This window comes from Leopardus geoffroyi, chromosome A3 (genome assembly GCF_018350155.1).
Source record: "Leopardus geoffroyi isolate Oge1 chromosome A3, O.geoffroyi_Oge1_pat1.0, whole genome shotgun sequence".
Taxonomy (NCBI): Eukaryota; Metazoa; Chordata; class Mammalia; order Carnivora; family Felidae; genus Leopardus; species Leopardus geoffroyi.
Window position 1 is genome coordinate 111,848,478 of NC_059336.1, and position 288,358 is coordinate 112,136,835.

The window sequence follows — 288,358 nt, forward strand, 5'->3', positions numbered from 1 at the left end:
CTGGAGATAGGAGCTTTGGAAATAACATAAGAAAAACACATTAGATTTAAAATAATTAGGGGCGCCTGGGTGGCGCAGTCGGTTAAGCGTCCGACTTCAGCCAGGTCACGATCTCGCGGTCCGTGAGTTCGAGCCCCGCGTCGGGCTCTGGGCTGATGGCTCAGAGCCTGGGGCCTGTTTCCGATTCTGTGTCTCCCTCTCTCTCTGCCCCTCCCCCGTTCATGCTCTGTCTCCCTCTGTCCCAAAAATAAACGTTGAAAAAAAAATAAAATAATTAGAAGCAACATGACAAAGTGTCTATAAAATTTGCATAATCTGAAGATAAACTATCAGAAAGTTTAGCAAATTCAAAAAAGTAAAAGTAGTTTACAGAATTCAAAGACATTCCTATACAGTAGTATATATAATTAGTTAATATAATAGCTAAAATGTTCAGTTTGGGATTGTAGCAAGTATTATAAAATATTCATTGTATGAAGAAATACATAAAACTAATAGGTACACTAAAACAAAACCTACATAAATATGACAATATAATATTTTCTTTGATAAAGAGGCTTACTATGACAAATTTCTCTCAATCTGTAAATTGAATTGTAACATAAAATCTGCAGATTTTCTTCCTTCCTTCTTTCCTTCCTTCCTTCCTTCCTTCCTTCCTTCCTTCCTTCCTTCCTTCCTTCCTTTCTTTCTTTTTTTTCTTCTTTCTTTTGTTCTTTCTTTCTGTCTTTCTTTTTACATAATTGAACAAAGCAAACTTAGAATGAAATAGAAGAATAGATGAGTAAAGAGACATAAGACAATTTTGAAAGAACAAAGAACTTGATATTTATTATTTATTGTTATTATTTACTATGTTGTTAGCTGAAGTAAAAACTAATACAGTCAAGTAGAGATTTAAAATATACCCTGTTGCATACAAATTTTAAGATGGTTTGTTCTAGCTCTGTGAAGAATGCTGGTGCTATTTTGATAAGGATTGCATCGAACACGTGGATTGCTTTGGGTAGTATCGACATTTTAACAATGTTTGTTCTTCCAATCCAGGAGCAGGCAATATTTTTCCATTTTTTGTGTGTGGCTTCTTCTGTTTCTTTCATAAGCTTGCTATAGTTTTCAGTGTATAGATTTTTCACCTTTTTGGTTAGGTTTATTCCTAGATATTTTATGTTTTTTGGTGCAATTGTAAATGGGATCGATTCCTTGATTTCTCTTTCTCTTTCTCTTTTGTGCTGTGGTGTTATCATTTTCATTGGCTTCCATGTATTTTTTAGGCATTGTATAGAAATGCAACTGATTTCTGTGCATTGATTTTATATCCTGTGACTTTGCTGAGTTCAAAGATCAATTCTAGAAGTTTTTTGGTGGAATCTTTTGGGTTTTCCATATAGAGCATCATGTCATCTGCAAAGAGTGAAAGTTTGGCTTCCTCCTTGCCAATTTGGATGCATTTTATTCCTTTGTGCTGTCAGATTGCTGAGGCCAGGACTTGCAATACTATGTCAAATAGTAGTGGTGAAAGTGGACATCCCTGTCGTCTTCCTGACCTTAGGGGGAAAGCTCTCAGTTTTTCCCCATTTAGGATGATATTAGCGGTGGGTTTCCCATATACGGCTTTTATGATCTTGAGGTATAATCCTTCTACCCCTACTTTTTAAAGAGTTTTATCTAGGAAGAATGCTGCATCAAATGCTTTCTCTGCATCTATTGAGAGGATCATGTGGTTGTTGTCCTTTATTTTATTGATGTGATATATCATATTGATTGTTTTGCAGATATTGAATCAGCCCTGAATCCCAGGTATAAATCCCACTTGGTTGTGGTGAATAATCCTTTTAATATATTGCTGGATCCAGTTGGATAATATCTTTTGAGGATTTTTACATCCATGTTCATTAGGAAAATTGGTCTATAGTGCTCCTTTTTAGTGGAGTCTTTGCCCAGTTTTGGAATCAAGGTAATTCTGGCTTCACAGAATGAGTTTGGAAGTTTTCCTTCCATTTTTATTTTTTGGAACAGCTTCAAAACAGGTGTTAACTCTTCTTTAAATGTTTTGTAGAATTCCCCTGTAGAGCCATCCAGCCCTGCACTCCTGTGTTTTGGGAGATTTTTGATTATTAATTCAATTTCTTTACTGGTTATGGGTTTGTTCAAATTTTCTATTTTTTCTTATTTCAGTTTTGGTAGTTTATATGTTTCTAGGAGTTTGTCCATTTCTTACAGATTGCTCAATTTATTGGCATGTAATTGCTCATAATATTCTCTTATGGTTGTTTGTATATCTGCAGTGTTTGTTGTGATGTCTCCTCTTTTATTCCTGATTTTATTTATTTTCATCCTTTCCTTTTTCTTTCTAATCAAACTGGCTAGGGGGTTATCAATTTTTTAATTCTTTCAAAGAACCACTCCTGGTTACATTGATCTTTTCTACTTTTTTTTTCTTGATAGCATTGATTTCTGCTCTAATTTTTATTATTTCTCATCTTCTGCTGGTTTGTGTTTATGTTCTGTTCTTTCTCCAGCTCTCTAAGGTGTAGGGTTAGATTTCGTATCTAAGAACTTTTTTCCTTCTTTAGGAAGGCCTAGATTGCTATATTCTTCCTTTTATGACTGCCTGTGCTGTGTCCCAGAGGTTTTGGGCTGTGGTGTTATCATTTTCATTGGCTTCCATGTACTTTTTAATTTCCTCTTTAAACTTCTTGCTTAGTCCATTCATTTTTTTCTTATAAATATTTTATTTTATTTTATTTATTTTTTTACATATAATTTATTGTCAAATTGGTTTCCATACAACACCCAGTGCTCATCCCAACAAGTGCCCTCAGCCCATTCATTCCTTTATAGGATGTTCTTTAGTCTTCAAGTATTTGTTTTCTTTCCAATTTTTTTCTTGTAGTTGATTTCGAGTTTCATGGCATTGTGGTCTGAAAATATGCATGGAGTGATCTAGATATTTTTGTACTTGTTGAGAGCTGATTTGTGTCCCAGTATGTGATCTATCTCATGTGCAAGAAAAGACCCTGAATAGCCAAAACAATCCTGAAAAAGAAAACCAAAGCTGGAGGCATCATAAGCCCGAACTTCAAGATGTATTACAAAGCTATAATCATCAAGACAGTATGATACCTGCACAAAGCCAGACACTTAGATCAATGGAACAGAATAGAGAACCCAGAAACGGACCCACAAACATATGGCCAACTAATCTTTGACAAAATGGGAAAGACTGGACTGCTGTTGGGAAAACTGAACTGGACAGTGGCATGCAGAAGAATGAACCTGGACCACTTTCTTACACCATACACAAAAATAAATACAAAATGGATGAAAGACCTAAATGTAAGACAAGAAGCCATCAAAATCCTGGAGGAGAAAGCAGTCAAACACCTCTTTGACCTTGGCCAAAGCAACCTCTCACTCAACACATCGCTGGAGGAAAGGGAAACAAAAGCAAAAATGAACTATTGGGACCTTCTTAAGATAAAGGGCTTCTGCACAGTGAAGGAAACAATCAACAAAACTAAAAGCCAACCAATGGAATGAGAGAAGATATTTGTAAATGATGTATCAGATAAAGGGTTAGAATCCAAAATCCATAAAGAACATCAAAATCAGCACCCAAAAATCAAACAATCCAGTGAAGAAATGGGCAAAAGACAGCAATAGACACTTTTCCAAAGAAGACATCCAGATGGTTAACAGACACATGAAAAAATGCTCAACATCACTTATCATCATGGAAATACAAATCAAAACCACAATGAGATACCACCTCATACCAGTCAGAATGGCTAAAATTAACAGCTCAGGCAACCAGATGTTGGCAAGGATGCAGAGAAAGAGGATCTCCTTTGCACTGTTGGTGGGAACACAAATGGGTGAAGACACTCTGGAATACAGTATGGAGGTTCCTCAAAAGGTTAAAAATAGGACTACCCTATGACCCAGCAATTGTACTACTAGGTATTTATCCAAGGGATACAGATGTGCTGTTTCGAAGGGGCACATGCACCCCAATGTTTATAGAAGTGCTATCGACAATAGCCAAAATATGGAAAGAGCCCAGAGGTCCACTGATGGATGAATGTATAAAGAATATGTGTGTATATATATATACACACATACATACACACACAATGGACTATTACTCAGCAATCAAAAAGAATGGAATCTTGCCATTTGCAACAATATGGATGGAACTAGAGGGTATTGTGCTAAGCGAAATTAGTCAAGAAAGACAAATATCATATGACCACTCATATGAGGAATTTAAGATAAACAACAGATGAACATAAGGGAAAGGAGTCAAAAATAATATAAAAGCAGGGAGGGTACAAAACATAAGAGACTCTTAAATATAGAAAACAAACAGGGTTGCTGAATGGGTTGTGTGTGGGGGGTGGGCTAATAGATAAGGTGTGTTGAGGAAGACACTTGGGATAAGCACTGAGTGTTACACATAGGGGATGAATCACTGGAATCTACTCTCTAAATCATTATTGCACTATAGGCTAACTAACCTGGATGTAAATTTAAAAAAAGATGGAAATAAAAAGATTCCTACATTCTAGATTTAAAAAAAAAAGAATAGCATTTTTTGATGAAGTTCAACATATCAATTGTTTGTTTTATAACTTATGCTTTCTAGGACATATTTAATAAATTTTACCTACTCTAAGATGGTGAAGATTTTTAATATGATTTCTTCTTAAATTTTATAGTTTTAGCTTTTATATTTTAATCTGTAATATATTTAATATTATTTTGCAATAAAATAAAATAAAATAAAATAAAATAAAATAAAATAAAATAAAATATACCCTGTCATTTCTTGTATTGTTGATTTTAGCCATTCTGACAGGTGTGAGGTGATATTTCATTGTAGTTTTGATTTGCATTTCCCTGATGATCAGTGAGCATCTTTAATCTGTCTGTTGGCCATCTGTTTGTCTGCTTTGGAAAAATGTCTACTCATGTCTTTTGCACATATTTAATTCAACTACTCATTTTTGGGGTGTTGAGTTTTTATAAGCTCTTTACTTATTTTAGTACTAACCCTTTATCAGATATGTTATTTACAAATATTTTCTCACATTCCATAGGTTGCCTCTTAGTTTTATTGTGTTGGTGAGGGTGTGGAGAAAGGTAAAAACTTTTGTACTATTGGTGGGAATGCAAATGGGTACAACCACCGCAGAAAACAGTATTGAGGTGCCTCAAAAAGTTAAAAATACAAATACCCTACAATCCAGCAATTCCACTACAGGTCTTTACCCAAAGAATACAAAACTACTAATTCAAAGGGATACATGTACCCCATTGTTGATAGTAGCAATATATACAAGAGCCAAATTATGTAAACAGCCCAAGTGTTCATTGACTCATGAATGGATAAAGAAGAGGTGGTTTGTGTGTGTATGTATACACACACACACACACACACACACACACACACACACAATGGGATATTACTATGCCATAAAATGAATGTAATCTTGCCATTTTCAATGTCATGGACAAGCTAGAGAGTATTATGCTAAGTGAAATAAGTCAGTCAGAGAAAAACAAATAATATATGATTTTCTTTGTATGTGTAATTTAAGAAACAAAACAAATGAGCGAAGGGAAAGAAAAAGAGAGAGAAAGAAAAACCAAGTAACAGACTTAACTATAGAGAACAAACTGATGATTGCCAGAAGGGAGATGGGTGGGGGGAATGGATGAAATAGGTGATGGGGATTAAGGAGTATACTTGTGATGAGCACCAGGTGTATGAAAGTGTTGAATTACTATATTGTACAATGGAATCTAATTTTACACTGTATGTTAACTAACTGGATTTGAAATAAAAACAAAAAATAAACCCATAACAATATGAAAACTTGCTATCTGAGAGAGGTAACAATACATATCACTAGTGAATAAATTTTTTCAATAAAAGTTTCCAGAAGAATTGATTATTCATGTATGTAATTTCAGACTCCTGGATAACAGCACATGTAAAACGAAAATTCAGATAAATTACCTCATTGTAAAACTGAAAACATTGAATGTTTCAATAAAATATAGCAAAATATCTTCATGATATTTGAGTAACAAATAGTTTTTTAACACAATGCCAATGCACTATTAGGCAATGCATTGACATATCTGATACATTAAAATTTAATTTATGCAATGAGACAGGTTTGGAAAAAATGTTCTCAATGTGCATATTTAAGCTGAATGTAGTATCTACTATAGATAAATAACTTTAGATATCAATATTAAAAGGACAAACAATCCAGTAAGAAAAAGTCCCAGAATACGAACATGTAGGGAAACCAGAAAAATGAATAAAAGACCCTCAAGAGCACTAGTAATTTTTGAAATGCAAATTAAAAAAGCAAGATCCTACTTCACACCAAGCAGACTGCCAAAGTTTTAAAAGTAAAGTAAGTTTAGAAGTATCTGCCTAGACTAACTGTAGACAAACATGTGGATAAGGAAAAATGCCATTTAAGGGAGCATATATAATCACAGTAGAGTTCAATTTGGTACTATAAATAAAATTTAAATATGTGTATTGACCATGACTGATTTGTTTCCCTACTAGTTAAATGCACTAGATGAGCTCTTCTAAAGCATTGTTGTATAAAAGAATGACCTGAAGATCATTTTAAAACAAAACTCCAGGATTCCATTTATGTAGATTCTGATTTAGGAAATTTGAGTTTAATCCGATATTCACTACTAAGGGGCTTTCAGATGAAGCTAACAGTGCAGGTACAAGTCCAGAGTAGAGCCCAGTAGTTTATATTTAAGAAACTTTGCAGATAGATTGTCCATGTGCAGGATGAAGTTTGAGAAACACAGTTCTAGAGAGAGCTTTGCACGGTCATACAGAGATAGGTTCAAGGATGTTCTTTGCAGCACTAAGTTTATTTGAAATAAGAGCCCATCAGTTAACATATGGATGAAATAAACTGTATCACAATAAAAAAACAAAATACTATAAGGCAGTTGAAATGAATGAAATAGGATCACATGTAAAAGAACAAATAAATGCATCTCAAAAACTTAATATAGGATTAAATAAAAAGGATTGATATAATTTTTCATTCATTTGTGTTATTTTTGTTTAAAAACCCACATATAAAACTCCCCTTTTTTATGGCAAACGTATAAATAAAAATATATCTATAGAAACTGTATACTCTTTTTTTTTAAATATGAAATTTATTGTCAAATTGGTTTCCATACAACACCCAGTGCTCATCCGAAAAGGTGCCCTCCTCAATACCCATCACCCACCCTCCCCTCCCTCCCACCCCCTATCAACCCTCAGTTTGTTCTCAGTTTTTAAGAGTCTCTTATGCTTTGGCTCTCTTCCACTCTAACCTCTTTTTTTTTTTTCCTTCCCCTCCTCCATAGGTTTCTGTTAAGTTTCTCAGGATCCACATAAAAGTGAAACCATATGGTATCTGTCTTTCTCTGTATGGCTTATTTCACTTAGCATAACACCCCAGTTCCATCCACGTTGCTACAAAGGGCCATATTTCATTTTTTCTCATTGCCACGTAGTACTCCATTGTGTATATAAACCACAATTTCTTTATCCATTCGTCAGTTGATGGACATTTAGGCTCTTTCCATAATTTGGCTATTGTTGAGAGTGCTGCTATAAACATTGGGGTACAAGTGCCCCTGTGCATCAGCACTCCTGTATCCCTTGGGTAAATTCCTAGCAGTGCTATTGCTGGGTCATAGGGTAGGTCTGTTTTTAATTTTTTGAGGAACCTCCACACTGTTTTCCAGAGCGGCTGCACCAATTTGCATTTCCACCAACAGTGCAAGAGGGTTCCCGTTTCTCCACATCCTCTCCAGCATCTATAGTCTCCTGATTTGTTCATTTTAGCCACTCTAACTGGTGTGAGGTGACATCTGAGTGTGGTTTTGATTTGTATTTCCCTGATGAGGAGCAACGTTGAGCATCTTCTCATGTGTCTGTTGGCCATGTGGATGTCTTCTTTAGAGAAGTGTCTATTCATGTTTTCTGCCCATTTCTTCACTGGATTATTTTTTTTTGGGGGGGGGGTGGAGTTTGGTGAGCTCTTTATAGATTTTGGATACTAGCCCTTTGTCTGATAGGTCATTTGCAAATATCTTTTCCCATTCCGTTGGTTGCCTTTTAATTTTGTTGATTGAAACTTTATACTCTTAACCAAGGATAATGGCTACTTTTGTTAAAGAATTAAGGAAAGCTACTTTTAGGGATTTTGGACTTTGTCTGTAATGTTATATTTCTTTTAAGAGCAAACAAGCCAAAATATGCGATATTATAATGCCAAAATATTCAGGTTTGTAAAAGGAAATATTGAGGTTTGTGAGTGTAAATTACATTGTTTTTTTATATGTGAATGTTTAAATTATTTCAAAATAAAAGAAATAAGAGACATAAAAAGTCCATTCCTAAAAAAAAAGAATAAAAAGGAAAACAATTTAAGGATCAGATAAAATTTTACAGAGTCATGGATAGAGAATTCATGGTCTATAACTCTGAAGCTTCACCTAGACTCATGCTTTCTTCTGGGCATTCCTTATTTATTTTGATGATAGAACAGATTACCTCAAGTTACAGACCTCCCCCTCCCAATGCACGGGTTCCATGAAATACTCACATGCACTTTGTGTCTCCTTATACCAAAGGCTTTTAAAAGAATTGTTTCCTGATTGTACCCCTTGACAGTGAAGGTGGCGATTAACAAAATATGGAAAACCAAACCAGAAACTCAAAGAGGAAAATAAGCGATGGCAGCCTTTATAAGAAACACATTTCTGGTCCTCATAGTGAATAATACAGCTTTTCAAATGGTTAAAAAAAAGGGGGGGCATGTTAGACAAGACACATCAACAGAGCTTAGCTATTATAAATAGACCTCTTGCTAAATTTATTTTCCATTGAATTGTATCAAGATCAATGAAAATAATCTAGAATCATAGCTGATGGAGTGTAGTAATATGCAAAGCAAATAAATTTTTAGAGTCTTGATATTTGGTTTGAAACTCTGCCATGTATTATATGGACAATATGTATATATCCGAACCTTAAATTCTTTATCTTTACAAGGAAAATAAAAGTTACTCTTAAGTATAGCAGTGATAATTAGGGCTCTTACATGCAGCACATTTTGTATATGATAAAATCAAGTACTGAAATTGTGGAGTAAAAATTTGAAATTTCATGGAAACAAAATATGCACTTCAGAGAGAAAACTTGATTAATATCTCAACTAATTCTATTGTGTTTTTATCATTTTGTATTTTCATAAGTATTCACCAATAAATGAATTATAAGACTACCTAAATCCTATCCCATGTTAGTCGAGTCTAGATCCATAAATAGTATACTTATCCTCTAAGTGGCAAATGATTATTTAAAATTTAAAGGAAATTTTTTCAAGGATCCAGTAATTTCAGGGATTGCTATAGCTCACGTATTGTTTATGGGGTCAAACCAAAGAGATTATTTTGCATAGATGTTATTAACACACTAAGGGAAAAATTTTATCTCTGCATATGAGCAGATAATTATTAAACATATAATTAACACTAATGATACTTTACAGCAGAAAAAAAGGGAAATAAAATCATCATTCAGGGAACTATTTTCATTATAATGAAATTCGGGTCCAAATGATTATTCCACATACATTCGAATCATAGCCTTTCCATATACATTACCCATGGTAATTTATAACTTTATTCCTTCAAACAAACTCATTTATCTTTTCTGTTCACATTATCTTATCATGTTCAACTTAATTATTGGAAACATTCCTAGTCAGTTTACCCAACTACCCAAATCTTTCTCTTGTGTAATTTTCAAACGTTCATCTTCCTGCTCTCCTCTCCCAATTGAACACTTCTTTATTTTTCAAGGTCCTTTCCAGACGTTAGTCACAGTCTTTTCCAAGTCTTTTATACAGAGTTACCTGTTTTATGTTTTTGTGTTCATAGACACTTTCACTATAGCTGTAGTCATGTTTCAACATTTGCAACAGATTGCATTTTTCTTCTCCTCTGGCTTTTTCACTTGGTGTTTGACTGAAGGTCAGAGACTCACGGATGGTCTATTATTCAAGTCTCCCAGACATCCAAGTCTAACAAAATACCAGGGATACTATAGTTACTCCAAACTGAATGTTGGATAGATCCCAGTATTTCCTTAAGAGAATTGAGGCTCTGTTGTGGGACTTCGAGAAACTTTTCTCTACAGCCAGCATCTGGAGCTCAGAGAAACAGTATCTGCCCCTGTCTCCAAAGGCAGCCATGTTGACCACCATTTAAGCCCTGTCTCTGATCTGATTTCTGGCCTTCCCAGTCTAAATCTTAGGCACACTCCTTGAATTGGCAGACTTCTAGGAATGTTTTCCCATAAAAAACTGCCATCTCTTACTGATCCTGTCTCAGCAAAATCTGACTTAACTAGTCATTAGGCTGGAATAGATTCACTTAGGGATGTGTTTACCATTGGCACTAGTTTAAAAAGAGTTGTTTTAATAGCATGGGCTTTATCGCATGTACTATTTTATTTGCATCTTACTTTTATTGATTCATTTTTTTTTTTAATGACTCTAGGGGGTCTTGGGTGGCTCAGTCAGTTAAGCATCTGACTTCAGCTCGGGTCATGATCTCACAGCTCGTGGGTTCGAGCCTCGCGTTGGGCTCTGTGCTGACAGCTCAGAGTCTGGAGTCTCTTTCAGATTCTGTGTCTCCCTCTCTCTGTCCATCCCCTGCTTGCTCTCTCTCTCAAAAATACATAAACATTATTTTTTTAATGACCCTAGTTCACTTGTTATCTTTACCACTGACATTGTGACAGTTACCTTGCTTGGAGAAAAAATTGTAAGAATAATATCTTCCTTATTAATAGCTACCATGGTGAGGCTCAGTAAAGTATCATCAGGATCTTAGTGGTATTTTGATAGTCCCTCTTATCAAAGACAGAGAAAAACTAAATCATAGAAGGGAATATGAAAGAAATAACCTTTTATTTCACTGCTTTCATTCCCAGCCATCTTGGTTGTGGGTCTTCAGGCTGTTTATCTTTCTAGACTGAAGAAGCTGGATGTACATTTTGCTATTTTTTTTCCTTAAGCTAATAAAATCCATTATCTACTAGAATTATATGGAGAAATACATTTACATTTCCTGCCTTGAATATAAATTACAGAGAAGATGTTTATTTGATATAATTATTGTGAGTTTTAGTGCTTCTGGCATTTCCTTTATTTTCTAAATGAAAATATTTTCTCTCACAATAAAAACACATGCCATTTTGAAATATTTTTGGAAAAGTTGTAGGACACATGTTGAACATGACTTTGTAATATCTATAACTTATTTCATAAAATTCGGAATCAATGGATAATAAAATACTTGTATTTAAATGATGGCCTTATAGGAAACAAATTAGGAGAAGTCAATTTTTAGGCTCAGTCATTAAGTAGGAATTTTTCATTTTTTTTCTTCTCTCTTCCTTTTTTTAAATTTTTTTTCTGTAGAAATTTGTGAAAAAGAATATGAAGCTCTGTCAAATGTTTTGTGTTGTTTTCTTTTTTCCAACTGCCCCTTATTCTTAATCCCTTTCTCATCTTTTTTAATCATTCTCTATTTACTTTCTTCCTTATTCTCTTGCACTTCATCTGACTATTTTTCCTCTTTTGTACTACAGAGTCTGAACCACTAGTCAGACTCTTTGAAGACTAGATTCTTCCAGTGGTTTTTCTCTGATCTTCCCCCCATTATCCAAAGTCAAGGGTCATTAACACCTTATTTTTCTTTCTCAAATATGAAAATATCTTTGCATGTAACTAAATAATAGAGTTTTTCATGAAATCAACTTAAAAATTATGTTCATGTGCTATACATATTCATATACATAAATGTTATAGTTCTAAGAGATGTGTGCTATAAGCAATCTAATTAAACAAGGGCACCTGGGTAGCTCAGTCGTTGAAGTGTCCAACTCTTGATTTCGTCTTAGGTCACAACCTCCGGGTTCGTGAGATCCAGCCCCACTTCAGGCTCCATGCTGAGAGTGCGGTGCCTGCTTGGGATTCTCTCTCTCCTCTCTTCCCCTCTCCTGCTCATGCTTTCTCTCTCTCTCAAAATAAATGAATATAACTTAAAAAATAATTAAAATATATCCATATTCCTTGAGGAATATATTCATTACTTTTTAAGTGGAAAATATGAAGAAATTAAAATACCCATAACTATTTTTACGACCTAGGGTATATCCATCTATATCTATCCATCTATATATTTCTAATATGCCCCTATCTGTATCTATATATAATTTTTATCTATTCATAGAGAAAATGAGGTATTGTGTGTATTTATACATATAAATATTATGTTTAGGTGTTTTTGTCTACATTGTTAAGGTACAATAATTGATACATTTCTTTTTTTTCCATAAAAGAGAATTTAAGCATCTCTATGCCTCCACCTACTCAGCTAGCCAGAAAGAAAATCTAAATTATTTTGCATGCTCTCTTTCTTCACAGTGGGATCATATTAAAATATCAGCATTACAGGAAAACATAAGACAAAATGAAATAAGCAAACCATGCTGGAAGAGCTAGACCTTAGTCCATGGAAGTTTCCATTATTGTTATAATTTCTTCTGCTATATGTATTTGTCAAGAGATATTCAATGTTTCTCTCAAGTCACTCCTTTCCCATGATTGCACATTCAGTCTAGAAGCATCCTTTCCATTCATTCATGCACTTTTGCCTCCATAATATAGCAATGAATAAGGCAGTAAAAATATTGTCTTTATAGAAACTTATATTCTATTGGGAAAGTTGGGGAGAAGGACAAGTAAATATGAGAAATAAGACTTATATCACTACAAGTACTGAAAAACAGGCAACGGGGTAGAAGGTTAAGAATAACCACTTAGCTATAGTGGTCAGAGGAAAAGCTTTGAGAAAACGTCATATCGAGATAAGATTTGGGTGATGAGAAAGGAAACTTAAACGTGTTTGTGACCCTGATATGAACTTGCCATGATGAAAGAGGTAGCAGGACTCATTGGATACATACAACATGCAATTTAATTTTTGCCTTTTTTCCATTTTGTATGTTTATTCTGTTGTGTTAGGTCTCATTTTGCCACTGAGTGAAAACGCAGATGGGCCCATGACTTTCCTGTCCCTTTTAGGAAATTCTACCATTCTTCTAATTCACCAGTCAGTAATTATCAGTGTCTTGTCCAAAATATGCGTCTCTATTCACAGATAACACTTAGGGTTGCTAGGGGTAGTTACAGCTACCCAGGTGTTCCTGTAATTTCTTCTTGGATAAGGATGTAGGTTCTTCTAATCTCCTTCTTGCTCTTTTTATTTCTTCTCTTCCTTCACATTGCTAACCAAAGTGTGATCCCACCACTATCTTCAGTGGGAGGAAAGAAAAAGGGTAAATGGGATATGAGGTTCACCCTGCCTGGGAATTTCTGTAGATGGATTTGTCCTTTCTGGGGCAGACAGGTATTTAAAGTGGAGCCTTTCTCTTGAGGGTGGTTTCCATGAGTGCTTCATAAAACTTGCCCCATAGCATCTGTGTTTTCTGTGATGCTGAGTATTTTATTTATAACTCTCTCTGTTACTCAATTCCTTGCACTTGCTTGGTTTTATTTTTCCATTTTCTCAGATTTTCTGGTGGACCACAAATACCCTTAGAGTTGGTCTTTTGGATCAGGATAGTAAATGATTTCTGGTGGTCTCTTTTTCTGGCGTGTGCTGCTTCTGTTCTGTGGAACACACACGTCTCCTGCCACCAGAAATGTAACTATCTCCTAATACAACAGAATTTCTCTCTCTCCTTCTCCTCTGCCAGCTCAGATTCATTGCCATGCGTTTAAATATTCACACGTTTAGATTCCTCAGGTCCATGCCAAACGCTAGTCCACTGTCCTCATATATCTCTAGGGGATATATGTCAAGTTCATCGAAGGGCTTCCACAAGGCTATTCTCATATGCTTGAGGTTAGCACAAGACAACCCATCCTTCTCTTTTAGAAAAGAAAAAACATGTAGGATAACACATTGACTACAGACATTATTGGTCTGAAGTTTTTCATGATAAAAGAGATTCCTTTTTAAGTACCTACTTCGATTAAAGAAAATGTAGAGAAATGGGTTATTAGGCATGAGATAATTGTCAGGAGCACATTTCAGTCTTTCCCACTCCTCCCCATTCCTCCTTCTTCAAGGTACCCCTTAAATAAAGAGCCACCTTGAGAAAGACAAATTGAAAGGGCAGGACATCGTTTATCAGGAGAGAGCATTTCTGCCTAATGGCCCCTTGAGTAAAGTGTTTCTTTAAGACATCACAGCTTGTGTGAAGGCAGATTTAAAGGCCAGGGCATCAATTAGAAATCCAGTCTTGCTGCCTAATCGCTGTTTGTACAGCTTCTTTTAGCAAGATAAAAATACCATCAAAATGGAAAATGAGACTTGCCAAACAATTTCAGCACTTCCCTTAGGCCACAAATGTTCAGGACTGTCAGACACAGCATTTCTGAGGTCTTGGTAAAGTTGGGAAAGATTTCATGATATTTTATGTAGTTTGTCGCTATCTACAATGCTGTTTTAAAGAAACAGACATTTACGATGAGCAGTTCAGGACTGCAACACTGACAAGTTTCAAAATCAAAGTGACAAACTTGAAACCTGTGAAGATTTCTATGTTTAGACAGCATGGACACTAAGAATAAAAGGAAAGTCAAAATATGGACTTAATACAAATTAAAATGTACTTCTTCCGAAAATGTGCCATTAAAGATTATAAAAATAAGCCACAGGCTGAGAGAAAATATTTGCACTGCATGTATCTGTTAAAGGACCTGTCTCCTACTTTGTTAAAATTTTACCTCAAATAAAATAAAATTGACTTAATACATACACACACAGAGAGAGAGAGAGAGAGAGAGAGAGAGAGAGAGAGATGCCTTAGTTGAATGTATGAAGTACTCTTTGTGCAAACTCAGACATGAGTACCTTCAGCTCCTGCCATCGTCCTAATGCCATCTAATTAATAGCTATGATAAAGGTGGCTTACCTCCAAAATGAAAGAACAGAACCTCAATAACCTATGACATAGGGTCAAGGAAGCTAACAAAAATGTAATTGGAATCTCACAAAGAGAGAGTAAGAGAATGGCATAAGAAATGCAATCAAATAAATATTGACTGAAAATTTTGTAAATGTAATAAAAACCAACAGACACAAGAAGTTCAGTAAACTCCAAACCATATAGATGTAAGGAAGGCCATACAGAGGTACATTGTTCATTAAAATCTTACCTCTTGATAAATGTTATATTTGCCTTCTTACCTGTATACCTGTACACCCCTCTCCCTAGGGGAGAAAGATTAGATGGGGAGAAATCTGAAACTTTCTCTTTTTAACTTAGAGAAGAGTATATAATACAGAATTATAAAACAAACCTTAAAGTTGAATGTTTAATAATTGAAAAAATGTGTGTTTCATAATTTTTAATTCTCCATGTATCATGAAAGTACTGATATATTCAAAACTGTAATCTAGAGTTGGATTTCTCTAGAAATATAATGATAAATTTGGGCTTAGGTAAAGTAGGAAAATATGGCATATATAACTTTCATTTTTAACATGTTGTCTTTAAGCATAATTTTGCTAGCGATTTCTCTGCATGATTTAATTTTCAATGTAACATAGTCACTGTAATTTTAGTGCTTTAAAAACAATACAATAATCTTGTTTTATAGCTCGTTCAAAAAAATAAATAAGAGTATTTACTAGTATAATGATAAAAACACAAATATCATTTTGAGGTCTAAGTTGAAATGTAAAATGAGATGCTCAATTTAACCAAAATAATTCACCTAGAAGGCACAGCATCAAAGTTGTGATTAGATCTGATAAGCAAATATAATATGTATCTCCAAACAGCCAAAAGCAATAACATTCAAGAGCATTTAATGTACCAATACTAATTTTGCTTCTCAGAGTAGTATTATAAATTACCTTCAGGATAACTTACAATACTAAGCACAACATAAATAAAATATATGTTGTGTCCAAAATGAAAATCCAATGGGATCTCAGAAACCATTCAAAATTATCTCATCAAGAAGAATTTTAAAGCTAACAGGACAAAAACTCAAGGGGTCAGTAATTGGGTAGGGAAAAAAAAAATGAAGATATAAAGGTGAATAGAAATTAAATACCTTAAAGATTGTTGAGAGTCAATATAACAAACTAAACCCATAGCTATTGAATGGGGACAATTGTGAGAAACGTGTGTTATCTGAAAACAAGTGGAAATAAAAGAAAGTAGATGAGAAGCAAACACTTTTGTTACCGCATAGCATGAAGGGAATCACAAGAGCGTGTCCTTTTCACTTGAATCACCAATACTTGCCAGATAAGTAACAAAATCAGAGATTTAAAAAAAGATCGTAGGGTTGAGGTTACAAAGAAATCTAAATTGACTAAATTATAGAAAATAATAATAATCCTAGCCTGGAGAAAAAAAGAACCATGATTTCTTCCATCTTTGTTAGTGCTGTTAAGAAAAATCTTCTCAGGGGCGCCTGGGTGGCGCAGTCGGTTAAGCGTCCGACTTCAGCCAGGTCACGATCTCGCGGTCCGGGAGTTCGAGCCCCGCGTCGGGCTCTGGGCTGATGGCTCAGAACCTGGAGCCTGTTTCCGATTCTGTGTCTCCCTCTCTCTCTGCCCCTCCCCCGTTCATGCTCTGTCTCTCTCTGTCCCAAAAATAAATAAACGTTGAAAAAAAAAATTAAAAAAAAAAAAAAAAGAAAAATCTTCTCAAAATAGAAATCATGACAAACATCTAATGACTTTGTAGAGTTCTGTGTGGGTTAGCATGATGGATTAGTATTCTGAACACCACCAGAGAAAGAAGCAGTTTTTATCTTCTTGCCAAATTTTTCTTATAGACCTTCTCAACATGCATAACATAGTATGATGGAGACTAGATACATAGTAAAAGTGAGAGTTTGCTGTCAGGCAAAATGGACTTTCCCCAGTGAGAATGAAAAGACTTCTTAAGATGGAATTCAGGGCAGAAGAGCTCAGAGATATATTTCTGAGACCCTCCAGGCCTACTCAATGAACTGCAACAACCCTTGAAGCTAAGGGAAGGCAAAAAGGCAGAAAGTCATTTCTTTAGGTACAGGAAGTCATGACTGGGATGAGAAAGTAGAAAGAAATTAGCAGAAATTCAGAAAACTGGCAGAAAAGTAGAAAAAAATGGGGAGAAATCCCCCACAGTTTGGAACATTAAGGGCTAATTAAAAAAAAAAGTCTCCAGAATGTTGGTCATGATTATATCTCAAGATCTACTAAAAGAAATGTCACAATTCTGCCTTCAGAATATTTGAACTTAAGAGTGAAATGAATCCCAACTAAATATACCACAAAATCAAGACTCATCTCAGGTGCAGACTAGATTGATAGCACTCTACACGTGTAACCTTACAGAGAAGATGCTTAGAATGGGTAAATATTATTTACTCCAGTCTCTATACTTTTTTTTTTACAATATCTAGCTATGATAAAAAATTTACAAGATATTTAATGGAGCATGAAAATATGCCCCATGGTCAAGAAAGAGGAGAATTAATGGAGACAGATGCAGAATTGGCACAAATTGTAATTATCAGACAGGGGCTTTAAAGTAATTCTGGTAACTGTATTATAATAGTGCCAAGACCGCCAGTGGGTGCCTGAAATATGGTTAGTGCCAAACCCTATACATACTGTTTTGCCTATATATACATACCTATGATAAAGTTTAATTTGTAAATTAGGCACAGTAAGAGATTAACAATAACTAATGATAAAATAGGACAATTACAACAAGGTATTATCCTAATGGCTGTGTGAATGTGGTCTCTCTCAAAATACATTATTATACTGTATCCACCCTTCTTGTAACGATGTGAGCTGAACCCTCCTTGTAATGATGTGAGATGAAAATATGCCTATTTAATGAGATGAAGTGAGGTGAGGTGAATGATGGAAGCATCGCTGACTAGCATTTGGCTACTAGTGACGTATTGTCAGGAGGATCATCTGCTTCTGGAGAGGGAGGACCCCTGTGAAGGATCTATTATAAAAGGGGAAGATATTAATGAACTTACAAAAATCAGTAGAGATACAGAAGTTTTAAAAAACATTGAACAAAATTGAAATGCTAGAAAAAATTATGATATAAAAATAAAGCTCTCACTTGAGGGACTCGGTAAAAGAGTACATCCTACATGAAAAGAAAATGAGTAAGCCTGAAGGAAAACTGACACAGGAAGAGAAGAAAAGAGTGAAAAATGAACAGAACCTTCAAGGTTTACGAGATAATATCAAACACCCTAATATATGCACAGTTGAAAGTTTAAAAAAAGAAGAGAAGAATAATGGGACAGAAGAAATATTTGAAGAGATTCAGGCTAGGGGGTAGGTGGATCAGTAAACCTTGGCAGAGCACTTCTCAAAAACAATGAGGGTGGGGGGAATACATCATATACAACATAAGGTAAGAAGTATGGCTGATTTCTTATGTGAAACAATGGAGGCAAAAGATTATGGAATGATAGATTTACAGTGCTGAAAGAAAAAGTAAACTGGCAACCTAGATTTCTGGATACAGAAAAATTATCCTTCAAAAGAGAAAGCAAAGTAAAAGCATTTTCAGCCAGCCAATTGTTTAGAGAATTTATGTGCACCAGACTTCACTACAGGAAATTCCAAAAGAAATTCTTCAAGCTAAAGGTAGGTATGATGAAACCCATAACTGCAGAGATGAATGAAGAACAACAGAAAGTAGAACTATATGTTTAGATATATAAGATATATCATTGTTCCTAGCAGTGTAGTAGTATTTTAAATGTAGACAAATGGATAAATGTTGCTGGAGCAATGAAACATCCATATAAGAAAAAAATAAACAAAACTTCCCTCATCTTTCACTTTATATACCAAAGGGTTGGACCATAGACCTGGATATAGTAGAAATATACAAATTAGAAAATAAGGAAAATATCTTAGTGACTTTGGAATAAAGAAAGATTTATTGGAACTAGTAACTCTACGGTGCTTGGTGGCTCAGTCACTTAAGTGTCCAACTTGGTTTCAGCTCAGATCATGATCGCATGGTTCATGGCATGGAATCCCGCTTCGGGCCCTGTGCTGTAAGCACAGAGCCTGCTTGGGATTCTCTCTCTCTAGCTCTCTGCTTCTCTCCCACTTGCATGCACGAGCTCTCTCTCAAAATAAACATTAGCAGCACTATCAATGATAGCCAAAGTATGGGAAGAGGCCAAATGTCCATTGATGGATGGATGAGTAAAGATGTGGTGTGTGTATACACACACACACACACACACACACACACACACACACACAGTGGAGTATTACTTGGCAATCAAAAAGAATGAAATCTTGCCATTTGCAACTATGCAGATGGAACTAGAGGGTATTGTGCTAAGCGAAATTAGTCTGTAGAGAAAGAAAAATATCATATGACTACACTCATATGAGGACCTTAAGATACAAAACAGATGAACATAAGGGAAGGGAAGCAAAAATAATATAAAAACAGGGAAGGGGACAAAACATAAGAGACTCTTAAATATGGAGAACAAACAGAGGGTTAATGGATGGGTTGTGGGGTAAATGGGTAAGGGGAATTAAGGAATCTATTCTTGAAATCATTGTTGCACTATATGCTAACTAACTTGGATGTAAATTAAAAAAAAATTAGTTAAATAAAAAATAAATAAATAAACATAAAAAAATAGTAACTTTAAATATAGAAATAAATAAATTTTAACTTCAAAAAAAGCACAAATAAAATAAGTAGAAATGTTATACAATGGAAAACAATTCACAGCACACGAATACACAGTTCAATTCAGGATACAAATGATTTGTATCCAAAGTATGTAAAGGACATCCACTAATCTATGGTAAAAAGCCAAAAAGTACTATAAACATGGGCAAAAGATATGCTTAATTTGTTTGTCATTGAGGAAATGCATTTTAAAACCACAATGTGGGGGCGCCTGGGTGGCGCAGTCGGTTAAGCGTCTGACTTCAGCCAGGTCACGATCTCGCGGTCCGTGAGTTCGAGCCCCGCGTCAGGCTCTGGGCTGATGGCTCAGAGCCTGGAGCCTGTTTCCCATTCTGTGTCTCCCTCTCTCTCTGCCCCTCCCCTGTTCATGCTCTGTCTCTCTCTGTCCCAAAAATAAATAAACGTTGAAAAAAAAAATTAAAAAAAAATAAAAAATAAATAAATAAAACCACAATGTGTTACCGACTTGCATACAATAGAATGGTTAAAATCAAAGAGACCGACCACACCACACCCTGGTGAAATGTGAAGCCACCAAGTCACTCACACACTGCCAGGGGGAGCGTGAGATGATATGAACACTTTTAACAATTATTTGTCAGTTTCCTTTAATTTTAAGTAAATACTGACTTACAATATGGACTTCCTACTCCTACCTGTCTATGCTAGTTATGTCTGTAATAAAACCCTCGTATCGACACATTCAAAGCAAATATACTCATAAACTAAACCTAGAATCTTAGCCATGAATACTACTACGGCAATAAAAATTTCACAAAAAGAATGAATACATGCAGTGATCTGTATTAATGACTCACAAAAAAAAAGATCACATTGCCTAATGAAGCCAAACACAAATGAGTACACAGCATAGGTGTTTGTTTGTTTGTTTGTTTGTTTTCTACCACCTATATGTAATGGGGAATCTAGTAGGTGGGGACGAAGGGGAACACTCTGAAATGAGGGAATAATCAGTCTTGAACAGGGTGATGGGTATCTGTATATAACCATTTATCAAAACTCATTGAATTTTACAATTTAAACTATGGACATTTTGGTAGCTGAGAAAAAATATGGGGGTATTTTGAATAATTATAATAATAATAATGCTAAAGGGATTTTAAGGGCTGTTTTGGAAAAGTCAGCTCTAGGCATACTGGCCTAGACACATCTTGATTTCTAGATTTCACTGTAGACACCAAATTTATAATGCATACCAGTGTGTGCATTTGTAGAAGATCATAGACAGGAGGTTTCTCAAGCTATCATTTAGAAGATAAAAGAAATAAGTGATGATGCTGAATATGGAAAATAGACTATACCTTGGTGAGGGCTTGGTAAGTGTTTTCAAACAATGGAAGAATAGTCACCAGAAAGAAGAACTTGGTTAGTTATGTAGGAGCCTAAGAGATACAAGGATAAGTTGATGGAGCATAAATGATGACAGGTTTCTATTTTTATCCATGCAAACATGAAAGCAATTTGATATTTTATAGTAGGATGAAGGCAATGTCTCTTTGTTATTTCTGGCTATATTCAAAGGCAGGGAAAGAATCGGAATTTTTTGTTTTGTTTTGTTTTGCTTTTTTTGTTTTTCTTATGCCAGAGGCACATCCTAGGTTTGTTAAAGGGTTCAGCCACAGAGTCAGTACAAGAATGCAAAAAGTTCTATCAGGTTAATAACAATTAACAACAACAACAACAACAACAACAAAAGATGGAAAACTGATGGGGCAGAGAAGAGCTCCTGGGTTAGGGGCATGGGGAGCGCCACTCATGGTGCCAGGCCTGGCAGCAGGGACACTCATTATGGTTGTAGATATGAGGTGGGCTCGGGGACAGGCGGTGATTGTCCTGTAGGAGCCACCGTTCACCAGGGTTAAGGACCTTGACTTCTTCTGGGCCAGGGTGTGCTCAGCTTCTGCATGCTGTGGGTCTTGTTCAACAGGCCAGAAGTGAAGGCCTCGGTGGGTTTGTAAGTCAACCAGCAGCTGCTTGACCCTGGCCATCCAGGAACCATCCCTCCTCATGTCCAGGAGCTCATCCATGTCAGTCTCCAGTGCCATGATCTCCTCTTGCTGGCAGTCGTAAAGATGAGTGAGATGCTCCAGGATCCACTCCTTCAGGTTCCATAACTCATTGTGCTGGTACTTGACCGGGACCTTCTCTTGTCACCTCAGTGGGCCCTCATCATCCAAACCACCTGAACCCTCACCTGCAGCCCCAGAGGGGGCTCTGAAACAGACAAGGTTCCCAGACCCCCTGCTGCTGGTCCCAGGAGTCCAAGCCACCAAGACCACACCCCCAAGGAGTCACTGTCCATCGCTGTGGCCACCAGGGCCACAGGTGCATTTTAGGCCCCTCCATATGCTGCCACCACTATCCACCTGCATGCTGGGATGCTGAAGCTAGGTTTAAACATTGTTGGTTGGTATGTTAGTAGACTTTGATTCCTTTAAATATTGATGATTTCATTGTTGTTTTGGATTTACATGCCACCATTCTGTTTAGTAACAATTTTAGTTTCCCTCTGAGACCTGGAACATGTACAGTTAGTGACATAGGAAAAACAATTTGTTATACATGCACATGAAGTAAAGTTTCATTCTCTAAGGCATTCAAATTATTTTTTTTAAAGAACATTAAATGACGACGTTTTGTTTCCAGTAGGTTTGTGCATGGATTTCCAATATTAAAGACTATCAATGCTGTTAGGATTTCTATAGTAAGGCTAATTAGAAACTTATTACTGTCAGGGACTGGGGAAAGGCTACTGGGCTACAGACCAAATTTTATTTAAAACCATGGTGTAATTATCATATCATATTTTCAGTATTGTCTTTTGTAACCCCTAAATTAATAGACTACTATTTTACTAGAAACATATTATGTGTATATATATAATATATGTATATATATGTATACATACAAAATATATATATACATATATAATATATATGTATACATACAAAATATATATATATATGTATACATATATATGTATACATACAATATATACATATATTGTATGTATACATACAAAAAAAAATATATATATATATATATATTTTTTATTTATGGACAATTTTGTCCTTACCAGTGGTTTGACTGGGTTTATCTGAGGGCTGGGGATAGCCAGCAGGAAAGAGAATGAGAATTAACTACTGATATTGACTCAAAGGGACACTTTATGCCATTCTGTATCAAATCCAGGATTCATCTAACCCAGCTGGAAGCATATTGAAAGGCTAAGTGTTGCAACTTTGTAATAAACCAAATGAGTGAAGGAAATGTTCACATGTATGAAATCAAAGTGGATGAAGCAGGATGAAATATACAATTCTGAGCAGCAGTCTCGTGTCAGGTAAATGCAGAGGTCAGAACTGGATTATAGGGTGGTGCTCAACATGTTGCCATGGATATCATCTTACTAAAAAGTGTTTCAGCCTAAGATGGCTTTCTGTGAATAATAACTAAGAATTTTATTTTCTAAAATGTTGTCAGTTTAGAAGACTTCTTGAAGTCATTCTGGGTTATTAGCTGATATGGATTATATTATTTGTCCACAATTCTTCTTGTTCTCCCTTTCTTAACCATAGCCTGCCTGTGGGTGGAGTTTACTTTCCTGGTAAGTAATTTGGGTTTTGTTCATATGAGTTGCTTTACACAATGGAATGTTCACTTATCTGTACACAAATTTATCTTATGTATTTGTAGCCATATGCACATTAATACAGGTTTTATATTTTATCTATTGAAATTGGATGTATTCAGTGTATATATTTTATATATTTATATCCATCTATTTTCATATTATTTTCCATTTATACCTATATAGAATATCTATTTTTATGTATTTCTCAGTCAAAACATTGAATATCAAAACATTAATTGACACTACGCTACCAATTTCAACCCATAAACATCCATTTCATTCCCCTTTCATATTACTAACTTATTTCTCAATACTGAGAAATTGGCTCTCAATATTCTAAATATATGTATTTGCCTCCCATCCAAGTACTAACCAGGCCCAACCATATAGAAACCAATTTGACAATAAACTTCATATATTGAAAATAAATAAATAAATAAATAAATAAATAAATAAATAAATGTATTTGCTTTAGTCCTGGAATGTACAGAATATTTTCACAATTATTAACTTGTTCTTCTGCAAAAGAAAGCTTACTGACTCAAGTTTAATATTTGTATAGTGTTTTTCCCCCTTTATTCTGAGAGCATAGAATCTAAATTCTGTGTTTAGAATTTACTTGGTCTGGTTCTATATACCCCCCTCAAGTCTCTGTCAATTTTGCAAATCTGTGTTAGAGACTTGTCTCCTTACCCTCTAAGACAGTTGCTTTCTGGTGGCACCATTCACCCACAGAATTTTCAAATATCTTCCGCAAAAAGTCAATGTGAATGAGGAGGTCACTTTTTGCAATTACTTGTTTTCACCATAGTCCCTCAAGCCCTGATGGTGTTGGTTGCTCTCCGGGGCCTTTCTCTCGTGGCCAGAAGTAGAAGTCAATTACAGTCATTTTAACGTCTTAGATTTCTGGTCAGCCAACTCTAGCATGTGCTTTATTTGTGGGCCGGTTTCTACTGCTTTTGTTTTCTCTTAGATTTCAGTCATATGTTTAGTCTTATAGCTTGTGAAATAATACAAAAGTTTGGATAGTCAAATCAGGCTTAACACAAATTATAGATTTTAGCCAGTACCACGTTTTCTAATGACTCAAAAGATACTGACAGGGGCGCCTGGGTGGCGCAGTCGGTTAAGCGTCCGACTTCAGCCAGGTCACGATCTCGCGGTCCGTGAGTTCGAGCCCCGCGTCGGGCTCTGGGCTGATGGCTCAGAGCCTGGAGCCTGTTTCCGATTCTGTGTCTCCCTCTCTCTCTGCCCCTCCCCCGTTCATGCTCTGTCTTTCTCTGTCCCAAAAATAAAAATAAACGTTGAAAAAAAAATTAAAAAAAAAAAAAAAGATACTGACAAAGCACAACACAAACCACATATTCTTTTCTTGGATAAGTCTGAAACAATCAGGTACAACCCATCATAAACTATTCTTCTTTTCCCATTAAGAGTTTCATTCCATTCTAGATTTAACCAGAAAGCTAAAGACAGCTGTGAGCAATACATAGGACACATCACTTTAAAAGTGTAAGCCACTTATTTCATAAAGTATGGTCTTTATATCCTTTTAATTGTGTTTCATAGCTTACCTGACATTTTCAAAGGAGCCTAGTCATGCATTCACAAATTCCAAATTGTTTGCAATAAAGAACCTGCACAGATCAAGAACTTTCTGTTAGTAGTGTTCCATATACAAGAATTCTCTTGCTAGTCAATAGCCAGGAAGTTTGTTGTTACCATGTTTGCATCCCTTCTTTTCTACCCAAGATGTCCCCAGTAAAGGTAAAGTGTAGATCTCAGGGTGCTGAAAAAAATCATCTTCATTTCTTATTTATTAACTTCTTGTATGGGCTCAAGATGATGTTATATTTTGGAGAATGTGTTTGTTACTCTCTCCACTCTTACGCCAATATGGTGGTGGCTGACCGCCTTAATCCAGAGATGTGAGTGCTGAAGTTGGGTTTCATCTCTGGTGAGGCTCAGTTTACCACTAGGGTACCAGTTGCCTTCTAGGGTCTTCAGCCAAAATCTTGATACACACTTTGTGGTTTCTTCCTCTGGCAGGCCTGTGTTTCTTTTCTTTATGCCCCATGCTTCTGAAAGCTCCACTCTTGTTTTCCAAGATAGTGTGTTTATGTTTTCACTCTTACCCCCAAGCAATTCAAAATAGGGTAAATGTCTTGGATGGCAAAGTGGTCATATACTTGAAGCACCTAGTCTCCAGCAAAAGCTCTACTGAACATTTTGCCCCCGATAAAATGTATACAGACACTGAATTCTCAGGCTCCCTTGTATCGTCAGCACTAGCAAATAACTACACCTTTGAATGTTTACCTGTCTTCATTCTTGACTGTTCTAGTACCGCTTGCCTCGGTGACTCTCTATGACTTTCCTACGACTGATCGGACTTTCTTACAACTTCACTTACTGTTCTTGTCTTGTTCCAGTCTTCTGCTTGCTACCTCATCCTCCCCCGAAGTACATGTCCTAATTCGTTCAATTATTAAATGAGACAACATTCCCCCAAATTTTAAAGTTTGAAAGAATTCGAAAAATGATATCTCTAAAGAATCTAGTTTTTAAATAAAGTACACATTCCAAAACTTTATAAGAAATCACAGTGTCTAATTTTGTAAACACTAACAGCAAGCCACAACTCTATAGAAATTAATTTTCCGTAGAAAACTTTATGTTGATGTGGCACTCCAGTGTGTTAATAATATATCAATAATCATTTAAATAGGTGAAGTATTTAACTTTTAAATATTATTCTTTAAGTAATAAAGAATAATAATTTATTATTATGAGTATAATAATATAAAATCATAAAAATACAAAATAAAATAAAATAAAATATAAAAAATATAAAATATAAAATAATAAAAATTAAATATTATTCTTTTTTTTTTTTAATTTTTTTTTTCCAACGTTTATTTATTTTTGGGACAGAGAGAGACAGAGCATGAACGGGGCAGGGGCAGAGAGAGAGGGAGACACAGAATGGGAAACAGGCTCCAGGCTCTGAGCCATCAGCCCAGAGCCCGACGTGGGGCTCGAACTCACGGACCGCGAGATCGTGACCTGGCTGAAGTCGGACGCTTAACCGACTGCGCCACCCAGGCGCCCCTTAAATATTATTCTTTAAATAAAGAAGACTGCACCATCATCACTGGGACTATGACCCTTTGTATTTTCACACTGGCTTGGGGAAGAATATATAATTTGCCTTTCTTTAAATTTACATTGAAATATTTTATTTAGATGACTTCCATGAAGAATACATAAATGAACAAATCTTTCAGAGAAAGTAGAATTGTGTACCATTAGCACCTGAATAGGAAAAGGCAGCTAGTATCCATGGCTACAGTGTCATCACTGAAAGGCCCCTCCTTCCTCATAGCAGAATGAACTGCTTGTCTTTTTATTACTCAAGCACTGGAGGTGTGAGAGGACAGAATAACATAAAAAGGGGGGAAGTTTTCGTACTTCATCTTGCACCATTGGATCGGTGTTTACTGGTCATCTGAGATTTCTCCATTGTGTTAAATACACTAGAGAAGACAGGGAACAGACAGGTATCTGAACTCCAGTAATGGGTCCATGATTGGAAGAAGTGGATAAAACCCTAAGCATATCTTGGAACATGCTATCTTTTTGCTTAGTCCGGATATTTGGAAATATGTATCTGATTGTTGGGGAGAGAAAAGAATACAAAGATAGATTTGGTGTCCTTATGCATTCAGGTGATACATGAAATTATGAATACTAAAGAGATCACCCAAAAGGAAATGTATCTTATAAAGAGAAAAATCTGAAGGCATCTTTTATCCTAAAAGGTGTAATGGCACTATTTGTTAAATACTTCACTTCTCCAAATTATTAGGGAAGATCTGTTTTAGCGAAAATTAAAATCATATGCTATATTATTAAAAGCACTAAATCTAAGGTCTTTTAATTGACACTCTACTTAATCTGTATGTTGCCAAGTGTTATATCATTTTATTTATTATGGCTCTGAATATTTTGAAACTTAGGACACAGTAGGAAGAATTAGCATATAACATTAAAATATACCATCAGAATATGTTGTATTCTCATTTAATCACGCATACACACACACACACACACACACACACACACACACACAAATGCCTTGCATGTTTTGTTAGAATGGTTTTACAATTAAGATTTTGTGCCTCTGTGAATTACCTCTATTTCCATTTGTGTTGGTGACTTCTTATTACAGGGATATATGCTACTAATTATTTTTGCCTTGACTTTTAGTTGATTCATTATTACCAATTTATTTTTGTTTGACTTTCTTAAGTTTTCAAAATATATGGTTACATTATCTACAGGTGGTCAAACTTTTGTCTCTGTCCCATTCATCATTAGAACTCTTTTGTTTTCAAGTCATACTGGGTTCATAAAAAACTTAAAATTATATAATCATACAAGACAGACATTTTTTTATCATTCATTATTCCTTTTTTTTTTTTTGATCTTCAGTAATTGACTCAAGGTCACACTTCAAAGAATTTTATTTACTTAATTTTTTTGATACACCTTTAAAAAGAATGTGAAAATAGTGTGTATGTATGAATGTATGTATGTATTTATTTATTTAACAAAGGTGTAAATCATGCTACAGATTGTTGGGGAATCTGGGATGGTAGTCACCTGTGGAGTGTGGCCTTTTTTTAAAAATATTATTATTTTCTTTTTATCATGATAAGTGTACTGTTTAATTCCCATCGTGTATTTCATGCATCCTCCACCCACCTCCCCTCCAGTAACTACCAGTTGTTCTCCACAGTAAAGGGTCTGTTTATTAGTTTGTCTCTCTTTTTTTCTTTTCTTGTTTTAATTTTAAATTCTACATATGAGTGAGATCATATGGCATTTGTCTTTCTCTGACAGACCTATTTTGCTTAGCATTGTATTCTCTAGCTCTATCCATGTTATTGAAAATGGCAAGATTTCATTCCTTTTTATGGCTGAATAATATTCCACTATATCTATCTATCATCTATCTATCTATCTATTTCTTCTTTATTCATTCATCTATTGATGGACATTTGGGCTACTTCCACAGTTTGACTATTGTAAATAAGGCTGTAATAAATATAAAGGTGCATGTCTCCCTCTGAATTAGTGAATTAGAAAGAGACTTTTTTATTTTTTACTTTAGTAGGATGAATTTTATTATTTTGCTATTAAATGTATCTGCTTCATTACTTCAATCCGATATTTTTCTAATGTTCAACAAGTAAACTGTGCCTTAAGTTTTCCATGTGTATGTGTGTTTCAGTTACAAGTGAGCATAAAATTTGATTTTTTGAATGTTTTTCGTTTGAAGTTATGATAATTACATGTTTTTCTTCTCCATTGACACACTAATGTACTTTATATCAATTGACATATTGATGTACATTATTGTATTAATATATTAATATGACTCATTACTTTAAGACCAATATAATTCGTCTTCTTATAATTTGTTCAGACTCTGTTGACATTGAATTTGCCTTGGTATCCAAACATTATGGATATTAAACTTATGGATATTAAAGTCATAGTAGATTACATGGATTTTAAATGAAAATCACAGCTACAAATATGAAAAGCGCTATAACAGAAAAATGGTTCTATGTTAATCAATAGAGAGTGGGCCAAGTTTCAGCTGTAAGTGTAACCAGGACAGTGCCTCTCAAGAGGTAACATGTAATCTGAGACCTGAAGATTTTAGCGAGTTGAAATTGGGCAAAAGAATTCCAGATTACCGAAACCACGTATGCGCGTGTGAGCGTGTCTGTGTGTGTTGATGTGTGTACATTCTGCTCCAAAAGTAAAAGACTGTTATTGTGGCTCCATTGTTGTGAAACAAGACGATTGCTCTGGTTAGACCTGGCAGAGGTAGTTAGGAGCAAAATCATCATCGTTTTACTAGATGAAGCAAGATTTATATGTGGTAAATCATTTAAGTGAAATATAGGGAAATTTGAGTCACTGTTATCTATTTAAAATTTTCCCATCTTTATTATTGCATTAGTGTGGTCTATAGGCAAATGCTTCAATCTCTTTTGGAGATCAAAGATGCAGTTCAAACCCTAATAAGATCTACAATCTCTCTCTACTCCATTTTGTTCAGATATGACTGCCCTTTTCCTAACATAATGGATTTATTGACTGTTATATTCATCATCTTTTTTTATGTTTATTGAATTTGGTTTATCCTTCATGTTGTACTTCAATTTAATATGTTTATAATTTCAATAGTATATGATACATGATCTTGTTTAAATAACATTTAAATAGTACATACTAAATAGTAATATTTAATGTAAAAATGTTTTCATAGAAGCATTTTATAAAGCACAGATAGCAAAGACTAAGAAATGAAAAATTACCCAACACCCTCAAGTAAGGGCAATTTATACTCTGTGCTTAGAATCCCATGTTAACCTATGCATATAAATGCATTTCAATAGAAATAGGTATCACTAATACTGTTCCATTTTCCATTGAAATACAACCTACATATTTTTCCATTTAAGTATTATTTTAAAGCTAACTTAAAAATATTAGAGTATCATTTATAGATGTTTAACAGAATAAGATTTTCAGATATTAAGCAGAGTTGTTCAATATTCATAGTTCTTCAATTACTTGATCCCAATATCCTTTATCAAATATTAAGGCAGCAATGATAGCTCTGAGTATATATTCACTCAGGGAGAGAGCTAATATGACTGAAAGATAGATGTAAATCCCTTTCTTTGATTCTAGGGATAGCTTCTTGAGACTCACTACAGAATTAAATCAGAGTTTCCTTACTATATATATATATATATATATATAATCACATATTATAGTTATAATATATAATTATAATAATATAGCATAATTTATAATTATATGATTTGTAGTTTTAATATAGAGTTACATATTGTATAATATATTAATATTACATGTTATTATCACATATTACATGTTCCAGATAAATAAGTATATTGAAATTTCAGAAAAAAAATTCATTCCGTAGAATGGAAAAGTGTGAAAATGGGAAGCTAATTTTGCCTCACACAAAGATAATATTTTGATTATGTGATAAAAGAGAGATTCAAGTGAAATATAAAGGTTAACGTCTCTAGGAAAGGACCTAAGTCTCATCCCCTGGACTATGCCTAAGGACTGTCATTAGGAATCAGAGTTGTGTGGGATCTGAGAGAAAAGAGGAATTATTTCTTGAGAGAAAACCATGAAGCCAGCAAGTCTCATAGAAAAGTCTTCTTGTCCCATGTGGTACAGCAGAAGCAATACATTCATGCTGACAAGCCCTAAGCAGGCAAACTTAGTGTGTCTTGACCACGTGATCTTCTATGAGAGAAAGTTCAACTGTTCATTGTACCACCAAGAACTGAAAAGTGTGGTTATGGGAGGAGGAGGAAGTGACCAACATATATTTGACACCTGGAAAGGTCTTTAACTTGAAGAACAGATATGTCAGCTGCAGATGCACCTGGGTGAAGGAAAAATAACCAAAAGCCACTGGAGGCTGTCCATTTAAATAAAACTCAGAATTCTCATATAGTACTGGTCAGAGAAGAATCCTTTGTGCTTAGGATGCGTAAGCCTCTTTGAACTCGCAATATCTTGGGGCACCGGGATGGTTCAGTAGGTGGAGCATGGGACGCTTGATTTTGAGGTTGTAAGTTCGAGCCCCATGTTAGGTGTAGAGATTACTTAAAAATAAAAAGTATATTTAAAAGGCCCCTCACAACATCTTAAGGAGAAGTGAAGAAAAACAAAGAAGAGAAAATTCTATTGATTTGGTACTTAATCAGAGAAAACAATATGCATTTGAAATATAATCCAGTTATTGATTTAAGAATGTAATTTAATTGTTCACTATTGAAAAAAGTAGAGCTTGAAAACTATAGATATAGATTAATGAAGACATGAGATTGTGATTCTAAAACTCACAGCAGCACAGATGTGGCAGAATAGTTCATGAAAATTCATAAAATGACAGGGGCACCTGGGTGGCTTAGTAGGTTGAACATCTGACTCTTGATTTTGGCGCAGGTCATGATTCCAGAGTCATGAGATCAAGCCCTGCATCAGACTCCGCACTGAGTGTGGATCCTGCTTAATAATCTCCCTCTCTCTCTCTCTCTTCCTCTGCCTCTCTCCCCAATTTGTCCTCTCTCCCTCTCTCTTTCTAAAATAAAAAAAAAAATTAAAGTAAAAAAAAAATAAAATGACAAATTATTCACTGAGAAGTGATTCAGCAAAATGGTCCAATAAGAGATGAAATAAATATTACTGGACTCAGATAGTTGTCAAATATCCTGAATTATATTTACAGACTGCATGGACTTGCATCTTTTTATTTATTGCAGATAAACCATTCTATTTTAATTTTGCTGTTGATCAATGTAAAGAATAAAATAATGGATTATTCAATGAAACATATATTTTATGATTATCAAAGTCAAACATATTACCTTAGTTTCTTTATTCTAAATCCTACCTAAAAATCAGTAACAAAAGTATAACAGGAAAATCTCTAAATGCTTAGAAATTAAACTACACTGAAGGGTAAACAACAACATTTTAATTGTCCCCATGTTTGTTATCTTTGACTTTCTATTAAAATAGTAACTTTGGTTTGGAGAGAATAATGTTCTTTTCCTTTTCCTTTATGTAAATTAATTTGTATGAATTTGGTATCAGTCAGGTTAACACTGTCTCAATGGGTTAGAGGTATCTCCTTCTATACTATTTTTAGGAAGAGTTTGTACAGGTTTAGTTTTATTTCTTCCTTAAAGTGTTTGGTGCAATTCATCATTAAATCATCTGAACCTTGATTATTTTTTTGGAAAGGTATTTAACAACGTGTTTAATTTATTAACAGTCATAAGACTATTAAGGTCATTTATTCCATTCTGGGCGAGTTTTGCTACTTTGTAGTTTTGCAGAAATGATCTATTTCGTCTGAGTGGACAAATTTATATTCACAGAGTTGTTTTTAGTGTTTCTTTGGTTTCCTATTAATATTTTCAGAGCATACAATTGTATCTCCTCTTTCGATCATGATATTGGTAAACTGTGTTTTTATATTTTCTGTTATTCTTTCTAGAGATTTATTAGTTTTATTAACTTTTTGATCAATAAAAATTTTTATTGGCAACCTTTGGTTTGATTGTATTTTTCTCTATTTGTTTTCTATTTTCAATTTTATTTCCATTAGCTATCATTTCTTTTTTTTATTTTTTTCTTCTTGATTTGCCTCTGTTTTATTTTAAACAATTGCTTAAGATGAAAGCTTAGATTCATGATTTGAAAAGTATTTTGTATTCTAATATGTATTTGATGCTATAAATTTCTATATAAGCCCTGCTTCAGCTTAATTCTACAGATTTTGATGAACATTAGGCGCCCCCTTATCCATGGTTTTTCTTTCTGTTTCAGTTACCCACAGTCAACTGTAGTCTGGAAGCAGATGGTCCTCTTTCTGAAATATCATCAGGTCAGTAATAGCCTGATGCTATGTCTCTGTGCCTACATCATTCATTTCACTTCATCTCATCATGTAGGTATTATATCATCTCACATCATCATCATCATCATAAGGGTGAGTACAGTATTCTAAGATGTTTTGAGAGAGAGAGACTGTATTCATATAACTTTTATTACAGCCTATTTTTATAATTATTCTATTTTATGACTACTTATTGTTGATAATCTCTTACTGTGCCTAATTTAGAAGTTAAACTTTATCATAGGTATGTATGTATGGGAAAAAACATAGTATATATAGGGTTTGGTACTATTTACAGTTTCAATCATCCCCTGGGAATCTGCAATCATTTTCCCTGTGGATAAAGGGAGGAATATTGTATTGTTTTCTTTTTTGTATAGCTGAAAATATTTCCTAATTTTCTTTAGGTTATCTTCTTCACCCATGAGTTACTTAGCATGTTGTTTGGTTTCCAAGTATTTAGACATTTTCCTGCTATCCTTCAGTTAGTGATTTCTAGTTTAATCCTATTACAGTCTAATAACCTACTCTGTAATTTCAAGTATCTTACATATGATTTGATTTGTTATATGACCCATATATGATCTACTCGATAGCCTGACTCGTTCCTTATGTATAATTTGCATATTGTTTTGGTCCAGATTAGAAAACCAATAATGTATGCTTCTAGAGTACAGTCTGACAAGCTCCATGATGGAATTAATCCATAATGACTAGTTTCAGAAGATTTCAGAAAGAAGGAATCTAGCTCCTTGCATGGTGGGGAACAGATATATTCTCTTTAAATTTAAAGGTATTAGTTACGGGGTGCCTGGGTGGCTCAGTTGGTTAGGCAACCGACTTTGGCTCAGGTCATGATCTCGCAGTTTGTGAGTTTGAGCCCCGTGTCGGGCTCTGTGCTGACAGCTCAGAGCCTGGAGCCTACTTCAGATTCTGTGTCTCCCCCTCTCTCTACCCCTCCCCTGCTCACGCTCTGTGTCTCTCTGTCTCTCAGTAATAAATAAACGTTAAACATTTTTTACAAAATAAAGGTACTAGTTAGGATTCAGTTAAAAACTGCTTCCACTCTAGGTTTTCCAGACAAGACATTGGCACAAGACATTGGCTACATGGGTGGGACAGGTAAAGAGAAGCCAAGTTAAGGGTAATGAGAAGACAAAAAGGTAAGAAAAGACAGGTCTCCATTTGTAGTGCTAGAGGGACAAAGAAGAAATTATGTAACTAGGTACCCAGCCTAGTGTCAACTGGTGGAACCTGAAAATGCATTAAACTTTCCTCATTGGAGCCAAGATCACAGAGCGTAAAGCTGTCTGGTGGAAGATAAGGAAGGCGGAGATCCAACTTCTCTCAGAGAAAGAAAGGGAGAGAAATGTGCTGTCTTTCCTCATCTTCCAACTTTATCTTCTGCTAGAGGTTCGCATTGGCTGAAACTTCCTCAAAGCCAGAAGGCAAGGGATTATGGGAAATTCAGCTTTCTGCAATGTAGAGTAGGCAGGTAAGGGCTGCATAAGGACCTGAGATGGAATAGGAAAAATTTCGTGTTTTGTTTGATGAGACAGCTACTGAAGAATAAATGTGTTCACATCAAAAGGGTGTGTGAATTTATCTGGAAGTATATAGTTCTAACTCTTGCTTCAGATTATTACCTTGAGATTCCAGAGAACTGTATCATGCCCCTAATTATAGGAGTTGATGATGCTACACCACTAATTGTACATTCATTTTATTGACTGTAATAATAGAACTATTTAACATACTTTTATTTTTTTTAATTTTTTAATGTTTACTTATTTTTGAGAGAGAGAGAGAGAGAGAGAGAGCATGAGTGGAGAAGGGGCAGAGAGAGAGGGAGACACAGAATCCAAAGCAGGCTCCAGGCTCTGAGTTGTTGGCACAGAGCCCGATGGGGAGCTCGAACTCACAAACTGTGAGATCATGACCGGAGCTGAAGTTGGACACTTAACCGACTGAGCCACCCAGGCGCCCCCTTAACATACTTTTATAACTTGTTTTTCTTCTCTCAAAAGTGAGAAATGCCAAACAATATAAATTTGAAATCAGACACTCGAAATTATGTGATAAATTAATTGGAATTATAGATTCGATTTCATGTCTAAAATGAACATATAATTTGAGCAAATCAAACCTCAACTGAAATTACTTTGAGAAGCCAAGCTTGCAATATGTTGTAATCTTCCAGAAGCCTTGCTTGAAGTTTAAGTGATGCCCCAGGGATAACTGAAAAAGATGAGTTTGTTCTTCTCAGCTAATGTCAGCATCATGGAGCCACCCCATGCTTGTCGCAAAGAGGCCATGACTCCTATAATGGGTAACTGATACACTGGGTGACATTGTGCCTGTTCAAGTTTTAAACCAGCTCGAATACAGCTTTTATTCCTTTAATTAATAAGTTGGTATGTGCAATTAAAATATTCCTTTGACCGTATATACAGAAAGAGAAAAATAGTTCCACTTAAGACAAACCTGTTTTATTAAAGCTTAGCTTCTTTTTTTTAATTTTTTTTTAACATTCATTTATTTTTGAGAGAAAGAAAGAGATAGAGCACGAGTGGGGGAGGGGCACAGCAAGAGAAGGACAGAGTATCTGAAGCAGGCTCCAGGCTCTGAGCTGTCAGAGCCTGATACGTGGCTCAAACTCATGAGCCAGTCATGGCCTGAGCCAAAGTCAGATGCTTAACCTATTGAGCCAGCCAGGCATCCCAGCTTAAAGCTTACTTTCTAACACCAGTAGTAGAAAACCAGCTCTGCAACATCTGAAATTCCTCATTAACACCAAGAAAAGGAGGACAAAAAGAAAGTTAAAAAAAAAAACCCAAAAAACTCTCCTTTCATTTGTCAGCAATGTGTGTGTAATGACTAGAAAAAATGAAAAGTGACTATTGGTAATCACTTTAGGATTTCATTCAGCAGAAATGATGCCCATAGTTGTAGAAAGTATCTTTTCATAGAAAAAGGGCACAATACAGAAAGAAAATCCATTTTCATAAGCATATTGTCTAGAGTTTCTCACCAGGGATGTCGTCACATAACAAACAAAATTGTCAACTGTCTCTAGCCCTAATTTGAGGGGTCTCCTAGGAATGTCTTGACCATTGGGGAATCTTATTTTGCCAATCTAGATTTAAGAATCCCTAAAACATATGCCTTTTTTTTTAAGTGGAAAGAGAAAGGAAGAAAATCAATTATTTCCAGCTGAGTTTTCTCTACTTAACTTACAATAGATAATGTTTATTGAACATGCATCTTTCTGAGACCATTTTCTAAAGTCTTTCAGTTGTTATTTTATTTAGTCATCAAAGAAAACCTTATGAAATAATGAAGTAGATATGTTTACCGTCCCAATTTATAGCAGGGGGAAATGATGCTTAGAGAGTTCAATTAACTTACCTGTTGCCATACCACCAAGAAATGGTAGAGTCTGTGTTCGAACCCAAATCTGTCTGAATCCAGGGCCTGGTGATCAAAACACTTAAAAATAGCTCTTGAAAGGCTACTGTCTGTGTTTGTAAGAAAGGAGGGTTTAACAAGATTCAATCACTCATAGCAGAAAACACAGTTATTGATCGTGAGCTGGAATTAAAACCTAGATTATTTTCTCCATACTATGCCATTCCACTCTTGGGAATTGTAACAGACAAAATACTCAACATCTCAATGTATAAGAAACAGAAAGCTTCAATGGAGAAGCCTCTGAAAGGAGTGGAACTCTTACAGGCTAAAAGGATCCAGAAAGACACATTCTGGGTCTTCAAAGATAGCTCCCACTGACCTCACAGATTTGTGAGGGATTAATTCTACTAAAGAGAGCTTATCTTCCTCAAAGCTCTGAAAATCAAACCTCAGTTTCTCAATGTGCTTCGATAAGTACATTAGATCTCAATGTACTTAATTTATAGATTCCTTAACCATGACGTCGAAATACCAAAGGGTAACCATTCTACATACAGCATCATCATCACCACGGCCCACCATCAGCAGAAGCAGCAGCAGCAGCAGAGTCACATGTTGAATAGTTCCTAGGGGACAGACATAGTACTTACTGCTAACAAACGTGGTTTAATCCTCACAGCAATGTAAGAATTATTTCCATGTTGTAGGTGAGGAAACAAGCTTAAACTTATCAATACCATACCACTAGGGAGCGTTGAGCTACAACATTCACCTCTTAACAGTTAAGGAATACCTCTGCTTATATATTTATCAAAAGCTCATTATATGACTACATATGATTAATTTGTTAAATATCATAGGATATATGTAATTAAACACTGGGAATATTATATATCTAAAGAGAGAGAGAGAGAGAGTAACCCAAATGTTTAAATAGACTGTGGACGCTAAAATCTTACGATGATGGGAACTATTTCTCCACTACTCAGTGACTAATACTCATTAATTGTAAAAAGGTGCAAAACCTACGTGAATATTTCTATAAATACCATGATCATTTTCCAAAAGTTTCACTACTGTGTCCGCTTCAAGAGTATTTCTCTCCATGAAGTAAAAGGCTCTTCTTATTTATTGTGTAATTGTCACTTGAAAATGTCTTTTCTCTTCTTTCTGAGGCCTCTGCTATGCATATGTTAGCCCCTTGTAAAAGAAAATAATAAATATGAAAGAGTCATCCTCTAGTCACTGAGGGATTTTGGACAAGTATTTCTATAATATTTAAAGACAGCAAAATGACTATAAAAGCCAACAAAATTTATATCTAACCCATCACCAGTGAAACCAGGAGTAGACTATATTGCTGTACACGGAAACTCATTTTTTTGATCCAATTATCTGAATTTCCTATGACCATTATACCTGTCAACCGTGTTCAGACAAAATTGCCGAAGGTCAATGCCTCTAATATTAAGTTCTGTCACACAGAGCCTGAGTTAAGTGACTTCAGAAGAAGCTGACAGAACGTGAGTAAGGATAGCTTGCTCCTCTGCCCATAGGAGTTGGTATTGATGACTAAAGTAATGTCACTAGTCACTACTGAGTTAAGGTGTTCTAATGACACTCCCTATGACAATCAAAAAGGTCTTCTGGTACAAGATAAAACACATATTAATCTAACTCCAGGGAATTGAAAACAATGGATGTCTTTCCAGTGCAGATCAACCCTCAAGTAATGATGCAAATATTGCAGGCTGAAAGTGTCACATTCAACAGGAAGATAATAATTCTAAACAGGCTTCTCTTTTTCTTGATCATAGAAGCTATTGTTACATTGTATCTAGTGTGGGTTTCTACCATAATTATTACCATTAGTCTTTGAAATGGCATTTGCGCAAAGCAGCTTTCCTTGAACTATTTTGACATTTTGAAGGCTCCTGATCATTTTTGCTCATCTAATTAAACCTATGGTCCACATAGTAAGTTGTTTTTTGCCCTGACCGGGCATACAATATAGTCATTTGTTTCTAATAGGGTTTAAACATCCTAGGTAGTGTTTATGTTAAAACACATAAAATGTGGTTTACAGCTTAACCTTTTCTATGTTCTGTTTGAAAAGAGGGGCCCGGAAGAGGAAGTTCAGATTGGGCTAAGTGCTGAGTTATCTCATGGTGAATGTCACAGTAGGAAAAAACAGTCTTCCTTCTTTGGTGATAAGAGTAATCGAATCAGGGAAAGCAGGTTCACCCTCAAAAGGATCATCTCCAAGATATTTTGTTTTAGGTAATGTTTGTTTCTATGTATAAAACCACCGAGGAATATGATTTCTGTCTTGGATCCTGGCCAAGGCAATAGGATAAGATGGGAGGAAGTAAAAAGGAAAAAAAGTGGGTATCCTTGTGGCGCCCTTTTTTTTGATGGGCACTCCTTGCTAAGAGATTTGTAGACAAGAAACATTGAAATCTACCTCTTTCCTTTTTCCAATTTTTGCTATACTGCTGCATTGATGACATGAAAAATCTACCTGACAAACACATCACAGTTCCCTATATATGAATTAGAAACTATATGTTCTTATATAAAGGCGTATGGTGAATTTATCCTTAACTTCTACAGTTTATATATCCAAATGCTTTTGTTCTAAGTAAAATTCAGTATGGTGGATGTCATGAAGATTTATATGTATGCCACAGCCACCAATGGTTCCTCTGAAATAGGCACATTCTATCACTTAAGACCTTGGCCACATGATATATTTTGTGATATTTTCTAAGTTAAATATTTGGGACAATCTAAGTCCTTCACACTTTCACAATGCATGTTATCATTTCTTTTGTTCTTTGCTGTTGTTGTTGTTACTGTTGAAGACATGTCTGTTTGTTAAATAATATAGCATGGATTTATAATTCGTTCTACGTAGTGTCTCGTTTCTGCCTAAATAGTCTACAGACAGTCAATAAAGGCAGTCTTGAAAATTTATTTATAAGTTGATTGTCTGGAAGTTAGAGTGTATTTTCCATATAATCAATGTAGTAAATTGTGGTTCTCTGGTCAGATTGTTACTAATGTAAGTTCTAGATCCTGGGATCAGTGAGATTAAAATGTACAAGAGAATGAAAAAGGAGAAAGATCAACTTTGCCTAGGATAAATGTAAATAGAATTTTCAAAAGAGAGAACTGTGATTTTCATCCTTTATCCCATTCCTTTAAGGACTTCACCTTCACCTCTTCAACCCATTTTCCCAGAACCCCTTCCTCCTATGCTGCCTGGCCCTGCCCTCTCTCAGCCCCATTCTGTGGCACCGTGCTTCCCACTCCAATCTGAAATTTCTGTTCTCCTCAGTTATATCGTCTTGTCTTTCTAAGAATAGTTCTGCAAAGCGATGAAAGAGGTCAAATTCACTTCAGTTAAGCTGTGAAGGACAATTAGATATAAGCTACTTTAAAGGTGACGCTAAACTATCTCATTCTTTTATTGTCTTCTCCTTTTTCACACAGTACTTAGATAGTACTTAGCATACACCCATTAATATTTTTAATAGATAATGATAGCATCTAGTAATTCTATATCTAATAACATGCATTATTCTCAAATAATGCCTATTATCTAATATTCCCCATTATCTAATAACAACGATGTTTTTATAGATTGTTGCCTTAAACTGCAGTTCTACAGTTTTGTAAGGAGTTGACTTATTCAAAATTCAAATTAATTAAGAAATGGCATGTTCTACTGTGTCCTAGGTATTTCAGATGTTTTATATAAACATTTTAGAATTAACATAAAATCCATGGAGTAAATATCCTTCTTTTTATTTTTATTTTATATATTTTTATTCTTATTTCTTCTTCTTCTTCTTCTTCTTCTTCTTCTTATTATTATTATTATGTGCAAAAAGGTCTTTTTATAAAGTACGGGGACAGAATATCCTACTTCTTAGATCAGGAAACTAAGGCCTCAAGAAACTAGCTCAAAATGGTCACTATCAATTAGCATTCAAACCTAGTTCTGTCTGACTTCAAATTCTATACCCTTTCTGTTAAAATACTCTAAAAGGGGACATTTTTTAATAGCTATAGTTATGGTAAACATAGCACAAAGAACATGAAGATTTCAGGAAATGTGGGAGAAGAATGTTGTTGATGGTTTTTGTTGATCTGTGGTGGAACCACTCGGGTCTTAAAACTGACTCTGCCCGTAGGCTTGTGGAGCGTTTACTTTCTTCCTTTTTATCTGAAGCTTTCTATTTTCCAAACGACCTATGTGCTCTGAAGCCAAGTCCCAGTGCCATGCATTTCTCTACCTCCCTATGAAGTTCTGCAGGAATCTCTCACTACTATATCACTACTTTTTTTTTTAATGAATCAATAAGTATTTTTAAAGTACTGTCGAAAGAGATTTTCATATTTTAACTCAGAAAAAATAAAATGTTCATTGATATAATTTCTCTCTTAACACTTACATTAGCTTACATTTTTACATCTTTCCATGCCATAAAATATTTCCTTCCTTTTATTTAGAGACTTACAAACGCTAGCTAACACTTTACATATATGACAAAGCTATGGCTTTTGATAATAAGAGAAACCACCAACCTAATTTACTAAGTGCCATGAATAAAAAGTGCAAATGGCTCACAGGTGGTTTCTTTGTAGAGGAGGAATAGTAGAAATTTAAGCAATTTTCTGGTGATTTGCATCAAGCCAGGCAGCTAATCTGAATAGTTCATACACTTTTGTATTAACAGAAAAGAAAGATGGGCTTTTGCCAGAAATAATCCTGAGAGTTGACTCTGAAAACACAGGTTGGGATTTGGCTTCATGATTCTGAATCGTATGCAGGAATTAAACACTTCATTTAGCCTCTTCCCAGGAGAGCACCTAAATGGAATAAGTCTGCATCACCCTCTGGTATGGCTTTTCAGAGGAATTGAGAATGATACCAATACCATTTGATTCTTTTCTTTTTTTTTTTTTTTAATTTTTTTTTCAACGTTTATTTATTTTGGGGACAGAGAGAGACAGAGCATGAACGGGGGAGGGGCAGAGAGAGAGGGAGACACAGAATCGGAAACAGGCTCCAGGCTCTGAGCCATCAGCCCATAGCCTGACGCGGGGCTCGAACTCACAGACCGCGAGATCGTGACCTGGCTGAAGTCGGACGCTTAACCGACTGCGCCACCCAGGCGCCCCACCATTTGATTCTTTTCTGATCTGGCTCTCACGTATTCAAGGTCTCTCTCCTGAAAGAATGAATTGAAACATGAGTTTAACCATACAGAGTTTTAACCCTCAAGCCAGTCTCTCTCTATGACATTTTGAATCTGGGAGACTAATTTATTACCTCCTAGCATTTTAGGTGGATCAAATTCTTCTACTGGATTAACTTTGGTCTGTGTGACAAAGTGTGGCATTAAGAGAAATACATAAATCTCATGTTTTAAACAAAGTTAAAAAACATAGAATCATATGTCTCTCAATCCTACCTTCCATTCCTTCCTCCCATCCCCACAATTATTTTTTTTTTTGTCAGTTTGGGCTGGATTATGCTGCTGAATATCAGTGGATTCACTTAACAGAATTGTATTTTTTTGCCCAAATTATGTGAACAACACGGTTTAGCAAATATACTCAGAGACCCAATCATCATCACAACAGTGGGAAAGAAATGCAGCAAATCGAAATCATGCACTGAATCTTAGCCCTCTGTGTGTGGAAGTGAGATACCTGATTCAATGTCCCATTTTGCTATCTGAAGCAATTCTCATTGCCATGCCTAACTTGAAAATCAATTGAGAAGTGCAGCCTATGGTGTGCACTGGAAGGCAAAGCACCAGAGGTGATCAGGACCAAGAACTATTACACGTTTCTTCTATACTCCCTCTTTTCTCACAGGACCATAGAGATCCAGATCTCACATCCTCACATCAGAAAATCTGGGGCCAAAGTGGCCTGAGCCACTTGCTTACTACAGAATCTTGTGCAAGTTTCTAAACCTCCCTATGCCTATTTGTTTTATATGTAAGTCATAATAAGCATTGTCTCCTCCATCATGCAAATTTCCAGTTTTTACAATGGACTGTCTTTGAGCATTTTTCTTCCTATTCTATTTATCAACAGTTTACCTACAATGGATGTTGGAGGACAAGTAACCTTTACAATATCTTCAAAATTGCATTGACATTTGTGGTCTTTTATTTTCTATATGAATTTTGTAAACTATTTGTAAAGTTTTAGGAAAAGGTGCTTAACATTTACGTTGAAGTTAGATATTAATTAGGGAACAAATGACCATATGGACTCTTCCTATCTCTAGCCCTAATCTATTCTGCACATCCTTCAGTTCTCAATATTTTCTAATTAGCATAAGATTATTTAGTAGCATTTCCTTTAAATTTCCAAAATCACGTTTTATAATTTGTTTTATATCTATTTCTAATTCTTTTGACTTGTAGTTAAAGAAAATTATGTTATTAATTCTTTGGTATTTATTACTTTCTTTGTGGTCCAATATACAGTTGTTTTTTCAAATAGATAACTAGGAAAATGTTATTGGTTGAAGGGTTCTATGTATGTATGTATGTTCAAAAGAAAGCATTATTTCAATTTCTTATATTATTGTTTTAATCGTTCATCATTTTTTTCTTATTTCTTTTTTTCTTTCATTGTTTGGTTTGTTTCTTTTTTTTTTCTTTTGCTTAATGGTTTAATTACTGAGATAGATGTCTTCAAACTCTTCTGATATGCTATGATTATCTTAATTTCTCTTTATAATTTCATTTTTATTTTATATTGTAGTCCTTTTGTAATGTGTTACCCATTTATTCAGATATTACATTTTTTTGGTAGATTTCTTCTCATCAATATGTGGTGGTTCTTTTTGTCCTTATTGTTTTTAATTTTCAGTATATTTTTTCTGATATTGTTAAAACAAGCACTCTACTTTTTTGTTTCATGATTTATTAGTGTTTTCCTCCCATCTGCATTTAAACTCTGCAATGTAATATTTTATTTATTTATTTAAATATTTATTAATTTTTGAGAGAGAGAAAGACAGAGTGCGAGTTGGGGAGGGGCAGAGAGAGAGGGAGACACAGAATCTGAAGCAGGTTCCAGGCTATGATCTGTCAGCACAGAGCCTGGTGAGAGACTGCAACCCACGGACTGCAAGATCATGACCTGAGCCAAACTCAGATGCTTAACTGATTGAATCACCCAGGCGCCCCTGCAGTGTAATATTTTAGGTATGCCCCTTTTAAATTACATTTAGGTGTTTTTACTGTTGTGGTTTTGCAGTCTGAGAGATGCAAATGAGTTAATACCCTTTGTACTTCTTCTGGTTATGGATATATTTGGAAATAAATAGAAATCTACCTGTTTTGGTTAACATTTTTCCACATTTACAAGGTAGATATATAAAGATCCGGTGTAGTAATTTTAACTCCAACTAATAATCTGTTGTTTATTCCCCATCTGAGAAAGAGATTATTTAAATTTTTTTATGTTTTGTTTTGTTGTTTAGTGTTTTGGTCATTTTTGTTTGTTTGTTTGTTTTTGTTTTGCCATTCTAGTGTGGTCTTAAACAAGCTTGAATACACCTCCTTGTTTCTATGTTTGAGAAAAATCTTGAGTGCACACTGAGAGCTGCCGGGTTTGAATCTGTGCATCTTCAACTTTAATACCAATCACTAAAGTGCTGCCCAAAATGGTTGTGATAATGAAAACTTCACCATCAGTTATTACATTACTACATTAATGTATCCCAAGTTCTCTTTATTAATAAAATGGACCCAAGTAAGGTAATAAAATTCCCACTACAAATTTAAGGTTGAAACACTAATTATTAATACTGGGCTTTGACAATTACTCCAAGAATGCTCCTTTTCCCAGAAGTCTTAAAAGTATTCTGATTCTTCCGTGCATGAAGATTTCTTAATTCCTCATTGTTAACCAAAATGTTGGCTTTCCAATAGGCCTAGCCTTCTTCAATGTGTGTATTTTTTATTACTATCTTTGGTCTAGCTTCTGCCAATGACAATTTTCTCTGCTCCTATGATTTTTGTGATAGGCCATTTAGTCCAATTTACACACTCATACTCGCCTAATCTGTAACACCTTGTCCAACACTATTAATGTGTGGCAGTCGTTGCTTTACCAATCTTTGAAACACAACCTTAAAATAAATCAAAAGTATAACCTAGTATTAAGATAACTTGTATGAGCTCAAGCTATGTTAATTGAAGTACAGAGAACAGAACACAGAACTATTATCTTTGTGTTCCACACCGGTCAAACTCTGTAAACTAGTATTGTGTTAAATTCTGAGTGTCACATTTTAAAGGAGGAATTGACACACAAGAGCACAGTGAAGACAGCCAGAATGGTGAGCTGATGGAAATGTTGTAAGAGGCACAGTGGGGAAAAAAAAAAAAAAAAAAAAAAAAAGGAGAGAGAGAGAGACAACGAAAACCTGAGAGAATTTCTCCCCAGAGAAAAATGGTCTTAGTGGAGATTTGACGGCTGCCTTCAAATATTTGAAGCACCATCAAGGGACAGAGAGAGAGTATAGAATGATTTGTTGTCACTGTTGAGGGCAAAATCAGGTTTGACGTGTGACTTAGGAAGACATGGCTCTTGGCTGGTTATATAGAAGATAGTGGTCAAAGCCACATTTATCCAATGAAGGAGCCATCTGCCTCGAGACATAGCAAAGCTCTCAAGAGTTGCATCTGAAATAATATATGATAAATGACCAGAGGGAGTAGGATCTTTCACTGTCTTTAAAATATTTACGATCTAAATACCCTGCAAATGGAACAGATATTTTAACATGTACATTTATATAAAAATAGATCCTTCCCTAACGTGTTAAAACCCCTACTGTAACATTGCAATTTAAAATATTTTGTATATGTAATATCTTCTCAAGTGCTTTAATAGTCATTTATTATAAATAACATTTAAAATTGCTCCCTGAATTCAATGCTTTATATATTAATTAATTGTAATTTTAAGTAACAATATGCTTCATTCAGAAACATAATTAACCACATTCTAAGGCTAGAATACAGCAATGACATTCAATAAAATTCAAAGTAAAATGTAGAATTCACAACTTTTTACCACCTAATATTGATTATTACAATAGTAAGGTCTATAAAACTTCATGAATTAAAATGTCTTGAAAATTTCTATGGTGCAGCTGATGAGGCCATAGTGAGTGAATCTTCAGATACCATGCCAATCATTTGAACGTTGTTTCATTATCCACTAAATGTGATTTGATTCGATTTCAAATATATATGTTCATAATAGGTAAAAGATTAAGGTCTTCTGCACAATTCCAAAATTCTGGCCAGCTGTGGAAGTTTGGGAAATTATACATTATCATAACTATAATTATAATATTATTATTATAATAAAATATCAATTATGATTAGAATTAACCAGTGGCATATCCATTTCCTTGGTATTTGTAAACTGCTAAAACATGTTCTCTTCCCTTCAACCGCTGTGGTTTCTTTTATGCATAACCTCACATTTATTTACATTTGTCTTTTTATCGTGAGCATTTCCCCCACCTCAATCAAATTTATAGCCTGTGTGGGTTTTGGGGTATTTTTATAGTTAGAGCATAGTGGGAAACATGCATGGAAAAATAATCACTCATCTTAATAAAAGTATTTCAGTAACAAGTTGTGAAACGTATCTTATCAACTTTGTTAAAATAATCACAACACACCTCTCTAGGCTACCACGTTTTGCAGACATTTTCATCAGGCTTTTCCACGCCTGGGAAAAATTTAATGAAGGTTCTATTTTGGGGACATAAAATGGGTGATAATGATATATGAAAATATATCATATATATATATTTGATATATATATCATTATATATATATTACATATATATATAATGATAATGATATATAAAAATAACAGTTCTTAGGAAAAAGTAATAAGAGATTTATCTCAATTTTAATGGAATGAACACATAACCACTGTTATTTTACTAATTCATCAGCACTAGTTACTTGGCATCTACTCTGATAGGAAAGAGATTAATTGGTTTTTAAATTGCTGATCTAGTCTCTTGCTATGCAAAACTACACGTTAGTTGCTATGAAAGTAAAGAAATTATTGGAGTTAAAAGGCCATATTGAATCATCAAAATACTTACACAGTTGATTTTACCTTATAAAAAAAGTAAAATTATGTAATATCTGGAAATCTATTTAAGAAAGTAGATCTATGCATTAGTTTATATATGAATTTAATTCTCTTACTTCAAAATTTCTTGGAAATTATATATGTAAAATATTATATTACATGTACTGTATTCTATATTATTAAATTATATATTATATTGTTATTATAAAATTTTATACAATATAATATTGTACAATTGGAAATAAATAAGATGATTTCCTTGGATTAGAAATTGTTAATACCTTTATATAACTCAGAAAGCACAAAAGATGCTGACTGGATAATAAGTGGGAAGAATCATAATGAAAAACCCACGTGTAGGAGTGCCTGGCTGGCTCAGTCTGTAGAGCATGTGACTCTTGATCTCAGGGTTAGGAGTTCAAGCCCCACATTGGTCATGGAGTCTGCTTGAAAAGAAAAGAAAAGAAAAGAAAAGAAAAGAAAAGAAACATACTTTTTAAAAAGGCATATTAAATATAAGCTTTATTTCTTTTGTTTTCATTGCATACCATTTTTTTCATCCTTTTAATATTAACATATCTATGCCTGTTTATTTAAATTTTTTTTCAACGTTTATTTATTTTTGGGACAGAGAGAGACAGAGCATGAACGGGGGAGGGGCAGAGAGAGAGGGAGACACAGAATCGGAAACAGGCTCCAGGCTCCGAGCCATAAGCCCAGAGCCTGACGCGGGGCTCGAACTCCCGGACCGCGAGATCGTGACCTGGCTGAAGTCGGACGCCCAACCGACTGCGCCACCCAGGCGCCCCTATGCCTGTTTATTTAAAGTGCATTTGTGGTAGACAGTATAAAGTTGGTCTCTTTTTTTTATCCTTGGTCTCATTTTTTAATCCAATCTGTAATCTCTGTCTTTTATTTAAAAAAAAAAAAAAAGTTTGTTTATTTATTATTTTAGAGAGAGGGGGAGAGAGCACAAGCAGGGAGGGGCAGAAAGGGAGAGGGAGACACAGAATCCGAAGCAGGCTCCAGGCTCTGAGCTGTCAGCACAGAGCTGGACATGGGGCTGGAATTTACAAGATGTGAGACCATGACCTGAGCCCAGGTCTGAGGCTTAACCGACTGAGCCACCCAGGAGCCCCTTAATTGCTTTTTCAAGGTGATTTACTATAATGTAATTATACTCATGGTGGATTTAAATCTACAGTTTTGCAAGACTTTTTTTCCTATTTGTTCATCTACCATGTGTATTTTTTCTCTTCCCTCTATTTCTACCTAACTTTGGATAAATTGTACATTACTTAGTATTCCATTTCATTTCCACTATTAATTTATTAATATACCTCTTTTTCTATCTTGCTAGTGGCTTCCTTAGAATGTGCAATATCATTTATCAGTCTATCTTCGGATAATACTATGCCACTTAATCATTAGTATAATAACTTACAATATATCCAAATTCTTCCCTCCCCTCCTTCATGCTATTATTGTTATATAACTCATCTTCATACTTATAGAAAATCTTACAACCTATTGCTATTATTTCTGGTGTTGATGATTATCATTTAGACTAATAAGTATAATGAAAAATATATTTATGTCTACATTAATTTTTACCATTTCTGGATTTCATCCTATCTGTATGGAGATTCAAGGTTTGATCTGGTATCATTTTCTATTATTTATTTGTTTATTTATTTATTTATTTATTTATTTATTTATTAACTTTCTTTAACAATTATTGCATCATGGGTCTCCTGGCCATGAATTCTTTGTATCTTGTGTTTTCTAAAAAAAGTGTTGATTTTACCTTCATTTTAAAGAACAGTTTTACTGGCTGTACGATGTGGTTAAAAGGTGTTTTGTTTTTTTCCCCCCAGATTTTAAAGGCATCACATATATTCTTATATTTTGCATATTTTCTGACAAGATATTTGCTGTAATTCTTAGCTTAATTATTCTCTTTGTAGTATGTTTTTCCCCCTCTATCATGCTTTCTTTCCTTTATCTTTGGTTTGTAGTAATTTAAATATGATATATCTAGATGCATTTTATTTTGTATTTTTCCTGGTAGGTATTCTTGGAGCTTCTTGGTCCTGTGGTCTGATAGCATTCATTATTTTAGAAAATTCCGACCCATTATGCTATATCTCTTATTCTGTCTCTTTTCTTCCTCTGGTACTCCAATTAATCTTATATTTGGCCATTTGATATTGTCCCACAATCCATAGTTCTTAGATCCTCCGTTCTGCGATTTTTGTTATTGTTTCCTTTAGATTCAATTTTGTTGTTTTCTTTTGACTTATTTTTTTGTTTTACTTGTTTTTAAGTTCACTGGTTTCTTCTGAAATTTAGTCTGTTGATGAGCCCATCAAAAAATACTTCATCTCTAATAGCATGTCTTTATATTTCTAGTATTTCTGTTTGACTCCTTATTATATTTTTCATCTCCTTGCTGAAAGTCTCTATCTGCTCGTTGAAACCATCATCTCCCTTTTTCACTATAAGCTTTAACAACATAACATAGTTTCAAAGTCCTTGGGTTCTATTTACAATATCCTGGTCATCTATAAGTACGGTCCTACTGACTTTTTTTTTTTTTTTTTTTGTCTCTTGACAATGAATTATTTTCACTTTTCTTGTGCGTCTTTCATTTTTTATTGAATTTTGGACACCATATGTAAGAGAGCATAGACAGATGTTACATAGAATTTATGTTTGAAAATTAAAATATCTCTTCCTCAGGTCATTAGTTGATGTCTAATTAGGAGTTAAGCTAGATTTGAGTTTTGTTGTTTCTGTTGTTATTGTTAGGACATGTCTAACATTTTAAATCCATATTTTTAAAATAAATCTACTCACTTCAGTTTATTTTTGTTAAATATTCAAGAAACTAAGGACCAGTCATTGAAATTAGATTTGAAAGATTTCTCCTTAAAAGATAAATGTTTCTGGGGCACTTGGGTGGCTCAGTTGGTTAAGCATCAGACTCTTGATTTTATCTCTGATCATGCTCGCAGTTCCTGAGATGGAGCCCTGTGCCGGGCTCTGAGCTGACAGGGTGGAGCCTGCTTGGAATTCTCTCTCTCTCTCTCTCTCTCTCTCTCTCTCTCTCCTATCTGTCTCTCTCTGTCCATGTCCTCTCTCACTCTCTCTCAATAAATAAATAAATAAATAAACATTCTTTTTTTTTTTTCCTACTGTGTTTTCTTATTTCCATAAAACTTAAGTTTTATGGCTCGAGCTCTAGCAATCATCTTAATGTTGAGGATCAAAACAACACTTAGTGTTGAACTGGAGGAAGCCTGGAAAAAGACAGCATGTATGTGTGCATTTTCATTCATTACATTTGGCAATCCGGTACAGTCTTCATACATCTAACATTGGAAGAATTCATTAAAGGACTGCATTGTTTTCTTTTTTTTATTTTTTATTTTTTAAGTGTTTATTTATTTATTTTTGAGAGAGAGGCAGAGCAGGAGCAGGGGAGGGTCAGAGAAAGAGGGAAACACAGAATCCGAAGCAGGCTCCAGGCTTTGAACTGTCAACACAGAGCCCAATGTGGGGCTCGAACTCACGAGCCGTGAGATCATAACCTGAGCCAATGTCAGAGGCTTAACTGACTGAACCATTCAGCGCCACCCCCCCTTTTTTTTGCCTTGAGGAGAGGTTATTATTGACTCCCCCTTTTATTTCTGTTATTATAATGTGTCATATTAGACAAATATTATATTGATTAATCTTATCTTAACACTTTTTATCATCTTGAATTTTTGCTCAATTCTGGAAAATTTTCTTACCTTTTTCTTTGACATGCTTACTTTGAACTTAGCTGTGTCTGTTTTTTTTTCATTCTGTATATTAGTAGAATTGTTTTGTTTTTAGACAACCATATTTTTAATTTCTGTGAATTCTTTCTAACTGTGCACTTTTAGAGCAGTTTTAATTTTCTAATTTAATGAGAAAAATATCTTCTGAAATAATAAATGCTGTTTCCTTTGTGACCACAAATATCTGTTGGCTCTGGGAAGAGTTGTTTATTTTCAGTTTGTTAAGTTTTTGTTTATATCATGATAGGAATTATAACCTCTAAGCTTTTTATATATTGGAGCAGAAATTGTAAGTCCAAATTTATATAGGTAGATATAATGGGATATATATATATATATTTTTTTTTTAACCTAAAGCATAATGATTCAGCATGGTTGAAAATAATGGCATAGCAAAATATATACCAGAAAATGCACAATAACCAGAAGAGAGTTATTATAGCCATGCTATTATCAGATAACGGGCACTAACATCAGACTTAAAACATATAAAGCAAAAAATGTCATTATTATAAGTAGAGTTTTAATAAATACATTATCATTTATAAAGACTTTTAATATGCCTACCTGAAGTTGATAGGCAAAAGTTAGTAAAGAAATAAAAAATTAAAACAGTAAAAGAATCCAAGTTGATCTAATGAGTCCTAAACCCAACAATTCTTGAAGAAACTATACCTTAAGCACTGTACTTTAACTGTACTAAAGCATATGAGATATTTTTTTTTGAAGTTTATTTATTTTGAGAGAGACAGAGACAGTGTGAGTAGAGAGGGACAGAGAGAGATGGGGAGAGAGAATCCCAAGCAGGCTCTGCACTGTCAGTGCAGAGCCCAATGAGGGCCTCAAGCCCATGAAACTGTGAGATCATGACCTGAGCCGAAACCAAGAGTCGCGTGCTTAACCAACTGAGCCACCCAGGCACCCTGCATGTTTGCAAAAATTGACCTAATACTTTCCAAAGAAAAGCCTCAAAAAATAAAAGATCACAGTTTTCCTTCAGGCCATGCAGACATGAATAATGAAAAAGATTGCGTATGCTCAAATGGAAACCACTCCACTGTGCAGAATTCTATAACTCTCTCCCTAGTTTATGTTCCTCGTCACCTTTTAACACTCTGAGAAGTTTGATGGGTAAAGAGGGGGAAGGAATGAAATGAGTTGTGAGGGTAGCATTATCAAAAGAGACGTTGATTGTGAGTATTGACACAGTTAGCAGATACGATTCTTAGAGGTCTTACCTCATTATGCGCGTTCCAATAGGAAGTGTTATTGAATACTTTGTGTTAACCACTGAATAATTATTCTTTTCTTTACTATAAATATAAACACCGTGAGCTTGAGTCCTCCCAAATATTTAGGATGATTAGATTAAAAGTAGCAAAATTTTATAAATCCTATATAATAATTAAGAGAAAGATAAAAAAAAATCCGAAAAATAATGGAATAAATTATTCCATTGGATCCATTATATCACAGGATTGTCCATTTTAATAGATAATAGTGACAGAGGCCTAACATTACCTAACCAAGAAAAAGGGAACTGAAATATTACTAATCCTGAAAAACAGAAAGATAGACATTTTAAAGAGCAAATTTGGCACGAAGCGAAGAGGTCATTATAATTCTGTGATTCATTATTATTATTATTCTTTAAGAATTCCCCAGCACACCTGTGTGCTGACTGGTACCAAAGAATAGATATACTCTCCCCCATAGACTTAACATCTTATCAATGCAGTCTATAATTGTATATTAATCTCTCAGACAACCACATCGCAATGATGGCTTAATGAGAAATCACAGTCAAATAAACCACTAGATTTTGTATAAACTGTTGCTAATTAAAGTCTCTTCCATTAGATATATTTTCAGTTATTTTATTTAATTTATCAATAATGGATTTTAATTTATCTTTATCAAATTTTATTTTGTTAGCTGCAATGCAAACCTCAAATCTATAAGCAGTTCCATGGAATATCTACCATATCCACTCGCTTAATAGCTGACCAAATTGTGGGGGCTAAAGAGGAAGGCACAGGGAAGGAGAGAGGGGTGGGAGTGGGAATGTTCATATATATGCTACTTTGACACGTGTGTACTACTTTCATGGAAGAGCATAGGAACTGTTTTTTGTTGTTGTTGTTGTTGTTGTTGTTTTTCTCAAACAGCTTTTCCCAAAAGTGGCAGTGTGAGTTGTGTGGCAATGAAATTTGCCAAAGCAATGCCTGACCAGGTGACTATTAAAACTTGTTTATGTGACAATTGAAAAAAAAAAAAAAAGGAAAAGAAAAAGAAAGGAATTTGGATCGCACCCAGGAACCTTTCAGAGCTAATATGTCTCAATTACTTCAAATGAAGAAGGCATTGCTACTCCCTTTGCCCTCTTAAATTTACGAATAGCCAATCAAAGCAAGGCACATGCTGATATAATAATATTGTTTGGAGGGTGAGAGATAGTGCTATTATGGGCTTACATAACAAGAAAGGAAACAGTCAATAGCCCAGTGGCGCCTGGTGGCTAAGTAGGTTGAGCATCTGACTTCAGGTCATGTTCTCATGGTTCCTGAGTTTGAACCCCAAGTTGGGCTCTGTGCTCACAGCTCAAAACCTGGAGACTGTTTTGGATTCTGTGTCTCCCTCTCTCTCTCTGCCCCTCGCCTGCTCTCACTCTGTCTCCTGACTTCAGGTCATGTTCTCATGGTTCCTGAGTTTGAACCCCAAGTCGGGCTCTGTACTCACAGCTCAAAACCTGGAGACTGCTTTGGATTCTGTGTCTCCCTCTCTCTCTCTCTGCCCCTCCCCTGCTCTCACTCTGTCTCTCTCTTCTTCTCAAAAAATAAACACTTTAAAAATTTTTTTAAAAAATGAAGAAAATAGACTAAAATCTTCAACGTACATTGACAGTGATATAGTTGCCATACTGGTAACTTGACCTTAAACTCCGCAGTACTTTGACATTTATCAAGAATGTCCCAAATTCCTTTATGAGGGACACCTATTAGTCATTTTGGATTGATCTATATCAATGGTTGTTAAGCACACATTTGGTAATGTCTGCAGACATGTTTGGTTGTCACACTGAAATTGAGAGTGTTGAGTGGTACCAGTATCTTATACATAGAATACCCCAGGGAGGCTGCTAAATATGCTACCATGTATAATTGACCCCCCCACAACAAAAATATCTGGCCCCAAATAGTGGCAATAGCACCATGGCCTAAGTAGAAATTCTTTCCTTTTTTCTCCCCTCTTCTACAAATGTTACTGCCTCCAGAAATCAAATGATAAGACGGCAAACCATTTTTTTGGAGAAAGATTATTAAGAATTATGTCCACATTTATGAAGTATCACTGTTCTAGTCAAAGTCATTTAGTGTATTACTTCATCACATAAAGGGCATTACCACAATTAGATTTTCAATATTTTGAGAACAAAGATGATGGAATATATCGGCAAATTGAACTCAACTGAGAATTTCTTAATTATTTCAGTAATTCACTGAATCATTTTGAATCACTTTGTGGAAAATAGTATATACCTAGGTGTATATTTTATATACTCCATTTCAATTTGCATATATTGTGATCTTTTCATAGACTAGGCAATGTGTTGTCTGCTTTTTATTGTACTATCCCCATTAATTTTCAAAATAGCTCTATAGGGTAGAATTATTTCTGAATATGTTTTATAATAATAAAACTGAAGGTATAGAGGCTAGATGACTTGTGCAACTCTATGGTTGATAAATGGCAAAGCCATGATTCAAATTCTGGTCTTCTGAATCCAAGATAATTATCCCCTCCCTTTTAGAGACCATGATGGAAACACACGAGACCCAAAATGTTGAAGATGGGAAATGAGGATTCCCAAGATGTCCAGACATGTTCTGTTGGAAGTGGGTTTACTACTTCAGTATGGTTTAGAGGAGAAGGGGGGCGGAAGCCAGGAGGGAAGAATGGAGAATAAAAGGAAGGGTCTTGGTAGGTATGTTAGGCTACATGAGCTGACTTTGCCAGTCACAAGGTAGAGAAAGTACAAAAGAAGAAAATACCAAAGTGAGTGAGTGTATGTACACGTGAGATGGGGGCATGGGAGTAGTTCCTGAACATTACCTCTAAACATACTTCAAAGTCAATAGCAACCTAATCCATTGCCAAATGGGGCCCACTAACCGGGTCATCTGAAAATAAGATAAATCATATCTCATTGGTTAGAGGGGAAGGAAGATAGAATAACCACAGAGAATTTCAAGAATCCCCTATATTATCCAGGTAAAGAAGTCATGTAAGGATTTTCAAAGTAGAGACAATAGCACGAACAAGAACATAGAAGTAATATATAACATGGTGCCATGGTGAAAGTGAACTGTGAGATAGTAAAAATATTTGAATAGTAAAGAAGGTAAGAGGGATAGATGGTTTGAGTAAGATCACAAAGTATTTTGGGCCAAAGAGTGTCTTGATGTTATTTTAAAGGCAACAGGGAGCCCCTTAAAAACTTTATTCAAGAAAGTGATTATCAGTTTTTATGATTCAGTTACTCTTTTTTTTTTAATTTTTTTTTCAACATTTATTTATTTTTGGGACAGAGAGAGACAGAGCATGAACGGGGGAGGGGCAGAGAGAGAGGGAGACACAGAATCGGAAACAGGCTCCAGGCTCTGAGCCATCAGCCCAGAGCCTGACGCCGGGCTCGAACTCACGGACCGCGAGATCGTGACCTGGCTGAAGTCGGACGCTTAACCGACTGCGCCACCCAGGCGCCCCCAGTTACTCTTTTTAAATCAGGTAGCATAGCATAACGGTTAAGTGCTGATTACCTAGAGTCAAATTTCTGTTACTGGTACTTAGTCTGATTTGGGGCAAATGACAACTTTTTCTCCTTTAAGACAGTAATAACACTGTTATGTAAATCACTGTGTGTGTGTGTTTGTGTGTATATGATCAATAATAAAACCTGTATTAGATTGCGCCTGACACATAGTAAGTACAGAGTAAATGAAAATTATCATTATCAATACCACCATTAGACTAATTATTACATTTATATTTTTGTTTTGCTGATATCACTTTGAGTATGTTTCAGGGAAAACTTTGTAGAATAGCTAGAGATAGAAACCATTTTTAGATGTCCTTGAGGTATACAGATAAGAAATTAAGACAATTTGAAGTAAGTCAATGATAGAAGGCGTTGAAGAAATGTGTTCAGATCAAGTGATGGTAAGTAGACCTGATATGTTGTACTGACCAGGCAGATACAGGAAATGAAAGAAAGAACTACTATTTTCCGTATTCGGAAAACTGATTGGATAATATGTTATTCATTGTGATGAAGACACAAGAAGAACAACAGGTTGATGGCAAAATATGGCAAGTTCAATTCTGAACATGTTGAATTTGAAGGTTCTGTTAGAAATTTGGATAAAAATATCCTTCAGTTTATAGAATACATGAGACTACATATCAAAATGGAGAATGAGTGGCACCTGGGTGGCTTAGTCAGTTAAGTGTCTGACTTCAGCTCATGTATTGATCTCATGGTTTGTGAGTTTAAGCCCCACATTGGGCTCTGTGCTGTCAGTGCAGAGCCCATTTCGGATGCTCTGTCCCCCTCTCTCCCTGCTCCTCCCCTGCTCATGCTTTCACTCTCTCTCTCTCTCTCTCTCTCTCAGGGATAATAAACATAAAAACCTTAAAAAAAACAAAATGGAGAATGAAACTCTACACATAGATTTAAGAGTTATCATTAAATTTAACAGAGGAAAGTTTTTCTCTCCATGTGTGTTGACAGACAGATGTTTGCACATTTTCATGTTCTTTTTTATCTTAAATTTTTTGAAACAAATAAAAATCTCTTTTAAAATTATCGTGAGCCAGAATTTTTTTTAATTAATGTAGTAAACAGTGATACCAAACATATAAGTCTCTCTTTATTTTTTATATCACTGATATTCACAACCTTAACCATAATACTAACTCAGGAGCAAACTTCTTGTCAGACATAGAACCACAAAAAAATACACTGCCTAGGACAATCCTATGAGTGAGACATGAAAATTACAAAACATACTCTGCCATATTTTATATTTGTTCAGGGATTTTCTTTCCATAGGAGGGATAATTTTTGGCCAAAATATTTATGTAGTTTACTCAGAGTATACAAAACTTCAGCCAACCCATGTAAAGGACCATAGACAGATCAAACTCCTACTCGCATATTTTGAATACTCCATGTGTATCCTGAGTTATGTTAGGCTCTGTTAATATTTAAAGCACCAACTTCAAAAGTAATAGGTCAAGCAGTGTCCTAGTATTACCTGTGTAACTTACAGCATGTTACGGTGAACTGAATATTTAGTCAGCATCAAAACTTAAAAAAAGATTGATAGATCCAATAGGCTATTCTTCTAAAGAGTGTTGTTTCTGGAACACTGAGCTCATGCTTTTTCAAGGAGCACAGGGATAAAATTGTACATGATTGGGCTATAGTCTAATTTATGGGTGAGTCTAAAACAATTTTAGGAACTTAACACTGCAATAGCCCTTTGGGGTATTAACTCTGTCAGCTGGCTTGCAAATCAGAAAATTGATAGCTCTATTATGAAGGCATGTGAAATCTCAAATACATGGACTGGATGTAATGCTTAACTGCTTTATGAGGTGACCAAAAACTGCTGACTGATTTGTTGGCTTAAATCCTGCTGAATGGATCCCTTTAATTGCCTAAAGAATATTCTGCTAAATAATTCAAAAGAACTGGCCTAAAAGGGAAGAAATATATACATTCAAAGGGATTATATTTAAATTAGACAGTGTTTTTAAGGCAATGTTTGATATAAAAATGGTTGGTATTTCAACCATGCTTAAAAACTAAAACCTGAAAACTGAGTAGAATAGAAGAAAGAAACATAGATTTATTTTTTACTCACATATTCCTTATTTCTTTTTCAATCATTACCACCACACTGAGAGAATTATATTTATGGCATTTTTTAATTAAAACAAAATATTCTTAGCATAGTATATTGTACCTAGTGGCAAGTCAATAACCAGGCTGAGCAAAAAGAATATATTAATTGAACATGTACTATGTACCCAGCATTTCATTAACTATTCAGTATATTATGGTGGAGAAAACACAATCCCTGCCTTAAATCATCTTAAATATCTCATATGTAATGCAGGCCCCTTTAAGTAAATTTTATTGTGAGGATTTTTAAACACATTATGTCATATTATGACTTTAAATAACTTTTTCAAAAGGGCCTTAAGGCATTTTATATAAATACAAATTGCATATTAATGTATAGTAATTGAATAGAGGTAACAATACATAATAGATATGGGTATGAGTTTAAAGCACCAAATGTATATTGTTAATTCCTATAAATTCACCAGAGGTGGGAGATCATTCTCAGCTTTCTGGCAGCAAATTTAATATTACTTCGGGACTGGTTAAGATATTTTGCTCTGAAATTGGTAGGTAAAATTGATAGCTCTGGAAGTGTGTAGACATTTTTTCTAATCACTTTTAAAAATTATCTTTAAAACTGTTTCATAAAAATTCTCAGATTCACCTTCTTGTGACTCTATCTGTGCACACTCATACAAAATTGACCAGGTGGGAACTATTCCCTGATTTCATCCATGATATCAACGCCCATCTCATATAACCAAAATTGGACTCACTGGAGCCTTGTCCTACCTTAGAGCAGCCTCCAGCTTCCAACATTTTAACGTATGCCTCCAAATTTACTTATACAACATGTGAGTGAGAAACTGGGAAAAATAACAGAATGTTTCTTGGGATAGCCCTATCTGGTATTACAAATATTTCTCCTCTCAGCTATGGTAAGTTCATCACATGAGCACACAGAATTTTCCACCAAAGGAGAAGTATCCTTTCTAATATGCTGGCTAATTATACCCACTCCATATACTATATACTTTCATAATGAAAACAAAACAATGATAGAAAGAAAATTGTTTCAGAAGTTCCCAAGAAAATGTATCCCCAGATCATGTCATTATTTACTCCCCCCATACTTTCCTGTACTCAGGAATTCTTTGGGTCATCAATGACAACATTGTGTCGAAATTTATTTCTAAGATAAAAAAGGAAATGTGAGTATCCCCTTTTGCACACATTCATTACTGGCTCATAATGAATTCAATGCCCACTGAAATGTATTGTTACAAGTGGATTCAGTGTAAAAAAGGTAAGAGCTTTTCCAAAGTAAAGTGTGTTAGGCCCCAGTCACATCTATCATGCACAGTCCTGCCTTCCTTGACCTTGGCCACAGAAGATACTTGATTCTGAAGGCACACAGACTGGACATTAACGTATAGTCATAATGCAACCTGTAGACTGTGAAGTCTAGAATCGATGTAACACTATAGGAATACTTAATAAGCACCTTCCCCTCCAAAATTCCATTTTTGGTATATTATTCTTGTCTTCATTTTAATTGAAAATCTCTAGTATCCAAATATAAAACCAGCCAAAAAATTAAATAATTTCTCAACACATTAAAACCTCTGAATAACTCTAAAGATTAATTAAAACCCTAAAGAACCCCTAAAGAAAACTGAGTTTGTTATGGTAAGCCTTATGCTTAAACCCAGTGGAAGTCTTGATATGATTACTTTTCTGCTTATTAAAATACTTGATTTAAAAGGCAGAAATCTTGGGGTGCCTGGGTGACTCGGTTGAGTTTCTGACTCTTGATTTTGGCTTAGGTCATGATCCCTGGGTCATGGGATTGAGCCCCACATTGGGCTCCGTGCTGAGCATGGAGCCTGCTTGAGATTCTCTCTCTCTCCCTCTGCCCCTCTCCAATGCCCCATGCTCTCTCTTTCTCAAAAAAAAAAAAAAAAAAAAAAAAAAAGACAAAAAACAAAAGGCAGAAATCTCACATCCCAAGAGAATAGTGATGAAGCAATAATAGAGTCTTTCTTCTCTTAACTTTTGTCCAGGAATCTTTAATTACTACCACCCATGGAAGAGACTTTCTGACTTAAAAGAAAAGGAAAGTCACCTATCTTCTCACTGTTAATTGAATGATGAAAACATAAGGACAACTTTGTTCAAAAAGATCAAGACTAAGATGCAGAAATCATTGGGGAGAACAGATTGGTATCAGATTCCCTTAGATATTTTGATAGCCTATCTATGATGAGATGTTGGACACCAGGAATGGGGTAGCCTATTATGTTCATTCACAGAGGACTTCTGTAGAGGCACCTGGATGGCTCGGTCAGAGGAGCATGTGACTCTTGATCTTGGGGTTGAGTTTGAGCCCCACGTTGGGTGTAGATATTACTTAAAAATTAAAAAAAAAAAAGAGGACTTTTATAAGATCTCTTATGAGGGAAAGAATCTTAATTCTTGCCTTAATAATAATAATAATAATAATAATAATAGAAAGTGACTATTTCAAGTATATAAAGTCATTTTTGGGGGTGACTGGGTGGCTCAGTTGGTTAAACATCAGGTCATGATCTCATGGTCCATGAGTTCCAGCCCCATGTCGGGCTCAGTGTTGACAGCTCAGAGCCTGAAGCTTGCTTCAGATTCTGTTTCCCTCTCTTTGTGCACCCCCCCTCTACCCCCCCCACTCAAAAATAAAGATAAAAATATTCAAGTATATAAAGTCATTTTTGATATTAAGATATAAAGATAAAGGTGCCAATATGGCACTTATCTATTTGGAATTGATCTTATTATGTGGAGCTCCAAATCTCTTTCACATTTAGTCCCACATATTTAACAGCTACACATTGTTCTAGTCTCTGGTCTTCTCTGACTCCCAGACTACAGTAGGTTTCCCAGTCTTATGTATTAATAGCAATTCAATTTTTCTGTTCATAGTATTTAGCATAATTATTCTTTTCTACTCAGTGATAAGAGCATTTGTTTACTGTCTGTCAAACTAAACTCTCAGAATTGGTGATCATCAAATACTGATGTCCAAGAACATTCAGTTCCAGGGCATATTCTAGTCCCCTTACCTGTGACAACCATATCAAAACCTTTTAACTCTCAATGCCTACTCAGATTTGTAATACAGATCCAAATGAATTCCACAGAGGAGACTAGGCAAATTGTCCTGCTGTTGAGACATTGCTCAGATTATTTCAAAACCAAATCTGATATTGTTTGGTTCATTATTTTTTTAAAAAATATATATTTCAGCAATTCGAAGGCATTTTCCCATTTTCTGTAACATGTATTATTGCTGATGAAAATTTTAATTTCTGTTATTACTTTCTAAATGCTCTCTCTCTCTCTCTCTTTTTATGCAGTCTGGATATTCTTGATCCACAGTTCAGTTGTGAATTTTTTTTTTTTCTGATCTTTGGGATTGAGTGTGATTTTTTAAATTAGAAAAATACTTTTCTTTATAAATTTGCTTCATTTTTTTGTCTCTGTTCTATATTTACATTAGGAATATCCTGGCATTTCTGAAATTAATCCAGGATATCTTAAACCTTCTTTTATGTTTTCCAATTCTAAACCAATTTGTTTAAATTCCCTGAAATTTACTCAGCTTATATACAAAGATATTATATTGGCCTTCAACCTTTTGTTCCCTGGTCTTCAACTTTTCTATTAAAATGTTTTAATATAGACAAGAACTTTTTTTTAATTGCTATTTTTGAGCCTCTTCATATTTAATCAATGAGCCATCATTTCTAATAGTAATAAGTGATTATATGTAATGAGTCATTATGTTGTAACAGGCACTATTCTAAGTGCTTCAATTATTACATCCCACACCAACTCCGTGAGTTTTCCTTTTTCTCAGATTGAGAAATGAAAGCGGAGAGGGTTAAGCAAAATGTCTAAGGTCACATAGCAAATAATCTTAGGATTTGTTTTCTACTTTATTCCCAAAATTGTCTAATCTTGCTTCATAATCTTCCCCTTTTTATTTTAAGAATGTTACTAATCCCATTATTTCCTCACACATGCTAAATATGTATTTTAAAGTCCCTCTCAGGTTACTCTAATTCCCAGTCATAACTCCTCCTAGTTATTCAATTTATAGTTGTCTTCTTTAGCATTGAACTTTCTCATATGTCCATTGGTTACACATATTTGTGGTCAGAGTTCAAATTCCATGGACTTACATCTCAGGAGTCTTATGTGGATGGTACATGTAGGTGCCTTCCAGAGCACAGTTTCCTGGTTACCTCTGACTCTTTTCTACTTGGTTCACTAATTCTGAAGTAGATTGTATGTGAAACTTTCAGACTTAGGGTTTCTGTACCATATCGTTTGCACAAAGTTGATCCTCCAGACTATATTTTATGTTCAGAGTTTCAATTATCCATGACTCAATTTCTCCTCATTTCCAGAACAAAACTCTAGACCAGCATTTAAATATGAGGTTATAATTTCCTGAAAGCCAGCGTCAGACTGGAATCCTTATTCTTCTTGCTTAGTGTACTTAGTCCCTTACTCTCTCTTTGTAGCTGATTCACCTCTAACTTATAAGTTATGTATCTGGTTATTGTGTCTTATAGGTTGCTCAGCTCTAATTCCTGGTTAGCAAAAAAGGTTATGAGGTGATTTCTGTTGTTGTTTTGTTTTAGGGCACTTAGGCATTTCCCATTTCTGTGGGTTCAGAAATACATTTTTAACATTTTAAGCATACATCATCCAGCATTTTTTTCTGATTTGAGCCAGGATAGCATTTTCCGTTCTGTTCAGTCCAACATGTTGGTCAGAAACCCATCCTTTTAAATTTAAATCTATTGCACAGTAAATCTTCTCTAGGAACAGATTGCCAGAACTCTCCTGAGTGAATGGCTATGGCTTTGAGCCTTCATCATTTGTGTCATTACTCTTGATACTGAGAATAAAGATATATTTGTTCTTAGTATAGGAATTTAATGTTTTTTTTTCTTTGTCATTTCACTTCTAAGGAGGCAATTACATCTCATCATGAACAATGTGAAAACACAATGCAATTGTTCATAATTTTATTGTATTATAAAGATATGAATATATTCTTCAAAACTTATTTTATTCCCCATTGACTTGAACAGTATGGATTCAGACAGGATGTATTCACAGAAAGGTATACACTTAATGAGTGGCTTTTAGTAAAATGTGAGAAGAGAATACTTATCTATTAGAAATTCTATGTGTGTGTCTATTGAGTAAGAGAACTTTCGATATGCCAGTGTAAGTCTGAGCCTTGGACATCTGAAAATATTTCTAGAAGTCACATAATGGCAAAGAAAAGAGAAAATTCAGCCAAGTTGTTGTCTTTAATGAAGTTTCCCTTTATTCCCATCAGCAATCTGCCAAACATGTTACATGTCAAATTAAATAGAATAAAAGATATTCTCAGTTGATCTCTTTGATTAAGAGCCCTATTAGTAGAACAGGAAGAAATAGCAGGGCAATGTATCATCTTTTAAATCCTCTGAATATTTAGCTGCTTCTTCAGTGGCCAAAGCCTGGCGATATTTTAATGTTGAAAACTTCCAAGTCTCAAACTAAACTGTTAAATTATTGTGTGCCAATTAGATATAAGATTCATTTCATTGTTAAGACTCTTAATTTAGAAAAATAACACAAAAGGAGCAATTTTAAAAACATTCCTCAACTAAGTGTTGTACTTCGAGAGGTCCTTGAATGAAAACTAAAAGAACTTCTCCACTGGATTTATTTGCATGTTCAATGTTATGACAGGTGTAGAGAAAATTTGGAACTGGCAAATCATCAATTTAATTTGACAAACACTTATTTAATGGGAACTACGTGCCAGGCATCCTGATAAAATCTCGAATAAGATGGATTCTGTGCTCTGGAAGGGCTCCCACACTTATGGATGAGAAATATGTATAAGCAATTAACTTTAAAACAATGTGCTAGGTGTTATAATAGCATATTATAAAAAAATTCTCTTGGAACGGAACTGAAGAATTAATCAGGCTTGTTTTAGCAAGATTAGGGTCTAATCAGTAAAGTATATTTGGATCACTTGAGAAGGGAAGGGTTAAATTTTAGCTAGGGCTCCAAATATTCTGGTACTTCTCTTGTGAGGTGGGGGAGGAGATTCTGTACTTCTACCTGGTGGAAAAAACTACCCATGGTCACAATGATTTGCTGTAACTTAGGGGAGTAACTAAAATCACTCAAGTATATTGAAGATCCATCTCCAAGTAATTAACTATGACTCGTTTATCGTCCTCATATGGGAGAAGCAGAAACCCAGGGCAGGGGCAGGTGGAAGAGTCAAATGGATGCAGAATACCATGAGACACTTAAATGTACCTGTCCTTGTATATAACTCATTTATTCAACACTTATTGTAATGGTATTGAATTAATTTCCTGCTTCATTCAAGTATGCTCACATGTCAGCTCATACATGACAACGTTCTTGACCTGATACAAAACAGCATTCTTCTTCACTCTTTATTACCTTATTCTGCATTAGTTTTAGCACTACCTGACATACCCTGTATTTATTTCCTTGCTTATTACTTGTTTCCCTCCTACTAGAATATAAGCTCCCTGAGACCAGAAGTTTTATTTGTTTTATCCACTGCTTTATTTCCAAGCCTCAAACAATGCCTGTACACAGCAGGAACTCATTGTACATATACAGAACGACTGATTGACTTAGAAGTTAATTATGTTATGAAGTACCTGTTACGTGCCAGATATTATCCTATTTTTGTGAAATCTAAGATGATGATTTCCTCATTTGTGAAAGAGCTAATTTAGATGGGGACTTTAAATCCAAATAAATAAGTGAAATATAGGATGAAAACTGATAGGAGGTATACACACAGTGCCTTGAGTATTCAGCGGAGGAAATGACCACTAAGCCAAAGAAAGTTGGGAAGATCTCCCCAAACAATTTATTGTGACACTTGGTCAACGAGTAAGACCAATATGTAAAAAAGCATAAAGTCCTGACAACAGAGGGAGAAGCGTACGAAAGCTCTTTACAAAGACTGAACATCTAGGGGCACTTGGGTGGCTCAGTCGATTAAGCGTCTGACTTTTCATCTTGGCTCAGATCATGATGTCACAGTTCCTGGGATGAAGTCCCACATCAGGCTCTGCATTGACAGCGTGGAACCTACTTGGGATTCTCTCTCTCCCTCTCTCTCTCTCTGCCCCTCCCTCATGCTCTGTCTCTCTCTCTCCCTCTCTTTCTAAATAAAGAAATAAACTTAAAAAAAAAAGACTGAACATCTATATTTGGGCAATAATTAGAAATAAATAAAGAGTACCTGAAACATAGTTTACCTAAGTAGAAGTATTAGGAGATAAAAGAGGAAATATGTGTTAGGAAGAAAAACTTCAAAGGCCTGTACAGGGCAATACTCACCAACGTTGAGGTTGTTCTAAACCATGAAATATGATCTATTTGCTAGGTTTATTTTTTTTCTAAGAAGAGACATAACTGAATATAAGCTATCAGTCATCAAACTATGACTTCCTGGCTACTTCCTGTTTTTGTAAATAAAGTTTTATTTGGAACACTGCCACGCCTTTTGATTTATATATCTACTGTACTTTCATGCTACTATAGCAGATTTGAGTAACTGTGATAGAAAACAGATGGCCTGCAAAACTGAAACTATTTGACCCTTTATAGAAAAAGTTTGCTGACTTAAGAGAAGAAAAAATAGAAGCAGACGGACCATTGAAGAGAGTATTGCAGTGCAAGCAAGGATGATACAGTATTTGAGAAAGACTTGACAAGATTTGTTGAATAAGCATTTGGGGCGGTATGAAGAAAAGAAAACTAGTCAGTGGTAACTCCTACTGGCTGAGAATTTTAGATGATATATGGTCTAAATCCCTAGAGGAAACAGATTTCCTGGTAAATTCTATGATCACTTATGCATGCTCTGCATTTGGTACAGAATCAATAAATATTCGTGCTTAGTAAATAGAAGTATTTTTTCCTCCCGTGGAACAATTCCAATCCTCAAACGTGTTCTAGAGCCATGAATTTCATCCATAGTCTTTTATGACAAAACTCTATGTCTTATTTACAGAGAATATTAAATTAGAGATACTGGTGGCATGTGATTTTTGAGCTGCTTAGAAGGCATATGCAGATTTAACAGAGTAAGAGAAATTCATTAAATGTCTGGACACTAAATGAAGACAGACTGCAAACGAGTCCTGAGAAAACTGGAGACAACCTCAAAGAGTTTGCACTGAGACTTGAAGACCATTGAGAGTGGCCAAGGAATCAATGACCATGAAAAGATTTACATTTATTCTGCATATTGAACAGTGTTAATTGCAGACATAACTGTTAAAGTTCTTTAAAGTAATATTTAGAAGGAAATATAGGGGCCCCTGGGTGGCTCAGTCAGTTAAGTGTCCAACTCTTAGTTTCTGATCAGGTCATGATCTCACAGTTTCATGAGACTCAGCCCCACATTGGGCTCTGTGCTGACAGTGCAGGACCTGCTTGGGGTTCTCTTTCTCCCTCTCTCTCTGCCCCGCCCCCACTCACTTTGTCTCTGTCTCTCAAGAGTAAATAAATAAACTTCAAAAAAATTGTTGAAGGAAATCTAAAGCTTACAAGTAAATAGAATTTCCCCAGTAGAAACTTGGTGGATAAATGTTGACAAGGACTCCATGCTATATGTAAATTTGAGCATAATTCTGAATATTTATTTTTAAATCTTTATTTCTTTTATACTTTATTGCTGAGCTATCACTAGGTAGGAGTATTATGACTACATTAAAATTGCTTGTATTTGGTACTAGCCGAATCCCACGAAGGGCTTTGGAAAATTATTTACCTGCCATTTCTCAGTTTTTTTCCTCTGCCTTCTCACAAAATCCTGCGAGACTTTGCTAGACTTCATGCATCACAAAGTACAAGGACTTAGAATCAGAAGTCATCAATAACAGAGCCTAAGGAAAGGTCATAATATGTCACATTTAAAGTACAGGGTTTAGAAAGCTACATGAATCCAGTTTCATAAACTGATCCCACCATTCAACTCATTCAGCAATTATTTAAACTCTCTTGAATCCATTTTTACCTATAAAACATAGACAGAAATACCTATTTCCTAGGTTGATATGGGGATATAGTACATTTTTGTGCATAAAGCATTGAGCCCAGGTTTTGGCACATAATAGTTTTGCAATAAAGAATAGCTTATAGAATTATTGTTCCCAAGTTTGGCTGACTTTCCATTTTTGAACTCTGTTAGCCCTTCTCGACCATGATACTTTTTTATGCTTTCCCAATTTATGATCTCTCCTTTCTGTTTTCTTTCTGGATATATTGTTTGTTCTTCTACCAGGTCATCCACTTTCCTTGACCCATCGTTCCCTTACCTGAACCTGTGTTATACATACTCCATCTCTCTTGTTTTGCCACGTCTAGAAGGCTATAAATATTTGCATCTAATTCCCCATAGGCTGCTAGAATCTATCCACTTATGAAACCCCAAAGAAGGTGTTACATGTAAGTGTGACCATATAATTTATAATTTACGATTTATAATTTACAGGGATAATTTGGGAAGCCAAAATTAATGCTATTAATAATCACAACAAGGCCTCTGGTGTAATCCAGGACCCTTTAGGGAAAACAGGTACGTATGTCCTCGTTTTTATAAGCAGGGTTACTATTGAAATTGTACTTCAAAAGCACAGTACGATGCGTTTCCTTATTGGCATCTATCATTCAGGACCTTGCAAATTGTTTCATTTTCTAAAAAGTGCTGATTGGTATGGTTTCTACATGCTCAGGACAGCTTTATGTAGTGAAGTGGGAACTGGCTCCATGCCCCAAATATTTGCAATCAAAAGATGCAGGTGATAGTCTCAACAGCAGAAAACCCAAAGGAACTATAAGGGCAGGTAATCACTAACTCTGTGTGGTATCAAATCACATCGACCATTTTGACAGTGGGGTTTTACAGTGATTCATTTAGTTGTCCAAATAAAGATTGATGCAGATGGCCAAAAATAAATTCCCCTAGTTTTGCTTACCAAAATACAAACAGTGCCAAAACTCATGAATGACCGCGGCAGCAATTAATCTGAGTCACATACCAGATAGCTACGGTCAGGGTGGTGTCTCTCTGAATGCACCGGGTTTAATTTAAAATGGCAACGTAAGGGCAAGTAAATCAATAGGTCGTTCTCCTAGATTTCTGTTGTGTGTGTGGCGTGGAGTGCTGCAGTTGGCAGAAGTCCCCATTAAGTCAGGGAACATTCCTCGAGCAGATGCTATGTGTCAGGCACTGTGCTAGACATGAAGGGCGCTGCCCTTGGTTTGTGCGGGGGAGGAAAGAAGCAAGTATTTGTGATGCCTGTCAGTACACATCACTCAGGTTGCTGGAAAATGCTTATCAACTCGTTTTTCCACATATGACAGATATATAGGGTAAGGGGGTTATAGCCTTCCCCCCTTTGAAAAGAGAAATGAATCGTTTATGCCACTCAGGAAAACATGCGACAGTTGCTTGTCACCTGAATACTGAAAAGCAGCTTGCCTGCTTGGATCTCTTCTACCAGTTTATTCCCTTTGCTCTTGTTTTTACTTGGAGATGAAGTGATTGAAGGAGGGGCTTGGGGATGTTGATAAGGGGTGAACTGTGAAGGTTTTTGTTAGATATTAACTCAGGCTGGCTGGACTAAATTCCCCAGGATGACATTGCTCTGTATGATTTTGGTTAGGATGGACGATGAGAGACAGTTGGTGAGTAGAAGAGAGGGAGCGGCCATTTTTCAAGCTTCTACACATGGTCACTTATCAGCTTACTTTGACACGAGGCAGCCGCTGGCCTGGAAGCCTTCCACCTTCCCAGTATCACCTTTCAGTTTCTCCAGCTCTATGCACTAGATTCTGGGTGCCTGCCTCCATAAATAAGGGTGCCAAATCCTATGAGACACCCACGCTATCAAGGTCAGGGGAGATGGGAAGTGAGATCCAACACATGCTTGTGGGTCGTGGCTCATGTTCTCTCCTGCTCCACATAAATTTTTCCTTCCTTATTGCCTTTTTAAGGGACTTCAAGCTCCAACATCAGACACAAGAATAACAGCCTTATAGATACTACATAAACATTCTCATAATTATGAAAACACAAATCCCTACATGGCCGCCTGGGTTCAGTCAGAAGATAGAAACCACACAAAAGGTTAAACAGGAGAAGTTTCATATAAAAAATGGTTAATATGACAAGAGAATTAACTTTATGGACACTGTGTGGTATCTTAGGGCTAAGGAAAGAATCCTCAAGGAAGGCCAAACTTGGAAGGCATTTGGATTTTGCTGGAGAAAGTGTGGTTCCCTTTACTAGGTAATGAAATGTTTGCTGGTTTGACCAGGATTGGAATTGGTCTCCAGTTGCTGGATGGGGAGTGGGGTCTAGGGAGCAGGTGGGGAACAGATGGTTGGCAGATTGTGGGGACAAGATTGTAAGGACAGATTCTGGGGATAAGAGACCTTCAGAAAGCACAGGCCATCTGCAGGCTTGCAGAAGCAGCAGCACAGCTCTCTATGTGGCCCTCCAGGCCCCACCAGTTGCTTGTAGCCCACATGGGGGACTCTGGGGACCAGAGCAGGCAGGAAACCCTCAGAGCAAAAAAAAAATTAGGAAGAGATTTCGTTCTGGTTTGCATGTCTAGAGGGCTGAGAAAAGGTTATTGCAAGGCTGGTGCCGCAAGGTCGCAGAATGTCCAAGGTCTGGGCTGATGGCTGGGGCTCACTCCTGAGGATGTCTTCCTACCCCTCCCACCCCCACACCCCTGACCCCCTCCCCACTTATGGCCACAGGGCCTGGAAATGGCCCAAAGCCCCTACTTCCTGCAATGTCCCTCCAGCTCCCTCTGCCGAAAGAGCTTAACATTGAGCTCACTTTAAAGGAGAAACGCTTAAAAGAAGGCTGTTTATCACAGAACAAATGCTGAAGGAGCATTTGGAGCTATTAGGCAATATTTGATGACTGACACATCCTATAACAGATCCTTTAAGATATCCCTTAGTGTGTCTGCTTCTCTAATTGAGCTCTGAACTGATACACTCTTTCATTGAGGTACGGTAAATACCCCGTGAGATAAAATATGAAGATCATGGCATATTCTTAGCTCCCATTAGACATTAGATACTGGTATTCATAAAAATAAACATAAGCTAAATATTTATTAAAAAATAAGTTTTATTTATGGGAAACGAAATTATATGTGAGGTACACAGATAACACAGAATAAATGAGCCTGGAGAGTTGATGTCTGATCTGGCTTTAGGAAGATAAAAAGAAATTCAAATGAGCATAGATCTGGAGAGGGACACCTTCTCTGAAGACAAAATGAATTCAGCAACATGACATGACTGGAGCGATATATGGGACTGCCCTATAAAATAGTGCTTTCTGAAACGTGATCATAAAAACCACCTGTGGGTTTCAAAACCAAAGATTCTAGAGCCCGCCCCCCTCCTCCAGCCCCACCCCTTCACTGATCCAGAATTACAGGGGGAAGAGCCAGAGGATCTCTTTATTAAGCCCTTTAGATCTCAAGGTCAGTCAGTTTGGGAACTTGCTACATGAGAAAAAAAAAATGTAGTGTATTGAAATTGTATCTTTCCAATTAATATGGAAACATTTTTTTTTTTTTAATGAGAAAACCTGGGTAAATTTTTTCCTCAGCTTTTAAGAGAGAGATTCTTTTACAATACCACCTCCCCCATTAACTAACGTTCTCTAAAATAGATGAATTACTTTTTTTTTTTTTTTTTTGTCTATGGTCATTCAGGGATTTCTTGAGATTCTTCAGTGTTAGTCTCATAAAATATTAGATCATGATGAGTTGAGGAAATTAAAACCACATGAAAAAAAACCTCCTCTTTGGAAATATGTATTTCCAACTTTACCACTTTATATTATTTTCATAAATAAAAGCTTAGGGGCACATAGAAGGCTCAGTTGGTTAAGTGTCAGACTTCTGCTCAGGTCATGATCTCACAGTTTGTGAGTTCGAGCCCCGGGGTGGGCTCTGTGATGACAGCTCAGAGCCTGGAGCCTGCTTCGGATTCTGTCTCTCTCTCTCTCTCTCTCTGCCCCCCCCCTGCTCTCTCTCTCAAAAAAAAATACATAAATATTAATTTTTTTAATAAATAAAACTTTAAAATATTTTTTTGTTTGTTTCTAACTCTGTCTTTCACCCCACTGCTACAAAACTCTCATGCTATGACCTTCCTCCTCTTCTTGGAAAACTTCCCTGGCTTATTCCAAGAACTGTTTGAGCCCTTTGAAAAGTATTTTAAATTGTCATGAAGAAAGTATCATTATTTCTCTATACTTAACCCTCAGAGAAAAAAAAATTTAAGGTAAAATTATGAATGCCTTACCCTCCATTAAAACAAAGAAACTAAAAATAAGCAAGTAATGGTTTACATTCACTTGGATATAAATAGCGTAATTTATTGATTATTTTGTGCAAAACTTAATATGCTACCTAGATATAACCATGCTAATAAATTTTAAATTGCTTACTTAGGGACCAGGTCTAGCAACCAAAACTTTGTTCTCATTGATTGATTTTCTTTGCTTGAATTTATTGGCTTTTTTTTTTTTTTTTTCAAAATCTGTTGTCTTGTTAAATTATAATTTTGTCTTTTCTTCAAATCCTTAAATTTTTGAGTTTGAGTTCTTTAGTTTACATAGTTAGCTCTTTTTTTTAAATTTTTTTTTAACATTTATTTATTTTTGAGACAGAGAGAGACAGAGCATGAACGGGGGAGGGTCAGAGAAAGAGAGGGAGACACAGAATCTGAAACAGGCTCCAGGCTCCAAGCTGTCAGCACAGAGCCCAACACGGGGCTTGAACTCATGAACCGCGAGATCATGACCTGAGCCAAAGTCGGAGGCTTAACCAACTGAGCCACCCAGGCACCCCCATAGTTAGCTTTTTAAGTTACATACCTAGCACTTCCCATTCTTTCTTTAACTCTCTAAAACTGATTTTATTTTAACACCATTCTTTTTTTCAACCAGAGAAGTTAAATGTCAAATATGGGCCCAGTACGTTTTACAAAACTGAACAGTAGAGTTCTTTCAAATCCAAACTCATTTTTTACTTTAAAATATGCTCATTCTTCTCCATTATATATTCTATAAATTGGTTTTAATCAGTTTGCTTGTTCTCTTTGGATAGTCTCTAAAAGATATTTTGTTGAGCTCCAATTCCTTTTTAGAATTGCTTTTTGATGAGATCCTTACATGTGTAATGTCATCACATTACTTTGAATCACCTTTACATTTGGGAAAATTTTTATTATATGTTATCCTTCAAAGGTGAAAACTTTGTTAACTAATATGGACAAAATAAACCTTAAAATTAAAATAAAAAGGTATCAAGGTAGGAAACTATAAACCAGAGCACATGTGAAAAAATATTTAAACACATGCTAATATACTGCAATATAATGGTAGAGATGGCAATCAATGTTTTTAGTTATGGTAAATTGTTCATCATAAGATAATTTATAAATACCTTACTTTTTATTTAGAATGCAATTTTTTTTAAGTTTATTTATTTTGAGAGAAAGAGAAAGAGCATGATCAGGGGTGGGGCAGAGAGAGAGAGGGAGAAAGAATCCCAAGCAGGTTTCCCAGGGTTAGCATAGAGCTCAACGTGAGACTCAGTCCCATGAACTGTGAGATCATGGCCTGAGCCAAAATCAAGAGTCAGATGCTCAACTGACTAGCCACCTAGACACCCCAAAAATGCCATTCTTATTTGATCTAACAGCACAGTTTATAAAATTAGTGATAACAATGTATTGGATGTTTATAGTTTATGGACAAGTGAAATATATGACATCAATATTAATGGATGGGAAGAAATTGGGAATAACCTATTATAAAATACCTACACTACTTATGAAGTAATATAGTGTTATATTTGAAAGCGACCAATTATTAGTTGTATACTCTATGGTAAGCACTAAAAACATTTTCAAAAGTATAATTCATATGCTAAGAGAAGAAAGAAAATAAATAACATAAAATGTTTGATTAAAAGTAGAGAAATCAGAACAAGAGTGGAAGATAAAAAGTAAGCAAAAATAAGGGAATAAATAGAAACTGTTACTGATATGATATTAACAATCCTACTATATCAATGGTCACTTTACAATTGAATGCTCTTGGTACATGAATTCAAAGAAACTGACAGAGTAGATTATAAAAATGAAACTAAACAATTCTATGCTATCTATAAGAAAACTGCTTTAACTGTAAAAATAGATCAAAAGTAAAGGGACGAAGTCCCATATGTTTATTTTTGCTTTTGTCTCTTGTGCTTTTGGTGTCAAAGCCAAAAAATCATTTCCAAGACCATGACCAAGGAGATTTCCCTCTATGGTTTCTCCAGCAGATTTAGTTTCAGGTCCTACATTTAAATTACATTGACTCTGTAGATTTCTCTGAGTAGCATGAACACTTTAATGATATTTATTCTTCTCATCCATGAACATGGAATATCTTACCTCTTACTTTTGTCTTTTTAAATTTATTTCATCATATTTTAGACTTTTTCATGTACATGTCTTTTACTTCCTTAAACTTATTCCTGAGTATTTTATTCCTTCTGATGCTATTGTCAATTGAATGGTTTTCTTAATTTCTTTTTCTGATAATTCCTTGTTAGTGTATAGAAATGCAACCAATTTTTCTATTCTGGTTATGTATTTTGCAGCTTTACTGAATTCATTTATCTGTTCTAAGAGGTTTTTGTTTTGGTGGAGACTTTAAGGTTTTCTATGTATAAGATCACGTTCTCTACAAACAGAGACAATTCTACTTCTTCCTTTCTGATTTGGGTGACCTTTATTTTTTTCTTGACTAATTGCTTTGGCTATGACTCCCAGTGCTATGTTGAAAGAAGTAGTGAAACTGGACACTCTTGTCTTATTCCTGATCTTAGAGGAAAGGCTTATAATTTTTACTGTTGAGTATAATGTTAGCTATGAGCTTGTTATTATATCTGATCCTTATTCTATTGAGGTATGTTCCCTCTATACCCAATTTTTGAGAGTTTTTATATGAACAGATGTTGAATTTTGTTAAAATTTTCCATCTATTGAGATCTTACGGGTTATATGATTTTTATTCTTCATTCTGATAATATGGTGTGTAACATTAATTGATTTATGTATTTTGAAACATTCTTATAGCCCAGGGAAAATTCCCACTTAAACACGATATATTATCCTTTTAAAATGCCAGTGAATTTGGTTTGTTAATATTTTGTTGAGGATTTTTGCATCTCTGTTCATCAGGGACATTGGTCTGTGATTTTATTTTCTTGTAGTATCCTTAGCTTGCTTTGGTATCAGGTCAATGCTGGCCTCCTAAAATTAATTTGTAAGTATGCCTTCCTGCCTCTTTAAAAGTGTCTGCACAACAAAAAATATAATCAACAAAATTAAAGGCAACTTATGGAATGGGAGAAAATAAATAACCATATATCCAATGAGGAGTTAATATTCAAAATGTATAAGGAGCTCATACAACTCAGTGGCAAAAAATAATAATAATAATAACCCAATTGAAAAATAGGCAAAGGACCTGAATTAACATTTTCCAAAGAAGATATACAAATGGCCAATAGGTATATTAAAAGATGCTCACAATTACTAATCATCATGGAAATGCAAATAAAAACCACAAAGTCATATCACTTCATACAAGAATCTTTATTATGAAAAACAAGAGATAACAAATGTTGGCAAGGATGTGGAGAAAAGGAAACCCTTTCCTCTATTGGTGAGAATGTAAATTAGTGCAGCCATTACAGAAACAGTAGGGAGATTTCTCAAAAGTTAGGAAGAGAATTACCATATGATCCAGCAATCCCACCTCTGGGTATCCAAGGGAAACAAAATAATTATCTTCAAGAGTTATCTGTACTCCCATGTTCCTTTTAACAGGGACTATTATTCACAGTAAGCGAGATATGGAAACAACCCAAGTATCTATCTACAGATGCAAGGATCAAAATACGTGGTCAATATATACGATGGAATATTATTCATCCATAAAAAAGAAGGAAAGTATGCCATTTGGAACATTGAATCTAATGTTGGATCATTGTGCTAATTGAAATAAACCAGAAAAAGACAAATACTGTATTCTTTCACTTATATGTGGAGAGTTGAAAAAAAAAAACGTTTAAATAGTTGGACCACAGAAAGGGTAGAATGGTGATTGCCAGAGGCTGGGGGTGGAAGGGGTGGGAGCTATGGGAAGAGGTTGGTCAACTTTCAGTCATAAGATGAATAAGTTCTGAGGATCTAACATACAGCATGGTGACTGTAGTCAATAATACTGTTTTGTATACTCAGAATTTGTTGAAAGAGTAGATCTTAAGAGGGCTAACCCTTCCCCCCTCCCAAAAAGTAATTATGTGAGGTGATGGATGTGTTCACTTGATTGTGGGAATCATTTCATTTCCCAATGTATATGGAAGCTGAGAGGTTTTAGAGCAGTGAAACCATTCTGTGTGATACTATAATGGTTGATTCATAACATGTATTTGACAAAATCTATAGAACTATGTAACAGGAAAAGTAATGTAAACAATGGAATTTGGTTAATGATAATTTATTAATGTTGAATCATTGTAACAAACTCATGACACTAATGCAAAATTTTAATGATAGGAGAAACTGTGCAGACAAGGAGAATAAGAGGATATAGGAGCTCTGTACTTACTACAAACTTTTCCTGTAAATCTAAAATTGCTCTAAAAACTGAAATCTATTGGGGTGCCTGGGTGGCTCCGCCGTTTAAGCATCTGACTTCAGCTCAGGTCAGGATCTTGTGGTTCACGAGTTCAAGCCCTGCTTCAGGCTCTATGCTGACAACTCAGATCCTGGAATGTTCTTCGGATTCTGTGCCTCCCTCTCTCTCGGCCCCTCCCCTGCTCTTATTTTGTCTCTCTCTTTCTCTTAAAAATAAATAAAACATGGGGTGCCTGGGTGGCTCAGTCGGTTAAGCATCTGACTTCAGCTCAGGTCATGATCTTGTGGTTTGTGAGTTCCAGCCCACATCAGGCTCTGAGCCCAAAGCCTGCTTGAGAATCTGTGACTCCCTCTCTCTCTGCCCCTATCCCACTCACGCTCTGTCTCTCTCTCTCAAGAAATAAATAAGTATTTTTAAAAATGTTTAAAAATAAATAAATAAAATATTAAAAGCAATGAAAACAATGAAATAAAAAAACAGGAAACAAGAACTTTTATATTTCTACAAATCAGAAATGATCAGTATAGACATCAGTATATTTTATTCCAGTATTTCCCCATATTTTATAAACATAAGATTACACTCTAATATGATTGTATATTACATTTTAATTCACATTATAGCATAATATTCCTTGTAATATTACAAATTCTCATGATTTTGTGGTTTTTCAAGAGAGTAAAATTCCATCACTATTTACACTTTGAAGTATAAGGTCATTATGGAGACCAACACAAATGTAGAGATAATTGATCAAAAAATATATATATGTATATATCTATTTTATGTATAAAATTACATAATACATGTAGAAATGCTGTGACTGATTGCCTACCATATCACCAATAAAAAAGATGGGGAAATGATGCCACTAATTTGTGGAAAAATTTAAGAAAGAAGTAGCTAATTGTACTTTGAATTTGATAATAACATTAAGTAACGCTATTCAACCTTTATTCTGTATCAGTCATTGGTGAAAGTCCTTTCAGGCATTATCTGATTAAATCACAATAATAGTTTTATAGAAAAAAGCACTCGTGCTATCTTTACTTGCAGATGAGGAAAGTGAGTCTCAGAGAGCCTCAGTAACTTGTGCACTTATCCAAATAATAAATGTGAAGTCCAACATTCAAACTCAGGCAATCTAGCTCAAGATCTCATGGTTATCCCCCAGAGTTTCAAACCACTGATTTATCATCAGTTCTGGCCGTGGGAGAACCATATTATTGTTTCTATCATGTACATAACCCTGCAGCAAGCATTTTATGTAGCAAATAAATTAATGAGTTTGAAAGTTAGTAAAATGTCTGTATGTTATGCCAACTATTCATTGTAATGCATCTGTCACTTTTACTTTTTAACTAAATGATCTGAGAAATAATTATAAGGTTAATTTTGTCCAAACTAATTATTGAAATGAAGAATCAAGGAGATAAAAGAGGGAAAAAAAGAGTCAAAAGGAAGAAAAGGGAATAAAAAAGTTGATATTTCAATTCTCAAGGCTCAATGTGTATTTGAAAACTTAACCTATGGCTCATACTTAAAGGATCCAGGAAGAATTCCATTAAAAAAGACAGAAGGAAATGACCAAAAGGAATTGAGAGAGAGAAAGAGAGAGAGAAATCAAGCAAACTTCCAGCAAAGCAAATAGAATGAAGAAAAAAAAGAAAACAGTTTCTAGGCTCAGTTTCATATCAAACTGAAGAGAAATCTCTTTCCTGCCTTCCCTTGTATAAAGTTTACTAGGCTTTTAAAACTGTTTTCTATTGTGTGATTTTAGGATAATTTTATAAGTCTGGTGTTTAGCAACACTAAAGAAGAAAAGCAAATTGCAATAAATTCTGAAGCAACGTGCTATAGCATATCCCAAGAATAAGTAAAATATAAAAACCCCGAAGACATTTGAGTTGCGATTTACAATTTTTATGTGTAAGATTTCCTTGTGAGATTCTCTTTTCAAGAAACTTTTTATGTTTCTTAACGGTTCCCATCTGCTACAGAACTTTCAAGTTGCTATAATACAGTTGTACAGAGATGCCCAGGACCTTTTAATATGGGACTTACACACGGGTAGGAAATGAGCCTGTTGCCACAGTTCACTTGATAGCACCCGGTGGGCCAGCAGGTCATGGCTTAAGGACTTACATCTTAGTGGTAATTCATAATCAGTCCTCATTGAACTCCAGCATGGTTCTGGTCAAAAGTACCATTGTCCTTCACTTCAAGTTCCTTCGTGCTCCGACCCATTGTTTTTACTTTGATAAATCTTCTCTTGAGAATAGAAAGAGCTGTTTATCCTGTTTATCCAATATGTGTAAGGTTAGAGACAGTAAATAAGAAGTCATTTATCAAAACAAAGCTACATTCTTCTACATTTATCTCATTTAGTCTACACACACACACACACACACACACACACACACATCCTCAAACACCCCCCACCCCCCCCCCACACACACAGGAAAGCTTAAAATATGGGCGGTTATGAATGTGGGTAAGGACAATAATTCACATTCCCATTTCCTAAAATACCTATACATCTTTTCTCCATTGAGATCTTGCTCTTATGAACCCATCTCCACTAATGACACTGCTTCATACTTTGTTAAGAAAATCGAAGTACTCAGAGTTCTCTTTGCACTATGCCCATGAATCTATTGTCCTTAATCACTCTCCTACAAGGCAAGAAAACACTCTGCTCCTGTCAATAGAAAATCCCCATACTTAAGTAATAGGTCCCAACTAATTCCTCACATTCCCAAGGCCTTCAACCTTACATGTTTTGTTTCTGCCTATATCATTCATTTCTCCCTTCCTCTTGGATCTTTTCTATAAGCTGACAACAAGCTTTGATGTCTGGAATATCAATCAATCAATCAACCAATCAATCAATCAAATCAACCAAATCAGTAAGCAAATATAAACCCTTTACATACTCTAATTCTTCTGTTACTTTCTCATTTCTCTGCTACCTTTTTCAGAAAGGAAAAAGAAAATTAACAGAGTGGTTTATATTCTCTGACTGCAATCCATACTCACATTTGTATTTTAAGCTGGTTATGAAAGGTAACATAATAAAATTTCTAGAATTTCTTAGAATATATATGTCTTAGGTGAATATATCTTCGTGGCCTTGTGGTATGTGAAGATTTCTTAAGCAGAACACAAATAGAATTAACTGTGAGGGAAATATTGATAAATATTCATCCAGGAGTTCAGAAACTGCAACCCTACCGAAGCTTTAACTTATTTTAGTCTCCAAAGACTCACAAATATAAATAGATTTTACCCAGCTTGCTGAGAATGATGTAGTCAAGTTCGATATTCTCCAGTACATATTAAGCGGTACAGCTGATATTCCTGGGCTATGCCTTATTTGAATTCTATTTAATGAGGAAACTTTCTTTTTCTTTTTTCTTCATTTATTTCCCAGGTCAAATTATGGCACACAAAATGATGAGAAGCCCAAGATTACTTTTTGAGGAATTAATGAAGGGGAAAAATCATAAATGTATTTTTAAAGTTAATGATAAGAAAGAAATACTAAGAATGAAAGAAAACAGTTGAAGCACGTTGTGCTATGACTAACCGTAGTATGGCCTTGGGCTTTTTTTTATTTTATTGCTTTCCAAATTGAGTTAAAATGCTCTCAATCATAAATTTCCCCCTTTGTAAGTATACACTATTTGTTAAACAACTGAATGATATTATTTTACATATTATTTTAGCTGCATTCTACAAAAGCTCCATCAACACAACCATGTGTAACAAGCAGGCTGGAGCCTGAAGTTGGATTTTTCAGTCTCCTGCATTGCTGTATTTCTAATTTTATTTCTGAAAAATATATATACACATATATACACATAATTCATTACACTGGTATTCCCATTTTTTCCATATCAATTGAAAATAGACTATTTTAGAAAATTTTAGGTTCATCTCTTTTTTTTTTTTTTTGAGTTGAATCCTCAGCAGCTTTTTTTTTTTTTTTAAGTTTATTTATTTTTGAGACAGAGAGAGACAGAGCATGAACGGGGGAGGGGCAGAGAGAGAGGGAGACACAGAATCGGAAGCAGGCTTCAGGCTCCGAGCCATCAGCCCAGAGCCCGACGCAGGGCTCGAACACGGACCTCGAGATTGTGACCTGAACTGAAATCGGACGCTTAACCAACTGAGCCACCCAGGCGCCCCTCATCTCTTTTTTTAAATGACAACCAAGTGGACATGCCTGCGTGCTTTAAAGAATACACTATTTTAACTACCATAACATTTGTTAGTTATTATCAACATTTGCGTTATGTGTATTATTTGTTAGTAAAACCTATTTTAAAATCACCAAAAGCCATTCCAAATATTCCTGACAAATGGGATAACTCTATCCTTACTAGAAACCTTTAAAGTAAAGTTTCAGATCTATTGAAAGTGAAATTCTTCAAACTACTTCTCTATTCACATATACTCTTGAAGATAATATCTGGAATTGATATTCAATAATGCATACCTTGAAATTCATCACAGCCTCAATAGTTTTACAAGCAAGAAAGAAAAATAGGTTTCATATAATTCATAAGAAAAAATGCACAGTCAGCTTAGAGAATATAAAATGCAAAGCATGAAAAGAAACAAGTGCTTCCATTTATAAAAATAGTAGCTATCAATCTGATTGGTATCAGTTTATCACTACTCAAATGCAAAAAAAAAAAAAAAAGATGCTGATATAAACTATAAAGATTTAAATCCAGAATGGTAAGAATGAAGACATTGCACAGACCATCTCAAATAGGAGCAATTTCTATTGTTTTATTATTTGGAGTGTTCATTTTTACTCTAGTTATTTGTATGGTAAAAAAAATAACTATGGCATGTATTCATGCCCATTTCAAAGGGATGCCACTTGGTCTACCATCATTATTTAACAGAAATTTGTTCCAGTTATTTTGAATGGAAAAAAGTATCCATATTACTGAAAAAAAAATTTCTGGATATTTAGGTCTCCATTTTGCATATTCTAAGTATAATATGTTTTCTTTGTCAACTTTTCTCTGTTTCATGCTTAGTTACATATTTTTGAACTGCAAGTCATATGGAAGGTTATTAAGGGAAGTGCATGAAAATATGATGAGTTCAGGACAGTTCTAGTTTTGTTTCATTATAAGCTAGGGCAGCACTGTGATAACTGATTTGCAAAATAGGATAAATACCTGACAAAGAATTAGGTAAAGGTTTGACATACCATCCCATTGTAACACTTGCTATAGAAAACAAAAAAAAACAAAAAACAAAAAACAAAGAAACGTGTTTACATTCTAGGCATATTTACCCTGAGGGTTCGCAACTTAAAACAGATGAAGTAAAGGGGAAAAGAAACATTTATCTATCACTAATGGCTGTTTTCATTTTGAACTGAAAGGACATGTCTGTACTTTTCAGTAATAACAGAATCTATCTCCAACTGTCAGTCTCAGGGAAAAAAAAATGTTGTTCATATAAAATTCATAGAACTAAAGGAGTTCCTGTCATAATGCTTTCGAGAGAGTGCTGTCAAATCTCTCTGGGCCTTTAGTTTAAATGTCATTTCTAGTCAACTGCAGGGATTTTTAAAGTGTTTCAGCATCAGCTTTTTCCTACGGGTATATTGGATCTTTCAGAGAATTTATGTTTCTTAATAAAAAACAATCTACTGCCAATCCTTGTAAAATACTCTCCCAGATAGTGTCATTTGTAAATGACTTGCAGGAGAAAATATGCAACAATCTTTAATTGGTTTTCAAGTGGTAAAAAATGGACAAAGATTGTCGGGATAAGAGCTTCATGAAGAAGAAGGTTAAACCCACAGGGAAATGATTATGGGATGCTCCTTCAATCCTACTCACTATAGGGGAGGGTTAATTATGACTCAAAACTCTTCTGGATTCCTCCAAAGGGATCCTAACATTGGAGGATTAAATAATTCCATACTACACTACATCCACACAAAAGACCATCAAGTTATGGTAAGTGTGGAAATGACCTTAGAGGGACATTTGAATATCTTCTCTTTTAGTAACTCTTCTTAACACAGATACCCATGTACATGATCACTTTTATAAGATGCATGCCATAGAAGGGATCTTCTCTTTCTTCCCAAAATACTTTGGAATGGTGTCTGGAGTCATTAATGAAGCTATTTTTTTTTCTTCACCCGTGAACCCCCAGGCAAGGTTACCCTCTATTATCACAATTATTACAAAAACTATCTACAGTGGTAAGTCTTTTCATATATTTGTTATTGTTTGCATTTGGAAATTAATACTGCTTATTTGAAGTCTTCTCTCTATTGTATGAACAGATTTTCTAGATGTTGATTCATATATTAGTCCCTTACAGATACTTAATTCTGTCTTTATTAAAACTTTCTGTTGTGCCAGAGTGTTCTATTTATTAATTTTTATTATTATCCTTTCAAACATCTCCTTCCTCCCCTCTTTAGATTTATTCTGTTTTTAGTTTTCTAAGTTACACAGTTGGAAGTATACTTTATTATTATCATCCTATATATTATTTAAGTATATAAGACTATACACATTTACCAAAATATTACATTGTGTTCCACAGTTTTGATCTGTGGCATTTTTATTATTCTTTTGTCAGATTGTAATTTTTACCATGGTTTAGTCTTCTACTAATGTCTACCACAGGTCTTCACCTGGATTCTTCTTACCCAAACTGCTGTTTGGACACTTTTAGGTTTTTTGCTTGTGAAATTGTAGGGCTCATCTGTTTCCTGTCTCTAAGATTATTGTCTTCCATTGCCATGTGTCAAAACTATTGTTTGAGATAAGGAGGTAAACCTTATGCCTTTTACTCTGTCTTTGAGAAACACAAATCACATCATAACTCAAGAAAAAAAAAAGTGGCACCTGCGTGCTCAGACGGTTAAGCAACTGACTTGATCTTGGCTCAGGTCGTGATCTCATGGTTTGTGATTTTGAGCCCCATGTTCGGCTCTGCACTGGCTGCATGGAGCCTGCTTAGGGATCTTTCTCTCCCTTTCTCTGCCCCTCTCCTGCTCTCTCATTCTCTGTATCTCTCTCAAAATAGGTAAAAAAAGAAAAAAAGTAAAAATTAATAAATAAAAATATTGAAAGAATTAAAAAAAATTAAACCCATCTGAAATCCAAGAATGCATAGAAAACTAAAGAAATCCAAATAAGAAAGCATCAGCCTCTCCTATTGGAGAAGAGACCCACCTTGGCTTTTTTCCTTAGATGAGCAGTGAGTGAAAATAGGAACTGCTATTGACGAGGATTAAAAAAAAACAAACAAACAACAACAACAAAAAAAACAACTGGATTTTTAACAAAGGTTTAAGGGCCAAGTGCACTTAGCAACTTTTCTATAAGAAACCTGTCTTGTGAGATTAGATACAATCCACCTATATACTCTCTACATAAGACACATTTTACATACAAGGCACAGTGATGCTAAAAGTGAATGGACGGAAGAAAGAGGCTATGCAAACAGGAAAAATAAGAGATAAAAAGGCAAGAAGGGATATTTGCCACACAAAATACATTACAAGACAAAAGGTATTACTAGAGACAAAGCCAGCATTTCTCATGGATAAAAGTGTTCATTCTTTTTTTTTTTTTTTTTAACGTTTATTTATTTTTGAGACAGAGAAAGACAGAGCATGAACAGGGGAGGGGCAGAGAGAGAGGGAGACACAGAATCTGAAACAGGCTCCAGGCTCTGAGCTGTCAGCACAGAGCCCGACGCGGGGCTCGAACTCACGGACCGTGAGATCATCGCCTGAGCCGAAGTCAGACGCTTAACTGACTGAGCCACCGAGGCGCCCCTAAAAGTGTTTATTCTTAAGGAGGAAATAAATGTGTGCGGTCTAATAAATATGGTTGAAGATACATGGAGCAAAAATGTCAGAATTAAGGGAAGAAATAGCAAAACCTACATAATGAGTCAAGATGTTAACAACAATGATAGAATTCTAGAAATCCCCAAGATTATCGTCCCCTGGTTAACCAAACACTAATCTAGGTGCTGCTATGAAGAAACTTTGCAAATCTAATGAAGGTTACTAATCAGCTAACTTTAAAATAGGGAGCTAGCTTAGTTTATCCAGGTGAGCCCACTGCAATCACATGAGACCTCAGAAGCACAAGAGGAAGGCAGAAAAGTCAGAGACCTATGTCAGAAAAAGAAGACAGAGTAGAAATGAAGCAGAAAGAGAGGTTAAAGAGATCTGAAGTGTGAGATGAGCTCTAAATGTCATTGCTGGCTTTCAACATGGAGGAAGAGACAGATGAATCAAGGAATGACTGAAAACAGCCTCTGAATGACAGCCAGCAAGGAAATGGGGGATCTCTGTCCTACAACTGCATAAAAATGAATTTTTCCAACAACCTAAATGAGCTTGGTAGTGGATTCATCCCCAGAGCATCCAGAAAGAAGCAGAACCCTGGGACACTTTGGCCTTGTGAAACCCATCACAGAAACATAGCAGAGCTGTGCTGTGCCTGGATTTATGACCTACAGGACTGTGAGATAATAAACGGATGTTGTTTTAAGCCACTAAATTTGTGATAATTTTTACAGCAGCAATAGAAAATGAATTCAACATCCTTTCTAAGCAAATGATAGGGCAACTAGAGAAAAGAATCAGCAAAAGCATAAAAGGCATAAAAGGTCTGAAAGATACAAACCACCACCTTGACCTAACTGATATTTATCAATAGTATATCAAAAAACCTACACCATACACATTATTTTTGGATATACAAGGGATGTTTACCAGCATAGATCGTATATGGCCTATAAAAAATAATAAACTTGAAAGATAAAATCATATACAGTGTGCTCTCTGAACATAATAGAATTAAATTAGAAGTCACTAGCAATAAGATAATTAGAAAACCTAATTACCTGAAAATTAAATACAGACCTCTACATAGTCCATGGGTCAAAGAGGAAATTACAAGAACATTAGAAATATTTTTATAATAACAAAAATACAAAATAATCTATGCATAAAGGGAAACTTATAGTGCTAAATGTGTATACTAGAAAAGAAGAAAGATCTAAAAATCAATGACCTTATGATACAAGTTCATGCCTCAAGAAACAAGAGAAAAAGTGAACACACAGTAACTAGAAGAAAGGAAATAGTGAGGAACAGTAATAAAACTTAGAAAATAGAGGAAATCAGAAGATTCTTTTAAAGGTCAATAAAGTTAATTAGCATCTAACTGGTTTAATATAAAAATAATACCTAAGAAAAAAGTTACCAATATCTGCAATGGGAGAATATAATAACAGATCCTATACGTTAGATCTTGAATTACAGTATCATGACAAATACTAGAGACTAATATGGGAATATTATGCATAATTTGCACACAAATTTAATGGTTTAGACAAAAAATAAAAATTATTGAAAGACACACATTACCAAAACTGATCCAAGAAGAGATTTAAAATAGAAATCCAAATAAGTCTATACCAATTAAATAAATTGAAAATATAATTAAAAGCCTTCTGTTAAAACAAAGTGAAAAAACAAAACTCAAGACACAAAATAATTTCACTGGTGAATTTTATCAAACTTTTAAAGTTTAAATAATACCAATCTCAAAAACTCTTCAGAGAATAGACTGGAAGGGAACATTTTTCATCTCGTTAGCCTACCATTATAGTGATGCCAAAACCAGACAATGACATTGGAAGAAAAGAAAAATAAAGACCTGAGAAATAGGTTTTAAAATAATACATGTTAACAAATCAATTTCTATAATTAGAAAATAAAAATGATGCACCATGATCAAGTGTGGTTCATCTCAAACATTCAAAAACAGTCTATTAACATTAGGAAGTTAATCACTGTATTTCAGCCATATTAACAAAGTGATCATCTGAATAGATGCCAAAAAAAAAAAAAAAAACATTTGACTGAATTCAAAGTCCGTTCATGAAAAAAAATCTCTCAGCAAACTAGGAATTAAAGAGAACTTACCCAACAGATACCTATAGTCTACAAAAATAAAATAACAAAGTATATAATCATTCTTGATGTATAAAATCTGCACACCAAAAGTCAGGGGAAAACAAAATATGGATATTTTCTCTCTCTACTTTTATTCACCATTTAACTATAGTTCTAGGTCAAGGCAGTAAGATAAGGTAAAAAAAGGAAAGTCATACAATTGAAACAAAAGTAAAACTTTTATTTGCTAATGACACAACTGTTTATGTAGAAAACACTACAGAATCTACCAAAAAAGCTACCAAATCAAATGTATGAATGCAGGAAGGTTTCAGAATACAAGATAAGCATTCAAAACACAATTTTAAAATTATATCTCATGATGGATCACCTGGGTGGCTCAGTTGGTTGACCATCCAACTTGGGCTCAGATCATGATCTCATGGTTCCTGAGTTGGAGCCCTGAATCAGGCTCTGGGATGACAGCTTGGAGCCTGGAGCCTGCTTTGATTCTGTGTCTCCTTCTCTCTCTGCCCCTCCCCAGCTTGAGCTCTGTCTCTCTCTTAAAAATAAATAAACATTGGGCGCCTGGGTGGCGCAGTCGGTTAAGCGTCCGACTTCAGCCAGGTCACGATCTCGTGGTCCATGAGTTCGAGCCCCGCGTCGGGCTCTGGGCTGATGGCTCAGAGCCTGGAGCCTGTTTCCGATTCTGTGTCTCCCTCTCTCTCTGCCCCTCCCCCGTTCATGCTCTGTCTCTCTCTGTCCCAAAAATAAATAAACGTTGAAAAAATAAATAAATAAATAAATAAACATTAAAAAAATTTTAATTAAAAATAAAATAAATATCTCATGATAAAAAAATAGAAAATAAATTAAAGCTTAATTACTACTAGCACCAAAATAACATATTTAGAAATAAATTAAACTAAAAGTGTATAAGATTAATTCAGAGAATACTACAAAACATTGTAAAAACATTGTAAAAGAAATTTACAGGGACAAAAGTAAATGGAGGGATATGTTATATTGGGGAACTGAAAGATTCAATATTGTTAAAAATGGACAATTTTTCCACATTTATCTGTAGATTAAATTCAATCCAATTCAAAATTCTAGAAGGCTTTTTGGAAGAAATTAGCAAGTGATTTTAAAATGTTTATGTAGGCAAATGATCTAGAAAAGTCAAAACAATTTTCTAAAAGCAGAACAATTTAGAAGACATTTCAAAGTGCAGTAATCAAGACAATGTAATCAAGATGAAGCATTGGTGCCATAGGGCAATAGAAGAAAATAGAGCCCGGAAATAGACCTTTACTTACATGGTCAATTGAGTTTTCACAAAATTGCCAACATAATTCAATAGAGGAAAGAAATCTTGTGAACAAATGATAGTAGGACAACTGAATATCCTATGGGGGGTGAGGGAAGGGATGAGCCTCAACTTTTACCTCAAACCATCCATAAGAAAAAACTCAAAGCATAGATCTACCCATAATTAAAACTATTATATTTTTTAGTTTTATTTCCAGTGTAATTAACATACATTGTTATATGTTACTTTCAGGTGTACAATATACTGATTCAACATTTCTATGTTACTCAGTGCTCATCAACATAAATGTACTCTTAATCCCCTTCATCTATTTCACCCATCCCCCAACCCACCTCCTCCCTGGTAACCATGCATTTGTTCTCTAGTTCTCTATAGTTAAGAGTCTGTGTGTGGTTTGTCTCTTTTTGTTGTTGTTTGTTTATTTTGTTTCCTAAGTTCCGCATATGAGTGAAATATGGTATTTTTCTTCCTCTGACTGACTTGTTTTGCTTAGCATTATACACTCTAGATCCATCTGTGTTGTCGCACATGGGGGGATTTCATTCTTTTTTATGGCTAAATAATACATACTCCATTCTTTCTCTATACATCACCTCTTTTATCCATTCATCTATCGATGGACATGGGCTGCTTCCATAATTTGTCAATTGTAAATAATGTTGTAGTAAACATAAGGGTGCATGTATGCTTCTGAATTAGTGTTTTTGCATTCTTTGCGTGAATACCCAGTAGTGTAATTACTGGATAATGGAGTAGTTTTATTTTTAACTTTTTTGAGAAACCTCTATTTTGAGAAACCTCTTTTGCACAGTGACTGCACCAGTTTGCATTCACACCAAGAGTAAACCAGTGTTCCTTTTTCTCCACATTCTTGTCAACACTTATTTCTTGTGTTTTTGATTTTGACCATTCTGACAGGTATGAGGTGATATCTCATTATGGTTTTGATTTGCATTTCCCGGATGAAGAGTGATGCTGAGTGTCTTCTCATGAGTCTGTTGGCCATCTGAACGTCTTCTTTGGAGAAATGTCTGTTCATGTCTTCTGCCCAGTTTTTAATTGGATTCTTTGTTTTTCTGGTGTTGAGTTGTATAAGTTCTTTATATATTTTGGATACTAACCCTTTATCAGATAGGACTTTTGCAAGTATCTTCTCCTATTCAGTAGATTGCCTTTTAGTTTTGTTGATTATTTCCTTCACTGGGGAGAAGCTTTCTGTTTTGATATTGTCCCAAGAGTTTATTTTTGCTTTTGTTTCTCTTGCCCAGGGGGCCTATCTAGAAAAAAAGTTCCTATGGCTGATGCCTGTGCTTTCTTCCAGGATTTTGATAATTTCCTATCTCATATGTAGGTCTTTTGAACTTATTTTTGTGTATGGTGTAAGAAAGTGATCCCCTCTATTCTTTTGCATGTAGCTATCCAGTTTTCCCAACACCATTTGTTAGAGGGATTGTCTTTTCCCCATTGGATATTTTTGCCTCCTTTACTGAAGATTAATTGACCATATAATCATGGGCTTATTTCTGGGCTCTCTATTCCCTATTCTGTTCCATTGAACTATGTGTCTTTTTATTTTGGGGGGGTAATACCATCCTGTTTTGATTTCTAAAGCTATTACATTTTATGTGAAAATACAAGAGAAATATTGCTGTAATTGGGATAAACAGAGGTTTCTTAAAGAGGGCACAAAAAGGGGCACCTGGGTGGATCAGTCGGTTGGGTGTCTAACTATGGCTCAGGTCATGATCCCATCATTTGTGAGTTGAAGCCCCACATCAGGCTCCGGGCTGTGGAGCCTGCTTCGGATTCTGTGTCTCCCTGTCTCTCTCTGCCCCTCCCCTGCTCTCTCTCTCTCTCTGTCTCTCTCTCTCTCAGAAAATGAATAAAACATTAATTTTTTTTTAAAAAAAGAGGGCACAAAAAGCACCAACTATAAAAACATAAGTAGGGGCGCCTGGATGGCTCAATCAGTTAAGCGCCCAACTCTTGATTTCCGCTCAGGTCGTGATATCACAGTTTGTGAGATTGAGCCCCGCTTTGGGCTGTGTGCTGACATCATGGATCCCACTTGGGATTCTCTCTTTCCCTCCCTTTCTGCCCCTCCCTCCCTTTCTTTCTCTTTCAAAATAAATAAATAGACTTAAAAAATAAAAACGTAACTAAATTTCACCAAAATTAAAAACACATTCTTTTCAAAGCATACAATTAATAAAATGAAAAGCCACATTGGGAGAAACTATTTTAAAAAATACCTCTTGCAAAAGGCTCAAATCTAGAACATATAAAAAATATTTACAATAATATAACTAAACAACTCCAAAAAAAAGCAGGCAAACAACTTGAATAGGCATTTCAAAAAGAAGTTATACAAATAACCAATAAGCACATGAAAAATTACTCAACATCATTATTCATCACGGAAATGAAAATTATGACCATATCTCTATGTCAAAAAATGCAAAACAGCCATTCAGTAAATTTCAACCACCATTAATGATAACATTTCTTAGCAACCTAGAGTAAAAGAAAACCTACTCACCTTCATAAGGGGAATTTGTTAGTATCTACAGCTCACATGCTACTCAACGGTGAGATAGTGAAGGCTTTGTTCATAAAGTTTTGAAAAAAAGCAACAGCATTTACTCATATCACTTCAATACTTGTGGTTCTATCAGTGCAATAGGCAAGAAAAGAAAATAAAATGCATACACATTGAAAGGAATACAACTGTTTTACTTGGAACATGCTTGTATATGTAGGAAGTTCTAAGAAGTGGTTTTAACTCATTAAAATAAGTGAATTTAACAATTTTGCAGGATCCAAAGTCAATACAAAAAAAAAAATAATTGCATTTCTTTGTGATAGCAATGAAAATTTTTGGAAAATGAAATTAAACATATATATCATTTACTATATTAACTAAAGTAATAAAATATAAGCTTCATGTTTACCCAAACTGAATAATGTGCTATTACTTCAAATTCTGTTTAACACTTGGGTTTTCTATTTCCAATAAAATGTGCTTTAGGCTTCATGAGAGCTAGTGTCTTCAAAGTACATTAAACTCCATGAGGGTTATAGGTCTACAGTGGGACAATATTTCTTTATTTCTACCTCAGAATGTACTTATTTTTTATAGGGTTTTCTAGATTATTCCCCATATACTCGCCCCGACATTCAACTCCTTGGTTTGGCATTTTTGGAAATTCCTCAGCCCATCATAAGGTATCACCAGCATGACCCTGTTTTTATTCCTCAATGAAGGCAGAAATTATAGTATCGCAACAAAGTACACAGAAAATTGAAATTTCAACTCCTGACCAATAAGCATTATGAAATGCACTTAACAAAACAGATTAACCAAGCAAAATCACAGTCAAGACTAAACATAAAGAAAGTCCTGCCAATTCTTAAAGTGTATCACTCACTACATGAAAATAGAGATCTGGAGATTTTAACTGCCATAAAGTTATGATTGGTACATATTTCGAATAAAAAGATATTTCATATGCATGATTTGTTTTAACAAGATGCTTAATAGGATTTAGATTTGTCTGTGAAGCCCAGTATATCTTAGTTGGCTTTATTTTATTTGCCTTCTATTAGTATTTAAAATCTTTTTCTTATGTTGATTTTTCTCCCAAAATCAGTTATAAGTTTCTCAAGTGTAATGGATAAGTCTACTTTTGCCTTCATATTTCCTCTAGCAGTAGGTGTTCAGTAAATGTTGACAATGAGTTATTATAAAAGAAAATTGATCAGAGATTAGCTGCCAGACTACCTTTTTAAACAGCCTTTTCCAATTTGTTTTGAAAAATGAAGGAATTCACCAACTAAGATGGCGTAATGAATTATACTCTTAAAAACTTCTTATAAATACATCTCAAATTCTAGTCATATCATACTCCAGAATATCTGAAAATATTGTCTAATAATGCTCCTATTCATACCCGGCAATCTAAGTCTTTGTTAACTTTCGTTTCAGATTCAACAAACATTACAATCTACCTCGTTTAAGCCAGATGCTTTTTAGATGATATTTTGTTTAATCCCATCACAACTGTGTGAAGTAAGTGATGAAAACATCACCCATTTTAAAGATGAAGAATTTGAAACCCAGTGAGGTTAACTAATTCACTCAATTTATTACAACTGGCACAGAAAAGACCTTCAAACTTAGGCTCTCTGACTTGCTACTCAATAACATTCTGTGGTCAGATGGGCTGAACTGATTGAAAGGCAAGAAGATCAAAGCAGAAAATAATTTGTAGGCATTCACTCTTTCTCTCTCTATGTACATATAGTATATGCATATACTAAATATATATATACACAACTATATAAATATTAAATATATTCTCTCTCTACACACACACACATTATATGTATAGTATATACACTATATACTATATATATTCTATAAGTAGTGTATATATATATAGAATATATATATATATATACACATATGTATATATACTATATGTATATATTCAGGTTAAGTAAAGGGAAAAAATTACTTAAGGTTTTTCTGGGAAATTTTATCCTAGGAAATAAATAAATATGTCTGGTATTAAATTTACTTAAAATCCTAAGAAGATAATGGAAATTTTTCTCTAGAAACAAACCATTTAACAGTTAAGCTATTGTGAGGATTAATTGATTAGATTACATAAACCATATTTATAGGGTCTCCTAAATAGTTTAATCCTTAGCCACTTTATTTAATTTTTTTAATAAATTTTATCTTAGAGAGAGAGAGAGAGAGAGCACATGCAGAGGAGAGGGGTAGAAGGAGAATCACAAGCAGGCTCCATACTCACATGGACCTGACAGAGGACTTGATCTCACCACCCTGGGATCATGACCCCAGTTGCTCAACCAACTGAGCCACCCAGGCGCCCCTTTAGCCACCTCATTAAAAAATGATACAACCTCTTTTAAGCTACTTATGTCTTCTTCTTGTTTTATTTTAATTTCTTGTTTCATTGATCTTTTATTATTTCTATCTTATACAAACAATAACTTATTTATCTTGCTTATTCATTAGATAAGCTCCATGATGGCAAGTGCTTTTGTGTATTGTTTTTATTCTATATAACAAGAATCTACAATAGTACAAGACATATTTTATGTTCACTCTTTCTATAGATATAGATGCAGATACAGATATAGATGATATAGATCTCTGTGTGTGTGTGTATATATATATGTGTATATGTGTGTGTGTATATATATATATATATATATATATATATATATATATATATATGTAATTCTCAAACTGTCTCTCTCTGTCTCCATCTCTATCTTTCTCTGTATTTGTGTATATCACTAAGTGGGTAAACAGATGAATGTGGGATTACATTCCTTTTGGGAAGGAAGTCTAATTGCACGAAACTTTAAGGGATATTTTTCTCTCAAGCATGGAACTAAGAAGAAGGATGGACCTATTCTTCAGCCTTGCTGGCTGATGCAGATGCAGCAAGAGAGATTTAATTTCTGGAAGCTAACAGCATCCAAGAGTATTCTGAGTCACAGTGATTCTTACTGTCTAGTGACCTTAGTGTTAAAGGGAGGTCATTTATCCTCTCTCAACGTTTCACTCTTTGAGTTAACCAGCAGCCACTGAAGAGTGGCTGCACAGCAAAACACTCAAGTGTACTCACTCCAGAATTGTTGACTTTTTCTACCTACATAAATAAAGTTTCTGATAACCAAATACAGTGAGAGGAGAGAAAGAATAGCTTATACCTAAAGAGTTGTTTTACACACTTTCCTTGAGAGTGAATGAATGGAGCCAGATAAGCAAAGAGGTCTGGAAATCTCTGAGAGAGGCATCCTTGGGATACTTTAAATTCACGTAGATTCAGAGATGGTAAATGATTACAGAGTCAAAAGCAAACATGACAAATTGAATATTCATCTTAATTGTACTCCAGTTTTTCTATGTTTGGTAAATACTTATAATTTGACTATATAAATATGTGATATAAAATAATATTTATAATGCTGGCATTTTTATAAATGAAATGCACAATGTGGTCTCATCATAAAATCATCTTATCTATTTTTTCTTGATTTCTCTTTGCTTTAGGATATCTTAAATGATGTTCACCGAATGGTTACAATGGATGTTTCTTCATTATGGTTACAGTAATGATTTTTAATTGTGTTATTTATATTTTTTATTTGTTAAATGTTTTACAATGGTCAAGTACATTATTCCAGTATACATAATGCTGTTATTCTTAAAAGCAACCATATAGAATTAAAGCGAGTAAGTTTAGAACCAATCATATTTTCTGATTTTAAAACAAAGCAGCACCAATAATAACAGTAACCAGCAATGACAGTAATATTGCATGGGAGTGAAATTTTAAGCAGTGTTTCCTCTGAGAACACTTGTACAATAGCAAACTGGAGTACTACCATGAAGAATGAATGGGTGCAGAGTGACAGAGTGTCTAATTTATTGATTAATTTAGTAGTTTAATAAATAGACTCTATAGATTATAGAGAAGCTAATATATATTTCTGCCAAATATTTATCGAGTGAACAATAAAGTACCAGAAGCTAAAGGAAATACAAAAATGAATAAATCTCACCTCTGCCATTAATGAATGCAAAATTCAATGGGAAAATTAAGGCCTGTTCAAAATTTATTATAAATAAAGTAGATGTAGTACAGGGAAGGGTAAAATCATATGTTGCCGAAGGAGTTGGGAAAAATAGGATGAAGTTATACTGGGGTGAGTCAGGAAATGTCAATAACTAAAAAAATAATTTTAAGTGGAAAATCTCTGCATATATTATACATGTAACCTCTATAACTAGTTCATAGTATTATTTGTCATAGTTTTCAACTAGCGCTGTAATAAATAACCACAAATTTGGTGGCTTAAAACAGCTATAATATAGCCACTGAAAGTTCAGTAGGTTAGAAATCCAACAGGGTCTCATTGAGTTACAACCAAGGTGTCAGCAGGACAGGATCTCGGGGAGAATCCATTTCACTGTCTTTTCCAGCTTCTAGAGACCTTCCACTTTCCTTGGCTCATGGCCTTCTCCTTCCATATTCACCAGCCAAGAAAAGGTTTGTTTTTTGTTTTTTGTTTTTTTTTTTTTTTTTTTTTTTTATTTAAGAACGCCTTGAGCCCACCCAGATAATCCAGGAAAATCTTCCCAACTCAAAGTCCTTCATTTAATTGCCTCTGCAAAGTCTCTTTTGCCAAGTAAGCAACATATTTTTAAGATCTGAGAATCGGGTCATGGACATTATTTGGAGCCGTTAACCTGCTTACCACAATCTGTCCCTGGATCCCAAAGATTTGTGTCCATCCAACATGGAAAATACATTCATCTTATTCCAAGGTCTCCAAAGACTTAATCCATTACAGCATCTAAGTCCACACGTTCATCTAAATTTCACCAGCACTGCGTTTTATCGTCACAATCATCTATATTATGTTAGGTATGAGTGAAACTTTGGGTCTGATCCATCCTGGAGGACAGTTTGTGAACCTGTGAAGCTCAGGAAACAAGTTATATGTTCATAAAGTACCACAGTGGGACACGCATAGGATAACAATGATAGATTTTTCCGAGTCAGAGAAATTAGTCCTTTCTTAAAAAATTTCCCTCAACCTTTTTCCACATTTTAAGTTTAATATTGATATGCACCCGCTCCTCTGATAATGGGACAGAGAAAAAAAAAAAAAAAAACCCTCAAATGTCACCCTTGCAGCTGAAAAGTAAGGATAACTGGATGTATCAGGAACCTTTCTGGTGATTTTGTGTATGGAGTCTGCCACAAGCCAATGAAAACAATCAATTGCTACGTGAGGCCTTAACCAAGAAAATAGTTTTCCAGTTTTAGCGTTAAGAAAAGATGGCAAGTGTGGCTCCTTTTATTTATTTATTTATCTTACATAGAAATAGCTCCATTAGTTCCTGATTGGGTAGCGAGAGGCAAGGTGAAGCTGGAAAAAAAGCTTCTGTGTTGCAACAGAATGTGGAGATTTTGACTTACATAAATCTTGGTCATATTTAATCCTTTTGGAACGAGGATTGAGAAATTGCTGCCTCTGCTCCCATAATAGTTGTAGCAATAAAATATCAATACAACTTTCTAAGATGCAGTGGGCCAGAGCAGGCTTTTTCTTCTTTGTTACCACAGAATGCTGAAGTCCTGCAAGAGTACTTCACATACTAATAAATCATATATTAGAGAATAATATTGTATTTTATGCATTTATATATGATATAATAATAGTGTAGGGAACATTCTAATTTCTTCCATATATCTACTGCATTACAGAGTATGCAACTATATTTATACAGAATTAGTTTATAACTAAAATAAATCCTGCCTCTATAAAATGTAATAAATAAAAAGAACATAGTTTGGCTTCTTCCTCTAATTCTTTTTTTTTTTTTTTTGTAAGTTTATTCATTTATTTTTGAGAGAGCAAGAGAGGGCGAGAGAGAGTGCAGGGGAGGGGCAAAGAGAGAAAGGGAGAGACAGAGAGAGAGAGATTGAGAATCCTAAGCAGGCTCCACGCTGTCAACACAGAGCCCAATGCAGGGCTCGAACTCACAAACCATGAGATCATGACCTGAGCTGAAATCCAGAGTTGGGCACTAAACTGACTGAGGCACCCAGGTGCCCCTTCCTCTAATTCTGAACTTCCTTATTTCACAAAAATGCCTGTCCCTATTAGAGTTACTCCTGCACAGGGAGTCTAGTTCACCTTTTGGTTTGAGAGGGGTTCGAAGTGCTCCCTCTAGGGACTTGCAGAATCCGAGGTTTTTCTTCTAATGTTAAGAGGTCTCTGCCTTTATTCTCAGACTCCATTAACCGACCTCTACAGAGCAGCTGAGAAAATTCCTTTTTCTGCAACGGGAGGCCTAGAAATCGCTGTAACTATTTGCCACAGGTTTCTACTACTTTCAAGGCTGGGCTGAGCTACTCTGAGAAATACCAAAAGGCAATGCGTGCATGTGTCTGGCAGAAATATGACTGACTCTTAATCCTGATATCTTCCTACAGCTTTAAGAAGCCGTGTGCTGTTGAGTCCTCTCCTGCCTCCTTTCAAATTAGGCTCCTCTCCCTGTTGAGTTTTATCGCCTCATTAGTTACAAATGAAAACTCAATTTTTTAGGTTTCAAATATGACATTTTAACATGGGAGAGCAATATGAATAAATAAAAATTAAATTATTTTGATACTCGGCATAAAAAATTCTGTCTAAGCTATTTGCCCACTAATGGGCAGGAAGAGAGTGTTCTTACATTTTTAGGACATTATGTAAAATTCTCATAAAGGTAATAAAAGTAGTCGCTTCCACACATCTTAGTAAAATGGAGCTGTACCGCAGCAAATTCGCTCTTGTTTGCTGAAAACTGCCAAAAAGAACTTGAGTTCAGTTCAGGTTACATGCTGAAATCTTCCTCCTATGGATCAAAAGTTTCAACCTGAGTTCCAAGCATTCTCCTGGCTGTATTACTTTTCCTTCAGACTCATCTATAATGTTGACTTTTAAAATGTAGACTCAAGTTGTGCTAAAGACAGATGCTTGCTTTTAGTAAGTAGTAGCAGGCAATTACTTAGTGGATTGTTTTTAAGTTTATCAGATTGTCGGTTGTCTTCTGACTACAACTGGATCAGCTTTCATTCTAGTTTCAGTAGGCATGTACTGGGGTTACCATATCCTTATTGGTGTTTCTCTTCTAGTTGATGCATATTCTGTCTCTCAGCCGCTGAGTCTTCATAATATGGTGTACTACCCTAGGATGACTTCATAACAGATCTCTTCATTCTGCCCTGTATGGTTTACGGGGGAACAGTTTATTATTTTTTAATTTTTAAAATTGATTCATTTGTTTCGAAAGAGAGAGAGTGTGGGTGCACAAGTGGAGAAGGAGCAGAGAGAGAGGGAAAGAGAGAATTCCAAGCAAGTTCCACACTGTCAGCACAGAGCCCAATGCAGGTCTTGAACTCAGGAACCATGAGATCATGACCTGAGCCGAAATGAACAGTCAGTCGCTTAACCAACGGAGCCACCTAGGTGCCCCTGTGGAACAGCTTATTTAAGATAATAATAATAATTCAAACATTAAAGATTAGTGGAGAAGGTAATCTATATGCTCAAAATAATACATATTTATATGTATATGTATTTCAGAGAGCGAAGAAGCAAACAAAAAATCAGAGAAGCAACTATAGCCAGTGTTTTTGCCCATACATACTACTGCTAGAGAAGATTGCCCTCTGCTGTTAAACATTTGTGACTTTCTAGTAGAGATGATTGAATTCTAGTAGCGTTCTTGAAAATTTAGTATTCAGAGATTCTCCCAATAAATAGTGTTCTTCACAAAAGGCACATGTTATTAACACCTGTAAAAATCCTAGATAATGAGTTAAGTCCTTTCTTTAACTTTATAGATAACATGGTCTATGTCCTCTTTTTAGCACCAGCTTTCACTGTGCTCCAAATAATGTAAAGTTCTAATGACATTGGTAAATATCACTAATGGTTAATATTATTTCAAAACCCAATTAATATATTGAACGAAGCTCAAATATATTTCAAGGAAATTTTACTTTTGGCCTTTGTTAGAAGAATCCTCCCATGCTACCAGTCAAGAGGGTAAAAGACCCCAGAATGAATTTGGATAACATCCAAGTTGCTGAGTTTTTTCTCTGATTTTATTGCTGTAAGAATTATGTAATTTCTTGACTTTTGAGAGATGACATGGCCAAAAATTTATAGGTGAAGATATTAATTTCTCACTGGGAAGTCAGGAAATGATAGTTGAACACGTGGAAACAAATCTTTATGCTGCCATGCTGTGATGAATTGGAGATTGATAAAGTTTACTTGGTAATGTGGCAGTAGGGGAATGAAAAACGAGATGTCGGTTCCAATAACAGTTAACTGGAATGATTACAAACGTCTATAATGTCACATTAAAGTTGACACGGTTTTTACTACAACTTGGGATAGAGTCACAGAGTTTGTCCTGTGTTGATTTCAAACTTGAATAGAAGCTTCCAGATCTGATTATTTTGCAATCTTCAGACTCCATGTAAATTTACTGGTCATACCACATGTGTCACGCATCAAATGTGGAAACATCCATAATTATGTCATTTTGTACCACATAGACTGGAATCTCCAATGCACCCATTTCTTCAAAGTTAGAAGAAATGGACAAAATTCTTCTCTCAACTATGTATCTTATAGATGCATTTTGAACCCATTTATTTCCCATTTGTTCCTACCTAAAAAAAGGATATTTCAAAATATGCCTTTTTTTCCCAAAATATTGATTTTCCTTCCTTCAGTAAGGTTCTGTGTAGTGTACTTCACTACATTAAGAAATCTTATCAGGATACTTCTCATTTGCATTTTAACCAAAGATATACCTGATTAATTACATGTAATGATTCCTTTATTTGGGTTCAGGGAACAGAAGAATAACAGTGAATGTTTTATGGTCATATCAAATAAGTGTTAGAGCAAGGACTTAAACTCATGGTTCCTATGTTATGGTGTTCTAGATTCTGAAAGTCTCTCTATAGTTTTAAATGTAAATTTTCTAGAAAAAATAAATATTTGCGTGACTGGAACTTTATTTCAAATTTAATTTTCAATGGAATGAAAGTTTGCCTTTTCTCTGAGTGCTATTTATTTTTTTCAGTTTGTGTATATTTTCAGTATTTTGTATTTTCTGTGAAGATAAAGATGAGTTGTTATATTTGCTCTTTGAATTAAGTTCAAAATTTGTTATGATTTAACAATAATTTGTTAAATACACATTTTTCAATATCAGAGGAAAAAACTAAAATATGAAAGAAAATCTGTGCCCAGCAATAGCTTACAATTCACTGTGGCAATAGGATAGAATAGAAAAAACAAATATGACTATTAAAATAATAGAGATATGTATATGATTAATTATTAAAAGAAAAATTTAAAGAGGCAGGTTTCAAGGTTTTGTTTCATATTCCAAAAAAAGACTTGATAATGATGCTTTTCCTCCACATTTTTTTAAACACTTAAATTGTTTTATAAGTTTAAGTGGTTTGAACTTTTATATTCATGTATATATAAATAAAATTTAACTTTTTATTTGCTATTAATTCTAAATTTAAAAAAATTAAATTTATTAATTCTAAATTAAATAAAAAAAATTAAATTTATTAATTCTAAATTAAAAAAAACTTTTATATTCATGTATATATAAATAAAATTTAACTTTTTATTTGCTATTAAGTTCTAAATTAAAAAAAATATTTGGGGTTATGTTATTGTTGCGATTGCTTTTAAAGTAGAACTGATGAGGGGTGCCTGGGTGGCTCAGTCAGTTAAGCATCCAATATTGGCTCAGGTCTTGATCTCACAGTTCATGAGTTTGAGCCTCAGGTCAGACTGTGTGCTGACACTCAGAGCCTAGAGCCTGCTTCAGATTCTGTGTCTCCCTCTCTCTCTGCCCCTCCTTACTCATGCTCTGTCACTGTCTCTCTCTCTCTCTCTCTCTCTCTCTCTCAAAAAAAATTTTTTTAATTAAAAAAATAGAACTGATGGAAAACAAAACTCTATTAGAAAATTTGTTAATTATTAAACATAAAAAATAAAACATTGAAAATGCTTCTCTTTGAGATTAAAAATGTTTTATAGTATTTTATATCAATATAGGAGTATGATTTCCTGCTAGGAGAACAGTTCAGCATCAATGTATATTTCTTTTCTTTTCTTTTTTTTTTTTTTTGTCATTTACATTTGAAGTGCTTGAAATCCTCTGTATATAAACAAGTAGATAAAAGTGGCAAGCTATTTGATATTGACAATGTTGTTCAAGTATTTGAACTATTTCTAAATTATATACCAAAAATCATGTACCATTTTTTGATCAACAACTATCTAAATGGTAGTTTATCTGAAAATTTGAATTTTCCTTAAATCAATGAATATGATTAAAGTTAAAGACACTAAAGTTAATTGTTTTATTTATTTCTGTAGATGTATATATTATATATATACATCTTTATTTCTGCAGATGTATATATATAGATAGATGTATATATATATATATATATACACATGCATATGTATGTGTGTGTATATATATATACACACATACATGTATATATATACACATACTTGTATATATATACACATACATATATATATATATACACACATACACGTGTGTGTGTGTGTGTGTGTGTGTGTATGTATATATACATATATATATATATATATATATATATATATATATATATATGGGCTTTACTGAAACTAAATATCCGAGAATAATATCCACTACTTTTTTTAAGGGGTACCTTGTCTATCGAGTTAAAAAGAGGTGAAATAGGCATTTGAAACAACCTCATAAAATTGGAAGTATTTTAGGAGTTTTCCTATTTTCTTTCTTTAATGCTTGTTTATTTTTTTGAGACAGAGAGAGAGAGAGCGAGCAAGCGAGCATGAGCGGGGGAGGGGCTGAGAGAGAGGGAGTCACAGAGTTCAAAGCAGGCTCCAGGCTCTGAGCGGTCAACACAGAGCCCAACGCGGGGCTCGAACCCACGGACCAGGAGATCATGACCTGAGCCAAAGTCAGATGCCCAACCGACTGAGCCACCCAGGTGCCCCATGTGAGGAGTTTTTCAAAGTGACTTGGTCATATATGTTGCCTTCAGGAATAAAATTTAATTTATTTAGTAGATGTTAACAACAGCAACAAAAAAGAAGGAAAGCCTTTAATAAAATATTTCCATATATAAAAAAGAAAAGAAGGGATTTGCTTATAGGAACTTTGAGGATCTCTCTCATAGATGAGCCTTTCTTCTACAGTTGCTGGGAGATGTAATAGGTAATGTCTTGGAAATAGAATTGTCAGTGCCCCCACTATCCCACACTATAGTACTGTATACTTGAATTTGATTTTAAACATTCTAATTGCTTTTTATATTTCCCACTTCATTTACCATGCTTCAACTTGGGCCAGGGAGAATCATGAAACCTTCCAAGAGGGATGATACCCTCATTAAAGGAGGCTTTTCAGACAACAAGACTTAATCTTGTTTGTTTGTTTGTTTGTTTGTTTGTTTTTGACTCTCAATGCACTATAGGAGGATTCTTGATGAGTCTCTTCCTAAAGTCTCTTCCAAAGTAAGAGAAGGCAATTATGAAAAAGATATGTGAATGGACCCACTATAAATCTTACAAGAAAATTCTCATAAGATCAATTTCCATGAAAATTCAAGTACATTATGGATCCAAGCAATGAATCCATAAAATCCTTCCTGCTTCATACACCACCGACCACTACTGATGTAAAACACGCAAATACATATAAAATAAAACCTGATATTAATAATTAAACAATTAATAATCAAATAATATACTAACATAAAATACATAAAAGGAGTGAATCTGAATAGGGTCCGATGTCAATAAAGGCCCCTATAGGGGATATAGGTACTGGATTCTATCTGTAAAGGTGAGTAGGCATTTGGCAGACAAAGAGTTGAGGACAGGGACCTCCAAACTTAGCTAAACACAGCAAAGATTTTTAGAATCAAAACATGTGGCATTTGGTGAGGGGGAGAATGAAGAGAATAATTTAGCTAATGTAAAGAACTTTCTTAGATTAGGCAGGGGTGCCTGGGTGGCTCGGTTGCTTAAATGTCAGACTCTTGATTTTCACTCAGGTCATGATGTCAGGGTTCATGAGATCAAGACCAGCATCCCGCTCTACACTGACACTGCAGAGCCTGCTTGGGATTCCTCTCTCTCCCTCTCTCTGCCCTCCCCCACTCTCTCTCAAAATAAATAAATAAATGTTAAAAAAATAACGTATGCTTAGAGAGGTCCTTTCTACCTTGAGTTTGAGAAGGCAGTGCTTAAATTTTATCATGTAGAAAAATACCTTTCTCAGTATAAACTTTGGCCCACCTGCTTTAGAATCACTGGGAGTACCACTTAAAACTCAACCTTGACCCTGATATCAATCCTACTCAAAAAGATATCTACAGTGTCTTACATATGCATTTAAGTCAAGTACTAGGGACACCTGGGTGGCTCAGTCATTCAAGCGTCCTGCTTCTGCTTAGGTCATGCTCTCCTGGTTCCTGAGTTCCAGCCCCATATCAGGCTCTGCTCTAACAGCACAAAGCCCACTTTGGATCCTCTGTCTTCCTCTCTCTTTTTGCTTCCCCTCCTCACAAATGAATAAACATTAAATTAAGTACTGAGGGGATATTTATGTAGCCTAAAAATAGGGCACCTCTGCTGTATATGTTTAAGAATACTGAGTGAAATGGAGCATGAACAAACATTTATGACACAGAAGTTTTGGAGCTGCATTAACTGAACTAGTAGACTACAGAGAAGTTAGGTCAATCCAAGGAGGTTTATAGTCTGAGACACTATAAAACAATAGTGTCCCTGGTGGAGGGAGGCCATGCTTAGGAAGTAATGAGGTTCCTTGTTTATATGGTCACCAGTTTTATCATAATCTAACTTTATTTCTATTTGAACTTAATCTTGTGGTAAGTTAATCATTCAATTACTCATACATGGGTCTTTTAGATTCCCTGTCATGTTTCTCAAAACAGAAAAAAACAAAACCATCCAATTTCAGTCTAAATACATAGGTGATCTAAAACAAGGCAGAGTATCAGATTAAAGATTATCTTACAGCCTATTATATGTAAGCACTCTACCTTTCTAATAATCTGTAAAAGTAAAATACTTCAGAAAGTATAATGCAACTTGCTTCCCCTGGTATAGTTGAGAAATAAACTATTCATCCTTTCTTCTAAATATGCTACCATGATTTGGCCTTTCACTGACCTTAATTTCTCTCGGAACAGGTTCTTGTGGAAATGCTTCATGTCAGGTTTGCTCAAGGAAGGAGACAAGGAAGAAAAAAAAATTGTAATAAAGGTTTGGTAAGGAACTGACATTAAAATTACCTGTTTCTTCAAAATCTTGATTATTGGCTAGGAAATGAAGAAAAATATTAGAAAAGAATATAAAAGCTGATAGAGAATAAAGAAAGAAAAAAGGATGAAGACTAATTTTCATTCTTCTGATTCCTTATTTTTAACTCAAGGAAAAAAGTAAATTTTCTGTAAAGAAATATGTATTGTATATAAGAATTCATTTCCTCAAAACCCAAGAGCAAATGTGTGCAGATCCTGGAGCACCTGGGTGGCTCAGTTGGTTAAACATCTGCCCTTGGCTCAGGTCATGATCTTGCCATCTGCAAGTTCGAGCCTCACATCTGGCTCTGTACTGACAGCATGGAGCTTGGAGGCTGCTTCCAATTGTGCATCTGCCTCTCTGTCCCTCCCCTGTTCATGCTCTTTCTCTCTCAAAAGTAAATAAACATTAAAAAAAATTTTTTTTTCAACGTTTATTTATTTTTGGGACAGAGAGAGACAAAGCATGAACGGGGGAGGGGCAGAGAGAGAGGGAGACACAGAATTGGAAACAGGCTCCAGGCTCTGAGCCATCAGCCCATAGCCTGACGCGGGGCTGGAACTCACAGACCGCGAGATCGTGACCTGGCTGAAGTCGGACGCTTAACCGACTGCGCCACCCAGGCGCCCCAAAAAAATTTTTAATGTGTACAAATCCTGCCTTATAAATAGCTCAAATATTATCCTTCTTACCAACTTTAAGATTTTTAATTTGATGTATGAACACTGTTGTTATTAGTGGTAGTGGTGGTGAGTTTTTGTTGTTGTTGGTGGTGGTGGTGGTGGTGTTTTATGAGAGTCCCTTTCAATATGCTGCATAAGCACCAAATTCAGCCTGTCACAGTCCTTACAAAGTGCTTCTATTTTACCTGGTAACACTTGACCAAAGGTGTTAAAATGCAACCAGGCATAAAATAATATCCATGTAACTTTTACATAATATAAAACGTTAAGTGACCATGAGAGAGAAAATGGCGCCCCCACGTAAAAGTATTCAAGGAGCACAAGTGGGAAGAGTTTCACCAAATTAGGATCAAAGATTTTTCAGTCCCTTCCCCCATTCTCTTCTTGTTACATGCAGATTTTGTAACCTACATAGAATCATTACTATTAGCATACTGTGGCTAATTACAGGATTCTAAATACAGTGGAGGAAGTAGGCTTTTCTTATTTATCTGGAAAGATAAAAAAGGAAGGAAAAAAAAAACTGTTACACTTCCTATGTAGTACAATGACAGAGCATCCAGAGATAGAAGAACATCAAAAAGGGTCAGTTTTTACTCCCACTTTGTCTTTTTGTATTATATGGCTTAGTTGTGATAAAGAGTTAGGAATAGTCAGGCCATGCCTAATGGGACTCTGAGGCTTACACCTGAGGAGGGTGCCACTGACTCAAAATAGTGATTCCAAACACATGTGATATTAAAATGTGTATCAGATTGGGGTGAGGGTTTCTGTCTCCAAAGATTCTACCAGGGGATAGCACATGGCAACAGAAGTCTCTATTATGTGGTGAAAATACTCATAGTAAGAGTTTTAATGTTCAAGATCCATAGTAGATGGAATGCAATCCCAGGATGTTGAAATACAAGAAACTGGTGGCTGGGGAAAGGGACTGGTGTGGCCAACGCAAAGTTACCATCCCCCAGGCAGGAGGCTAGCAGAACTCACTTGTACCTGGGAACCAGGCTGGGAGATGTCAGGGGATAAATATTATGTCTTACTCTGCTTTAGATCCCCAGTACCTGCAACACAGTAGTCCCTGTCAAATATTTGAAAGAATAGGTGATAAAATAAATAAAGACAGACATAGTCCAGTTCACATACGAGTGGTTTACAACAAAAGCTGAAGACTACTGTGTATGTTCATGGTCCGGTCTTATCCAGGCACAGTGTGGGAATTAGACCCAGTGACTGAAGGCAAAAAAGATAAATTTCAGAATCCACTGATTTGTTAGACTGAGCTTCCATGAGTATCTCCTACTTCAGCCAGTATCCAGAGCTAAAGTCCTCGTCTGCAACAGATGTACTAATTGGAGAATCGTGAACTTATATAGATATACCAAATTCTGGGTCCTTCATGAATTTACTCTAATATATACTCAAGTATCTGGACTTTCTAGATCCATGTAGCTGTCAATCAATGTGCATCCATTGGTCCTGCTAGAAATAAATATATTTGTGCAAATAATTAAGAAAGGATTTCCTTCAGAAAAAAAGGAAATCGCCTTATACTTAAGTCTTTGTAAAATCTCTCATAGGATAGAGAGCTTTCTGAATTGGCTTATTTCAAACAACACACTACTGTTGGAGGAAGACCCTGCAGGCCCCTTTCCACACAAAGTGTGGTCCTCAGAGCCCAGTATCAGCATCAGCTGGGAAATGCAGAGTATTAGGCCTTCTCCATCCTTACAGAATGAGAATTTGCATTTTAATGAGATCCTTAGGAAATTTGCATGCACATTAAACTTTGAGAAGGAAAGGCAATATTAAGCTTAGATGTTTATAGTAGTATTCTGTCTAAATCAAGTAGGAGGCAAAGAAATGAAAATGGAGATGAAGTTTATTTCATTTTCCTTAGGGTTATGACTACACAATTGAAAACCTTGGCGTGTGTATGTGTGTGTGTGTGTAGACATGTGTGTATTTTGTTCTCTTAAGAGTCATGTGTGGATAAAATAAATAAGAGTGAAACCTGATGAGTAAAGAAATGACACCTCTTCAGTGTAGTGAAAATAAGGAGAGTAGAAGGGCTACAATTTATTAGACATTCAGCAGATGCGACCTCTATCTCAAGCAGGCCACTGGTACAGCCCATTGAAACTGGAGTCATCTAAGGATGTAGTCCCAGATTTTTCAAGATATGGAAATAAATTTGTGCAAAGTTACCCAGTTGTAAGCATTAAAATCTAATTAGATTTTATTTAAAAGAAAGGGAAAAACAAAACAAAAACAAAAAAACAAAAACAATGCTGTCTGAGCCAATACTTTGTGCAACAATAATCATAGATCTAGTGTGTAGATTGCCATTCATGACCTGTTTCCATATCACTGAGACAAGACCAAATATAAATGCATACTCATTTGAATATCCAGGCAATGTAATGGTTTGGTAACGATTTGCCTAGATTAATTTAAGCCTGATCTTAATTAAAATAGTATCCCTGCCTAGTCCTGAGGAGCCCAAATCTGAAGGGTTTGGTGTCTATAAGCATCACATTGACATCTGCAAGCCCTATTTCACAAATGTTTGATGTATACTTAAAACATGCATTGCCATTCATATTTCTGTGAAACTAAGTGTTTGGACAAAAGAATTTAAGAACTCCTAAATGCCATTTATTGAGAGCTTCTTATATGTTCATCACTCTTTTACTACTTTATACACCCATTTAGTACAGAACAATCCTAAGTAGTAGTGTTTTCTCTATATCACATTTAATGGAATCAAGAAAAAAGCACTGGAAAAAAAGACTTCCTTTCCATGACTCCCAGTAAGGTAATTGTCTCCAGACTGTATAGGTGGTTTCTAATTCCCAGAGGCCACCTCCCAAGCTGGCCAGCCCCAGCTTAAGCTCTAGAGCCAGGCAAATCTCTTCTGCAGCAATATCACTGGCTTTCAGATTTTTTCCTTACCTCTTGTCCTGCAGTCAATACATCTGTTGTTTCTTTCCATTTTACTTTGTATGGTCATCCTGTCTGCTAACCTACATTAATGACAACCATAAGCTTTCTTCTACTTCCAAGTGTAATATGAAAATGTAACATGAAAATGGTTGTATTTCAAAAATGAATACATGGAATAAATGAATGATGAATGGCAAGATAGATAGATAAATAGATATTAAAGACCTATGACAGAAGTGTGGAGAAAGTATTGGCTTTTTTTTTGACAGTGGGGACATTTTGTATACCCCCTCATTATACCCACTCATTACGTCTCATTGTGTTTTACATATAGGACTAGCTGTTACCATAGATGTCCTTGCTTTTAGAAAGGAGCATTCTATACAGATTGTTTCCTTTGAATATTCATCAAATAAAGCAAAGAATTGGGTATTTTTATCCCATTCAGTCTTTAATGGATGATAAGAATCAAAGCAACTCATCTAATTGCAATTTACCTACTATGAGATGATTGTCAAAACGGTTATTACAAAGCAAAATGAACCAATTTAGTGAACAATAACAGCATCCAATACTGTTGAGAATGCGGAGTAACAGGGACTGTCTTCTTTGCTGGTAGGAATTAAATTGGGTAGATCAACCATGAAAGACAGATTGGTGGTTTCTTGCAAAACTAAACATGCTCTTACCACACAATCCAGCAATGGTGTTCCTGAGTATTTACCCAAAGGAGCTGATAACTTATGTCTGCACAAAAACCTGCACATGGATGTTTAGAGCAAATGTATCCATAATTACCAAACCTTAGAAGGAACCAAGATGTCTCTCAGTAAGTGAATGGGTAAGCTGTGGTACATTCAGACAATGGACCATTATTCAGAGTTTAAAAGAAACGAGACACCAAGCCATGAAAAGACATGGAAGAAACTTAAAGGCATATTATTTATTGAAAGAAGCCAATCTGAAAAAGCCAAGTACACAATGATTTCTATTATCTGACCTTCTAAAAAAAAAGGCAAAACTTTGGAGACAGTGAACAGGTCAGTGGTTGCCAGGTGGACACAGGGGAAAATGAATAGGTGGAATATACAACACTTTTAGGGCAATGAAAATGCTACATCTGATGGAGTCAGGCCATTATACATTTGTCCAGACCCAGGGAATAATCAACATGAAGAGTGAATTCTAATTAAACTATGGTCATTGGGTGATCATGATGTACCAGTCCAGGTTCATCAGTGTAACAGATATACCACTGTTGCATGGGGGATGTTGATACTGGGGAAGGCTAGGGATGTGTGTGGGGCAGGGGAGATATGGGAAATCCCTGTATCTTCCCCTCAATTTTGCTGTGAACATAAAACTGCTCTACAAAACATAAGATCTTTAAGTTAGTTGTCATGTGAAGAATCAGGACAGTGTGAGAAGAGAGAAATGGAAAACAACCATTTTTCCAAAGAAAAGCAATTATTAGGTGCCAACCCTGAGAGGACTCAGATGTTTGAACAAAGATTGTTCACAATTGTAACTATGCTCCATAAGCTAATAGTATGCTCTTGAAATTGATGACGGAATAGACATTATCAGGGAGAAACAGAAACTATGAAAGGAACCCAATGTTAGTTTTGGTATGAAAAATAAAATACCTCAAATAACAAAAATTCATTGGATGGCTCCAATAGCACAATAGAAAAGACAGGACAAAGAGTGATTTGAGGACAGAGAAGCAGAAATTATCCCATCTGAAGCACAGAGAAAATAAAATTCAAAAAACAAAAGAACAAAGAAGTCAAGAGTCTTGAATCTGGTGGGACAACATAGAGAGATCTAACATTCATTCATGTCAATGGAGTCTCAGAAGGAAAGGAGATGAAGAATGCTTCGAATAATGTATTTGAAAAAACAATAGCCCTAAATACCAAAATTTGCTGAAAGGCATATTTGTAGTTTGAAGAAGCTCAACCAACTCCACAAAGAAAAACTCAAGATGATCATGATCAGACAATATTACCAAAGCACTGAAAACCAAAATGAAGAAAAGCCAGAGAAAAACATTACACATAACATAGAAAGAAACAAAAAAGTTAAATAACTGGATTTCTTACCAGTAACTGTTATTGGAAGAGGTCATCAAGAGGACATGACCGCTAGTTGACCCTTGAGCTACAAGGGGCAATTCATTGAAGACCCCTCACCCCTCACCTCTCCTTGGAATATGGATTTGGTCCACCATTCCCACACCTGGAGCTATTTTAAAGGTCGAAGCCTTGAGAGAGCCATGTGGTATTGAGATCAGATGAACCTTGTTAAGACCTCTATATAAACGTAAAGGGTGTGACGAGGCACAGAGATTTACTTGTCCTGAGGGTGCCTGAGGCGAGTGTTGTTTGTGTAAGTTTCTTTGCACAGGTAGGCCAGCCACCTACCTATCTGGAACCCTTTGCCTCCTCCTTCAGTCTCTCTGCCTTCCAGGCACAGGGGCCAGTCTGCAAACCAGCAACCATGGAGGTGAGAAGAGTGGAACATCTAAAAAGTGCTGAAGGAAGAGAACTGTCGGTCTGGAATTCTATAGCTGACAAAAATGTTCTTTCCAAAGGAGACCAAATGAAGTCTTTCTAAGTGAAGGAAAACTATGATAGTTTTCCAATAGCAAGCATGCGCTCAAAGAAATGCTAAAGCAAGTTTTTCAGGTTGGAAAGAAATAATAGCAGAAGGAAACTTGGAACGTCAGGAATAAAGGAGAAACAAGAAAAGTGGTAAATATCTGGGTAAGTTTAGTGTTTTCTTCATTTTGAGAAAACATCTATGCCTGTTGAAAACATGACATATAACACTTCTAGTGGAACTATCATGATTACAGATCCAATACAGGTGAAGTTATAACCTAATTGAGGGCAAACTCGCTACATCGTTCTAAGGCTTCTTTACTTGGTATGGGATAAAATTAACTTCAAGTAGCCTGAAAAGTTACGTATATATTTTGTAATCCCTAAAACCACTAAAAGCAATACAAAGAAATATGGCCCAAAGCCAAGAAATGAGTTAAAATAAAATACTGTATGAATTGTTGATATAATCTAAAAGAAAATAAGATCCTTTAATTCATATATTTGCAGATACATTAATAGATATATTTGAACAGAGACTTTCTAAGAGGAGTGTGTGTTATGCAACATTTCCAAAATTGATCGTGTTAAGTAAAAGTTTAGAGGATTCTATACTTAAGTATTATTACTTGTTCAGGAGCAAAATGGGTTACATGAAATACTTGGTTCTATGGAAAGGACAAGAGCTGAGTTTTCAGTTTTTTTGTTTTGGGGGGGTTGTTTTGTTTTTGGCTTTACATGTTCTCAAATGGGGGTAGGATGAAATGATTACAAAGAGTTGGCACAGAATTTACTTCGTTGGTATTGATACATAGATATGTGGCTTTTGTGTTCCAGAAGTTTTTCTCTGTGAGTACAAATGATAAAGCTCTAAGACATTAAATTGTAGAAACAGGAGATGATGAATATACCTATACACAGGTTTAAAATCAAATAGGTAGCTGATAACTTATGTGAAGAAAATAAAATTGGAAAGTGATATTGGATGGGTAACCCGTGATATTAGAAATAAATAAGGAAAAAAGTAGCCATGTAAAAAACTAAGGGAAACTACAAAAAGACACTAAAGAAACTACAAAAATTAGTGTGATAGAGCAGTAAAAGGAAAAGATAGGGAAAAATGGCCACCGAGGTAGGAAAATTTATTACCAAAACCACCAAAATTATTTCAAGAATGGAGTGGTTACACATCTCAAATGCTGCTGGTAGAATCCCTAAGAAGATACCAGGGGATTTTTTTTTTTCATTGGCTTCAGTACAGGATAATCATTGGTAACCTTGAAAAGAGCTCTCCTTAAAATTTCAGGTACGAAAGCTTGGTTAAAGTTGGCTGAGGAGCACCTAGGAGATGAATGAATGAATAAGCCGAGAATATTTCTCGAAGCACTTTATTATGAGGGTAAACTGAACTAGAAAATTAGCCAGATAGCGATATGTTGGCATAATATATATTTATATTTTTAATGCAAACCTGTTATTAATCTGATGGGACACATCTCGCGGTAGTGAGAGATGGAATTGAGGATCACAGCCAAGAGGATATTGGCAAGAACAAAGTCATAAGTGGTATGGGTTCAGAAAAGTAGGAGGGTCAGAGGGAGAAGAGTAAAACCAGGGTGCGGATATGGCTCTAGGTACAGGTAGTTTGAAGTGTCTGCATGTGCTAAGTTCTATCAGTCAAGGTGCTCGGTTGCAAATCAGAAACCAACTCTGACTTAAGGAACTAAAAAAAAAAAATAATAATAAAATTGTATCTGGATCAAGTAGCTCAAGATAATGAGTCATGGTGAACTGAGTCTACAGCTATGCAGGCAAGTAGAATACCTGGAAAAAAAATAGCAGAATTGACCCAGGGAGAATGTTGCTATTTGCAAATGATACCAAATATATTCAACAGAGATAAAATTAAATATTACAGGCTTCCATAGCACTTCTGAAACTTTGGCATGAATTTCCCTATTGGCACCAGTCACTCTTTACCTAACTTTTACCTACCACTGAGAGTTCTCAGTTAGACCCTTAATCTGAAATGGGGACATTTGACGAATCAAAAAACACATGCTAAGCATAGAGGGTGTGATGTGGATGTGTTTGTTTCAAAATTGGACTGTAGAGTTTAACCGAACTAAAAAATGTGTACTCCTGAGAACTTGATTATTACTACATTAAGAAGACCACTCTCCAGAACTAGCCACCAAAAATACTTAAAAATGTCTTTACCAAATAACATACTACACAATGTTGAACTTTTGAAATTTTGAATGTGGCAAACTTAGTATTCTACCTCTTCAGTACTACACCTGGAGAACTAGCCAATGAAATGAGTAAGTAAAAAGGAATAAAATACTCAAAGATTCAAAATGTGGAAAAAAAAGACCTCACTTGCAGATAAGATTGCAATGCCTAGAAAAGACTAAAAATGAACTGATAAATTTGACAATTCTGATGATTTATTCAATTAAAATAAGTACATAGAAATCATTGATTCCTGAATATTAACCAAAAAAAAATCTGTATAATCATGAAAATAATATGGTACCAAGAAATAAACCTAAGAAAATGTGCATAGAAGTTTTCAATAAGTGTTAAAAAAAAATGGACAGATGGATTGTTTTTATGGATTGGAGGCATTAGTGCTATAAATACCAATTGTATCCAAACTAACTTTTGGATTCAGTAAAACCTCAATCAAAATTCCCACAAGATATAAAACTATTCTGAAGAGAGTGTATACATTTTTGATGATCAAGAATGCTCAAAGTAATCTTTAAGGGGAAGAACCCAGCTAAAATATTCATACATTCAGTTCTTAATATCTATATACTGTGGTGAAAACAGTTCAGTATTGTTAAAAATGATCCATTTGCCTATCAGTGTGCAAAATAAACCAGAAAACAATTTACACATATATGGACATCCTGTATACAAGCTAGAGTTTTATATAACCTATCATCCACTAACTCTACCAGTTACAACCTTAAAATTGTACCTAGTAAGAAGATACATGGATGATGATACCAGGTTTATTCATAAGAGTCCCCTGGGGCGCCTGGGTGGCGCAGTCGGTTAAGCGTCCGACTTCAGCCAGGTCACGATCTCGCGGTCCGTGAGTTCGAGCCCCGCGTCAGGCTCTGGGCTGATGGCTCAGAGCCTGGAGCCTGTTTCCGATTCTGTGTCTCCCTCTCTCTGTGCCCCTCCCCCATTCATGCTCTGTCTCTCTCTGTCCCAAAAATAAATAAACGTTGACAAAAAAAAAAATTTAAAAAAAAAAAAAAAGAGTCCCAACCTGAACATTTTTGAACTGGGTATCAATGGCAGCATTCTTAGTAAAAGGTGGTGTATGAGAATACTATACACCAATAAAAATACTTTACAACAATGAACATGGACTACAGTTTCAAGAACCCATACATATAAAACCTACTAATATTGGAAAATGTAATCTTCAAGAATACATTTAGTAAAGCTAGGTAACAGGTACAATTATGTTTTACAAATCTGATCTTTCAGGGTTAGGTAGAGAAATAACATGAAGGAATGCACTAGAAGATTTTGTTTGTGTGAGTATATTGGTTAATTTTATGTGCCAGCTTGCAAGGGCCATGGAGTGCCCAGATATCCAGTTAAACATCATTCTGGGTGTATCTGTGAAGGTGTTTCTGGATGAGATTGACACTTGAATTTGTAGACTGAATAGAGTAGATTGCTCTCCCTAATGTGGGTTGATCCCATCTGTTAAAGGCTTGAATAGAAAAAAAAAATGCCATCTTCAGTGAGTGAGATGAAAACTCTCCTGCCTGAATTCTTTTGATCTGGAATATGTTTTTGTTTTGTTTTTCCCCCTGTCTTCAGTCTAAAGTTGAAACATTATCTCTTTCTAGATTTCACGCCTGCTCCTCTAAAGACCAGAACCCCTCCATTAGCTCTCCTAGATACCCAGCCTGTCCACTGCAGATCTTGGAACTCATCAGTGTCCATAATGTTGTAAGTAAAGTAACTTTATTTTTTATATAAATAATCTCTCTTCATATATATAAACACATACACACACAGTTTGGTTTCTCTGGAGATTTTAACTTAGGGGTACTTATAATGATTTTTACTTCATGATCATTCTTCAAAATCTACGTGCTTTACCCTTGGTTCTGTATTATGCATTCCTCAAAAAAAACTAAAATACATAAGCAAAGTGAGCAGTTGCCAATCTCTCTCCAGAAGTCTACTTAGGGAATTTTTATCCCCTTTTTCTTGGTGTCTCCTGTGTAATCCACCTTTGAATTTTGGTACAAAAATGGCTATCCCTTAAATAAAACATTCCCTAGAAAGGAAGCTTTAAGTTCTCACCAAATAGTTTAATGAAGTTCTCCATTTTTTACTTCCATTTTTAACTTCCATTTTTATCTCCACTAATTTAGGTAGTGAGTTTTAATTCTGGCAAAAGATTGGCATGTGAATTTTGGCTTTGGGGGTAGGTTTCCCTTAGGTTTCAAATGTGGGTGGGAGAAGGGTAGAAAGCCATCAAAAGAGTTTAACATTGGCGTAAGGTAAGATCAAAATTCCGGAGAGGAACACATTTCTCAGGCATTAGTTGGCTCGATAAATACAGTTCAGCTGGTAAATCCACCATCTGTCTTGAAAGCTCAGTGGGCATAAAGATGTTCCAATTATTACAGGGACCTCAGGGCATCGCTAAGTTCCTGTAGCTATGCAACTTTGTGTTTGTGATAGACTTCTGAAGAGAAGATAAATAACTACCATCATATTCTCCAGGCACCTCAGAACCATCATTATGGGTTGCTAGTCCCATATTTCCATAATGTTGTGGGTATTAGTTAATTCTTAGTATTCTTAAATACTGTATTAGAATTAACAATAGAATGTTGGCTTAGGACTGATAATAGTGAAAGATTACAGTGCCAATTATAGGGACTTGACAAATCCTGTTAGAATTTATATGCCTCAGAAGTGATGATAGTGGAGTTGCTGTACTCCTGTGAGGTGTGTTTATAAGCAATCAGGATCATCATATGTTTGACGTGTATGTGGAATTTAGTAAAGAGTATAAAAAAACAGCTAATTTGGTTTCTATTACATTATTTCTTGGTTCATAGGATAAATGATGACAGAGAGTGAAAAACAAATGCTTCAAATTACTAAATGATCTCTTTGTTACCTGACATATGTCATGTGGCTTCCCAGAGTGCCACTTTGTTTCTAAAAGAATCCTAAAGCACAGAAATAACTGCCTCAGTAATTGGAAATGCATATTATATCTACTATGTTCTATGAAATAACAAGATGTAGTTGAATGATAAAAAATACGTAGAAAGGTTCTATAAGGTATACAATTCTATAAAAACCAAGGTAGTCTAGCTCATTCTTCTGGTTTATTAAATATTTCCTCCCAGTAAATTGCACTTTTATATAATATAAAAACTATAATGAAATGCATGTTTTACTAAAATACACCTGATTCTAAAGGAATACTGAAATTTTCATGTCCTATGTAGCATCATTGTGTGTGTGTGTGTGTGTGTATTGTATGTACCCACAAGCACATGTACATACATACACATAGGAAGATAAAGGTATTTAAGCTAAAAAGAACAAAAATATGTTCACACATATGTATATGTATGTGTATGTATAATCACTATTATCCATATAGAAGTGGATAAACTCTAAATTTCAAATAGAGTATTGGAAATTATGGAATACTCCCTTGTAAGCATTAATAACGTTAGTGACTTAATGTCCAGTTATGTGGGAGGTAATCAAATGTTTTCAAAGAATTAATATTAAAGAAAATGAGCTTTATTTTAAAAATACACAACAATCATTTTGGGATAACTTTGTGAAAATTACAGTATCAATATTTCGGATGAACTGTATTTGCATATAGAAGTTTCTCCTGTCTTAAATGGAGAGATAATAGGTGATTCTTCCACACTCCAGAATGCTCAAGGAAACTGTATATAGTGTGTGTCAGACCTCAGGTGTGTATATAGGGATTTAAAAACATGTAAATTTAAGACTTCTAGTGTACTAAAGCTTACTGTTGGACTTTCTTTGTTTTGCCTTGAAATGTTCTTTATTAGACATCTAAATGCTCAAAGAAGGAAAACCTGTACACCTCAATTTGATAGCATTTTTTCATTTTGAATGAACCTGAAAATAGTGAAAAACTGCCTTTTAATGTTAACAAATTGTTCATATTTTATTTAAATGAAAATAATTAAAATGAGTTAAATGGGCTTTTCCTGACTGTGTCAGGCACCATGATATTCATTTCATTTTTATATAAATAAATCATTAAAGACTGAATCCTGTATAAAATCTAAAATGGTAGTAAAATAAAACTGAGATAGTAGTAAACTAATCAGTAAAGGTTCTGGACAGAATGTTTTAATTTTGTAATTAGGCAATTTTTGTTAGCAAGGAATGATTTCAAAGAACTATTACACGTCTGTAGAGTTGAGCATAACCATAACCATACTGGTACCAACATTCTTCAGGCCAATAAAATGGAACTAGAAAGGAGGACACAATCCAAAGAAAAGCTGTATTTACAAGTTTGTTAACATTCAAACCTTTAACAAAAAGAACACTTAAATTTCTTTGAAGTGGAATAAGATTTTTCTTAAAAACAATCAAAATAGGTTCTACACCTACAAAGCAGATTATCAGTCTTGGCTATCCATTGTCCTGTGATAACAACAATTGTTACATAAACTTTTTCCAGGTAATGGATTGCTCATAGCGAAGGTGAGTTTGATATCATCCATCTTCAAGTATGGATAGACCTGGCAGTGGCATTGAAGTATTTTATTCTTGCGATTCTAAGTACGCAGGAGATAATTCCTCTGTATAGGAGACCTAGATGGCAGAAATGGAATGGGATGGGGGATATCTTTATTTTCATCTAAGATAGAAACTTACGACATAGAATGTCACAAATCATAATTAGAAACCTAGATGATTAACAGTGTTGCAGTAAATTAAATGTTCCTAAATATATCAGGCCTGTAACTTTTAAAACCTCTTCATTGTGAAAGTTAATATTCAATAGCTCTGTATTTTAAGTAATTTTTTTTATTTTTGCAAGGAAAAGTTTAAGCAAAATGTAAAAAAAAAAAAATACTTAATAGGGTAAATGAGGAATAAACTGAGTAAATTTAGACAAAGAAATAAAATGTGTACTCCAGACAGTCATCTTGAATGGGAGAATTTGCGGGTCATGATCTCATGGCCCTGAGATTGGGCCCCACATAGGGCCCTGTGCTGTGTGTGGAGCCTGCTTAAGATTCTCTCTCTTCTGTTGGCTTTGCCCACCCTCCCCCCCAACCCCGCTTCCCTCCCCAGGCTTACACTCTGGCACATGTACTCTCTCAAAAAAAAAAATTGTTGAACTTGCTCTAATATTGATCATATTTCAACATCCTTAGTAAATATTTTAAAAATTAGTTATGTATGCCATGTAAAGTTGGAAAGAATTTTGAAGCCAATTTGTTGCCGAAGTCCACAATGTCGTATAACCCTTTTCTCCCTTAGATGGTGTGAAATTGTTTATCAGTTCTGCCTCCTCAGATTCTCATTTTAATTTGTTCTCCATCTCCATCTATGTTCTTCCACCAAAAGCACTTTTCAGATGCTTGATTGACATGACTTGTTTAGATGCTTGTAATGTGGGTGTTAAGTGCTTGTAGTGTGGGTGTAGGAATGTGCATTCTAATAGATGAAAGTAGCATGTCCCATCCCCAGAGATGCAGCATTTCTTAAACAGGTCAAACATCTTAAGGACTGAAGCCATGGAATGTTAATGATTGCTTCATAATACTCTACAACGTGGGAAAGCAAGTCGGATGAAATGGTGGCATCAGGGGCCTCTTGGTCCCTGAAATTGAACCACTTAGTAAATAACATCTGAGTGCAGCTAAGAGATTTAACTACTACCATTTCAGATCCAATATTGATACTACCTAGCAAAAAATCACTTCTTAAATAGAGCTACTCTGAGTCAACTTTACTCATAATAACCATTCTAAACAATACACTGACACTTAGGATTACATGGAAAAACCAAGAATGGTCCTAGTAGCCATATACAGTAAACCCTTGGATTGCGAGTAACTTGTTCTGCTGGTGTTCTGCAAGATGAGCAAACATGTCTAATAAATTTTAACTTGATAAGTGATGTCTTGCAATACGAGTAGTCCATGACACAATGTCACGTGACCACAACTGGGCCAATAGTTCTTGAAATAACGCTTGAATATACAAGTGCTTTGGATTACAAGTATGTTTCTGGGATGAATTATGCTTGCAAACCAAGGTTTTTAAAATGCTACTCGCCTAATTCTGAACTGCAGCCAGAATTGAGATCTGTTAGTGTTCAGCCTATTTTGAGCTTGTAGTCTGGTCTAGTTTGGGGTCTAATTGACTGGCATTTTTACCATCAAACTGCTTTGGTTCATGGTGTGCTATCTTTAAAACTCTTCCTTTAAACAATACTGCAAATTGGCTTTGCTTGATCACAATTCTCATTGAGCATAATTAGCTCTAAATGACTTTTGATGATTTCCAAAATTTAAATTCATCCTTCAGTGGTAAAGACTTGATATTCTAGACCTAAAAAGGAAGGAGCAATCTCCAAAAGCACTTCTGAACCTTGTGTTCCAAGGTAGCTGTATGAAATGGACCAGTATTTGGGGAAATGCTCAAGTTCTAATATATTCTTACAATGCTTTCCTTGGGGGCACCTGGAGCATGCTTCAGGATCTGTGTCTCTCTTTCTGCGCCTCCCCCACTCATGCTCTCTGTCTCTCAAAAATAAACAATAAAAATAAAAAAAATGTTCTCCTTATTTTATAGTGATGACTAATAGGAAGGGAAGTATGAATTTAATTGCTCACACACATTTCTAGTAATAGTGGAAATATTTTGTATATTAAAAGTGAGCAGTTCAATTCTCCTAAATGAGAATTGCTAAAATTTCATCTAGATGGAGTATATATTTACTGTTTGTGTGCATGTTGGTTTTTAAATAAAAGCCTTAAAATGGACTGGAGCATAGGAGATTTTAAGGGACATGTTTAGCATACATAAAAAAAAAAAAAGATTTAAGAACTTTAACATCTTTAAGCTTAATTGAAAACACTTTTTATCTTGGGTTGAAAATGATCTTTGAGTTTCCCTATTTCACAATTGGAGATTTTTAAAGAAATACAAGATTTTTTTTAATATATGGAACTATTGCAATTGTAATATCTTGACAGGAAGAGACCATAAGCAACTAGCTATGTAAAATGAACCAAATTGACCTCTCCTATAAGACGAAACATGTACACTTCTGCAAGGGAAATAGACAAACTCCCATCAGAAACAGAGGCAGTACCTCTCAGTGGCACATCTGTCCATAGAGCTGCTAGGAAGGGGTGACAGCTGCCTATGAGAGCATCAACACAAGATCTGTCCTAGCTATGTCATTGTCCTTTGAAACCTGTAACTAAATAACTTCTGTTGATGAACAACTCTGACCAACAACCTATGCATCCTTACCCTTGATAGGAAATGCTTAGGGCCTTCCAAGCCAAACTTGGCATCAGGAAAACCATATCCTCTAGAGCAAAAAGAGTAGTTGGTGCTCTTGAACAAGACCACTGCCTTCAGTTTTGTAGAATTACAGGAAGTCCATTTTATCATAATATATAATTGTAACTGAATGCTGATTCCGTGTATGGTCCAATGATCTTAATCCACTTGTCCACATAGATCTTTTCTACATAGACCTGGACATTTTTAATCCTACTTGAAACTTCATCTGCAACTTGAATATTAATACTTCTTGATAACTGTTTAGGTCTCAAAACATCCTATCAGGCAACTTAAGTGCTATTTGTGCTATTTTAAAAGTGATTGTACAGATGTGAATAATGGATGACAGTAAAATAGAACAATATCTCAAGTTGGTGATCTATACCAAATCAGGTTTAGTAGTCAGTTTTTTTTCTTTCTTTGAAAAATATATCTTGTAATATCGTAAAATAAAGAGTTTTACCACTAGAAAATTAAGGTAATGTTGGAGGTATAACAGGCATTAGTTTTTAATAGGGAATATTAGGGTAGTGATTATAGAACCTCATGTTCCTTTTACTCATCTTGTTATCCATACATATTTCAGACTTTCAAAATGATTGAAGAAAATCGATGACCTATTTTTACTGGTAATTCTTCATGGAAAAAAAAAAAACTCAATCCAAAGTATAAGTTGTACAGAATGGAAGTCCAATATTCTTAGACCTAATTTAGCAGTCTTGTTAACAAATGAAGAGATAAGATTGTTAAATCTGAATTACTTTGTTTAAATCAGGGATTCATAATCTGTGAGGAATAGTGAAAGAACTTGAGTCCTAGAAAAACAAATTTTGTGAATGCCTGTTTTAAATGCACATGTCTGCATTTACGGGTGTTCACTTTCTGGTAAGGGACTTTGTTAAACTTCTAGGTGTAGATTTGACCCAGGAAGGACTAAGAAATACTGACCTTCTCTCATGCTTGGCTCTACAATATGGGGCCTTCCTACAAGAGCTATAATGGAAGAGAAAATGTCTTCTTCATACTTGGTCTACTGGTCTTAGTTAGGATGACCATATATTCTAGTTTATCCAAACTGTCCCAGTTGAAACTGCAATGCCTTCCTAACTATTGGGTGGAGGATTTCTTTGTTCTTCAAAGTGTCCCAGTTTGGAAAATAATTTATGCCGTCATTCCCCTAAACACAGTCTGAAACTAATTGTCTGCAATCTAATTTCAGCTCTACCGCTGGCTAATTTTGTGACCTGGCACAGCTTAAATACTCCATTTCTTCTGCTGTAAAACAAAGTTATTATATTCACTACTATCTGCTTTCTAGGGCTGCAGTAGTGGTACGTGGGTTAAGGTTGTTGAAATTTCGAGAACAGGAATTATACACATATGTAAAGGAACAGTTTTTTTTAATTGAATTATATTTTAAATTTATATTGAATCCTAGTTGGCACACAGGTTCTGTTAGTTTCAGGTGTACAACATAGTGATTTGAGAACTCTGTATCTTACGCTGTGCTCACCATGAGTGTAGTTACCATCTCTCACCATACACTATTACAGTATCATTTACTACGTTCCGTGTGTTGTACCCTTATTCCCATGACTTACTCATTCCATAACTGGAAGCTTGTATTTCCCACTCCCCTTGAATGAAAGAGATGCTCTTTAAAGCCTGACTCCTCCTCAGGAATGTTTGAATTTCATCAGTGATGGAAAAAAATCCTTAATATACTATAGAGAAATGTGCTCAGAAGAAATTTGGAAATACCCAGAGAATTCTAACCACTACAATAAGCCAGCCACAGTGGGAATCAACCTTAATTGAGATATCACTGACATGTAACATTGTATATGTTTAAGGTATACAATATACTTGGATATAAATCAAAGGTGGTAAAATGTTTACCACAAAATGTTAACATTTTATCACCTCATATAATTAGGAATTATGTCAATTACATCTCAACAAAACTGGAAAAAATTAGCTGACACATAGTGGACCCCTAATAAATGTATGTTGGGGAAAGTAGGGGAGGGTAGGTTTTGAGGCTGACTACTCAGAGTAGGAAGCAATCCTACTTCGAGTATAAGCAGACAGGAAGTTCTTGGGAAGACAAAAATATGCCCCCTACCCCAAACTCTTTCATTTGACTATGGAATTGCATTTTTTGATCTCCTTTAAGGAGCTATAGTGAATGCCTCCTAATTTAGCAATAACCTCAGCAAAGCAAAACAAAACTGAAGCTAGGACTGGTTTTGTGACCCGAAGTCCATAAAACTGTTGGCAGCTTCTTCTATCTTCTTAATTAATTCGGCTTTTTTAAGTTACCATTGAACCTTGTGAAAATAGCATTCATAAGAACATTTTAAACTTATGTAGTCTTTTATTAGAATACTCCTAGCCATTTTAGATGTAAGGCAGATTAAGTATCTTTCCCTCCATTTAAATGGAACTAGCCTCTCCAAAGTAATTCATCAGAAGTCTGCAAAATTTTGATCACCTGTTTAAGAAAACATTTTAAAAAGTTATAAACTATAAATGTTTATTACTTAGAAACTGCATGTTCTATCAGTAACAATATTGAATGTTAAAACTAAATGTTCTTATTGATAAATATTCATAGAAAATTTATTTTCTCGATTTTTTTACCCATCATGTTTCAATTTCCTCATCTGGAATGAGGCATCTGTACTGTAGGATTCTTAGAAGAATTACTTAAATGTATATCGAGTGCCCAAGATCATAATACAAGTGCCAGCTACTGTTTCCAGTACATCCCCAGTGGAATGTATTTTCCACCCTCCATGGCTCACATACGTCACTTTGGAGATCAGTCTCTTAAACTGTTATTTTCTATAATTGTTTTCTAGTTTTAAAGACACCACTCGGTGTCTTAATTTTATATGTTGCTTAATATTTCAGTCTTTACTTGGAATTGAGAAAATAGAATGCATTAAGTTGAATTGCTGTATGTTTAAAATTTCACTCCTCAGTCATTTGATATTGGCCAGAATGTTTCTCTATGTGTAGATGTTTTATCATCTGTCAATTATATAAATCTTCTTTTTCCCTACACCAAAAGATTATCGTAAGAAATGGTCTAGTGTGTGAATATTACTTTAAATCTAAGAGTGGCAAGGAGGCTAAAATACATTATTAGATTGGAGGCACTATGCTTGGTGCTTTTAATTAAACTCCTAAGTAAATGTTATTAAAATGATTCCTAATTGTTGAGGAAGTATAACTAGAAGTATGCTGTAAATGATGATGAAATATTTGTCTTAATTGTTTGAGGGTAAAGTCCTAAGTGAAATATCACATGCTGGTAAGAATATTAGGGGTATGTGCAAGTTATCCAAATTAAAATGAACTTCCCTATAATTGTACTTCAAAAGAAGCTTTGTGGTACTCAAAACACATTTTGCTAAAAATTTTCATTCTTGGCTAAGGAGAAAAACTGTTAAGTCTCTTTATCTTTTATTTTTGCACATTCTCTGAGGGCACTGCCCCCCCCCCCCCCCACCAATTTACGAGTATACAAGGACTTTGTTGTGCTACTTAAATCTAGTTTTCCATTAACAGCTGCATTGACTTTTTTTTCTTTCCAAAGAAAAATCAGAGAAAGTATTAGTGTAGTAGCAAGAAGCTATGAAATCTATCTAGACATAAGTAATCTCTAACTGCTTTCTAAATCAAAGGAGTTGTGTACATTAAGCATTTTTGAAGTAATACATGGATTTACAATGAAAACTTCCCCTTTGACTTTCTTTTTAATTTCCAGTTTTATCGATGTGTAATTGACAAATAAAAATTTTATGTATTTAAGGTGTACAACCTAGTGTTTTTGTTTTGTTTTTTGTTTTTTGCTTTTTTTTTTAATGCTTATTTTAGAAAGAGTGCTCAAATGAGGGAGGGACAGAAAAAAGGGAGACAGAGTATCTGATGCAGGCTCTGCACTGAGAGCTCAGAGCCCAATGCAGGGCAGGGATTCATGCCATGAACCCAAGTCAGATGCTCGACTGACTGAGCCACCCAGGCGCCCCAACTGAGTGTTTTAATATATGCATACATTGTGAAGTAAATCCCACAATCAATATAATTAATATATCTCTCATGGGGGTGGAGAGGGAAATGGGAAGATGTTAGTCAAGGGGTACTAAGTATGTGTTGTAGAAGATAATTAAATTCTAGAAAAATAATGTACTACAATGTGACTATAGTTAAAATACTCTGCTGTATAATGAAACTTGGAATGACGGTAGATCTTACAGGTTTTCACCACTTTGATTTTCTAGTAAATACTAGCTTCCATAACTCAATAGACTTGTATCAGAACAACAATAAAAAAAAGTTACAAACTTCCAGTAAATGGAAGTGAAGCACACTTTATAACTTCTGTTATAAGGCTTGTATTACCTCAGAACCAAACAATGATATCACATGAGATGCAAACCACAGACTAATGTGTTCATAAATAGGAGCTGGAAAAGGATAGACACACAAATCAATGGAGCAGAATGAAAAGCCCAAAAATAGAACCATATATGGAGTTAATAAAAGCAACACAGTGGAGAGAGCATAGTATTTTCAATGATTTGTGCTGGAAAATTTGAACATTAACAGTAAATACATCCCGGGGTGCCTGGGTGGCTCAGTGGTTTAAGTGGCCGACTTTGGCTCACGTCATGATATTGCGGTTCACGAGTTCAAGCCCAGTGTTGGGCTTTGTGCTCAGAACCTGGAGCCTGCTTCGGATTCTGTGCTTCTATCTCTCTCTGCCCCTTGCTTGCTCTATTTCTCTTTCTCAAAAAAAATAAGTAAATCTTACTTACTTACTTATAAAATAAGTAAATCTTCATGCCAAGTTATATCCTACACTGTTAACTCATAAGCCCGGGTATTAACTCTTAAAACATGCATCTTGTTAAAGCAGCATAACAGAGAATCTTTGTGACCTTGTATTCAGCAAAATTACATTGCTTAGGACATCAAAAGAAAATACCTCGGACTACATAATTTAAATCTTCCATCAATATGGTCTGTCACATTAAGTTTTTGTGTACTATGAGCATTTTTTGCATCCCAGGAATAAATCCCAATTAGTCATTGTGTATGATCCTTTTGATGTGATGAATTTGTTTTGCTAGAATTTTGTGGAGAATTTTGCATCTATGTTCATCACAGATTTCCACTCCTAGTTTTCATGTGGTGTCCTTAGCTGGCTTTGGTATCAGTTCTGGCCTTGTAAAATATGTTGGGGAGTGTTCTCTTTTTTTGCAATTTTTTTTTGGAGGAGTTTGACAAAGATTGGCACTAGTATTCTCTAAATATTTGGCCAAATTCACCAGTGAAGTCCTCAGGCTAGGGACTTTCCTTGGTTGAGATTCCAGTTTCTGATTACCAATTCAATCTCTTCACTTGTTATTGATATGTTAGCATTTTCTACTTATTCTGGATTAAGTCTTGGTGGACGATATACTTCTAAAAATTTATTTTAGATAAATATTTTATTATTGACATATAATTGTTCACGGTAGTGTTATGATCCATTGTATTTCTGTGGTATGAATTGTAATGTCTCCTTTTTCTTTCATAATTTTATTAATTTGGCTCCTGTCTTTTTTTTTCCCCTTAGTTGGTCTATCGAAAGATTTGTCATTCGTATCTTTTCAAAAACCCAACTCTTTTGTTAATCTTTACTACTGATTTCTGTTTTATGTATTTCTGCTCTAATTTTATTTCCTTCCTTTTGCCACCTTTGGGTTTAATTTTTTTCCTAGTCCCTTGAGGTGTAAAGCTATATTGTTTGAGATCTTTCTTTCATTCTTTTTTTAAGTAATTTCCAGTTTTTATTAGTTAACCTACATTGTAATATTAGTTTCAGATGTAGAATTTCGTGATTCATCACTTATGTATATCGCCCAGTACTCATCACAACAATTGTCTTCCTTAATAACCACCATCTTTTTAATCCAATATCTTTTTGGATTTGAAAATTAAATGCATTTTCATTTTCCTCTTGGAATTTCTTTTGTTGTATTTCAAAGGTTTTGGTATGTTATGTTTCCAATTTCATTTGCCTTGAGATATTTATTTGCTTTTTGATAACTTCTTTGATGGTTGCTCAGGAGTTTGTTGTTTAATTTCCTCATAATTGCAAATTTTCCAGCTTTCCTTCTGGTACTGATTTTTAATTTCATACCATTGTGATCAGAGAGATCATTGATATAGTTTCTATCTTCTTGAATTTGTTGAGGCTTTTTTTTAATGGCTTAACATATGATCTATCCTAGAAGATGTTCTGTGTGTTTGAAAAGAATGTATATTCTGTTGGATAGTATGTTCTGTAGATGTCTGTATGGTGTGTTCAGTCTATGGTGTTGAGAAATTTTGCATCTACATTCAGTGGATATTAGCCTGTAGTTTTCTTCACTTGTAGCCTCCTTGTCTGACTTTGGTATCAGGGAAATGCTTGCTTCATAAAATGAGTTAGGAAATGGTACCTCTTCAATTTTTTGGAGGAGTTTGAGAAACATTGGTATTAACTCTTGAAATACTTGGTAGAATTACTAGTGAAACCATCTCCTTGGCTTCTCTTTGCTGGGATATTTTTAAATGACTAAGTTTCCTTACTCGTTATTGGTCTGTTCAGATTCTCTATTCATTCATGACTCAGTTTAGGATAAAAATCACATAATTGTATCAATAGATGCAGAAAAATTTGACAAAATGCTAGATATAGGATAAATTCGGTATAGGATAAATTGACCTCAATAGAATGAAAACCATATATGAAAAGCCTATACTTAACATTATATTCAATACTGAAAACTGAAAGGTTTTCCTGTAAGATTAGAAACAAGGCAAGAATGTCCATTCTCATCATTTCCATTCAACATTGTGCTGGAATTGGGGAAAGGGATTAGAGATAGTTGGGAGGGAATAGAACCACTCATTGTCTTGACATTGTAAGTGATTAAAAAGCTATAGTTAGCCATGAATAACATGGATTTGAACTGCGTGGGTCCATTTATACATGGATTTCTTTTGCTAAATATAGTATTGTAAATGTATTTTCCCTTATGATTTTGTTAACATTTTCTTTAGCTTCAGTGTAAGAATAAAGCTTATAATACATGGAACATATAAAATATGGCTCAATCAACTGTTAGTTGCTATTAGTTGGGGGAGTCAGAAGTTATACATGGATTTTTGACTGCCCAGGGGGTTGGTGCCTTGAATCTCCGTATTGTTCAAGAGTCAACTGTATATATATTTCTTACAGCCCAGGGTCAACTGTGTATATATTTCCTATAGCCCACATAACTGTACACAAAACATGTGAATTTTGCTTCATGTACATTGGGTCTTGGTAAACCTGACTTCAAAAAATTGCAAAATTAGTAACACTATTGAATTTTTCATAAAAATTTTAAACCTTACATTTTATGTATATTATCAAAAATAGAACTCCATGGTTTTTGATTATTTTTGACACTGAAAACAAAACCTTCAATGATTTTGCACCCAAGTTAAACTACTGAGAAACTGGAATTATCGATACTATTTTTGCAGTCACTGTATTACTGAGCAGTGAACATATGGTTTTGACATAAAATCACTTAGTTTCTCGTCTCCACTCTGCCACAATATGGATAGAACTCAATAGTGATGTTGTGACATTTAATTAAGTCCATGTATTGAAAGCACTTGTCACACAGCCAGCCCTGCTTAGGTACTCAGTAATAATTAGATCTCCTCTACTGTAAATGAGGGAAATGAAGGTGCTTCAGTAATTTACTCCAAGGTCACAGCTAGTAGTTAGTGAATTAAAACATAAATTCAGGTTTCTGACACCATATTCCATGATGTCAACATATACAATACTCCCTTAACTACTTATTGTGAACTGATCTTGATGTTGCATTGAAAAATAATGACATAGATGAAGCAGACAAGGAGATACATGTATATGAAACTTCACCGAGTGAACGATCATTACGTTAAAATAGAAAAATTAGAATCAAGAATATTAGAACAAAGCCATTGAATTTTTAAAAAAATAGTTCTTCCATTCTATAGTGGCAATAAGACTGAGTTACCTATTAAGTTTTTGTTACTTGTTTTATTTTGTATATGCAGTGTGAGTAAATGAACTGAATGTTGCTTTGGAAAGTTTTATCTAATACGGGTTCTATGATATAATTGGCATTAAGAACAAGAAAAACATATTCAAAAAAAATTATCTCTGAATAGTTGGCCCCCAGTGTTCTATTAGTTCCAGGTGTACAGAGTAGTGATGCACTTCTTTATAGGTTATGCTGTGCTCGCCACAAGGGTAGCAACCATCTGTCACTATACAACGCTATTACAATGTCATTGACTATATTCCTTATGCTGTGCCTTTTACTCTCATGACTTCTAAACCTCTTTTACTCACTTATTGCAATCAGTGACTGACAAACTATCTCCAGCAACCTTAAAATTGTTCCTTTGAACAATTAGTTCATGATAATTAGTTCATGATAGTTAGACTTGAGAATAAAGATAACTTGGTTTGTTTTAATGTTTAAATCCATGTTTTAATTAAAATATTTATAATTTTTAATTAAAAAATTTGAATATCTTAGGTTTCTAAAATAAGATTTAAATAAAATTTCACACACCCTTAAATAGAATATAAATAATACTTGAACATCTAATTTTTTTTTCATTTTTTTGAGAGGGAGAAGAAGGGTACAAGTGAGCGAGGGGCAAAGGGGGAGAAAGAGACAGACAGGGAGGTACGGACGGAGCGAGGGAGGAAGAAAGGAGGCTCACTTACTACTTAAGATGGGATTCGAACTCCTGAACCTTGAGATCATGACCTGAGTTGAAGTCAGATGCTTAATGACTGCCTGAACATCTAAGTATTTTAATGGAGCAGAAAGACATCATTAAGATTTTATTAAAAGTTTTGTTTTATGAGTCTCAACAAGCTAACTAATATAAATATAGTGCTCTGTAGTTTACAAAGTGTTTTTCATATTACAAGGAACTAACTTTACATAACACTGGGCAATTAACTCCATAAAATAAATTAAAATTGTTACTATTTCCTATATTTAGTTCAATATATCTTATTGAACTAATCAATGAACTGGAATGACAACCTCTCATGAAATTGAGGCTGTGGAAAAGTCGTCCATGTAAATGGCTGTAAAATCTTTACTCCCCAGCCCATGAATATAGCAAGAAAGATAGTCTCCTGTTAGGCTTTTATGGGGGTGGGGGAAAGGTACCTTTTGAGAAACTGGAATTCTAAACCTTTGCTTCTCATACATGCGGCATCCAAGTTTACCCTAGTGATTAACCTCCAAACAAGAAATGAAAGACTGATAGTATTTGGTGAAAACACTGGGATGGTAATCAAAAGCTACTATAAACGACCTCTCTGAAGAAACTGGCACAGACCAGTTCACACAAAGTTTATATTCTATGGGTAGAGAATTTTCAATAAGAAGTATAATCTATAAGAGGAACCAGAGGATGACAAAAAAATTAAATAACTAATAAATTTGTAGAAATGAGAAAATTGAGTGAAATTAAAACCTAATAGGAGTTAAACATTGGATTATATACAGCTGAAGAGATAATTAATATAAAAAATAGATCTGAGGAAAGTATCCAGAAGGCAGCACAGGACTGTGGTAATGAGATTAAGAGAGATGGAGAATAGAAGATGTTCCAAAATGCAACGAATAGGAGTTGTAGAAACAACAAAAATTGCATAGAGAGGCATTAGTCACAAAGATAATGCCAGGCGATTTCAAAGAATTGAAGAAAACCTGTACATATTCACACTGGCAAAGTACACACCTGGAAACGTTCAGTGGAAGTTTGGAACACCAAAGACGATTATCTTAAAAGCAAAGAAAAAGAAATTATGACCAGGATTCAGATGACAGTGGACTTCTTACCCACAAACTACTAGTACCAAATGAATACAAAGTATTAAAATCATTCCCAAATCCAAATCCTTCATACCATAAATCATCACTGAGTAGTGAGAGCAAAGGGAAGACCTTTCCAGAAAAACAAATAGTAATGGATGTACTTTGGAGAAAAGGATAATCCTCCAGAATAAAGTGAGATAAAACATTGGTAAGAAAATAAATTGTTAATTCATGCGGGATGTATAAATTGCCACTGATTTTAAGATAACAAAATGATTTCAGAATTGAGTGAAATGAGGTAAAACTTCTATAAAGTTAACTTGGAGGGTGGTACCTGTTGGTGAGAAAGGTTTTATCATTCTTAGTTCCTTACGTTTTGTTTTAAAGATCATGGAAATTAAACGTAAGGTAAAAACCTCGTAAGTCAAGTATTAACACTGAAATAATTCCTCAAGTAAAATGTACACATTATGAACTAATAGAAAAAATGGGAAAAATGAACTATAAAGAACTCAAATCCAAGAGAAGCTAAGGAAAAAGTAAAAAAAAAAAAAAAAAAAAAAACTAATACAATACTTTCAGCATAGTAGGAGATAAATGAATATGTTTTATACTAATATCTTGAAAATTGATAAAGAATATTTCTAAAGACATTTTCATTAAAAATGCAAAGTATTAAATTGGTTTTTCCATGTAATGCATCCTACACTATTGAGAATGTGGGGCAGTGCATACAGGGTCATTTTATGAGGGGAAAATATAAATAATGTTAGAAAGGTTTGAAAAATATAAATCCTCAATTTGGAAATACTTAGAATATAAAACGTTGATTTCTATAGGGCAAGTACTTTCATCTAAAACAATATTTTGCTTGTTTGGACAGACACTGGTATTAATTTCTTAAAGTTAAGTATTATTGTTATTCTTGAACCTGCTGTGCAATCTACTACATTGCCTTTAATAGGAGCTCTAGTAATACTGGCTACAGCACTGAAATAGCATTTACTGTCTTAGATATGGTATAGGGGAATTACCTTTTCTGGGTCATTTGGCTTTTACTGATAAAGGGCTTTGCTGAATTATGTCTCCAATAGCTGCAGATTGGAGGATATGAGCTTTAAGAGCAGTTCGAAGACTGTTATGAACATATTTCATAATTATTAAGAGCAAGGAGTTTGTTCCAGTATATATAGTCAAACTCTAGGAAGTAATTAGTTCACATGATAATTTTCAATCTAGGAACTGACTTGTGGACCCTGACTGTAGTGTCTGAAATTTCTTGCCTGAACCCGACTTCTCATATTATTAAACCCTAACGTTGAATTGCTAATGTTTGGCCATTGTAACAGTATCTTCCATTAACACTTTAGCAGTAAAAACATGTTCCAAGAGACTCATCATAAGTTGAGAATGCTGTAAGTCAAAAGTGCATCAAATACACATAATCTGAACGTCATATCTTAGCCTAGCCAAACTTAAACATTCTGGGAAGATTTACGTTAGCCTGCAGTGGGGCAAAGTCCTCTAACACAAAGCTATTTTATAATAAAGTATGGAGTATCTCATGTAATTTATTGAATACTGATAGTGAGAAACAGAATGTCCATATGGGTACAGAATTGTTATAAGTGTATCTATCAGTTGTTTACGCTCACGATCACGTAGCTGACCGTGAGCTGCAGCTTGCTGCCACTGCCCAGCCTCACAAGGATTCTTATACCAAATATTGTTAGCCCAGGAACATATCAGCAATCAGAATTTAAAGTACGGTTTCTGCTGAATGCATATTGCGTTCCAACCATTGTAAACTCAAAAAAAAATTCAAGTTGAATATTGTACATATCGGCTGTACAATAACCAAGACAGAAGAATGATCTAATGTAGGCTAGGAAACAGTCAAAAATGAGAGGTTGATTATTTGGTTTGGGAGGAGTAGAGGCTACAGGCTAAAGTGTCCCCCAGGGGAAGCAGCATGACAAGGGTGCCAAAGGATGGACCTTGAGCAAGTTTAAAAGATGTGTTTACTAATGTTTCTTGTTCGTGCATAATAATTCTCGGGGCGCCTGGGTGGCTCAGTTGGTTAAGCGTCCGACTTCAGCTCAGGTCATGATGTCACAGTCCGTGCTGCCTCGGGCTCTGTGCTGACAGCTCAGAGCCTGGAGTCTGATTCTGTGTCTCCCTTTCTCTCTGCCCCTCCCCTGCTCAAGCTCTGTCTCAAAAATAAATAAAGACATTAAGATTTTTTTAAAAAAATAATTATGTATTCTACCTTTTAATGTGGTTTTTCCCACTTAAATAATTTTATTCTAATTTAGGCAGCATATATACATTTACTGCATGTGAAGTTTAATACATGCAAAATAATATGTATGAGGAAACTGCTACGTTCAGACATTGTGTTAAAGACTCGTGGGATTATTAAAATGAAGGAGACCCAATTCCTATCCCTAAGGCTTCTTTCTCTAAAGATACTGCAAATAGCAATTACAAAGCACATGATGGAAACAAAGGGAGGTTCTGAGAATAGATTTGATGACCAGAGGTAAGTAGCCAATGCTCTTACTGAGTTTGCAGTAGAATGAACATGTAAGTACTTATGAGTACAATTGATATTTGTGCATCATTGGAAGACTTGGTGGAGAGGAATAGTGATAGGAAGCAGGTGTATGAAGTTGATAGATGATATATGGTCATCCCCTGTGCAGTGTTAGGACTAACCATAACACTGACGGTCTATTGTCAGGAATAGACCCTACATGGGTAGCGCAGGGAATTAAAATGTTAATATGACTTTGACAGGTGGGATCAGTGAATGTAGTAGGTTATGCATGGAAAATAGGTTCTGTGATCAACTTCCTTGGAAAATCCATACAGAAGAGTGGATTCCTTACTGCAGAGCTTTCAGAGTGTTCAGTTATATTCATGTTGAATCTCAAGAAGGAAACTAAAATATGCAATGTTTTCTGGATGTACTGCAATGCGGAACTTCCCTTTGTAGAATATTTTTAAAAATTAACGTTCTGAAGAACACACTTTGTGAGGCACATTATGATGCCTATTAGACCTGTGTGGGAAATAGTGCTATGCCTAATTATCTTTGATAAATAATACTTTATTCTGAATAAGGATATTGGACTACCCATTTCAATTTATCATTGTAATTTACACAGTTGTCTGAAAGCAATAGAAAAATTTGAATGGCATAATATATTTTTGAACATGTATAATTGATGATTGTGGATAATGTTTCACTATATTAGGTTCCACGTAAGGGGATAATGATTGATAAAGTCAAATGTACTGTTAAGTAATAAAAACTTTGAAATGTGAAGTTGATATGAAAATGACAAGCATAAGTAGCTTTGCACAAGTAAGTTTCATTGTCACGTATACTCAATTAACTGAAGAAGTGACATAGTGATGAGGGCACTGGACTCTGATCCAGGACCTGGGTTTTTTGCCCAGGCCTGTCATTAATTATCAGTGTGTTCTTGCACAAATGAATTAATCTCTTTATCTTAGAATGGATAGGGTTCTTAGAGATTATATAGTTTAGTAACCTGATTGATCTTAATCCTCGGAATACAGGTTGGAATAAAATATGTTATTCAGACATTCTAAGGTTAACCTTATTTTGAGAATTTTCAATACTGAAGTGGGGTAAGGATTTGTAAGATTTTGTAGGACCAATTACTTGATATTATTCATCAATCAGCAGATAGGTTGGTACAAGGTTTCCCAAAATTTATTACACCTGGTGAGCTTTTAAACACCAGTGCTTATGCAGGCATCATTAATTTACAGTCGCTGTTGGATGGACTCAAGTAAAAGTATTTTTCAAAGCTTCAGGCAATTCTAAACTTGAGAACCAATGAGTTAGTAATCATTATCAGTGGTTATTTTTTTTAGCAAAAATAGGATAATATGAGTTACAGTTGACCCAAACCCCTAAATTATAGCCAAATGGGACACATTGCTTACAGGTGCCTGAATCCTTGCATCTAGGGGTGTATGAGAAACCATCCTGAGGAGTGCCCTTTTGAGAAAATTGATAGAAGGGAAGGTTTAGATATTTTCCAGCATGGTAACCTGGTCTTTTATAATTACAGAGATAAAATTTCTCTTGAATATATATGATCACACACTTTCATTTTACATGCAAAGTTGTTAATGCTCAGAGAATTAAAATAGAATTGTCAAAGTCACAATGCTCCTGAGTAGTTAAGCTTAAAAATATGTCTCCAGATTTCTGGAAAAAAATTTTTAAAACTACACCATCACTATCGCTAAATGTTTTTTGAAGACTTAAGTGGACCAAAAAAAATTTTTTTTCTTTCCTATCTCCATTGCTTCCTTAGAAAGATTTAGTCAGGCATAGTAACATATCATTTCTATTTTGTATGGCATTAACCTTGGCAAATTCCTTTTACATCAATTATTTCTCTTGACATAAAAAAAAATTTAATGTTTATTTTTGAGACAGAGACAGAGTGCAAGTGGGAAAGGGGCAAAAAGAGGGAGACACAGCATCTGAAGCAGGTTCCAGGCTCTGAGCTGTCAGCACAGAGCCCTACGCAGGGCCTGAACTCCCAAACCATGAGATCATGACCTGAGCTGAAGTTGGACGCTTAACCAACTGAGCCACCCAGGTGCCCCTCCCTTGACATTTTAACCGTAAGGTGGGTTTCTACTGTGGATTTTGCAGGTCAGGAAGCTAAGGCCTTACCAATATTGGTCTTTTCTATGATTGCCCATAATCTTGACAGCGCTACTACATTTAGAGACCTATCCATTATTACAGGTCTTGTCCCGTTGGCATATAGTGGAACTCAAATTACCAGGCTTCCTTGCTGCTAGGCCCTTCCAGTCAGATGCACACTCTGAGGGACTTGTAAATGAAGTGATATGCATGAGGAAGGAAACCGTGCAGATCTTTGATCTTACTGGTATTTGTGGAAAAGCCCTTCATCTTCGTGGGGCAGCAAGCACGCATGGTCAGGTGTCTGACTCAGGAAAGGCAATGGCCCTGGAAGAAGCGAGAATCTCATTAGACTTCTACCGAAGCTTAATCCTGTCTGCCTGCCTGTCTCAACAATTTGGTAAACTACCTAATAAACTTGAATAGATCCTTTTACAACTTAAACTAGTTAGAGTGGCTTCAACTGTTTGCAACTAACAATGTTGTTTGAGACTTTCCTGGGGTGACACAAAGGCAGAGTCGACATGTGAAGCAAAACCATGGAGCTGAGAGAGCTTCTGAGGGAGGGAAGCAACGTTTTGTTGTAGACTGTATATTTAGCGTTCAGTCATGTGGCTATGAAATCAACACCTAACCATTCATAACTATTGATCACATTTTTATGAGGCTTTGGGGCATAAAATAATTTCATATTTTTTAGGTAGTAAAGTTTTATGTTAAGTTTTTTTGTGTATCCTAAAAATTTCAAATAGAAAATCTGGTCCATGGGGGGGCTACTTTTGAAAACTTTGATAACTTTTGTGATTGCTTTTATGATGATTAACATTTCTGGCTTCTAATTGCTTTCCAATCAAATTATTTTCAGTCAGATTCCATGAATCTATTTTCAGTGTTCACTCCCAGTAAGCCTTCAGTAGCAGTATGTACTACTTTTTTTTTTTCTTCCCCCAGAAGAACTTTTCCTGAGGGGCACCTGGATGGTTCAGGTCATGATCTCATGGTTCATGGGTCCAAGCCCTTTATTGGGCTCTGTGCTCTCAGCTCTGGCCTCTCAGCTCAAAGCCTGAAGCCTGTTTCAGATTCTGTGGCTCGCTCACTCTCTGCCCCTCCCCTGCTTGAGCTCTGCCTCTCTCTCAAAAATAAACATTAAAAAAAAAAAAAAAGAAAGAAAGGGAAAACTTTGCTTGCTAAGTGAAAAAATGGGAACTTAGTATTCTATCATTTGTAACTCTTCCTATTTATTGGCTGTAATCTATAATATTAAAATTTTCAAGACAACTAATATGTTCAACAACAAGGAAATGATTAAGAAATGTTACCAACCTACTGTTGTAGAGTACTATACAGGCAGGAAAAGCAGTACTTCTAAAGCATATATAAAGAATAAGAGATGTTAACTAACTTGGATTTAAGTAAAATCTTGGAAGGAAATAAGAAAAGCCCAGCAAGGTACAATAAAAAAAGGGGGAATGATCACAATAATTATTTAAAAATAAATACAGATAATTAGCTTAACATGAAAATTAGAAATATAGGATGCAAAAATGCAACCATAACTATTCTTTATCTTTATGACTATACATGCATTATTGATCTTCTCCATGCTATTTATATCTATTACAACAATTTTGAAGTTTTTACAGTGCATAATTCTTAGAACTCATAAAGATAATTCCATTTGCAATTTCATTAGTAGTGTTGAAAGGAGCTGGTAAATGTCTCTTCTGTGTTACCCTCTGGTATTTCCTGGAATTCTAATAAATAACTTTAATAATGTAATTAACAAGAAAGTTTTTTTTCACCTTTATTATATGCTTATGTGTAAATAGGTTCCAGCAGCAAATATCTGGTGAGTTGCACATATTAGCTATTCATGCTTTGTTTTTATTGCACCAAGAAAAGAAACTCTTTTTTTTTTTTTAATTTTTTTTCAATGTTTTTTATTTATTTTTGGGACAGAGAGAGAGAGACAGAGCATGAATGGGGGAGGGGCAGAGAGAGCGGGAGACACAGAATCGGAAACAGGCTCCAGGCTCCGAGCCATCAGCCCAGAGCCCGACGCGGGGCTCGAACTCACGGACCGCGAGATCGTGACCTGGCTGAAGTCGGACGCTTAACCGACTGCGCCACCCAGGCGCCCCGAAAAGAAACTCTTAAAGTACATGTGCATGCGCGTGCACACACACACACACACACACACACTCACACACTGCAGCTACCAGCACAACAGCTTTACCATTGGGATCCCGTTAGTTTTGTTTTGTTTGGTTTTATAAAACACAAGTTTCATTATACTAGTTTTGTGTTACAATGTTCATCCTTCATGAGAGCAAGAATTTTACCTATTGCTGAATGCTTATACCCCGAATAGGGTATAGAGTACACTATGTGTTCTTAAAACATATTTTTAAAAGGAATACAGTATGTGCTTGTTGAACATAATGTAAAATTTGTAATAGTATATTTCCAATCTTAATTGATCATATAAGATGATATAACTCAATACCAATTAATTTGTTAATTAAAATTCAAATGAAGCAACTTTTGGATATAATATTTACAAAGATCTGGGCAAACATCTTTCCATCCATAGTCACCATGAACGTTATCCTACTTATACATCCTTTACTCATTTTTCATATTCTAGCTTCATTGAATTAAAAGTTAAACTGAATTCCTTCTCGGTAGAGAGAGACAGCTGTGTGTTTCTGATTGTACCCGAATTATCTTTTCCAAGTATTGGCAGACTGAGCACCTGCTCCGCCTACAAGGTACGTATATAGAGCCTGTGTTTATAAGGATGCATAAAACCATGGTTTCTTACCTCACATACACTGACATGAGTGACATTACATCATGTTACTATTAGCTACTGGTGTTTCAGTAGTTGAGCAGAGGCAGATATAAAATGCTATGTAAACAGAAAGGTCACCCCAACTAAAGAGAATTCCCTGATATACACTAAAGAAAGTGGCAAATGTCTATATAGAAGCAGCATTCATGAAGGGTGTCATATATATATAGCTACATCTATTCTATCTATATAAATATATGTGTGTATATATATATGAAATAGATTTTGAATGTATATTATGAAACTTTTGACCTGGAATGGAGGATGATAAAATACTATGTGAAGAGTTTGGCTTTACACAGAATGATGTAACTACCATTCAATTAAGAAATCTACAGGATTTGGAGGAAATTGTGTATAGCCTGTGTTACAAATTTTACAAAGAAAATATTGAATAAAGTAATTATGACATGATACTGATGCTGAAATTACCAAAATAGCTATTGCAATGTTGTTTTCCTCTATGAGTACAGGAGAAAATAGCTGATATTTTGGTAGCAACAGCTCTATAATCATCTGACATAATTTTTTTCTTCTCGATGGGGAAAGCAAAAAGGAGTGTCATTATTTAGCAGAATAGCACTTGCTTCTAGTCTTAGTAATGTTTCCTAAAATACACATCTATCATAGATTATTCTGTTATGTTGCATTATGATGATTAAAAGCCTGGGTTTTGGTGTCAGGCCAATTAACTTTGAGTCAAAAAAGTCCCATCCACCAGCTGTCTCTTGACAAGTTACTAAAACTTTCCATTTTAGTGTACCTTTCTATAGAATGGGGATATTGGCTATTTCTGCATTATGGGATTATTTTGTGTATCAAGCAATATTCTGAACTTAGAGCCCTTAGCTAAGTACCTGACCTAGAACATCCTCTTAATAAATCCTGTCACCACCATCAGCAACACTATCTGCTTCCAGTACCGGACAACCACCACTGCTACCTCGGTCACTGCCAATGCATGACCTCTCCTATTACCACAATGTTTGCAACAAGGAATGGAGCTCACTTGTCTTCACTGTCCTCAGTCCAAGCTATTAGGAATTCCCAATGCATCCATATGTCTAGCCAGGGCTTAAAAACAAAATCTTTATTCTGGATTTGGAAAACTGCAGCTACTTCATTAATGTTTCTCTAGCAGACTGAATCGTACGATGTTTAATTGGCAATTTGTTACCTGTAATTTCCCTATAGGGGAATGGCCATGAATATGGGGGAAAATGTATGTCCAATAGAGTGGAGATATGGCATAATTCAGACTCCTAGGGTATTTCTTATCGAGGGGAAACACTGATTTCTCCTCTACTTCAAATTAAAATGGAAAATTAAAGTGCATTAATTTTGTGGATTGGCCAGCATCTTTGGGGTTCATAAGTTAGAAACATCTTAGACCTTCAGATATTGAAAGAATATGAAAAATTACCTTTGTTAAAATGCTGATTTTATAGATAAGGAAGCTAAGGCTTAGACTATTAAATAACAAGAATTTGAATAGGATAGAAATTGTGTTGAAGGACAGAAGTGTATTAGGGTTTAATAAATAAAGAATATGCTGATTGAATCAATAATTTGGGAGTGAGAGTATTAAGAGAAAGTAGGATATTAAGAAAGAAGACTGGAGAGCTTGTATGTGCAGAGATATGAAAAGCCAGGAACACATTTAGAGTTCAAAGAAACTGAGCAGAGGGCAGAGTGAAGACTGAAACATAGAGTCCCCTCCCCGGGTTGCCATGGTTACAGGTCTTCCTTCTCTAGCTAGCTAAATATAATGGGGAAAAAAATAGATGCAAATGAAGGAAAGAGTAATTAGCCATACATATTCTGGAGAAAAAATTGGAATAGATTTGTGCCGTCTTCCAGGAAAAAAAAAAAAAAAGATGTCACAAAAGGATGGAATAGTATCTTTCATTAAGCAAAGATTGTACTGAGCCCGTGAGATTACATGTCTCTTGAGTTCTGCCAAATTTTGAGTTTATTTGTGCAAACTAGAGATAAATACAATGTGGCAGCTACCTATTTGACCTGATGCCAATGCTATGTGGAAGAAATCCTGGGCTGACAAAAGGAGCTTGCTTTCTGGCCATTTTAGGAGAAATGAATTAGTTATCAGCAATTCTGGCTGTTTGGTGCCTTCCCTACTCTCCTGCTGCCTTGCTTCCACGAAGGAGGGCAAACACCCCAAGAAGAGACCCCTAAGAAGAATTGAAGTTAGTTTTTCCCCAGTAGAATAGCATTCTTTGTACAAATTCATTCATAAAATACACATGGAGGAAGTTCTAAATGCCAGAAACAATTCTAGAAGTAGGGACAAGCAGTGAACAAAGGAGACAAAATTGTTCTCCTGAAGTTTACATTCTAGTGATGGAAGGAGACAATAAATGAAATTAATAGGTTATGCTATACACCCCTCCTTCCCACGTTGGTATGGGAGTAATCCATTACTATCAAGTAAAAGGGGGTTTGAAGAGTGTGAAACATATGGAAATTTTAGAGCAGGTGACAGGGAAAGCCTACCTTGAATAAAGATTTGAGTAAATGGGAAAACTAGGCATTACAATATGAGGTGAGGGAGAACCAGGGAAATGGAATGGTGAGGGCAAAAGCTCTACAGTGGGCTCATGCCTGGTGTGTTTTGGGAACAGTGAACAGTGTAGCATAGTTGGAGCACCATGAGAAGACAGTGGTGGGAATTAGAGATAAAGGGTGGAGTGCAAGTTGTGTAGATCCTGTTTACATGCTGTAGTCCTCCTTTAAGTGGCAGTAGGGAAGCCTTGGAGAACTTTAAGCAGAGGCATAATGTGACCTCTCCTATGCTTAAAAAGAGGCTCTGAGACTGCTGTGCTGGAAGAGACATTGAGAAGACAAGGATAGAAACCTGGTTTAGAAGGGGCCCCAGGGTGGCTTAGTAGATGAAGCAGTGGACTTCGGCTCGGGTCATGATTTCATGATTGGTGAGTTTGAGCCCTGTGTTGTGCTCTGTGCTGAAAGACAGCTCAGAACCTTGAACCTGCTTCGGATTTTGTGTCTGCCCTCTCTCTCTGCCCCTCCTCCACTCACGTTCTGTCTCTCTGTCTCAAAAATAAACATTAAAAAAAAAACAAACCTAGTTTAGGAGACTAGGAATTGAGGCATGTGGCAATGACAGCTGTCACCACTGGTAAGCAGCTGGGATCACATAGTGGAAGGACTGAATATATTTTGAAAGAGATGTCTTTAGAATTTGTTGAAGGTCTAAATGTGAAGGGTAAGAGAAAGACCTCAATGATGAGTCCAAGGCTTTGGGCCAAGTGAGAAGAGATGTTTCATGCTTCTAAAGCTCTCCCTCACATGGTCTCCATCTGATCTCTTAAATGAAGATAATTATCAAAAGCAGGGAACTTTTTTCCAACTTTAGCATTGAGTCTATAAATACACTGTTTAGAATGTGCCAGCTGCTTTGCTAATCATTAATCAAATGCAAGGAGCACAAGACTCTTTATTAAGAAAGTAAAGTCTCGTGGATGTTTGTGTGTGTGTGTGTGTTTAGGGTTTATTTATTTTGAGAGGGGACAGGGGAGGGAAAGAGGGAAAAAGAGAATCCCAAGCAGGCTCCATGCTATCTGCACAGAGCCCAATGTGGGGCTCTGTCTCACAAACCATGAGCCAAAATCCAGAATTGGATGCTTAACTGACTGAGCCACCCAGGTGCCCCAAGAAACTCAAGTTGTTTTAAATTAACATCTCTGGGTTAAATCACAAAGACCAGCAATGCTGGTACAATTCTTGGGCAGATGAGAAAGGTGGCAAGGAGTAGGAATTTTATGCAAATCACCTGCTTGATGAGTTTGTCTCTGTGTTCATGGAGTGCATTGGTGAAGAGAAAATGGAGGTATTTTCTAATTTATGTAAATTTAGGAGGAAAACATGTGAGCTAAAGACAAAGATTACAAAAGTAGATCATAATTTTATGAAGAAATATTGATTCTAAGAAATATATATATATATGTGTACTTTTATAGATTTGAGGAGCTGTGATATTCTGTAAATTGCAAACATAAATGTTTCTTTGTGTGAGTTCTTTTCAGACTTCTCTCCATTCTTCTCCTTTTCCTCCTTATTGATATCTAGTGCTTTAAATGTCAGTACTTACAACAACATCCTCAACATCTTTGTGCATTTTTCTTCTTTTGCCATGATCTCCTTTAGCTAAATGGAACTTAAAATGACTTGGTAGAGTTTATGGACTTTTCAGAGCTAATGATAAAACGAAGTGTGTCACTTGTATTTCTATTAATAATTTGAAGCTGGTGTACTTACAAAGACTATATAGATGAACTCATTTTTTAATTTTTGTTTCCCTAAGTAGACTCTTGGCTTATCAGTCACTTGGGAAAAATACATCTCTGCTGGTTAAAACTGATTCTGTTAATCCTCAATTGGAATTTTATGCAGTACTTGACTAAGGACAGAAATTATTTTAGCATGAATATAAATCCAAAGAGGGAAGGGCACATTGCAATAACACATCTTACTCTGGAGGGCAGGTCTCTTTTCTAAATCAATCCTTACTGTTTTTACCAATGAATATTGTGATATTTTATATTAAAAGGTCTTTACAGGTAATAAGTGAATTGGTTTACAGAGTGAAAACTATAATAGTTATACAGCTTAAAATGTGAAATTCCCAACTATTGATATTCCCTAACTCTGATATAATTCCTATCAACGGTTTTGTTAAACTACAATATATATTGTATTACAATATTACTTTCCACCTAAACATATGGTTATCTTTGGATGTTTGTACTTATGTGTAAATCTCAGATTGTACATGCTGATCTGGTAGCCTATAGTATGGATGAGACTTAATCATTTCTTTATTATTGCACCCTTAGTGTATGAAGTTTTAAAAAGTAAAATAAATAAATAAATAAATACAAATAAAAACAAAAAAATAAAAAATAAATTAATAAAATAGATAAATAAAACAGGTGCCTGGGTGGTTCAGTAGGTTGAGTGTCTGACTCTTTATGGCTCCGGTCCTAATCTCATGGTGGGGAGATTGAGCCCCGTGATGCACTCTATGCTGGGCAGTGGAGCCTCCTTAAGATTCTCTCTCTCCCTCTCCCCCACTCGCATGTGTGCATAAGTGCGTGCACCTCTCTTAAAAAGAAATAAAAATAATAAAAAGATGATAAATATACTCATTGTGGATACCAAAATGCGTATAGATGTAGATACAGTCTTCATGGATATATGTACATTTATTTGGGTACATTTTTAGATCTGACCTTTTAAGTCCAAGGACATTGGCATTTTGGATTTTAGAAATAGTGTCAGGTTTGCTTTCAAAAAATGATATGCAATATAAAAACCACGAAAAAATGACATTAGCACAATCCATAGAGCTTATTTAGATTTCACCAATTTTTGATGCACTCATTTGTGTGTGTTTTACGTGATTTTTTTCACGTGTAGATTTTTGTAGTGTCACAATTAAGGTACAGAACTATTTCATGACCACAAGGTTACCTTATGCTGTCTCTATAACCACACCCATCTCTTCCTAATCTTTTGGAATTGTTTTTCTTAACTGAGCATAATTCCCTTGATATTACATGCAGGTTGTTGTACATATAGATATTTTCTCCCTTTTTGTTGCTGAGCAAGATTCCATGATACAGATACACAAGTTCGTTTAACAATTCACATTTTAGAGGTATTTGGATTGTTTGGTCTGGGGCTATTACAAATAAAGCTGCTATAAATATTCATGAACAGGTTTTCCTATAAACGTAAGTTGTAATTATCTGGGGTAAATGCCCAAGTACAATTCTTAGGTTGTATGATAAGTGCATGGTTAGTTCTATAAGAAACTGCCCAACTCTTTTCCAGAGTGGTTATATCATTTTATATTCCCAATGGCAAAGCATGGCAGTGAATAGTTTTTTCGCATGTTCACCACAACTTATTACTATTTGCCTTTTAGCCATTTTGATATTTTTTTTAACTTTATGAGGCAGAATAAATATAGGTTGCATCAGTAGACAATTCAGACATTTTACGTATAGTAAAAATGAAAATGCATGTACATGTCGACTGGCTATTTGAATATATAATTAAAAATGGTTAAAAAAGGTACAGAAACTAACTGGTAGAGAAGTGCTGGAATTGATTCCAAAATTCGTAATATCATATTTATGTTCTGATATTTACTGGTTGCCTAACCTTTGATATGTCACTGTAGCTCTCTGATCCTCCTTTTCCATATTGTTAAAGGATATAAAATGCCAGTTGCCAAAAGTTTGGGTGAGAATTAAAATAATGCAGTTCAAGTGCTCAAAAACACCAAAGTACCATTGCCATTCCAAAATACTTGATTTGTGAAGTAGCAATAATATGATTTCATATATGTGTATATGTATATAGGTGTATATATACATATATACACACATGTATATGTATACATATACACACACATATGTGTATGTATACATATATATACATACACACACACACACACACACAATTTTTTTAGAGGGGCAGTAGGAGAGGGAGAGAGAGAATCCTAAGTAGGCTCCACACTCAGTGTGGAGCCCTGTAAGTAGGGCTCAACCTCACAATGCTGACACCACCTGAGCTGAAATTGAGAGTCAGAAGCTTAACCAACTGAGCCACCGGGGTGCCCAAGCTTTGCAATTTTTGATAGGGAATAGGACACTGCTCCTGTAAGAATCCATAATACTAAGCTAAGTTGGATACATGTGATGAGAAACATTCGGCCATGTATGACTGCATGTAATGAACAGTAAATATTCTTTCTTTAAATATACCATAGAAGAAATCAAGAAATCCTATGACCATCCATATCAAATTTGTATTGTATTGTTAGATTTTATAAATACAGAGTGTTTTTAAATTACTCTGAATGGTTTATGGGTATTTACATGAGCTGTGAGAAACAAAAGAGAACAGGACCAGTTTGGAAGGAAATCATCTAACAAATAGATATATCTGCTCATATTGATGTAAGAATAAAAGGGGAAAACTGTTTTTTCAGTTTCTGCAGCCCCACACAATATATTGTTTTTGCAATTGTTATGAAGTCACCCAGAAAATTGCAAATGTTACCGAAAAGGCAACATCAGCTTATTTTAAATTGCTGAGCTAAGAGATTTTTATAGCCAATTCAAGAAACAGGTGTTTTTTATGATCACATTGCAATAACTGCTGTATTCCTGTAATAACTACATGACCATTCCAAAGAGAAATATTTTGTTAATACTAACTAATTTCAATGATGTAATGGCCAATTAAAGGTTGTTCAGGTTGCTTATACTCTGGTGCTAATATGAGGAACTTTAGCAATGATTTTCATTGTAAAATGTTGATGATTTCCATATATTAAAGCCTTTACATCATCTTAGAATATGTAAAGTGCAATATAGTACCTCCCTCTTTTGTGTGCTTTTGCTTTCCGCGTTTTCAGTTATCCATTGTCTGGAAGTGAATAAATGATGTTCCTCCTGACCTAGGTCACTGGCCTAATGCTACATCACAGTGCTGACATCATTCCCTCACTTCATCTCATCATGAGACATTGTATTTTACATCATCTCAAGAAGTACAGTACAAGAAGATATTTTGAGAGACTACATTTGCATAACTTTGATTATCATATTGTAACAAAGTTACAATCTATTTTCAGTTACTGTTAATTTCTCACTATGACTAATTTATAAAGTTTATCATAGGTAAATATAGGTACATATCATAGGTACATATAGGAACAACATGGTATATATAGGGTTCAATACTGTCTGTGGTTTCAGTCATCCATTGGGGGTCTTGGAACGTATCCTCCATGGATAAGGGGAGGGACTACTGTGGCCCACAATATATTTGATCAAAGTATATTTTATTCTGTTGTTTCCATAAACTCTTACAGTATTTTTGTAGAAGTTTTTTATTGAACCAATCTTATGTTGGGTATATTAAGAATAGTCACTGCATATTCATTGTAATACCTCTAATTCAATTTTAAGATGATACCACATTAGAATTGAGGTAAAACTAAACTTAATGAAGAATAACTTTGATGCAATGTTCTCTTTCTAAATCAGTGTCTCAAATTACTTTCATCCTCATGCTATTCAATGCTGAGAAAACATCTCTGAAATACATTTTATGAATAACTTCACCTTTAGTATTTGCATTTACTAAACTGTGTGTGAGTAACTATTGCTCAACCTTGTTAGGTTTATTTCTTGAGTTTTCCATCTCCTAACTATACTCTCCCATCCTTTTTTTTTTTTTTTTCTTTCTTAGGCCCTACTTCATGAGAGACCTAGAATTCTTTCTTACGCGTATGCATATTTTTATACACAAATCTCTTAACAAAGAAGCCTCATTCAAAGGGGTATTTGCTTTCATTCCTTGTAGCTTATAATTTAGTTGCTCTAACTGTCTTTGTTTCCTATAAGAAAATTTTATAGCTGCATATTATTATAAGCACAAATCATGATAATATTAACCAAAATCCTACAGATGGATGCTTGGTAGTCTTAGATTTTTCAATATTTTTAGGATGCTACAAAAAAAACACTTCTAAATACAGTTCTTACTTTCATCCTTAAGGAAAATTCTTAAAAATATACTATATCAGGGTCATAACTATATTGAAAAAAGTGCTTTTCAGAACATTTGTGGAAATTGATAATTAAACACACACACACACACACACGTGTACACACGAATATCCCTAAGCATGGTAGGAGATTCAATTCTGTACACTTGCCAGCACAGGAGATTATAGTTTTTATTAAATTTATACCACTGTGGTAGAAGAATATGAATTTCAGTACTTACATTTGAGGTTTAATTTTTCTACATACTTTGTTATTCAATATTCTGGAATATTATTCTGGAAGTTGTCCATCCATTCTCCATTTTCTTTTTAAATGTTTGAGAGAGAATGTGTATGCACGAACAGCAAGGGAGGAGCAGAGAGATAGTGGGGAGAGAATCCCAAGAAGGTTCCATGCTGTCAGTGGGGAGCCTGATGTGGGGCTCCATCTCACAAACCATAAGATCATGACCTGAGCTGAAATCAAGAGTCGGACGCTTAACTGACTGAGCCACCCAGGCACCCTGTACCCATTCTCCATTTTCAGTAGGATCAAAGATCATATTTGAGGAATATTACTTTGGCAACTCCTAGTATTCAGATCTATTAGGAGAACATCACAATATTTCATGAGTGAGACAGGATGACATGGGTTAGGATTTGGGGGGCATGAATATAAAACAAAGCAAAATGGGGAAATTATGAATCATAGGTATATGGATGTGTTTTGTGTCAGGTGACCCAGAGAAAGGTGGAACAGTGACCACAAGGAGAACTGGTCTGGGATAAGCCTCATGGGTGCATTATTGGAGGTGGAGAATTTAATTTGAGAGTATATGTACCCAAACAGAAATGGCCCATAAGCAATTAAGGATATGGGGCAATATCTGGGCACCTGGGTGGCTCAGTGGGTTAAGCAACCAACTTCAGCTCAGGTCATGATCTCACGGTTCATGAGTTCAAGCCCTGCATCAGGCTTTGTGCTGACAGCTCGGAGACTGGAGCCTGCTTCAGATTCTGTGTCTTCCTCTCTCTCCACCCCTCCTTTGCTCACACCCTGCCTCTGTCTCTCAAAAATGAATAAATATTTTAAAATATTAAAAAAATAAAAAGGACATGGGTAGTATCTTAGCTTGAGAGGACAGACCCTATTAGTTGTAGATTCATACTCCCTGAAGTATGAATCTATAGTATTCATACTAGTGTGTGAAAAAAAAAAAAAATGCCAATGGGTAATTCTAAACAATAGGATTTGTATCTGCCTTACAAAGTTTTGATGAATTTATGTTTATATTCTACCAATGAATTGTGATTATCAGAATATTGCAAGAGAAAGCATCACATAAAGATTTGAAATAAGGATTTGAAATTATCCAAATTCCATATCCTATACCAAAACTTTTATCTCCTCTCAATTGCAGAAACTAAACTACCTTTCAAATTAAGATAAGGTGGCTGTCTCAACAACAGCTTCCCTCTGTACATGCTCAATACTTCTGTTTTATACCTCCCACCAGAAACCTCACAGCCCAGAAACCTAGCATACTGCAATGGGGAAATGGCTGACTTTGCTAAAACTACACACGGCAGAGTGGCAAATTCTTACTGCAGAATGGGGACTGGCTCCATTCTGTCACGTGTCAGAGGGATACCTGGGAAATGTGTGTTTCTGCAGGTCTCAGCCTCTCTTAGGTCCATCAAGAGGGGCAGAGGGTGGAAGACTGCAGACAGACTATGTCTAAGCAGACCTCGGTGTCCTTCAGGATAGGCACTGCCACACCGGGTCATAACACCTTTCGGAGGGACTTCACCAGGAAGCAGAGTCAACTTCTGAGAAAACAGCTGAGGGTGTTTATTTCTAATTCTGCAGGTACAAATACTGAGGAATAATTTGAGTACATGGGAGCAGACAAGACTCTGAGTCCTTGATCAGAAGGGCAGAGGGGGTGCTCTTTAGTGGGGCTTGCCCATCTCCAGCCTCGTGGATGTTTCTTTGAGTCTGAGTGCTCATGAATTCTGGGGTCAGGAGTAGCGATCCTTTAGTGAGTCCTATATTGTTATTGACCTCTCTGGCAGGCTGACCAGAACATCAAAATATGCTAGCATTCAGATGGGTACAGCATTATGATGTTTGGAGGAAAAGCCCCCGTGGTATATTTCAAATTGTGTTGAAAAATAGATAATATATAATCAACCAAACTATTCGCTGTATATAATTACATAAGGAAAACTTATAAGCATCACTTAAAATAGAGAAGCTGGAAAGGCTACAATCTACCTAAGCACAGCCAAATAAGGGTACAGAATGAGGGGTACCTGGGTGGCTCAGTCAGTTAGGCATCCAATTCTTGACTTCCACTCAGGTCATGATCTAACTGTTCATGAGGTTGAGCCCCATGCAGGCTGTGCACTGACCAAGCAGAGCCTGCTTGGGATTCTCTGTCTCCCTCTCTGTTTGTTTCTGTTCTTGCATACTCTCTCCCTCTCTCTCAAATAAACTTAAAAATGTATAAAAAGAGACAAGATCTCAGAATGATTCTAAAATGTAAACTTAAAAGCTCTTTTGTTTTCATTTTTAGTAACTGCACTTTATGTCAAACATGCTGGAATTTTGACTTAGGCACATTTATACATCTATATCACGAAGTACATTCATTTCTCCGCTGAATGATGGCCTACATAGAGGCATAAATGTTTCCAGTGTTATCACTATAAGTGCAATTCATATATAACATGATCATTTTTTTATTGCTTTTCTGGTGACTATGGTATCATTTCTTTTTCAATGTAGTCTACCACTTTGCTAAATAGGTCCTCCAGTAAATCAGTAGTATGGTTTTGTTTTTTTCAATGCAGGCTTAAGATTCTTATTGATTACTTCTGGAAAAGTGAGAATCCTACAAATTGCATTAGCTGAAAAGATCAATGGCCCATTAGACTGGCATTTTATAAAGACCTAGACTAGATGTTTCAGCAGAAGGCCAGAAAAAAATTACCTTTCATAAAGCACCTGTCCAATTGTTCAATATTATACCACAGGGGAAATTTTTTTTCCTAATTCCAGCTGGTTATCATTTTATGCTTTGAAACACAACGATTGATGACCCTTGTAATTTTAGCCTGGCTTATAAAACTGCACATAGTTTGTTATTTATATTCACATCAATGCCCATTCTATTGTTTTAATCTTCCTAAGATGTTGGCCACCATAATTTTCAGCGTCAGAAGGCTTTACAAGAAATATGTTAAAAATGATTTTTGAGAAAAACAAGAATTTTGAGTTTAACTGAAACAAAAATATGTAGGATGAATTTACCTGACATGAGTGTATTCTAGATTGGCCTATCAGAAATGAAGGAGCAGGATGGACAGAAAACAGTCATTGAAGTAGTTGTGTGCTGTCTACATTTTTTTTTTACTGAATTCTTGTACAAATAATGTGTCCTATTTCTTTGTTTCACTTCTGTATCTAATGGCTGTGTTCATTTTCTACCCAAATAAATTGAAGATTCTCTTAGGTTTTAGAGAACAGGGACATAGTTTAATAATCAGAGAAAGATAGATATCATATGTTTTCACTCTTAGGTGGATCCTGAGAGACTTAACAGAAGACCATGGGGGAGGGGAAGGAAAAAAAAAAAAAGTTAGGGAGGGAGCCAAACCATAAGAGACTCTTGAAAACTGAGAATAAACTGAGGGTTGAGGCGGGGTGGGAGGAAGGGGAGGGTGGGTGTTGGGTATTGAGGAGGGCACCTGTTGGGATGAGCACTGGGTGTTGTATGGAAACCAATTTGACAATAAATTTCATATTAAATAAGTAAATAAAAAATAATCACTGTCCTGGGGGCACCTGGGTGGCTCAGTCAGTTAGGCAACTGACTTTAACTCAGATCATGATCTCACAGTTTGAGTTCAAGCCACACATCAAGCTCTGCACTGACATTGTGAAGGCTACTTGAGATATTCTCTCTCTCTCTCTCTCTCTCTCTCTCTCTCTCTCTCTCTCTCTCCCCCCCCCTTTCTCTGTCCCTCCCTCATTCACTCATGTTCTCTGGTTCTGCCTCTCTCTCTCAAAATAAATAAACTTAAAAAATAATCACTGTCCTGGAATTGAAGGATCTGGGATTTGTGCCTTGTCTGTCACTGACCAGCTTAGTGGCCTTGGAGGAATCTTCTTCCCTTTCAGTTTGCTTCACTGCTAGGTTTTACAGTCTTTATCATTTGTAGACACTGACAAATTTGTTCTAACAATCTCAGCCATCCCCTAGGTTTTCAAGGGTTTATTCCTACCAGTAATTTCAGGCTTGAATTAATAAAGATAGATATCCAGTGACTCTGGATTAGGTGTTGTGTAAAGGTATTTGTTAGGTCCCTGTTTCTTTCACATCCCTCTCACTTCTGAGTACTTTATTAAAGTCTCAATAAAGTAAAGTCTGCTTCATTCTTTATTCATATGCCAACTACTTGAGGGAGTTTTACTGGAGTTCTCCTATTTTTATTTTTGTTCTTGCATGACTTTTCTATGATCCTTCTCCCTGGGATCACAGACCTAATGAGAATCCTGTTCCAAGAGAGAATTGGTCAGATAGAGCCAAGGCGCTGCCGCATCTCTATCCTCAAGTACTATTACTATTTGGGAAATCTACTTTCCTGTCCTAGACATTACCATGGGCCTCTTTTTATATCAACAAAAGGGTGAGAGCCATTGCCTAGTGTAAGTCTACCTGTCTAATCTTTTTAAGGGAAACCATAGACTTGGGCCAGCTGTTACTTAATTCAGACTATAACTTCTCTCATTCCAGCGCCCAGCTGAAGGGGTTCAGCAGGCTGTGAGACCAAGATTGCCTGTGGTATGATGTTTCTCATTTGCAATATAAAAAGAGCTGAATGAGATTAAGGACTCATTTAACCCTCAATTTATGTGATATGCTGCTCGAATACGGTGCATAATACACACGACACATTCATTAAAATATCCATTGCTTGATCAACACGAATAAATAGCGTAGCCTGAAGTACAGATAACTGAACCTCGTAAAGAGAAAATTTAAGTCTTATGTAACAAAATAATTTTGCCTTCCAGATAAAGTATTTTATTCCTATGAAAGGTGCAAGGTTCATAGCTTAGGCCAAATGAGTGGCTGACAGGAACATACTTTGTAGATAAAGGAAGATTTTCTTCCCTTTCTTCAGTTGTACTGGTACAGTATTTGGCAAGCAAGGTGCCTGAAAAGATGGAAAGGAGAACAGTCTTTCATGGAGAACATGTTTTCATCAAAATGGGGTATGTCAAAGTTACTGTAAATGAACGGCCAGTGGTGGAGGCTTCTGGGTGCTTTTCATGTTCTCTTTGATACTGTTTGCCAGACGAAAACTGGAAATAATAATTTTTCAATCCTTTATACAAGATAGTAAAGAAAACACATGTTCAAGTAATTTTAACTAATAGGAAATAGGATACTAGGCTTCAACCAAACTTCTTACCACAGAGAGAAAGTGTAGTACTAAACATTATGTAGTTCATATTTTGTTAAAAATGGCAGCAGTTTAAGTGACGTGACTAAATTATTAGGTTTTAAATACCATACAACTCCTATATTGCAATCAATTTTCTTAAATTCTGGAAATACCGTTAACACTTTTTTGACAGGCGAACAACAGAATATTTTGCTCAGTATTTTCCACAGGTATAGAATACTTTATCTAACTCCCATATAGGGGCTTCAAATTATTCTGCATGAAGTTACACATATTTTAGTCACATTTTAGAAGAAGTTTTGAATTCCTTGAGGAAGTGTCCAACTTCTGTGTGGGCATTCATTTGAAAAGTATGATTTGTTATTTTTGAAATCTTAAAGGCTAGGTAAGCCTACATAGGTTCCGAGCCTAATAGATGGTATACTCAGTTCCAAGGCTTGGTTCTAAGCCAAATAAGATGGTATGTTCAGTAATGTAGCCCAGGATTGGAAATAAAGATATGTACAGATAGATGTTAGAAATACATAGGTCTACATGTACGTACATATATATTTCTATCTAGAGATTTGCATCTATATACATAAAAATGTTTTCTCTTTCACACTTTTGAGTTTGATATTCTAATAGTTGATGCTGACCTGTAACTGTTTTTTGTTTAGCAATTTATAAACTTGTGTTATGATTTTCAAAGTTTCTTGTGCACAAAGCTAAGTTAGGTGTTTAGAAAGCAGATTTCCAGTTGCTGCCACAGAGAATCTTATTCTGTAATGCGAAATGGGGCTTGTTGTTTGATGTTTTAAACAATCTTTTTATGTAGATCTTTTGCAGGCTGTTATGAACATACCCATTGAAAAAAAATGACCAAAGCAATATTAATGCAAACAGGAAGTCATAAATATAATTCACTAGGAGGAAAATAAGAAAACCATTTTGAAACATGATAAAGAGGGTACGCCCAGGAAAGGTGAATGTGTAGATTTGGAAATTGTGACAAAGATAGGGATTTTATGAAGTCTGATTGAGGCAAAGAACATAGGAGAAAAGGTGAGAGAAGTGTCTAGGGAATTCCTTAAGAGAAACAATTAGGACTTTTTATGAGAAGAAACAACATTCTTGGGTAAATCAAACATCAAACAGAATAATATTTGTTAATTTTAATTAACTATTACTATTTCTGTAATTTATCTCTCCGTCTGTTGGAATACAGGGCTTCCTTGGGGCACCTTGGTGGCTCATTAGGCTGAGCGTCTGACTTCAGGTCAGGTCATGATCTCACTATGGGTTCAAGTCCCGCATCTGGTTCTGTGCTGATAGTGTAGATCCTGCTTGGAATTCTGTTTCCCTCTTTCTGTGCTCCTCCCCTGCTCACATTCTCTTTCTTTCTCTCAAAAATCTATAAATACATTTAAAAAAATAGAATATAGGGCTTCCTATTATTAAACATTCTAAGACGGACCTTTATAGATAGTCTTAACTTACAAACTTTTACATTTTAATCTACATATTCTATTTTAATCAGGTAAACCCATAGCAGCATGAGTTCATCTCTGTGACAGCAGTTAAATACCAATCACAGTTGTCTATAGTACCAATTGAAGCAAAAGCCAAAATTTAAATATACTTCATGAAGACAGGTCTTACCCAGTAAGGAGGAAGAAAGGAGTTTCCTTGATGTATTCTGTAACTAATTTAATAAAAAATTTATAAGAGAGTAAGTTCTGAGAGCCACTTGCTGTATCAGCCTTTGGCCACTCTATAATCACTTCTCCTTATAGTCTGAAATTAAAGTTATAAAGGAGGCATAATTTCATAACCACCCAAGAGCTGGAGAGAGTTATAAGCAATATAAAATCTTAGAGGTAATGTTATTTTTTAATGCAAATGAGTTTCACCTTCTTTTGCTCAAGGGAGAGAGATGCCCAGGGTATTGTGTTGTCATCAAGAGCAGCTGAAAGGCATCATGATCAATTTAAATTTCTAACACGGTGCAACAGTGATGAAATAGGAGTGCATGTAATTCAATACAGGAATTTGTGTGTGCATGAATAATGGCTAATGCCTGTGTTTTTTAATTAAAAAAAATTTTTAGCTATTACCAGCCCTTTGGCTATTTTCCCAAAAATGTGCACATAGGACTGGATTGTTATTAGTACTCTTATTAATAAAAGCCTATAAGTTCTGAAGGCCATATCCGTAATGTGGTATACATATATACTCACAAATAAGTCCTCTTTTATTTGTGTATTTTAAAGATAAGTTGAAGCATTTTACAGTAATACTATGTGGAATTCATGTTTTTTAACTTCATCAGAGAAAACCTAGGTATTTTAGTGAATTATCTAGGTCTTAAGGACTACTAGGCAATTAAAATTTTTGTAAGATTTCAATATGTGAAAAATACATATGCAGTTGGATTATTTAATTCATTTAATATAATGTTAAAACTTTTTAATTCTTAAATGCACATACCTTCTTGTAAGCCAACAATTTGCATAGGCAATAAAGAGTAAGCTTGACCTGGCTGTTTACGTTAAGCAACCAGGATTTCTTCCATGGGCATTACTAAGTGTATGAATTAATACAAAACACTAATTTCTTGGGAAAAAAAAATATGGTTTTGATACTTTTCAGTAAATGTTGAGTATCTTAAAAGGCATTTATATTAATGGTATCTAAAATCAATTAAATTTCTACTATATCCCATAAGATAATGTGATTGCTTAATCCAGCAAGAGCCCTGAAAATTAACTAGCTTTAATTTTGTAGAAAAGAAAACGGATTTTCAAAAATACTGAATAATTTGCCAAAGAATTTTTACCATGTCATACAATAGATGAGCAGCAGCATCCAGATTTAAACCTATTTTTAAATGGCTTCAAAGTCTAATATTTTGTTATTTAAATCAGTCTTTTCTGATTGTTCTGTGAAGAATATTCCTCTCAGTGGAAACAAATGGATATTACAGACCAACTTTCTTACCGCACAAAATTGTTGACAAATTTTGTAAACACTGGGTTATAATTAAATAAGTAACTTTAAGATTCTTCAGAATGTCTAATAAGCAATATAAATTTCCAAGAGGGAAATAAATGGTGTGGTTTTTCCTAAATTTATGTGAAGGCAAGTCCTTTTTTCAGAGGGGATAATTTTCTATGAACTTGAACTGTGAACTATTAAGTTGTATATGTTTTGTGCTGCTCAGGTGCCGGAATGTGGCATAATTATCAATTAGATTAGATTATAGTTTGCATAAATACCAAAAATCCATACTTATGGACTGGCCACCTGATCAAGTGATTGCAATAAATGCAAAAACAAATCCATTTTTGGTCTTTAGCCAGTGTTTGCTTGGTTTCCCCAGATTCTGCCTCTTTTACCTTTAATGAAGGCCATGAATGCCCAGCTTGCAAGCTCAGACTCTCCTAGTCATTAGGAGCAACTCTAACCTCAGTCTGGAGGGATCTCCACAAAATAATGTGCCAACACAGACATGGCCAGCTCTGTGATCCCAACCTGCCAGACCCTGACCTGTGTGGTTCACAGAGTACTCACTTTGATCTCTTTGCACTGAATACTTACCTTAATACATGGTTAATAAACATATGAAAAATAAGTGCCCAGTCTAGTCAGAGAATTGCCAAATAAGTTGGTGATGAGAGAAAAATCCTATATAACTGAACAGTTTTTTAAAAATACAATATCTAACATTAGTGTGTAATAGAGAGTGCATACTCCCACCAATACTGATGGATGTGTGAATCTGTACAATGTTGAGTAGGGCATTTTGGCCATTTAAATCTCGAAATTCAAAAGGACTCAAAATCTTAGAGATGGTGATTTCTTTTATATGGGAATAAATATGTTTAAAAACTTAAAGGCAAATATTTGTTGAATTTTTATTGCAGAAATTTGGAATGAATAAATTAATTATGGTATATCCCCGCAATAAGACATATAGTTATTAAATTACTATAAAATATTAAAGGCATAGAAGACATTTATGATGTCATGTTAAATATAAAAGAAGGGCATTTATATGCAGATTTTCTCAGTTTGTGTCAAAACGCAAATAAATGATCTGAGATATTTTTGTAAGCTGTTTTTTTTTTTAATTTTTTAATATATTTTTGAAGAAGAGAGAGACCGAGTGTGAGCAGGGGAGGAGCAGAGAGAGAGGGAGACCTAGAATTTGAAGCAGGCTCCCGGCTCTGAGCTGTCAGCACAGAGCCTGATGCGGGGCTCAAACTCACAAACTGTGGGATCATGACCTGAGCCGAGGTTGGACGCTTAGCCGACTGAGCCACCCAGGCACCCCAGCTGTTTTGTTTTTAAGTTTATTTATTTTGAGAGACAGAGAGAGTGAGGGAAGAGCAGAGATGGTGGACAGAGAATCCCAAGCAGGCTCCCTGCTGTCAGCACAGAGCCTGATGGGGAGCTCAACCTCACAAATGGTGAGATCATGACCTGAGCTAAAATCGAGAATTAGATGCTTTACCAGCTGAGCTACCCAGGAGCCCCTAGTTTTGTAACCTGCTTATGGGTGGTAGAATTCTGATTTTATTTTTTGTACTTTTGAGTTAAAAAAAAAAAGTCTCCCCAAAGTACTGTAAAAAATTGAGGCATAGCAATACATAATAGGATAAATACTTCTATGATGCTTTTGATAAATTTACCTACTGAATTGCTATCAAATTTTTCCCATATCTGTATAGTAAAAACGTACACCAATATATTTATGTTCTTCACTCAAAACGTGCTTTGAGTTTCAGATTACCAAATATTACTAAGCTTTTCATTTGTATAATTTCCCCCCAAGTAATTGCTTTTAAGAGAGGGCTTTTACACATACACGTCTTTGCAAATCTACAATCATGCATCTAACACTTGATTGTCTATCTCTTCTAATTAAATCTCTTTATATTCTAATCCACCTCTCCATATCTACCAATTCCAATATATATGCAGATCTACTTAGGAACAGTCATTTTAGGAAAATCATGTTAAAAATCCTACAGTGATTCTCCATTGTGAGACAAACTACATTCAGTTTCATCAAACAAAACCAAACTAAGTCCCAGTGGTCTGAATAGCTTTCAAGAGAGCCTGATGACTGTCCTGGGTGCCCTTGTATTACTTTTTGCCAGTTCTGCTTTTCTCGGCTTCTAGAAAGGACGGTTTTGGAATCCCATCTCCTATTTCTAGCTGGCCTCAACTTCACTAGTTCAGAGAGATTCTTTATATCAGTGATCATTGATTATTAAGCATTTTATATTTATGTGTGCACGCATGCTGATGGTTTCTTGTAAGTTACTTGAAATGTTCTTTCGTCTTGTTGACAGGGACTTCCTTGACTGGATTGCTCTCTTCCAAGAATGGGAGCCATGCTTTCAACTTGTAAGGATTGTCTGACTTCCAATTCCATTTCTATATTATAATATTTGCTCAGACTTGAAACATAAAAAATTGTTCAAATAATGAGGACCTCCTCATTCAGGAGCCACATCTACTTGTATAGTATTTGAACCAGGCAGAATTTCAACTAGCTTTTTACACTATTTCATATTTAGGTACAATATGTTCAATGACTTCTGCTATTGACAGCCTACCTTCTTGCAGGAGTGTTTCAATTAGCCTTTTAAGCTAACTATTTACTGAAGGTACCTTAGAAGTGAGTCAACTACCAAAATGACATTCAGAACAATAATTCAATTTCCTGGCTCACCAGTTAGGCCAGAAATCACAGTCTTATTATGTTTCAAGGAATTTATGATGAAAGAAAAAAGTATTTGCTTTAAAATACTCAAACAGCCTGAGCCCTGCAGGTTGCCAGGAATTTAGGACATACTTTACAACTGCTCATTTACATCTGTGCCACAATAAAATCAATTTTTGGAAGGAAGTGGATGATAGGGGGTTGGCTGGGGCAGAAGAGAAGATATTAAAATTCAAGTAGTTTGCCTTCAAAAATTTGATATTTCATGCTAAGCTCAAGCAAAAAAGGACTCTGATGAATCATTACTTTTCAAACAAAACCATAGTGAAGTTTATAAATTTCTTTAATAGCCATCTAATATAAACTAAACATTATGCAATACAGTTTTTCATATTAATTTATTGAAGCTTCATCCAAACCGTGAAAGGTAGATATTATTAATAGGTGCTTTTAAGGTGCAGAAATACTCGAAGGTCAGGTGTTTAAGATCAAACAGATTTCAAGTTGTTGGACTGAGATTATAATGCGTATCTCACTCCCCAAACCATGTTACTGATATTACATCATACCATCATCAGTAAAGGCAGTAGATATTTGGGAAGTCATTGTGTATAGACATTAAATAAATTGTAAGTAATTGTTTCAACCTCTACTACTGAAATTTCATATATGTTTTATGAAACATATGAGGCATATGTTAATGTGCCTCATTATAAAAAATTTAAGGGTACATTCACTAAAAAATAAATATAGAAAATAATACAAAATAGACTATGAACTAATAGGAAAAGATTAGACATAGAAAACAATGTATAATTCTCTAATAAACCTATTGTTGAGAGGTAGCCAGAGTTATTGAGTATATGTCTCCATGAGATTAATTGTTCATCCTCCCCACCATTACACTTTTAATACATTATAGAGTATAGGAGAAACCAATTGCAGCTGGCCTAATCTCTGTTGGATGTCAAAGTTATGGCCATTTATAACTAGTTAAGTGGCTTTTGTGAAAAGCATAGTTCAGAGTTTGATGCTCTTCGCACAATCGTACTAGTAAAATTATTGTTTTAATTCTCACTGGAAAAAGTTAAAATGATGCTTCTCTCTCTCTCTCTCTCTCTCTCTATATATATATATGTATATATATATATATATATATACACACAATATGTATATATATCACATATATATACACACACACACATATATATACACACATATATAATATATAATACAATAATATATAATATGTAATATATAATAATAGAATAAAATAATACAAAATAATAAAGTATAATATAATACAATAATATAATAAAATATAATATAATAATATATAATAAAAATATATGCTAGTTCCCATCTGAAATTAAACTATGATGTTACCAAGGAATAACAAAATCCCTTTAGCTCTATATGTGTGTGTGTGTGTGTGTATATATGCAATATATTTTAGCAATATAATATATAATTTATATATATACATATTATATATATAATATATAGTATTATATGTATATATATAAATTTAACTGTGATGTTACCAAGGAATAACAAAATCCCTTTAGCAATATATATATATATATATATATATATATATATATTTACTTATATATATATATATATTTTAGCAATGTAATATATATGTATATATATGTGTGTGTGTGTGTGTGTGTATAAAACTTATACCACATTCTAATTTCCGGGGTGAGGGACATTAAGAAAACAGAGTGAATCGGAAGGGTAGCCTTAAGCTTTTAAGTGAAGTTATAGCTTCAGTTCCATACTCCACTGCTGTTTTGAGATCAACCGTATTTGTGGCAAAGAACTTGGATACTTGCCTGTGATCTTTATTCTGGGAGAGTTGCTTATCCCAGGGCAGTAACTACCCTTCAGTCTCACGGGGTCTCAGGTGGGGACAAAGATGAGGGCCATCAGTCTCCCCTTCCACTTTACTAAGTAAAGTCCTCACTGCTTAGGTGCAAAACAGAAACATGCCATCAACACAAAGAGACTGTAGAAATAACTTTTCCATTTCCAGTCACACATAGCAAGGAACAGGGTTAATGATAAAAATAATATGTTATAATTTCATAGTCTTTTATTACATCTTATAATATCAAAGGCATTATGTCATTAAAATTCTTTGAAATCATGACTTTAAGGTTGAATACAATTGGTATGGAATTACAATGATGGTAATTTTTTTTATTCATTTGCTTTAAAGATACCACTGATATTTTTGTTGTTATTTTTTAAATGTACTGAACACTTTTATAGAGAACTCTGTGCTTTTCCTTAGGACAAATTCCCAGCAGTTGATTTACGGGATCAAAAAATATTAACATTTAAAATACTCTTGATATACATTGCCAATTTAGCCTCCAAAGAGAGACTCCTTTTTATAACTCCTGGCAGGAGAAGAGGCTATCTTTTTACTACACACTTGCCAACACTGAATATAATCATTAAAAATGTATCCAGTGTCTTAAATTTGAATTATTTTGATTATTGAGCCTGAACAGCTTTATTTGCTTTTACTAATTTTTCAGTTATGAACAATAATAAAGTTATTTTCTTTATTAAAATGCATTATGGAATTGTCACCACCACCCCCAATTTCCAAACGTCATTGTTAATGAACAGCAAAGAGTAATGCAAAATGCAAGCAACTGATACAGAATAATGAGAGGCTCAAATTTCAGTCCTGATTTCTAACAGGCCTACACACTGTAGTATCTCTGAGCCTCCTATTCTGCATCTTTATAATGATAATATTTTCAAACATTTTTGAATTCTGTGTATCTAAAATGTAATATTATTATATAGTAGATATATAAGTCCTAAACAAACATGAAGATCTTAAGCCAGAACATTGAACATTTTATTAAATGCTCTTTGTTAAATTTAGGCAAATTTTGAGACTTTTATATTGGGTCTGTCTCTTTAAATGAGTTCTAATTGTTTCATTTCATTTAGAGTTGCTCAGTCTGAGAACTTGGTGTTCATTTTGTCTGTAGTATATCCCAGCATTCTGTAATGACTGTGGGTGGTGGAGAGAAAAAGAAGATCTTTAAAGGAAGGTTGTGCTTGGTGAAGACCTTCTTGGAAGAGTAGGTTTCATGGGTGACTACCCTCTTTCTAGACCAATGTAAACCTTACTGCCCTATAGAGCTAATTTTCTAGAATATGGGAGATAATCAATAACCAAGTAAGATGTGTTCAATTGTGTTAAATGTTATGGATGCTTAAAAAATAATCAAATAGGATAATCAGGGAAGGCCTCAAAAATGAGTTGATTGAACAGATAGTGGAAGGAGGTAAAGGGCAGAGCCATGCATTTACATGTAGGAAGTAGGTTCCAAACACAACACATAGCAGGTGTAAATGTCCAGAATCAGGAGCATTCTTGCCCTAAAGAAGAGTATGGAGGCTGATACTGAGCAATGGAATGATCAAGAGTGAGTTGTTTGAGGTGAGGTGGTCAGACAGGTAGTAAATGATCACATGAGACACCCTGTAGGCTATTGTAAGAACTTAGCTTTTACTCTGAGTGAGAAAGTAAGTCATTGGAGGATTATGAGCAGAGGAATGACAAGATCTGACTCAATTTTTATATATCCTTGTTCTCTGTTGAGAACAGTATAGGGGCAAAGGCAAAGGAGGGAGACCACCTAGAAAGACATGGCAGTAATCTTGGGGAGGGCTGGTTGTAGCTTGTATTAGGATGACAGCTAATTGGATCTTGAAAGAAGAGAGGGAATACGATCTTCAGACCCTTTAGTTGTGTGGTAGGAAAGAAATAGAAGAAAATATTAATGATACCCTTGGAAAGCGTAGGCTTGCACTAACTTAAAACATACTGAAGCACCCCCTTAGAACAGATATAAGGCTATGGTGTGAATTTGTACTCGTTGTTTGTAACTCTTAACATCTTACCTATGATTCTTAGAATGTTCCTTATTAAGTATTGATATTTCCCATTCAAGGTTCTTTTCAGGGAATTCAATTTCTATCAAATTGACCATGTCATGCATTGGACTAATCCTGACTGAAAAAAAAAAAGGTCATATAAGTATATGTATAACCATAATGGTGATGAGATGACAAAACCTGTAAATAAAATTCTTATTAGTTATTAAGAGCACTTAATACTAAATCTTCTTGTGAACTTAACTTTTCACAGTGTAGCATAATTCTGGCAATTAAATAACATCTTTGACAGGCATAAAAATCAGAATCTTTAAAATCTGAGTTAGTATCAAAATAAGATATCCATACAATTTTGTATTACTGTTTAATATTGTCTACACTTTAAAAAGTCAAGTTCTAAAGCTCAAAGTTCTTTTTTAAACTTTATTTTGCAAAAATTATGGACAAATTTGTACGGAGTCTCATGTATCTTTTATTCAACCTACATCAATGGTGGTCAGCACTGTAATGTTAGTACAATATCAAAACCAGGATACTCACATTGGTATATAACTATTAACTCCTCTGTAGATTTTATTTGGCTTTTACCACTTTATACCTGCATATATTTGTTTGTGTCGGGTGTGTGTGTTGGTAGTTCTGTGCAATTTTATTTAGTACGGAGATTTGAGTAACTACTACCAAAATCAAGATGCAGGATTGGGTCCATCACCACCAAAGAACTCCCTTGTGCTATTTCCCTGGGTTTACATATGTCCCCCACACTCTTCCCTGCCCCTGGCAACCAATAATGTATTCTCCATCTCCTTAGTTTTGCCATTTTGAAAATGCTGTATAAATGGAATGCTACAATATGAAACTTTGGAAGATGAATTTTAATAAAGCATGCTCTTGAGGTCTTTGCGGGTTGTTGCATGTATAAGCAGTTCATCTTTTTTATTGCTGAGGAGCCAAATAGATGGTAGCAGGGTACTTTTTAACTACTTACCAGTTGAAAGACCTGTGGGAAATTTTCCATATTTTGCTATTCCAAAGTTGTTATGAACATTCCTGTGGAGATATTTGTGCAAATATATGTATATTTCTTTGGGATAAATGCCCAAGAGAGCAATTGCTGGGTCATGTAATGAGTGCATGTTTAGTTTTATAGGAAAATGCCAACCAATTTTCCAAAATATCTCTAACAATTTACATTGTCATCAACAGTGTATGAGAGTGTCAGTTTCTCTGCATCCCTCCTCATCTGGTATTATCACTATTTTTTTATTTTAGCTGTACTGATACATATGATATTTTGTTACAGTTTTAATTTCATTTCCCTAATGGCTAATGATTTCAAATATGTTGTAATGTACAAGAATTTGTCATATTTATTTGCTTTTTGGTGAAACGTGTGCTTATGTGTATCTCCATTTTATAATTGAATTGCTTGCTTTACTGTTGCATTTGAATTATTCACACATTCTAGATACTAGCCTTTGTCAGATGTGTGGTTTGCAAATATTTTCTACCAGTGTCGCTGTCCTTTTCTTTTTTCAACTGGGTCTTTTACCGCAGAAGAGTTTAATTGTGGTGAAGTCCAATTTATTACTATTTATGGATCATGTGCTATCTAAGAACTCTTTGTGTAGCTAAATGCTAAAGATGTTCACCAGTGCTGTCACCTCTAAGTTTTCTTATTATGTTTTACAATGAAATCCATGATTTTTTTTTAATTTATTTTGCATACGTTGTTAAGCTTAGGTTGTGGTTCTTTATGGATATGTCTATTTATATACAGCTGTTCCATCACTCTTTATTGGAATGACTTGTCTTCCATTTGAATTGCTTTTGTACTTTTTTCAAACCTCAGTTGGACATGTTTATGTTAGTCTATATCTGGGTTCCCCGTTCTGTTCCTTGATCCATGTATCCTTCCACCAAAACCATGCTGACATGATTACTGTAGACAAGTAGTAAACAGACGTAAGATTGAGCAATTCTTCCCACTTTGTTTTTAGAATTTTACTTAGCATTTGATGTTTTAGTTCCTTTCCCTTTACATGTAAGTTTAAACATAAACTTGCCTGTATCTATAAAATATCTTGATGGGATATTGTTAGAAATTGTGTTAGTCTTCATATCAATTTGGGGAGATGTAAGTCTTTACTATATTGAATATTCCATTCTATGAATCTTCAAGTACTTTATTTAGATATTTAAAATTTTTTCATCAGTGTCATAACTTTCAGCATACAGATCCTTTATATATTTCAGCTTGATTCACAACTAGGTATTTCTTTGACCTTTATTCCTCTAAATTGAAGTATAATTAACATTCAATATTATATTAGTTTCAGGTATACAGCAAATTGATTCAACAGTTGTACACATTACTCAGTATTCATTATCATAAGTATAGTCACCACCTGTCACCATACAACTTTATTAGAATACTGACTATATTCCCTGCACTGCACTTTTCATGTCTGTGACTTATTTTAATTTTTAATGTTTATTTTTGAGAGAGAGAGAGCATGAGTGAGGGAGGGGCAGAGAGAGAGAGGAAGACACAGTATCTGAAACAGGCTTCAGGCTCTGAGCTGTCAGCACAGAGCCTGACATGGGGCTGGAACTCAGGAACAGGGAGATCATGACCTAAGCTGAAGCTGGACGCTCAACCAACTGAGCCACCCAGATGTCCCTGTGACTTATTTTAAACATGGGGGCTTGGGGGTGCCTGGGTGGCTCAGTTGGTTAAGCGTCCAACTTAAGCTTAGGTCATGATCTCATAGTTCATGGGTTCAAGATCCGTGTTGGGATCTGTGCTGACAGCTCAGAGCCTGGAGCCTGCTTCACACGTGTCTCACTCTCTCTCTCTGCCCGTCCCCTGCTCGCTTGCTAGGGCGGGCCCTCCCTCTCTCGCGCGCGTGCTTGCTCTCTCTCTCTCTCTCTCAAAAAATAAGTAAATAAATAAACATTTAATTTTTTTTAAAGGGAGTTTGTACCTTTTAATCCCCTTGATCTACTTCACCCATCCTTCCAACCACCTGTCCTCTGGCAACAAGATTTTTCTTAAACACAGAGAACAATCTGTTGCTTGTTTCTGTGTTTTTTGTTTTTTTCTTTTAATTCCGTGGTTAAGTGAAATCACATGGTATTTGTCTTTGCCTGACTTATTTCACTTAGCTTAATAAACTCTACGTCCATTCATGTTGTCGCTAGTGGCAAGATCTCCTTCTTATGACTAAGTAATATTCCATTAGAAATACAGATATACCGCTTCTTCTTTATTCATCTGTCAATGGACACTTGGGTTGCTTCTGTATCTCGGCTTTGGTGAATAATGTTGCAGTAAGCATAGGGATGCATTCTACCTTTTTGAATTCGCATTTTCACTTTCTTTGGGTAAATAACCAGTAGTGGAATTATTAGATCATGTGGTATTGTAATTTTTTAAATATGTTGAGGAATCTTCATGCTTTTTTCCACAATGGCTTCACCAGTTTACATTCCCACCTATTCTGCATAAGGGTTCTTTTTTCTCCAAGTCCTCATCAGTGCTTGTTATTTCTTGTCTTTTTGATTCTAGCTATTCTGACAAGTATAAAGTGATAGCTTGTGGTTTTGATTTGCATTTCCCTAATAATTAGTGATGAACATCTTTTTATGTGTCTGTTGGCCATCTGTAGGTCTTTGGGAAAATGTCTATTCAGATGCTCTGCCCATTTTTAAATCACTGTTTAAATTCTTGATAGATTTTGGATATTAACCCATTATTGGATACATCATTTGCAGATATCTTCTCTCATTTGGTAGTTTGCCTTTTTGTTTTGTTGATGGTTTCCTTCACTGTGCAACAGCTTTTTATGTTGATGTAGCCATGATGGCTAATTTTTGCTTTTGTTTTCTTTGCTTCAGGAAGCATATCTAGAAAAATGTTGCTAAGGCCGATGTCTAAGAGGTGATTGCCTTTGTTTTCCTTTAGGAAGTGTACGGATTCAGGTCTGACGTTTGGGTCTTTCATCCATTTTGAGTTTATTTTTGTGTATGGTGTAAGAAAGTGGTCCAGGTTCAGCCTTTTACATGTGGCTGTCCTATTTTCTCAACACCAATTATTCAAGAAGATGGTCTTTTCCCTGTTGTATATTTTTGACTTCTTTGTCCTAGATTAATTAACCATATCAGTATGGGTTTATTTCTGGGCTCTGTATTCTTTTTTTTTTTTTTTTTTTTTTCAACGTTTATTTATTTTTGGGACAGAGAGAGACAGAGCATGAACGGGGGAGGGGCAGAGAGAGAGGGAGACACAGAATCGGAAACAGGCTCCAGGCTCTGAGCCATCAGCCCAGAGCCCGACGCGGGACTCGAACTCACGGACTGCGAGATCGTGACCCGGCTGAAGTCCGACGCTTAACCGACTGCGCCACCCAGGCGCCCCTGGGCTCTGTATTCTATTCCATTGATCTTTGTGTCTATTTTGGTGCCAGTACCATACTGTTGCGATTACTACTGCTTTGTATTCTATCTTGAAATCTGGAATTGTGGTACCTCCCGCTTTGTTCTTTTGCAAGATTGCTTGGTCACTCTGAGTCTTTTGTGGTTCCATACAAATTGTAGTACTATTTGTTCCAGTTGTGTGAAAAATGCTGTTGGTATCTTTATTGGAATTAAACTGAATTTGTAGATTGTTTGCAATTATATGGACATTTTAACAATATTCTTCGAACCTTGAATCTTTAAAAAAAAAAAGGTGGTAATACTATATTTTAAATACTTGTTTCCCCATGATCTATCATTGAATTCACAGATTCCTTTCTGTGTGGCCTCCAATCTGTTTTTGAACCTTCCAAGGATTCTTTTTTATTTCAGTTATTGCATTTTAAATTCTTTGATTTCACACTGGAATTTTTTTAGATCATCTATGTCCTTGCTCGGAGTTTTTGTTTTCCATTTTTAAAGCATTTTCATAACTGTACATTGAAGCATTCTTATGTCTGTTTTAAAATCCTTATCAAATAATCCCAACATCTCGGTCATCTCATTGTTGGCATCTGTTTATTGTCTTTGCTCATTCATGTTGTGAATTTCCTGGTTTGGAAAAATTCCTGGAATGATGAATGACTACTGATTGTGCCCTGGATATTTTGGAAATCATGTGATAAGACTTTGAATCCCATTTAATCTTATTTTTAGAACATAAGTAACCCTCTTTGGTTGTTGTGTGCAGGTTTAGGTAGAAGGGAATTTTCATTTTCCTGCTAGACTCCACTAAAACTGCCCTGATAAAAGTGGGGTGCTGATTCATACTGCCTCACTGAATATGATTAGGGTGGAAATACAGCGCTCTCCCAGCCCCATTAACACCCTTGACAAAAGCCAAGCATCAGCACTGCCTCATTGCCGCTTCAGTGGAGAGTAAGCTCGGCTTTCTTCTGGTCTTTGCTCACAACAGGAGGTGCTCATCTCCTGTCACTTCATTTCACCATACTGATGCTGGTGGGAGTGGAATTTCAGCTCCCTGTTAGGCTTTGGTGACATGAGAGAAGGTGTGTAGTGGAGAACAGACTAACTCCATTTTGTTCTCCCTTCTTCACTCTTTTTTTTTTAATGTTTGTTTAGGAAAGAGAGAGAAGGCAGGGGAGGGGCAAAGAGAGAGAATCTCAAGCAGGCTCTGTGCTGTCAGTGTCGAACCTGACATAGTGCTTCATCCCAGGAACCATGAGATCATGGCTTGAGCCAAAATCAAGAGTCAGACACGTTACTGACTGAGCCACCCAGGCGTCCCTCCCTTCTTCACTTCTGATGTTGCTGGATGGTGACAAACATTCTGACTCCTGCCTATTCCTACTAATTCTACCTGGACAAACAAACTGGATCAGAGGAATGGGGACACTGCTTCCTGTTTCCACCAACCTTTAAAATTCAGCCCCTGACTTGGCCCCTCCAACGCCATCCTGGTAGGGAAATGTGAGCACTGTAGCCTGCTTCTACCAGGCCTAGCAGTAGAAAATCCCTTAGCTCTACTGAAACTGCAAGGGTGAAGGGGTCAGGTGTTTCCACTGCTGTTTGACTGCAGTAGGGCACATGTTGTCAAAAAGATTTTCTGTTCTGTTATGCTGCTTTCTAGGTCCTTCTGGCTTGGGAGTAGTCTTTTCATTGTTTGCTTATTTTCTCTATACCTGTTTTCAGTTCTTGGCCAAAGATTTTTCTGTAGCTTCCTGTCCAGGAGGCAACAAGAAAACCCAGGAAACTCACCACCATATTTTCCCTCCAGCCCCAAAGTCTCTGTGCCTTTCTACCTGTATTAGTTTCCTAGGACGGTCACAAAAAATTGGCACAAGTTGGGGGGCTTAACACAAGAGAATTTTATTCTCTCACAGGTCTGGAGGTTAGGTAAAAAATGCAGGTGTTGGTGGGTTCACGTTCCCTCTAGGGATTCTGGGGGAGAATCTTTCTATGCTTCTTTCAGCTTCTGGTGTTCCTTGGCTTGTGACAACCTACCTATTTGTTTCATCTTTACATGGCCTTCTCTCTGTATTTCCTCTAAGGACTGTGACTATTGTATTTAAGGCTTACCCTAACTGAGGATGATCTTATCTGGATATCCTTAATATATTTACATCTGCAAAGGTAGTTTTTTCCAAATTAAGTCAGATTTGTGTGTTCAAGGGGTTAGAACTTAGACATCTGTTTGAGAGACATTATTTGATCAATGACAGGAATTTTCAGGATCCTCTTAAGTTTGTCACTTAAGTTATGTCTAGGATGCAACTAAAAGTTGGAAGAAGAAGGACTTGAGAATATGGATGTAATCTAAAACCCTCTTTACTTTTTAATACTTAAGCTCATTGTGTGTGTGTCCTACTGAGAACTGTTATCTTGTAATAGGTGTCTTAATTATTCTTTTGAGTGATAGGAACAGACTTCTTACAGAATTTGCACATAAAATAGTTCTTGATTGAAAAGAAACATCGATGCCTGAGGGCCTTTATTTTGGTTAATTAATTACATCCTCTCATTTCTCTTCCACTTAATGCTTTTCTTTCACTTAATGTCACTTCTGCATTGCCACCAGAGTACGGCATAAGAAACCATGCCAACATCTTATTGCTTAAAACAATAACCATTTATTAATAGTGTGCATGCATGTCGGCATGCCATTCGTTCCTCATCATTCAGAAAGTTCACATGGACATGGACCGTTTGGTGATAGAGAACATGAATGAGCAGAAACATGCAGGTATTTTCACGAGCCTCTGCATCATTTATGTTAGCATCCTATTGGCCTAAACAAGGTACATGGCACAGCCCACTGTCAGAATAGGAGGACAAAGTCACATTGCAACTGGGGTGATTCGTGTCATCAGGCTATCATGGTGCTTCTCTGCTTGGGTGGTGCCAAACAGTATGTGTACTGTGACGTCATCTTCAATAAAAAATGAATTTCTTAGTCACTGTCTTACCTCAAACTCAACTCAGGTCAGTATACGTGACACTATCCATTCACACAGTACATTGCTTGCTTTCTCAGCTTTTTCTTCTCCCTTCTCCTTTATTTTTTTTATTTTTTAAATTTTTTTTTCACGTTTATTTATTTTTGAGACAGAAAGAGACAGAGCATGAACGGGGGAGGGGCAGAGAGAGAGGGAGACATAGAATCGGAAGCAGGCTCCAGGCTCTGAGCCATCAGCCCAGAGCCCAACGCAGGCTCGAACTCACGGACTGCGAGATCGTGACCTGAGCTGAAGTCAGACGCTTAACCGACTGCGCCACCCAGGCGCCCCTTCTCCCTTTTCCTTTAGACAGCACTTCCATCTATTTGTAATTGAATATGTTATGATTTGACTACCTTTTTTTTAATTTTTTTAACGTTTATTTATTTTTGAGACAGAGGGAGACAGAGCATGAACGGGGGAGGGGCAGAGAAAGAGGGAGACACAGAATCGGAAGCAGGCTCCCGGCTCTGAGCCATCAGCCCAGAGCCTGACGCGGGGCTCGAACTCACGGCCCGTGAGGTCGTGACCTGAGCTGAAGTCAGACGCTTAACCGACTGAGCCACCCAGGCGCCCCATGATTTGACTATCTTGGGAAGCCAGGGAGAACTGTCTTCAAAACACTGTTATTATCAGAATACTTAAAAAGGAAGTTACTATGTTATTTAAAGTCAATATCACTTTTTGTACCTGTTCCTTCCTAGCACTTGATCCAGCTGCGAACTTTCTAGTAAGAGTTGTTCTTTGCTTCAAACCATTCAGGAATTCACCTCTATTTCCACGGTGTTAAAAGGAGTCTTCTGGCAATTATTTAGGCAGATTTGTTAGAAGAGAATATCCTTTTTATCAAAAGGCTAACCCTTGCTGTTTTAATGAATGTTACTTCTTTTCACTTAATGCTAGAAGGGGAGATTATTGTAAACAGAAGCTGTTTTCATCTGTATAAAATAATTTATAAACTCATGACTTCTCTGGAAACACTTTGAAACAGCAGTGCATCTGGCATGTGAAGATGATGAAGCGTTATTAAAATAAAAACTCTTGTCTTGCAGAACTTAATGGATGTGACTGACACAGCTATAGTTTTAAAGCATGAATCTATTCTTATTTATAAACACATTGTTAAAACTAAGGGAAGGGCCAAAAATGCACAAAGCCAGCCAGAGACTCATTCAAATTCTATTTTAATGTTCAACAAACTGAGTGCAATTAGGCATTTTAAAAGTTGGTTTGTTTTTTCAAGTTTCATAGAAAATTAGCTAGCTTTTGGTTTTTCCCAAAGTACTAGTCATTATAACATCAAACTCTCACGTTCAAAGAAACACTGAAATGCAGAATAAAATCATTCATTGTGAACGCCCACCATTTTTATTATAATGTCATTTGTATTTATTGATGAAATATTGCAGAGCATGACTAAATTTATGGCACTAAACTATGATGTACTTTTTGAGTCCAAGTTTTCATAGTGTCCATCTTTAGGAAGTTAGATTTATCACAGCTTATAGAAAGCCAAGAGTCCTCTCTCTAGAAATAATAATACTGTGGGGCACCTGGGTGTCTCGTCTCGTGCGTTAAATGTCTGACTTCAGCTCAGGTCATGATCTCACAGTTTGTGGGTCTGAACCCTACATCGGGCTCTGCTGACAGCTTGGAACCTAGATCCTGCTTCAGATTCTGTCTCTCTCTCTCTCTCTCTCTCTCTGCCCCTCCCACACTTGTGTGAATGCTCTCTATGTCAAAAATAAATAAACATCTTAAAAATGAATAACAGTAATAGTTGGGAGTCTCCTCTTGATTTGTCTGTTAGGGATTGTCATAGGATCTATCAAAACCCACTGGCAAAGCAAAACAAAGAAACCAAACCAAACAAAAACCTCAAAATGAGTAGTTACTGGCCAAAGAGAATATTAGTTTGGTACAAAATTCTCAGAACTTGTCCCGGGATTCACAGGTCAGATAGTGCCTGAACTGCCCCATCTGCTTCAGGATATGGCAGGCTCATTGATTCCAGTAGGCTGTAGAGGACTAATGAGTAGAACCACTTTGTCACTGAGTCTGGACCTTGTGGAAAACCTCTTTTTCCCTCAGGCTCACTCAGAGCTGGGAGCCTTTTGGGACATTTGTAAATGCATCAGGAACATGTGTCCCAAATGTAGAATTTATTCCCAGTACGATGCAGAGAGTTCCAGCAAGTATTTTGCTTTCTTAATGTTGAAACATGCAACAAGGCTTTCATTATGGAAGGTATAACTCAGGACCACCACAGATGTTGTTAAATTAGCAAGATTCTAGAGTTTCATGGAAAGTTAACCACTCTGATATATGTGTGTTTACGAAAGGATCTAGATCTTACTAGACCTCTCTTATAATGTTGAAGGTAGATTTGCCATTGGACCTCATAATTCAGCTTTCAGATATGCCCAAGAAAAATAGTAATATAGGTCTGCACAAAGATTCATGGGCACATGTCCATAGTAGTATTATTTATAATAGCAAAAATGTGAGAACAACTCGAATGGCCATGTGAATGAAATAAAAATATAGTATGTCCACACAATAGAATATTATTGAGCAATAAAAAGGAATCAAGTATAGATACATGCTACAACATAGTTGAACCTTGAATATATTATGGTAAATGAAAGGAACCACACACAAAAGAACCGTATATTGTATGATTCCATTGCATGATATGATCTAAAAAGGCAAAACTATAGAAATGGAAAGTGAAATAGAGGTTGCCTGGGGGGACTAGGGGTAGGAATAGGGGGTGACTGAAATGGTCATGAAGTTTATTTGTGAACTGACACAAATGATTTAAACATTTGATTGTCGTGTTGGCTACTCACTCTGAACATTAAAAATTGATCTATACATCTAAAATTAGTGAGTTTTATAGTGTTTAAGCTATACCTCAACTAATTGGTTTTAGAAAACTCATCCTACAAAGTAGTTAAAAAAATTTTTTTTGAAGAGTGAAAACGATCTTTATTCTACAGTCATATATAAGGGCATCAGAATAGGAAGTCCCAACTCCCCAGTTTAGATGTTTTCACTGGGGTGTAGCCAGGATTGGTAAAATAATGTTTTCAGAAACCATTCTGTGTATTAAAATCAGGTGGAATTTAAATCAAGAAATTTTTATACTGGCAAAACCAGAGTGATAAGTCAGGGGCAAAATGAGGAGACTCCTAGAAATCCAGCTTTAATTCTCCTCTCATGGGACAAATGGAGATGTGGTTTACTGGAATCTTGAGCCCTGGGGTCAATGCCAGAGAAACCACCAACGGCAGAGATAGGCAGTTTCTTTGGTTTCTCTCTTTCATCGTCCTATTTTCCTCCAGTGCTTCCTATTGGCTTAACTTGAATGGAAACCAGTACATAGAGTCGATCATCTCCCTTGCTACACACAGAAGAGCAAAGAAAAGGTAGGAATAGATCTGAGGCAAACATACTAAAAACAGAGCCATGGGACTTAAATTCAACATTTATGTTTAACTTAGCTTTTTACCCACGCCACTCTTCCTAATCCTGAGTTGTTCTCTAGGTTCTGCATGTTAATAGATACTTCTAACACTCTGCTCTAAGCCAATCTCAGACCTTGCCTTTCCCATCATGGCTTCAATCAGTGATTACATTCTCTTAGAGCATATGCTTTCTTCAGGGTTTTCTGTCATCCGAGTTACAAATAAAACTCACTTTGTTAGCTTTAAAACTATCGTACATTTAATTTTCCCAAGTCAATTATGACTACCATGAAGACCAGGCTTAAGTCAGAGATACTAATATCTAGAAGAATTAACAGATAAAATGTTGAGAAATTATGGGATTTTAAAACCAGTCATTATAAAATATATTACTTATTTTCCAGAAAGTGTCAAGGCTGAAATTAAAGGGTGACCTTTAACAGTCTTTGGCAAATTAATATTTGTGGATTTATTGGTGCTTTGACTTGTTAATTTTATTGTGAAGATATGCCTCAGACTTGGCAAGTTTCATTTCCTATTGCGCTAATATTATAAGGGTGGAAAACACTGCCCAAAGATAACTAACGTGAAGTTTCTCTTTATCAGTGTATTCATTCTACACAATGAGCAAAGTTAATCAGGTGGCAAAAGAAGTTCTCTGAAGGATCCATAATGTAGAATAGTATGACCTGAATAGGGAGCCATTAGAAACAAGAGTGTAACTCAATATCCAGGGAGGAGTCATTGGAACAAATTCTTAAGAGCCAATATATTGCTAATCTTAAGAAAGGAGAGTGATAATTACATTCACAAAGACATAGAAATTGACACATTAGATTTTACCCCTGGTTTGCTTGGTACAAAGCTCACTTGTCAACAGTGGTTCTGAAAGGCAAGACAGAGGCCTTAGTAGCTAGGCTACTCTATTTCCCTTGAGTAGTTACTTATGTCTCTGTCTTTTTTTTTAAATTTTTTTTCAACGTTTATTTATTCTTTTTGGGACAGAGAGAGACAGAGCATGAACGGGGGAGGGGCAGAGAGAGAGGGAGACACAGAATCGGAAGCAGGCTCCAGGCTCTGAGCCACCAGCCCAGAGCCCGACGCGGGGCTCGAACTCACGGACCGCAAGATCGTGACCTGGCTGAAGTCGGACGCTTAACCGACTGCACCACCCAGGCGCCCCTATGTCTCTGTCTTTTATAAAGTAGCCCAAATATTTCTGGAACTCATTATGTACCCTACCAGAACATAGTTTGTTGCGGTGGGTTCCATAAGTTTATTATCCATTGTTCAAAGCAATATTTCCTCTACAAAGCAAAACAAACATACTGTCTGAAAAGACTCTCAGTTGCCAGATTCAAAAGATTCCAGTGTCTCTTCTTAGATTCCTTTGTCCTTGTTATAGGAGCTGTTTGTAAATCAAAATGATACATTACTCATCTGCTTTCAGATCTATTCTTACTTTGTGTGGATGGGCCAGCTGGTAATTTGAGCAGCAGCCATCAGTTAAATAATGCAAAACATTAGGCTGAAGATAGAATGTTAGCCAAGTTTCAATGTACGTATTTACTGATTATTTATGAATATTTTAAAAGGTTGATAAATTCTGGCTTAGTTTTTCCAGGGATATATATATATATATGTTTACACTGTTAGTAATGTAAAATTTAGTGTTAGACTGGGAAACACAATGAAAAGGACCAGTTGTGAGAGGAAATCAAGCATTTATATGTAGCCAAGCAAAGAGCGGGAAAAACAGTCAAACCAATTAGTCCAGTTGGCTAATGGTCTTCTTAATGAGTGATCTGGACAGCTGCACTGTTAGCTTGGGGACATAAGCTAATACAGTTTGGACTGAACTTTCTCAATTACCCTGAGTAGTTCTAGCATGCTATACTTTATTTACGATGACTGTGGCCTTAGTCTCTACCTAACTCTGGTTTTTTATCCAATTGTATATTGGTAATAACTTGCTAAGATTATGTCTCATAGTTAATACTATATCCTTGAATGCTATATTTGCCAATGGATCTACATACAAGGAGGGCTGAAACCTCTTTAAGGTATGTATCTATATATTTCAAGGGTGATCTGTGTAAGTTACTTTAGAAGAATTAAGATGGCTTAGAAGAAATTATTCATTGAATTATTGGAATAAGTACTAATATTATTTTAGGTTTTAAAAATATTCAGTCTTATTATGTGATGTGAATAGAGTTATCTGCAATCACAGATGGAACTAGGGTCAAAATGAAATTCTACACCTCTGAGAACTTTGAATTCTTCTACTTGAGTTTTAATATTGAAGCTTCTCAAAATTAATCAGAATATATTAGAATATAATTATGTAGCAATCCTTTATCCAGAAAGTTCAAATGCAAATATTGCCTCTTTGCTGAGTATAGAGATTGGTTAGGTAAGAGAATTGCATTTTAACTGAAAGTACTGTATTCTTACTCATTTATTCAAATTAGTGTAATTATTATCTAACTAATTAGCTGGAAACATGACTTACTCTATTATTCACTAAATGTGAAAATTCTTCCCGGTAAAAGAGAACTCTAAGTGAAAAAAAAGATCTAGAGGCTCGATAAAAATACTGATCGAAAGCTGTTAATACCTACCATCACAGCAGTAGTAATTTCCTTAAGGAATAGTTTTAGTTAAGCAAAATGGCAAAAATGGAAATAGATGAACTGTACCATTGATTAGTTATTTAGAAGAAGGTGGTTTTGATGTAAGGAAGCAGAGATCAATGTATAGCATTCTATGTTGAGTTGATGTTTGAGAGATTATAGTTTATAAATTAAAATTATCAGGCTATTGGATTAAAGCTTTAAATAGTATTATTGTATATCAATAGCAATAAGGGTAAGAAATAAGAGTTCATAATATGAAGATGTCTATCAATCACTAGGTATTCACTAAACTCTGTTAGGTATTTTAACAGAAAAGAAAAAACCAGTCTTGTGTATTCTTATTCTGTACAAAACCAGATTATAGTTATTAATTATGTTGGAAAATTCTTTTAATTTATAATCAGTCCCAAGAAGTTTTATATTAAATCATATTACCAAATGTGGAAATAATTTCATATGAACACAAAAGCTATTATAACTTGTGAAAAACCAGTGAGCTTTGTATTAAGATCATCAGCCCGTTTTTTCATGATTTATCAAAAGGTACAAGATAACTATATCTTATTAATATGTGAGGATGACTATTTTCTTCCCTTGGATCCAGATCTTTGCTTGATTTAAAAACTTAGAATGTGAATATATGGACTTAGGCATGTCAGAAAATATTTTGTAAGGCACATACATTATGCACTAAAATAGATATTTTCTGTTTTCTATGACTTAGATAAGAATTTGGACATCTGAAAACTAAATCTCAAATAAGAAACATTTTTATACAGACTATGATAGAAGAACTTAAACAGTTGACACAAAATTAATTCCAGAACAAAAGTTAGCATTAATATTGATAATTTTAAGGATATCTCAGACTCATGAATTAAAATGTATCAGAATAGTCGGCTGTGCATAACCAACAACAGAAATGTGAATGTGTGTGGGAGAAAGGAACATTTGAGAAGAAAGTGAAGCCATCCATAGATTTTATATTTATGTGGTGGGTATATTTATGTGATATATATATCCACACACCACATATATGTGTGTGTATATATATACACACACATATGCATATACATCCACACATATATACATATATTAATGTGTGTGTATGTAATACAGTTGTATAATATAGTTTCATATAATATATAGACACCTATAAAACTATAAAATATTATAGTATACTAATATTACTATTCTACAGATATAGTTCTATAACTACATACAGGTGTATATATTATGCATAAATGATATATACAGGTGTATAACTGTATACACACTTCTACAATCAAGATCTAGAATATTTCCTTCGCTCAGAAATTTCCATACTATGCTTCTGGGGCAACTAGGTGGCTCAGTTGGTTAAGCTCACTGTTAATTTCAGCTGAGGTCATGATCTCATGGTTGTTTGTGGGATCCAGTGGGATCAAGCCCCGTATTGGATTCTGCACTGACAGTGTGGAACTTGCTTGGGGTTCTCTCCCTCTCTCTCTGCCCCTTCACTGCTCACACATGCACTCACAGCACGTGCTTAATCTGTCTCTCTGAAAATAAATAAACATTGAAAAAAACGTTACCTATGCTTCTTTGTAGTCCCCCTTCCCCCACTTGTGAGCATTGGTGACTGCTGATCTCTTCTCCATTGTTATAGTTTCACCTTTTCCAGAATGTCATGTACCTTAAGTGTCCTATAGCACATAGCCTTTGGAGTCTGCATTTTTTCACCCTGCACAATGCTTCATTGATTCATGCATGTTGTTTCATGTGTCAGTAGCCCTTTCCTTTTATTGTTGAGAATTATTCATTATAAGCACACAGCACAGCTGTTTATTCATTAATCAGTCAATAGATATTTCTGCTGTTTCTGGGTTTTGGTAATTCTGAATAAAGTGATTACAAACAATTGCAGAAAAGCTTTCAGTGTCAAGGTAAGTTTCCCTTCATCTAGGAGACGGATTGCTGGTTATGATGTTAATTGTATGCTAACTCTGTAAGAAACTGTTTTCCACAGTGGTTGTACCGGTTTGCATTCCCATCAGTCTTGTATGATCTTTCCAGTTACTTGGTATCCTCTGTAATTGATCTGTAATGGTGCTTGTAATGTAAATTGTTGCTTATTAATTGCTCTCTAATGCTATCTCTTTGTGACTTTAATTTGAATTTCCCTTCATGACTAACGGTTTTGAGTAACTTTTTCTGTGGTTATTTGCCATCCATGCCTCTCCTTTGGAACATAGCTGTACAAATGTTTTGCTTGTTTTAAAATTTGAGCTTTCTGTTCTTCCTACTTGAGATGTTCTGGGTAACATATCCTACAGGTATTTTAAAAAATATTTATCCTGGTTTGTTTTCATTTTCTTAAGAGTTTCTTTTGAAGAGCAAAACTTTTCTCAGTACATGAAAAGCAGTAACCATAAAAGAAAATTGATAAGTTGAACATACATTCCCAGTACAAAACTCTTTGCTTTTTCTTTTTGGTAAGTTCTTCAAACCAGGTAGTTCAAGTTGTCCAATTTTGTTCTTTTCAAAATTGTTCTGGCTATTGCAGATCTATTATTTTCTCATATAAATTTTTTTTTTCAACGTTTATTTATTTTTTTGGGGGGGGACAGAGAGAGACAGAGCATGAACGGGAGAGGGGCAGAGAGAGAGGGAGACACAGAATCGGAAACAGGCTCCAGGCTCTGAGCCATCAGCCCAGAGCCTGACGCGGGGCTCGAACTCACGGACAGCCAGATCATGACCTGGCTGAAGTCGGACGCTCAACCGACTGCGCCACCCAGGCGCCCCTTCTCATATAAGTTTTAGAATTAGCGTATTTCTAAAACAAAATTAAAAATCAAATATTGCTTGGGATCATGTTGTCTGTAAGCACCAATTGTTGGCAGAATTGGCATCTTAATAGTATTGTACAAATCCATGAACAAGTTCTGTGTTAGAAAATTCAAAAGAAGGAAAAAAGTACTATATTCCCATATTTCTGTTTATCCTGTTTCATCTTCATTCTTTTTATGTCTTTGTCTTATTGTTTCCTTTGTCTTCAAGAGAACTATTTTCAAACATCCTTTCAGAGTAGGTCTACAGGTTGATAATTTGCTTAGTTTTCCTTCAATTAAGAACGTTTTAGTTTCCCTTCTTTCCTGGAGTATGTTTTTTCAGGATATAGACTTCTGAGTTGACAGCTTTTGTTTGTTAGTTTCTTGTTGTTTGTTTTTTTCTCTCTCCTCTCAGCGTTTGAAGTGTTGTACTACTTCCTTAGGGCCCTCATGGCTGCTGAGTGGAAATCTACTGACATTCAAAAACGTTTTCAGCTCTTGGTCAGGTATTACTTCTCTCTCACTACTTTCAAGATTTCTTTATTTCTCTTTAGGTTTCAGAAGTTTGAGTATATGTCTTGATGTAGATATCTTTGAAGTTTTTCTAAGGTTTTACTCAGCTTTTAAAATCTGTTTATCTTTTACCATATTTGGGATGTTGTCCTCCATTATTTCATTCAGTATTTTGCAGCCCCACCTTCTTTCTCCTTTCCTTATGGGATTCCCATGACATGAATGTTACATTTTTGCTTATGGTTCTACTTGCCCTTGAGGCTCTGTGTTTTGGTTTTGGTTTTTTGCTTGTTGTTCTGATTGAGTAATTTAGACTTTTTAATTATTTGGTTCATGGATTCTTTTTTTGTCCCCTCCATTCTGCTATTGAGGCTGTCCATTGAAATTTTCATTCAGTAGTTGTGTATTTCAGTTCTAAGATATTCATTACAATATTTTTGTGTGGTGTTTGCTGGAGTAAAGCTGTTATTCTCTAAAATACATTGAAAATTTTTCTGCCCCTTTCCTGTTACTTTCACTAGAAAAATTGTTTGTATGTTTTCAATGCCCATTGATGTTTCCACATTGTCAGTGTTTTCAGCTGTAACTCTGGAATGCCTGGGGTGAAAAGATAACTTAGGGAGCTCACTTGTGTTCTATTACCATCCTTTGTGTCCTGAGGCCACTAGCCAAAGTACCTTCTTTTTTCCACCTTGCATAGTTTTACGGTTGTTTTATGTATAACGTTTAGAATTTTCAGTTCTGCTTAGTATGTCAACTTTGTTCTCCTAGAAGCAGTATTCCTTAGGGAATATTTTAAACCAGTTTAATTATGTCTGTTTTTAATATTGGAATATTGTTTCTCTTTCATAAATATATGAACAAATAAAAATGTGTGTGTGTGGGTGTGTGTATATATATATATATATATATATATTCCATATAGTCCATATATATGTATAGACTAATTGCCAGGCCTAATATTTCTGTTGTTGATATCAAGACACTTGCAGACTGAGTCTTCAGTGTTGACTTTACCATGTTGTCTTGGTTTTTTGATGGATGGGTCTTTAAATATGCTCCTATTTTGCACCAAGATCTAAACACTGCTCAGTGTCGATCTAGATAATCGTGGAGTTATTTGAGTTTCAAATGTCCCAGCTTCCTATCTTCCCACATATTACTTTGATATGACACTCTATGACTTACCTATTAATCATCCATTGCTGGAACCATCAGTTTTTATCCTCCTGGACTGATGTTCTGTTTTCCAATGACCCCAGAGCCTATCACTATAACTAGAGTATATATCCATCACATTGGCTTTGATTTTACTTTCTTCAATTTTAGATGTAAAAATTAGAAAAATTATTTGAATAATTTGCGTAACATCAGCTAAAATTACTGAGTAAAAACACAGTTAAGCACATAATAGCAGCTAATTTTTTCCTTGATTTTGGAGTTAGTGATAGAAAAAACAATCTGCCTATTATAACTCGTGAATTAGCAAACATTAGAGTATGGACTGTCAGGCCAAAACTCCAACCGTTCACCATTTTAGAGATAAGAAAATTAAAGCCCGCAAAGGATAAATAACCACCACCACAACAACAACAAATATGGCTAATGTTAGATTCAGTCTGAAGTTCAGGCCTTCAGATTCTCAGACTGTTTAGTAATGGTTTTGTTTTGGTTTGGCTTACTTTAGGAAATGATTATTTTAAGAAATCAACCCATGAACTGAAACTAGAGCTTGTCAATTCATATTATAAGATTATTAATTAGAGGCTTTTAAACTTTGTCTTTCTGTTATAACTACACAGGTGATGACCGCTTCCAAAAATTACTTCCAGTCATCCAGAGATACCTTTCATTTAGTAAGATCCAAGCTGCTCCCTCACAAATGACTTTATTGACAGCATTCCCCGCCAGATGTAATTTGACCCAAGGTCAACATGTGTCTGTGCTTTTCTGTAAAGCACCTCTCCTCCCAACCTGAGGGTGATTTTTTCCTCCTCTAGCTCAATGCAAAGACTATTTAGCTCTTCTCCTATCGTTTATTTTCTCCTACAGGCAATCTCATTGGAACTCATTTTCATTCATCTTCATTTTACCTACTTACCTACAATTGGACAACCTCTGGGATTTTATTAGCTATTCATAATATTAGTGGTGATGCAATAACAATGTCCTATTTTTTTCCTGTCATGAGGTATAACAATAATGGTTGAAATAGTTCTTACTTTCCTGGAAATAGTAGTTTGGACAGCTGGGTTTCTGCTTCGCAAGCTTTCCTTTTGGTTTGGGAGTCGAAGCCAAATTTCTTTCAAGTTCTTTTTGTTAACCCACCTAATAATAACCCAACTTCATTAATGTAATTTTTCTTCCCTTGTGTGATATGCATCTGTTTGCAGCACTTTTCAGACCACTATAAAGGATGTTTTTATAAGAAACAGTGCTTCCACTAAAATATATTTAAATATGCTTATTTTAGGAAAATATTCAACTACTCTATATGGTAATTGGGTAATGTACATTTCAGTTACAATGGTTACTATAGAGGGCACTTTTCAAATGAGTATTTTAAGTACCTTTCCTAATGGCTTGATTGACTCAACTCCAGTTTCTGAAAATGATGTGTGAACACATACATAGAGATCCCCATCTGTAGATATATAAAATTGCAGTTAAATAAAAGTAACATTTTGAAGTTGTTAGCTAAATACAAATTGGAGTAAAGATGTATCCTAAGAAGGCAAGTTATAAATTTATGTGAAAGCAAACGAACCAGAAAGCAAATGAAGTCAAATAGTTAAGCAATTTTGAAAAATAATGATAGAAGGATCACTCTATCACTATCAAAATTTATGTAACTACAGGAATTAAGACTGTGCATAATTGGTGGAAAGACCCATAGATAAGGAACAGAATAGAGAACCCAGAAATAGACCGATACAAATATGCCCAATTGATGGTTGACAAAGATGCAAAATCAATGTAAATGGAGGGTGGCTAGTCTTTTCAGTAAATGGTGCTGAAACAAATGGACATTAGTAGCCAAAAAAAGGAAACCTTGACCATGACCCCAGGTAATACATAATATTTACTTCAAAATGGAACATAGATTTAAAAGTAAAATGTAAAACTATGGATTTTTAGTAAGAAACCAAAGGAAATGATCTTCGGGTCCTAACTCTTCATGAAGAGATCTTGCCATGGTGCTAAAAGCATGAGATGTAAAAGGAAAATTTTACCAATTAGGCTTTCTCAAAGCTAGAAACTTCTGTGCAAAAGATTTGAAGAAGATGAAAAGATAAACTGTAAGCTAGAAAAAAGTTTTTGGTGACCACAGTTCTGACAGAGAACTTATTCTAGAGCATGTAAGAATGCTCAAAATTCAACAGTAAGAAAAAAAATGAATATTCCAAGTATAAAGTGGACGAAAGATATAGACAGACATTTGACTGAATAGATATACAGATATCAAGTAAGCATGTAAAAAGATTGAATGTCACTAGCTTACAGGGAAATGCAAATTAAGACCACGATGAGATTCACTGCATACCTATCAAAAGGGTAAAGATAAAAAATAGTGATATTACCAAATGCCAACAAGGATGCAAAGAAATTGGAACACTTTTATATTACCGGTTGGAATGTAAAATGGTACAGACTTTCTGGAAAAGAGTTTGATGCTTTGATAAAATGCTAATCCTATATTTACCATATGACCCAGCATTTACCCTGGGCATTTATTCCAGAGAAATAAAACTTTATGTTCACACAAAAATCTCTACATAACTTTTCACGGGAGGTTTCTTAGTAATAGGTAAAAATTGGAAGCAACTGAAATGTTTTACAGTAGGAGAAGAATTAAACCACCTCTGATATATCCATACCATAGATTAGTACTCAACAATAAAGAAGAATGAACTATTGATAAAAGTAACAATATCAATCTCAAGGATATTACGGTGAGTGACAAAAGGTTATATAACATATGATTCAATTTATATAAAATTCTTGAAATGGCAAAATAGGTACTGAGAAGAAATTCTTAGTTGCTTGGGCTTAGAAATAGTGAAAAGGTGGGGGGGGGTGGTTCTGTGACTATAAACAGGTAACATTAGGGAGATAAAATAATTCTGTATCTTGATTGTGATGCTTACGTAATTCTACCTACATGACAAATTGTACCAGTTGATTTTCCAGTTTTTGGCATTGTGATATAGTTATATAAGATGTAATCATTGCTAGAAAGAAGGTGAAAGGTGCATGTGTTATCCTTCCTATCTGTGCTATCCTTGTAACTTCTTGTGAATCTAAAATTATTTCAAATTCTAATAGAAAAGACTTAAAATTTAACTGGTCAAATCCAGTAGTATTCTTAAAAATGTATCATAAATAAATAGAGTTTATTTTCAGGTATGTATCAAATACCTGCCTTGGCTCAATAACACCCTTTTGGAGCCCTTTGTTCCCCAATATTTAAGAGACTGATTTGTCTCTTGGCCTGTAGCACTGTTGAATCGGGTGATTCTTTTCGGGTTTCTTAAGATTGCATCAAATGTTTTTGCATAACATTTACTCATTCCTCTTTCCAGTTCACTTTTCCATTAACAAAATATATTGGCAAGTTGCTTTAAAAAGGGAGTCATGGGAGAAAAATTTAAGGGAGTGTAGCATGTGAAGAAATGTTTTATTCTGCCCTAATGATTCATTCAACATTTTGTGGTAAAATAATTAGTCTTCATGAATCCTATTTATCTTCTAAAACTGGAAGGCGTTACTCTGTTATCTTCTAATGCTTAGAATTGCCAGTGGAACATCCGAACTTCCTCTCATTGCTATTCTTTTTTTTTTATAACACCTATGTCTTTTCTTTTTCTCTGGAAGTGTTTCAGGCCTTCTCTTTATTATTTGTATTACCGAATTTCACTTACGCTATACTTTTTTTTTTCTAATTCTTACATTTCAGCATCCAATAGACTATCCATTTATTATTTAATTGTTTTATCTTCCCCTCTGTGATTTTGTTCCATTTTAGTTGCATGTTTGACCATTATGTACTACTCATGACATTGCTTCTGTCGTTGAATTTTGAGAGAAGTCTCTCACCTCATGTATTATTAACCTTTCCCTTCATCTAGTCAGTATTTTAATTTCCCTATTATATTTTTACATTGCTTACAAGAACTATTGCCTGAATTTTCTTTCTTTAGAAAATTCTTATTTTCTAGAGACATAAAATCTAATTTCAACTTGGATATCCTTGAAGATAGTGGTTAATTTTTTTTAAAAAAAATTTAAGCTTATTAATTTTTAAGAGAGAAAAAAACACAAGTGGGGGAGGGGCAGAGTGAGAGGGAGACACAGAATCCAAAGCAGGCTACCGGTATGAGCTGTCAGCACAGAGACTGACGCAGGGCAGAAACCCACTAACCTTGAGATCATGACCTGAGCCTAAGTCGGACGCTTAACCTACTGAGCCACCAAGGCACCCCGAAGATAGTGGTTAGATTGTTGTTACTGAAGTTACTTTCTTTTACCAGAAATAGGTGTTTTTTAACCAGGAGACATTTACATCCTTTTTTTAATCTCAGACATTCTCTGCAATAAAGCTTTTTTCAAAGAACTGGTTAATTATTAAAAACTCATTCGTAGTTTAGACTGAAGCAGAGTGACTTGTCTGAGATATCTCTGTGTAGATGTAGTTTGTTTTACAGCAAGGATCTTGTTGTTAGACTTTTAGAATTCAAATTGCCAAGAAAAGAGGGGTTTTCTTTGATGTAACAGTATATTATTTTCTTGGGTTGCTGTAATAAATTACCACTGATGTGACCTCCATCTTGACATGGCTTTCCATCTGTTACTGCATCTTCTCTTTTTATAAAAAACATTTCTTGGATTTGGGGCCCACCCAGAAAATCCAGGATAACCTCATCGCAAGATAATTAATCTAATTAAATCTGCGAAGGTCCTTTTTCCAAACAAGGAGGAATTCAGATTCTGAGTAGACCTATCTTTAGGGGGTCACCCTTCAATCTACAAACAATATACACTCATATTCTCAAGACCATTGAATTAGGTTAAGATAGTTAAGTTTGCTATTTTCCTTTTAATTTGTTTTAATATTTATTTATTTTTGAGAGACAGAGAAACAGAGAGACTTGAGTGGAAGTCAGAGGCTCAACCGACCGAGCCACCCAGACACCCAAGTTTTCTATTTTTCTAGGAGAAAAATTCACTTTTTGGTATGAGCTTTGGGGATAATACTCTTGTTATCATGATTTAAGCATGAGGAGTAGATACACAGTTCATATAGACACTTCAGTTTACCGCCTCAGCCTCTCCTCTCAATTTTGCTCTTGATTGCACTTTCCATCCTTGCTACTGAAGTTCCTCATGCATTCCGCCATGCAGGTCACTATTGTCGTCTGTGTGCCCTGCTCTAGTACATCTCATACCTGGAGCTTCCTTCCACATGGTCACCCATTTGTGACCATGGTCACCCATTCCTCCGTTTTCACCCTCTTCTCCAGAAAATGCTGAAAATTGGAGGTTTATATCTTTCTCATTTTCTTGTTGAAGGATTAAACTTTAAAGAAAAATCGAAACTATTGTTTATATGGAACCTCGGGAAAGAGGGATAAAAGTGCTTTTCTCTTTAGACACATCCACACTCTAAGCCTCAGTGTCTTCTGCTACAAAATACAAATTAAAAATCACACTTCATATTAATGTTTGAGAATGAAATTCTATAGTGCATATGGAAGACTGTCCATATGTTAGGAAGTGTTCAATAAATTTTAGCTTAGCTGTTTTAGAAAATGAGTTTTTATCCAGATACTTAGAGAATTAGTAAATCGGTTGAAAATTGATTAAATATGTTTACTAAGACCTCATAATAAATCATTCTTATTTCACTTCATTAAAAATGTAAATATTAATTGTTAGAGACCATTTGGTTCTACTCATTTGCCACTAGAACATTAACTAAGATGCAAGGTTTTCTATTGTTAATTCTAACACAGTGTAGCACAACTTCCTGGAACTTGCCAATTTAGCATTTGTCACTTCCCATCCCCTCAACTTTGAAGGGCATATATATTAATACATGAGTATAATTTGTGTAGTTCTTCTTTTTAAATTTTTCATGAATTAATCAGTTCAAAGGGAAAGTATTTGTGCAGATCATACCACTTGATACTTAAAAATTCATAACTACAAGCTGGCTTTGGAAAGACAGCCATAATTTAGTGTTATGCTTGAATAAATTACATAGCAGTCAAGAAATGTTGTTTATCATTTTAAAAATTAGGCAATTTCATTCCCCCTCAGGTAAAAAAAAAAAATTGATTTTCTGTTTACTGTAGTTAATTAAAGGGTAAAGTTATAATCTCCTTACTCTTTCCTAGACAAGAACTTACATTCAATCTGAATCTATAGAAGTGATTCCAGAGCAATAAGAGTGATTACTGTCCCTTATTAACCAATAGATTTTGAAATAAAAGGTCTTTGATGGATGAGAATGCATTTTGTTTTATTCTATTTTCATAATGATAAAACATTCCATGGCACACAGTAGGCACTCATTATATATGATTGTGATAATCTTACTATTATTTACCATCAACCTTCAGTCTAACTGTACGAAATTTGTGTCCCACATAAAGTTATAAAACTAAGACACTATGTATATGTATATATAGATATATTTCGAAGCTAAAACTGTATGACATTATTTATCTTTGAAATGAGGGTAGTAGATAATTTTCTCTCAATATTTCTGTTTTCCAAGAAACTATTGAGTACATATTAAGATAGTACCTAGTAAAAAGTAGTACCCAAAAGTAAAAGGGCACCTGGGTGGCTCAGTTGGTTAAGTGTCTGACTTCCAGCTCAGAGCATGGTCTCAGGGTTCGTGAAGTTGAGTGCCCATCCTTCCACCCCACCCCTGCCCCAAGCACTGTTCTGACATCAAGGAGACTGTTTCAAATTCTGTCTTCCTCTCTGTGCACCTTCCCTGCTTGCTCTCTCTCTCAAAAAGAAATAAATTTTGAATATTTAAGATAAATGTTTATAAACATCAAAAATAAAAATAAAATTTTTAAATATTTACAAATAAAAGAGTAAAAGTCACATTTCATCTATTGAAAGAGACTGATGTTTCATTAGTAAAATAAGACTTAGTAAAAACCCAAGTACCCAACAATTTGGTTAAATGGTGTAAAGTAATCCCATTAAATGAATTATGTTCACTATGAAAGTATATCTTAAATATAGTTACTCAGTACCATGGGATGTATTTATGGTTGATTCGGTTCCAAGTGTGGGTTACCAAAAACTGTTTAGTACATTGACAATTTTGGCAAAGGGAATAGCAAAACACAATGCACTGAAATGTTAGCAGTTGTTACCTTTTGTGGGAAGCATTTTTGTTTTAAAGTATTTTTCTGCATTCCATTGTTTTGTAATTCACATTACTTTTAAAATAAAGTAAAATTAGAAAACAGCACTCAAACAGATTTAATTGCTAGATTTGATTGCTAAATGAGTAAAGTTAGGTTGGTTTTATTAAATCGTTAAGTATAATAACATCAGTGGAGTGCCTGGGTGGCTCAGGTGGTTAAGCATGCGACTTGGGCTCAGGTCATGATCTCCCTGTTTGTGAGTTCGAGCTCCGCATCAGGCTCTGCTAACAGCTCAGAGCCTGGAGCCTGCTTCACATACGGTCTCCCTCTTTCTCTGCCCCTCCCTGGCTCACACTCTGTCTCTAAAAAATGAATAAGCCTTAAAAAAAATTAAAGAATAACATCCATTAGCATTAATTTGGAAACAAATCATGTTTTATCATGTGAGTGTTGTGTATTGCTAAGCACACTTCTATGTATTTGAATACGTCACTGTCGTATGTGTACAATGACGTGGTTGCTTTCGTGTGAACATCTTGATGTGGAAACACACTGGTAAAAAAGTAAAGTCATTCCTGTTGAACTTTCATAATTTTTTAATTATAAAGGCATACGTGAAACCTACACTACATCCACGATTACCACCTAAATCACTGATCCCCATAAGTACATGTTGTTGATAAGTAGAGCTCAGAAATAGAAGGTAGTAGACATGGGTTATATATCAGAAAAGACATAGGATCAATCATTTGTATATTTCACATAGACACTTCCGTTTACCACCTCAGACTCTCTTCTCAATTATGCTCTTGGCTGTACCTGCCATCCTCGAGATTGAAGTTCCTCATGTATCCACTGTGCAGCTCAGTATTCCGCCATGTAGATCAGTTGAAAAAGCACTACTTTGATAGAAAAAATAATTTGCATTTTACTCCTCCAATATAAAATTCCTTGATGTAATAACAGTGACTAGACTTCGTGAAATCACCAGAAAAAAAAAGAAAAAGTACAAAATATATGAAGCAACAGTCTTCAAATTGTGAAAGACAGATTTTGCATTTACATCTTCAAGAGATGATCAGTAAACAAGAACCTACAAAAGCCATGATTTTCTCACTGAAGGTATATAGCTGTGACACAGGAAGCGCGATCACAAGCAGAATGTGATGATCTTGCTAAATCAGAGAAGTGAGGAACAGAGTCCGTGAGTCTCTGGTAGATGGAAGTTGCTAGACAGAGTTCCCAAAATATAGGGGAAAGACGCAAAATGTGAATAAGTGATCTCTTCAATGTTTACTGAATACTTAGTGTAGGATAAGCCACCATGAGTAAGGCACAGAAGACTAGGAATCATTTGAATTCTCACCAACCAAAATATATAATCCTTGTCGCACAATTAAGGCATTTACTGCCTACTCCAGAAGGGGCCTTAATGCTCTGACTAAACCATTTATAGAGTAAATGCTATAATAAATTTCCTCTTTAGAACAAGTTCTGAATGAATCAAACTGAATCAAAAGTAACTTAATTGTCAACCAGAGCATAGTGCAATTCATTAAGGTAAGAAAAGTAAGACTCTTAACAATGTAAATATAAAATCACTAAAATTACACTTAACAATGTAAATCTGAAATCACCCATAACAGAAGAAAAATCCCTCAATAGAAACTGCTACAGAATTGAGCAAGATGAAACAAGGAGGCTAGAAGAACTATTTTAACTATAGTTTAGATTTAAAGGGGAAAAGAACATAGTGATGTGATAATGAGGTGATCTATAATGAAGCAAATTAATTGTGTAGTGTTGAAAAGTACAATATCTGAACTGGAAATTAACAGGATAGAAATGACGGAAGTTTAGATATACTAATGACACCAGTATTCATTATAACCAAATCTCTGAAAAAGAAAAGGGGAAAAATCTTAAAAGTATTTAGGAGAAAATATATATTTTATAAGAAGGAATGCAGACTTCTCATTAAAGAATACGAGCCAGAAAAAATTCAAGAAACATTTTTATTGCTTATTTTTAGAGAGAGAATCTTAAGCAGGCTCCACCCTCAGCACGGAGGCTGATGAGGGGCTTGATCCCACAACCCTGGGATCATGACCTGAGTCCATCAAAAGTTAGATGCTCCACTGACTGAGCCACACAGGCACCCCTAGAGAAACATTTTTAAAACACTTAAGTAAACAATTTGATATTATGTGAAAATGTCTTTTATTTTAAAAAAAGCAGGGAGCCTGGCTGGCTCAGTTGGTGGTATGTGTGACTCTTGATCTCGGAGTTGTGGTTTCCAGTCCCATGATGGATGTAGATTTTACTTAAATTTTTTTAATTATATTTTTCTAAATTTTATTTTTTATTTTTTAAAATTTACATGTAAATTAGTATATAATGCAAAAATGATTTCAGGAGTAGATTCCTTAATGCCCCCTACCATTTAGCCCATCTCCCCTCCCACAACCCTTCCAGTAACCCTCTGTTTGTTCCCCATATTTAAGAGTCTCTTCTGCTTTGTCCCCCTCCCTGTTTTTATATTTTTGTTTCCCTTCCCTTATGTTCATCTGTTTTTGTCTCTTAAAGTCCTCATAGGAGTGAAGTCATATGATTTTTGTCTTTCTCTAATTTCACTTAGCATGATACCCTCCAGTTCCACGTAGTTGCAAAAATTTTTTAAACTTAAAAAATTCAGTAAAAATTCAGAAAAACAAAAGCGAAAAATATTGAAGGAGGTTCTTCAAGCAGATAGGAATAATAGATGGGAACTTGGAGCTTTATGAAAAAATGGAGAATAAAGGAAACAATAAGACTTTTTCATAAAATTCTACTTAAAATAGAATTGAATAAAACAAAGCCACAGTACATTAATGGTATGTTTAACATACAGATAAGTTCATTACCCGACAAGAGTAGTTTAAAGGATGGAAAGGGACAGAGGAAGTATGTTACAAGTTAGGCCAACATGAGTGGTGTGACGGAAATAGCGTTTGAGCGAAGACCCGTATTACAAACCTGGGAGCAAGTCCTGTAAAACAGTGATGATGTAGAGCTGATAATAAGATAAAATGGGATGATTATGTTAAAAATCCTTAATCCTAAGGAAGGCAGAACAGGATGGGGGGAGGTAAAAACAAATTCAGTTAAAGGATTGGACAGATAAGATGCATACAGGCATACCTCATTTTATTGTACTTGGAGGATACTGTGTTTTGCACGATGGAAAGTGTGTGGCAGCCTTGTGTCCAACAAGTCTATTGGCGCATTTGCCGGCATTTGCTCCCTTGGTGTCTGTGTCACGTTTTGGTGATCACGAAATAGTTCGTGCTTTCTCATTTGTTGTGATCTGTGGTCAGTGATCTTTGATGTTAGGATTGTAATTGTTTTGGAGCACTGCAAACCCCACCCATATAGGACAGAAGACTTAATAAATGCTGTATGTATTCTGACTGCTCCACCAATGTGCTGTTTACCTGTCTCTCTCCCTCGACTCTTGCTTCCCGAGACCCAGAGGCACAGCCATATTGCAGTAAAGCCAATTAATAATCCTACAATGCCCTTTACAGGTTCATGTGAAAGGAAGAAAAATTTGAAGCTAGCAAAGGTTGTGGTTCATGAGGTTTAAGGAAAGAAGTTGTCGATGTGACCTAGGAGTCCAAGATGAATCAAGAAGTTATCCATGAGATCTAGCTAAGCTAATTAATGAAGGTGGCTACACAAAACAAGAGATTATCAATGTAGATGAAACAGTCTTACTTTGGAAGCACATGCCATCTAGGACTTTGATAGCTCGAGAGGAGCATTTAATTCCTGGCTTCAGGGGACCGGCTGACTCTTTTGTTGGGAGCTAATGCAGCTGGCAACTTCAAGTTGAAGCCAATGTTCATTTACTATGCCAAAAATTCTAGGACCCTTAAGAATTAAGCCAAATCTACTTTCTGCTTTAGAAATGGAGCAACAGAGCCTGGATAACAGCATTTCTGTTTACAACATGGTTTACTGAATAATTTAAGCCCACTCTTGTTTAAAACTGCTCTTGAGACCTATTGATCAGAAAAGATTCCTTTCAAAATATCCCTCTTGTAACAATGCACCTGGGCACCCAAGAGCTCTGATGGAGCCAGACGAGATACATGTTTTCGTGCCTGCTAACCTAACATCCATTCTGCATCCCATGCATCAAGGAGTAATGTCAACTTTCCAGTCTTATTATTTATGGAATATATTTTGTAGTCTAGCTCTCATAGACTATAATTCCTCTGTTGGATCTAGCCACAGTAAACTGAAAACCTTCTGAGAAAGATTCATCATTCTAGATGCCATTAAGAGAGGATTCATGATATATGGAAAGAGGTAAAAGTATCAACATTACAGGAATTTGGAAGACACTGATCCCACCCTTCATGGGTGACATTGAGGGGTTTAAGACTTGAGGGGAAGAAGTTGCTGCAGATGTGGAAATAACAAAAGAACTAGAATTAGAAGTAGAGCCTGAAGATGGGATGGAATTGCTGAAATCTCATGATAAAACTTTCATGGGTGAAAACTTGCTTCTTAAGGATGACCAAAAAAAAAAATCTTGAAATAGAATCTACTGCTGGTGAAGATGCTGTAAAGACCATTAAAATAACAACAAAGGATTTAGAATATGACATAAATTTAGTTGATAAAGCACTAGTAGAGTTTGAGAGGATTGACTCCAATTTCTAAAGAACTTTTACTGTGGGTAAAATGCTATCAAACAGCATTGCACACTACAGAGAAATTGTTCATGAAAGTTTTAGTATCTGGGGAATATCGGCCTAATAAAAACCAGTAAAAGTGTTATCTCTTCTGTTTCCTGGAATATTTTATGTGAATTGGTATTATTTCCTTCTTTAATATTTGTAAAATTCACTGATGAACTAAACTGGTCTGTACATATAAATTTATATATATATATATATATATATAAACTTATATAAATATATATATATATAATTTATGTATAAAATATAAATGTGTATATATATATATCATATATATTAAAGTTAACTAATTCTCTTTGAGCTTTGGAAGTTTACACCTTTCAAGGATGTGCAAATTTCATCTAAGTTGTCTAGTTTGTTGACATAAAGTTATTCATAATTTTCTTTGTTATCCTTTTAATGTCTGTGGGATCTGGCATCATATCCTTTCACTCCTGATATTGGTAACTGTGACTTCAGTCTTATTTAAAAATTTTTTTAATGTTTTATTTATTTTTGAGACAGGGAGAGACCGAGCATGAATGGGGGAGGGTCAGAGAGAGGGAGACACAGAATCTGAAACAGGCTCCAGGCTCTGAGCTGTCAGCACAGAGCCTGACGCGGGACTCGAACTCACAGACCATGAGATAATGACCTGAGCCGAAGTCGAACGCTTAACCGACTGAGCCACCCAGGCGCCCCTAGTCTTATTTTAATTATATCAGATCATAATGTATTTTGGTCAGTGTGTCTCTACATTACAAGAAGTGAGTATTCTGCTCTTATTGAGTGGGGAGTACTTCATTGATGTCAGTTAGATCCAGTTTATAGGATTGAATCCTTTTGCTCCCTATTAATTTTTAAATGAACTTGTTCTATCAATTATTATGAGAGGGATGTTAATATAGAACTGTATTTATGAATTTGCCTATTCCTTTCAGTTTTATCACTTTTACTATACGTAGTTTAAATCTCATGTTTAGGTACATGGAAATTTAAGATTGTTAGGACTTCTTGAATAACTTTTTCTTTTTTGCCATGAAATGAACTTTTTATCATTTTTGAAAAAGTTTGACAGAGTACATGTGGATGGGAGTGGGGCAGAGAGAGAGAGAGGGACAGAAAGAATCCCAAGCAGGGGCTCAAACTCGCAAATTGTGAGGTCATGACCTAAGCCAAAACCAAGTCAGAGGCTTAACTGACTGTGCCACACAGGCACCTCGACCTGTTTATTCTTATAGAAGTCAAAACTAAACCTGGATATTATGACAAAGATAAGTCAAGTAAACAATAAAATGGTCAAGCCACAAAAGTAATTTTAGATAGAATATGTAGTATTAATCAAACTCTGATAATAAGCTGATATGGAAAGATAAGAGAAAGACCATCAATCCACCATGAGAATAAAGCTAGTATTATTAACACATTATTAATAACATGACCTCCTATTTTAGGTAGTAAATTATTAAATAATTGCTAAGCACAAGAAGAGGAGTGACAAGGAGCAGAAGGGGAAAGCAGAGAAAGTAAACCTGGGACTGAGATCTAGAAGCTGATGCAAATTATATTTCTAATAAAGGGTTAGTATCCAAAATATATGAAGAACTTATACAAATCAAAACTCCCAAACTGAATAATACAATTAAAAAAGTGGGCAGAAGACATGAATAGACATTTTTAAAAAAAGACAGATGGCCAACAGTCACATGAAAAGATGCTCAACGTCACTCATCAGGGAAATATAAATCCAAACTGGAATGGGACACCACCTCACTCCTGTCCAAATGGCTAAAATCATCAACACAAGAAACAACAGGTGTTGGCAAAGATGCAGAGAAAGGGGAACCCTCTTTTTTTTTTCAATATATGAAGTTTATTGTCAAATTGGTTTTTTTTATATATATATGAAATTTATTGTCAAATTGGTTTCCATACAACACCCAGTGCTCATCCCAAAAGGTGCCCTCCTCAGTACCCATCCCCCACCCTCCCCTCCCTCCCACCCCCCATCAACCCTCAGTTTGTTCTCAGTTTTTAAGAGTCTCTTCTGCTTTGGCTCTCTCCCACTCTAACCTCTTTTTTTTTTTTTTTCTTCCCCTCCCCCATGGGTTTCTGTTAAGTTTCTCAGGATCCACATAAGAGTGAAACCATATAGTATCTGTCTTTCTCTGTATGGCTTATTTCACTTAGCATCACACTCTCCAGTTCCATCCACGTTGCTACAAAAGGCCATATTTCATTCTTTCTCATTGCCACGTAGTATTCCATTGTGTATATAAACCACAATTTCTTTATCCATTCATCAGTTGATGGACATTTAGGCTCTTTCCATAATTTGGCTATTGTTGAGAGTGCTGCTATAAACATTGGGGTACAAGTGCCCCTATGCATCAGTACTCCTGTATCCCTTGGATAAATTCCTAGCAGTTCTATTGCTGGGTCATAGGGTAGGTCTATTTTTAATTTTCTGAGGAACCTCCACACTGCTTTCCAGAGCGGCTGCACCATTTTGCATTCCCACCAACAGTGCAAGAGGGTTCCCGTTTCTCCACATCCTCTCCAGCATCTATAGTCTCCTGATTTGTTCATTTTGGCCACTCTGACTGGCGTGAGGTGATACCTGAGTGTGGTTTTGATTAGTATTTCCCTGATAAGGAGCGACGCTGAACATCTTTTCATGTGCCTGTTGGCCATCCGGATGTCTTCTTTAGAGAAGTGTCTATTCATGTTTTCTGCCCATTTCTTCACTGGGTTATTTGTTTTTCGGGTGTGGAGTTTGGTGAGCTTTTTATAGATTTTGGATACTAGCCCTTTGTCCGATATGTCATTTGCAAATATCTTTTCCCATTCCATAGTTGCCTTTTAGTTTTGTTGGTTGTTTCCTTTGCTGTGCAGAAGCTTTTTATCTTCATAAGGTCCCAGTAATTCACTTTTGCTTTTAATTCCCTTGCCTTTGGGGATGTGTCGAGTAAGAGATTGCTACGGCTGAGGTCAGAGAGGTCTTTTCCTGCTTTCTCCTCTAAGGTTTTGATGGTTTCCTGTCTCACATTCAGGTCCTTTATCCATTTGAGGTTTATTTTTGTGAATGGTGTGAGAAAGTGGTCTAGTTTCAACCTTCGGCATGTTGCTGTCCAATTCTCCCAGCACCATTTGTTAAAGAGACTGTCTTTTTTCCATTGGATGTTCTTTCCTGCTTTGTCAAAGATGAGTTGGCCATACGTTTGTGGGTCTAGTTCTGGGGTTTCTATTCTATTCCATGGGTCTATGTGTCTGTTTTTGTGCCAATACCATGCTGTCTTGATGATGACAGCTTTGTAGTAGAGGCTAAAGTCTGGGATTGTGATGCCTCCTGCTTTGGTCTTCTTTTTCAAAATTACTTTGGCAATTCGGGGCCTTTTGTGGTTCCATATGAATTTTAGGATTGCTTGTTCTAGTTTCGAGAAGAATGCTGGTGCAATTTTGATTGGGATTGCATTGAATGTGTAGATAGCTTTGGGTAGTATTGACATTTTGACAATATTTATTCTTCCAATCCATGAGCAGAGAATGTCTTTCCATTTCTTTAAATCTTCTTCAATTACCTTCATAAGCTTTCTATAGTTTTCAGCATACAGATCTTTTACATCTTTGGTTAGATTTATTCCTAGGTATTTTATGTTTCTTGGTGCAATTGTGAATGGGATCAGTTTCTTTATTTGTCTTTCTGTTGCTTCATTGTTAGTGTATAAGAATGCAACTGATTTCTGTACATTGATTTTGTATCCTGCAACTTTGCTGAATTCATGTATCAGTTCTAGCAGACTTTTGGTGGAGTCTATCGGATTTTCCATGTATAATATCATGTCATGTGCAAAAAGCGAAAGCTTGACTTCATCTTTGCCAATTTTGATGCCTTTGATTTCCTTTTGTTGTCTGATTGCTGATGCTAGAACTTCCAGCACTGTGTTAAACAACAGCGGTGAGACTGGGCACACCTGTCGTGTTCCTGATCTCAGGGAAAAAGCTCTCAGTTTTTCCCCGTTGAGGATGATGTTAGCTGTGGGCTTTCCATAAATGGCTTTTATGATCTTTAAGTATGTTCCTTCTATCCCGACTTTCTCAAGGGTTTTTATTAAGAAAGGGTGCTGGATTTTGTCAAAGGCCTTTTCTGCATCGATTGACAGGATCATATGGTTCTTCTCTTTTTTTTTGTTAATGTGATGTGTCACGTTGATTGATTTGCGAATGTTGAACCAGCCCTGCATCCCAGGAATGAATCCCACTTGATCATGGTGAATAATTCTTTTTATATGCCGTTGAATTCGATTTGCTAGTATCTTATTGAGAATTTTTGCATCCATATTCATCAGGGATATTGGCCTGTAGTTCTCTTTTTTTACTGGGTCTCTGTCTGGTTTAGGAATCAAAGGAATACTGGCTTCATAGAATGAGTCTGGAAGTTTTCCTTCCCTTTCTATTTCTTGGAATAGCTTGAGAAGGATAGGTATTATCTCTGCTTTAAACATCTGGTAGAACTCCCCTGGGAAGCCATCTGGTCCTGGACTCTTATTTGTTGGGAGATTTTTGATAACCGATTCAATTTCTTCGCTGTTTATGGGTCTGTTCAAGCTTTCTATTTCCTCCTGTTTGAGTTTTGGAAGCGTGTGGGTGTTTAGGAATTTGTCCATTTCTTCCAGGTGGTCCAGTTTGTTGGCATATAATTTTTCATAGTATTCCCTGATAATTGTTTGTATCTCTGAGGGATTGGTTGTAATCATTCCATTTTCATTCATGATTTTATCTATTTGGGTCATCTCCGTTTTCTTTTTGAGAACCCTGGCTAGAGGTTTGTCAATTTTGTTTATTTTTTCAAAAAACCAACTCTTGGTTTCGTTGATCTGCTCTACAGTGTTTTTAGATTCTATATTGTTTATTTCTGCTCTGATCTTTATTATTTCTCTTCTTCTGTTGGGTTTAGGCTGCCTTTGCTGTTCTGCTTCTAGTTCCTTTAGGTGTGCTGTTAGATTTTGTATTTGGGATTTTTCTTGTTTCTTGAGATAGGCCTGGATTGCAATGTATTTTCCTCTCAGGACTGCCTTCGCTGTGTCCCAAAGCGTTTGGATTGTTGTATTTTCATTTTCGTTTGTTTCCATATATTTTTTAATTTCTTCTCTAATTGCCTGGTTGACCCACTCATTCATTAGTAGGGTGTTCTTTAACCTCCATGCTTTTGGAGGTTTTCCAGACTTTTTCCTGTGGTTGATTTCAAGCTTCATAGCATTGTGGTCTGAAAGTATGCATGATATAATTTCAGTTCTGGTAAACTTATGAAGGGCTGTTTTGTGACCCAGTATATGATCTATCTTGGATAATGTTCCAAGTGCACTCGAGAAGAAAGTATATTCTGTTGCTTTGGGATGCAGAGTTCTAAATATATCTGTCAAGTCCATCTGATCCAATGTCTCATTCAGGGCCCTTGTTTCTTTATTGACCGTGTGTCTAGATGATCTATCCATTTCTTTAAGTGGGGTGTTAAAGTCCCCTGCAATTACCACTTTCTTATCAATAAGGTTGCTTATGTTTGTGAGTAATTGTTTTACATATTGGGGGCTCCGGTATTCGGCGCATAGACATTTATAATTGTTAGCTCTTCCTGATGGATAGACCCTGTAATTATTATATAATGCCCTCCTTCATCTCTTGTTACAGCCTTTAATTTAAAGTCTAGTTTGTCTGATATAAGTATGGCTACTCCAGCTTTCTTTTGGCTTCCAGTAGCATGATAAATAGTTCTCCATCCCCTCACTCTCAATCTAAAGGTGTCCTCAGGTCTAAAATGAGTCTCTTTTAGACAGCAAATAGATGGGTCTTGTTTTTTTATCCATTCTGATACCCTATGTCTTTTGGTTGGCTCATTTAATCCATTTACATTCAGTGTTATTATAGAAAGATACGGGTTTAAAGTCTTTGTGATGTCTGTATGTTTTATGCTTGGAGTGATGTCTCTTGTACTTTGTCTCACAGGATCCCCCTTAGGATCTCTTGTAGGGCTGGTTTAGTGGTGACAAATTCCTTCAGTTTTTGTTTGTTTGGGAAGACCTTTATCTCTCCTTCTATTCTAAATGACAGACTTGCTGGATAAAGGATTCTCGGCTGCATATTTTTCCTGTTTAGCACACTGAAAATATCGTGCCAATTCTTTCTGGCCTGCCAAGTTTCAATTGAGAGATCAGTCACGAGTCTTATAGGTCTCCCTTTATATGTGAGGGCACGTTTATCCCTTGCTGCTTTTAGAATTTTCTCTTTATCCTTGTATTTTGCCAGTTTCACTATGATATGTCGTGCAGAAGATCGATTCAAGTGACGTCTGAAGGGAGTTCTCTGTGCCTCTTGGATTTCAATGGCTTTTTCCTTCCCCAGTTCAGGGAAGTTCTCAGCTATTATTTCTTCAAGTACCCCTTCAGCACCTTTCCCTCTCTCTTCCTCCTCTGGGATACCAATTATGCGTATATTATTTCTTTTTAGTGTATTACTTAGTTCTCTAATTTTCCCCTCATACTCCTGGATTTTTTTATCTCTCTTTCTATCAGCTTCCTCTTTTTCCATAACTTTATCTTCTAGTTCACCTATTCTCTCCTCTGCCTCTTCAATCCGAGCTGTCGTCATTTCCATTTTGTTTTGCATTTCGTTTAAAGCTCTTTTCAGCTCTTCTTGACTGTTCCTTAGTCCCTTGATCTCTGTAGTAAGAGATTCTCTGCTGTCCTCTATACTGTTTTCAAGCCCAGCGATTAATTTTATGACTATTATTCTAAATTCACTTTCTGTTATATTATTTAAATCCTTTTTGATCAGTTCATTAGCTGTTGTTATTTCCTGGAGATTCTTCTGAGGAGAATTCTTCCGTTTGGTCATTTTGGATAGTCCCTGGAGTGGTGAGGACCTGCAGGGCACTTCCCCTGTGCTGTGGTGTATGACTGGAGTTGGTGGGCGGGGCCGCAGTCAGTCCTGATGTCTGCCCCCAGCCCACCGCTGGGGCCACAGCCAGACTGGTGTGTGCCTTCTCTTCCCCTCTCCTAGGGGCGGGATTCACTGTGGGGTGGCGTGACCCGTCTGGGCTACTTGCACACTGCCAGGCTTGTGGTGCTGGGGATCTGGCGTATTAGCTGGGGTGGGTAGGCAAGGTTCACAGGGGCAGGAGGGGCAGGCTTAGCTCGCTTCTCCTTAGGTGATCCACTTCAGGAGGGGCCCTGTGGCAGCGGGAGGGAGTCAGATCCGCTGCGGGAGGTTTGGCTCCGCAGAAGCACAGAGTTGGGTGTTTGTGTGGAGCGAGCAGCTTCCCTGGCAGGAACAGGTTCCCTTTGGGATTTTGGCTGGGGGATGGGCGGGGGAGATGGCGCTGACTAGAGCCTTTGTTCCCCACCAAACTGAGCTCTGTCGTCCGGGGGCTCAGCAGCTCTCCCTCCCTTTGTCCTCCAGCCTTCCCGCTTTCAGAGCAGAGCTGTTAACTTGTGACCTCCCAGACACTAAGTCACGCTTGCTGTCGGAACACAGTCCATCAGGCCCCTCTGCTTTGCCAGCCACACTTGGGGGCTCTGCTTGGCTGGCGAGCCGCCCCTCTGCCCCAGCTCCCTCCCACCAGTCCGTGGAGCGTGCACTGCCTCACTGCCCTTCCTACCCTCTTCCGTGGGCCTCTCGTCTGCACTTGGCTCCGGAGACTCAGTTCTGCTAATCCTCTGGCGGTTTTCTGGGTTATTTAGGCAGGTGTAGGTGGAATCTAAGTGATCAGCAGGATGCGTGGTGAGCCCAGCGTCCTCCTATGCCGCCATCTTGGTCTCTCTCCAGGGGATCCCTCTTAAACTGTTAGTGGGAATGCAAAGTGGTGCAGCCACTGTGGAAAAATATGGAAGTCTCTCAAAAAGTTAAAAATAGAACTACCCCAAGATCTGGCAATTGCACAACTAGGTATTTACCCAAAGAATACAAAAATAGTTATTCAAGAGGGTCACATGAACCCCGATGTTTATACCAGTGTTATCGACAATAGTCAATTATGGAAACAGCCCAAATGTCCATTGACTGATGGAAGGAGAAAAAAGAGGTAGTATATACACAGTGAAATATTATTTACTCGTAAAAATAATAAAATCTTGCCATTTTCAAGGACATGGATGGAGCTTGAGAGTATTATGTTAAGCTAAATAAGTCAGAGAAAGACAAATACCACATGATTTCATTTATGTGGAATTTAAGCAACAAAACAAACGAGCAAAGGGGAAAGGGAGAGAGGCAAACCAAGAAACAGATTCTTAACAATGGAGAACAAACTGATAGAGAAGGGAGGTGGGAGAATGGATTAAGCAGTGCCCTTGTGATGACCCCAGGTGTTATATGGAAGTGTTGGATTGCTATATTGTACACCTGAGACTAATACTGTATGTTAACTCATTAGAACTTAAAAACTTTTCAAAAATCTAGAAGATGAGTATTTGTGAATATGAATAGCTGTAAGACCCAAGCATGAAATATTTTCACTATTACATCTATATGTTTTGAATACTAGAAGATTTCTTCCAAGTCAGATTGTGATTCTAAGACACTATTAGAGGGGCTCAGTCGATTAAGTGTCCAACTCTTGATCTCTGCTCAGGTCATGATCTTACAGTTTGTCAGACCAAGACCCACGTTGAGCTCCATGCTGAGAGTGGAGCCTGTTTAGGATTCCACCCCCACCCCTCTCTGTCTAAATGGATGAATAAACTTAAAAAAAAAAATAAAAGACATGATAAGGAACAGGGTTGCAAAAGAGCTTCATCCATTTATTGGAAACTCCAATCGAAAGCAGCAGCTTTTCTGCAATGAGGGAAGTTTTGGGACTGAGCCCTTCACCTGTGGGGTGTGATGCTAACTCCCAGTGGTTAGTGGCAGAAGTGAATTGCAGCACACGCAGTTAGTGTTAGGGCATCTGAGACATGGTTTTGGCACGAGGAAAGAAACCCACACATTTGGTGTCAGAAGTGCTGAAAGTGAAAACATCACACTGGGTGAATGGTGAACACAGGAACTCTGTCCTACTTTTGTAACTTCTTTTGAGTCTTAAATTATTTCAAAATGGAAAGTTAAATATTTTTTAAAAAGTTAATGTGTAGAAGAAAAAGAATCTCATTGGCAGATATTAGGCATATTTTGTTTCTCTTTTTCTGCACTGTGATGCAAAAAATCATTGGCTAAACTCTTTACCAGATTGGTAATGCACAAATAAGATAAATCTAAATTCTTACATTTTACGTGTGTATCCATCAAATTCTATGAATTCACCTTAAAGTCCTATTAATATGATCAATTAGTCTTGTTGATTTTTCAAGTGCATATCAGGAAGTAGTTCTCAAAGGATTGAATTCTAAAACCAGTCCTCATATATTTAGAAGGAAATGAGCACATAGATTTTCAAGATATTCTTGAAATAACAAAATAGCAAAAGTTGATAATGTAAGTTTTAAATAAGAAATTGAATACATTGTAACTATTTGAATTCCTACTCGTTATCTGTTTGGAATAGTTCAGATTTATAAAAAATGTTTTTATTTGCTCATCTAATGGTTTGATTATATGAAAAAACAGTTGACTGTTTTAGTGTAGAAATCCTAAATTATAAATATAGTAATAAAATCGACAACACAACTATTTATGGGGTAATTATAATCATTTTACAAAACATAATAACTTTGCACTACATTAAGTAAATAATTAAAAATCCTCATTTGTGAAATTTGTTATGGTTTGTGATCATAACAACACTTTATGACATGGACGTTGTCATTATTTTTAATAGGGAAAATTATTCTACTTACAACTCATTCGCTTTCATTGCAAAACATCTTTATCATAGAAAATGTTTAGATATAATCTATTTAAATTGCTTATCAGATTATATGTTTTCAAACATTTTAATCTTAACCATTGTCACTGCAATCAAGTAGCAAATTTCTTTCTTAGATACAGTGTTTTGGATATTACCTGTTTTGATTGTGAAAGTACTACTCCACTAATAATTAAGTTCTTTTTTTAAGATGCACTCCCCATTGTTGTACCCATGTTTTTCTCACGAGGTATTTTCTCTTTCATCATTTAAGAAACTTATTTTTTTGGGGGGGTATCTTTTAAGTTGTGTAAAACAAATACTATAAATTTCTCATTACAGCCAAGATGACCAACTTCATAAATACAATTCAATCAAATTGAAAACGTTGTTTATTTTTTCTTATACAGCGTATGAAAAGTATACTTGTTCATCCTAATACTGTTGTATAAATATTGGTGCTTTGGTCTCTACTTAATCAATACTTTTGACTTTTGTGTAGGCAGAATAGGTAACCATCTTGTCCTATTTCATTGTATGTTTTTAAGTTTGTTCGTTTATTTTGAGAGAGCAAGAGCGCAGGGAGGGGCACAGAGAGAGAGAATCCCAAGCAGGCCCCTTGCTGTCAGCATGGAGCCCAAGGCAGAGCTAGATTTCACAAACCACAAGATCATGACCTCAGCGGAAATTAGGAGTCAGACACTTAACCCATTGAGCCGCCCAGGCACCGCCCCTTTTTTTTAGTTGTCTTATTTTAATATAAGTTATCATTCTGTGTAATTAAAATGAATACTTTATTTGTGATTAACATTTAAAAATCAAAACTAAGGATTTCCTCTATTACATGATAGTGTCATTTGCATTAAACAATCTGTAGAAAGCTATGGAACTATGTGATTCAATGATGAACAGAAGAAAATCAGTCTTTCAGTTTAGACCATTGATGTTGATTCACAATAAGAGTAATTGACTCAAATACATATTCAATTTTCTTCTGTCTTTATATGTGTCTAAACCATAGATTGGCATTTTTTTTTTTCTGTAAAGGTCACATAGTATTTTGGACTTTGGGAGCCACATGTAGTCTCTTTAATATAATTCATTTAAAAATTTCTTTAAAAATATAAAAACCATTCTTCCACAGATAGCAATAGAAAAGTAGCACATGCGATTTGGACTGTGAGTGATACCTTGCCAAACCCTGGTCTAAATGCAGTAAGAATAGCCAAGTTATTTTGTATATACTATATCCTTGGCATTAAGATATTTCTAAAGTAGATAAAATAGACCCACTACATTACGTCCAGTCTATTATGGGCAGAGTTAACCTATGGGTAGAGTCCACAGTTGGGACATCAATGTAAAATAAACAAACATGTCCACATCATTACATTATTTGATTGATATATATATATATGTATGATATATTACATAACATCAGATTGCAGAAAACAGCGATAATTATGTAAACATACATATGTAAAATATATATAAATAGGTGTATATATCAGTAAGTATGTAAATAAGTCTGCAGCAAACACTATCCAGCTATGACAACATTTCCATAGAATCTATTTGAATATTGACAGATGTGGACAACAAGAATCAATAGTTAAATGAGTAAGAATGTCAGCATTAACATCTGGGTTGTTAATAAAAAAACAAAAGTATACTATATCAGAATTAGATGTGTGTCAGAGCCATATCTGCAAGTGTAAAGCGAGCTGTTAGCTCCCTCTAGAAGGATGGTTGTGAGATTAGTAGAGATACAGTACAAAAAAGTCATTCAACACAAGGCCTTACTTGTGCACTGTACACATTTGATTAATCTCAATTTTTCTTGTAGTAAAAGTAACATTATAATGGTGTGCCTTTAATACCAAGTAAATTATTTTTGTAGAGTTTTTTTCTTAAGTTTTTATTTATTCCGAGAGAGAATGAGCAAGCATACACACAGACAAGCAGGTGAGGGGCAGAGAGGAGGGACAGAATCTCAAACAGGCTCCATGCCATCAGCACAGAGCCCAATTGGGACTTGAGCTCATGAACTGTGAGATCATTACCTGAGCCAAGATCGAGAGTTGGATGCTTAATTGACTGAGCCACCCAGGTGCTGCTATAGAGTTTTATGTGACAAAATTTTAAGGTGTTAATTTTTTACATGCAAATGTATATAATGCTGAAATCTTTGCAAAATGTTCTTTGATTTGCTACTGGCATTTTAAACCAGAGTCGAATAACCACTGATCCTGCTACTATAGGAATAGATCATTTCAGATGCATCCCATCAGTGCACCAAAAGAAGAGTTTGCTACAGGTTTTGATCAATATGAATAGTGTTTAATACACACAGGAATAAATTTAATTTTAATGAGAAGCCTAACGCATGGTGCATGCTGTCAGTGAACTAATACAGGTAATATACCATAATGAAAGGACAAATTACAGGCAAAACACACACATACTAAAGAAAAAGAGTAGATGAGGAGGAGTAGGAGCACAAGGAAGAGGAAGAAGGGAAAGAGGAAGAGAAAGAGGAAAAAAATCACTAAAAATTATAACATTGGTAAGGCATCGCTATTTAATTTTGCACTAATAAGCATTCAAATAATGGGCCACTCATATGTTGAACATACCTGGAAAATCTTAATGAAAGGAGTGAACTTAATTCAGGCCTTATGGGGAAAAAAATAAAAAAAACCTAGGAGAAGCATTAGCTTGTAAATGGAGATTGGAAAGCATGTCAGGTGACATTATAAGCAGAAACTGGTGCAGAGAAAATGTGTGTGGCAATAACACAGGATGAGAAGTAAATAAACCTACCAGGCTTTTAAAGTAGAGAATTTAGCTAGGGAATCATGGGAAATTTAATAGATTCTGCTGTGATTCTAAAACCTAAAGCGCTTGAAATACTAGTGATGAATACTTTTTTCCCCCCACAGGTCCTAGGAAAACATTAGGGAAAAGAAATAATTTTTTTATGTGTAGACCGACAGTTCCCTGCCACACTAACAATAATTGAAAATCAATTCTAACTTATTCCTGATTTCAGTTGAAATGTGTTAGGATTTTATAAGTTTGGATAACCTAATTTTGGAACAGTGGTAACCTTTAAAATGTCCTAGGTTTAAAATAACAAAGTTACATTTCTTGTCATCGCCTCACCATTAGTCATCCAAGGCCCTTCTCTGCTGCCTACTTACTCACTATGGGTTCAGATCGATACAGCAGCCAGTTTACAACATTGCTCTTCACCGTAGCAGAAGCTGAAGATCAAGACATATTTTGTTAAGACCATTCATGAATATCACTTTCTACTCCTGCAGTTACCGAATGTTGACTTATTCTTTTTCCTTCAGGTGAGAGACTCTCGCTCCTTCCACAAGTGAACCAGTGTGAAAGTCTCAGACAAGAATGGAATCATACTGAAACATAGGGTCTTTTGTGATAAACAGTAGTTTCTAAATTAAGGAGTGTTTAAAAAACAAAAACTCAACCAAGGAAATTTTAAAGATATAATTGGCTTTTATTAACCAATTCATGAACTGGGGAACAATCCTTTGTGGCAAGTAGAGGGGAGTTCCAAAGGGCGACAGAAAAGGAAACGTTTTCAAAGGTAGAGAGGGAGTGGGAAAAGCAATGATTAGGGAGGAATCATTGTTTTTGGCAAGATTACCCTCATAGGGGTAACAGAAGGGCTCTGTCAGTAGGAAATTGTCATGTTGACTGGTTAAAAGTTACATTTTGGGTGGGGGGAGTCAAAACTGCAGTTAGATATTAAGTCTTGATTTATTGACTTGAGGCCTTAACTTAAAGGACACCATTTTGGGCCTCTGGTAGTCTTCTAAACAGAAATAAAGCTGTTCTCTTCATTTGGAGAGCTAGAAATAAGATATATTAATTGTCCCTCAAATACTCATTGTATAATATTGGAACAGGAACTAGGTAACCACAAAAATATTATTCAGAAAAGGGAGGGAGTGGACCACCTGGGTGGCTCAGTCAGTTAAGCATCCAACTTTTGATTTCAGCTCAAGTGTTGATCTCAGGGTAGTGAGTTCAAACCCCATATTGGACTCTGCACTTGGGTATGAAGTCTACTTAGGAAATGGGAAGAAAGGCAGACACATGACAGTCATTTTTCTTCAGCAATTCTGAAATTTCCATAGATAAATTGAGGGCATTTCACTTCAGGTACAGGGAATATTTAGACTTGATTTCTACTCCCTGGATATATTTTCACTTAGTGGAATTTTGATTGGCATTTTGTTGAATATATAGGTCAAGTTGGGAAAAACAGATAAGTTGACAATATTGATGTTCATACTTTAAATATGGACTATTTCCATTTATCTAGGTTTTTTTTTTGTTTATTAGAGTTTTATAGTCTACTCATGTAGAATTTGTACATATTTTGTCATATATATATCGATCTCACTTTTGGAGGTCTAATATAAACAGTAATATGCTTTGGGGAAAAAAAAGAAGAAAGAAAAGGAAGGAAGAAAGAAAAAACAACCTGGGTGGCTCAATAGACTCTGGATCAGGTCATGATCTCGTGGTTCAGGCTCTGTGCTGATAGCCTGGAACTTGCTTTGGATTCTGTGTCTCCTTCTCTCTGTGGCTCTCCCTGACACACTCTCTCTCTCCCTCTCGAAAATAAACAAATATTAAAAATTATTTAAAAATAAATTTAAAAATTAAAGAAAAAAGTTTAATTATTTTGAGAGTGTGTGAGTGGGGGAGGGTCAGAGAGGAAGGGGGGGAATCCCAAGCAGTCTTTGCACTGTCAGCATAGAGCCTGAAGCAGGGCTTGATGTCAAGAATCCTGAGATCATGACCTGAGCTGAAATCAAGAGTTGGATGCTTAACCAACTGCGCCACCCAGGGACCCTTGTAGTAATGTGATTTTAATTTCAAATTTTACATGTTCATTGCTGGTATAGAGGAAAATGAATAACTTTTTAAATATTAACTCTGTATCCTACCACCTTTCTATAGTTACATATGTATTAGTTCCAGGAGTGGTTTTTTTGGCAGTTATTTTTGATTTTCATATAGGCGTTCATGTCATCTGCAAACAATCAGTTTTATTTCTTCCTAATATGTTTTCCATTTATTTCCTATTCTCTTATTGGATTCATTTATAGATTAAACTTTGCTCTTTCTGTGAACACTTGGTTATATTGATTGGATGCCTGATACTGTGATTTGTGTTATGAGTTTCTATTTGCTTTGTATTTCTCTACATAGTTTTGGATTTTGATCTAGCATGCAGTTTTATTATTTTCAAACAAATGTGATCATTTCAAGTCTTGTTTTTAATATTAGTATAGTAAGTTCAGAGAAGCCTTTAGGGTAGCCTTCATTTCACCTCAAATAAGGTACTAATCTTCTGACAACAGAGACTGAATCTCCCCCCACCCTGTGAAAGCAAAGATCTCTTGGACAGTAAATGATAAGTCACCTAAGTTAAGCAATATCGCATGTGTGATGCTTTGAATTTCAACCTTGGAAATTGTAAATGTTATCCAGTTGGCATGAAGAAGTCAGGAATGTTTGAAAAAAGTCAAGAAGGTTTGATGGAGGCATGAACTATGATTATATCTTTATTTGAAAATTTGCTTCTCAGTAATGATGAGAACGTAGTTGGGATTAACACAGGGATATATGAGGTCTATTGCAACTTTGGAAAAGTCAAGGGAAATTATATTGCCATACATTAGATAAATTTTATTCAAGCTACCCTAGGAGTTAGAAAAATGAAAAGCTAAAACACACACACACACACACACACACACACACACACACAAAAACAATTACTCTCTTAGTGGGGTAATTTTCCAAGAAAAGAAAAGGAAGGGAAGGGAGGAATGAAGGAAGAAAAGTTACACTTTGTGTTTTGGTTACAGTGGAAATCCAGAAAATGAAGTTACAATGATACCTGGAAATAAAGGTTGAATATTGATTCGCTGCTTATGTCCTACAACAAAATAAAAATTGTCATTTAACCATGCTGTGTTCAATACATGGCAATATATTTTTTAACTGGTAACTGGGGAATATCTTTTTACCTACTAACAAATTATTACTATCTTACAACAAGATCGGTTACAAGTTATTGATATCAGGCCCATTTCTGTGTCATAAACCTGACTGTTCTGGGGACATGGTTTGTGACTTTATGGAAACCATCAAATTAGTATCCATAAGTGCTGATGGCTACATTTTCCCTGAAAAAGGACATCAGCTAAATTTCATTAACTCATTCATATAAAAATAAAATTTGTGTTTTTAAGAAAGGATCACATAACAATTGACTTGATAGTAATCCATTTAATTTATGTCATCATGGTTCCATTTCTTATTAAGTTAATATCATTTTCCCAAAAACAAATGTAATTTTCTATTTCATAAAAAATAATCAATACATGCTTTAGAATTGGACTGGGAGAGATTTGAATATTTGAAAAGAATGTAAAAATGAAAACAATGTACAAGTAAGAGCTGTTATGTACTTGATTGTAACCATGTATTCTTTTGCACTGTACTTACTACTGAGTGTAGTGAATCTCCAGTTTGTAGTAATTGGTATCTTCTTAGGCTCAGCCCTCTACAGAAGGAATTCATGTCACCAATCTGGTAATATAAATACATTTTTTTAAATACCTAATTTTATTAGACTACTCCTCTTCCATTGTAGTGGAATTAGTCTGATATTTCTCAACTTGAAAATTTCAGGAATGTAGCCCAATCAACTTTAGCAAAAAAAAAAAAAAAAAAAAAAAAAAAAAAAAAGTCTTAGAATGAAGCAATATCACTCCTTTATTTCCTTTAAATAATTCCATCGTCTAGATTTTATTAAAGAATTAATAGACGCTATACCAATTCTATGAAAAGGAATACATGTTTTAAAAATTGGGGGAGTACCAAGAAATGGTCAGTATACAGAAGCACATGGCCTCTGTCACAATTATAAGCAGTTGAGTTAGCTCATTGGTGATCATCACTGCTAACAGGCTCGGAAACTACAGTAGTTAATACGTATTCTAATTTGCTTTCAGCAATAGTGAACTTATAGAATGAGTTGAGAAATGTCATCTATATTCTGAAAGGGTTTGAATATTCTTTAATATACATATGTATATGGTGGGCATATATCTGTGGTGGTGGCTATCTGGTGGTCTGTTCAATGAGGTTTTTAATTATGAATTCAATTTCTGGGGTTTTTTTGGTTATGTTCTATTCAGATTTTTTTCTTTTTGAGTCAGTGTTAGAAATTTCTAAAAATGTTATTTTGTTGATATAAAATTATTCATCATATTCCCTTTTAATGGCTAATAGGCTTCTGTGTCTCCCTCTCTCTCTGCCCCTCCCCCGTTCATGCTCTGTCTCTCTCTGTCCCAAAAATAAATAAACGTTGAAAAAAAAAATTAAAAAAAAATGGCTAATAGGCATAGGGAAAGTTTTAAATGCGTATGGTCATTAGGAAAATGCAAATTAAATCCACAGTGACAGATTTTGCACACCTGCTAGAATAGCTGTCATCAAAAGGTCAGATAAGAGTAAGTGTTGGCTAGGATTTAGAGCAATTGGAGCTCTCAGTTTAAACTCCTACAGGGAGTTTAAGATGGGGCAGCTACTTTGGAAAACTGTTGCATAATTCCACATAGTTAAACTCAAATTTGCCAAGCAACCCAGAAATTCCACTCTTAGTCATTTACAGAAGAGATATGAAACCATATAACCACACAAAGTCTGCATGTGACTGTTATCAGCATTATTCATAAGTCAAAAACTATAAATAAGACAAACACCCATCAACTAGTGAATGGATACATGTCTACCCTGAGATACTATTCAACAACACAAAGTAACACGCACTCGATATATACTTTAATATAAATGTACCTCAAAAGCCGTGTGCAAAGTAAAAGAAGCCATTTGCAAAAGACTATTTGATGTATGATTTTTCTTGTATGACTTGATCAAAGAGGTAAATTTATCATGACAGTGCATCAGCAGTTGCCTCTAACTGGAGGGAAGGTAGCAGTAGAAATTGACAACGGTCAGCCTCCATGGAATTTTAGAGGATAACAAAAAAAAAAATTTTAAAGCTGGATTGCTGAGTTATGTACAACTATGCATATTACAAAACGCCATTTAGTTCAGTACTTCCAGTTGGTAAGTGTTATGGTGTGTAAAATTTACCTCAATAAAGCTGTAAAATAATTTTGAATTGTCCATCTAAATTCCAATGCTGGAATCCTCTTATCTTATTATATCCACATGGAGTGATGGGACTCTCAAATGGAGCAGGATGCTAAAATATGGAAAGAAGAAAGTCTTTCTCCTAATGTCATACCATGAAGCAACTGCAAACGAGCTTTTGACACATGCAGCTTGTGTTAGAACCTATCTGTATACTCTTCACCTGAAATCTTATATCGTCCCAGTAGTATGACTTCTTAGCCTCTACAATGCATTCCTTGGAACCTAGGCTGGCCTCTGGCCTCCAAGTCATTAATAATTTGGCCCTTGAAAGGACAGGATCCGGTTCAGAAATACCTTCATTTAAATGATCTTTGAAGGTGCCGATAATTTGCTACTAATTTCCATACCCTACAAATTCTTAAAGATGCCTTCCTTCCTAAGGAAGGCAATGAATTTGATTTTTTGTAAGATTTTTATTTTTTTAAGTAATTTCTACACCCAACGTGGGGCTTGAACTTAAATCCTGAAGATTAGAAGCTGCATGTTTTACTGACTGAGCCAGCCAGGTGCCCTAAAAAGGCAATGAATTTGTTTTTTGGAGTGAATGGTATGTTCTCAAAAATTACGTGCTTTTTAATTTTTTTTTTTTAATTTTATGTATTTGAGGGTGGTGCCGGAGAAGGGCAGAGGGAGAGCAGGGGGTGGGGGGAGAGAAAGAGAGAATCTTAAGTAGGCTTCATGCTCAGTGTGGAGTCTGACAGGGGGCTCTATCCCACGGACTGTGAGGTCATAACCTAAGCCAAAATCAAGAGTTGGATGCTCAACCAACTGAGCCACCCAGGTGCCCCTAGAAAATTAGGCTTTTAAAGATGATGATGAGTAGCATTCTATTAAAAGTACACTAAAAGAGGGGAATCAACATAAATGCAAAAGCATCCCAATGCCCAAGATGAAAAGAGTTCAGCCACTCTTAACATCTAGTTATCTAATAAACACTGCTTTACTTCATATAAATACCTGTAAGTGCTGAGCGTAGGTTTGCTGTCTCTTAACCTGCAAATTAATTGGACAGTGAAAGAATATTATTTATCTAGGTCATTCATCTTTCTCAACATCAAAATGGTCCTATTCAATTATAGATGGTTGTGAAAATGAGCATGACACTCATCAGTTTAAAGGTGCCGCTTGGGACTACGATGCAGTGATTGTTTCAATTACGTAGTTTAGCCTGTCTGCCTCTGAGGAACCCTGGCATCTAACTCTCCAGGTAGATCAGGATGATAAAGTATTACCTTTGATGAATGTTGTCCAAGGCATGGTGGGTTTTGTTTGTGTCTGAATCTGCTTGTAATTGGTCATTCTTTTTTTTTTTTTTTTTCTTTTTTTTTCAATTTCCATTCTCTTGCTAGATGACCTCTAAGAGGCTACAAGTTAACCACATTTGACCACTGGTACATAGTTTATAATAAACATACAATGCCTTTCTAAAAGATGGTAAGAACATATTAAATTAACATTAAATTCTGCTTACTTTGCTCATATTCTTGCTTTATTCAGATTTCGATTGCCATTGGATTTAACCTTGCCTCACTACTTTGGTTCTTGTCTATGATTCACTTTTTTTCTGGATCCTAAACACAGTCATAAACTTCTTGATCACCTTTATTACCTTATTCTGCCTTGGCTAGAAAAATCATGGAACCCTTGAATTCGAAGCAAAGATAGGGATCTTTCCAGTGAGGGAATCCCCTGAAATCACTGGAGATTGTCATTATAGTTGAGGCTAAGGAAAAATGGCGTATGTTCAAACAGGCTTAATTTTATTTTATCTTCAACATTATGAGGTAGCCAGGACTTATAGTTTTAACATTATTTTACTCTGTCACATAGGCAAAGCTTATAAAGGCCAGCCATCATTCATAGTGGCTTCATTTGAAAGAGCATAGATGTGAATCATGAGATTTCAATCAAAACTATTCAATCTTACAGAATACAGTGAGCTTTAAGAATGTACAAAGGACTGTTACAACAGAGCTTTTAAATACTGAGAAACAGTATGACTGCCGGGTTAGAATGTCAATATCTGTGGGGTCGTAAGTATGCTTCTTATGCATCTCTTAGATATCTAGGAAAATCCTTGGCTTTAGTGACCAGAAGATTGTCTCCTAGTTTGATGTCACTGTTTTTTTGTTTTGTTTTGTTTTGTTTTGTTTTTGGCTAAGATCTTGAATTTCATGATTAAACATGTTTAGGAAGTTTGTTTAGTTCATGTGAGATATATATCAAGGTTAAGAGATAATCTAGATATTTACTGTGAGGTGAATTTCTAGGGCATATAATTATTCAGGGACTATGAATAAAGAAATGAGGTCTAAAATCTAAAGAACGGAGTATAAGGGATAAAATAGGAGGCAACAGATCTTAAGCAACATCAAAAGCATTTCCAAATAAACAGGTATCTTCGCAAACAATCCGACCTGAGAAGACCACTGTCTTACTATATAGTGCCTCAGCTGCTAGACTTTCAGTAATGTACATAAATTTGCATAGGGTCTCATAAAAAATGCCCTTTGTTTGCACACATCGGGCTTGGATCACGAAACTGCCCAGTTCTTAGTATCCCAATAAATTATCACAGGGAATTCTTTCGATTCAAAATGATAGAAGGTTGACAAAATCCCAAATATTCCAGTGATTTTCACCACAGAGATGCTTCAAGATTTCAGTCTCTGAGATCTATTTCAACCACGGTGACCGATAACTGATCAGAGCAGGATCAGTAACAAAGCTGATGGACTCAGAAGATGACCTTTTGACGTAGCACTTCTCATGATCTCTAAACCTATGGTCTAGAACTCCGTCAGAAGCCAGGTAGGGGGTTGGTGAATTTAGTCATGAATGGAGGAAATGGACCTGGTAGCCTGCACTACCATTACATTACCCATATTCTACTGAGCTGAAGACGGTGCCATTTTGTATATCCACGTTACAGAAATAGCTAATTATGTTGTGCGTGTATGACATTCTTGACTTGGGATGCACCCTATTAAAACCCTCATACCTCCACCCTCTTTAAAAACGTCCTACTTTCTGTTTCAAGGAGTGAGCACCAGCACATTTATTTATCTTGTCTTCACCTCATTAGAGTTCGCTGGCTAATGAAGCTAACCGACAGCATAAAACAACATTTAGTGGCTTTCAAGTGTCAGCAATCAGAGGAAAACAATCTTTACCGGATTGAACAATGTGTTAAATCAAGTTTCTGAACCCTGTAGGTCACATTAGTCCACAGCAAACACAGACACTTTGCAGAGACTGCAGATACTTGAGTTATTATTTGAGAAAAACCCTTTTAACTGATGTATTCTCTTTGAAGCTCAGCAAACTTTACCCGGTGCATAAACATGTGGCAAAATCAAAGAAAAATATTGTGGATTAGACTCTCAAGGTTGTAATTTATTGATTGTGTGTATATCTGTTTTGTGGCCGGTCAACTCTGTCCTCCTTAGTGATAAAGAGTTGAGTCATCCCTACTCAGTAGTATGTAGATGGCTGGGTCTCATGAAAAGTGAAAATGGAGAATTCTTTTAAACTCATTGGAAATTATGATTTGCTATATCTTATAAATAATGAGAAACTTATTTTCCTCTTACATCAGAACCTCAAACCTAATAATCCAATTTACCTATCTGACATCTTCTATTTTCACTTTCACCATGTTATGCCATGCTGATGCATCTGTTCCAAACGAGGGCCCCTGCTCTGGACTCAAATCACTTACTTGGTTCCTAGTCTTCACTCTTCATTCCAGGTACTTAATCTTTTGGATCCTCAACTTCTTTGATTATAATTAAGGACAAAAGGGCATGTACTTGTAGGATTGGTCATTCATTAGTCACTCATTTATTCATTCACTGAACCTATATTGAATGCCTGACTTGTGACAGGCACACTGCTAGGTGATGAACAAGAACTGACTATGCCAAGACTCTACTCTCATTTGGCTTACATTCCAATATGTATGCATGTAAATATTTACTACATTGATGGGTGGGGGGATGCTCTGAGCTGCAAATGGGAAAATGCATGTAGAGTTTAGCATTATGCCTGGCACTAGAAAGGGCTCAATAGGTAGCTTGTCATTATCATTGTTTTCTTCCCCTCAAGAAATTAGAATGTAATTATATCTTTAATTGTTGTCTGTCCAATATCATATCTTAAATACTACACATTTCTGATATCATGTAGCTCTGCTATTACAAGCCTAGGATCATAGCTAGTATTCAATAAACATGTCCAAAATTGAGCTAGAAGTTCCCTTTCAGCTCTGAAATATTGTGAGTCTCGGAATGGTATTGAACTGGTAGCTTGTGATCTATACTCTGAAAGCAAGTCATTTGGGGCACCTTAGATGCTCGATTTATCATCAGAGGTACCTGATTGAATTGTGTCAAGTGTTTGTTTATTGACAGTGGTGTAGATATTGTTTACTGGTTTTCAGAAGTTAGATTGTGCCTCATTGCAAAGCTCAAAAGAAATCCAGCAGCTTCAGTGAAACAAAATCATTCTCCTTTGAGAAAATGAAGCTATAAAATAGGTATAGATGCCGCAAAAAGAGATCTCAACCTAACATAAAAGAGGGACAAATCCCTGATTAAGGATTTTGCATAACAGCTGGTGAACCTAACAGTTATTCTATAAACCAGATTGGGAGATACAACTAGATGTTCAGATTTTTATCCCTTTTGGCTTTGTTTTACCTACTTGGGAGCTGTGCATTATACTACAGCGCTTGGAAGGTCTTCCTGTTTGCCAACTTTGTTTTCTTGTACTTTTAATCTTCACTTGATAATCTTAATCTGTCTGTCTCCCAAAACATGTTTTCTCTTTGTTTGGGATGTCTCTCTTTCAAGGCTGATCAATGTAAATCTGATCCTGCCCTAAGACCCTGATCCTTTCCTTAGAGATTAATTTCAAAGCATTAACTTAGTTTGAATCTTGAGGAATCCTTAATTCCTCAAGAAATTATGTTTCTTCAGTGGGAGGGTCTACACCTCTGTCTTTCAATAAGAATTCAGATCTAAAATGATTCTAAATTTTTCCCAGAGAACTATCTTTATATTCTATTTTGAATTTCTAATTTCTTATAGATAGGCCCACATCTTATTCTTGCTATAAACATTGCAAACGAGTATAATGTCTCAATTTATAAACAGCCACTAATTGATGAATCACATAATATTTGCTAGACCAAGGCACTCATTTCGTTCATAGTGATAATGAAACTACAATGGCTCTTAGCTAACAGGGATTGTTCCTAAAAACAGGGACTGGTGGGATGGATGGGGAATGGGACTATACAATGTAAAGGGTAGTCGTTACTGAGATGATAATGTCTCAAATATGTCATTTTGTTTGGGTTCCTGTTCTCTTAATTATGATTCAAGATGACCATATATCCAATTTGCCTACTACAATTCCAGTCTATAACAGTTGCCAGGAATAATTATTAGCACTGATTTCATTCTCAAAAGTGGATTTCTTTGGGTGATGCTTTCTGTGGTAACCCAGTTATAGACCACTCAAATGCAGGCAAATTTCTCTGCATTTTGTTAGATCAGCCACATGTCCCACATTCTGCCAAGTCATCTAGAAACATACCCTCTATGAAGAAGGAGACTTTATTTACTGCCAACCACGGGCTTGATTATAGTTTGTTAGGTGTAGTTATAAGTTCAAGGGTGAATATATATAAATATTAAAGTGATAACATAGAATACCTGGTAGTCACACATTTCTTACCGAGTTTCTAGTTCCAGAGAAAGCTACTATTACATAATTAATATTGACTTAGACAAGTGACAATAGAATACAGAAGTGGGAAGGAATTCCAGTGTATTCTCTTTTGATTTAGAGAGAAAACTAAAATTAATATTAGAAAAATAAGAAAAAATAATTTGAATTTCTATATTAGAAAAGATTTATCTATAGAATGACCGTATTATTTTATGCCTATCTCCTAAAAAAAAAGTGATGGAAATATTTGTGTTCTTCATCTTTAACCAGAAGTTTCTAAGTCAGTGCTTTAAGGATTAAATTGTTTTCAACAAGGGTTGAGAAGATGCCAACCAATAGGATTTTACTATCAGTAATCTCACAAATTAATAACTTTCATATACTTTTATGTACTTGTTTTTTTTAAATGAATCCTAAATATGGATATACTTAATCATTTCTTTCAAACTTGAAAAAATATGGTTTATTAGCTTTCTATAAAACCGTTTCTCTTAGTACATATAAATCAATGTCAAATTAATAGTTGAGAAAAATTTATTTTCACTATCTGTTTATATTCTTATTAAAGAATAAAGCATTCTGAAGTTTTCTTGAATTGCATTCATAAGTTATTTTGGCCTTCCGAATTAGTAACTTCTTAAACATAATTACTCACTATGTTGAAGAGCATGATGTATAAAAACATAAATACTACTTTTATTAGGAGTTTTTATTTTTCCTTATGCTCTAGGTAAGCTTTAGCTTTTTGAGTTTCTTTAATGTGCACCATCTTGCTTCAAGTGTCCTACTTTATTTCTTTATTTCTTGGAATCCTTGTATTAACTCATCAGTGAGGTGTCCAATATCACTTTCTGAAGGAATGCTGGCTGTCAGGACTTGTTAGCTTCCCTTATCATATTTAAATATTCTCCATTTGCAATTATTTTTCAAAGTTTTGTTTCCCACTAGAATGAAGCTCCATATAGGGCATGACAACCTGTTGTCTGTTGTTCTATTTTTCAAAAATATTTTTGTTCCTTTAGTTATGTAATTAGTATTGTAATATGCTTTTTCACCATTAAATGACTTCGATTAGTGAGCATTAAAAATTCTTGAAAGTTCAGATAATTAGATTCCCAGCATTCTCTCTCTACCATGTTTTTACTCAGTCTGCAAAGCCTGCCTATAATTATTTTTCTCCTATTTTGCAACGTTGTGCTCTTTCTTGCCTTCAAATCTTTTTCTATTTCCTGTGGAAAACAAAGTTGACTTGCTTCCAGGTAGGAGGAGGGGAGAAAGACGTGGAGACAATGAAGTCAAAATTAAATGTCATAACTAAACATGACACTAGGACATGATTCTTAGTCACATACCAGTTCATTACTATTAGCTGGTTTATTTGGAAAGAATATACCACTCTTTAAGGATGAAAAAAAAGTATAGGAAGGCAATATAGAGAGGAGAAAAGGACCAAGCATAATTACAGATGATCACAAGACTTAATTTCACCAGCTACTATGTATGTGACATTGAACCAGTTACTTAACCTGTTAAAAACTCAATTTCTGCATTCGTAAAATGTGAATGTTAACCTCAGAATCCACTAGTACATATAATACACTTAACAATAGGTTTTAGAAAAAAGAGATGACCAACATAAAAGTGGACAGTTAATTTTCAAAAATCATAATTCAGCCATTAAATAATTTGCTATGAACATGCTGGTAGTTCTATTAGACATTATTTTGCCTCAAAGCAAAATAAAATACTGCATTTAAAAATATAAAATTGAGGGGCACCTGGGTGGCTTAGTCAGTTAAGCCTCTGACTTCAGCTCAGGTCATGGGATCATGATTCGTCCCTCACAGGGAGGGAGCCCTGTGTTGGGCTCTGTGCTGACAGCTCAGAGCCTGGAAGCTGCTTTGGATTCTGTGTCTCTGTCTCTCTGCCCTTCTCCCGCTTGTGTGTTCTCTCCCTCTCTCCCTCTCTCAAAAACAAACATAAAGAAAATTAAAAAATAAAAATTGAAAATTGAAAAGGATAAAAAAAAGACATTTGTTAATTCAAGGAATAGTTCATCACCTGCTATTTATTTATTTATTTATTTATTTATTTATTTATTTTATGCTCTTTGCCTTGAAACAGAATTCCAGTTGTTAAAGAAGCTGCCTTTTATCATATAATTTTTGGACCATAAATGTCCCTATGTTGGGACTTTATTCTTTCACCTTTACACCACTATTTCTACTTAACTCCTTCTGGAATAATTTATTTTTGTAGATAATCTTCGTTATGAGATTACTTTAATATGTGTTTAAGCCATGTGACTTCTGTGGAATTTATTTTAGAAATTATAACTCTATCAAACATTCAATTGACTTTATTATCACCAGGTAGCATTTATAAGCCACTTTTTAATTTGGTTCCTGCTATATAATCATTCGTTAATGCAAATTCAATGCATCATTGCTCTCTTCCATGAACAAACAACTTTCCTTTTAGCTCAGCCCTAGCAGCTCAGTTACTGATCTTTGTTCACTCTATAGTGAATACTTTTCAGAGCTGAAGGTATTATCCTTTACTTCTATCCTTGCTTCTCTTTGGGGAAGCTGTTCTATGCTCTTTTTCAGCGTCATATATGACGATATGATTTTAATAAAACTGTTGTTTATATATTCTTGGTTATGCCAAACGTTCAGACACCTTACAATGATGACAGAAAGCATTGCTGAAGTAAGCCATAGGTAGATGTTTACATACATGCACACATCTACATATGTGTGTATATTCTTCATTATATCATCAATGTCCTAAGTTTTTTCAACTTCCTTTGAAAACCATTCAATACTAATCAAATCAAAGTTTGAGATACACCTTTTGAAGAAATAAAATCTTCCATGATAAATTTTTTTCTTCTCTTAATGATTGAGAATCTTCTGTTGGTTCTATAATCAGCATTGGAATCAGAGACATTGCTATACTTTATATTCTCTGGGCTAGGAGAGTATCTTGTGAGTAGTTCTGATCTCAACATTGGGACGTTCATTTATCAATTTAACTTATTACGAGTTTTCCCTACTAATAGGAAAACAATGATCATCTAGTCAGTATTGACTAATGTTTTAACACATGACATATAATTTTTGGCAGTCGTGATTATAAAGTCATGCATAAATATTAGCAGTGATTTAACAGTGTAAGTTAGTTTTAAGTTTGTGGTTTCTTTCCAAAATCAAAAGTGTCATGAATATAATTTTCATCCTCCTTCAGGCAAATATACGTAGATAGCATCATCATATTCCCATTATTTCCTTAAAAATAAATAATATCTTTTATTTTACAATCATCCTCCATGTGCATATCAAGAAACTGCTTGGGCTTGTGATGTTCACTTTTTCTGTCTCCAAACATTTGTTGAATGTTTGCCATGTGGCACACACACTATTGAAGGCACTGAACTTAATATGTGTTTGACTACTGGTCTCATACATTCACTTTGATAAGAAATAAAAAGGGAAACCACACCACCAATGAAAATGTGTGAAACCCTCCAAAAAAACTATTAAGTTTCAAATTTCTTTTAAAAAAGTGTTGACTTCTACATTTTGTTTGATGTGTTTTCTAATCACTGGCTATTTCATAAATTTATAAATAAAATTTATTTATGAAAAAATTTTATTACATAAAAAGACTATTGATAAGCTAAATGGGTGACTAATGGTGGTGATGACCATTTTAATGATGAATCTAGGATCTAAATTTAGTATAGTCCAGAATAATAGAATTTCTCTTTCACCGTAGTGACATTATACAAACTTCTGTAAGGACTTGCATAAGTCCCTGAACAAGTGATTTACTTGGCCATTTTTTTTTGCCTGCTTATTACATACAATATGATGAACCTCTATACTTAGTAAATTTGAGGATCATGTATGTGCAGGAATGAATTAATGCCTATATTTTCTCAGTCCATTTCAGATTAATGTGGTGTGGAGTGGTCAGGAAAGATTTCACTGTCCCTCTGATGGTCTTCCTCCTGTTCAATGAATTCTGTTAAATGATCCCTGTAAGACACATCCTTCATTCCTGGCTCACAAAAATTGAGTTCTGAATAGCATTGTTTTTAGTGTATGGAATTCACCAGATGGTACCAAATGGCCAATATTTTAAACTACTTCCTGAGGGTAGATCTCCAGCTGAGCCTTCCTGTCATCCTCATTCTCATTGACTTTCACTGTGCTCATTCATTTTAAAACTATCATGTGAGTAGTACTCATGTTTTCCCAGGAGATGTAATTGTGCATATTAGCAACTATGAAGCTTAAGTATGTTTCATAACGTCTGCTCTTCTGCTTGTGTTATCTTCAAACAATGTCTTATTTTTAAATGACTGTGTTCCATTTTAAATTCCAAATGGTGACTCCTTCTCTTTTCGAGAGTCAATTCGCCAAAGAAAAAAATTACAGGTAGTGATTTGTCTTAGCTATCAATGCATCTTTGACAGACAGTCTCATCTTTGTTGTCAGGCTGAAACGTTCTGTTCTAGAACAGAAGGAAAACGTTACACAGTGCTTATGAGTCTCTGAAGTCTTTATTGGTACTCAGCTCACCTTCACACCTTCATGAGAAGGAAGAGTAGATTTATATTCGAAACTATATTGAAAAATGTCTACTTTAAATGCACTCAAGGGACTTTCCACTTGTTTTATTGCAATTCCAGGCTACCTTCATGTCACTGAAATAAGTTGGGCTAAGCAAGGTAGACATTCTTGTAAATTTGTAGGAGGCTACCTTGAAAAAGTTGATGGGAAAATAAATAGGCTATATTCTGCTGCTGTTATTCATGTTAGAGTTAGAGCTTTCTAGTAGTAAGTTACTACTAAGTAGGTATAAATATCCAAGGAGCAATGAAAGAGGAGTACCTATCATATATCTGTAACCTGTAATTCAACACTGAACAATGCAAGCACAAGGTCAATAGGGCCAAACACTTAAATATTCACATTTTCTATATGAAATGTATACAAAGATTTTAGTAAACAATCTTTTTGGGCCATGTTAAATGAAGCAAAGTCTCACCCTATGTTTCAACTCATGGTAAAGCTAGAAATTACTCCCAACAAGAAATGGTGGTTGTAAAACTTACAGAAGGTAGTAACTTTTTATTAACAGGAATGGTCAAGGGTAGTTAAATATTTTCAAGTGTATCACTCATTGCCATATCTGAATTCTGAATCTCTTCCTCTTCTATTGGTTATCTGCCTGAAAAGAAGATAGCTGTATCAGGATTCCCTTATATGTATGGTCATATTTCTTACAAAACTACTTGCCTACATGGAAATAACCTTAGATATGGTCTCAAGCACATATGACCCAACATATATATATGAATGTCTAGTTTATAATGCATACTCTGGGCACTGTCTTTTTAACAAACATTCTATTTTAGTTGCTTATAACTACAGCTATTGCTCTCTCTGCACAGATGGGAGGAGATAGTGGAAATGACTTCAGGGCTGCTGGCTGTAGATCAGAGCAATGAAGTTTTGCTGATCTGAATCTTTTGTGTTTGGTAAATGAAAAGGGAGCTTTATATTGCGGTTTAATCACTCCACCTTCTCTTGGCCTCAGAAGTTCCTTTTGCTTAACGAGAGGAAAATCATCACTGTATCTTGCTGGAGATGTCTGATGAACACTTTTTATTTTGTCTCCTAGAAAAGAGAGAAAATAATCGGCCAGGACTAGATCCAGTTGTGAAGTAGGAAAAGATTGTTCTTGATGTCCTTCTCCCATCTGTTCCTAGATCATCCTTCTCATCTTTTCCTGGCCTCTTGTCATGCCAGTGTGCTGGATCAAGGGAAAAGTTTAATAGAAGGAAACAGAAATGAATGCCAAGATAGAGGAAGCAGGGCATAATAGGCATAATAGACATTTAAGTGTTTGGGAAGGAAGGTTGAGGCCAGAAAACTCAGAAAATGATCAGAAATTCATCCAAAGTAATAATAATATTAGCAGATGCATACATACATCTCATTATTTGCTAGCATTCCAACTGCTTTACATGTATTAATTCATTTAATGTTCATGGCTATTATTTTCATCCCTACTTTGTATGTGAGGTAAATAGCAGAATAGTGAGACAACTCATGCACAGAATAAATGAAAAAATTAGGATTTGAACTCAGGCTAGCATTAGAGTCCTTGGCCTTGCCCACTATTCCATGTTGCTTCGCACACCAAGGAGTTGGCTACTATCAGCATAAACATTAATATAGAGAATAAGATCAGACAAATAATCAGCAGCATGGAGGTTCAAAACAAAAACCTGTAAGACTGAGAGAACACCTCATACACCAGAACCCCCAACCCTCTAGACACTTACCCAGAATCTTCAGATGCCTAGTACATTCCTATTACTCCTCGCTCTTCAAACCCTGTCAACAAGTATCTGCTGGATCACTGTCCTATGCCAGGCTCAGCTCTGGGTCATGGCAATAATTTTGGAGAAGGCAGGATCCTGCTCTTGCACTGTTTCTTCTTCTCCTGAAGAGACACAGACAATTGGAAGGGAAGAAGAGAGAGAGGGATTAAAGGAAGGGAGACAGGAGGAGAGAGAAGGAAGGAAGAGATTAAACTTTTACGTTTTGGTAGTTTTATGAATGGTATAAGCTCAAGTGATTGAGAATAATGGTGGATTGGAAAACTGACTTAGGATAGTTTAAGAAAGCCTTTATGGAGCAGTGAAATTGAATGCCAGTCTTGATTTTCAAAGACAGCCCTTTAAAGACCTTGAAGGAAAGGTTCCCAAAAAGGAAGAAACAGCACATGCCTTATACTGGCATATTTTGCTTCCTGGCGTATTTTGAAGACTCTTGCTCTGATGGGAAACTTCGGATTGATAAGCTCAGTCTTAAAAGTAACCCAGGAAACTGTCTTTCCCAGCCTCCTTTACATCCAAATACAAGCTAAGTGACTGAGGCTCCACAAACCCAACCACAGGGCACATGCACAAGAGGCTTTGGTGCTGAAGTGCTCAAACTAAGGACTCAGGCTGTACCTAGGGTCTTCATTTTGTGGCAAGGTTTGTGCCTGAGCTGTCCAGTTTGGGGACAGTGCTGGTTGCCAGGTGGAGTCCCTGATGTCAGGTGTTATGCGCGCTGGCCACAAGAGCAACTAAATGTGCAGTGCAATTTTGGGCAGTCCTGTAAATGGCCACATCAATTGGGATTTCCTCATTACCTCAGTTTTCAGGCATAGTTTTTAGTATTCTTTTTCAAATATGAGATTTAATCCTGTATCTACAGCCTTCTAACCACCGATAAGCCCAGTATCCATTTCTGTTTAATTAACCACAGTCAGATTCCATTGCTTATAATGAAAAATACTCAGTGGTAAAGGTTGGACTTGATTTAGGAACAAAAGACATGACAACGTGGCTCCTGGTTCATCTCTAGCCAGAATATCCTGCCTCGTTCTGTCTCTTCCTATAATTACTCATGATCTGACTTTATCTTTCCATCTTTCCTTCTCCCTGATCCTTTAAGACTCTTAGTGTCTAAGCGTAACTCAGATAATGGTAAGGAAACAGAATGATAGAGACTTCGTACAAAACATCTTTCATGTGTCGACATTTCCCTCCGGCACCTTGTTACTAATCTAGTATAAAAAACCTGCATTTCCATCTGTGCTGGTCTCTCTCAGCCTCATGTTGTCTTAAGTTATAACTAGTATCCTTATTTCTGTCTTGGTTGGACAGAGAAATGTCCATAAGAGTTCTTTCTCTTTTATACACCCTATGTGACCCACATGTCTCTTTCTGGGGTAGAGGACACAGGAGAGACCTCAACTGCTGGTCTCTTAAATGCCTGCTTACAATTTCCTTTCCTAGGGTCCACTCATCTTAGTATACTATTGAGCCAAACTGGAAAACATGGTGTTTTTAGGCAAAACAGAGTCAGAATAATCTTAACTCTAAGTGCCTGAAGAAATGTACAGGTGTGATCATTAGCCATGATGGCTATTGCCCTAAGTTTCACCACTTGTGGAGAAATAGAGAGGTCACCCATCTGAGCCCCTGAAGTGACAGAGTGACCTAAAAAAAGCTTCATTTCCACAAACATCACCTAAACCCAGAAATGTTTGGTTTAATAAAAACTTATATCCATTTATTTAAACTACTTGACATTGATGCCAAATTATCACAGAACAAAATGACAACTGTTTGTAGAAATACATATACAAAATTAATTGGGAAGGTTTTTTTGTAACGCAACTCCAATGCAGTACATGTGGCTTATCTAGCAAAGCCATAGACTCAGATGTTAAAAATCATTTGATAGACACCCAATTTTTTTTAACTGTGTCAGGGACAGAATTTAGAGATAGTCTTTGGCATTCACATAATGCTTAAACCCGTGATCTTCAAATTTTTTTGGCAGTAATTCACAGTAAAACACATTTGATTTCACAACTCACTATAGGCAAAATGTTAAACACATAGACACATATGTATTATAGACACATTTATAAAAATAAAAAGTGTCACAAATGCTTCCTTATCCTCAAAAAGTAGAATTTACTTGATATATTCTATTGTTTTCATTTAGGAAAAAAAAAGATGGCTATTACCTACTTTATTAATTTAAAACCCACTAGTGAACTCTGGCCCTGCAATCTGAAAAGCATTAATTTAAACTCTGGTTCTGTTACAGTACAGGTAAATACTATTTTCAGGCTAGCCAAGGAAACAAATCTGTTGGTTATGATTTCTATGGCAAGTTAAAATGTTTTCCAAGTTTTAAATGATGAATTTGCAAACAACTTTCACAACTCAGTTTATTTGTAAATTGTGGTTGGATTATATTTTCTTCAAAATGCCCATTTTTGGACCAATGTATATCCATAGTTCCCTACCTTTCCACATCGCTCGCACTTGGAGAGTAATTGAAAACAGAATCTTCAAGCTTCTCTATTCAGTGTCACACGAAGGTTAAACAATTGTGTATGTTTCTGTTCACAACTTTTCTGGGGTGTAAAAACTGAGAAAGTGAAGTCTAACGTCTGGAGGCACACTGCAGGAAATTAAAAAAAAAAACGCTTGAGGAAGACTTTTAGATATTATGCGATAATTTATTTTCCAATAATTTAAATCCTACTTAATTACATTTTTTCACTCTTGTACACCTACTTGTAGCAGCAAAGGAGTTAACAAAACATTTATTCTTATCTATACAATATTCTTTCAGTAAGCCTTGTAAAATGCTCATTAAAAGTCCCACATGTTTAGAAGCAACAGTGCATTAATAGGAATGCAATTAAGTACTTATTGCTTTTGTCATTTAAAGTAAGTTAACCAGATGGCATGAAATCCTCCAAAAGAGATTTTAAACAAACAATCGAGATTTAATTAATATGCACCAGTTAACTCATTAAATATATAGCAACTAGCTCATTAAACTTAAGGTAAATACTTATTTGAGATAGATTGTATATTCCTTTTTACATTTATCTTCATTTTGCTTGACTGGTCATGTGTGATAAATGGTGACTCTGAAAGCTAGAATATTTTAAAGTAGAAATTTTTTGTAGTTCACATATTTTTTCTTCATTTCCAGAACAAGACTTGACATTATTTACACAGAAATTATGGAATTTAGGGGTGCCTGGGTGGCTCAGTCGGTTCAGCATCCGACCTTGGCTGGGGTCATGATCTCATGGTCTGTGATTTCCAGCCGCACGTCAGGCTCTGTGCTGACAGCTCTGAGCCTGGAGCCTGCTTCGGATCCTGTGTCTCCCTCTCTGCCCCTCCCCTGCTTGCGCTCTCTCTCCCTTTCTCTCTCAAAAATAAATAAACATGAAAAAAATTAAAAAAGAAATTACAGAATTTAGTGACTACATAAAAAGAGTAGCGACAACAAAAATAAATTTAACTTTTCATTTAAACATAGATATCAGGTTTAATGTACTTATTAACCCAGATGCAAAGGGCACTCTTTTCTCCATCTGCTCTTAGTACTGTAACATGGATCACGGTAATATTCCCAGTTAATCTTAAATAACTACCAAATTCCCTTACTTTGCTTCAGTGCTACTTATGGCAAAATTCAGTCATGTACCTTTGGCAAAGGAATTCTTATTATCTGTCTGCTGATAGAATCATCTTTGTCCTTTGATTAAACTAAACATGGAATGGAGACAGAGTGGGAGAATACAGGCTTAGCCAGACAAATCACTCAAGGACGTATGGCCTATTACCATGAAGCATATTGTGGCCAAAGCACTTGACATCCATAAAGAGAACCTATTTCCACAACTCCTAAGACTGTTTTTAAAATTTTAATGAATTTAAGTTTATGAAGTTTATGTATGTTTTTGAAGTTACTATCAGCTTAAAACAGGTTGTTATAAGTACATTTTATATAAGCTTCATGGTAACCACAAAGGAAAAAACTGTAGTAATTACACTAAAGATCATGATAAAGGTGTCAAAGTACACTATACAAGATGTCATCAAATCATAAAAGAAGACAGCAAGAAAAGATACAAGACACATGGGGCACCTGGATGGCTCAGTTGGGTAAGTGGCTGACTTCAGCTCAGGTGATGATCTCAGGATGAGTTTGAGCCCCCCATCGCAGTCTACACAGACAGTGGAGAGCCTGCTTCAGATTCTCTCTCTCTCCCTCTCTGTCTTCCCATCCCCTGCTTAACTCTCTCTTTCAAAAAATAAACTTTAAAAAAAAAGAAGCAAAGTATCTACAAAACAGAAAACAATTAACAATTGTAACTCCTTAACTATCAATAATTACTTTAAACATAAATGAATTAAATTCTCCAAAAGACAGAATGGTTGAATGGAGAAACAACAATAAAAACAAATAGGATTCACTATATTCCTACAAGAGACTGACTTTAGCCTGAAAGACACATTTAGTCTGAGAATGAAAGGGTAAAAAATTATCTCTCAAATGAATGATAACCAAAAGAAAACAGTAATTATATATCAGATAAAATGTACTTTAAGCCTAAAAATGATCAAAAGAGATAAGTAAGATCATTATATAATGATGAAAAGGTCAATTTATCAAAAAGATATAACAATTGTAAATAATCATGCACCCAAAATCGCAGTACTCAAATATATAGAGCAAATACTAACAGAACTAAAAGGAAAAATAAACAGCAATATAATAACTGGAGACATCAATACTCCACTCTTTTTCTTAAAGTTTATTTATTTATTTTGAGAGAGGGAAGCAGGGAGGAGAGGGAGAGAGGGAGATAAAGAACCCCAAGCAGTCTTCACACTGTCAATGCAGAGCCCGGCCTGGGGCTCAGTCTCATGAACCGCGAGATCATGACCTGAGACAAGATCAAGAGTCAGACGCTTAACCAACTGAGCCACTCTGGAGCCCCTCAAATACCCAACTCTTAGTAATGGATAGATAATCCAGACATAGAATAAAGACAGAACCAATAGATTTGGACAACGGTATAGACTAAAGGAACATAACAGAAAAAAATATATAATATACATTATTATTTTTTTTTTTACAAATCCTGCCATTTATGACATTTATATGGAACTTGAGGTCATTATGCTAAGTGACATAAGTGAAAGAAATATACTGCATGAACTCACTTACATGTGGAATCTAAAAAATGTGAACTCGGGACCCCTGGGTGGCTTAGTTGGTTAAACATCCAAATCTTGATTTCAGCTCAGGTCATTTTCTCAGGTTTGTGAATTTGAGCCCAGTGTCAGACTCTTGGCTGGCAGAGGGGAGCCTGCTTGGGATTCTGTCTCCCCACCCCCTCTCTCTCAAAATAAATAAACTTTAAAAATTTGAACTGGGAATAGATTGGTGGTTACCAGCCCTTCACCCTACAAACACAGGAACATTATAAGATACATGTATTAGCAAGTGCTCCAAATAACAACGGTTTAGAAAATATTGTCCTGGATACAGCCAGAGTAGTCAATGTTCTCCTGCTTATTAACCTATGACATAGACTTAATTTTGCTACCATTAGCATCTTAGTCAATCTTTATTAAGCATATTAATGTCCAGAAGCTAAAGTGAAATGCTCCTTATCCTTTTTCCATTCAGAAGCATCTCCATAAATTCGAAGTCCCCTACAGTCTTGAAAATGTTTTACTAGTAATTGAGGTCACTCTCTATAACATTAAAAGATTAAGTCAAATCAGCAAGAATTCTCTAAGCAATGTATCTAGTGTTCTGAGGCAGAAACCATAAATGCCTTTCTTTAGTTCACAACTTGTAACTAGGGAAAGAAGTTACGGTGGCATGATATGCAGGAGATTTCTGTAAGGTAGTAAACAAGAATTAATTAACATTAAAAGGCGTCCAAATAGGTGAGGAAGAAGTAAAACTGTCACAATTTGCAGATGACATGATTGTTTATATAGAAAACTTGAAAGACTCCACCAAAATATTGCTAAAACTGATACATGAATTTAGTAAAGTTGCAGGATACAAAATCAATGTACAGATATCTATTTCATTACCATACACCAATAATGAAGCAACAGCAAAAAAAAAAAAAAAATTAATGGATCAATCCCATTTACAGCTGCATCAAAACCCTTAAGATACCTAGGTATAAATTTAACCAAAGAGGCAAAGGACTTATACTCTGAAAACTATAAAACACTGATGAAAGAATTTAGATACAAAGAAATGGAAAAACATTCCATGCTCATGGATCAGAAGAACAAATATTAAGATGTCTATACTACCAAAATCTACACATTTAATGCAATCCTTATCAAAATACCAACATCATTTTTCACAGAACTAGAAAAAACAATCCTAAAATTTGTATGGGACCTACAAAATACCCTGTATAGCAAAAACAACCTTGAAAAAGAAAAGCAAAGCTGGAGGTATCACAATTCCAGACTTCAAATTAAATTACAAAGTTGTAATGATCACAACAGGATGGTAGTGGCACAAAAATAGACACATAGATCAATGAAACAGAATAGAAAACCCAGAACGGAGCCCAAAACCATATGGTCAACTAATCTTCAACAAAGCGGGAAAAAATATCCAATGGGGTAAAGACCATCTCTTCAACAAATGGCACTGGGGAAAACTGAACATCAACATGCAAAAGAGTGAGACTGGACCACTTTATTAAACCATACACAAAAATTAATTCAAAATGAGTGAAAGACCTAAAGTAGGACATGAAGCTGTTAAAATCTTACAGAAGAACACAGTCAGTAATCTCTTTCACATAGGCCATAGCAACTTCTTACTAGATATGTCTCCTGAGGAAATATTTACATGTTTGCAAATGACATTTCTGATAAAGTGTTAGTAGTATATAAAATCTGTAAAGAACTTATCAAACTCAACATCCAAAAAACAATCCAGTTAAAATATAGGCGGAAGATGTGAATAGACGTTTTTCAGAGAAGACATCCAGATGGGTAACAGACACATGAAAAGATGCTCAACATCACTCATCATCAGTGAACTACAGACTACACTGAGATATCACCTCACACTGTCAGAATGGCTAAAATCAACAACATAAGAAACAGCAGGTGTTAGCAAGGATGTGGAGAAAGGGGAACTCTCACTGTTGGTGGGAATGCAAACTGGTGCAACCACCATGGAAAACATTGTGAAGGTTCCTCAAAAAATTAAAAATATAACTACCCTAGGATCCATTAATGGAACTACTAGGTGTTTTCCCAAAGAATACAAAAATAATAATTCAAAGGAATACATGTACCCTGGTGTTTACAGCAGCATTAACTATGATAGCCAAATTATGGAAAGAGCCCAAATGTCCATTGACTGATGAGACTGATGAATGGATAAAGAAGTGGTATAAACACACACACTCAGACACACACACACACTGGAATATTACTCAGCCATCAAAAAGAATTAAATCTTGACATTTGCACTAATGTGGATAGGGCTAGAGAGTATTATGCTAAGTGAAATAAGTCAGAAAAAGACAAATACCATACAATTGCACTCATGTGTGGAACGTAAGAAACAAATGATCAAGGGAAAAAATGAGAGGCAAACCAAGAAACAGGCTTTTAAGTAAGGAGAGCAATCTGAGGGTTACACTAGGGCGGGTGGGGGTGGGTGGGTTAAATGGATGATGGGTATTAAGGAGTGCACTTGCTGTAATGAACACAAGGTGTTACATGGGGGTGTTGAGTCACTACATTGTACACCTGAAACGAATATTACACTGTATGCTAACTGGAATTTAAATAAAAACAAACAAAAAAGTTAACATTATAATGGCATATAAAGGTGCTGCCTGGAATCCAGGGGTACTGAGCTCATTCAAACATCTACCCGACATGCTCAGTTCACAGGAACAACATTAACTGTAGAAATGCATGGTTGTAAACTATACATGAAATTTTCAGTGATTGCCTGTCTACATGGAAGAAAAGCTGGCTGAATCCTTGAATTATCATGGTGCCCATAATGCTTCCATATATTCATTCTACAAGTTACGATGTAACCAAAATTATACTCCACATGGTTCTATGAATTTACTGAAAGCTAAGAGGAATAATCAGAGAATAAGTAAGACATTAGAAAAGTCTATTGTAATGAATATATACAAATAAAATATGCATTGACAAAACCTGCAATGAAAACATTGTTTCTCTAAATTTTAGCACTTAAATCATATTAAATTGTAAAATCACCTCAGAATTAAGTTTTGCTTTTTTAAATTTTTTTTTTTATGTTTATTCATTTTTGAAAGAGAGCACAAGCAGGGGTGGGGCAGAGAGAGAGGGAGACACAGAATCTGAAGCAGGCTCCAGGCTCTGAGCTGTCAGCACAGAGCGCAACGTGGGGCTTGAACTCAGGGACCGTGAGATCATGACCTGAGCCGAAGTCAGACGCTTAACTGACTGAGCCACCCAGGTGCCCCAAGTTTTACCTTCTAAACATTCTCCATTAAAGTATGAAACCCTAAAAATTATTTTTAAAAAAGATCACTATATAAGAAATTCTCAAAGTTATTTGTCAGTAGCTAGTTCTACAAGTATTTAAATATTTTTAATTTTAAAAAACTCTATAGTGTGTGTATTCTAAAAAGGGAAATGTTACTAAACTGATGTAAGCTTTTATCCTATTTTTCAAAAGTTTCATATCTAGAAAAATACTATTTCTGACACATTCACATTATAGGATCAACATGATTGATATTTTTAATACATTGAGAGATGATATTCTCAGTTCTACAAATTTAGGGGAAAACAAAATTAAAATAATTAAAAAATTATTTTAATACTTCTTAGACATTTGAGGATATAAGTAAATTTATTGAAATAGATTATAAAATCAGAGTCATTCAAAAATAATATGCCTTTCATAGTCTAGATCCTATAGTGATATAATGACGTTATTTAGAGGCAATTAAAAGATAAAATAATGAAATTTGTCCAAAGTTATTTCCTTTGATGTCTGAAAACATGAAGTATCCACCATAACAAAAATTATCAGTGTACTATTTTAGAAACTAAGCCAAAATCTTTTGAATTAAACCTATTTTGATTTTTTCTTTTTTTTTGAGTATAAGATTCAAACACAGCCTCATTTTTTTAAGACTTAGTCTTTTTTTCATAACGTTCAACTTTGGAATCAAAGTACAATCCTTAATTAGTAGTAAAAGTAACCACAGAAATAGAAATCATAATAGCAAATGTTTATATAATGCTCTACAATTCACAAATTACTTTTTAACATAATGTTTAAGTATTATAAAGCATATGTGAGGATAATCCCTAGTGTTCTAACAGTATTTCTAATACTGTAAAGGCCCTTGTGCATCATCCTTTGAGCAAAAATTCCAGCAAGGTCTGGTCTTCTAGCCCACAAGGTAAGCTGTACGACTTCCTGAGTAATCATTATGAATTGTACCACACATCTTCAAAAACAAGTATGACTGAGTGACCATTAGCAGATATGCATAAGTGGCAAATATTCCACAAACTGGGAAGATGTGTGAGACAGTAAATTTGTGTACTACCTGATTTGAGTAGTTTTCAAGTGCACACTTAATAAAGTGCAAAGCTTTTGTCAGTTCCCAAGTCTTGACCCAATTAGGAAACATTATGACAGGTACTATCCTATCCCTGTCCTCAAAGAAAGAACATGTCTCTTTTCCTATCTATCTACTTACCTCAGAGAAAGTCCTGAAGAGCAGAATATAGCATATAGTTGCCCAAGGAGGATAGATAAAGCCTGATTATGAGGTTCATGGTAACTTTTAACTCTGTCTTTATGTTATTGAACTTATCTGTGTGTCAAACAGGGCTCTTCTTTATGAGAACGTCTTGTTCTGTCATGTCATTGAGAAATCATGTCATTGAGAAAATTGCTTTTGAGGACTCACCAATGTGCTAAATTCACCTCAGTTTACTAAGAAACCTAAGCAAAATAGGAAAAGGAGAGTTGCCTTTTGCAAAACTTTGACTAATTTGACTGACTATGGTCTTAATTCAGGCCTGAGTTTTGTTACCACAGCAACTAAATGAAAGCACTGAATCAATTGAACAATATGCTATAAAAAAAAAAAAAAGAGGACTAAGAATCTTTAAAAATTTGGAAAGGAAAAATAATTTATAAGAATGATATTCTCAGGCACTTATTTTAAATATTCTATGGTAGGAGAGGGGCGTTAGTTCACAGTATAGTGTGTTAAAAATAATTTCATTTTTAAGCAGAAACCTATATTTTCTTAGCTGACTGCATCTAGCTGTTCATTTACAAAATTTGATTTACTACATGTGTTGGATAATTATTTAGTATAATTTATTAATTTATCAGTTCAAGAAATAAGCAAAAATAGAATCTAATGATCACAGTTTCCTGCTTGAAGAATGGCTAATGAATTTTATCTATGAGAGAAAACTGCCCTTCAAAAGATCGTCCTCACTCAAAAGCTATTTCAGTCAGGAATATGAGTACTTTATTAGGTTAAACCAGTTCTAGTAAACAGGAAGGAATTAATAAGAAATATCAACAATGTTCTCAGAGCTATTTAGAAACAGATGACAGCCAAGCACCCAAGATAATTGATTATCTTGTTCAATATTATGTCCTAAAACAAATTAGCCAATGGCTTTGGTGGCATTTCTTGCAAAGGAGCAAGAAATAAGGTTTCACAGAGCCCACATCCTCCCAGTTAAAGGATTAGAAGCAAATGCTACGGCCAATGAGGAAGGAACTCCACCATCTGGCACTAATAATGTCTCACTCTGTGGACACTACCAGTGCCACATAGGTGAAGGACGGATAGCCATCCTAGCAGAGTGTTAAGCAATGGAGGGGAAGAGTAGAAAGAAGTCAGAGGAAGAAAACATTCCTTTTACCTGTGGGACCATCCTTAGGCCAAAGGCACCAAACTATTCTTGATTTTTTCTTTTTTTTTTTTTAAGCTTATTTACTTATTTTGTATGCTCCCCCATGGAGCCGATGTGGGGCTCGAACTCACAAACCATGAGATCATGAGCTGAAGTCCAAAGTTGGACACCTAACCAACTGAGCCACCTAGGCACCCTTAAGCTATCATGGCTTTTAAGATATTTCTGTTCTTTATTTAATTGCCCCTTTTACAATATTGGAGATAGTATTCCCCAGTCAGACTCCTATTTTTCCAGTACTTGGAGTGTAGTAGTGACTCAAAAACTAATCGTTCAAACAAACAAATCAACCTATGTGACAGGAAAGAAAGGAGCTCTATATTGCTATTTCCTTCTCTTCACCTGGAGAAAGGAAAGAAGAAAATGAACAAGAGGGAAATTTTCAAAGACTGCTCTGAGGTTCCTGGACTCGAAATCTTGAAGGACCAGAGCATCTCTAATTAAAAAAAATATATATTCTTTATGCTGCCATAAAGTCTCCTAACTACAGATATTTATGATGGTTTAGGTGGATTCACCATGCCGGTGAATTTAAGTTCTTGATTTTGCATGTATTTTCACATAAACATTCACACACATCCACTTATGCGTACTGTAGATGAATTATGGCTATAATTTATTTTAAAAATAGCCTTATTTGGGGGATAATTGATATAAGCTATAAATACTTGAGGCATAAAATCTGATGAGGAACAATTACCACATTCAAGATAATTAATTTATCTATCATAACCTAAAGTTTCCTTGTACACCTTTGTAATCTCTGCCTCTTGCTTCTCCCTTCTCCAGACAACTGATTTATTTTGCACCATATAGATTATTTGGTACTTTCTAGATGTTATGTAAACAGAGTCATATAGTATGTAATCTGTCATATAGTGACATTAGTAGACATTCATGCTGTTGTATCATCAATAAACTATTTCTTTATATTGCTAAGTAATTCTCCATTGTATGTACACACCACAATTTGTTTATCCATTTACCTGTTGATGGATTTCTGGGTTGTTTCCCAGTTTTGAGATATTAGACATAAAGCTACTATGAATATTCATGTACAATTCTTTGTATATTCACTTGCTTTCATTTCTCTTAGGCATAAATATCTAGGGATGGAATGGTTGTGTCATGGAGGGGGTATACACTAAACTTGATAAGAAACTGTCAATCCGTTTTTACCACTTTCCATTCTCATTAGCAATGTTTTAAAGTTCCAGTAGATCTTTATCAATAATGAGCATAGGTTGCATTTTTGCTTCTCAAGATTGTACTGGCGGGTGGTGCTATCTCGTTATGACTTTAATTTGCATTTCCCTAATGATTAATGATACCTGATCTTTTATCATTTGCTTACAAACAACAAAACAAAAACCTGTTGTGTTTACCATCGACATTTACTGTGTTTTGTTGCTGCCATATAAGATTTTAGGCTGATTTATTAGCTTCATACATATTCTTCTTGATGATATCTTAAGTTCTTTTTTTTGTTTTTTCAACGTTTATTTATTTATTTATTTTTTGGATCAGAGAGAGACAGAGCATGAACGGGGGAGGGGCAGAGAGAGAGGGAGACACAGAATCGGAAACAGGCTCCAGGCTCTGAGCCATCAGCCCAGAGCCTGACGCGGGGCTCCAACTCACTGACCGTGAGATCGTGACCTGGCTGAAGTCGGACGCTTAACCGACTGCGCCACCCAGGCGCCCCAATGATATCTTAAGTTCTGATCTCACACACACATGGTGTAGGGTTTCTACTTCTGTGGCATTCACTCTTTGCTTGAGAAATTTTGGAAGTGGGAAATTTAGTGGCCCCTGGGTGCTCCGGTCAGTTGAGTGTCTGACTTCAGCTCAGGTCATGATCTCACGGTTTGTGAATTTGAGCCCCAATCGGGCTCTGTGCTGACAGCTCGGAGCCTAGAGCCTGCTTCGGATTTTGTGTCTCCCTCTCCCTCTCTCTCTCTCTGCCTCTCCCCTGTTCGTTCTCGTTCTCTCTCTCCGTCCCTGCCTCTCAAAAATAAACAAACTTTAAAAAACAGTGGGAAATTTAAACTTTAAGAAGCAGACCATTTTAGAGACTTCGCTATATTTTCATGTCTTCTTTGAAACTCATATTTTCACCTTAATTTCATACTCTGATTCTACTTTTGTCATCTGCACCAGCGTAATACAAACATTGTTCTTGACATTTGAAACCTTTGAAGACACCTTTATTTTTTCCGTTTAATTTTCTTTCTCTTTTATTTTGGAGAGAGATCATGAGTTGGGGAGGGGTGGAGGAAGACAGAGAGAAAGAATTTTAAGTAGGCTCCACACTCAGCATAGAGCTGACGCAGGGCTCGATTCACTGACCCTGGAATCATGACCTGAGCCAAAATTAAGAGTCAGAATCTCAGCTGACTGAGCCACCCATGCTCCCTTGTTTGTTTGTTTGTGTATTTAAGTTTGAAAGTTCTATCTACATTGAATTATTTCTGTATCCTTCTGCTCTTGAATGATTGATAGTGTATTCCTCCTCTCATACTGTGATATCCAGAGCCAGAATCAGAACTCTAGAATCAATGAGGATTGTAAGAAATATGACAGGAATAGTATATTTCTAAATTTCATTTCTATATTTGAGTTAACTTAATCATAAAGTTACATAAAAGTTACATAAACTTACATAAAAATGTCTTTACTTAAAAGTGTCTTTAAGATGTTATTAGTTTTTAAGGCAGCTGCATTCCTTAGAATATTTTTATCAACTAAAATGTTAACTGATCTAAAGACGGTATTTTAAAAATTGCCTTTGGAACAATGCTTCTATAAATATTTTTATTCAATTGCATCATGTGACGTTAACGCCTCCAAAATTTATTTTTTATTTGGGAATTTTACCTCTAGGCCAGACTATTAAAGGGCAAGACACTTTGAATCATTATTTTCCAGCAAACATTTGAGCGAACTCCTGCCCTTAGTTTCGAGCCATCCTCTGTATTTTCCAGATCTTTATTCACAATATAGACACAGCAGCTACAAAATACACATTATGAAGTTAGCCCTGAACTTTTCAGTAACTGTAGTTTGTGTGTGTTTGTGTGTGTGTGCTTTCAAGTTTTTCTTTTCTAATTCCAGTTAACATGCGGTGTAATATTAATTTCAAGTGTACAATTTAGTGATTCATCACTTACATACAACACCCAGTGCTCATCACAAGTGTCCTTCTTAATACCCACCATCCATTTATTCCATCCCCCTACCCACCTCCCCTCCAACATCTCTCAGTTTGTTCTCCATGGTTAATAGTCTGTTTTCTGGTTTTACCCTCTTTTTTCCCCGTGTTCATCTTTTTTGTTTCCTAAATTCCATATATGAGTATAAACATGTGGTATTTGTCTTTCTCTGGCTTATTTCACTTATCAAAATACTCTCTGGCTCCATCCATACTGTTGCAAATAGCAAGATTTCATTCTTTCTGATGGCTGAGTAATATTTCATTACACACACACGCGCACACACACACACACACACTCACACACCACTTCCTTATCCATTCATCAGTGGACATTTGGGCTCTGCATAATTTAGCTATTGTAGTTAATACTGATTCTGCCATTTGGGTAAATATCTAGTAGTGCCATTGCTGGATCCTAGAGTCATTCTATTTTTAACTTTTTGAGGAACCTCCATACTATGTTCCATAGTGGCTACACCAGTTGGCATTCCCACCAGCAGTGTAAGAAGTTTCCTCTCTCTCCACAACCTTGCCAACATCTTTTGTTTCCTGTGTTGTTGATTTTAGTCATTCTGACAAGAGTGAAATGACATCTTACTGTAGTTTTGATTTGTATTTATCTGATGACAACTGATGTTGAACATCTTTTCATGTGTCCGTTAACCATGCAAATGTCTTCTCTGGAGAAATGTCTAATCATGTCTTCTGCCCATTTTTTAAACTGAATTATTTTCTCTTTGGTTTGGTTTGGTGTTGCATTTGCTAAGTTCTTTATAGATTTTGGATCCTGACCCTTTATCAGATATGTTATTTCCAAATATGTTCTCCCATTCCATAGCTTGCCTTTTAGTTTTGTTAATTTTTCCTTAACTGTGCAGAAGCTTTTTATCTTGATGAAGGAGAGATAACGAGTTTACTAGACACAAGTTAAAAGAGTTTGTGACCACCAAACCAGCCCTGCAAGAAATATTAAAGGGGACTCTTTGAATGGGAAAGACCAAAAGTGACAAAGACTAGAAAGGAACAGAGAAAATCTCCAGACACAAAGACAAAACAAGTAATAAAATGGTACTTAATTCACATCTATCAATAGTTAATCTGAATGTAAATAAGTGCTCCAATCAAAAGGTATAGGGTGTTAGAATGGAGAAGAAAAGTAAGACCATGCAAATACATGGCAAAAGAAAGCCAGAATAACAATACTGATATTAGCAAACTAGATTTTAAACCAAAGACAGTAACTGTACTTCTAACAAGGAATCAACTACTATTTTACATGTAACTATAAAAGTAGTTGCAAGATCTACATGTAATATTTTCCAGTCCATATTTTTATATTTAGGCTTTAAGTAAATCATGAAATATTTTTCCAAATACATTTATAAAATGTATATAAGATACACAATTTTCCCAAATTTCTTTAAAGAGCACAATTAACTTTAAAAACTCCTTTGTTTTTATATGTACTTCTTATGTATTTTTATTTTTTGATTAAAAAAATAGTTATTTTTGAAAGAGAGACAGGCAGAGCATGAGAGGTGGAGGGGAAGAGAGAGAGGGAGACACAGAATCTGAAACAGGCTCCAGGCTCTGAGCTGTCAGCACAGAGCACAAGGTGGGACTTGAACTCAGGAACTGCAAGATCATGACCTGAGTCGAAGTCGGGCATTTAACAGTCTGAGCCACCCAGGCTCTCCTTCTTATATATTTTTAAACACTCACATAAACAATTGATTTAAAATTTATGCCAACTGAATTTTCAAGACCAAAATTAGATACTTTTGTTGTCATTACCGATTCCCACAAATAAGCTTGCTAATTCAACCATTCAAAAATTGTACAATATTCCCTGCAGATTTTCACTAAATGCATTTAACATAGCATGCTTGATAATTTGCATTTCATCTTCCCGTCTGAATGTGCTCTTCCAAATGGAAGGATGTTTTTTGGTTCATTATTTTGTTCATGCTCTTAGCATGGTAGCAATGGATAGTAAATAATAAACGTTGAAATGTTTGGTTTTGGTTAAGATGAATGTTCTAGGATCTTTTTGTAATCACAAAACCTGGTTTGTGGTTTTGGGACTCAAATTTTGTCATAAATATAAAATTAAGAAGTTACCCAGCATATAGTTTTCTGACATTTTTCCTTTTTCTGCCACTTTTAATGTTTACCAAGGGAGTTTCAAAATCTCTATTTTGCTAATTGTTCAAAGTCAATGAATATGCTAAAGTAGAAACTATAAACTGAAATTATTTCATTGGATTCTTCATAGCAAAGAGTCCATTAGAGATTTAATATAAATGCCCAAGATTTTTAGGTTAAAAAAATGCATAAGTGTATTGATCATAATCCTTGGTTAATGATTTACTATCTCTATCAATCCACTAAAGCATTTTATAATTTTATCTCCATCATTTTATTTTACTTTATTTGTTATCCTTTTTGTCTCCAGCAACCAATTAAATTTCTTCACTACTCCTCTTCTTGGATATAAGATTTTAATCTACTGTTATTCTTCCCTGAACACATACCTTTGACACTGATTGCCTTTTATAATATTTATTCTTTGTCCAATCAGCAGGTCATTTTTTTTATTGTAGAAGAAAAGCCTTTTGAATGTACAGAAGGTCTTCTTTCTCTGTATGATCTCTTTTTTAAAATTTTACTTATTTTTGAGATAAAGAGAGGGAGAGAGAACGGGAGCAGGAGAGGTGCAGAGAAAGAAGGAGACACAGAATCCAAAAAAGGCTCCAGGCTCTGAGCTGTCAGCACAGAGCCCAACCTGGGGCTCAAACTCATGAGCCATGAGATCGTGACATGAGCTGAAGTCAGACCATCAACCAATTGAGCCACCCCCCGCCAGGCGCCCCTGTATGATGTCTTTATATTAATTTCAACTATCCCAAATAGGGCACTATAGTTGCCTTCTTTTTCCTGCCCTTAACAAAGCAGAGAAAATTTACTGACGTTAATAGAATTTGGGAATGAGCCTTATGCTTTTTAAGTTTTATTATTTCTTACACTACTTCTAAACTTTTATTTTGATATATTAAAATAGACCAATCCCGTGTACGTGTGAAGTGCAATTGACCACTGTCACCTTACATGGTGTTCTTGTGTATCCTGTCACCATAAGCCTTCAAAAATATGTGTATATGCGTTTTTTTCCCTAAATGAATTTCTCACGAGTAAAAATGATTTATTTTTATTCTTCTCTCCATTGCATATGATTATCGAGCATTTATGCTATCTGTGATTATATTTTATAAGCAGTACATTCTGCATACTTTTTGTAGGAGGACATTTTAAAAAATATCCCCATCTCTCTAATCCCTTAATGAATATTTCCTTGAGCAATAGAAGTGTTCAGTGCTAAAAGAGTAACATAATTGTATAATTAGTTGAAAATAATATTTGTAACTAGAATATGCTTCAAACTCAGGCACATTTAAAAAAAACATTTTAATCAAATTTGAAAGCAACAACTATTATTTTTACAACAGTTTCAAATTAATGAATTGAAAATAAATAGTAATTACTCTTTTCTTAACAACAGACAAAAAAAATCCTACAGGATCCAGTGTTGGTTATTGCTTTGCATAAAATATGTCCCAGTCTGTTTTAAAGGGCTCGTCTTAATTGTGGTGCTTCATCCCCACAGTGTAGGTAAATGTTTGTTTTGTGTTAATTAAGAAGTCATTTAAACATCTGCCTTTATTTTATGGACCGCCTTTAAAGTGTAAAATGTGTTTTTCTCATGAGAGCACTTTATGTTCCCAAGTGGCAATTCTAAAATAAAGTGTCTCTTTTTCACATATAAAGTCTAATGTGCAAAGGTTTTGCCATCTGTTCTGTGTAGTTGTACTTGTGAGCTAGTTGTTTGATTAGAAGCAACAAATGCATAGAAAATGTGTCTTCAGGGGCGCCTGGGTGGCGCAGTCGGTTAAGCGTCCGACTTCAGCCAGGTCACGATCTCGCGGTCCGGGAGTTCGAGCCCCGCGTCAGGCTCTGGGCTGATGGCTCAGAGCCTGGAGCCTGTTTCCGATTCTGTGTCTCCCTCTCTCTCTGCCCCTCCCCCGTTCATGCTCTGTCTCTCTCTGTCCCAAAAATAAATAATAAACATTGAAAAAAAAAAAAAAAAAAAAAAAAGAAAATGTGTCTTCACTCTAAAGGAAACTACAAATAGTGTACTGTCTGCTTTTATGATTCCCTTCATAAAATGTTTTAAATTTCATTCAGAATTAGTTGAACCTCTTAAAACAGAAAGATTATCATTAAATTTAATTTTATATCATTTAGGAAAAGAAGGAAACACTCAGTTCAGTTTTTCAAAGCACAAAGACGTCCTCATTTCAATACAGGGTAAATAAATGAATCCATGCTGCTTTCCATGTCTATCCAATAAAGAGTTATGATTGAAAAATATTTTCTGAAGAAGTTTAAGATTCCCCGTAAAGTAAATCCTATGCATTGAGATATAAGTCAGACTCTTGTTAGAACTAGTCTCTAAGAACATAGGGAAATATTATTTAATCTAAAAATTGATACAGTAGCTAACAATGATCTTTTAAATTCACCAGGGATTTCCCAGTTTAGATATTTGGACAGAAGTTAATTAGGAAAAAAAAGAAAAACACAGGAACATACAAACACTTTTTTTTAGATGTTATATTCTCACTAGTTGCAAGGGCAAATGCTTTATTCAAACACTTTGCTCCTATCAAGACCAGAATAGTTACTCCTATGGAGAACATTCTAGAATCTATACTACTTATAGAAACTTTTGAAATGTTGTGATTACTCTGAAGATACAGGTTTTCTCAGAATTCTCTGTATTTTAATAAAAATTCATCTGTGTTTCGGAGGTGGGTACTAGAAACATGTAGAATGACATAAATGATTTCTGTACCCAGAGGCATTCACAATAAACCAAGTTTCAGGGTCAAACAGATCGATTTGCCTAAAATCTGAGAAGACCACAAATAATATCTTTGAAACCATAGTCCAGTTAAGGAATCTTTCAACCCGAGATGATTTTTGTTTTAATCCTGATGCTATTACCTAGTTGCTGACAGTATTCCTGATTATGTCAAAACTTGATTTTAAACATTCCACCAGGATTAACTGTAAATCCTAGGAGCACCAAGAATCTTTTGCATTCACTTCAGAATTTCCTGTGCTTACTATGTGCACATACCTCAAGCAGCAAGTTTAAGTAACTATATGATGATAGAGATTATTTTTGCTAACTTGTACTTAACAGTACTGATTGAAACAATAGCAGTATTAAACCTTAGTTATATGGCATGCATGTGAAATGTATAAATAGTCTAAGAAGACAATTACAGGACATATTTTGGTTTTTATAATCAATATCTTTATAGAGATGGTGGACAGTTTTTGAACTGGGCTTTCCAATTAGGTTACTATTCAGTTAATACTAGAAGAGGGAAGGAAATCAGTTAAAGAAGAATGATAGTCACTCCACAAAAGGGAGAAAAAGAGGAACAAAACAAAATCGTTAGTTTAAGAATCAGGATTTTTATTTTTTCAAATAAAATTTCATGTCAAATCTTCAAACAGCTGAAGGACAGGATTAAAGTAGTAGTTTTGTGAAGACCAGTCAAAGAGGTAGATCTTTTGTTTTACCAAGCACAGTAAAGATAGTATTGTGCAGATTTGTAAAAAAGTACTTAAAAATTTTAATTTTCGTGTTAATTACTTGAAAGGTGAAGTACTCAAGATGATTAAACCTGTTAGAATCTTACTACAATACGCTTTTTGTGGATGAAGATAGAGATGAAAATGTAAGATCAAATGTGAAAGAAAGTGCGGTGTTGAGGTGGAATAAGTGTGTGAAAAAGAGGAAGATTTTAAGACCCAGGGCACATACTAAACACAGTAAGAGGAGTCAGCTTCTCTGAGTTGACCTGTAGCTCTCCTACAAACCCTCCACCTTATTTCTCCCTAGTATAAGATGGGTTATACTACTACCTCATTTGCCCATTTTACATATTTTCATAAAAGAAAAATTATCCATATCTAGGCATAGATGTGCATGTGTGCTTTGTAAGCCATAAAAGTTCCATGCAAATAAGCCACAATTTATTAATATAGCCAAAATTTACTAAGCACTTAAATGAACTGGCATAGTGCTATTGAGTTCATACACACAGTATCAAGTTTCCATATGCCCATAATAACATCATAAAATGAGAGCATTTCTCCCCCCAAAATGTATAAAACATTGTAAAGTGAGGTATAATTATATATAATATCTAATTTTACAGATCATTCAAACTGTTCAAATGATAATTCATCAAACATAGAATCCTATGGAAGAATCCTCTTCGATAGTTTTATTATGAGATTCTATGTAAGTTGGAGGGTTGAGTCACAACCAAATTACCAGTCAGTTTGGTCCCTTGTAGCACATATTAAAATAACAAACCTATGGTCAAATAGGTTCGACTAATTCCTATGCAGTTGAATTTCAGCAGGAAATAGATGGAAAGTCCTGTGGAGTGTCCCAGCATAGCCCTAGAATAGATAGATACAGAACCTTAGAAAAAACTATTAGACTTTCTGTTAATGAGAGGACTATGGTGAAATGAACATTTCCTTTGATCTTTTCAATTTGCCCCCCAAGGTATTGAAGGGCCCCTCCTGACTTCTGGGACAATTTTCGTACAGATTACCTAAGGTACAACCTATCAGCATACTTTAAGATTAAACACACCCTCTATCTTCCCTAAATTACTGATTTTTTCCTCTGAGTACTTTTACCTTATCCTAGTTCCCTGCAGTCAAAATAAGAGTCCTCTGCAGTTCACTCCATTCTTGTTTCTGTGATTGCAAATTTTTCTTTAAGATTTTTAACAATTTCCTTTTTTTTAATCTTTAGGAATTTAATAAGCTAATCATAAAAAAATACATATGGTTGCTCTCATAAAACAATCATCATTGCTTTGAAGTATGTAGAAACAATCACATAAAAAAAAAACCTTTTCCAAATGAATGGGAAACAAAATGAGTCAACAGAAACTCAGTTTATGTGAACTATTAGAAATTTTATCTAGATATAATCTTGCCAAGTTTTCATTATACTTTTTCGAAAACTAAAAGACCAGAAACTCATAAACTTTTTAACATCAAATAATTAAAATGTAAGAGAAGAGTTTAGTGTACTCATTGTAGTCTAATATGCTGATTTAATTAAAGACCATTGAGAGATACTAAATGCTACATAGCATGGATCGGCTGTACAGTCTCTATCACAACTATTCAACTTTGCTGTTGTAATCTGAGAAAATTCTTAGATAGTATATAAATAAATTGATGTGACTATATTCTAATAAAACTTTATTTTTAAGAAATGAGCAATAGGCCAGATTTGGCTGATAGGCCATAGTTTGCTAACACTAGTGATATCTTATTGATATGTTCAACTTATACAAATAGAGATCTATAAGCATGTGCATTGTAGAAGTATTGGCAAACATCTGAAATGTGGATGCTGAGATCAGAAAGATCTTGGTGGGGCACCTGGGTAGCTCGATGGGTTAGGCATCCGACTCTTGATTTCAGCTCAGGTCATGATCCCAGCAGGGTTGTGGAATCAAGCCCTGCATGGAGCTCCATGCTAAGCTTGGAGCCTGTTTGAGATTTTCTCTCTCTGTCCCTCTGCCCTCCTCCCCCACTCATGCACTCTCTGTTTCTCTAAAAGATCTTGGCATCAGCGATGCTTATGGACACATATTTATTCACTCTGAGTGGGCAGAGCAACATTTTATGGCATTCATTTGATCAGACACTATATGGAAAAAAAATAATCTACAATATTAATTTTGTTCTTGAATGGCTATGCATAACATTAACCAGTTAATTTATATGTTAGGTGATTTTAGTATTCAGTGTATATGTATATATACTTACACACATATAGACATTTGAATATGACTCCAAAATCCAGATGTCTAGCCCTGAACCCTATTTTTGTCTAGGATGCAGTGGGGCTCAAACCCACAAATAGCGAAATCATGACCTGAGCCGAAGTCCCATGCTTAACCCACTGAGACACCCAGGCACCCCATATACATTAACTGTCTAATGAGTCAGTGCCATCTACCCAAGAGGTTAATGGTCATTAAGACCATTAATTTCCCATTTTTAGAAAGGTGTTTCCTTCTTTAAGTTCTCCTGCTCAGTTTTCTTCAAACTGTGTAGTCCTTTATAAAATGTCAAAGATGATAATTCCAAGTCCATAAGTGAACTATCCTTCTATGAAAGGACAGTTTATATAATGATTTTGTTGGTTATTTTTATAAATATTTTATTGGTATATAATTTCCATACCATAAAATTGACCCATGGTAAATATACAATTCAAATATTTTTAGCAAATTTAAACTATTTTGCCAATCACCGCCACAATCCAATTATTTTTAAACATTTCTAGGGGTACCTGGAAGGCTCAGTCAGTTACACTGACTTGATTTCAGCTCTGCCCAAGATCTCATGGGTTCGTGAGTTTGAGCCTTACATCAGTCTCTGCATTAACAATGTGCAGCTATTTGGGGGTTCTCTCTCTCCTTCTGTCTCTGTCCCTCCCCTCCTCCCCCACCAAATAAATAAATAAACTTAAAAAATACATTTCTATCATCCTCAAAAGTTCCCACATTCCCATTTTCAATCTGTTCCTGCTCTTTCAAGCCTAGGAAGCTGCTGTTTCATTATCTATAATTTTCTCTTTTCTGGATATTTCGTGTAAATGGAATCCTACAATACGTGGTCTTTTTGCCTGAATTCTCTTGATTTGTACCTCAGTACTTGAGGTAATCCATGTTTCAGTATATTTCAGTAATTCATTTATTTCTGTTGCTGAATAACACTGCATTGAATAGATAAACCATACTTTATTTGCCCATTCACTAACTGATGAATTTAGGATGGATTCCTCTTTTGAGCTATTATGAATAATGCTTTTATGGGTATTCATATACAAGTCTTTCTGCTAATATATGTTTTTATTATCTCAGGATACATACTGAAGGGTAGAACTTAAATTTTTAGGGGTTCTTGGATGGCTCAGTCGGTTAAGCATCTGACTGCAGCTCAGGTTGTGATCCCACAGTTCATGGGTTCAAGCCCCACATTGGGCTCTGTGCTGACAGCTCAGCTTGGAGCCTGCTTCACTTTCTCTCTCTCTCTCTCTCTCTCTCTCTCTCTCTCTCTCTCTGCCCATCCCCTGCTCACACTCTCTCTCTTTCTCTCAAAAATAAATATTAAAAAATTGCTTTAATTAAAAAAAAATTTTAGTGTGAGTAGAAATATTTTTAACGAAATTGCCTAAATTTCTCACAATGACTGTACCATTTTTATATACATACATAGATGTGTTTATATTTATTAATGTTGCTTTATTTCATTTGATTGGAATATACATTTCAAAGATGAATAGAAGGAGCCATAACAGACATGTTCCTTTTCCCCAGCATTTGTAAAAAGCATTTGGTCTTTCTTCTGTAAGTATAGGTTTTTTACATCGATGCCATTTATCACTTAGAGAAATTTCCCTTCCTAGTTTTGTGACAGTTTTTATGGGTATTGGATTTTGTCAGATGCTTTCTTCATGTCTATTGTGATGACCCTGTGACTATGTTGCTTTATCCTACTAACATGGTGTATTACCTTAACATGGTGTATTACCTGAATTTCAGATATTAAAACCTCCTTGAACACCTGGCATAAATTCCTCTTGGTAATGCTGTATAATCTTTTTCTCTTTTTAATACTTTGCTATTGACCAAGGCAGCCTTAACATTTCCCTCAAGTGGACCAAATTTTAAATAGGCTTTTTCCTATCTCTGTAGCCCTGATCTCACTTTCCTGAGAGCATTTCTAAATAAGTAAATACACACACACATACATACATACATACATACATACATACATACATTCTTTATCTGCCCCCTTGAGATGTAAATCTGTTTTCCAGTTCCAAGGACCTGGGAACTAGCCCTTTGAAATCTAATCATCAAGGAAGATCTGGCTGTCTCCTAGTCTCCGTGGAGGTTAGAACCCTAACTTAGGTGTTTGCTAACTAGTCTTACCTAAAGGAAAAGTATATTCTCACAGCTTTTATTCTCAATGCCTCTATGTCTCATGTTGATTGTGTTCTTCTGTCCCTCCTTTCTGTCTACTCTTGTGCTAAACAAATACTTACAGTGAACCATGTTCAGTTCCTCTGTTGACTTTTCAACTATATATTTTTGCTTTTACTTAGTGATTTCTCTGCAGACACTATGCAGCTGACTTATCACAGTCCACTTCAGATTAATGTTAACTTAATTTTTGTACAATATAGAAACCTTGCTGGAATACACCTTTTTCTTGTTCTTCTTTTTGCTCTTAGTGTCATATAGCCCTTTCTGATAACCCAGGAATACACTGTTATTATTTCTAAAAACTTCTGTGGATTTAATTTATATCTCATGTAATTTTGTTTAAAGCTAAAGAACTTTTAGTATTTTCATCAAAGTCAGTGGAGTAGCAATGGATTTTTTCAGGTTTTGTTCATCAGATATGGTCTTTTGTTTTCACCCTCATTTTAAAATACAGCTTTTCCAGACACAGAATTTTTGGTCAAGAGTGTTTCCTCCCCACACCCCACCCCTGACACACACAGACTTTGAACTTGTCATCCTTTGACCATTTGACCTCCATCATCATCATCATTACGAGTATTCAACTTTTACCTGCATTGTTCCTCACTAAGTGATCTTTCAACATTTTTTTCCTTTGCTTTGTGTTCATTATTTGACTATAATATGTCTAGGTTTGGGTTATTTTGTGTCCACCCTATTTGGAACTGTGAGCTTAACGATTTTTTTTAGGAAGTTTTGCCCATTGTTTTTTAAATTAAATTCTGCCTGTTCTCTTGTTTTTCAGACTCCCATTATATGTACATTGAAATTTTTATGTTGTCTCTGGGTCTCTAAGTATTTTTTATTTTTCCTTAATCTCTTTTCTTTCTCTTCAGAACACATATTTTCTCTTGATCTGTCTTCAGATGTGCTGGTTTTATTCTCCTGCGATCTGAAATCCACTGTTGAGATGCACTAGTGTTTTTTTCCGTATCAACTCTTGTACTTTGCGTTTACAGAATTTCCTAAGTTTTTTTTTTCCCTTAAGTTTTTGTTTCTGCTTGCAAAATACCACCGCTACATTGAAATCCATCAAAATCTTTCAAGCTCTGTCTTTAAAGACACAACTAAGCCCCAGTTCTTCAGTGAATCAGTCCCTACGCTAAATTAAATGGTTTACCACTTTTTTTGAGTCTTCTACATTGCACTTGGCTATTTTTGTTGTGCTGTGTTTTACATATTATGTCAAAGCCCTGAAGACAGGAGCTGTATTTCCTGAGTTCTATACCCTTGCCCCATCTAGTATATTGTTTTTCACATAGTAGATTCTTAGCAAAAATGTTAATTGAATCAAGGTGAATATAATTGTATTATGGGTATTACTTGAACTTTGCTAATATTACCATTGTCCAAATAGTTTTATCTTTTTAGAAGCTAAACCTTAGCAAATAAAAGCTTTAGCCATGTTAAACCCTACAAAAGTTTGGTCTGAAAGCTTATCATGAATCGCTGAATGCTTGAGGATGTTTTCCCTGAGGTAACATCATCGCCTCAGGACTCTCACTGTAAACAACCCAGGAGCAATTGAGGTCTATGTGAATAGCACCCACTGGGGTTCTGTACAAAGCAACTGTGTGCACTATGCCTGCAGAGGGTCTGGATCTTAAACAGTCCACCTGGTTGCTGATTCGTTGGACTGGAAGCATGGCAGTAGGGCAAAGTTAAGTTTGGTTTAATTCCTGTACTTCCAGAACTTGGCCTGTGCTGCAGCCTCCATACCATATATTGTTTTCAGCTTCTGGGTAACATCTCTCATCATGGCAAAGGTCTGTAACTGTTTCAAGATTCACAGCCACACACCACGATAGCCTGAGAGACAGCTGGAAATGAAAACTCTCTACTCCTTGTGATGGCATAAACTATATATTTTTATTTCTTTTAAGTTTATTTATTTTGATACAGAGAGCATGCAAGCAGGGGAGGAACAGAGAGAGGGAGAGAGAGAATCCCAGGCAGGCTCCATACTGTCAGCCCAGAGCCTGATGTGAGACTCGACGCCATGAAATGTGAGATCATGACTTTAGCCAGAGACTAAAACGAGTGAACCACCCCAGGTGCCCCGTAAACTCTATTTTTTTAAGGAAATTTATTTCATAGAAATTGTAGCAAATCTACCGACTTCTTTTTAAATTGGTATGGGATGTGTTACATGCCAATTTTTGAAAAGATGAAGGAATTCCATTAGCTTATTGGTTTAATTAGAGTTCCTGAATTCATTAGTTTTAGTAGTATTGACCTTTACTCTTATCACTAGTCAGAGCTAACCTTGGAGCTGGAAACTTGAAGTGGGGGTTATGCAATGAATGAAGAAGAGATTGCAGTAGGAGCCAAAATCAGATTATTTTAGAGAATGTGTGGATTGGTTAAGCAACCAATTATACGAATTACACCTTGGTATTTAAAAAATGTCAAAAACTCATATTTCATATACTCATCATATCATTAGCCTAATGAATAATGTCTCCCATCTTGAGCTTGTTCTTCCAAGATTTTTTATCAATCTTCTTTCTTGGCTAAAGCTAAAAACACCTGGTTTATATCCTGAATCAAATTTGTATCTATATTATTTGCCTGGTGTAATCAAATTGCAAATACTTTGGGGGTAAAAAGTAAAATAAACAATGTGGCTAATTATATTTGATAGCCCTGTAGTGCAAGAATGAAGGTTTAACTGTTCAACTTACCATTTATTTTATACTTGTTAGTATTAAAAGTCCTTTCATACTATTAATTACCTCTTAATTCCTCCGTCCCTGACAAGTAAAATATCAGCTTAATAGAGGAAGATACTCATCCACCCGAAAACTTAATGAACTGACCAAGGACACAGTGAGACTGACAAAAATTTAGTGTCCATACTAGCAGTGTCGAAATTGCCCTACCAAATCGAGCATAACATGCTTGACTTGGAATTTGGGGTCATATTAAAGACTGATTGCTCAGCAATAAATCTAGCCAACAGGGAAGTAATATTAATAAGTCATTAAGATGGCTAAACTTATAAAACTGACCATGCAACAATCTGTTAAGTTTTTTTTTTTTAATGTGAAGGAAAAGTCATTATCAAGATGAGGCAAAATGAAAAATAGAATAAATAGATAGTTCCCCAGTTGATACTCAAATAAAGAAAAGTTACATATAATTATGTATGTCAATTTCTTATGCACATCTCTTGAGTACAGTCTTAATGGTCAACAGTGCTAATAAAATAATTCATTTGAAAGTGCTGTTGTGAATGTGAAGTATAGGATTTCTTCCAGTACTAAATAAATAAATAATTATACTGTATACTAATTCTAATTTACTCCTAAAGAAGTAAATGTATCTTCTGAAAAAAAAAAGTAACTTAACCTTCAGGAAAGACAGGAACTGGAAGGTTCTGTTTGACCTGAGAGGTTAAAATTAACTTATCTTGTGATTTTTTAGAATTAATTTTTAAAGAAATACAAGAGAAAGAAATATTCTTTTTCTTTGTAAGTATACAAAATTTATGGAACCTTATTTAAAAACTACTGCCTTGGAGTCTGAATGAGATAGATTGAAATTACAGTTCATTTCTTAAATGTTAACTCAAATCACTTGGGGGGAGCTGACTTTAACAAGGACATCGAACAGATGATCAAACCCAGCTACATACAGATAGTTCTGTAACTTATGCCATACCCAGAATTAGCCTTTCTATTCTAAGATAAGGCTGTAGCTAGCTTTCCATTTCCCTGTTTGTTGAGCTTCCTGACTTCAAATGAGATGTCAGAAGGATAATCGAACCAGGTAAGAAGGAACTTTTCTGGTCCAGCTAAAATAAAACATATACATATCTGAAAAGAGGATAGAAATTATTATCAGGTAGAAAATGAATATAGGTCATACTTGATAACCAAAAATTTAACACTAAAAAGTTAGGAATTCTCTTACCAAATCAATATTTGTTTTAAGTGCTTTAATGGTTCAAATACTTAGTTGTCTTTTGAAGCTAATATTTTGTTTCCTTTTTTTTTTTTTTTTTTAAGTTTATTTTGAGAGAAAGCACGAGCATGGGAGGGACAGAGAGAGAGGATCCTAAGCAGGCTGCACACTGTCAGCACAGAGCTGGATGCAGGGCTTGATCCCACAAACTGTTGAGATCATGACCTGAGCCAAAACCAAGTCTGATGCTTAACAGACTGAGCCATCCAGGCGCCCTGCTGATACTGTGTTTTCACTTACGAAAGTCAACTAGGAATACTCAAGAACTCATGTATAGAATGTATGGATGATATAAATGTGTAGTTTATAAAATAAGAAATCTGTAAATCTAACAATGTAGCAAGATGTTCTCAAACTTACTAGTAATCACAGAAATGCATTAAAACCACAGAAAGTTATCACTTTGTATATGTTTGGGTGGAAAAGTTGATATGTAGATACTGTCTTCTTGCTAGCATTGATGTTGGTATACAGAAACTCTGACAGTGCTGAACAGAGTGTAGACTGATAAAGCCATCTGGAAAGTATTCTGTAAATACTTACTTAAATATACATATAACCTATGGTTATGGTGAACTTATAATTTTGAGAGAGAAAAGAGATACGATTTATGTTTACTCTGAGACAATAAACTTAAACCAAGTCTGTTCTAAGCAAGCAGAAAGTAATGAGCCACGTTACTTAGAACCCAGTAAATTTGTTCCTATATATGTATTCCTAAGAACGTGACTCAAAAATCTATAGGTGTAGACACCCAAGAATCATCATGGAAAAGTGATAAGTCCATATTAATATTAATGCTCAAATTCTAACCAATAAAATAATTTTATAATCTAACTCTTCATTAGTACTTATTTGATTTTTATTGGGCTTAATATTTCAATGATAAGAGAGGCTGCTGTGATAGAAAATTGGGTTGAGAACATGTTGCTTTTAGGAAGCATGTAAGGAGTGTTTTTAAGGAGGTTACAAATGAGCTGGAAATGGTTGATAAAAAGGAAGCATTTCTAAAAACATCTGGAAGCAGAGCTCTCTATGCACAGAGAGGCAACAGCACAGATCCTGGAGCAGACACAAGCTAAAGGTGTTTGAGAAAAAGAAAGTCAGTTTGGTTGGACTTGGAGCAAAGAGATTAGGAGTTTGAGATAACATCATGGAAATAGACAAAGATTCTACTTCTTTTCAGGAACTTATAGTCTGGGTGTGTAGAAGCCTTTAAGCACAAGAGAAACATGATTTTCAAAATGTAATACACATCTATTACATATATATTACATATATGTATTATATGTATTACATATATGTATTACACGTATTATATATGTATTACATGTACATATATATTACACATATATTACATGTGTATGTATTGCATGTATAGACAGTGACAATGAAGATGAGAAAAGTGGTCAGTTTGGAGATATGTTTTGTATATAGAAATGTTAAGACTTGTTAATTTATTACAAGGTAATAAATTGGTATTGAAGCAATTTATTGGTAATAAATTAGGTATTGAAGCAATGAGAGAAATTAGAGATGAATGACAAGGTTTTAAATTAAACCAGTGGGAATTTGGTGGTGCCATTTAATGAAATGGGGGGAAATGGGGAAAGCCAAGATTAGGGAAGAAAAGTTGCATTAATTTTTCCAGACATCCAGAGGAAATGACAAGTTGACAACTGAACATTCTGGAGCTCAGGAGAGACCAACAATCACACTTAGGGATAATTAAATTGTTCTTGTATTGCAGATGCTATTTCCCTACCATTTAATTACGTGGGGATTTTTATTGTGTAACTACAGAGAAATTCACTTTCTTCAGTCAGGTATAAGAAGTTTCCAATCTCATAAACACAGTGTTCGTGACTTAGCTGTAATTTAAGTATAACAGCAATTATGAGTATTTATTATATTACTCAGTAAATTTTTGTTTGTATGCAATATTTCTTAATAATAAAACAAAGCTTTTTAACATAGAGATCTAGTGGAGACATGAGTCAAAAGCAACTTTGAGGACAAAAGATAATTATCCAGAACATATGAAGTCATTTATATGAGTAAATTATTAAAAAAAGACAACCCACTAAAAAGTAGGCAGAAGAAATAAACACACACTTAGAAGATGCACAAATGACCACTAAACATATGAAAAAGGTACTCAACATCTTGAGTCACTAGGGAAATATAACTTAAAGCCATATCTAGATGACATTCCACATCCCTCCAAATGGATATAGATGGACAGCACCAAGAGTTAAGGTTGATGTGGTGTAGTAGACATTTTTATATATTGTCGGTTGTGTTGTGAAATGGTACAGCCACTTTGGAAAATCTTGGGCAGTTTCTTATCATCCTAAGCATACAACTATTCCATGACCCAGCAATACCACTCCTTGGTATATCTTAGGGAAATACACATATATACACACAAAGACTTGAAGGAATGTCTGTAGCAGTTTTATTCAATAGAAAAACAAAAAATGGAAACAATCCAAACTCCCATCAGTAGAATAGTTAAAATGTGGACATGTTAATACAACATAATTTTATACAGTAATAATAAAAGAACTGATAAACTCCAAAAAAAGGTCAAAAACATGTTGAATGAAAGAAGTCAGACAAAAAGGAATATACACCATATCCAATTTATGTGAAGTTCAAGAACAGACAAAACTAATGTATGGTCACTGAAATAAAAACAGTGGTAAACTTCTAACGATGAGTCCAGGGTAGATTGGCGAGTTACTTGAAGCAATTTTCCATGTGTAGAAATGTTCTATATGTTAATTTAATGATAATATTATAAGCCCAAACTCAGTAAACTCTACGCTTTATATCTAAACATTTTACTGCATGTAAATTTTATCTTCATGAGTAATAGTTTTGTGTTTTACCAACAAAAGGGTTGGTAGCATTGAATGAAAATTTTTACACCTTGTTCTGTCCTCAGTTTTGAAGGATAACCAAGTTCTTCAGGGCTCTGATATGTGTCTCGTTGAAAGATTTCTACCCTCTTCTTGGATGTATGTAAGCAGGACACATTTTGCTCCCAGACGCACAGCAGAAGCTAGCCTAATGAATCTTGAAATGTGTCTGTCAAATGACGAAAAAATGTGTGCGCATGATCTGTAAAATACAGAAATGTTTTCTGTCATGATTTATGGACACACTGCCTAAAATTCTAAAATCTTAGGGCTTTATATTTATACAACATTAAGCCCCACAATACCTGCCTTCTAGCTCGACAGGACCGATTACTCTTTATCGTAATTCATTTCCCATTGCTAGCCTATAACTCCGTTATCAATCACACATGATTTATCTGCTTCTGATTCGAATACTGTGGTATACCTGGTTCAGGTAACACACGGTATAGATTTCAAAATGAAAATGCATCACTCTCTGTAAAGCAGATGTTAAAGGGTAGAAGAAAAAAAAATGAAACGATTCTGGAGCAAAAGTGAAAATAGAAGAGGAAAAGTCTATCTAATTTTTCTAAGGAGTCTTCTGATGTCGTTGGATCAGGAGAGAAAATAAATATTTGGAAAATTATTATTTTAAATCACACATCTACCTTCAAAACTGCCATGGAAGTAAAATGACCTCACCATAAATTTGAGAAGAACTCTCCTCATGTGACCCCCCAGTAACTGCAGAGACTACAATACACATGTTGTTCCATTAATATGTCCTTATTTGAAGGTGTTTAAGAAGGAGGAATATCTATTCAGCCCCTCTCTGGTGGACACATGAATATGGTAGAAAAACAGGGCCAGAAGCAGGAGCTAGTTTCTAAAAATAGCCTTTTTTTAGGAGTTTAGGGTGAGAGACAGATGACGAGTGGTCAGATCCTGAATTGAAATAGAACTCTGACTACAATCCTAAAGCCACCATTCTGGGAAGCCAAACTACCACCTCAGCAGCAACTGGCCCCAAAATACTTAAGACTTGGTCAGTGACTATCAGCTTCCCAAACTTTTATTCCCTCATCCTTGCTTCCAACTGTGGATCAACAAGAGAAGGCCAACGATGCTCTCTATGCCAATCACATAGGATGTCAGGTTTCTAGTGTTAGCTTACCTCCAGCTTAGCCACTCCAGCATCCTCCAGTGAGGCAATCAGGTATACCTGAAATGTGGCTTCCCCACTACCGCCCCCCTCCCCCGGCCGTAAAGCTTTCTCACTTCCCTACCAGGCTTTGAGTTTCTGTCAGAAAGAAGTGTTGGTGGCTGTTTTTGTTTTTTTCCATACCAAGCTCTGAATAAACAGCTTGCATGCATGTTCTCATTTAGGTGGTCTTGCTTTATTTCCACAAGGGATACTACATGACCACAGGTATCTCCCTGCCTTCTTTTCTTTCTTTATTTAAAAGAGTGAGTAGGAACTGAAAGGTCAACGAGAATTATTGAAAATAGAAAATAGGAGGAGATTTAGGAATTTGCAATAGTTGAGAGAAGAGAATTCTAAAAAGGGAAGGGAGACTAACAGTGCTAATTTCCACAGAAGGTTTAAGTAAACTGAGAAGGGAGGAAGCTGAATGGAGTTAGCCTTTGACAAGCCATTGTTGACCACGAAAGAGCAATTTCAAGTGCATTAGAAGGGAATGAAGGCACAATGAAAACTGAGTGTAACGTAATGGAGGTGTGGAGGCATTAACTGCAGAAATGCTTCTAGAATGAAATGAGGAATTTGACTATTTAGTTTTTCACAATTAGAAATTTTAAAGGACAGAGGCCTTAGGATGTCCTTTTTGGATGTTGGAACATGAAGATTCGATTACTGCCACTGTAGAGGTGAGAGGTGAAGATACTGGACTGGAATGAACTTGAAGGGAGAAAGAAAAGACAAAGAGATAGGAGACAAGAAACAGAATAACTCCAGAGCCCAAACTCAGAGAATACTTAATGCTAGAAGGCAGTGACACAGAGACCTAAACCAACCCAAGGAAAAGAAAGACAGATGTTTACATTGGCAAAGAACCTTGGAGGGATTCTAATCCCATTATGAAATTTAGCAAATGAGATCATGGAAGCTCAGAGAGTCATAGATGACCAGGCAAACACGGAGGACACCCAGGATAAATGGGGTCACAGAATCCTAAGTAATAGGGAGTATATCTATATTTTCCACATTCCCTAGTAGCAGTCCAAGCCCTAAATTGCTGTGACACTTGCCAAATTATGTTATACAAAACCAGCTCATTGCTGGTCTGAGTAATTGCTTTTTGAAATGAGTGTAAGTGTACTTAAAGAAGTAAGAAAACGTCATTTAAAAAATAATGCTTTGAAATTAGACTAGCATCCCATTTTAAAATCCCTTTTCTTTTCTGCTATGGACTGTCATTGTAATTTTAGTCAATTATTTGATGGTTGAGATTTCAATTTCTTCTTCTGCAAAATGAGAATAGGGATTCTACCTCCTAGAGATAAAAGGAGGCAATGTAAGTAAAGTTCTCAGTATCACCTGATAGTAAAAGTGAAGCGATACTCTTATATTTGGAGAAAACGTACTGTGCATTGGATTATTACTTAGATTTAATACATACATGCACACACACACACACACACATCTCAACAACCATGTGAGAAGGGCAGGACAGGAACTATCATCTCCACTTTATACACCAGGACATTGAAAGTACAAAGATTTTAAGCAATTTGTCCAGGGTCTGATACCACAAGCAGAACTCAAACCCACTGGAACTTATGATTTCCTGGGGACTTGAAAGCCCTAGATTCATGGTGATGCCTATGAGTTTGCATTGTTCCCAGAAACTGCAGCATCCTCTCAGTGGCTGTATAAAATCTTCACCAAGTTTCAAAGAGGAAGCTGTGGTGAGTGTCAAGAACCTCTGCAGCCCGGTCATAAGTAATAAGTAAGTAAGTAAGTTAGAGCTTAGGAAGAGTTGAAGGATCATCTTGCCTCACCTATCACTTTACAGATGATGAAAAAACACCTTTCCTAATTTACACGACGAGAGCTCCTAAAGACAGGTCCCCTAAAAAATAATCTTACCACTATAACATCTCTATATTATTTATCAAATAGAATGTTGAAAACAGGTCCTGCTGAAAAATTTATGAAAATAACTGACAAGAAATTGAGAAATGCAGTCTAATGGAAAAATGTTATTTGTGTTTACAATTTTACATATTTATTATTACTATAAATGTTTGTTATCTTTTAAAGGGGCTTCTTGTCCACTTATGACTTTGATTTATGGTATATATATTCCTGACCTATAAACATTCTGCTGACACATGCCATTGGCACTGTTCTTTACATTATAATTTTGTATGTCTTTTATAAACATAAGAGAAATCTATAGAGATACGAAATCCATTTATAAAATAATTTTCGTAACATATCTTGCATATTATCTCATTGAATTCCAGACCAGTTGTACAGAGCAATTATTATTTTATATAGTTTATAAATAAATTATATTTTAAACATCCAAATAATATATATTTTGTTAATAAGTAGAAAAATAATTGCTATGGCAGGACTTCAACTATAATTGATGTTTTCAAATACAAGAATTGTGAAGATATATAATCTTCAGCTTGCTAAATTGCTAAATTAGATATTCATATCTGTAGGAAGTTGTATGAAGATGCATCAAATGCAGAGAATATGAAACCATTTACCTACATTTGAGGCTGCAATAAAATGCTTTCAAAAAATACGAAAGTAAGAGGAAAGGAAGTTGTTTTTTTATGACTGAAGCATAGTGGAATATAGGAAGGATATGCAAGGTCTCTAAAAAGAGGCAAACATTAGGTAAGAAGAAATGAACTCTAATTTGATTCAAAGGATTAGCATATTTAAAGAAAGAATGTGTCACCTACCAGAGGAGTTGGCTTCCTTAGAAAACAAAAAGGAAAATCACTGAGGTAACCATGGACTGAATCCAACCAGACACTAGAAAAGAGAAACTTCCCTGGTCCATGCACTTACCCTCTGCTGTCCCCAGGAAAGATATGTACTTACTGTAGATATAATATATGCCTTGTTACATTAGCCTGATACACATTAAATATCCATATTTTATAACAAACTCCTGAGGTTCTGAATACAAGACTGAAAAGCAGTTTTCTGCTGTTCAATTCTTATGGTCTCCTTAAAAGAAGAGTTTTGTAGTAGGTCTGTCCCATGTGGTGGTTCCTAGACATATGTTGCTATTGACCACTTGATCTATGCCTAGTCCAAGTTGAAATGTGCAGTAAGTGTAAAATACACACTGTGTTTCAAAGTCGTAGTGCAAAAACTACATAAATGTCTTATTAGTAACTTTTTAAATAGATTGCATATTGAAATTATAATTTTTAGATATGTTAAACTAGATATAGTATCAAAATTCATTTCAACTATTTTTCTCTTTTTTTTTTTTTTTAATTTTTTTTTCCACGTTTTTATTTATTTTTTTGGGGACAGAGAGAGACAGAGCATGAACGGGGGAGGGGCAGAGAGAGAGGGAGACACAGAATCAGAAACAGGCTCCAGGCTCTGAGCCATCAGCCCAGAGCTCGACGCGGGGCTCGAACTCACGGACCACGAGATTGTGACCTGGCTGAAGTCGGATGCTTAACCGACTGTGCCACCCAGGCGCCCCTATTTTTCTCTTTTTAAGGTTTATTTATTTTTGAGAGAGAGAGGGAGGGAGAGAGAGAATGAGCAGGGGAGGGCCAGAGAGTGGGGGAGACAGTATCTGAAGTTGGCTCTGTGCTAACAGCAGAGAGCCCGATGCAGGGCTTCAACTCATGACCCGTGAGGTCATGACCTGAGCCAGAGTCAGACACTCAACTGACTGAGCCACCCAGGTGCCCTGTTTCTTTTTTAATATGGCCTCTAAAAAATTTGAAATTATATGTGGGACTCCTGTATATAGATTTGTGGATAGCATTAGTGTTATTCTAGACATCTCTGGTCCAAATGAATGAAAAGCATTAATGTCCATTCCTTACCCTCTCTATATTTGTTATTGTACAACAGTTGAGTGGCATTCTGATTGTAGGTAATTTTACAGGTAGATATGACTATAAGAAAAGAACAGCTGTTTATATAGATTCAAATATTTGGTGAGTTCACAGGCTATACCTCTCATGGAATATTTAAAAAGCAACATTTTCATTTTCCCCATCAAGTTCATGAATTTGTTTCACCTGAATATGCCTTTGAGAATGGCATCTACTCTTGACACGTTGAGGAGTCAGACTTTACAGTGCTTAGGATCAGATCTTGCACCATGATTCACTGACCACAGTTTAACATTCTATCAGCCTTTTAGAAGACAGCCAGCTGTCCAGTATTTCCCAACACAAATCTCATCTGTTTTGTGTGTGTGTGCATATTTTTTCATCATTGTTATGTTCTAAAATGAGATATTTTATAATTAATAAATATTTAGTATTTATTTTTATAAAACCCATGCATAAGTATAGTTTAAAAGTCATATGTCTGTGCCCCACATACATTTGCTATTGCCAAGTTGTCACAGTTCTTCTTAATCTTTTAATTACTTTGTCATCTGCCTCTGTTTCTCTAACCAAAATGCCTGAATTGCTACTTCTTTACTTTTCAGTTTTAGTAATTATATATAGTAGTGGAGATTTTGATTTCTTTCATAAATTTTACCCTTTCACACATAAACACAGACATGTGCGTGCTCATTGTAGAAACCTGCTTCCCTTTCTGCCATCCTGCAAAGACAGTTATACTATAATTTAGTTTAGATTATAGCTCACAGAAAAGTGGAATCTAATGAATGTGTTCAATCTACCATCTTTAAGAAGAATATGAATGAGGTATTTACACTGGAGGAATAAAATGTCAGAATATGAAGTTAAGGGCAATATTGCTTAATGAGTAACCATGGTCAGCATCCCATTGGTGAAAGGCAGTACAGAGGAGGAAGCATATGTCCTATGTCCTCTCTCATGCTTCTCTTTCTTAACCTATCCGTTATTCAACCCATGACCTTGCTAATAAAGACCCAAGATTGGAATTTTTTCTGCAAAAATGCTGTTATGTAAGCGTTGTAATGAAGGACTCATGGTGGGAGCAGAGATTGAGGACAGCCATGCCCTTCACGTGTCATAGGCCTATGTCTTCCACAGCAGAATTAGATGAGATGTGCAGAGAGGGCAGCCATCTAGACAGCAGAAGGACACATCAACTTTGATAATACACTGGATGAAAAGTAACAGTTGGCAGTTGGCTCATCTTCACACCCCTTCAAAGATAGCAAGGACTTAGATGTGTGAAGAGAAAAAGCAAAGGCTTTTTTTCTTTCTTTCTTTCTTTCTTTCTTTCTTTCTTTCTTTCTTTCTTTCTTTCTTTCTTTCTGAGTGTCAAATATTGGCAATGCTTGGAAGCACCAAGGTACAGGACATGTTCAGACGATGAATTTTTGAGTTTGAGAAAGATAAGGAAGTTCATATATGCATCAAGGCAGATAAATGTGTGGAAATAGCATCAAACCTAAGGTGAGGAAAGGGTCTCAAAGAGTGTCAATTTCAAACTCCTATTCAATGTGGATATCATTTCTAATTCATCTATAGCTTCAATATTCAGAACTAGGCATCATTCTTATTGGCATGAAAATTTCCAGGGGACAAAGTTACTCTAGAAAGAAGTATGCTAATTTTTTTATTTATCTCAAGTAGAATTGTTCTTTGTAGTAATAAATCATTGAGAGCCGGATAGCAGAGTATGAAATACAAAATTGTGTCTTTCTTTAGTGTCAAATGTTTTTAATTGAAGTATAATGTTATAGTAGTTTCGGGTGTACAACAATTGTCTACATTACTCCGTACTCGCCATGATAAATGTAGTCACCATCTGCCACCATACAATTTTGTCATGATGTTATTAACAATATTCCCTGTGTGGTACACTTTATCTACATGACCTACTAATTTTATAGCTGGAAGTTTGTGCCTCTTAATTTCCTTCATCTATTTCACCCATCCTCCCATCCACCTCCCCTCCGGCAAGCACCAATTCTTGTTATTGGTCTATTTGTTAGTTTCCTTGTTCATTTGTTTTGTTTTTGTTAAATTCCATGTATAATTGAAATCATGGTTTTTGACTTTCTGCAACTGACTTAATTCACTTATAATGTCTTCTAGGTCCAAATTTGTTGTTGCAAATGGCAAGATCTCATTCTATTTTTATGGCTGAGTAACATCCATTATATAGGTGTGTATGCCATGTCGTCTTTATCCATTCATCTATCAGTAGACGCAATTTGCTTCCATATTTGGTTACTGTAAATAATGCTGCAATAAACATAGCGCTGTGTTTATCTTTTCACATTAGTGGGTTTTTTTTTTTCCTTTGGGTAAATACTCACTGGTGGAATTTCTGGATCATAAGGTATTTCTAATTTTTTGAGGAACTTTCATACTGTTTTCCATAGTAGTTGTACTAACTTACGTTCCCATCAACAGTGCATGAGGGGTCCTTTTTTCTCTACATCCTTGTCAACACGTTTATGTCTTGTCTTCTTGATGGTAACCATTCTAGTATCTGTGGGGTGATATACTTCATTGTGGTTTTGAAGGTTTGTGATGTCGAAAAAATTTTCATTTATTTTGGCCATCTGTATGTCTTCATTGGAAAAGAAGGGGCTCTGCCCATTTTTTAGTTGTATTGTTTTTTTTGGCTTTGAGTTGTAGAAGTTCCTTATATTTTTAAAATATTAACCCCTTACTGGTCATATCATTTGCAAACAACTTCTCCCATTCAGTAGGTTGTCTTTTTGTTTTATTGATGGTTTACTTCACTATGCAAAAGCTTTTTGTTTCAGTATAGTATGAGTTGTTTATTTTTGCTTTTTGTTTTTCTTGCTTGAGGAGACATATCCATAAATGTGTGGATAACAGCGATATCCAAGAGATTATTGATTTTGTTTTCTTTCAGGAGTTTTATGGTTTCAGGTTTCACATTTAGGCCTTTATCCATTTTGTGTTCCTTTCTGTGAACGGTTTAAAAAAGTGATTCCATTTCATTCTTTTGCATATAGCTGTCTAATTTTTCCTAGTATCATGTATTGAAAACCTTGCTGTATATTTTTTCTTTTGTCATAGATTAGTTGACCATATAGCTATAGGTTTATTTATGAGGTCTTTATCCTGTTCCATCAGTCTGTGTGTCCATTTTTTGGCCCATCCCATATTGTGTTGATTGTAACATCTTTGCAGTATATCGTGAAATCTGTGATTATGATACCACTGGCTTTGTTCTTCTTTTTTTAAGATTGTTTTGGCTATTCAAAGAATTTTGTGGTTCCGTATAAATTTTAGGATTATTTGTTCTAGTTCTGTGAAAAATGCTACTGGTATCTTGATAGGGTTGCACTGAAACTGTAAACCGCTCTGGATAGTATGGACATTTTAATGGCATTAGTTCTTCTGATTCATGAGCATCGTATATCTTTCCATTTGTGTTATCTTTAATTTCTTTAATGAATCGTTTATGGTTTTTGAAGTAAAGGTCTTTTACCTCCTTGGTTAAGTTTATTCTTAGGTATTTTAATCTGTTTTATACAATTGTAAATGGGACGATTTCTTAATTTCTTTCCACTACTTTGTTATTAGTGTATAGTTAATGTAACAGATTTCTGTATATTTTGTATCCTACAATTTCACCAAATCCATTTATCAGTTCTAATAACTTTTTCCCCCCCGGTGTAAGCTTTAGAGTTTTCTATATATATATTATCATATCATTTGCAAATAGTGACAGTTTTACTTCTTCTTTACCAACTTGGATGCCTTTTATTTCTTTTTCTTGCCTGATTTCTGTGGCTAGGACTTCTATGCTGAATAAAAATAGTGAGAATGGACATCCTTGTCCTTTTGCTGATATTAGATGAAAAACTTAGGTTTTCACCATTTATTATGATATTAGTTGTGGGTTTTTCATATATGGGCTTCATTACGTTGAGGTATGTTCCTTCTAAACCCACTTTTTTGAGAGCTTTTATTATTAGTGGATGTTGTAAATATCATGGCGTTTGAATTGTTTTCTTTAAGAAGTTGGATCATAAAAACATGTTACAGTGGAATGATGTGGGTTTTTTTTCTCTAGAATATAGGCCATAGAAGATACATAAACTAACTTGAAGGTAAAAATGGGGGAGATTCTGGCCAGGCCCATTTATAAGATATTTTGGTCATCTTAGCTTGCAATGATGAAAGTCATGCCTTAAGATGGAGGCAGAAAAATAGAGATAAGAAGAACATAGAAATATATACAGTATTTTAATACTAGGAAGTAGTGAAAGTATCAAAGAAAATATTGATTCAAAGTGACAAGTCTGGTTTGATATAAAACATTTTATGTCAATAAATGAATTTTATTTTTAAGGGTATTGAATTTGAACTTAAAGTGGATTATATAAAGGGATATGCAGGGAACTAAAAATCATCCACTCCTGGTCCATTGCCACCAAATACACATAATGCTCAACTACATCTTTCTGTAAGTAGAAAAAATGAGGGAAGTTGTATTCATGAATTTTAAAATTCCGCGTAATCACTCAGCATTAATTCTGACCAAGTGCTGCTTATTTGGGCTTTTAGAAAATACTATTCTTGGTTTTCTTATGGGCTCATCTCAGTGGAGATAACACTCTCTAAGAATTTATTAGATGCTTAGTAACTTTATTGGAAAAAAAAAGGAAAGGGAAGGATAGGAAGGAAAGAAAGAAGAAAAGAAAAACTGAAGAGAACTAGATGACAAGATTATTAATCAACTGAGTTTATGTTTCAATGATGAATGTATACAGTAAGAAAGCAGGTGGCCCTCAGCTTTCACAATTCCCAGGAATGTCATTGTATGGGCCTCCTTCCATCACAAGGCTTTAATAAAATGAGAAATTGTTATTCTTTACAAAGAAGCTGAGAATGATTTTAATAGATAATTTTCTAGGCCTTACCATATTCTGTTGATTGCTGCGACTGAACATAGGCACACATGATTTGCATTCATAGAATGCCAGCAATGTTTTGATTCTGCTATTTGTTTTGTAGTTGCTTTTATTTATATATTTATTTTGAGAGAGAGAGAGAAAGTGCAAGTTGGGGGAGGGCCAGAAAGGGAGAGAGGGTGAATCTCTCTGCACTGTCAGCACAGAGCCCGATTACAGGGCTTGAACACAGGAACCATGAGATTATGACCTGAGCTGAAATTGGTTGCTTAACTGACTAAGCCACCCAGGCACCCCAGTGTTATAGTTGTTAATATCGGTAGAATTTGCTATGCATGGAAATATTTGTCAAACACAGAATATTCTATTGTAGAGTGTATCTAGTAGAGACAGGAACTTTTGGCAAGGGCATTTATATGGAACACTAGAGGAAATCTGCTTTGGCAACTGAAATAAATGTTCACTTAATAAGAGATTCTTGAATTCTATAAGTAGTCTTCCATTTTATTATAATACAAAAAGGATACATGTCAGAGTGGTCATTTTTAAACATTGTTACATAGAGTTGTTTCGGATAGAGTACTACTAGGTGGATATCTGTCAATATGAATTGTTTTTGTTTTGGTTTCCCCCTGCTTTGGGCTCAAATTTATTAAATTAATGGAATGGATGTCTAGGATGGGATAGCTGGTTTATAAAAAAATCTAAGGGATGTCCTTGTCCAAATTAACATTTCTGAAAGACGCATGCTTGAATTCATTTATGGAGAGACGACATACTATACACAAACAAGAGCATGTAGCTCTTTTCTGTCTTTATTTCTAGGGGCAAAATCCAGAGTGAGTACTTGGACAAGAATAGCACTGTCATAATCTAATATAGCATTGTCATAATCTAATATTTTTTGAATGATAGCTTAATGCACAATTCCAAGACCAGCAAAGTAAACTTCTGAAGTAACACAATTGATAATTCAGGATTTAGAATTGTTTATACAAACCTCCTCTTGCTCAATAGGCAAAGAGTTCACTGAATTCAGTGGTTCTTTCTCAGTCCTTTTTTCTCTTGTTTATCTTGGATTTTGGATCTGCTTTTACTTCTCCTCCTAATTTTATGTGTTTGCCATGATACTCTATTATATTTATTTTCTTCTAGGTTTATGGGTTGCTCATTCTTTGATTCTTTTTTAGTTGCATTTATATTTCCATTTCTATTTTTGCTTTTTAGGGAGAGAGTGACAACAAGCAGGTGTGTGTGTGTGTGTGTGTGTGGGGGAGAGAGAGAGAGAGAGAGAGAGAGAGAGAGAGAGAGAGAGAGAGAGAGAGAGAGAGAGAAAAGAAAAAGAAAAAGAAAAGAAAAAGAAAAGAAAAAGAAAAGAAAAGAGAGAAAGAGAGAAAGAGAGAATGAGAGAGAATATCCCAAGCAGGCTTCACGCCCAGCACAGAGTCTGACATGGGACTGTGAGACCATGACCTGAGCCCAAATCACAACTCTGAGGTTTAACTCACTGAGCCACTCAGGTGCACCTATATTGCCTATTTTTAAAACCTCAGAAAGGAATAAAGATCTGTTTTTAACACAAGTAATTTTTCCTCTGAGAAGTAATGTGCTGATATATTCTTTACTACTACTACCTGTGTATGTACCAAAAATAGAACTGTATTTTAACTACTTTTATTATCTGGGTATAAATGCAAACTCAGCTTGGCCAAAAATGTGTTCAACCATCCTTTTCTTACCTTGCTAGTCCAATCCTGTCCTTAAATGGACGTACTTCACGAAAAGGTGGAACAGGTGAACGAGCTTGATTCTGGAAAACGGTCACTAAGTTTAGTTTTCTACTGTGTTTACCAGGGTCAGGAATTATACTTTCTAATCTCAGAAAGTAAATCCTCTATGACCTACTTAAATATTTCTGCCATAGGTCTATTTTTCAAAAGAACTTATTATAACTTTATATGCTAAAATCACTTCAGATTCTCTTGCTGAGTTATATGTATGCTTTCACGGAGCAACCATGACAATTTACCATCAATAACAACAGAATCATGTGTTATTTGCAGCCAGATGTTAAGCACCTTTCTGGATGGTTTTAACTACAACAAATAAGTCTAACATCAAAGTGCCACCTGCAGAAACCCTGTCAGAGCCCGAGGAGAAGTGTGTTTTCCTCCCAAGTTGTAGATGCTAAGATTAAATCTGTACTGGAAGATGTCCACGTGACTCTCACCTAATTCCATTCTTGATGTTTTGTTTCCGTGGCAGGTTTTCTTTAACTTTTCTATCATATTGCCCCCCAAAGCCTAGAGGATTGAACATGTGCCCTCAGAATGGGCAAAGGCGGAGCTTGAAGCAGTCCAACATAAACACTGTCTTTGTAGTCACACATTTTATGTATTTTTTTTAAATATAATTTACTGTTATGTTGGCTAACGTACATTGTATGCAGTGTGCTCTTGGTTTTGGGGGTAGATTCTTGTGATTCATCGTTTGCATACAATGCCCAGTGCTCATCCCAACAAGTGCCCTCAATGCCCATCACCCATTTTCCCCTCTCCCCCGCCCCCATCAACTCTCAGTGTGTTCTCTGTTTTTAAGAGTCTCCCTCTCTCTCTGTTTGTAACTATTTTTGCCTTCCTCCCTCTCTTTTTGTAACTATTTTTTCCCCTTCCTTTCCCCCATGGTCTTCTGTTGAGTTTCTCAAGTTCCACATATGAGTGAAAACCTATAGTATCTTTCTCTGACTGAACTTATTACACTTAGCATAATACCCTCCAATCCCATCCGCGTTTCTACAAATGACAATATTTCTTTCTTTCTCGTTGCCAAGTCGTGTTCTATTGTATATATAAACCACATCTTTATCCATTCACACATTTTTATCTTAAATGCTCTTTGGATATTTTCATTCTCTTCTAATAACATATTTCTCTTTTCTGAAAACGGAAAGTTTAAAATTAATCAGTGTTGACTGAAATTGATTATAGAGACAGATTTGTTGAATTAATGCTAGCACAGTGTCATATGTGCTTAGAGTTATGAGCACACACCTGGGAACGTTGAGAGCACTCCCTTGAGAAAGACAATATCAATAAAATAATTACAGATAGTACTCAGAAGAAAAAAAAATCCTCCTAAATACTGCAGTACTCACCATGGATTTTATCAACTAGAATTCAAAATTGACTTAAAGATTTTGTTGCTTTTTCTGTATAATTTTTATGCATAATACAGTGACATACATGGATAATAAGCATACATTCACTGAGTGATTAATGATATTAATGTATGATTAATACATACATATATCTATGCAGTTGAAACCTCTATCAATTTATAAACCATTAACTTCACCCCTCAAGGATGAAGTTTCCTTCCTCCTTAGCATAGGTTATTTGACGTGTTGCAAACTTTCATATAAATAGAATCATATTCTTTAGGGTAAAGCTTCTTGCATGTAGTATAAGGTGTTTGAAATTCACCCACAATGCTTTGTGTATCAGTGATTTGTACCACTTTATTGCTGAGTAGTATGCTATTGTATTAGTATATCAAGTATATTGATGAAATTCTCCTGTGGACGGACTTCTGGTCTGTTTTCTGTTTTGGATATCAAAATAAAGCTGCTATGAATATTATACAGTATTTTTGAGGATACTGATTGTAATTTTCATGGGTAAAACTTGGGTGTGGTATTTCTGGGTAAGAGGGTTGGTGTATGTATATTTTCACATGAATTCCCAGAACATTTTGCAAAGTATTACATCATTTTGTATTCCTATGCTCACCAGTGTTTGGTGTTATCAGTCTTTTTTTTTTAAACGTTTATTTATTTTTGAGACACAGAGAGACAGAGCACACGTGGGGGAGGTGCAGAGAAAGAAGGAGGCAGAATTGAAAGCAGGCTCCAGGCTGTGAGCTGTCAGCACAGAGCCCAACACAGGGCTCAAACTCAAGGACTGCAAGATCATGACCTGAGCTGAAGTCAGATGCTTAACTGACTGAACCACCCAGGTGCTCTGGCAGTCTCAGTCTTTTTTATTTTAGCCATTTCGTTGGGTATGTATTTCATTACAACTTTAATCTACATTTATCTGATAACTAATGAAGTTGAACAGTTTTTCATGAATGTGTTCAACATTTATACATATTCTTAAGTGAAATGTCTGTTCAAATCTTCTGCCCATTTTTTTTTATTATTTGTCTTTTTAATATTGAATTGTAGGAATTCTTTATATCCTGGATAGTAGTCTTTTTCAGAGAGCTGTTTCATAAATATTATTTCCCTGTTGTGGCTTATATATTCTTTTAATAATAGTATACTTTTGTGAGCAAAGTTTTTTACTTTTAATCAAGCTTAATTGTCTGCTTTTCTTTTGCTTAGCTTAGACCTTTACTTCATACCATATATAAACCTCTTGGAGAAAATTTTCATGATCTTGGGTCAGGTTAAAAGTTTTTAAGCTACCACAAGCACAATCCATTTTCTTTAATGTGAAAATTGTGCTTTATCAAATTTAAGAGTTTCTGTTCTTTTAAAACCCCTATGAAGTAAGTGAAAAGATAAACAACTTGGAAGAAATTGGCAAATCACATGTCTTGTGAACAACCTGTATCCATGTATGAAACAATTAAATCTAAATAAGGAAACCTACAACACATTTTAAAATGGAGAAAAGTTTTGAATAGACATTTCACCATAGTATATATATGAATAGCTAATAAACACATGAGAACATGACCAATTAACTTGCTGATTAAAACCAGGATTTAAGACCACTCCATACCCACTAGAATGTCTGTAACCAAAAATCTAACAAGGTCAAGTTTTGCAAGAATGTAGAGAAACTGAAGACTCCTATCATGCCAGTTAGAATATAAAGTATTACAGCTACTTTAGATAACAATTTTGGCAGTCGTTAAAAGCTAAACTTGCACCTACCATATGAAACAGCTGTGTTAACCTTCCATCTTTACCCAAATAAATGAAAGGAGATGTTCATACAAAGACTTTACACAAGTACTTCTAATAGTTTTATTTGTGTTAGCCCAAATTTGGAAACAACTAAAGGACCCATCAACAAGTGAGTGGATGAACAAAAATGGAATACCCATACAATGTAACACTACTCAGAAATAAAACCCAATAAACTATTGACACATGTAACAATGTGGATGGGTCTCAAACCTATACTCAGTGAAACAAGCCAGACATAAAATTCTATATATCATATGACTCCATGTATATGATATTACTACCAAAAACAAAACTAATGTACTGATAAATGTACTGTGCTCATAAAGTGATCCCTATCCTCTATTTTTTGTAAATAATCTAAAACCTAAAATGATAATGTGGTCAGAAAGACTAAATTGCAATGGGAAACTATAGCTCTGGTATATATCTCCATAATGTAGTAGAATATTTTTGAAAAGACCTGGCAAAAATGAAAAGCTAGTATGTAAGATAAACCTGTAACTGCTCAGATAAACAATTGGTCCCCAACAGAAATGGAATGTAAAGGTCCTCCACATTGTCAGACCTGAGGGCCTATTGATAAGGGTACTTCAGATTGTGTGTATGTGTGTGTGCATGTGTAAGTTTTTATTTAAATTCTAGATAGTTAACATAGTGTAATACTGGTTTCAGGAGGTGGAAAATAGTGATTCATCACTGACATATGACACCCAGTGATGAGCCCTAAGTACTTCAGATTCTATAAACAAAAAAGGTCATTGGGAAAATAAATGTTCAGTATTAGCACACACACAAAAGTATCAATTTACCAAGCCTGTCTAATGATACTGTTCTGAAGACTGAAGCACTCAATAATTATTTCTTGAATTACCAAGACATAATAACACAAATGTCTTTTTCTTATAGATAAAGTGCCACTATTTCTACCATAAATTCCACTATTGTGGAAGAGCCAATCTTGGGCTACTTGTCCTTGGGTCGTTTGAAATTCTAATAATTCCAGGTTCCATCGTGTAATGGTTAGCACTCTGGACTCTGAAATTCTAATAATTCCAAATTCTTGTCCATGTCTCAACCTCTAACTGTCCCTCTGTGACTACGAGCACCAAAACACTTCTTTCTCTTGTATGAAACTACCCTATCAAATTTATTATCAAATGTTATCAATGTTCCACCTTGGATCATTTTATAGCTGATATTTTGATATTTGTTTTCCCCTAGTAAATATCATTTAAGAAACAATTGATAAGTAACTGAGAATTAGCTCAAGTTCCAAAATATTGATGAGCAAATGAATCTACTGATATGAGTAGAATAGAAGCCAAACCCGTTAGAATTCATAATGACATTTCTAAACCATTACCTAGTCTTTCTCAGTCACAAATTAAAGCTGAAACTTGAGGAATACACAGACCTACTATGATTATTTTTATGGAAATGTTACTAGTCATCCCTTGGATTATTTATTGTAATGTTTCTGCCATCTGTAACTAACTTATCAAAGTTATAAGTTCGTTCAAGATTTTTAAATGCAATTAATAAACTGCATATCCCTCACTTTGCTGAATGACTAATTCAAACACAATACTTCAACTTAGTCCGTTTTTTTTTAAATTTTTTTTTCAACGTTTTTTATTTATTTTCGGGACAGAGAGAGACAGAGCATGAACGGGGGAGGGGCAGAGAGAGAGGGAGACACAGAATCGGAAACAGGCTCCAGGCTCTGAGCCATCAGCCCAGAGCCCGACGCGGGGCTCGAACTCACGGACCGCGAGATCGTGACCTGGCTGAAGTCGGACGCTTAACCGACTGCGCCACCCAGGCGCCCCAGTCCGTTTTTTTTTAAATGGATGTATCTGACATGATTTGGTATCCTACTGTATACAGATAGTCAATAATTATTTGCCTTTTCCTGGGAGAACTTACTATATACTAGGGCAGTAATGGTTTAAAGCCTTTCTGAGCGATCATCTTATTTCTTTCAGGTTTTGAGGAAATAAAGTTTCCTTCTGGTTCTGCCTCAAGCCAATACTTTAAAACTTCTAACTTAGTGTTATTCAGGTAATTCTAAAAATGATTCCACACATCTACTGACTGAATTGACTTTCTGAGGAACAGCTATAGTATCTTAAAGCTGCAGTTCATGATTTGAGAGATGTTGATGATAATATCTGTTTTAATTGAGAAGTAGTTGACATATAACATTCTCTAGATTTAAGGTAAAAAACATGTTGTTTTGATACATATGTATTGCAATATGAGTGCCATCACAGCATTAGCTAACACCTATATCACATCACATAATTTTCACAGGTATCATTTCTTTTTTTCTGGTGAAAACAATGAAGATCTAGTCTCTTAACAACTTTATGGTACCTTCGCTGTGTATTAAATCTCTAGGACCCATTTATCTACTAGTTTCAAGTTTGTACATTTAAATAAGTTCTCTCCAAATCCCCAACCCCCATCTCCCTGATAAGCACTATTTTACTTCTGTTTTTATGAGTTAGGCCTTTTTAGATTCCACAGATAAATGTTATCATAAAGTATTTGTCTTTCTTTGTCTGACTTATCTCACTTATAATGCCCTCAAGTTCCATTCATATTGTTGCAAATGGCAAGATTCCCTTCTTTCTTATGGCTAAGAAATTGAAATACTTGAAATTGTCCATACATAACCATTTTTTTGTAAACCAAACAGTGAAGGTTACAATTTTCATATGGCTGCTTCTCTATTTCTGTGTTTCACACTCTGAGTTAACACTTTGGGAATTTGAGTGGGTATTACTCAAGATTACAACATTATGAAGCAGTTGGAGACAAAACCCACTTAACTAAAATTCTACCTCTACCACTTACTAGATTTTTTACTTTGGAAAAATTTCTAAATTTCTCTGAACTAGAAAAGAAAATCTCTAGATTTCTCTGAACCCCAGTATTCCTAACTCATGGCATCTCCCAGAATCTAGGATCATATAACAGTTTTGTCCCATAACCACTATGAGTTTTATGTTTCTCACATACCTTGCTTGACCACAATTTATAAAGTAGATCCATTCCTCCGAAGCTGTTACTATTTTTTTTTATCTCACTCTGGCATACTCCTTGCCATAATTATATTTTGAAATTCTCTCACTTATTTCATTTATTCACTTATTTCTTTTGTCTCCATGGAGTTAGGGACCTTGTATGATCATTATTCCCAGTGCTTTGTACTTTTTCTGGCACACAATCAATACTCAAAAAAATATTCAGTGAATGGAGAAATGATTAAAATTGTTGCTGTCCAATTTGAGCCAAACCAGACAGACAACATCAATAGATCATTTCCTTAATCTTACTCTGGTCTGAGCGAGACACATATTATAACTCCTGTGTCTGTAAGTGAGGTGAAACATTTGTATTGATTTAGAGTATTAAGATCTATGATTTTCTTGATGTAAATCTGTTTCTTAATGGTGTGACCACACACAAAAATTTCTAAATGCTCCATGAAAATCCAAAATAATCCAAAAAGTGATGTATAATATTACTGATATCTCTTGGAAAAATAGAGCAAAGAATAAAAAAGACGTAAGTTCTGAATAAAACTAACTTGTGATGGTGAATATAAACGATTGTTTGAAAGTTCATTTTTTTACATAAAACTGAGTAAATTCTTCAAGATATGGTAAGAGGATATTAATGAGGTTAACATTTTAATGTTTATTTAGTTCTGAGACAGAGACAGAGCGTGAACCGGGGAGGGTCAGAGAGAGAGGGAGACACAGAATCTGAAACAGGCTCCAGGCTCTGAGCTGTCAGCACGGAGCCCGACATGGGGCTCGAACCCACAAACTGTGAGATCATGACCTGAGCCAAAGTCAGACGCTTAACCGACTGAGCCACCCAGGCGCCACAAACGAGGTCAACATTTTAATGACCAGCATGCACCACTCTTACTCAGCACATTCTTGGACGTTCTAGACAGAATAATTAGGCAAGACAAAGAAATAAAAGGCATCCAAATAAGAAAGGAAGATACAAAATTGTCATTATTTACAGATGATAAATTCTTCTATATAAAAATCCTAAAGAGTCAAACAAAACAACTTTTGGAACTAAGCAGCAAATTCAGTAAAGTTGCACAATATAAAATCAGCATACAAAAATTAGCTGTGTTTTGTATAACAAAATCGCGTAGTCTTTGGAGTCAGAAAAATAAGAAATTAATTGCCAAATTGCCATTTACTGGTTGTACAATCTTATGCTCAGTGAGTAACTTAGCAACTGACTTCTTTAGCTTCAAATGAGGATAACAGTTACCATACTGTCATGCTCTTAGGATTACATTAGGCAATATAAGTGAAAGGACCTCACACATCAGTGCTTAGTAATTACAAATTCTTTACATACTGTAGCAAAGAATTTTACTTAAAATAATATCTAAATGTCAATTTGCTTTTGAGATGCTTTCTGAATTCTTTTCAAAGCCTTTCAGTTACACATACAATCAATCTAAGAAAGAAAATAGATTCATAACTTGTGTTTGAGAGGAAAGAAAACCCTAGTGACCTCTTGCACATAAGATAGGCAAGAAATCATTTTAATTCAATTTGGAGTAAGTAATGAATTCAATTTGTTAAAATTGCTTACATTCTTTGGGAAAGGTGGATACAAATAAAATGAACCTAGTAAGTCACTTGCTTCTCTATAAGCAGTATATATTTTTTTACTCACTTGAATCTCATACAAGAAATTTTATAATTTTAAATAATAGTTTCTATACAACTTTTATATGTGAATTCTTTATTTCTACAGTTAAGATCTTCACATTAGACCCAAATCATGTGTTCACATTTGCCAAAATATATTAAGTATATATACATTATGTATACATAACATATACCCTCTTTATATATAGATGTGTGTGCATAGTTACTGTGTACACACAAAAATGGATAGATGTATGCACGTATATATATTGAATGCATGTATGAAATGTGTACATATATACATGCATGCTGTATATCATACATACATACATGTGTGTGTATGTATATGTATATATATATGTGTGTGTGTGTGTGTGTGTGTGTGTATATATATATATATAGAGAGAGAGAGGGAGAGAGAATTTCAAGTTAAAAGACCTAGTTATGGGATAATGAGCCAGTCACTTAGTCTATGGAATCATGCTTTTTCTTATCTGTAAATAAAAATAATAGCTAAAATGGAGAGTTTTTTGGCTAAAGACGAAAAGTACATCATAAATAACTGAGTATCTCAAATATATTGCTGTTGCCTCCAAATGATGGAGTGAGATCAGTTTAGCTCTCTTGACTTTGGGGAATGTTTGTCTTTTTTATGTAAAGAGTACAAGGCATTTTCTTTGATGAAATTTAAAAATAACTGACAATTGTCTGCACTTTGATTTCTGCAAAAGAAGGAGATAAACAATCCAGTTTACAAAAATTGACTTTTTGTTAAAAATATGTATTTGAGAACATGGTTTAAAAGCAGTGTCAAATTACTTCCTTGCTCTAAATAGTGCTGTTGGGTGAAGACGTAAAGAGAAATACTTGCTGCTTGCCAAAGGAGGTGATTGTGTTTCTGGCAGTGCAGCCACTAGCTTTAGATTAACTGTGTTTTTTTTTTCCAAGGAAAATTTAGTATTGGGAGTCTTTTAAAAAGTATAAAGTGTAATAGCTGTAAAACTTTAACAAGTTAAAATCTTTCTTTTTAATTAGTTTTTCTTTCTCCTCTATGTTCTCTTATCATACTCGCATGACAAATTGATAAATACTGGAAATGTCCACTTATGAACATCTGTATGCAGTCTTGAAAGTCCATGTAGCTAGGTTAGACTATAAAAGACTTGTGTTTTGTTTTTAAGTTCTTCTAGGGATGAGATTTAGATGATGGCCTTCAGGACATGCTGCCTCAAAATATGGTACCTTGGCATGTTGGATATTTTAGGCTGAAGGAATTTGAGAAGACAGTAGAAGCAGGCAGTTCACTTTGACCTTTCCCCTGCCCTTCTTCCCTGCAACAGGTCATAAACGCCTCCTGGTAAAGGTGCTCTCCCTGTTCCCAGAGGAGCCTCCTTACCTCTGAAGACAAAGGGACACCAAAAAGAGTCTTCACAGACAGTCCTTGCTAAGTTTCCCCCAGTTTATTACACTTATCTCGTACTCCTCAACATCTCATATTCTCCTATAATGTTCACTGCTGATCACGGCTAGCATAAAAATACACAAGTCTGCTTGTTTGGTTCTTCATTTATTTATAGAGGCATTCTCATCATAGAACATGTATATTAAATAAATGTGTGTGCTTCTTTGTTAGGCTATCAGTTTCATTTTCAGCTCTAAGAACCCTAAGAAGGTCTTAGAAAATGTTTTCCTCCTCTACATATATCTGAGAAGAAAGAATGAAAATGAGTATTAAATGGAATTTACATAGGTCTATCCCTTCATGTTCTGTGAGTTCACCCTCAATCAAATCCCCTTTCTAAAGTGTGCTAAATGCCTTTACAGGGGCTTCTGGGTGGCTCAGTCGGTTAAATTTGTGAACGTTCTTGAATTCTTGAATTTGATCCCTGCATTGGGATCTGTGCTGACAGCTCAGAGCCTGGGGCTTGCTTCAGATTCTGTGTCTGCCTCTCTGTCTGCCTCTTCCCCATTTGTTTTCTCTCTCTCTCTCTCTCTCTCTCTCTCTCTCAAAAATAAACATTAAAAGCCTTTGTAAATTGCCTCACTCTGCTTTGTGAAATCCTTTTCTTGCCTACTATGTGAAATCTACAATTTTACTTATCTTCATTAAAACTTACATGGTGCTTCTGTCCCTGCCTATATCTAAAGCCATGATGGGCTACCAATTCTTGCTTAGGATACCACCATTTCTGCTGCTGGCCCTGCCTTTTGTGAGGTTGCTGATATTCAGTATAAAGAAAAGCCAACATTAATTACTGTCCTGAAGACACTGATTTTCTTCCCATTCACTTCCTGCCATCAAAATTTCCAGAACCGACTGCAGATACCATATAATGACATGGTTGGTCCTGCTCTCTCAAATCCAAGCATTGGATACCTGAGGTCAAAGGGATGGCACTCTTAGGAGTAATATTTTCAAGAGGAATGTTTTCTATAGCTGCCTGGGATACTATAATCAGTGCTGATCTTCATGTGCTTTTGCTGACCAAGGTTTTTTTGCCTCTTCCTTATCTATAGCTACTCTTTCACTTGAAGCTTAAGACAAGATTAGCCCCGGGGCGACTGGGTGGCTCAGTTGGTTAAGTGTCTGACTCTTGATTTTGGCTCCAATCATGATCTCAAGGTTTGTTAGAGCTCTATGCTGACAGTGCAGAGCCAGCTTGGGATTCTCTCTATCTCTCTGTCTGCCCTCCCTCACTTTGCTCATGTACACACTTGAGCGCTCTCTCTCAAAGGAAATAAATATTTTTTTTAAAGACAAGGTTAACCCAATACAAATAATTCTGTAAGATACCCTATTCCCAGTATCTAAGTTTCTTTGGCAGCTTGTATTTTCTAGCAGCTTTTCACAGGAAGGGGATACACAGGATGAATACATCATTAGCTTTGGCACAATAAGAACAATAGAATCAAATTTAAAAGCCATTGGTAACCATTACTTTCCTAAAGTCCCTGAAATACCATTAACATTCTCTATTCCCATCATCAGGAGTATAGTTGTCTCCTTATCTGCCTTCTGGTCCTACAACACTGTTGATGTGCATATGTGACACATCTCAACATAAAGGAACTTTAATTGACCTGCATTGAGTTGGTGCTACTCACTCATTTTATCCATTTCTTGCACCATGTTCTTTGATGAAATTTTAAGTTAGGCTCATCTTATTTGGGTGTCTCCCCCCACTTAATAAGATTTGGATTTAAGGTAAAAAGAACCCCAAGTTTCTATAGATGTATTTCTCTAGTTTTGCAAGTGTCATAGCCCATGGATATGGAATAAGAGGGAGGTAAAAATAAAAATAACTAAGATTTGTTGGGTTCCTGTGTTTCTTAAGCACTGTTATAAATGTTAATATAAATTATCTCACTTAATCATTACAGTATACCTGAGGTACAGACACATTGAATGAGGCTATTGGGGTTCAACTTGATTAAGTTACTTGCCCAAGATCAAAGTGTTGATAAATGGCAAACCTTGACTTTGAGCTTGTCTGTGACTTGTCTAGGGATTTTTTCTTTTTTTCTTTCCTTTTCTTTCTTTTTTGTTTATTCTTATTTTGATAATGGGAAAGACTTACAAATATACTTCATTTTCAGTTAGAAGACCACCATTTCTGTTTAATGCCCTGTCAGCAAAAACAACAAATAATAATAAAAACAGTTTGAGTGTGCCCTAAATGTCAGTATCAAGTTTGAGTTTGGTTAAAGAGCCATCTTAATATATGATAATTATGTTACCAGAAGAAAAAAAGAAATGATACTCTTGACATGACTAAAAATATTTATATTTAAAATGTACTTTGGTGAATCAAGGGTTATGTATCATTGTGTACCCATAGCCAGATGCCTTTGTTTCTTCATTTTTTTTTATAAAGTCTTTTTTTTAAATAAAGCATAAAGCTGTGGCAAGCATAAGAACTCCTCTCTAATAAATTTTCCTTAAGAATAAACAAGCTAATGATTAATAGATCTATACTTTATTTATATAAATTTTATGCAAGGTGGACTAGAGATTCACAGACTCCTTTTCTAGTGACACAGTAGGACACTGAGATATGGAAGAACCAGATCTGGTTATAGGTTAGAGTTCTAGCTCTTGGTCATCCTTTTATCAAATGATGTTGGAGATATTATTCAGCTTTCTTGGAAACAAAGGCCTGGAAAATTCTAGAAGCAGCTTCAGAGTGGCTAGTTCATGGTCCAAGAGAAGGTGGGAGGACCTCATGCATTGCCTGTCATATCTGAGATTATGAGAGTATTTTATCTTGATATATAGGGTAATGAAAAGTGGTGGGAATGCTGTATTTTATCTGATGTAATTTTTCATTACCCTCTCCCACTCACTAGTAAATACCTATTCAATATCACAGTTGTTAAAAGAACACACTTTGATTTGCCCAATAAAAAGCAAGATGGCATTAGCAGAAGTTCATTGACTATGTTCTCAGCTTAAACTGCTTAGACTTTTGAACTTCAAACTCTATAAGGTAGCATTCCTCTCTCTTACTCCCTTACTAAATGTATGACCTCAGTGAAAGGTGTTTTAATTGATTTTTTCCTCTGATATTCCTTATAAAGTTCTTGGAAATAAATATTATTAGCCTCACTTTTAGAGATGAAGAAAACAAGACTCTAAGAATATGGGTAACATATCTAACTGTCACCTTAAAACATGGTAGATGTGGAATTTAAACATCAGCTCAATTTTAAAGCATATGATCTTAACCACTGCATTATATCATCCAGCAAGAAGTCTGAGAAACTATTTGTGTGTCTTTTCTCAGTGGGTTTTTGTTTTTCTAGTTATGTAATGATGGTAAGTCTTATATTTACCTTGTTCAAGAATTCTGATCAGGCAGAATACCACAAAGATAGTAATACTTTAAGTCATGCTATAATTTACACTCAGTAAAAACAAAACACATTTATTGATTTTCTACTATATAACACTTGTTGCACTAAGTACCATATGAATCAGCATGAATTTGATATTAAGAATAATGCAGAAAAGAAATATTATAGAATAGCTTCTGGACTAACTTCATGTACAGGCAGCCAATTTTCATTTTTCCTGAACCAACTGAACATTTCAACCAAATTAAGCACCTATAATCACCAGGCATATAATTAGAAAAAGAAGGGGAAGTTTCTATATCAGGTGTAGAGAATAAAGAAAAAATATTGTAAAAGAATACATGATATGTATGATGTCCCCAATCTCTTCTGTGCTTCATTGCTCATTCCTCATACTAAGATAGAGGGTTATCATACTGAGAACACTGGGATATAGCTGGTATACCAGATGTTATTCATATATTCATATATATATATATATATATATATATATATATATGTGTGTGTGTGTGTGTGTATGCATATATGTGTGTGTGTGTGTGTGTGTGTATGTTTATGCATACACACACACACACACACACACACACACACACCAGAAATTTGCTGATCTAGACCTCTGTTTCAGTTGTCTGGATTTTTCCCATCGAAAAGATCACAAGTTACTGAGTTGTGCATCATAGTTGTTTGTTGCGTGTGTGTGTGTGTGTGTGTGTGTGAGAGAGAGAGAGAGAGAGACAGAGAGAGAGAGAGAGATAAAGCACGCATTCAGCAGACTCTTGCCAGACCCATACAACTTCATCCCTGTAGCTCCTGTCAATTACAAATCACTAGAAATTCCCTGGTCTCTCCAGTCTCAAATCTGGCCAGTGCTTATCAGAATATTTATTTTCAAAAATTGCTAAGAAAATGTGTAGATTTTATTGATCCCACCACTTTATCTGACTCAAAGTAGCACATTTAGCAATAGTAAAAATGAAATCATAATTTTGACCAACTTATGTTTCAAGAGCGCAGCATAGTCTATTACATTGCACATTGCAATCTCCCATCTATCTCTTAATCTTGAATGGTAGTTCAATGTAAAATAGCATCTATTTCATAAGATGATGGTGAAGATCAATGAGTTGATGTGTCTAAAGGTTTCGGATAGTACTTAGTGTAAGCACGCTGAAACCTTAGCTACTTTTTTTTTTTTACTGCATTGTGTTTTCATTGTGCAGAGTATGTGACAAATGAATAATCCCAGGGAAGATTTTTGTCTAAAAAGACTGACAACTGTTTTTACCATTACATCCCAATAAGGTAGAACTTTAAGAAAAGACTCTTGGGACTTTAAATTTTAAGATTGCATGATAAAGATGTGTATCCCCTTTTCATCCCTGAACTTAGAACGAGGATGAGAAGTAGACACAGTTTTCAGTCAATGTAGGACACACTATAACCACAGGCCCAATGTATGAGGAGGGTTGTTAGATCAAGCTTAGACCAGACATGTCTGCTGCTGCAGGTCCAACCAGCATTGGACGAACCCAGGGAGTTCCAGACCAGGTGCTTCACCCTGAGAGACGGAAATAACACCATTGTTAGGCACAATGACATCAAGGGAAACAGGTTGCTGAGTGAAGTTCTCTGGACCCTGTTAGATATTACAGATTGTATAGAAATAAAAGAATTTATACACATAAATCTTTATACACATCACTGAAGGGTCTATGCAAAATGAAGTCCATTGGAGAAGATATGGAATTATGAACAGGTCCATATCTACAGTAATAAAGAAAAGTCCAACCAAAGCACTCATGTTCCTTCCCTCTTCTCTGTCTCTCTCTTTCCCTGTGTCTCTCATACACACACACACACACACACACACACACACACACACACACACACATCCAGATGTACAAAGAAAACAAAGAAAAACTAACATGATGGGAGGAAAAGGAATGAAAAATAGGCTCGCATTGCTCAGAAAAGAAGGTGAAGAGGAAAATAAAATGGAACAGAATGAAGGTGCCTTTGAGATAAAGAAAGAGAAGACTACTATAAAATTGAATAAATAGAGGGGGAGACTAAGAAAAATTTAACAAAATAGCTGAAAATGAATAAGTTAAAAATGCATAAAATGAGAGATGTGTCCACCACAGAGTTGGAAAAATAAATATTTTAATGTGTAATTGAGAAAACTGTTTAGAAATAAACTTGACTCTAAGTTTGAAGGAAGGAAGATCTTCAGAGTAAGTGATACACAATGATAAATTTCAAGATATTTCATGGTAAACTGTTATGATTTTGAAAATGTATATGTGATAGCCACAGGGAAATACAGATTTTTGCATACGCAGGAAGAAAGTAAAAATAGGCTGTTCTCAACATCTACACACACGCAAAAACTTCATGCTAGAAGATGGGGAGCTAAAAATCTAAGTCAAACTACCATAGAGTGAGTGAGGAAAAATTTCAAGTAGATACTCCCTAAAAAGCCCCAGTATGACTAAAACAAAATTTCCTTCTTTTCTAGTCTTCTAGAAAACTTGGGTTGTTCCTTTATTCGGAAGCATCTTAGGTATCAAAGTTATTGACTTCCTTCTCCACACTTGTGAGTTTGACTTCCTTCTCCACACTTGAGCTCTCTTCTTAGGCTACTTTGTTCATGCTGATCCCTCTTCCTTGCGCTCAGATTGGGCTCAAAGTCTGTCTGATGAATTGATTTATTTTGTCATTGCATAAATCCGAGCTCCAAAAAAAAGTTGCTGATAATTCAGAAACCTGCCAAAACTTAGGCTTTTAGGAAAACACAACATTAAAAAATCAATATTGAATTATATAAAAATGAAATATAATGTTACTAGCCAGGGTTTCTTTGTCCACCACTCAAGGCTACAGCCCCATGGTAAACACTTTGACATTATACTCTGGAATTCTATGACTTGCTTGTCTAATTAATTGCATTTCGTGAAAAATAAAACCTTGGGGTAAACAACAAGTTTTATGAAAAGCTATTCCAATCATGATTTTGTGTGATAAAAAGCATTCCTTTGTGTGTGTGAGCCTAAGGGAATAATGAAGTAGACCAGTAAGGCGAGGATTTATTCCAGGTACTGGTTCAGGCATACGTGGGGCTGAGAGGATGTTCCAAGGAGTCGGGCAGCTTTTTTTTTTTTACATTTTTTTAATATGAAATTTATTGTCAAATTGGTTTCCATACAACACCCAGTGTTCATCCCAACAGGTGCCCTCCTCAGTAAAGGTTCCAACCAGCCTCTGGGCTAGCTTTTCTCTGAATTGAGTGTTTAGTGCTGGTGCCTATAAAGTCATGACATTCATATAACTTTTCACAAAACAATATTTTCAGAAAGACTGAACCTTGAATTTCTGTGCATGGTAACTGGCAATACGAAGAAGAGAGCTTAGGTCCCTTCATTTGTTCTCCAGGATTGTAAGAATTTTCAAAGGCTAACTATAAAGAGAGAACGGGTTTCAAACCTGATCTAATGGCGTTGTCCATCCAATAGGATGATGGTTTTTATACACTGTGTAAACAGGCAATGGGAGGAGACAGGAAGAGGAAGAAAGGAAAGGGGAACAAGGATGGTGGGAAGGAAAAGGAAAGGAAGGAAGGAAAAAAGCTCAGGATCCTAATTGAACAGGTGATTTTCACATGATCTTGCAAAGAGAATTAAATAAAAGATGCTTGAAACATCCAATCACACTGGTACAGCTGCCTAGAGCTGACTTCTATGAATCAATTGTAAAAAACACAGTCCTTGCAATATCATCTTCCTTAATATTTATTGAGTACCTCCTAAGGTACATGACACACGAACAGATATGATTAACTTCCTCCTCTCTACCCTTCTCTCTAGAATATGAAGCTAGTACAACCTTCAAAATATCTGCCTGAGGGGAAAAATGAACTTGCTTTAACCACCCGAACAAACATTATTTCAAGAACTAATTTTCCACTTATCTGACTCTTACCTTCCATTTTTCCAATATGCTGAGATGTCTCATAGTAATTTAACATCGCAAGTCACTAAGTACAAACCAGCACGGTCTAGAGTGTTCTTTGTGTCCATTTTATTTGTTTAATATGTTATGTTTTAAAATTCTCTCTAACATCAATTACTTAAATTAGGCAAATTAGCTATTTTTGCCCCAATTCACAGAATTTACAAATTTTATGTGACTTATTCTAGGTCTTCTAGTTTCTTTGAGCTTCAAAACTTCTGATATAAATACCTATGATAATAAGGATGCGTGTCTCAAAATTATGTTGCATGTTACACAACAGCTTTGTTATTTTTGCTATTGGTGGACAGCTTCCCTTCTACACATTGAGTGATAAACAGGTAAAGGAAGTGTATCTAACAACTTTCTGAGTGTCCGGTCTTGTGCTAAACATGTTTCATTCATTACTGTATTTATACTCAGAACAAACCTATGGGGTAGGTGTTCATATACTTTTTTTTTTTTAATACCGTTGACTATTTTCTCTCTGCTGTACCTTTCATCCCCATGACTTATTCATTCCATACCTGGAAGCCTGTACCTCCCACTTTCATTCACCCCTTTGTCCATCTCCTCCCTCGCTCCCTTCCCTTTGGCAACCATCTTTGTTGTTCTCTATGCTGCTATTTTTTTAAAGCTTATTTTATTTATTTTGAAAGAGACAAAAACAGCTTGAGTGGGGACGGGGCAGAAAAGGGGAGAAGGATAATTCCAAGCAGTCTCCGTGCTACCTGTGCAGAGCCCAGTGTAGGCCTTGAACTCACGAAACCGCAAGATGATGACCTGAGCCAAAACCAAGAGTCAGATGCTCAAACAACTGAGCCACTCAGTCGCCCCTTTTCTTTATACTTCTGAGTCTATTGCTGGCTTTTTGTTTATTGGTTGCTTTGTTTTGATATTTTGATTCCACATGTAACTGAAATCGTGGTATTTGTCTTTCTCTGACTTATTTCACTTAGCCTAATACCTTCTAGGTCTTGTCACAAATGGCGATATTTCATTCTTTTATGGCTGAATAATATTCCATTGCATACGTATATCACATTTTTATCAATTAATCTGTAGATTGACACTCTTATTTTCAAGGAAGTAATTGATGCTTACAAACTGTAAAGTTGTCTATTAAGTGGCAGAGCTGGGATTAGAACCACGTCATCAGACTCCAGCACCCATGATCTGAACTAATTGAATACACTTGCCTGTTTTCATTTGTGGAAGCTGTTAAACTAGGTTTATACATAGTCTAGATGTGTGCATTGTTTCAGATGGCAGTTTGCTCTGGTTTAATTGCTGGATCCTATAGACCATATAGGTCATATTTTCAAAACATGTTGCTGAATATTTTTTTAACAATACTGTAAATAACTGTAGAAACATTTTTTAGTATAATATTTATTGTCAAATTGGTTTCCATACAACACCCTGTGCTCATCCCACCAGGTGCCCTCCTCAATGCCCATCACCCACGCTCCCCTCCCTCCCACCCCCCATCAACCCTCAGTTTAGTCTCAGTTTTCAAGAGTCTCTTATGGTTTGTCTCTTTCCTTCTCTTTTTTTCCCTTCCCCTCCCCTTGGTCTTCTGTTAAGTTTCTCAGGATCCACATAAGAGTGAAAACATATGGTATCTGTCTTTCTCTGTATGACTTATTTCACTTAGCATAACACTCTCCATTTCTATCCACGTTGCTACAAAAGGACATGTTACATTCGTCCTCATTGCCAAGTAGTATTCCATTGTGTATATGAACCACATTTTCTTGATCCATTCATCAGTTGCTGGACATTTAGGCTCTTTCCATAATTGGGCTATTGTTGAGAGTGCTGCTATAAACATTGGGGTACAAGTGCCCCTATGCATCAGCACTCCTGTATCCCTTGGGTAAATTCCTAGCAGTTCTATTGCTGGCTCATAGGGTAGATCTATTTTTAATTTTTTGAAGAACCTCCACACTGTTTTCCAGAGCGGCTGCACCAGTTTGTATTCCCACCAACAGTGCAAGGGGGTTCCTGTTTCTCGACATCCTCTCCAGCATCTATAGTCTCCTGATTTGTTCATTTTAGCCACTCTGACTGGCGTGAGGTGGTATCTCAGTGTGGTTTTGATTTGTATTTCCCCTGATGAGGAGCGACGTTGAGCATCTTTTCATGTGCCTGTTGGCCATCTGGATGTCTTTAGAGAAGTGTCTATTCATGTATTCTGCCCATTTCTTCACTGGATTATTTGTTTTTTGGGGTATGGAGTTTGGTGAGTTCTTTATAGGTTTTGGATACTAGTCCTTTGTCCAATATGTCATTTGAGAATATCTTTTCCCATTCCATTGGTTGCCTTTTAGTTTTGTTGATTGTTTCCTTTGCAGTGCAGAAGTTTTTATCTTCATGAGGTCCCAATAGTTCATTTTTGCTTTTAATTCCCTTGCCTTTAGGGATGTGTCAAGTAAGAAATTGCTGCGGCTGAGGTCAGAGAGGTTTTTTCCTGCTTTCCCCTCTGGGGTTTTGATGATTTCCTGTCTCACATTCAGGTCCTTTATCCATTTTGAGTTTATTTTTGTGAATGGTATAAGAAAGTGGTCTAGTTTCATTCTTCTGCATGTTGCTGTCCAGTTCTCCCAGCAGCATTTGTTAAAGAGACTGTCTTTTTTCCATTGGATATTCTTCCCTGCTTTGTCAAAGATTAGTTGCCCATACTTTTGTGGGTCCAATTCTGGAGTCTCTCTTATATTCCATTGGTCTATGTGTCTGTTTTTGTGCCAATACCATGTTGTCTTGATGATTACAGCTTTGTAGTAGAGGCTAAAGTCTGGGATTGTGATGCCTCCCTCTTTGGTCTTCTTCCTCAATATTACTTTGGCTATTCGAAGTCTTTTGTGGTTCCATACTCATTTTAGGATTGCTTGTTCTAGGTTCGAGAAGAATGCTAGTGCAATTTTGATTGGGGTTGCATTGAAGTGTAGATAGCTTTGGGTAGTATTGACATTTTGACAATATTTATTCTTTCAATCCATGAGCACGGAATGTTTTTCCATTTCTTTATATCTTCTTCAATTTCCTTCATAAGCTTTGTATAGTTTTCAGCATACAGATCCTTTACATCTTTGGTTAGGTTTATTCCTAGGTATTTTATGCTTCTTGGTGCAATTGTGAAAGGGATCAGTTTCTTTATTTGTCTTTCTGTTGCTTCATTATTAGTGTATAAGAATGCAACTGATTTCTGTACATTGATTTTGTACCCTGCGACTTTGCTGAATTCATGTATCAGTTCTAGCAGACTTTTGGTGGAGTCTATCAGATTTTCCATGTGTGATATCATGTCATCTGCAAAAAGTGAAAGCTTGACTTCATATAGAAACATTTTTAATTCTTGTTGTATATTTGGTTTCAACCTAATTGACAAACACACTGTAAAAAAAATATACATAGGTCTATGAGCCTCTAAAACTGACGGCCTCTGGGTGTGGATCATACATGATATACTACTGCAAAGTCTTGGTAAACAAATCTAACTGGAAATTGAAATGTGGTTCTTTTCCTAATTGAATAGTTATATTTATAAATCTGAATTACGTAGATAGATATCAATGCCAGGTAGAAATTTGCAAACATCATACAAAAAATGAAACTACCTTCTTTTCTATCAATAATACTTTACCAATTTCATACAGAGCACCCAGTGTATAGCAATAAAAAGTTTTGAAAATTCCTTGTATCTTTTTACAACCCAGGACACTCTAAAATATAGGGCTATAACATTTTATAACCTTTCTTATTGTAACACCATGTTATTTCTCTCATAATATTGTTGGTAGCAAAATTTGAAGGAGAAAATTTTATAGGCACTTTCAGGGCAATTGTAGATTAACACTTTCATTATTAAGTTCCTCAGCGTTTACTTATTTGTAGGTTTCATTAATGGAACAGTACTAGTGGTTTGCCATCGAGTTTGCCATTATCAATACGAATGCTGCAATTTTTCACAAAATATCTAAAACAGAAAACCAAAATAAGATTCTCTTCTGTAAGAAAATGGGGGGGGGGGGTGGATTGGGGGTTACTGGCAGACTGTTTTACCATGCAAATTACCTGAATGGGTTGGCATATATTGAGCTTTTCCCTGAGAATCTTCAATTATTTATGTGGGCTCATTCTCCTATAGTTGTAGGCTTCTCTGTCTTAAAAATTCTTCCTAAGAAAAAGGTTCATTCTGTTGTAGTTTCTCAAATCGTCTTCATAATTATGAGTGTTATGTGACTTAGAAATACCGCTTGCCTAAATACTTGATTTATACATTTAACAAACATTTATTGTACTCTACGATATGCCATGCATTGTGCTAGATACTTTGCATATAACGATAAACAGAGTGAAAACTATTCCTGCCTCATTATACCGAAATTCTAGTGACATATCCAGATGAATAAATAGGAAATAATAACATAAAGCAATGAGTGCTACTGGTGGAAAATACAATGAGAGGACATGTAAGGGAGAAGAACTTCAATATTTGCCATGTGTGCTTGGGTATGTACAAGAGTGATATTCAAGGAAGGCTACCCATAAAAGCTGAACTATTAAGAATGCACCTGTTTCACCAGAAAATGCTGGAGGAGGAGGAAAAGGAGAATACTTTGCTCAGAGAATGACTCACACAGAGGATGAGTGTTAAGAGGCTGAGGATGTTCAAAACGTTGTGATGGGATTAAGTGGTGCAGAGTGTAGGATGAGGAGTGGGTGACAGCTGCTGAGAAGGGATAGATGTGAAAGAGCCATGTAAAGAAGGATTCTGTCACCCTTGTTAAGTAAGGTGAACACCGGGGCAATAGAGATCCATTAGTGTAAATACATGTGAGATACAGTGGTGATATTTGTGTTTTAGAAACATTGCTTTGACAGTCATGGGGAAATGATGGAGGTAGAGTCAAGAGAGGAAAGCAAGGAAGCCAGTAAGAACCTGTTGCAGCAGTTGAGTTCCAAGCAAAGTGATTTGAACTAAGGTTGTGGCAGTAGGGCAGAAGATTACTTCCTCATACAGCACACACGTGTGTGTATCCCAAGTTTATTGTCAACTATATATTTGTGTTACTGTTTGTCCCCACTAAATCACGAGATCCCAAGGGCCATGAGCTCTGCTTTCTACCAGCCTTGTAGAGTCTTGGTAGCTCCAGTCCTTGAAGATAGAGGGGAAAAATTAAAAAAAAATTTTTTTTCAACGTTTATTTATTTTTGGGACAGAGAGAGACAGAGCATGAACGGGGGAGGGGCAGAGAGAGAGGGAGACACAGAATCGGAAACAGGCTCCAGACTCCGAGCCATCAGCACAGAGCCTGACGCGGGGCTCGAACTCACGGAGCGCGAGATAGTGACCTGGCTGAAGTCGGACGCTTAACCGACTGCGCCACCCAGGCGCCCCCGGAAAAATTTTAAATAATAAACACAATGAAGATAGAGTCACATTTGTTTTTCTAAATATGTTGTTTTGCTAGCTGTAGAATTTCCTGAGATGTCTATCGATAACAACTATTTAAACTACTTGGGATTAAAGATATTATACAACGTATTTTTAAAAACTTACTCATGGGTTTTCAGAAATAGTCATTTGTTTTAAAAAGAAAGCTACTTTAGAGTATTTGGTACAAAGTTCTTGTGAATATAATACTAATAAGCTTGACTGGGCCCAAAGAGACTTGTTTTTCAAGAAAGAATTTAAGCACTGTAAGCAAAGAAATGAAAGAGGAAAATAATAGAATCCCTCCTGGGTTATTCATCATATTGGTTATTAAAAATCATCTAAGACCATGTGTCTCCCTTCATCCTTTTCTTTTACTTTGTTATATATACAATCTCCTTCATATCTTTTATGGCAATGTGTCAGTTACCAATCCATAACCAAAAACAATGTAGTTATGCTTTGGAACATGAACTAATTTTTCTCCAGGAGCTCAATTTAGTTTCAAATGTGTAATAATTTTCCCACTTCAGAAGGCAAGCTATTAACTAAATTATCAAAACCTTGAGAGCTGACAAAAATGAAGATCACCATGAATCAAGTGTGTTTCCAATCTGGCTTTGTAGGGAAACTGATTTGTGGCCATAATTTTCTGGGTTTTATCTTGAACTTCATAAGAGTAGATGAGAATCACAATAAATCAAAAGAATCTGACACAACTAAACTGGTAGTAAAGAGTAATCTTAATACATGTCATATTTTTTTTCCTTTTTATTAAATTATCCTAAGTAAAAATAGTTAATAAAACTCAAAGACATAAGCAGCAGTAATTCCTTGGGAAGTTATTTTACTTTCTTTTGATGATGACAACAGGCTCATTACGTATTGGAAGCCAGGTAGGCCCTTTCAAATTTCTACAGTGGTGTCTCATAGTGAATAATTGGTTTTGAATTTTTTTTTCACGTGCTTTGGTTCCTTTTATTTTACTTGAATATTTCTATGTGACAGAGCATAAGGTTTGTCATTGGGTCATTTTGTTTTTTTGGTATACCTCCAAATTATTTCCAGTCTCTACAATTTGCTTAGACATTACTACCTTTGAAGATAGATTTCCAGACAGCAGATTCTCTGAAATCATCCCAATTCCACTTTCTTTCTGTCCTACTGCCCCAGACATGCCCTGCTAAATTCTACTATCATATTCTCTGGTGGTGGGAATGCCAGACCACTTCACTTACTCCTGACAGTGTCAGGTGAAGGACTCTAAAAGCATTGAATGAAGTCAGAGATGCCCATGGCATCAGATAAAGAAGGAGGAGAAGGAGAAGAAGAAATTCTAGTGCATACAATTTTCTCTAATACTTTAGTCTTTGAATTCTGCGTGCATTTCTTTCTCCTTCATACATATGTTTCAAATATTAAACTATTTTATGCAAGCGGTTAGTATAATACCTGACCATACTAGCATTTTATATACATTAGTTGGTAACTTCACAGCATAGTTCAAGGAGGCGTTAGTTGTGTACAAGGAGAAAAATAACAGACAATGCTAGGAATCAGTACTGAATCATTTTTGAGCACATGTCCAACTCAAGCAGTGCACAGGTCCTTCTACATGGAGGGAGTCTGTGACTGTGGAGAGAAGGTACAGTGTACCATAAATCACCAGTGAGTATTATAAGATATGCAGCTGGGTAAAAACACATTGTATTCTGTTTTTCCTCATGGAATGCTGTGAAATTCTTCTTCCTTGTACAAAGAGAAGACATGTTGTTAGATTATTCAGAACTAACATAATGGGTTGGAGATTCTCCTCACATGTCAGTGCATTACCATATATCTAAGACACAGAAACCCAACAACCAAATGGATAACTTAGCTCAGAGAGACTCATGTTTTCAGTTTGCAAACCTTTTTTGGGAAGTATTAGAGTGTGGACAGCTTCCTATTGTAAAAAAACATAAATATTGAGTGAAAAACTATGAAAAATATATGTCCAAAACCTTGAAATATTGAGCCTGATACCAAATGGATAGTACATTAGTTTCTTGAAAAGGAAATGAAATGCATCATCTCCTATATACAAATAGTTACAAGTAGTTTGAATAGAAATATAGTTTCAAAACTTGAGCTCTTCATACTGAACCAAATCAGCAACCATAACCTTATCAACTGTATTAGACTAGAATTCATTAAAAACACCCAATATAAGTGATCTTAAATATCCAATTTATATTTAGATGAGACAATACATAAAATATTTAAAGACTCCATGTATAACTGTGATAAAGTTATAACTTTCCAATGGTAACCAGATATAGAAACTATAGTTAGTTGTTTTCCCTGCTTAACGTCTCTATCATGTTTTATTTTTTCCCATGAATAAGAAGATATAGCTGGGAAGAAAGGAAAAGCTAGAAAGAAGATAAAAATATTTAGTTAATTATACAATAATGGAGTTATGACTCAGTAGAATTATGATACCTTTTAGAAAATAAATTTTGATTTAGGGTTTTGATTTAATTTTTATCACTAGTTGTGAGGAAGTAAATTACTATAAAGTATTCACCATGCTATGCTACCACCTGGATCGTGCAAGAATGTCACACTTCACCTGACAACACGGGACCAGAGAACAGTGGATGGTTGGAAAGAGGGAGAATTTAAAAGGTGAAACAACATGAAATGAGTGATGGGTGGGTGGGGGGGGGGAGGAGAGGGAGACTGTATCATGTAGTAGCTAACCCAGAGTAGCCATTTAGTAGATGAAATACGGTGAGGAAGGGAGAATAAAAAATTAACAGAAGGGAAGGAAATATGTGATACTTTATTTCAGTCTTGATGTGGAAAGAATGCTCTATTCTGGCAATTTTTCCCTCATTCTCCTAACATTTCTAAGGCAAAGGTTTTCCTCCAACCATCCCCAAACATGCCAATCCTTTCCCTCTGCATCCCTTGCATCTATACCATCTTCGTCTTTCACTGATTTTTCTTTAAGTCTCTGTGCTTCACCAGTGTTGGTCCAAGTAGCATAGTGTTTTGGAATGAGTCAGTCTGTGCTGCCATTATAGTGGTGAAAAATATGTTTCAGTCCCTTTCTCTAGGAGTCTTAAGCTAGTTGGAGACATTGGTTCCCTAAATAAAATTCTCTTTGT